Source organism: Schistocerca nitens, chromosome 8 (assembly GCF_023898315.1).
Source record: "Schistocerca nitens isolate TAMUIC-IGC-003100 chromosome 8, iqSchNite1.1, whole genome shotgun sequence".
NCBI classification, from domain to species: Eukaryota; Metazoa; Arthropoda; class Insecta; order Orthoptera; family Acrididae; genus Schistocerca; species Schistocerca nitens.
The window spans coordinates 74463935-74752292 of NC_064621.1; the positions used below are offsets into that span (position 1 = coordinate 74463935).

The following is a 288358-nucleotide window of genomic DNA, read 5'->3' on the forward strand; positions in this document are numbered from 1 at the left end:
GAATCCAAATTGATCTTCCCCAAGGTCGGCTTCTACTAGTTTTTCCATTTGTCTGTAAAGAATTCGCGTTAGTATTTTGCAGCCGTGACTTATTAAACTGATAGTTCGGTAATTTTCACATCTGTCAACAGCTGCTTTCTTTGGGATTGGAATTATTATATTCTTCTTGAAGTCTGAGGGTATTTCGCCTGTCTCATACATCTTGCTTACCAGATGGTAGAGTTTTGTCAGGACTGGCTCTCCCAAGGCCATCAGTAGTTGTAATGGAATGTTGTCTACTCCCGGGGCCTTGTTTCGACTCAGGTCTTTCAGTGCTCTGTCAAACTCTTCACGCAGTATCATATCTCCCATTTCATCTTCATCTACATCCTCTTCCATTTCCATAATATTGTCCACAAGTACATCGCCCTTGTAGAGACCCTCTATATACTCCTTCCACCTTTCTGCTTTCCCTTCTTTGCTTAGAACTGGGTTTCCATCTGAGCTCTTGATATTCATACAATCTTCTCTTCTGCTTTACTCACAACAAATAGCATACTGAAAGTTATTGCTGTACACTGGTCAACTCTACAAAAGAAATGTATAGAATTTTTATAGTACTAGTATCATTTGGAAGCACTTACCTGTATTTTGGACATCTTTCCTTGGACTGAAATTTGTGGAGGACTTCAAGCAGCATCCTTTATCAGTAGACAGTAGTAATCACCTAGGAGTGATACTCTGTGTGTTTTGTATGCCCTTTCAAACATACAAAAACTAAGTGATGGTAATGAACATCAAGTACGACTAGAGTCATCTTCAAATCAATGTCAGATTTGTAGGGCTTTGATGCAGATTAGTTACAGTGCAGAATTCAAATTCCCACATGTTTGCCAATTAAACATATCAAATTCATTAACTTCAACATATTTGCCACATTATGATGTGCATTTTCATGAGTAGTGAAAAGGCTACAATACTAAGTGGCAAAATAATGTGTATTGGCAACAATATAGATTGAAGATTTAATTCTGAGGAATCTTAAAATTGCCTCCCTTCGTCTATATTTGATTCTACATTTAAAGGTCTCACAGGATTTTTTACAATACAAAAGAATTGAAAGTGTGTGTTTTGGTATTAAAAAAAGTTGGTAAAGCATTTGACATTCTTTCAGATAGACATCCTATAATTCTTAGCAAGTGTTTTCGACAGTTGATGTCAAGATGTTAGCAAGATCTGGTTTAGAGTTTTCTCTTCCAGCTCATTTTGCTTATTATGCATGATGCATTTGGTGGTAAAGACATGCAACCAGGGCTACTCATAGCAGTTGTCAATGATTTGAAAGTATCTCCAGCAGAAACACCTGTAGTCTCTGCAGTGGGATGGGGAAAAAGAATTAAATGCTCATCAAGCCAGAAATATGACGGTCAGGTCTTGTAATGGCTCTCTTATTTCTCAACATAAAAATGATGATCTGTCTGTTTTACTTGTGTTAGCTTTCTCTTGTAAGAAGCCAATGTCACTTCTCTTCAGACAAACAAATAAAAACTCCATTATTCATACATCTATGCAGCATATTAATTGCTATAACTATATGTATATATAATACCAAAAATACTTCAGACAACAGATAAAACAAGATATGAACTACTATTAACAAAAGAAATTTTTGCATTGAACCACAGGACAGAAACAGGCAGCCTCTAAAAAGAGAGAACTAAATACCAAGTGCCACAAATCTCCACTTACTACTCCTGCGAGGTACTTGAATAATTAAAATTGAAATCAAGCACTGTATTGTAATTCAGACATCATTTATTCAATTCAGACATCGTTTATTCAAAATACGCTACCAGTTTCAACAACAAAAAGTGTCATCTTCAGGCCTGAAGCATAAACTGCCATGAACATATGAATCAGATCAACAGTCTTCAAATGGAATCATGAGAACTTATTAAGCATGTTATGCAAGCATGTGCAACACACAAAGTTGAGTGTGGCGGGGCCAAAATTAACTGGATTCCATAACTTACAGTAACAAGACCTCCAATTGTCAGATGACAATGGTTGAAACTGGCAACATGTTTTGAATAAATGACACCTGAATTCCAATACAGCTGTTGATCTCAATTTTCATTATTCAAGTTCTTCACATCCGGCTGTTACCTCACTATCCTTGATGGATTACCAGACACTCCTGTGAGAGGTCAGGAATATTGAATTCATTTACACTGTATAAAATATCCAAAAAGGTCAATTTTTGTCCTCAAAATTGATTTCAGTCACATTCTGCTGTAGTTTTCAATACTAAACCAAGCCACTGAAGTGCCTCATCCTCAATTTTTGCTATTTTTATATCATTCACATAAATAAATACGATGCTCTCTCAAGCCAATGCCCGAAAAACTATGTTTATAATCTGATGGAAACTGCTGGTGAATTTGTTAATTCAAATGGAACTGCCTTGGGCATGTCATAAAGAAAGTATACTTCCAGCTCACGTCTTAACCATCAACATGAAAGCACCGATTCTTGAGATCTAAGAGTTTAAAACATACAAGCGGCTTACAATTTATCTAGATAATCCATGGGGCAGTGGGTAACTACCTTTCACTGTAATTTTACTTAATTTTCTCTAACCTACACTGATGTTGCACTCCCCATTTTTCTTTTTACAACTACAGCACGGTTAGCATATTTGGATTAATGTGGTTCAATAAAACACACCTGGGCTTGGTTACCAACAATCTCTTTCTCTCCCAGTGACAATTTCTGGGTCTATTATTAGTTGGTTGTGTTTATCTTTTTTGGGATGTAATTATTCACTAATATTTCAGTACATTCCTCTATTTCATCCCTAACAGTGCTTTTAATACAAAAATCTGGTTTGCCTGCTACACACACCACATGAGATGAGCTTCCACTTATGGCTTCCTAACCGTATCTCCAGCCTTGTTTAGTTAAACCTCAGCTTGGTCAAAAATATAATTTCCAGCTGCCATGTCTAAATTTGTAATACTTCCAGAAACAACAAACATCTTCAATTAGGATAGAAGCTGAAGTACTGAACTAAAATTTGTGCCAAGGTGCACAGGCTGTGAAGCAGTCACTGAAGTGAAGGATATCATGTTTGGCAGCGTGTTCAGTGACAGGATGGTCCACTCATTTCTTGGACACAGTTTGTCCATGGCCATTCATGCACACAGACAGCTTGTTAGTTGTCATACCCACATAGAATGCAGAACAGTGGTTGCAGCTTAGCTTGTAGACCGCATGATTGGTTTCACAGGTAGCCCTGCCTTTGATGGGATAGGTGATGTTAGTGACCGGACTGGATTAGGTGGCAGTGGGAGGATGTATGGGACAGGTCTTGCATCTAGGTCTATTACAGACATATGAGCCATGAGGTAAGGGATTGCGAGCAGGGGTTGTGTAAGGATGGACGAGTATATTGTGTAGGTTCTGTGGACAGCAGAACACCACAGTGGCAGGCGTGGGAAGGATAGTGGGCAGGAAATTTATCATTTCAGGGCACGCCGAGAGGTTATCGAAACCCTGGCGGAGAATGCATGTCAGTTGCTCCAGTCCTGGGTGGCACTGAGTTACGAGGGGAATGCTCCTCTGTGGCCGGACGGTGGGACTTTGGGAGGTGGTGGGAGACTGGAAAGATAAGGTACGGGAGATTTGTTTTTGTACAAGGTTGGGAGGATAGTTACGGTCAGTGAAGGCTTCAGTGAGACACTCAGTGTATTTCGAGAGGAACTGCTCGTCACAGCAGATGCGACGACCATGGATGGCTAGGCTGTACGGAAAGGACTTCTTGGTATAGAATGGCCTGAAGGCCTTAATGACTGAAAGCTTTAATTGTGAAAGTCTTTTTGTTTGTGCCTATCTGCGACTCAGCATCTCTGCTATATGCCAAAACTACACAGAAGATTTACATTGACTATGTGGTCAACATGAGAATTGTGCCTAAATTTTTTCCTCTTTTCCTCCAGTAAAGACAATATTTTTCTCTACTATATTGGAATGTTGCTTTTTCTTCTTCATTATCTTCATCTTAAAATTCTACATTAATTTTCAATACAAACTTTTCTGTACTGGATGAACATAACAAATTTCAGCAGTCATTTCATTCTTTTAGTCCCTTTCTACAACAACATACTGCAGAGTGAAAAATTCATTCTGTAAACCATCCCCCAAACTGTGGATAAGCCATGTCTCTGAAACAGTCCTTCTTCCAGAAGTGCTAGTCCTGAAAGACATGCAGGAGAACTTCTTTGTAGTCTGGAAGGTACGAAATATGGTACTGAAGGAAGTAAAGCTGTGAGGGCAGGTCATGAGTAGCTCCGGTCTCTGGAAGGATTACACAATACCCACATTTGGTACAAGTACAGATTCAGAAAGTTTTCTGTTTATGGAAATTTATGTGGAAACTGCAGTGTTTCCTGTTTTTTCTTTGCATAAAAAATCTGGAATTATGACCACTTTATAAAATGAATGGAAATGTTTTTGTTCAACATTATCATCTAGAAAACCACATTTCACAATAAAAAAATATTCTTATTGAGCTGATACACATTTACAGGAATTGACAAACTCTTAAATCATTGTGACATGGTCATTATCCAATAACATACAAATATTTACAGTCAGTGATCAAAAGCAGCATATAATATTTCATCTCTTGATTATAAACTGAAACAATACTTCGAAGCAATAGCTTACTCATGCATTATGCTTTAGATAAAAAGAAATCAACAGACTGCAACAAGAAAGTAACATTACTGTCATTAAACATCCAACATAAACACCAAATAACTTTTACACGATGTGTTCTTATTGCATTGGACCATAACAGCAATAAACGACAGGGTATTGAGACAGTAGGAACATTCAGCATAAAATAACTAAGTTGAGTGATATCTAAGTTATGTACTCACATATGGTCAGATGATAAGACCCATGAAAACTGTACACTGCAGCTACTACAACAGAAATACTAAACTGTGGGTACTACTTTAAATGTAAATGAGGTCAGAGAGATAAAGAGATATATGGAGGTGAGGAAGTGTAGTAGTAGAAGAATGAGAAAAAGGAGCAGTAAATGATAATATTAAACAGCTAGTTGTGTTCCACTGCTCTACTAACACACTGTAGTTATTCAATAAGCATCATTCGGTGAACATTATAGTGACAAAGTCAACTTTTGGTACATACAACTTCCTTTTATTTGTTAATTTCTAATTTGGACTTTTGCCACAGCTACTATCCACAGCCACTGACATTCTGTACCACGGCCACTGACATTCTGTATTTCAGTATTTCAATTCCCTGAGATTTTGAATGAAAGGGGGCAGAAAGGAAGGGGGGGGGATAGGTAGGTAGGTAGGTAGGTATGTACGTTCGTATGTACGCAGTGTGTGTGTGTGTGTGTGTGTGTGTGTGTGTGTGTGTGTGTGTGAGAGAGAGAGAGAGAGAGAGAGAGAGAGAGAGAGAGAGAGAGAGAGAGAGAGAGAGGGGGGGGGGGGGGGGGGGGAGAGAGAGAATGCATGTGCACAGATGCAAGCATGACACACACAGGTGTGACACTGTGTAAGACAAAGGCACATTATATATTATGACCAAAGCACCAAGCTTTAGCAAAGTTATTCATACATTGATAACATTTCACATGAACACTGGACAACAAACAAGAATGCAACACAAAACAGTTCTCACAATCACAGCTTCTATAACAATTAGCCTATTCCACAGCAGTCACCATCACTATTGCCCTTCTACTTTTCAAAACAGTATTACAGTTACACAATTTCAAGAGACAATCACAGCAAGCAACCAGTTATATTAATCTTGTTATTTATATGCACACACAAATAACTTTCAACAGTCTTTTTATCAAAATATAACCCATACCATTTATTCAACAGTTACAATTAAATAAGGAGTTAAAAACAAGGGTATTATAGAAAAATTTTCTCTTGGGAGATTCATAATCAGTATTATATACCACTATTATTAAAAAATAACTTATCATTACTGCACACTGTCACATATTTACAGATTTAAATTATACGATTTGATACAAATCATAGTTTAAGGTAAATATATTTACAAAGAGGAACACTTTGGATTTGGTAAGAAAGATGGCCTTTTAGATGGTGGCAATTTTTTCCCAGGAATTGCCATTAGACCCAGCCCACTGTTAGAACGACCACCTCTTGAGCTCTTCTTGGGGCTATATTTTTTGCGTGGTGATGCTGAACCTCTACCTCTCCTGTTTTGAGAAACATAAGAGCAATACATGAAATACTATACATTAGTCACCAACATGAGACTAACAACTAATTAACATTCCATTAAATATGTTCTCCATCTCAAAAATGGAATTCCGTACATTATGTGACTGTATTTATGAACAATTTAAGAGGTATAGTTACCAACTCACTGTATAGTTGAGACATTGAATGGTTGATAGGCACATATACAACACTACAATGTTGCTAAGTTTTCACACACACACACACACACACACACACACACACACTCACTTCTGCACAGGTACATTCTTTCAACTGGCTACATTGTATCAGCACTGCATCTTCAACTAGGGGTGAGGGGTTGTAATGGGTGAAGTAAGAGAGGGAAAAGAGGGAGTGGGGAGATAGAGGGACAGTGGCCAATGGCTGGGAGGGAAGAGGCCACAAGTGCACAAGATAGGAATGAGGAACTGGTGTAGGCAAGAGAAGTGCATGTGGCAGAAAATGGTGAGGAGTGAACAGGGAGGGAGCAATTGAACAGAAAAGGAAGAAGAGGTAGACTGCAACGAGGAGGGTATAAGCATAAAATGAATGAAGTGAGGGGGCATGCAGAAAAGGGTGGGTGTGGGGAGGAGGGAGATAGGGGGGGATCAAGATTGTGAAATTTAAGGATGTGTCATAGGACAACTTACATCTCATAGTTATGAGGTGTTATTGGGGAGGGGTGCTGGTGGGAAAGATGGAGGGGAAAGGGGCAGGAGGTAGGATTCAGCTGACACAGGTTGTGAAGCAGCCAGTGAAGTCTAGCTTCTGCCACTGTTGGGAAACTCTGCTCTCAGCCAAAACTAGGCAATGGATAGCTGATTGGCAGTCACCCACATGTAAAAGGCAGTGTAAAAGCTACAGCAGAACTTTTATGTAGTATGACTGCTCTCACAGGTGACCCTACTTCTCACAGTATAGGACACGCCTGTGGCAGGCTGGAGAAGGATGTGCTGGGTGGGTGCCTAGGATAGGAACTGGACTGACTTCATAAGAAAGGTGAAAAGACGGACTTAAACAATTAACGTCCAATTCCTTTACTGGCATCTTTTTCCAAAATATTCAAAAAAAGTAATGTATTTAAGTGCAGTTGCACACTTAAAAGTGGAAACACTTACTCAGCATATCACAATTTGGATTCCAGATACACTCACTCATCAAATAGTTTAAAGCCTTAAACAATATCACTGGTTGGTCTTTTTTGTGATCTTTCCAAGGAATTTGATTAAGTAGATCACGTTACTCTCTCAGAAAAACTCAGGTTTTATGGAATTGATGGCTTAACACACAGTGATTGGGGAAAACTCACAAAAGGAGTCCCACTGGGTTTAATTTTGGGTCCACTCCTATTCTTTATAAACGTGAATGACTTTCTACATAACATTCAACAAGTAAATTGGTATTTTTTGCAGATGATACTAATGTTATAATAAATCCTAGTAGTGAGAAAGCAACAGAAGAATTGATAAATGATATTTTCCAAAGAATTATTAAGTGGTTCTCTGAAAATGGACTCTTCCTAAATTTTGAAAGAGAGAGAGAGAGAGAGAGAGAGAGAGAGAGAGAGAGAGAAACCACTACATTCAGGTCTGTACAACAAATAGGGTCATACCAACAACTGATGTAGCACATGAGCAGAGGTCAATAAATAGGGTAGGATGCTCCAAATTTTTGGGTATAGATATTGATGAAAATGTGACCTGGAAGAAGCACATTACTGAGATTCTCAAACAATTGAGTTCAGTTCTTTGTATAATTGCTAATCTAGGAAACTAACATATTTTGCATATTTCCATTCAATAATGTCAAATGAACAGTAATAATAATTTGTGGTGTTCACCTGTGGGCATCATGTAAGTACGTCCTCCAGGAGTTAAGACATTTTATTTGTCACAACACATATATATTCGCTGATGAAATTCATCATAAATAATCCATCACAATTTGAGAAGACCAGTGATGTCCATACTTACAACACTACAGGGAAAAATAACCTTTATTACCCACTGCTAAAGCTGTCAGTTGGAAAGGAGATCAATATGCAAGGAACAAAAATTTTGGATCATTTGGCCAATAACATAAAATGTCTGACAGGTAGTGAAGCAAGTTTTAAATCTAATTTAAAATCATTTCTCCTGGGCAACTCCTTCTATTCCATTGATAAATTTCTACTTAAAAATTGGTAACCAGCAAAAAAAGTGTAGCTGCATGGACAGGACTAAGAATAATAATGTGTTCATTAATGTTAACACTAATCCTGTGCACATACCCTGGAACCTGAATTGTTCCACATCATTTCAATAAAAAAAAAATCATTCAAATGGTACAGGAAACATCTAACTAACTAACTTGAATCTTCAGCAGGGGTATGATGCACATGGCAAGGAGTTGGGAGTACGTGTGGGATGAAGATCAACCAGGATATTTCATATATTGAGTGAGTGGTAGAATACCACTCTGAGAGGTTTGACAAGACCTGTGGGTAGGATTTGAAGCATGTTGGCTCTGCTTCACAACCTGTACCACCAGAATTCTCCTGTAAAATGTCAGTTTCACTGAACTACATAGATGAGATTTGCTATTACAATGCATATTTTGCCTCAATCTAACCCACCCCCCCTTTCTCATTGGCCTCAATAATCTCCCATTAGCTCTGCCACACACACACCTCCACCCCTGTCCCAATGGCCACAAATTTTATCCGTTCTACATTTACACTCACCTCTCCATAGCCTCCATCTTCTGCAGTTCTATCTCCACCTCTCAGTCCAATTTTCCTTGAAATGGTGAGCCAATCTAAACTTACCTCAGCCTGGACAAGAGGGAGTTTACTGTTGGCGCACTCCTATTTGTGGACTCGCTGCCTCCCTCAATTAGCTGTTGTCACCCTTGCTCGCAACCATCCATTCCCATCCCTATCCCCCACCCCCACCCCACCCACTCCACCCAATCAACTCTTCATCCTCACCCTAGTTAAGTTACACTGGTGGTACAATTTAGAAGTGCAGGTGTACATACATTCTGCACTAATGAGCTCTGGAAAAGGGCACAGCTTGAAAGCTTAGCAACATTTTCAGTCTTGTGAATGAAATTTTCACTCCGCAGCAGAGTTTACGCTGTTATGAAACTTCCTAGCAGATTAAAACTGTGTGCCAGACCGAGACTCGAACTCGGGACCTTTGCCTTTCGTGGGCAAGTGCTCTACCGACTGAGCTGCCCATGCACGATTCACGCCCTGTCCTCACAGCTTTAATTCCACCAGTACCTCGTCTCCTAACTTCCAAACTTCCCAGAAGCTCTCCTGCGAAACTTGAAGAACTAGCACTCCTGGAAAAAGGATACTGCAGAGACATGGCTCTGCCACAGCCTGGTGGATGTTTCCAGAATGAAATTTTCACTCTGCACTTAATCTGCCAGGAAGTTTCATAGCAGCATACACTCCACTGTTGAGTGAAAATTTCATTCTGGAATCTCTCAGGCTGTGGCAAAGCCATGTCTCCACAATATCCTTTCTTCCAGGAGTGCTAGTTCTGCAAAATTTGCAGGAGAGCTTCTGTCAATTTTGGAAGTTAGAGGAGGAGGTACTGGCGGAATTAAAGCTGTGAGGATGAGTCGTGAGTTTTGCTTGGGTAGCTGAGTCAGGAGAGCACTTTCCAGTGAAAGACAAAGGTCTTGAGTTTGAGTCTCGGTCTGGCACACAGTTTTAATCTGCCAGGAAGTCTCATTTTCAGTCTTGCTTATGTGTCTCCTGACCACTCTACACAACCATACAGTGAACTGTTACCTTTGCTTCTTCTATTATTCATAGTCCACCAAAGACTTTCCATTACCATACCATTACATCATCACATGACTATATTTATGGTTATTAATTAATTACTTTACATGGATAAGAACTTGCATTACATAATAAAATTCTGGCATGCCAAATTTCAACAGCAAGACTAGCCATCAACTGTTGTGGTAAATGTTACTTCAAATTACATTAAGTAATTTGTTATAGAAAAATTTAAGTGTCAAGGTACTGTTTTCCAACACCTGCATTATAAAACTACAGTACTGTTCACTATATTTAAGTTTTAGATTTTTTACTATCTGTCCAATAGAGAAACAAATTATCAGTCAAGTGATTTAACATAACTGCCTCACAACTACAATCTAACATAAGTTACATTTAACCTAATTGCAATAAATGACTAGCTGTAGTTGTAGAGGAGAAAGAAGTGAAAGCAGATGTTGGTGTAAAAAGTGTGGTGCTGGCATCCAAGTAGAAGACTATTCATAGGTCTGCCATACCCAACAATTGTACTAGCAGATATGTAAGATAATCATATTAGCTGAAACACACTAAGTCTGTTTTCACAACAACTAGTAGGGTATTTAAAACTGATGTCCTGAATTGATTAAACATGAGTAAATAGCTACTGATATGCAACATACCAGTTTATTTTGATATATATATATATAACAAGAGATGAAATCAGAATCCACATATATTCACAGATATCTTCAACATCACATTAAAAGGTCTACCAAGACATTATTAATCATGTATTTCTTATGTTTTGGACATGTCACAGTCTTAAATGGAAGACAAACCTGAAGAAACCTTTGCAGTGCTACTGCTGAATATAAGGGTAGGTGGGAGTAAGGCAGAACCAGGCAAGGACACAGCATATACTTACCCAGATTTTCCTCCCCGACGGTATCTTTTTGTTCTTCTACTAGAACCTCCCCTTGCTTTACGTTTTACACCTCTTCTAGGACTGCTGAAGTACGGTGAATCATGTCCAATGTTATCAGCACACAACCAATCTTCCTCTTGAGAATTCTGAGGTTCTTCTGGTGTTTCTTCTGCAAGCTCAGCAAGAAGTACTGCACAAGGTAACACAATAAAAATAAAATGCTTTATTAAATAATAATTTGTCAATGAAATTTAATTTTGTGAGTGTTAAAAATAAGGAGAATTTTTGTTGTGTACACATTTGTTGAGATAAAGCAGATTTTCTCGAAGTTCCTGTTTTTAAATGGATAAGTCTGAAATGCTAGTTCTAGGAAATCATCTACAGATTGCATAAACATAGCAAGTGATAAATAGTAACATCATCTTTCCCTTACAGCCTGGCCACCGAAGGATGGAATATTTGCAGTGACAAGAACATCCTTGCCCAGTATGCTGAGGGTCTGACCAAGGCCTTCACAAACAGACATTAACCCCCCCACCCTGACCTATTCCACAAACAGATATCCCGTGCCATTTCCCCTCACATCCCAATCCTCTCCAACAAGCAGTCAAAAAGGAGTGCCCTTTTCGTCACTCAGCACCACCCCAGACAGGAATAATGGAACCACATATTTTGCCAGCACTTCAATTACTTATCATCATGCCCTGAAATGAGGGAAATCCTATCAGAGCTCCTTCCCACCCTTCCTAAGGTGGTGTTCCACCATCCACCCAACCTCTCCAACATCCTATTCCATCACTATGCCACTCCCAATCCCAACCCCTTGCCACAAAGATCATATCCCTGTGGAAGACTCAGGTGCAAGATCTGCCCAATCCATCCACCCAGCACTTCCTATTCCAGTCCTGTTACTGGTTTATCCTACACCGTCAGGAACCGCCCCACCTGTGAAAGCTGCAATGTCATATACCAGCTCTGCTGCAATCATTGCACAGATTTTTACATTGGTACGACTACCAACGAGCTGTCCACCACGATGAACGGCCACCACCAAACTGTGTCCATGAGCCTATAGCACAACATGCAGCTGAACATAATATGAATAATTTCAGTAGCTGCTTCACTACCTGAGCCATCTAGATCCTCCCCTCCATCAGCAGCTTTTCTGAACTGCGCAGATGGGTGTTGTCCTTACAACAAATTCTCTGCTCCTGTAATTATTCTGGCCTCAACCTATGGTAACATACTATCCCCACATCCTCCAATCAACAGTTTCCACCCCCTCTTTCTTATCACCACCTCCCCATTCTTGTCTCCCACCCTCTTTGTTTTCTGCCCTGTGCCAATGTACCCGCCCATCTTTCCCCGCTCCTCTCCTTTTTCACTCCATTTTCCCCACCTCCCTATCCCTCAACCTCCTGACGCTGCACCTGCTGGCATCTAGTCCTTGCACATTCTGGCTGACCGTGCTCCTCTATCACATCAGCAATACACTGCTATCCCTTCCCCTTCCCCATCTCCTCCAGATTGCTGCTTCCATTACATATGATACTTGCATTCTGGTCTGAGCTGCTGCAGTTGGCAGTCATATGCGTGTGAGGTGTACTTGCTTGTGTGAATGAATCGTGTGTGTCTCTCTTTGTTTTTCTGACGAAGGCTTTGGATGAAAGTTTGTGTGTGAGAGTCTTTTAATTGCACCTGTCTGCTGCTTAACATGTTATCACTGCAGTAAGTGGCAATCTATCTTTTCCTGCATTGAACCTGAAGTGTCCATTGTTTGATTTCCATAGAAAGAAATATTTATGTAAAAATTAATTTAGATAGATGAATGTTATGTTGATCTTGCCTGATTGATCATTTGTATTCTAGTCCTCCTCCTTACCAAAGTCCAGCCCCTGACTGGGTTTGCTTGGGACATAAGTCATCAATGTACCTTTTTATTCTGACCTTAGATCATTATCTTCATGCCTGCTGAACTCATCAGATATTTTTGTAACAGATTTTAAGTGGTACTGCATTATATTTAGCTACCATGAAAAATAGAAATTAAAAAAGAGCCAAGGCAATACATTTCACATTCTGCTAACAGAAGAGACTTAGTCAAAGTTTCCAAATTTCAACACAAAAAGTAATGCTAGTTGGGCAGTACCCCCTTTGGAGAGTGTCTTCCAGAAATAGCAGAAAGTAATGTGTGTAAAAAATGTTGTTGTTGTGGTCTTCAGTCCTGAGACTGGTTTGATGCAGCTCTCCATGCTACTCTATCCTGTGCAAGCTGCTTCATCTCCCAGTACCTACTGCAACCTACATCCTTCTGAATCTGCTTGGTGTATTCATCTCTTGGTCTCCCTCTACGATTCTTACCCTCCACGCTGCCCTCCAACACTAAATTGGTGATCCCTTGATGCCTCAGAACATGTCCTACCAACCGATCCCTTCTTCTAGTCAAGTTGTGCCACAAACTTCTCTTCTCCCCAATCCTATTCAACACCACCTCATTAGTTACGTGATCTACACATCTAATCTTCAGCATTCTTCTGTAGCACCACATTTCGAAAGCTTCTATTCTCTTCTTGTCTAAACTATTCATCGTCCATGTTTCACTTCCATACATGGCTACATTCCATACAAATACTTTCAGAAAAGACTTCCTGACACTTAAATCTATACTCGATGTTAACAAAATTCTCTTCTTCAGATACGCTTTCCTTCCCATTGCCAGTCTACATTTTATACCCTCTCTACTTCGACCATCATCAGTTATTTTGCTCCCCAAATAGCAAAACTCCTTTACTACTTTAAGTGTCTCATTTCCTAATCTAATACCCTCAACATCATCTGACTTAATTCGACTACATTCCATTATCCTCGTTTTGCTTTTGTTGATGTTCATCTTATATCCTCCCTTCAAGACACTATCCATTCCGTTCAACTGCTCTTCCAATTCCTTTGCTGCCTCTGACAGAATTACAATGTCATCGGCGAACCTCAAAGTTTTTATTTCTTCTCCATGGATTTTAATACCTACTCCAAATTTTTCTTTTGTTTCCTTCACTGCTTGCTCAATATACAGATTGAATAACATCGGGGAGATGCTACAACCTTGTCTCACTCCCTTCCCAACCGCTGCTTCCCTTTCATGTCCCTCAACTCTTTATAACTGCCATCTGGTTTCTGTACAAATTGTAAATAGCCTTTCGCTCCCTGTATTTTACCCCTGCCATCTTCAGAATTTGAAAGAGAGTATTCCAGTCAACATTGTCAAAAGCTTTCTCTAAGTCTACAAATGCTAGAATCGTAGGTTTACCTTTCCTTAATCTAGCTTCTAAGATAAGCTGTAGGGTCAGTATTGCCTCACGTGTTCCAATATTTCTACGGAATCCAAATTGATCTTCCCCAAGGTCGGCTTCTACTAGTTTTTCCATTTGTCTGTAAAGAATTCGCGTTAGTATTTTGCAGCCGTGACTTATTAAACTGATAGTTCGGTAATTTTCACATCTGTCAACAGCTGCTTTCTTTGGGATTGGAATTATTATATTCTTCTTGAAGTCTGAGGGTATTTCGCCTGTCTCATACATCTTGCTTACCAGATGGTAGAGTTTTGTCAGGACTGGCTCTCCCAAGGCCATCAGTAGTTGTAATGGAATGTTGTCTACTCCCGGGGCCTTGTTTCGACTCAGGTCTTTCAGTGCTCTGTCAAACTCTTCACGCAGTATCATATCTCCCATTTCATCTTCATCTACATCCTCTTCCATTTCCATAATATTGTCCACAAGTACATCGCCCTTGTAGAGACCCTCTATATACTCCTTCCACCTTTCTGCTTTCCCTTCTTTGCTTAGAACTGGGTTTCCATCTGAGCTCTTGATATTCATACAAATGATTCTCTTTTCTCCAAAGGTCTCTTTAATTTTCCAGTAGGCAGTATCTATCTTACCCCTAGTGAGATAAGCCTCTACATCCTTATATTTATCCTCTAGCCATCCCTGCTTAGCCATTTTGCACTTCCTGTCGATCTCATTTTTGAGACGTTTGTATTCCTTTTTGCCTGCTTCATTTACTGCATTTTTATATTTTCTCCTTTCATCAATTAAATTCAATATTTCTTCTCTTACCCAAGGATTTCTACTAGTCCTCGCCTTTTTACCTACTTGATCCTCTGCTGCGTTCACTACTTCATCCCTCAAAGCTACCCATTCTTCTTCTACTGTATTTCTTTACCCCATTTCTGCCATTTGTTCCCTTACGCTCTCCCTTAAACTCTGTACAACCTCTGGTTCTTTCAGTTTATCCAGGTGCCATCTCCTTAAATTTCCACCTTTTTGCAGTTTCTTCAGTTTTAATCTACAGTTCATAACCAATAGATTGTGGTCAGAGTCCACATCTGCCCCTGGAAATGTCTTACAATTTAAAACCTGGTTCCTAAATCTCTGTCTTACCATTATATAATCTATCTGATACCTTTTAGTATCTCCAAGCTTCTTCCATGTATACAACCTTCTTTTATGATTCTTGAACCAAGTGTTAGCTATGATTAAGTTGTGCTCTGTGCAAAATTCTACCAGGCGGATTCCTCTTTCATTTCTTACCCCCAATCCATATTCACCTACTACGTTTCCTTATCTCCCTTTTCCTACTACCGAATTCCAGTCACCCATGACTATTAAATTTTCGTCTCCCTTCACTACCTGAATAATTTCTTTTATCTCATCATACATTTCATCAATTTCTTCATCATCTGCAGAGCTAGTTGCCATATAAACTTGTACTACTGTAGTAGGTGTGGGCTTTGTGTCTATCTTGGCCACAATAATGAGTTCACTATGCTGTTTGTAGTAGCTTACCCGCATTCCTATTTTTTTATTCATTATTAAACCTACTCCTGTATTACCCCTATTTGACTTTGTATTTATAACCCTGTATTCGCCTGACCAAAAGTCTTGTTCCTTCTGCCACCGAACTTCACTAATTCCCACTATATCTAACTTTAACCTATCCATTTCCCTTTTTAAATTTCTAATCTACCTGCCCGATTAAGGGATCTGACATTCCACACTCCGATCCGTAGAACGTCAGTTTTCTTTCTCCTGATAACGACAACCTCTTGAGTAGTCCCCGCCCGAAGATCCGAAAGGGGGACTATTTTACCTCTGGAATATTTTACCCAAGAGGACGTCATCATCATTTAACCATACAGTAGAGTTGCATGCCCTCGGGAAAAATTACGGCTGTAGTTTCCCCTTGCTTTCAACTGTTCGCAGTACCAGCACAGCCAGGCCGTTTTGGTTAGTGTTACAAGGCCAGATCAGTCAATCATCCAGACTGTTGCCCCTGCAACTACTGAAAAGGCTGCTGCCCCTCTTCAGGAACCACGCATTTGTCTGGCCTCTCAACAGATATCCCTCCGTTGTGGTTGCACCTACGGTACGGCTATCTGTATCGCTGAGGCACGCAAGCCTCCCCACCAACGGCAAGGTCCATGGTTCATGGGATGGGGGGGTAAAAAAATAGAGTCTTAAATTCCTGATCACTGTAGAAGTAACAAAGCCCAAAGTTCCATCAAGAGAGCAAGTGTCAGCTGCAACAATACAAGGCCCGATATATGTGCAGCCTCAACACCTGTATGTCTAATGCAGTTATATATTTCTACCACCCAAAAGTTAGAATGTTCTGTTAAGTGTGCCAGTCAGTTGTTAATGATGTGAGCCTTTTTGCTGCTCTTCATGATTATCATCCAACAACTTCAATAATTGTAAGATTACTTTGTTCCATTTTGATTAATAAATCATTTGTCATGTTTTTATGATAAATGATTTGCTTATCAGTAATTACAGTTTGTTACTTGAACACAAAAAGATGGAATTACTCAATTTGTTACCATCATATTCATTAGATATTTTTTCCCTTTATTTCCTATACTATAATGGTGGTTACCATATCATATCTACAGGAAACACTGAAATGCTTATGAGGTATCATATCATTAAACTTATCATTCTGTAATTTATTTAAGCCATCAAGACTCAAACGGTCAAGTTAATTTTTCAGGAAACATTTTCTTTTGAGAGGAATCTTTAATTTACCAGGTTACATGCCAAGTGACCATAAAAATATTGAGCATAAATTATTGTTTATATTAAAAAAACACAGTTCATTTCAAAACTCTAATTCCCTCTTTCCAGCAATCAGTTTACTTTCTATGAAAAATCATTAAACAGAGAAATTATCGGTAAGTAAAGTTTTCACTTACCTGAAACTACTTTTGTTATTTGAACTTTTAAGCTTCTTTGTTTCCCAGATTTAACATTATTCTTTTGTTGTGCTAATCTTTTTCTGATATAGATAATACGATTATCTGAATAACATACTAACTAGGAAATTAGGAGATGGGGAAAATTACAAACCTGAGACATTGAGATGAAACTCCGTAACCACTGCATAGACACACATTTTACCAACCAAATAGTACACTCAACTAGTATACTTTTGTAGTTATCTAACCTACTGTTAAACAAGTTATTACCTGATTCAAAGGTACTACATCACTACTGAATTTGGCCCTTGTATCATTACAACATCGGTCTCGTAAACTGGAAGAATGGTGTACCAACCACATGCCCCTTCATATCTGCATCCAGTGATGTCTGTGGACTGAGGTACCAGGAAAAAAAATATGTGTGTTGCATCTTTCATTTAAAAATTTGTTGTACAACCAGGCTGCCGCAAGATGACAGACATTCGACCGCTAGCTACCGATGGCCATCGAAAACTCACATGTAAGGCATGTTCCACAACTCATGTAGAATCAGTAATACTCGAAGTACATACCCAATTTTTCAGCGGCATGTTGCTGAGTAATCTGAAGGAGTGCTTTCCCATACTTCTCAAAGTTAGCTTTTGTTACATGGGATATTTGCAACATTTCTTCTTCTGTTTCAGGCATCAGTTGTGACATTGCTTGAATAGCCTATATGATGACAAACAGAAACCATCAATGTCAAATTTTCAAAAGAAATATAATAAGTTTTTGTAAGATAAAATAAAATAAATCTATTCAGACTGCTAACTCACACCACCACTACGAACGGGAGAGCCAACAAGCACCTTGTACAAAATATTAAATCATTTAATTGCGTCACATAACTGTTAATAAAAGGAATTATCTATTAATGTCTTGTTTCAGAGAGTCCATGACAAAGACGTGTATCTGCATAACAAGTACCATATTTGCGCAAATATAGTACACATGCACATATAGGTCCAACCTATACTTTTGACAAGAGATTATAGTAAAAAGTAAATCTAGAATATAGACTGCACTCCTAAATTTACACGAAAGTTCATTTAGACAGGACTTTGAGCTGCATCTCTCCCCCTGCCCTTTCTCAACTCCCTCATAACTAAGTGTGACTCATCACCAGCAGGAGAGGTTACAGTATGAAGTTCAAGCAGGAAAAAACTATCTTCTTCCACTCCCTTTCTTCAACTATCTCATAACAAAGGATGACTCATCACCAACAGGTTAGTTTTGCATATTAGGTGGTCTGATGACACAGTGGTAAACAAGTTCAAAATGAGGGCAAGAGAAAAGTTTATCATTTAGTTTCTCATTAACAACAGGGAAGGAGCGCACTAGTAACACAGTGAAATTTAAACTTCAAGTTACCAGCTATGCAAAAGAACATGGGAATTGGGAGGAGGAGGACGAGATTAGTGATTAAAATCTTGCTGGCAAGGAAGTCATTAGAAACGGATCATAAGCTCAGATTAGGAAAAGATGGAGAAGAAAAGTGGCTGTGCCGTTTTGAAGGAACCAACCCGGCATTTGCCTTAAGTGATTTAGGGAAATCACAGAAAGCCTAAATCAGGATGGCCGGACATGAGTTTGAACTGTCGTCCTCCCAAATGCGAGTCCAGTGTGCTAACCATGCCACTACCCCCCTCGGTATGGGAAGTGAGAAGTCGGACACAGATTTCATGTTGATGAAAAAAAGCATTACTCTGTGGTGTATAAATGAAGAGAAACTGTTAAAGAGTTCAAAAAGTCAGTGAGTCATTTCGAGGGTAAAAAGTACAAATATCCAGATGTCGAAAGAGATTTGCTTGATTTTGTAGTTTAAAACAGGAAATGTCGATACGTCATTACAATTTGAATAAATCAAATCGAAGACTGCAAAACAGCACATAAAAGAAAAATTTTGGCAATGGAGTTTAATGTTTCATATGGGTGGGTTCAGTGATGAATGTAACGAAATAATCTATCTGTTCGTCGCAGAACTACAACTACGCAAAAACTGCCTAAAGCTTAGGAAAACAGTTTGACGTCTTTTCAGTGTTATGCGATCCAATTTCATCAAATCATCTTCCATTAGAAAAGTGGAATGTGTTACGCAACTGTGATGTGTTCTAGCTTTATTAAAGCAGATCCTGATTTTGGCTAGTAATTAGCCATCATCAATGCAGTATTTCAGAGTTGTTATACATGTCCTAGTATGTCTACACCTGTTGTTCAGGCTTCTGTTACAGTTCATTAAAGACTACTCAGTCTGTTTTAATGAAGCTAGAACAAAAATGACAACTGATTGCTGCTCTCTACCAATTTAGAAATGATCCAACATCGACACAACATATTTATTTACATTCTAAAATACAGAATGTAGACAAATGTCAGTCTATTCCGATATGCTGAACAGCACTATAATAAATAATGTAGGGTAATATAATGTGCAAATACATACATGTGTGCTGAAAAGCAGTGGTGCATAGTGATGTTGAGCATTATGGCTGATGTATGAAAACTGCCACTGTATGGTTTTTAATTAGAGAACCCTCTCCAAGGGAGAAAGCTTTTCAGCTTGTATTATTGTAAGAGCTCGTGACAGTGGGTGGATGACAGAGGAACTTGCCCTACACTGGATGTCTGCAGCATGCAATAAATGGCCAGGAGCTCTTCATCACTAAAAATAAGTGCTTCGGTTGGATAGTTTTTAAGGCACATTGATGATCGAGTGAAACAAAAACTGAAAGATGGAAACTGTGATCTAGCAATTATTCCTTGTGGCATGACACATACGCTGCAGCCCATGGAGGTGTGTATCAATCGTCCATTCAAAGCAAGTGTGAGACAAGTCTATAGAAAACATTATGAAGAAAGCAACTTCGATACCAGGAGGCCATTTGCAAATGTGTGTCTGTGCCAGAAGTGTGTCATTGGATTTTGGCTGCTTGGTGGTCAACATGGGAAGAACATGTCATTGAAAGTTTCAAAAAACAGGAATTTCCAGTAATCTTAGCGGAGCTGAAGATGACCTTTGTGACAGTAACTCTGGACAGCATTCTCTATCATACAGTGAAGATGAAGAATCAGATGCTGGTAATGCTAAGATGGTAAAAAGCTATAGTGCTCAGTTTGGGTAAGTACAAACAAGCTGACACAGTTTACTGAAACAAACGCAATTTTCTTTTTCTCAAGAATAGCTACTGTATTTGCAAACAAGGTATAAGTTTTTCTGCTACTTTGCATCTTTGATGGATTACAAAAGTAGCTGCAGTAACTTGGAATGGTATTAATTTCAACCCAAAATATATGTGTACATGTCACTCTGAGATTGACTATTTATAATCTGACACGAAAAATCTCAATTATAGGCCACATCATGATTTTTCAAGACAAAATTTAGGAGATGAAGTGCAGCTTGTATTTGCACAAATACTGTAATAGAAATATCTTGTGGTCAGTTAAGGAAACTAACTATTTTCTTACCTGTACATTCATAATAGATGCACTGCTAACACCCAGAGAGTCAGCAATTGCATTACACATATCCATAAGATCGCTGTAACATCTCTCTTCCAACAGCTTAAGTTCTTTAGCAGCTGGAGAATCAGTAACTGCAGTAGAGGCAGTTGTATCTTTGGCTGCACTTGATCCTTTCATAGCCATTGTCAACTGAAAAAGTAATGTATTATTCAAAGTATGTCAGTTTACTTTTACACAAGCCAGGATTACTGTCATAAGTATACCATGTGAGCCAAAGCAAGTATGTTTAATGGCTCTGAGCACTATATGACTTAACTTCTGAGGTCATCAGTCACCTAGAACTTAGAACTAATTAAACCTAACTAACCTAAGGACATCACACACATCCATGCCCGAGGCAGGATTCGAACCTTCGACCGTAGCGGTCGCTCAGTTCCAGACTGTAGCGCCTAGAACCGCACGGCCACTCCGGCCGGCATGTTTAATGAAGAGCATTCTAGCTAAGAATATAACAAATTAATAAACTTCTGAAACTGAAAAGGAAAACCAGAGGAAAGGAAAGCCACAAAAAAGCTGGTAGCATTTACACCACTAGTCAAGTGATTAATGCAACAACAGAACAGAAAAAAAAATGAAAGTCCCACAGTAACAGCAGGCACCTACTCAATTATAAACTTCATGAGGGTGAGTGGAATGTTGTGGTGAAAATGAAGGGCTGCTTCTTATCAAACACACTGACAACTGGGTCACAGCATGTTAGCTGACAGAATGACAAAGTTGTGCAAGAATAATGCACCTCCAGTGATGAATGTTTATGTACTGAACACTCTAAGTATCAGTTAGGTGCTGGTTGTTGTTGTTGTTCCCCCCCCCCCCCCCCCCCATTGCAGGTAATAAATGTGACACAATGGTAACTATCACGTGCGTGGAACCCATATCAGATAGGACTAATAGGGGATATTGGATGTACACAGGGAAGGGCAGCACAAATGCTGATAGGCTTGTTCAACCCACGGGAGAATGTTGCAGAGATACTGAACAAACTGAACTGGCTGACTCTTGAAGACAGAATAAACTATTCTGAGAAAGTCTATTAACAAAGTTTCAAGAACCGACTTTAAATGACTACTCTAGGGATATACTACAACTCCCTATGTATTGCTCACATAGGGATCATGAGAATAAGATTGGAATAATTACTGCACGCACAGATGCATCCATTCAAGCAATCGTTCTTCCCATGCTCCATATGTGAATGAACAAGAAGAAACCCTAATAACTGGTACAAAGGGACGTGTCCTCTGCCAGGCACTTCATGGCGGTTTGCAGAGTGTAGGTGTAGAGGTAGGTGTTGCACACCAATAATGAAGGTGGCAAAAGATGGACAGCGATCGATAGAGAACATTATTTAACAGTATTTTTAAATTCATAAATCAATTTTGAGAGATTATTTCAAAAAGGTAAACAGGATGATATGCAGGAAACCACAAATATTTAATCTTGCCCTGTTGTGAATGTTAACAACTGCGAATGCAGCCACCCAGTTCCTAATCTGGCAGGGGCAGGTATCAGATGGTGCACAAACCTTGTTCGTCAACTGACTTAAAAATATACACATTGACACCACGGCCTTTGCTGTACTGTTGATTGTGGAAGTGCAGCAGAAAAGTTTTCTGTAAAGTACTACAATCGCTTTTATTGATGTGAATAATTTGTAATAAATTGCAGCAATTGTGCCCTTTATTCCTCTGGAATAAGGCAAATGATGGTGGATTTGACAATAAGAAGAATAACTGCACGAGTCTAGTTCAAAACGAACACTTATATACACCATTATTGACACGCTTTTCACCTCCGTACAGTGCCACACTCATCAAGAGATGATAGGTTCCTGTCACCACTCACTAGGTTTGTCCAGTGCCACACTAATTTTGAATGTTAGGTGCAAGCTTCTGTAGCATAAGAGGGGAGGGGGGGATGCGGGGGGGGGGGGGGGATGGATGGATTTGTGTGTGTGTGTGTGTGTGTGTGTGTGTGTGTGTTAACTAGACTCATGCAGTCATGCTTGTTATTGTCAAATCCACCACCATCTGCAAACAATGGAAAATCCAGGCTGGAAATATAACAGTATTATGAAAAGGAAAGTTGCCTCTCACCATATAGCGGAGATGGTGAGTCACACTTAGGCACAACGATAAGACAGTCACAAATAAGCTTTCAGCCAGTAAAGCCTTCATCAAAAGTGGCTTCAGATGCCAGAGACTGCAGTCATGTGTGAGTGAGTTGCATTTCCATGTGTATGTGTGTGGGGGGGGCACAAGCTTGTTGTCTATTTTTGACAAAAGCCTTACTGGCCGAAAGTTTATTTGTGAGTGTCTTTTTGTTGTGCCTATATGCAGTTCAGCATCTCTGCTATATGGTGAGTGGCAACTTTCCTTTTAATAATATTTCACCATCATTTTCCTTATTCCAGTTGAATAAAGAGCAACATTGCTGCAGTATATTACAAATTTTTCTCATCAATAAACGTGATTGTAGCACTTTACAGAAAACTTTTCTGCTGTAATCCCACGATCCACAGTACAGCAAAGGCCATGACATCAATGTGTATATTCAGATTCGGAACTAGGTGGCTGCATCTGCAATTGTTCAGATGTTACAAAGATAGTTTTGTTGCATGGTGTTGTATATTAGTTCAAATTTTTCTTCCTTGTATTATTGCTTTTTATATGTGATGGTTCTCCTCTATTGTGAGTTTTTGATAGAGACTTTTATTTTCTCTGAGAACTTTAATATTGGTCTCAATACTATTTAAATTGTTGTTTTACTCTATGAGATGATTTGCATAAATGGAATGTGTATTATCACTTTTTAAGGCTCAGAGACATTTTTTTTGCTCTATGAAAAAAGATGGGCATGAACTGCACGTTAACTGATACATGCCACTTTTCTTAAATTTGTCAGTGGAGGTGTTGTTAGCCTTGAGATGTTTCTGTACTTTGTTGTTTGTGCAGTACATAAAATAATGGTAACTCGAAAATTACCTTAAAATAAATTGATTCACATAAATTTAATGCTGTTTTCACGAGGTACTGAATTACTCTATGATAATGAGTGTCTTACTACATTGTGTAGGATATAAATAAATTATGTTTCTCAGGTCTACTATCTTTTGCTCCTGGATGTTATAGTTTCATTTATCATGGAAATAGCCATTACGTTTTTCATATTCTCTAGACGTGTTAACTATTTCAATCCAAGAACATTGTGCAACATGTGACTGAAGTGTTTTACCTGCACATTTTGAGTGACGCTTTGTAACCTTAACAGCCCGCATCTCGTGGTCGTGCGGTAGCGTTCTCGCTTCCCACGCCCGGGTTCCCGGGTTCGATTCCCGGCGGGGTCAGGGATTTTCTCTGCCTCGTGATGGCTGGGTGTTGTGTGCTGTCCTTAGGTTAGTTAGGTTTAAGTAGTTCTAAGTTCTAGGGGACTTATGACCACAGCAGTTGAGTCCCATAGTGCTCAGAGCCATTTGAACCATTTTTGTAACCTTAACAACAAGAGTGTTCCTCAAAGTGGTTGTTTAGCACAACTGGTAAGATTCTTACTTCATATGCTCAAGGTTGTGAGTCTGAATCCTATCAATTTCTTGAAATTCTATTTTTAAATTTTGTCAAAATAAGCTTTTGTACTAATTTATGTCACTGATATTTTATTGCTTTTGTATATTATTTATTTGATCAATAATGAGAAACTAATGTAGTTGTATAGTGCTTAGTAAAGAATTCCAGGAATAATAAGAGTAAATTCAGTCTTTAGAGTTCTGGCAGTTGAGAACAACAGGATTTAATTTAGAAATTAAGGAATTGAAGACCAAAAATGAATTTTCTTTAAAAGAACTTAATGCACAGAAAGAAGCAGCACTAAACATGTGATGTAGCCTTAGTAAAACAAATGCTCTTTCTGTGTTCTTTCATTAAAAGGGGACAAAAATGTCATCTGACATGAAAGAAAAAATAAATTACACAAAAGTGTAAGCAATGTGTTGTCAAAGTGTTTTCCACTAGGGCAGATATGGTACCTGTTGAAAGAAAACAAAAGGGAAAAATGGAATTCAAAGGACATTGCCCATTCATTGACTTTAAGAGCTCTATTGCCAAAAGCATATGCTTATTTGCAAAAGTGAAAAGTGCCTTTGCCTTGCACGGTAACACTTCAGAAACGGATGAAGGAATTTAAATGTAGACCAGATATTCTCGAAGATATCCTACGTATTGAAGACTAAGTGAAACACTTTCACTACCCAAGAGAGATTATCAGTTTTGACATTCGATGAAATGAATGTTGGTGGCTGCATATGTTACACTTCATCAGAGGATATACGAGGTGGTCCACATTGAAATATTCAAATATGCAAGATTCATGGGTTGTGTGGACAGTGGTAGCAACCAGTTTATTATGATTTCATCACAGTTATGATTAGCAGTTTGCTTCAGAGCCCCATCAAGGCAGTTTAGGAAATGGGAATATATGCTGTAGCTATGATATAGGTGGTAAAAATATAAACGTTTGGAAGAAATTGTGTTTCAATACAGATAAATCAAGCAGACAAAACCAGGAATGTATGGGTTTTCTCCTTGAGGAACCATTTCATTGATAGAGGAAGTAAGCTACCTAATAGGTACAAGATAACTAACACAATTATATGGGAACTTTTTAAACATAAAAAAAGTGACCTAACAGTAACATACCACATTACTGAAGCACACTTAAATGTGACTGGATGAGCAAAGCAGAATGTAATGATAGCAGAATGCTTAAATGGATGGCTCAGGTTTTTAAGTATGTTCTTCACAAAGACACTGAAAGAAATTTTTATTGAACTTATTAATGACATCTCTGATGTCCAAGATGAATGCTCACCTCTGCGTAGTGGTCATGGAATGAATCTCTTAATTCAGGAGAAGACTCTAAAGAGATTCTTAAACATTTGTTCAGGAATGCAAGTTGGTGACACATTCTTGCCTTTCCATAAAGGTTTCATTGCGTCAATAAAATCTCTCTTTGCTCTTTTAGAAAGTGTGAATGTCAGCTACATATAAACTTCCAGATTAAATCAAGATTGCTTGGGAATTTATTTATTTATCTTTTTTTGTGAGGGTACAAGGATTAGATATATTTGACAACAACCTTACATCATTTGAAGTAAGGAACAGAGTGCATCTCCTTATATTGACAGATAGTGCAAGTGATATTTCTTTCTCTGGGAAAAGACCAGTTACTGAAGACTTAAATGCAGAGTCTTCTCAGTGTGACATCCACTCAGATTCTGCATTCTTAAGTTTAATTACCAGTGAGCTCTGTGTAACTGTTGCAGATGAATTGCCAGTATGATACAACCCCAAAGCTGTGAACTTCAAAGAAAATGTATTAACAGATGTGGTATCAGTGTGCGATGACTCTGTAGTCTCGAATGTTCTTCTGGATGTGGTGGAGACCATCTCGGGCTAAACTGCATTTAAGTGCCAAAACATTGATGAATCATTAAGTTTTCCAGAAGGAAAAAGTGATGTAAGACAGCCTAATGCAGACTGGATATCAATTATATCTTGTGTGGTCTCTACTCTCCAATGCCACGTTGGACAAATGAAGTTTTGACATTTGAAGAAGAATTTGTTGCTTTTCATGGAAATAGAGTGTACAAACAAAAATACACTGTAAAGTCTCTGTGCTCTACTCTGAAACAAAAGTTTCTTGAGGTTCATGAGACAGGTATTGCTCTCTATGTAAGAACAAGAACATTTATATGGATTAGGTATCTGAACCAAGAAGCACCACTGGAAGCCATGAAGAAATGTGCCACAAGGAGGAAGCAGCTATGGCTTTCATCTTCATATAAATCAGGAACAGGCTCATGGGCCTCCAACCAATAGCAAGTGCTTTTGCCGGAATGGTCTCCCTGGACTGGACTGCACACAGCAGCAGCATCTGATGGGAGAAGCAGCCTGTGGGTAGTGGGGGAAGGTGTAGCGTTGCTTGTGGGTGCATGCAGTGACATGGTGGGAACAGGGTAAGGATGCTAGGTGCATGGAGGGGGCAGGGGGGGGGGGGGTGGGCAGAAAAGTAAGAGGGGGGAAAGTACTAGTGGATGTATCGGTGGAGTAGGAGACTGTGTAGTGCTGAAGTAGGTGTAGGGAAGGGGCTAGGTGGATGAAGGACAGGGACTAGCGAAGATTGAGGCCAGACCAGGTTACAGGAATTTAGGATATACTGCACGGAGCATTCCCACCTGCGCAATTCAGAAAAACTAATGTTGGCAGGAAGGATCTAGTTGGTGTAGGCTGTAAAGCAGTCACTGAAATGAAGCATGTTGTCGCGGGCAGTATGTTTGGCTACAGAGGTGGAGTAGGTACGGACAAGGGCCTGCATAGGTTCAGTGGGCAGTGTAACGCCACTGCAAAAGGGGTGATATTCCACAACCTACTGAACCTACTCCACCCATTCCCAACCCCTTGCCCCATGGCTTATAGCCCTGTAATACACCTAGATCCAAGACCTGTCCCATATATCCTCCCACAACCAACTACTCCAGTTTGGCCACAGGCATCAACTATTCCATCAAAGGCAGGGCTACTTTTGAAAGCAGTAATGTGATCTCAAACTAAGCTGCAACCACTGTGCTGCTTTCTATGTGGGCACGACAGCCAACAAGTTGTCTGTCCCCACGAATGATCGCTGAAACTATTGCCAAGAGACAGCTGGGCCACCCAGCTGCTGAACACACTGCCCACAACAACATTTCAATGGCTGCTTTCAAAGCCTATGCCATCTGAATCCTTCCTACAAACACTAGCTTCTCTGAATTGCACAGGTGGGAACTCTCCCTACAATATATACTAAACAAAACTCCATCTGAACAGGCCTCTGAAGGCTCAATGGTACAGACGGCCGCCGTGTCATCCTCAGCCGATAGGCATCGTTGGATACTGATATGGAGGGGCTTTGGTCAGCACACTGCACTCCCAGCCCCTATCAGTTTTTGTGACCACAGCCACTACTTTTCAATCAAGTAGCTACTCAACTGTCCTCAAAAGGGCTGAGTGCACCCCACTTGCCAACAAGGTTCAACAGACTCTGACGATGACCCATCCAAGTACTAGCCAAGCCTACATCCTGTAACCAACACTGGCCTCACGTTTCGCTAGTCCATGTCCTTCCTTCACCTACCCCCTTCCCTAGTCCCACTCCAGTGCTACAGAGCATTCTATTCCACCAATACCCCCACAAGTCTTTCCCTCCTCCTCCTCCTCTCCCCTTCCCCTCCCATTCCCTCAAACCTCCCCACCTCCCTCAAACCTCCTGACTACACCTTGCAGCCCTACCCTGCCCCCACCACGTCCCTATACCTTCCCACAAGCAGCACTACAAAACACTTGTTTGGCCATTTCTGGAGTATTTTTCATCAACTGGGGAGAGTGTATATTTTACAGTGTCTGTATAGTTTGATGTATGCATGCATGCCCAAAGGAACATTGCACAGAACTATACAGACACTATATAATATAGACACTGCCCTACTGTATTTCATGCCAAAGCATGACAATCTGACAAGCAAAACAATGTCACTCCCTGTGCAGGAATCATACAATTTGTATGCGAGCACTAATGTATACAGATACTAAGACATATGGAAGTTTGAGTTGTTCCTGGAGGCATGCTTGGGTGGCCAAGGCAGTTAAGGTGAGCACTCCCATGAAGCTAGAAATCCAGGTTCGAGTCCAAGTCCGGCACAAATTCTGATATGTTACTAGTAAATCATATAGTCGCTGTACAATCATATTTGCAATTTGTGAATACATCACATAATATACTTTTCATCAGTCTGGGACTCTTACCATGTAGGATTGACAGATAAGATAAAGGAGATCCAACAAGAAGTGACATTTCATCAATGGATCATTTAGTGTGTTACAGAGATGCTCTCTACATGAGAGCCATTGTGTATCAAGGAGAAGGTTACTGTTGAGATTCTGAGGGCATACCTTTAGAAGAAGAGTCGGGCAACGTGTTACTTCCGCCCACATAAATCTCACTAAGTGGCCAAAATGAAAAAATCTGAGCAATTACAGCTCATACAGAAGTTTACTGACAGTCATTCTTTCCATGCACCATTTCTCAATGCAGCAGAGAAAACGGAAATTATAACATTACCATAGGTACCCTCTACCACACACACCATAATGGGGCTTGTTGAGTATAAATATCACTGTACAAATGAGATTAGCAATAAACTTTTGAAAATTGGGACTCATGTTGTAAATGCAGAGAAGAAAAACTAATGCATTTCTGATGAAATGAGGAGTATATTAATAAGCAGGAGATTACAGACAAAGAGGGCATTCCTTGGAAAAAGAAGTCTAACAGTATTAAAAATAGGTCTAAGATGAAGAAGAAATTTTTTGAGAACGTATGCACAACAGTATATGGAAGTGAATTATGGATTGAGAGTAAACCGGAAAAGAAGAAAATCAAAGGTTTTGAGATTTGGTGTTATAGAAGGATGCAGAATCAAGTGGACTGGAAAGATAAGAAATGAGGTGGTTCTCCAGAGAATAAGGGAGAAAAGGAGCACACGAAAAACACTGAACAGAAGAAGGGATAGGATCATTGGAGATATGTTAAGACACCAGGAAATAACTTCCATGATTACAGCAGAAGCTGCAGACTGCAAAAACTGTATGGGACGGCAAACGTTGGCATATATCCAACAAATTAACACTACTGAGTGGAAGTGATACTCAAATGAAAAGATTGAAACAGGAGAGGAAGTTGAGGCAGCTGCACCAAATCCATCAAAGAGATGATGACAAAAAAAACAGTAAGTTTAAAATGCATTACTTTCACACACAAGCACAGGAGTCTTCCTACTCCAGAAATTTCAAGTCCTCCACTTGTGGACTGACCCCAGTAATATTTCACTGTAACATGGGGGGCCTTTCCAGCAGTGAAATTTGTCTCTGCCTAACCCCTTATCCTTCTGTCAAGTTGGGGAACTTGAAATGGATCGTGTCCTGGATGAGCTTCATAGTTCACAGTGTCTGTAGATCCAAGAGATAAGGCTGGAGTTGAGTGGTATGACAACTTTGACCTCTTATGGTCCACTTCCCAATACTAGCGTCCAGCTGCTCCAACATGCTAACTCTTTGTGCTACCTTTTTCACTGTGGTTGCAAACAGCAGGGTGAAAACAGCAAGATTAATGTACTCTTTCCCACATTAACAAAAAATGCTCATTTTATGATAGAAAGTAAGCAATCAGCCAGTGATCACTGCTCACTCAACTGTAAAAATTTCACCAAGAACAATTTTGTTGTTGCCGTTGTGGTCTTCAGTCCTGAGACTGGTTTGATGCAGCTCTCCATGCTACTCTATCCTGTGCAAGCTTCTTTATCTCCCAGTACCTACTCCAACTTACATCCTTCTGAATCTGTTTCGCGTATTCATCTCTTGGTCTCCCTCTATGATTTTTACCCTCCACGCTGCCCTCCCAATACTAAATTGGTGATCCCTTGATGTCTCAGAATATGCCCTACCAACTGATCCCTTCTTCTAGTCAAGTTGTGCCACAAACTTCTTTTCCCCTCAATCCTATTCAATACCTCCTCATTAGTTATGTGATCTACCCATCTAATCTTCAGCATTCTTCTGTAGCACCACATTTCAAAAGCTTCTATTCTCTTCTTGTCCAAACTATTTATCGTCCATGTTTCACTTCCATACAAGCTACACTCCATACAAATACTTTCAGAAACGACTTCCTGACACTTAAATCTTCACTCGATGTTAACTAATTTCTCTTCTTCAGATACGCTTTCCTTGCCATTGCCAGTCTACATTTTATATCCTCTCTACTTCGACCATCATCAGTTATTTTGCTCCCCAAATAGCAAAACTCCTTTACTACTTTAAGTGTCTCATTTCCTAATTTAATTCCTTCAGCATCACCCGACTTAATTTGACTACATTCCATTATCCTCATTTTGGTTTTGTTGATGTTCATCTTACATCTTCCTTTCAAGACATTATCCATTCCGTTCAATTGCTCCTACAAGTCCTTTGCTGCCTCTGACAGAATTACAATGTCATCGGCAAATCTCAAAGTTTTTATTTCTTCTCCATGGATTTTAATTCCCACTACAAATTTTTCTTTTGTTTCCTTCACTGCTTGCTCAATATATAGATTGAATAACATCGGGGATAGGCTACAACCCTGTCTTACTCCCTTCCCAACCACTGCTTCCCTTTCATGCCCCTCGACTCTTATAACTGCCATCTGGTTTCTGTACAAATTGTAAATAGCCTTTCGCTCCCTGTATTTTACCCCTGCTTCCTTTAGAATTTGAAAGAGAGTATTCCAGTAAACATTGTCAAAAGCTTTCTCTAAGTCTACAAAAGCTAGAAATGTAGGTTTGCCTTTCCTTAATCATTCTTCTAAGATAAGTCGTAAGGTTAGTATTGCCTCATGTGTTCCAACATTTCTACGGAATCCAAACTGATCTTCCCCGAGGTCGGCTTCTAGCAGTTTTTCCATTCGTCTGTAAAGAATTCGCATTAGTATTTTGCAGCTGTGACTTATTAAACTGATAGTTCGGTAATTTTCACATCTGTCAATACCTGCTTTCTTTGGGATTGGAATTATTATATTCTTCTTGAAGTCTGAGGGTATTTCACCTGTCTCATACATCTTGCTCACCAGATGGTAGAGTTTTGTCAGGAACCAAGAACAAAAGGATTCAAATATTCACTCTAAGAAACTCAATAGCACCCTTCATATCTCAATCTGGAACATATGCTATATAGATGCTCTCCCTTAAGAGTTTAAAGGTACAAAGCTATTACAGATACATTATCTTGTTTCATGCTCCCATTATTTCAACAGGTTTAAATTCCACGTGTAACCGTAAGTCACATAAAGCATTGAAGAAAAAATTACCTTATCCAAGGCAGCAATAGCAAATTGACCTAATTTTAAAATTGGTCAGAGGGTCAATGCAAGGTTTCTTGCAGTGTTTTCTGGCACTCATATACCTAATATCAGAACTACTGAGAAAATTACTAAAATAAAGCTGTGTAACAAACAAATAAAAAATAATTTTTTTAAGAACTCATCAGATTACTCAAGCTTGGCAAGCAGCTTCTGGCACATACCTGAGTCAACTAAAGCGATAATTTTTTCTTTACTTACTGAATTTTTCACAACAAATGTACAATTACCAATGACAGAAATTTAATTACCTTCACTTCTCCTGTCATTAAGTCATTAGCTTTTCTGCCCAGTTTCACATAGGCAACTGCTATATCATCACGAGTTACAATCATATCCTCCCTTAGGAATTCTTCCAGAATAAGCTTGCGGAACAGTCTTTCAATGTCACCTCGAGCCCAGTTCTTACCTTTTCCATAGAGTGGCAAGTTGTTGTGGCCTGAAAAACACCATATATTGGCTGAAATACATTCTGGGAAATTATTAACTGTGTTTCTAAACCTAAACAATGAAAAAACAGAAAAAATTCAAATAATCATCAGAGTGCAGAAACACTACACTCATGGAAAATGTACTATTGAGCTGCTATAAGATTCAGCAAATGGGGAAAAAACCAACAACCAGTCATTTAAAATAAAATTTACCTATGCAACTGTCATATTAACAAAATCACCATCATAATTTAACACCTTGTTTTTGTCTTCTGAGGTTACAAGCTGCACAGTTTTTTGTTGTCATCATTTAATCTGCAAGGGTAACAGTGTGCTATAATGTTTCCGTTTATTTAGGAAGATTAAAAAGTTTGGGGTTCAGTGTTCTGTTGATCATGGGGTCATTAGAGACGGAGTACAAGTTTGAACGTGGGGAGGAAACTGGCTGTGCCCTTTCAGTGGAACCATTCAGACATTCATTCATTTTAAGTGATTTAAGTAAATCATGAGAAATCTGGATGGTCAGATATGCACTTTTTAAGTTACAGAAGACATCCACAGGCCATAGCTATATTTATCGGCCTGCACAATGTTGTCCAAGAATGAATATATTGCCTGGTAAAGAGAAGATATATTCCTAAAACCAAGCTGTAAAAATGTCAGTAACATCAACAACTTTAATGCAAATGTCTTTTTTGAAAACTACTAAAAAACAGATAACAATATTATTAGCCTCTACTTAGCATAATCGCCTCTTTCTACTTCCTGGTGTAGATACCCCACCACTGAATATTTAACAAAGTCTCTGAAAAGATGTGTCTGGAAATAAATATTCTACAAAACTAACTTGGTCTCTGGTCATAAACCTATTACTCCTTACAAATCAGAGACTTAATTATTGTCTCAACTTTCTTTTTATTACTCTTTAGTAGCACAATACCCTAAAGTTTCTTTGAAAAAGCATTCATAATAAAGATAACTAGCTGATTATTGTCGTCAACTTGGTCCCACTGCTGCATAATAGCCAACTCCATACTTGTCCATGAATTACAGTCTTCAGTTATATACATACATGTTCCTGCTGTGTCATCTACATCAACCACCCACCTACCATTATGTTGCTGCACAGTCAGATTTCTTGGAATCTGACAATATACTTCACTGGTTTATAGACTATTCATTCATATGGCAATTTCAATTTCAGGCAGTCACAATGATGGATTACACTCCAGCACATTCCCTGAACCATTTAATTTTCTCTTGTCTCTCTTGGTAATTCACATCACACATCTCTTCACTGCTCACTCAGCAACCCTCCTTTTGTGAATGGTTTTTGCATTGAAAACCCAAGTCTCATTTTTGTGACTCAGAAATGTTACTACATACTGACTGTAAATTTCTCATTTCAGGCACATAGGAAGCTTAGTTTTCAAAACTTTGATGATTGGGCATTTTGTGTAGATAAGCCAGTACTAACCTAAGTATGCCATGATCATGCACCATGTAAAATATTCTCAAATACAATTTACCTGAAGACTATTCTATCAGCTGTTAAAGAAAGAATAGAGTAGATGTGGTATGAAACGGGTCTTGATCTGTGTAATTTATATTATCACTATCTTTATATGGATCTCTCTCACTTGTTGTTGGCAATGAATTGATATGGCAGCCCACCAAAGACCTAATCTCAGAAATACAACAGCAAACCAAACAAGTATATTAGAGTGTTTCATACGGGTGTAAATTGTGACACTACTTAGCAAGGAATGACACACTGCCATCAACTTGTTAAATAAGGCCATTGATCGAGAAATCATTTCAGCACTGAGTAAATGTTTGAGGTTTACTCCAATGTCTCATATACCAGATGTTGTAGATATCATCAGTGAATTGAAATAGACAATGCAGTGCATCTTACAGTGCATCTCATAGGAAGTTATTGGTGAGGTATTTTCATGGAATAAGTTGCATATTAACAAGAGCCAAGCAGTAGCACAGCAGAGATTCTGTGTCGCAATGTGGTTTACATGTAATTGTGCAACCAGTTGACACTGAAATGCCATGACTGTCACTGAAGCCACAGAGTATCACAGCAAAGTGCCATTGGTATTTCACATACAAAAATGCATGTGCGATACATTCAGAAAGTACATTACATTTGTAATTCTTTCCATGGCAGAGCTACAACTGCAGTTCAGTGTATGGATGGTAGTGGCTTTGAGTCAAGGGAATGGATTGACACCATCTTCAGTTCTTTGTCTGTTGTTTATGCTGTACAGTATTCGTTTAGAATGGTGAAGTTGGTTGATAATCGTGCCATTTTTGAGATTAGATCTGTAATTCATTTTCTGAATGTGAAAACCACCAAACCAGTTGACATTCACTGACAGATTTAGGGGTTATGAAGAATGCAGCAACCAGTCACTGAAATATAATTTATTTATCTTGTTGCAAATCGATTTCGACTGATACCAGTCATCATCGGTGCATTTTTCTAACCGATACATGCCATAAGTAGAAGTACTGTCCTTGGCAGTTTTCTATCATGATAGAAACTACCAAGGACAGTACTTCTACTTATGGTATTATCAGTTAGAAAAATGCACTGGTGATGACTGACATTTTTTTTTTTTTTGAGGGACTCCCCAACAGACAAGATGGAGTGTCTCGAGCAAATTCTTCAGTTTAGACTTGAAGATGTGAGGATTACTGGTAAGATTTTTTAAAAATTCTTGTGGTAGGCTATTGAAAATGGATACAGCAGAATACTGCACACCTTTCTTGCATAAGAGTCTAGGAGGTCTGATCCAAATGCAGATAGGACTTCTGCCTGGTATTAACTAAGTGAAAGCTGCCATTTCTGACAGTTCAATGAAGGATGTGATCAAGTGCACAAAAACTAATGAAATGTAAATTTGGTACTTTGTATAATGCAAGCCTGACTCAATTCTCAGTGCTCATAGATTTCATAATTTGGCCCACAAGACAGCAGCTTTAAACATGAAGATACACTGAGTTACAATCATTTCCACCAAGGACCATCTGGAGTTAGGTATTAAGTATGCGAAGAGACACTGCATTACCACTCTCTAAGAAATGAAAACACAAATATGTTCAACAATTATAGGATTATCAGCTCACAGAGTTCATTCTTTTCTGTGGGGTGGGATTATGTAAAATAACTAGGACACTGGCTTACAAAACATTTAAGATATTTTTTATTCACTTAAGATGGTTGGTTTGTGGGATTAAAGGGACCAGACTGCAACGGTCATCGGTCCCTTGTTCCAAAACTTAAAAACTACCACACAGAGTAAAAAATGGATAATAGAGACAACAGACAACACAGGACAAGAAAAACTCAGACAAAGAACAGACATAACAAATTAAAAGCACGCGGAGTGTGGCGGAGGTTGGCCGACCATAGAAAAAAAAAAGGAAAAGCCAACCACCGAGAACACATTAAAAACTCAGTTTAAAACCGTAGTCCAAAGGCCAGAATCAACACAAAACAATAAAATAAAACATAAACACTCATATTAAATGATAAAAACCCCCTGCCCGAATAAAACGTAAAACTAAGCCAGCCATAGCAGGGTCATCAGTTAAAAGGGCAGGGAGCATATCAGGCAGCGCAAATGTCTGCCTGACCATAGCTAAAAGGGGGCAGGCCAACAAAATGTGGGCCACTGTCAAAGCCACCCCGCAGCGACACAGAGGAGGGTCCTCCCGACGCAGTAAGTAACTGTGTGTCAGCCAAGAGTGGCCAATGCTGAGCCGACAAAGGACGACTGAGTCCCTGCGGTTGGCTCGCATGGATGACCGCCACGCAGTCGTTGTCTCCTTAATGGCACGGAGTTTATTGGGCGTGATCTGATCGCGCCATTCAGCGTCCCAAAGGGCAAAAACTTTTCGGCGGAGGACTGCTCGCAAATCAGTCTCTGAGAGGCCAATGTCCATAGATGGTTTACTGATGGCCTCTTTCGCCAGGCGGTCAACATATTCATTGCCCGGGATACCGACATGACCGGGGGTCCACACAAAGACCACAGAGCGGCCGCAACGGGCAAGAGTATGCAGGGACTCCTGGATAGCCATCACCAGACGAGAACGAGGGAAACACGGGTCGAGAGCTCGTAAACTGCTCAGGGAATCGCTACAGATCACGAAGGACTCACCTGAGCAGGAGCGGATATACTCTAGGGCACGAAAGATGGCAACCAGCTCAGCAGTGTAAACGCTGCAGCCAGCCGGCAATGAACGTTGTTCGGAATGGTCCCCTAGAGTAAGCGCATAACCGGCACGACCAGCAACCATCGAGCCGTCAGTGTACGCAATGACAGAGCCCTGATACATTGCAAGGAGGGAAAGAAAGCGGTGGCGGAAGGCCTCCGGAGAGACTGAGTCCTTCGGGCCCTGTGCCAATTCCAGCTGAAGGCGAGGGCGAGGCACACACCATGGGGGTGTACGCAGAGGTGCTCTGAAAGGAGGCGGAAGAAGTAAGGCCCCAAGTCCGGAGAGAAGCTCTCGGACACGGACCGCGATCGTACTGCCAGCCCAGGGTCGACGTTCTGGAAGATGGACGTGCGACTCTGGGAATAGTAGCTGATAGTTAGGATGCCCGGGCAAGCTGAAAACATGGGCAGCATAAGCGGCCAGCAAACGTTGGCGCCGTAACCGCAGTGGAGGGACACCTGCCTCCACTAGTATGCTGTCCACAGGGCTGGTACGGAAAGCACCAGTGGCAAGGCGTATCCCGCTGTGGAGGATTGGGTCCAGCACCTGCAACACAGATGGGGATGCTGAGCCATAAGCCAGGCTCCCATAATCCAGACGGGACTGGATTAACGCCTGGTAGAGCCGTAACAGGGTAGATCGGTCGGCGCCCCAGCGGGTGTGGCTCAAGCATCTCAGAGCATTTAGATGCCACCAACACGCCTGTTTAAGCTGCCGAATATGAGGCAGCCAAGTCAGCCGGGCATCAAAAACTACACCCATAAACCTGTGGGTCTCCACCACAGCAAGGAGTTCGTCGGCAAGATAAAGCCGCGGCTCAGGATGGACCGTTCGGCGCCGGCAGAAATGCATAACGCAGGTCTTGGCAGCTGAAAACTGAAAACCATGCGCTACAGCCCAAGACTGCGCCTTGCGGATAGCGCCCTGACGTTCAACAGCTGCAATGCCAGTAGAGCTGTAGTAAAGGCAGAAGTCGTCAGCATACAGGGAAGCAGAGACAGAATTTCCCACCACTGCAGCGAGCCTGTTTATTGCGATTAAAAACAGGCAGACACTGAGGACAGATCCCTGTGGTACCCCGTTCTCCTGGACTCGGGAGGAACTATGAGAGGCCGCGACTTGCACGCGGAAGGTACGATACGACAGAAAATTTCGGATAAAGAGCGGCAGAGGGCCCCGAAGACCCCATCCATGAAGCGTAGAAAGTATGTGATGACGCCATGTCGTATCGTACGCCTTCCGCGTGTCGAAAAAGACAGCGACCAGGTGCTGACGGTGGGCAAAGGCAGTACGGATGGCCGACTCCAGACTCACCAGATTGTCGGTGGCGGAGCAGCCTTTACGGAATCCACCCTGAGACGGAGCCAGAAGGCCCCGAGACTCCAGTACCCAATGCAAGCGCCGGTTCACCATCTGTTCGAGAAGCTTGGAAAGAACGTTGGTGAGGCTAATGGGGCGGTAGCTGTCCACCTCCAAAGGGCTCTTGCCCGGTTTCAAAACGGGGATGACAATGCTTTCCCGCCATTGCGACGGAAACTCACCCTCGACCCAGAGACGGTTGTAAAGGTCGAGGAGGCGTCGCTTGCGGTCCACTGAAAGGTGTTTCAGCATCTGACAGTGAATGCGAGCTGGCCCAGGAGCGGTATCATTGCAAGCGGCAAGGGCGCTGTGAAATTCCCACTCACTGAATGGAGCATTGTAGGATTCAGAATGGTGGGTGCGAAAAGAAAGGCTCCGACGTTCCATCCACTCTTTAATGGAGCGGAAGGCCAGTGGGTGATTGGAAGAAGCGGAACTAAAGGCAAAATGCTCTGCCAAGCTGTTGGCAATTTCATCGGAGTCTGTACGAACTGCTCCATTCAGTGAGAGCGCAGGGACGCTGACAGGGGTCCGATAGCCATAGAGGCATCGGATCTTGGCCCAGACCTGCGATGGAGAGACATGGAGGCCAATGGTGGACACATACCGCTCCCAGCACTCCTGCTTGCTTTGCCGGATAAGGCGGCGGGCCTGCGCACGCAACCGTTTGAAGGTGATGAGGTGTTCAATGCAGGGATGTCACTTGTGATGCTGTAGCGCCCGTCGCCGATCTTTAATCGCCTCAGCGATCTCAGGCGACCACCAAGGCACAGTCCGCCGCCGAGGGGACCCAGAGGAACTGGGAATGGCAGATTCTGCGGCAGTAACGATGCTGGTGGTGACTGAGTGAACCACTGCATCAATGTCGTCACTAGAGAGAGGCTCAATAGCGGCAATGGAGGAGAACAAGTCCCAGTCAGCCCATCTGCTGGGGCGCCCAGAAGAGTGACGCCGTGGCAGTGACAGAAAGATTGGAAAATGGTCACTACCACACAGGTCGTCATGCACACTCCAATGGACACACGGTAAGAGGCTAGGGCTACAGATCGATAGGTCAATGGCGGAGTATGTGCCATGCGCCACACTGAAGTGTGTGGAGGCACCATCATTTAAAATCGAGGGATCGAGTTGCGCCAATAAATGCTCAATGGTGGCGCCTCGATCTGTTGCCACTGACCCACCCCACAGAGGGTTATGGGCCTTAAAGTCGCCCAGTAACAAGAAAGGTGACGGCAATTGGGCTATCAGCGCAGCCAGGACATGCTGCGCGACATCACCATCCAGTGGCAGGTAAAGACTGCAGACGGTAACAGCCTGTGGCGTCCACACCCAAACAGCGACAGCCTCTAAAGCTGTATGTAGAGGGACAGACTCGCTGTGAAGAGAGTTAAGGACATATATGCAGATGCCACCAGACACCCTTTCATAAGCTGCCCGGTTCTTATAATAACCCCGATAGCCACGGAGGGCGGGGGTTCGCATTGCTGGAAACCAAGTTTCCTGAAGTGCAATGCAGAAGAAAGGGTGAAGGCTGATAAGTTGGCGGAGCTCAGCTAGATGGTGGAAGAAACCGCTGCAGTTCCACTGGAGGATGGTATTGTCCAAGTATGAGAAAGGCGTGACGTGACTGGGAAGGCAGATTACACTGCTGGGTCACCTGCTGCCTCGGAATGAGCACCTGTGCTAGTGCTTTCCATGGCGTCTGAGGGACCGGCGAGATCGAGGTCCTCAGCGGACGCCAGAATCTCCACCTCGTCCTCAGATACAGTGCTTGTAGGAAGCAGTGGGATGGGTGTCACCGCAATTTCGTTAGCCATGGTGACTTTCTTCTTCTTCTGTTTCTCTCGCTGTGCCTTCGGTGGTTCAGGCTTGGAGGGCTTCACTGGGTCAGTCTCAGGGACGGACGACGACTGTGAGGCCCTACGACCAGGGACTGGTGGTTGTTTCAGCCACTTGCGGGTGTCCGCTTTTCCACTGGTCAGAACTTGCGAAGAACTGGCGAGAGTAGCCGAAGAAGTCTTACTCTTCTCTGGCTGGGAAGGGGGAACTGATGTCCCCGATGGTTGGGGGGGTGTTGCTCCTGAAGAAGATGGAGCAGGAGCAACAGGGAGCGAAGTGCCCCCCACAACCAAGGGGGCTGGTGGATTCTGACAGATCTTAGAGCCAATGATAAGTGACGATGGGAGAACCGTTGTTGCAGCAGTGGCATAGGTCGACATCATTGCCACAGGATGGAGCCGCTCATACTTCCGTTTACCCTCGGTGTAGGCCAGGCGGTCCAGGGTCTTATATTCCATTATCTTTCGTTCCTTCTGGAATATCCTACAGTCCGGCGAGCAGGGGTAATGGTGTTCTCCGCAGTTAACACAGAAGGGAGGCGGAGCACATGGAGTATTGGGATGCGAAGGACGTCCACAATCTCGACATGTGATGCCGGAAGTACAGCGAGATGACATGTGCCCGAACTTCCAGCATTTAAAACACCGCATTGGAGGAGGGATATATGGCTTCACATCACAGCGGTAAACCATCACCTTGACCTTTTCAGGTAAAACATCACCTTCGAAGGCCAAGATGAAGGCACCGGTGGCTACCTGATTATCCCTCGTACTCGGACCCCGATGGACGCGCCGGACGAAGTGAACAACTCGTCGTTCTAGATTGGCGCGTAGTTCATCGTCGGACTGCAGAAGAAGATCCCTGTGGAATATAATACCCTGGACCATGTTTAAACTCTTATGGGGAGTGATGGTGACGGAAACATCCCCCAACCTGTCGCAAGTGAGCAACCTCCGTGACTGGGCAGAGGATACTGTTTTGATGAGAACTGACCCTTGGACAAGCCCTCCACCTCCCCGAACCTGTCCTCTAAATGGTCCACAAAAACTGGGGCTTGGTCGACATAAATGATTCCCCATCTACTCGCGTACACACGAGGTACCGGGGTGAATAATCTCCACTGCCTTCTTTGGACAAACGTTCCTCCCATGGAGTGGCCAGGGAGGGAAATAATCTCTGATCAAATTTCTTTCCATTGAGGTTAGACCTCGATCACTTAGAGACTGCTGGTGGAGGCCCACCAGCGAGAGATGATGTACCACGCTTCATTGCGGGTCATCCGCCCTGATGCCACCCACTCTGACCAGGGGCTCTCCCCACGGGCGCCACCCAGCCGCAGCAAAGACCACCTGGCAGGATGGCCTTTGCCAGGAGTCCCGATGACCCAAAGGGATAGGCATCTACTCCTCGGCATACGTGGGGAGGTAGCAGCTCAGGCATCAGCAGTGCGATCCCTGTGTAGTCAGGGGGCTACCACCAAGAGGGTACATGACGACCCCACCACAACGGACTGGCTACCGTGCTGGATGTCGGGTGTCGAAATATCCATGTACATCACGAGGGCAAAGATGGAAGTGCACAATGGAGGGAAGGGATGCTATCCAGAACACACTGCAGCGGACGTGGCCGGAAGCTCGATGTAAGTCCAAGTCCATGAAAATATCAGGTGTGCCAGATCTTAGGGCAAGATGGATTTAAGATGCACCACGTAAGGTGTCCTTCCCCAAATGGTACGCACTAACGGAAAAATTTGGAAATAGAGTGGTCAAACCCCTCAGGGGACCATCACATTAAAGGCCGAAACAGTTGAGACTCCTCTTAGTCGCCTCTTACGACAGGCAGGAATACTGCAGGCCTATTCTTACCCCCGAACCCGCAGGGGGGTATTCACTTAAGAAGGTAAGAGAGATACTACACGAGGTATAAGACAATCTTGGTGTCAGAGTTCCATGAATTTATGACAGCCTTTTAAATTGTGGCAGTTACTATATTGATAAGCATGTATGTGCAGCATTAGAAGAATTACACATTAAATATTGGCATTTGGACTAACCTAGGTTGCAGAGGACAGCTTCACAGACCTCATAGAAAAGTACAGAATTGTGTTAGATGAGACACATATGTTGCCCCATGTACTGAGAATTGGGAACTGACTGCAATCAGTACACAACTTCCAAAGGAATAGCAACTGTAGCTCTTATAGTGAACAGAAGAGCACACACAGTGCTGCAAGGATACAGAGAAATACAGTAAGTTGGTTTCTTTCCACTGGGACTGGTGACACTACAAGCATATTCCGCCCTGCCCCCCCCCCCCCCCCCACACACACACGCACACGCACACACACACACACACACACACACACACACACACCACACACACACACACACACAGAAAGAAGACATACTGACGTGGTCTCTGGTAACATACACAAACTTAATGACTTTTGTGTGTATCACATGACATACTTCATGCAACTATTGGGCACTGGATGGGAGGGAAAGGTGGGGGAGGGGGAACAAAACATCACCAGTGATGATTACAACTGTCAGCTGCTGATGCCTGATTCTCACCCAATTCCAACCCGGTAAAAAAACTGAGAAAATTTTATTTGAGAAAGCCATTAGGAAAAACTGTGCTTCTGGAAAAGATAGGATTGTTGAGAAGGGTGGGGGCACAAGGTGGGGTTCAAAATGCACGGATTGCAATGCAGACTTTGAAGTCTGCTGTATTATGCTCAGTAGCTACATTTGACACTGGATGGTCTCTTCGTACTTGCCACAGTTCAGCAGTGACCATTCACAGAGGTGGATATATACAGTTGATGGTCACATTCCGATAAAAGGTGTGTGTGTGTGTGTGTCAGAACCTCACATCCAAAAACTATTCCACCTACTGTCTTCCTACTCCTAACTGTGAATATCACTACATAATTATCAAGACCACTTCCACATTCCTACATCCATACTGTGCAAGACACCTTACACTGAGTCACACAGGTTACTTCTGGTACCAGTATCATTTCTGCCCAATCCTGTTCCATTTGCAAATGGTACATGGAAAGAACAGTTGTCGGTACACTTCTGTACGAGCTCTAATTTTTCATGTTCTTTTCGTCGTGGTCTCTTCCCACACTGATAAGCAATACTTAAGAATTGATCAAACAAGTGTTTTATAAGAGAATTCTTTCGAGGATGAAATGCAGTTCATTAAGATTCTTCCAATGAATCTCACCTTGGCATCTGTTTTTTCTACAATTAGTTTTATGTGGTATTTCCACTTTAGGTAACTTCAAACAGTAACTCCCAGGAATTTTAAGACCTTTATTGCTTCCAGTGGTTTACTGTTGATAGCATAATGAAACCATACTGGATCTCTTCACCAATTTATGCAAAATATATTACATTTATCTAAGTTTAGGATCAACTGCCAATCCCTGCATGAACTACTGATTCTCTGCTGGTTTTCCTGAATTTTCCTGACATTGAAATATTCATGTAGATAACAACATTGTAAGCAAACAAGCTCATGGAGTTTCTGATATCATCAACTAGATCATTTATATATGTTGTAAAGATTAATAACCCTATAACACTCCCCCAGCATACTCCTGAAATTACCTTTATAACTATTGATTTTGTTCCATTAAGAACAACATGCTGAGATCTGCAATCAAACTGTGTACATGTCTGTACTGTGTACAATCTAGGCCACACAAGAAATAATGAAAACACATTTCAATTCAAGTTTAACAATAACCCCGACACCTAAAATGACAAGTAAAGCCAATGAGACACAATGATAGGTACAGCTGTTATACAGCTATAATGAAGCACTATGGCTTTATGGATAAAGTCTTTAATAACAACACCTATTGCCGTACCCACAAAAGACATTGGTGGCAACAACAACAACAACAAAATTTGCCAGATCACATCATCAGTGATGCTCTGTCCCACAGGCCTACACTGAGAGGGCACTCTAGGAATTGGACATTAAGTTGCACTTCAGGTGGAGAACTATTTCATGGTGCACTATACACAACTCAGCTGTGTGATTTTTTAAAAATGTATATGACTTTTGAATAGCTTTAATATCTGAAGCAGTGTATGCGTGAAAGACACAAATGTACTGAAAAAATATTCTAGCCATATGGAAATTGCAGTTCACATAAATGGTAACAAACGGATTAAATGAGTTCAGACAATTACAAAACTTTCAGAAAATATTTTTATGGTTCGTTACGGATGGAAAAAATGGACCAGTTAAAACCAACACCAGTATTTTAGTTTTGAATAATTGGTACTTTGTTGTATTTGTTACGTCTTGATAATAACAGGTGTTTTTATCTTTTACTAATAGCTGAGTATTAAAAAAAGCATTTTTACAATTTTTCCTTTTTGAGTAAACCTTTCATAAAAATGGAGTAATTTTTAATTGTATACTTTTATTGGTTTGAAATATGAAAATGGGAGTAGCAATCATCCATATTTTAATAACATTGCTATCAGAAATGAGCAACAGACACATGGGATAAGAACTGGTACAGCACTGCTGATACAATAGCGTGACTGTCATCGCTGGATGTCCATTGTATTGCAGAATGACACCAAACACAGTCTGGAAATGTTTTTATGAAGTGACACAGCAATGAAGTACAGTGCTTAATTTTCTTTAAAAGGCTTATGATTTGTCTGCCATTTCTATTAAATAATAAAAAGAGGAAGGCAACCAAAATAAATGAAAAACTTAGCAACACTCCATTCATGGTATACAACAGAAATAGGAAGTAACTGATCTGCTGCCTGTGTCTACATAATATGCCTTTATCTGCTGGTAGCCCTTGAAAACGGAAATCAACAGGAGAAACAGAAGTCTACAACCTCAGTGTCCATCCTTTTGCACTGGCTATTGGTAATGTGCAAATAGCGGTATGACCCCCCAATCACAACATGATTATTGAGCAGTTTCATAAAATCAGAACCAACAGGAGAATACGGGTCTTTTTTTTATAGCATCCAAATCACTTTTTGAGAAAAGTCACAAATGGTGAATTTATTACAGGAAATAATAGGAATAAAAACTGAAAATCAGTTATTTCTCAAACTGCTCATTTTGAGTGGTTTTAATACTCAGTTTACACAGGTGTGTGTGTGTGAGGGGGGGGGCACCGAAAACCATTTACTTAAGCAATAACCACCACCCCTATGCCTAGAACAATTCAGAAGAAATAGTAGGTAATGAGATTTTTGAAATATGAACTGATCAAAACTCACCATTATCCTTTATCTTTTTCACATCTGCTCCTTTGAAAATATCAACAAAATGGAGCAGTGTGAAGTTGCCTTTCCATGTCATGGTACTGTTTTGGCTCAGCTTTTGGACACATTTTATAATTTCCTTTGAATCCTCTGTTACATCTACTGCTGTGTATTGATTCTATAGGACAGAGAAGCAAAATGAATGTATTATATATTCTTGAACTTGAGAAATAAGTTATATGTAGTAAGGAAAGTTCTGGCAGAATGTAGGCAATTTAGAAGTAAACTAGAACACTCACCAAATAGCAGAAGCATTGCATTGTTGACAGGTACACACTAAAGAGAAAGAAAACCTGCTAGCTTTCAGAATAAATCATTTGACGAGCTACAGCAAGCATGCAAGTGCTCTCTCTCTCTCTCTCTCTCTCTCTCTCTCACACACACACACACACAGACACAGCAGTGGCCCCTACATTATGCTGGCTGGACACACAATGTCAGGATCGCATTTCGCTGTGTGGACTAAGATGGGATGGGGGTTGAACGGAGGCATTTAGGTGGGGTGGGCAGAGGGCAAAAGAGGCAAGAGGCAGAAAGAGGGGATTTGGGGATGGTCAGCTAGTGGCTCAGAGGGAAGCATTTGGTTGGCTGGTAAGGAATATTGAAGGCAGGGATGACAGGTACATGCTATCATGATGACAAATAATCAAAGTCCTGACAAAGGATATTGTTCAGTTGCACCACTACCCACCAAAATATACCCTACCCACAGTGAAACTCCTCAACAATACCTCATGGCACACAAACACTGCCTAGATGACCTTTTCAATTTGCCATATCCTTCAAAACTCTCTCCCAAAATTCCACATAATCCAGAACCCAAACAAATTCAAATCATTGTTCTTAACCTTTCTACCAAAAACCAAAATCCTACCTAAGTTTCAGTCCTACAGAAAGGCCTTACCTTTAGACCTACATCCAAGTTTAATCAAGTTGCACTAGTCATAGACCTTGCGGTGGAAACACTTGTTTGTTACTGGTCCATTCAACTAAAACCTACTTAAGCCCAAAATTGAACCTTGCCTCTCTCAGTTAATACCACCATCTAATCATTACCCTCTTTGTAATCTCCCACCTAATCACCACCTGGCATCATCTTTACCAAGATGTGTTCCTAAGAACACTAATCTCCCAACTGAAGAAAGGACAGCCATTCACAATATCAAAACAGATTCTGACCTAATCATTCTCCCAGCAGATGAAGCTTCACCACTTCTATGATGAATCTTAGTGACTACCTGACAGAAGGCTGATGCCAACTACCTAACTCCTCCGTCAGCTATGATCTATTCCAGAACTCCAAGTTAACATTCAGTCCCTAATGAAATCATTAGGAACAACCCAGAACGTCTCCTCTGAGTCCATCTCCCTCTCACCCCAATGACACCCCACATGCCCCCTTTCTACAAGCTCCACAAAATACACAAACCCAACAATATTGGATACCCCTTGTTGCTGGTTATTTTGCTCCTGACAGACTTTTCAAACTTGTTGACCAATACCTCCAAGCAATTGCCTGAAGCGTCGCCTCTCGTATCACTACCTTCACTAAATCTCCACAATCCCCATCCCTTCACCAACTGGATCCCTACTCATCACTGTTGATGCCGCCTCCCTATACACCAACATCCCTCACGCCCAAGGCCTTGTTGCTATCAAAAGCCACAACTCCCAGTGTCCTTCAGACTCCATATCCACTACCTCATTCCTCATATGCCTTAAAAACTATATCCTCACACACTGCTACTTCTCCTTTGAGGGGAACATATATGAAAACATTCGTGAACACATTCATGGCACCCTCATTGTACACTCATATATCAAACTTTTTATGGAGCATCTAGCCACCCCAAAACCCCAAATCCCTTGTCTGGTATAGGTTCACTGATGACATCTCCATGATTTGAACTCAGGGCCATGAAATCTCATCCTAATTCCTCCACAACCTCAACGCCTTCTCTCCCACCCATTCACCTGGTTCTTCTCATCTCAATCCAACGTGCAAACCTTCCTGGACATTGACCTCCTCCTCTCTGGCAGCTCCACCACCCGTTCTGTATATACTGTATTAAAGCCACCAACAACTATCAGTACCTGCATTTTGACAGCTGTCACCCTCTCCAACACCAAAAAATCGCTCCAATACATCCTGGCCATCTGTGAACATCATATCTGTAGTGATGAGACTTCCTTTGGCAACTATGCTACGGGCCCACAAATGCCTTCACAGACAGCCCCCCCCCCCCCCCCTGCACCCCACCCCCTCCCCCACTGCTACCAAATCAAACAGATTTCCCTTGCTGTATCTTCACAAACCCCTGATCCTCTTCCCACCCTCCTCTAGAATCAGCTACAAAGGAGTGGCCCACTCCTCACACAATATCACCCTGGACTCGGGCATCTGTACCACATCCTTCACCAGGGCTTTTATTATCCATCATAATGGCTGAAAACAAGGGAAATCCTACTCAATATCCTTCCAACCCCTCCAAAAGTTGTATATTGTCATCCATCACACCTATACATCCTGGTTCATCCTGTGCCACTCTTACTCCGAACCCTTGTCACCGACGTCACATCACTGTGGAAGACACAGAAGCAAGACTTGCTCAATCCACCCACCAGCATTTCTTACTCTACATCTATCATAGCCTTATCCTTCCCTATCAGACACTGGGAAATCTGTGAAAGCAGCCTTATCACATACCAAATCTGCTGCAATCACTACACAGCTTTTCATGTCAGTATGACTTCAACCAGCTGTCCACCAGAATGAATGGCCACTGCCAAACTGTGGCCAGGAACAAAGTTAACCATTCAATGGTGCAGCATGATGGCTTCATTGGCTGCTTCACAGCCCATGCCATCTGGATCTTTCCTAGAAGCACCAGCTTTTCCAAGTATGCAGATGGAAATTACACTTGCAAAACGTCCTCCACTCCTGTAACCCTCCTGTCCTCAATTTCTGTTAATCTACTGTCTTCCCACCATCTATCCAACAGTTTTCGCTACCTCTCTTCTGTCACCCCTCCATTGGTCTTGCCACAGTGGCAATACCCGTTCCCACCAGATCACAGAAGTTAAGCACTGTCAGGTTTGGCTAGCACTTGGATGGGTGACCGTCCATGTCTGCTGACAACTGCTGGCAGTTGGGGTGCAGTCACCCTTTGTAAAGCCAGATGAGGAGTTATTTATCTGCAACCAGTGATGCCCATGGGCTGAGAATGATACGGTGGCCTGCTGCTGGTTCCATAAGACCTTCAAGACCTGTTTGGATAAAGTTTATTTGTTCTGTCACCCTCTGCCAATCCACACCTGCATGTCATCTTCATGGTGCAACCTAGCTCACTGGCTCTGGTACCCAAGTATCACATGCCTACCTCATGCACCTACCAGCCCTGGCCAGCAAACTCCTCCCTCCTAGCCACTAACTGTCCATACCTCAACCTCCTCTTCTCACATGAGTTCCCTAAATCACTCCAGGCAAATGCCGGGATGGTTCCTCTGAAAGGGCACGGCCGACTTCCTTCCCCATCCTTCCCTAATCCGCTGAGACCGATGACCACGCTGTCTGGTCTCCTTACCCAAACCAACCAACCAACCTCCTCTTCTCACTTCCTGCCTCTCCCCCCTTCTATCCACCCAACAAATACACCCCCCCCCCCCCCCCAAAACTCTCTTCCACCTGCTGAAATGCAATCCTGACATTGTGTTTACGGCTGGCACAATGCAGGGAGTGCAGAGGTGTGTGTGTGTGTGTGTGTGTGTGTGTGTGTGTGTGTGTGTGTGTGTGTGTGTGTGTGTGTGTCTTGTACCTTAGCTCATCAAAGGATAATTCCAAAAGCCAGCAAGTTTTATTTCTCTTGTGTGTGCCTGTCAATAACTCAATGCTTCGGCCATTCGGTGAGAAATAAGTAAGCTTATCATAAATGCATATTTATGTGAATCTCAAGAAATATCCATGGGCAACAATAAATTAAGTAAATCATATAGAAACTGGCATTTAGTTTCATTAGACATATTTTAAGTTTACGGTGAAAAACAGGTGCGAAGTGCAGTTAGCCTGAGACTCCTCCTCTCTCTCTCTCTCTCTCTTAATGAAAAAGTTCTGTTGGATCACTACTGCAAGTGGTCTTCAGTACAAGAGCATTGTTGAAGTCTTGTTCCACCTTAAAGTCTCACTACAATCTTTTCTCATTCTTAATTAGAGCTCGCTTGTACCAGTATATAACATGTATCTGATGATGCAGACCAAATAGTTTTCTCAGATGAACTTTCCTTTTGATACAAGGAAGTAGCTTAGCAAGACTCGGCACAGAACACTAACATATTTAAAGCAGCATGACCTTGTCTAATAAGGAAATATTAATTTTCATTAGTTCTCACTACTGACACAATTGAAAGAACATTTCTTAATTTTAAATCTTTCTTTTCTTAAATGTAAGGAATGCATTTTATAATTTTGATATTCTGAACTATTTCCCTTCACATAAAACTGGGCAATCCTGAATCCATAGTGTGTAATCGGCAGTGTAATTAATATAGTTGGGAATGAGTACTAATTCCCAATAATTTAGCTGGCTAGCTTATACTGCCTCACACTCGGATCTGAGGATGTCGTGACTAAATTACTGATAGTCTTAGTACAACATGAATACATCACAATGAAAATAACATTTCTTAATTTTAAATCTTTCTCTGCTAGAAAATATATGCATATTACAGAAGGTCATCTACTTCAGCAACAGTTCCAAAATCCAGATACAAAAATTGTATATTTAATATGTACACAGAAAAACCAACAGAAAAAGTTCAAATTTAGCTTAGCCCATTTTGTATTCTGACTATAAATTACTTTGGCGAGGCACAAGGGACATATGGGACAGGAAAGGAACAACATTTTATGAAACACAGATTTATCAAGATAAGTTACCTGCTGCAAACAGTTATCACAAGCTGTATCACGACTTATTAGGCATTGCTGTCGATCAAAAATTTCACCAAAGTAGTTAAGCTGCAATGCTCGGCGGCAATCTGTTCTGTTTTCACAGTACGCCACCATCCTGTACAAATTGTCATAATGTGTCTGTCTAGCCGCATAGTTTTCCCGATCCACTGAAACACCAGACAGTGGTATGCTTAGCTTTTTTCTTTGTTCACAATCTAGTTAATACTGCCTGCAGGAATCAAATTTATAGTTGGGACATTTGGTGAAAATTCAACATTAAAAAATACACACTTCCTTTATTGGTAAAAGGTTACTTTGCAAATTTATCCTTGCTTATAAAATTAAACATTCATGAACAAATGCAAGGACACACAATTGCTGCCCGAGTTAAATGTTATAAAATTTGTATATGAATTTTATTACATTATATTTCCAAATATCAGCATTTTAGCTACTGATGCAAATGTTCTCATGGAGGAATGCTATTAGTTATGAGCTATGGATTTTATGCTTTTATTTATATGCCTGATAATCATACAGACTACTGTGTTATTAAAAATATGATTGTCAACACTTATATACATTACGGAAAATTATTCCTGACATTGGTTCCCTTTGATACAATTGGTTTCCTCTATTTCTGTGGCTCCAATTCATGATGAGGGAACACACATTCACTACACAGACAAAATTCATATTTTAGTACTCTGTGTCTTCTTTCATGCTCCATCTCCTATTTTCATTAAGTCCTCCCTCTTTCCTTTAATGTCCCCTCATCACTTTTCACCCCTTTCCAAGTTCTCACAGATCTTAAAAATTTATTGTGCCACCTAATACCAGTAAAATCTTTTCATAATGTCACCTATCAACTTCTTGCTCAATACACGCTTCCTCACATTCCATGTGATTCATATAACACTTTTGGGACAAACGAGGTAGCCCCTTGGACAGCTGGTTTCCTCATCCATATTTGTGAAAGCAGCTTCTCTATCTCTCCATCAGTACTCGGCAAGCCACTGTATATTGTTTTGGAAGGTACATATTACACCAGTATCATTATCCCTTTCCCTCGTATTTTACACATTTGTTAAAAGAACTATACCCCTTGACTCTTCTCAGAATAATAATCATTACTTGAATTTTAAGAGGAAGTTTAGTTTCATTGTGACACACAATATCTTTTTACAGTCACTATTACAAAATGTGCCAATGTGTCAGGTATCCCCCCCCCCCCTCTCTCTCTCTCTCTGGAGAAGAAAATGTGAGACAAAATTGAACTGGTCAGTTTCTCTCTGACTCTCTCTCTCTCTCTGGAGAAGAAAACGTGTGACAAAATTGAACTGGTCAGTTTCTCTCTGAGAGTTATTTTCTAGTTTTTGTTAAATCTATTTGATAAAGATTCCAGACATAGGACTCATATTTAAAAACAAGTTGGAGAGGAATTTTGTGAGCAGTCTTCTTTGTAGTTAAGTTTCTCTTATCATGGCCAAGAAATTAATTTCATCACTATGAGATTTGTGTGAGAATTTGATTTCAAATTGCTGCAGGCACTAATGCCTAAACATCTCACTGTTATATTAAAAATACCAGGAAAAGGATAGATTACTACTCAGTGTAAAGGTGACAGATTGAGTTGCAGACAAGCACAACGAAAAGACTGTTACATATTTAGAATTCGGCCGTGGCCTCCTTCTGACGAGGAAAAAACACACACATTCACAAAAGTGAGCACACCTCATGCATACATGACTTCCATCACCAGCAGCTCAGACCAGAATGCAACCATCACATTGAGCAGTAACATAGACTGAAGCAGGGAAAGGGGAAGGATAGCAGGGTACGAGTATGGAAGGGGGGGCGAGCATGCTGTATTTGGCGGAGCATGCTGGGACTCGACAGAGCATGATAGGACACCCTGGTGCAGTGTTGGTAGGCCATGGGGAAAGATGGTGGGGAGGGCAGAGAGTAACAGGGAGTGGGAAAGAAGAGGAGAAGGGAAGGGGAGGGGAACGATGGGCATGTGCTTTGGCAGAGGGTGGTACACAATGAGTATGAGTCTGAGGCGATGTGAATAGGGAGGAGGTGAGAGGACAGAGGTTGTGGAAACTGTTGGATGTGTGGTGTAGGGACAGTAGGCTACTGTAGGTTTAGGCTGGGATAATTTTGAGAATGGTGAATTTGTTGTAAGAGTAACTTTCATCTGCGCAGTTCAGAAAAGCTGGTGATGGAGGGGAGAATACAGATGGCCCTGGTTGTAAAGCAGCCATTGGAATCAAGTATGTTATGTTCAGCTGCAATATCTGTCACAGGGCAGTGGCAATTCATTCTGATGGACACCTGGTTGTAGCCACACCAATATAAAAAGCTGTGCAACAACTGCAGCAGAGCTGGTACATGACACGGCTGCTTTCAACAGTAGCCTGACCCGTGATTGAGCAGGAAACGCCTCTGATAGGAATGGAACAGGAAGTGCAGTATGAATTGGTTGGGCAGGTCTTGCACCTCAGTCTTCCGTAGGGATATGATCCCTGTGGCAAGGGGCTGGGATTGGGTGTCGCATAGGAATCGACTAGAATGATCTGGAAGTTGGGTGGGCTATAGAACACCACTTTAGGGGGAACGGAAAGGATGTCCCTCATTTGATGAATGATGATAAGTGATCAAAGCCCTGGCAAAAGATTCGGTCAGTTGTTCCAGTCCAGGGTGGTAGTGGTAACAAGGGGGCACTCCTTTGTAGTTAGCTCTTGGGGGTCGTGGGATGACTGGGGGTATGTGGGGAAACAGCACAGGAGATTTGTCTGCAGAATAGTTCTGGGAAGATCGTGTCTGTCTGTGGGCAAGGCAGTTCTTGTCACTGCATATATGCTATCTCCAGGTTGCCAGGCTGCATGGGAGGGATTTTTTGGTGTAGAATGGATGGCAGCTGTTGAAAAGCAGGAACTGTTGGTGATTGGTGGGTTTAATGTAGACAGAGGTGTGGATGGAGACACAAGAGAGTAAGTAGTCAACGTACTGGAAGGTGGCAACCTTGGTTGAGGAGGTTTAGGTGAAGCAGATGGCAGAGAAGGTTTTGAGGTTGTGAAGGAATGTGGACAGGGTGTACTGGCCCTGAGTCTAGATCATGAAGATATCCTCAATGAACCTGAACCATAGCAGGGGTTTTAGATTTTGGGAGGCTAGGAAGGTTTCCTCTAGATGACCCAGAAACAGCTTGGCATAGGAGGGTGTGATGGAGATGCCCTTCGCTGTGCCGTGGGTTTGTTTGTACACCTTCCCTTCACAGGAGTAGAAGCTGCATGTTAGAATAAAGTTAGTACGGTGTATGACAAATGAAGTACTGGATCTGGAGTATGCAGGACATTCATTTCTGCCAGATACTCTCTGCAGTTCATGACACATGACAGTGGGGGAACTTTGTCTTGCAGGTAGGATGATTAGATCAGGATTTGTTTTGATTTTGTGAATGACTATCCTTTCTTCTGCTGAAAGGTTGTAGTTCTCAGGCAGGGACCTGGGGGAAGATGATGAGGCAAGGTTTGAAGTAAGGAATTTCTGATAGGTGAGCAGGGAGTTGTTAGATCAGAGAGGGGGAGGATCACAGTTAGATGGTGGTATGAACTGGGAGAAGTAAAATAGCAAAACAGTGTTTCCACTGCACGGATTGGGAGAAGGAGAGTATGTAACTGCAAAGTCCATCATGATTAAATTTGGGTGTATTGCTAACGGCAAGACGTTTGGATAGGATGGAAACTTCTGTAGGATTGTGTTTTCTGGGGGAAAGGTTAACTACAGTGTTTTGGATTTGTTTGGGTTCTGGATTTTGTATAGTTTTGAGTGAGAGTTCTGGAGGATGTAGCAGGTTGAAAAAGTCAGCTGTGGAGATTCTGGATGCTATGAGGTATTGACAAGGAGGAACACTGTGAAACTTCCTGGCAGATTAAAACTGTGTGCCGGGCCGAAAATCGAACTCGGGACCTTTGCCTTTCGCGGGCAAGTGCTCTACAAACTGAGCTACCCAAGCACGACACACGACCCGTCCTCACAGCTTCAATTCTGCCAGGGTGCACAACCTACCCAATCTAGTAACCCAGCACTTCCTATTCCAGTCTCACAGGCCTATCTTACCCCCTCAGAAGTTGGGCCACCTGTGAAAGCAGCCATGTCATATAACAGCTCTGCTGCAATGATTGCACAGCTTTTATATTGGTAAGATTACCAAACACTGTCCATCAGGATGAATGGCCACTGCCAAACTGTGGCCAACAGCGAAGTAGACCACCCTGTGGCACAGCTTGCAGCTGAACATAACACACTTGATTTCAAAGGCTGCTTCACTATCCAAGCCATCTGGATTCTTCCCTCCACCACCAGATTTTCTGTACTGTGCAAATGGGAGTTATCCTTACAACAAATTCTCTGCTCCCGAGATCATGCCGACCGCAAGCTAAGTAACCTACTGTAACCTACTGCCTCCACACCCTCCACCCAACTATTTCCATACCCTCTGTCCTATCAACTCCTCTCTATTCATGTCTCCTCACCCTCTTTGTGTGCTGCCCTCTGCCAACACATCCATATGTCTTTCTGCTTCCCTGATCCTTTTCTTTACAGCATCCCCTCCTCCCCTGAACTCCCTGTTGCACAGCCTCCTGACACTGCACCTGGCAGTCTTATCACATCTTCTTCTAATCCCTGCATGTTCCACCAGACAGTGCTATTCTTTCCCACCAACCTGTACTCTGCCATTCCTCCCCCTTCCCTGACCCACTGTAGACTGCTGCTCAATGTTACAATCAATTGCATTCTGGTCAAGTGTGCGTGAGGTGTGCTCACTTTTGCAAGCGTGTTTTTTTTTTTGTGTGTGTGAATAAGGCTTTGGCCAAAAGCTAAACATGTAACAGTCTGTTCATTGTGACTGTCTGTAACTCAATGTGTCATCTTTATGGTGAGTAGCAATATATACCTTTTTTGTAATATTTTTGATATTACAACCAGGAGATTCCATTTGATTTCGCCAAACGACTTTTCTTCCATCCCACAACCCTACGATGTCTTCCTCTGTTACAATTCTCTAAATCATTACTCTTGTCAGAGTATTCTTTTCTTCTTTACAATGTTTTTTCAACATCTTCCAAACTGCTAGCACTCTAGTCTTCTGACCACACTGTGTCAATGATCTTGTCTGTGCACAACACACAGCTATGTGACCACAAGAACTGTTGGTGCAGCATCTCAAGCTGCAAATTCTTCCCACCAATAATTACCTCCCTCATCCTCGCATATTTTATTTTGTTTTCCACACAAACTTGTGAACCTCGACCTAACCAATGCCCCCCCTCCCCTCCCTTTTCCCTTATCCCAATGTGCGAACACTCACATACCTCATCAATTACTTTTATCCCACATTTTTGTACATTTCTTAAAGTATGTGTGAGTGATTCTGTGTAATTTTACATACTCTATGCATTTTTGCATATTTTTACTTGATCATGCAAACTTTTATGTATTTGTATGTATTTTCATATATATGTGCATGTTGTGATGTGCCTGTAAGTATTTTACATGTCCTTTTGTTATCCAGCTTGCCTAATAACCATCTAACTACTTCATTTGCCCAGTTCTGCTTCATTCGCATTTTTCCAATGCTGTCACTGCCACAATAGATCACTGCTACACCTTTTGTACATGTTCAAAAAATATCCCATTCCCTGGCCAAAACTAGTCCCACATACTGCCCCTTAAATGCTGTCTATACCAAGCAATCCCCCAAATGACCTAAGGATCCCACCCCTCCTTTCACAATGACTGTCATGTTTTTTCAAATTCCATCAATCTGTGGGCCTCACAAACCTGGTATCACAAAACCACATCTTAATGGCATAGTCATCACACAACCACCTCTCATACCTCTGAAAGAACCTGCTGACACCCTACTGCCACCCTGGGGCACCACTATCCAACCTCTATCCCACCCACACTGTTCCTCCTCAAAGCACCCAGACCTTGCCTAGCTGACCTTTTCAACCTGCCACATACCCCAAAACTCCTTACCAACACTCCACCAAATCCAGAGCCGAAAATTCCTGGAACACTGTTGTTAATCTTTCTACCAAAATTCTCAGCTCAGTAGAACTTTCAGCCCTACCTTCAGCCCCACACCCAAATTTAATCATGATGGAATTAACATAGCCTCCCACATCAAATATACCGACCACTTCCTTCATCGACTTTCCACCATCCTATACTAGCTCCCCACTCATCCTTGTTGATGCCACTTCTTTAAACACAAACATCTCTCATGCCAACAGCCTTGTCACTATTGAACACTATGGGAAACATAGTCCTTCAGACTCCAACCCACTACATCATTTGTTATACACCTTACTAACTTTATCCAAACACACAGCTACTTCCGTTTTTAAATGAAGGTATAGAAAAAGCACTATGGCACAGCAAAGTGCACGCCATGTCACCCTCCTACTCAAACCTGTTACTGGGCTATCTACAGGAAACCTTCCTAGCCTCCCAAAACTCCTGGTGTGGTTCAGGTTCATTGTTGATATCTCCATGACCAGGATGCAGGAGCAAGACACCCTATCCTCATTCCTTCACAAACTTAACACCTTCTTTCTCATCCACTTCATTTGGAACTCCTCAACCCAATGTGCCACCTTCCTGGATTTTGGCTTCCTCCACTGTGGTGGCTCCATCCACACCCCTGCCCACATTAATCTCACCAGTCACCAACTGTGCCTGCATTTCGACAGCTGGACTTCCCTTCCACGCCAAAAAGTGCCTTCCATACAGCCTGGCCACCCAATGACAGCAGTGACAAGAACTCACTTGCCCAATTTGTCACCACGGCCTCCAAAGAAAGGCACTATCTCCCACATCTAATTCACAAACAGATCCCCTGTGCAATTTCCCCACAGATCCCCAAGAACCAGAGCTGCAAAGGAGTGCTCCCTTTCTCACGCAATACAATCTTGGACTGGAACAACTGAACCACATCATTCGTCAGGGCTCCGATTACCTAACATCATGTCTTAAATGAGGGACATCCTACCCATGAACCTTCACACCTCTCCTAAAGTGTTATTCCATTGCCCACCCAACCTGTACAACATCTGAATCCAATCCTACACCACTGCCTATCCCAACTCCGTTGACACAGGGATCATATCCCTTTGAAAAACCCAGATGCAAGACCCGCCTAACCCAGCCACGCAGCACTTCCTATTCCAGTCCTGTTACAGGTCTATCTTACACCATCAGAGGTTGGGTCACCTGTAAAAGCATCCTTGTTATATACCAGGTCTATTGCACTCATTAGACAGCACTTTATATTGGTATGAGTACCAATCAGCTGTTCACCAGGATGAATGGCCACTGCCAAACTGTGGTCAAAAGCATGGTACAAAACCCTGTGGCACAACATGCAACTAAACATAACATACCTGATTTCAATGGCTTCACTGCCCGAGCCATCTGGGTCCTCCCCTCCATCACCAGCTCTTCTGAACTGGGCACATGGGAGTTATCCAAACAATACATTCTCTGCTCCTGAAATTGTCATGCCCTCAACCAGCTGTCCCCACACTCTCCACACAACAGTTTTCGCCTCCACTATCCTTTCAATTCCTCTCTATTCATGTCCCCTCATCCTCACTGAGTACTGCTCTCTCCCATCACATCCAGCTGTCTTTCTCCTTCCCTGCTCTTCTTCTACGTAATTGTCCCTGCCCCCTCCTCATCTCCAATCTACCTGCCCCACAGCCTTCCGAGGCTGCGACTGGCAGTCTTGTCATGCATACATCTAGTCCCTGCACACTCTGTCAGACAGCACTCTTCTTCCCCCTGACCTGTACCCTGATACCCCCCCCCCCCCCCGTGTGCGCCACCCACCCACCCACCCACCCACCCACCCACACACACACACACACACACACACACACACACACACACACACAACCACCATTTCCTGTCCCATTCCAGACTGCCTCTCAAAATAACCGCTGAGTAGCAGTCTGATGATGATGAAGTCCCATACTTCTTTACAGAGCGTAGGGGAACGATGCGGGAGACCTGCGCCGCCTTACTAGGTAAGGTCCTAGTGGAGGTGGTTTGCCATTGCCTTCCTCCGACCGTAATGGGGATGAATGATGATGATGAAGACGACACAACAACACCCAGTCATCTTGAGGCAGGAAAAATCCCTGACCTCGCCGGGAATCGAACCCGGGACCCTGTGCTCGGGAAGCGAGAACGCTACCGCGAGACCACGAGTGGCAGACGAGTAGCAATCTACCCTTTCCTAAAAATGCTGTTAATGTTTCAGCCTGGAGTTTCCATTATTTTACTATTTTGATCAACTGTGCAGACTATCATATAAGGTGTAGTCATACAATACAAAATCTTTGCACCTGTTCACGCTTATTAAATTATGCTGCTGTTTAAACCTTATTGAAAAGACAGTTAAAGCAACATAACATATTAATAACTTGGTGGTGATGAATGAATGTGTGGGAGCATCTGTCAGAGCTCTCCGAGTCGGGCACAGAAAACTCGAGGTCACATTGTGCGAGGTCAGCATCACTGTAGTGCCAAATGAGACAGACCCCGCACCACGAAACAGTTAAAGCAATGGGAAAAGACAATGTACCGGGTGATCAAAAAGTCAGTATACATTTGAAAACTTAATAAACCACGGAATAATGTAGATAGAGAGGTAAAAATTGACACACATGCTTGGAATGAAATGGGGTTTTATTAGAACAAAAAAACCACCCCATATTGATAGATGTAGAAAGATCTCTTGCGCGCGTCATTTGGTGATGATCGTGTGCTCAGCCGCCACTATCGTCATGCTTGGCCTCCCAGGTCCCCAGACGTCAGTCCGTGCGATTATTGGCTTTGGGGTTACTTGACGTTGCAAGTGTATCATGATCAAACAACACCTCTAGGGATGCTGAAAGACAACATCCGATGCCAATACCTCACCGTAACTCCGGACATGCTTTACAGTGCTGTTCACAACATTATTCCTTGACTACAGCTATTGTTGAGGAATGATGGTGGACATATTGAGCATTTCCTGTAAAGAACATCATCTTTGCTTTGTCTTACTTTGTTATGCTAGTTATTGCTAGTCTGATCAGATGAAGCGCCATCTGTCGGACATTTTTTAAACTTTTTTTTTTGTTCTAATAAAACGTCATGTCATTCCGAGCACGTGTGTCAATTTGTACCTCTCTATCTACATTATTCCGTGATTTATTCAGTTTTCAAATTTATACTGACTTTTTGATCATTCGGTACATCAATCAGTGAGCAGATACAGTGCACTTCATTACAACATGGCTCAGATATGACAACTGGATGACTTCACATGTGGGAAGAATCATTGAGAAACTGGAGGAAAGACAATGTGATGCGTGTAGCTCACACCATTGTTCCAAGTGCAGGGGGAGCATTCCAAACCACAGGCAATGGTGCCTAAAGGAGAGGAGTTGGTCAACCACATTCAACTACAGGAGAAGATTCCCGTTACAATGTACTACAGGCAAGAAGAGACCAACATCAAACAACAGATGCAATTGCAATTACATTTAATAGGACTGCAAGGCACGCAGTCTGATGCTCTACAGCAGCACGGCGACTGCATAGGGGTCATCTCTTTGCCCTGACCAGTATGTGTTCTGTTGACATCTAGACATCTGTGACACCATTTTGAATGTTGCCAACAGCATAGACCCTACACAAACGAGGTACGGCGTCGTACGCTCTTCTCAGATGACAGCAGATTCAGTCTAAGTAGTGATTCTGGACATATCCTCATGCAGCGAGGTGGAGTTTTGTGAGTTGACCAAAGAAGGGTGGTGAGTATAAAAGGCAGGTTACTGCAAATAACTACTGGAAAATCCCTGAAAGGGTTCTATTCTTCGAGTCAGTCATGGGCACATGCCCAATGAAAAGGTGTTACTTTCCAGTAATTAAATATTACTTGCAAATATTACAGAGAAAAATACTAAAACTGAATGCAATGGATCTAGAAAATAAATGAGGATATCAAATTGTGCATCCCAACATCACGAGTTCGATGCAGCATTGTATGATGCTGTGCAACCTCTAGTTTTTAATTATTGAGATTTAGCATTATAAGCAATGCTACTGGTAAATTAAAACTGCTATAATCATAAACAATATGTCATACTATAGCAGAACTGTACAGTGAACAAATAATGACACAGGCTGGCTGCAACTTTAATGGATCCAAAGAAACACTTTAGTTAAAACTGCTCAATAAAGTTAACTCCAATAATTACACGAATCATGACATCAGCACGTCACCCTGTAACCTTACTCTTTTCATAAATGTATTTCTGTTTAGGTATATAAGCTATTTCTGCATCAAATTAAGCATTATGTAATCTGAGACATGCCTCCCAATAAATCAGTCATAATTCAAATTTGGTGAGTGCTACATAAAAATCAAGAGCATCATGTAAATGAGCAGTAAGTTATGCTCTGATTTGACATACCATATTAGTGTATATAAAAACGTATTAGTTCAACAGTTGTGCACAATGGCACAACATCACGTTTTTATTAATATTTAGCATCATATGCATGTGAGAATGTTTTATAAGTTTGGAAAATGACCAGCATGGGGAGGTGCTCCTTTCAATATATTTACTATTACCAAAAACAATGCAATTTAAATTATGACCATTTCAGCATAATACTGCGAGAAAATGTGAACATAAATAGCAAGGGTGCCCATATGGTAGTCTGTAGGTGGGGTGTGGGTGGGGGTGGGGGGTGGGGGATGGGTGGGGGATGGGTAGACCTGATGGTTTGGGATATTTTTAATATTTTGAAAGAAGAACGGTGACTTGTAAGTGGCCATAAATAAAGCTACAGTTCCAACCCTGTTAAAAACTTGTACAATACCAAGATTTAAATCATTTCCTTGAAAGAAAAACACCTGAGTTGACTATATTTTTTCCTTTCCCTGAGAGCTGCGGGGTGTGCTCCCCCCCCCCCCCCCGCCAACTCCCCCTTGCCCCAAGTATGGGTGCCCTTTATGAATAGTGTGATATGGATTCCTAAGGTTTGAAACAGAAGCTGTGCCTCCTGGCCTTTTCATGTGGTCTTGTCTCATAGGCTGGTCTGGCATGGTGAGTCTGTTTAGCTTTTGGCAGGAGTGGAACTTACATTTTCCAGTTCCAACACTTAAAAGTTTTATAAGTCGTAGAATCTGAGCAACTGATTGGGATTTAATACTTTCAAGTGTTGTAAGTTTTCACAACTGGAACACTAACTTTGCAGGAGTCATAGTTATATTTTGTAATGTACTTTTGCAGAGAGTGAAGCAGTATCACTGATGAACTTGAGCATTAATGCATAGTCAGGACTTGGATTTTGGTTCTGCTTTCATGATAGCTTATTTACTTGGGGAATCAGCCAAGGATTATTCACTATTCATGCAACCTCAATTGCATTTAGTTACAATTTCAGTTCTTGAACTTTTAATGTGGATACCCATATTCGTTTAATTGCTGGATGTAAGGACATTATATTTTTTGTGTTTTGACCAAACGATATACAGTACTCAAACTTAACTATATGACTGTATTGACTAAATTTGTGTTTGTTTCTATCAAGTTACCATTATTTTATTTAGCATAGTTACTTGTTTATTCACTCATTCTTTTCTTTGTAATAAATGTCAAAATTCATGCATGTAGTTGTTGCTTGCCTGACCCTATCTACTGTAAACAGCTGGAGCTTCTTTAAGCATTTATCCGAAGACAAGAGCATTGATGGTTCAGATGTAGAATATTCTCTCAATAAGAGGGTCAGCCTGTAATTTCTTCCAACAATTGGAACGACTTGGGTTCTTGCTCTGGTAAACAACTGTCAGAAGAAGGGGCAGTTCCATTTCATAACTGATACCGAATGCCCCAACAAATTTAGTGGCTATCGACTGGCTTTGATTGTTAACTATCCATTCAGTTATTTGTCATGTTGTCACTCGTATGATGATATTACATGATCTAATTTCAGGAAACAGATTTAGAATCCGTGCCTTATTTTGTCACCCTGCAATTCAATACATGTATGGTCACTCTATGACATCACCGAAGATTTTGAACAGTTATGTTAACTGATAGCCATAACTCCCTACGTCTTACGGCTAATTACTTAGACAAACTTGGTTTCAAACTTACAGAACACATCTTTCACAAGTCTTTTTTTTTTCTTTTTAAACCCAATTTGGGTGTTTTGAGATTTTTTTTGTTACCTGCGAAGCAGACCCACTTTCTATTACTGTTATTAAACCATACTGGAGTCTTTTTATCCTTGGCTATTTATATGTAAGCTACTTATGTGTCATGTATCCTACAATATGTTTCAATTTCAACTACAGGTTCTCCACATTTAATTCCTATTGGGTAAATGATGACTGATGTCCTTCACTAGTAGTAGGCACAATGTTAACTTTCCTTACATCTACATTTTTTTTCTTTCTTATCTGCGATACTATTCTGCACAGGATCAAACAACAAATATTATTAGACACTAGAGAGCCAGCAATTAAAAGTAAGTTGTGCAGAAATTAATTTTGATTTGAACACAACAGTCTTCCCATTTTTCTTGATTTCTTCCCAATTCTTTTCTTGTTCTAGAAGAAATTTCTAGTGTTATAAAAGCAGAAGCCATGATTGGTGTGTGTAAATGTTTGTGCTGATTTCATGACAATTTCCATCTAACTGTAGTGCACAGAAATTTTGTTTCTTATTATTTATATCACTCATATCTGTAAAGTCTGCTTTTTTATTTATATTTGTTTTACTGAAAATTATTAAAAATAAAAAGATACTACAACTGAGAAAAACATAACAACAACAGAAGTTAATAATATGAGAGTGGCAGTTTCATCCAAAACTTTACTTACAGTCTATCATTTTGGCTATTCTATTTTTGTCTGCAAAGGAATAGAATAGTATACATTCTGAGAGCTCGCCATCACGACCCGCTCTTCCCGACTCCTGGTAGTAGCCCTCTATAGATTTAGGCAATGAGTAATGGACAACAAATCTCACGTCAGGTTTATCAATGCCCATTCCAAAAGCAATAGTGGCACATATGACCTGGAAAGTGTACCATAAGCACATTCAATACACAATTTTTAGTAAAATTTGATTTCTTCACAATATACACGAACAGTTCCTAGATATTAGTAAGCAAACCATGCATGTTGTGTGACATGTTCAGCACTTCAAAAAGCACTAATTGTGTGTGTGTGTGTGTGTGTGTGTGTGTGTGTGTGTGTGTGGGTGGGTGTGTGTTTTACAAACATTCTCAAGAGATAATTTTTTGTCAACTGTCGGTACTAATAACTATTGCACATGTTGTCCCTACATATATGGTATTCCACATTATGGCAGAATGTACATCTACATCTACATCTGCATACATACAGTAAAAGGTACATGGCAGAGGGAACTTTGAACCACTACTAGTCATTTCCTTTCTGTTCCTACACAAAGACAAGAGAAAAACGATTGTCCATATGGCTGAGTACCAGCTCTACTTTCTACTATCTTATCTTCACGGTCCGTAGACCAAATGCACATGGGGGCAGTAAGGATCATTCAACTGTCCACTTCAAATGCCGGTTCTCTAAATTTTCTCAATAGTGTTTCACGATAACAGAGTAATCTTCCCTCCAAGAAGTCACATTTGAGTTCACAAAGCATCTCAATAATAAAACTATCAGTAACAAATCTTGCAGTATGCCTCTGAACTGCCTCAATGATTTCCTTTAATTTGACCTGGTGGGATTCCAAACACACAAGCAGTACTTAAAATGGGCTGCCCTAGCATTCTGTACATGGTCTCCTTTATAGATGAGCCATGTTCGCCTAAAGTTCTCTCAAAAAGCTGAAGCTGACCATTTTCCATCTCTACAACCGTCCTTTAGTGCTCCTTCCATTTAATATTGATTTGCAATGTTACATCTAGATATTAACTCGACCTAACTGTGTTAAGCTGCACACTATTAATGCTGTATTTGACCATTACAGGATTTTTTTCTTACTCATCTGCATTAACTTGTATTTTCTCACATTTTTAACAAGTACCCATTCATCACACCAACTAGAAATCCTATCTAAGTCATCTTTCATCTCCCTACAGTCACAAAATAATGACACCTTCCCATACACCACAGCATCATCACCAAAAAGCCACAGACTGCTGCTTACCCTGTCAGTCAGATCCTTTTCCAACAGCCTTACTTTTAGTTAATGAATCAATAACACTCTGCCAACTATCAAGTGATGTTCAAGTTTTTTCTGTGTCCAGTATTTGCTTTCAACTGCAACTCAAGCCACAACCCACAATGTAATCATATGGCACAGCCACCTTCACACAACCAAACATCATAATTTGTACTTGTCAACTTTTATTTTTTGTGTGTTCTGACAACAATTTATTTTATAAATGCAAACTGACACATTGTCCAAGCATAAAAAAGAAAGGAAGATAACAATTTGAAACAAGGTGATTAGACATGGAGAACAAGGGCAGGAAGGGCAAGGATGGGGGCAGGAAATATACCATGAATCATCCCAGCGTTCACAGTAACTGATTTTGTGAAGCTATGGAAAATGTAAGGCTGTATGCCTGGATGGGGACTTCAATGATACTCCTGCCAAACAGTGGATAAACCCTGTACCACATTACTCAGCTTCTATGTGCTAACACTTGAAATATCACTCAAGTGTCAGTGGACCTAACTGATCTGAATATATTTTAAACAGAACTGCAGAGGCAATAGTACAACTACCTTATGTCTGTGAGTGCATACAAGAGACTTACACCAAATTTGACCTACTATGTTTATGGGAGTGAATATGTTGGGGGACTGATGACCACAGATGTTAAGTCCCATAGTGCTCAGAACCATTTGAGAGAATATATTCTTAGTGATCACTAAAATCATCCAAGTTGAGAATTACTTTTGAAGAGAGAAAACTTCATTTAAGCCAAGACACATTTCAGGCATCCACCCATCTTCATCTGGCATAATACATCATTTTTATCTCCTAAATTTGGAATGCAGTAGCTGTCTGTGGTTCTCTAACTTGTGACACATTTCTCTGCTTTGATACGTTTTGCATCTGAACAGGTATGACAATAATGCCAAACTGTCCTGACAGCACAAATGTAACTACTCAAGCTGGTGGTGGTTCTACTATGGAAACTGGTGAGTGGGACCCTGGAAGAGGAAAACAAACTCAAAGCACAAGTTAATCTAAAGGGAAGCAGAGTGTCCAAACACTGCATAGAGACACAGACAGAGAAAAGTACAACATGTGGGCCAACATAATGTAAAGGCCAAGCCTGAGTTGGTCAATGTCACGGTAAGAACTGACAGGTCCAGCCTATCACCACCAGCAAGTAAACACCTTGGTCAGCAGTTCTCTCCATACAACGCTTCATGCATACCATCGTGACAACTTCCTGCCCTACTGTGCTGCAAAACCTAAGGCAGATCATCAACGTCCATATCGACACCTGTAGATGGGAAAACTAAAATAAGCCTAACACAAACACTTTTAAGTTTGCTGATGCGCTGAATGCAGCACAACATTCACTATGTTGGTCACATGGTTAATATTGTATTGTATTCAGTACATCAGTGAATCTAACAGAGTTTGTGCTATGCCTCCAAAGGCAGGAAAAGGTGTCACAAATTACAGAACAAGAGGCAGCTGCAGCATTCCAAATTCAAAAGATAGGAAAGATACACTCACAAAATATAAAAGTGTTAGGCCAATTGAAGATGAGCTGAAGCTCAAAATAAACAAAACTACACAAAAACGGGGTGGTTGCTGTATTTCTTCAAGCAATTCATTCCATTGCTACAGAGTTCTACCACCATTAACAAGTTGAGAATCTGTCAATTACAGCTCCCTCGTTTACCAGGGGTGTTGGTGCATAAATAGGAATCCAACACATTTTCCACACTCTTCACACAGAGGCTAAGTTTCCCTTTAGAATGGCACCATGTCCAGTAAAACGAGTCATGTTGTTCAGACATATGAGATGTGTGAGAAAAGTAATGATACTGACTTTTTATCTCCCAAAGTTTTTATTTTTTTCAATCAACAATATTGTCCCCTACAAAATAGTTCCCTTCAGCAGCTATACAGCAGAGTTGTTGTTCCCATAGTAGCACTGAATGGCTTCAGCTGGTATGGCCTTTAACATGTTGGTCACATTCTTTTGAAATTTCTCCAGAGTCCAATAATGACATCCTTTTAAGACTTTTTCAATTTTGGGAAAAGGAAGAAAGTTGAAAGGATTCAGGCCAGGTGAATGCGGGTGGGAGGGGGGGGGGGGGGGGGACGTTGTGGAACAACAGGACTGCTTTCCGAGGTCAAAAATTTCGTGATGGGAGTGGCCATACGACATGGGTCATTGCCAGAATGCAGCATCCACTTGTCCGCAATGTCCTGTCTCATTTAATTCACCCTTTTCCTGAGCCTTTCAAGGACTTCTTTGTTAAGCCTTCAGTTGATAGTTCATACTGGAGGCACAAATTCTTTATACATGACACCCCTACTGTCAAAAAAGCAAATCATCATTGTTTTGATCTTTGATTTTCTTGTTTGAGCTTTTTTCAGTCAAGGAGGTGTCTCAATATGCACCTCCTCATTGTACTGCTTCACCTCAGGATCGTACTCAAAAATCCATAATTCATCACCTGTGGTCACACAGCTGAACTATTTGTGGTTATTTGCCATCCTCTCAAGAAGATCAATGCACACTTTTCTTCGACAGCCCTCTGAGCTTTTTTGGCATCATTTTGGCACAATCTTTCCACATGTTCAAAACTTCAGTCGAAATTTGATGAACGGTGAAAGTATTTAACAGGTCACTCATCATCCTTATTGTTAAACATCAGATTGATATCACAAAAGCATGCTCTCATTTGATTTTTTCATTGGTTTTTAAAGTTGAAGGTATCCCTTAGCAAGATTAATCTACAATGTATTCTTGTCATTACCAAAATTATTTGCGCCAGCAAAAAACTTGTTCTCTTAGTAAAGAATGTTCCCAACTTTTTAAATGTCACACTCACAGTTTCCCCAAGTTAACGCAAAACTTGATGGCATAACGTTGCTCTAAATTCTGCTATTCCATTTCCGTAACACAACAAAAACACTTCATCAATGGCACTCTCAAAAATCATGTGATGGCTGTGCAGATCTGAAACTGGGAGTGAGCATCCAGAATGGGTGAACACACCGGTCTACACAAGTAAAACATGATAGTATTGCCAGATTGCTTGCAGTGCTGACAGTCTCATTACTTTGCAAACAAACCTTGTATGTGCTCAACCTGTGCTAGAACATGATTTTAACAGTGTCTGTTTATATTCATTAAACAGACTAATAGAGAGGAAGCAGCTGCTGTAATAACAGCCCCATATGTAAAACAAAATTAGAAGGTAAGAGGATGTGGATATTCGAATGATCCACAATAACAAAGCTTTGTTGAATCACACTGAATTCTATAACAATATGTACCAATTTGACAACCCTTCTCCAAAATATGTAAGTGCTGCACCTTCCATTAGTGAAACAAGTATGCCATCAGGTCCGGACACTTTATATATGTGCAGATTCCCACGTGGAATGTTTCCCTCTATATATATATGGTCTTTAAATATGCCTGCTTGTGTCTGTATATGTGTGGATGGATATGTGTGTGTGTGCGAGTGTATACCCGTCCTTTTTTCCCCCTAAGGTAAGTCTTTCCGCTCCCGGGACTGGAATGACTCCTTACCCTCTCCCTTAAAACCCACATCCTTTCGTCTTTCCCTCTCCTTCTCTCTTTCCTGATGAGGCAACAGTTTGTTGCGAAGCTTGAATTTTGTGTGGGTGTTTGTGTTTGTGTGTCTGTCGACCTGCCGGCGCTTTCGTTTGGTGAGTCGCGTCACCTTTGTTTTTAGATGTATTTTTCCTACATGGAAAATATATATATATATATGTTGTGACTTACCGAACGAAAGCGCTGGCAGGTCGATAGACACACAAACAAACACAAACACACACACAAAATTCAAGCTTTCGCAACAAACTGTTGCCTCATCAGGAGAGAGGGAAAGACGAAAGGATGTGGGTTTTAGGGGAGAGGGTAAGGAGTCATTCCAATCCTGGGAGCGGAAAGACTTACCTTAGGGGGAAAAAAGGACGGGTATACACTCGCACACACACACATATCCATCCACACATATACAGACACAAGCAGACATCTCACAAGCAGACATATTTAAAGACAAAGAGTTTGGGCAGAGATGTCAGTCGAGGCAGAAGTGAAGAGGCAAAGATGATGTTGAATGACAGGTGAGGCATGAGTGGCGGCAACTTGAAATTAGCGGAGATTGAGGCCTGGTGGGTAACGGGAAGAGAGGATATATTGAAGAGCAAGTTCCCATCTCCGGAGTTCGGATAGGTTGGTGGGAAGTATCCAGATAACGCGGACGGTGTAACACTGTGCCAAGATGTGCTGGCCGTGCACCAAGGCATGTTTAGCCACAGGGTGATCCTCATTACCAACAAACACTGTCTGCCTGTGTCCATTAATGCGAATGGACAGTTTGTTGCTGGTCATTCCCACATAGAATGCATCACAGTGTAGGCAGGTCAGTTGGTAAATCACGTGGGTGCTTTCACATGTGGCTCTGCCTTTGATCGTGTACACCTTCCGGGTTACAGGACTGGAGTAGGTGGTGGTGGGAGGGTGCATGGGACAGGTTTTACACTGGGGGCGGTTACAAGGATAGGAGCCAGAGGGTAGGGAAGGTGGTTTGGGGATTTCATAGGGATGAACTAACAGGTTACGAAGGTTAGGTGGACGGCGGAAAGACACTCTTGGTGGAGTGGGGAGGATTTCATGAAGGATGGATCTCATTTCAGGGCAGGATTTGAGGAAGTCGTATCCCTGCTGGAGAGCCACATTCAGAGTCTGGTCCAGTCCCGGAAAGTATCCTGTTTGGTACAGATTTATTGATGACATCTTCATGATCTGGACTCACAGTGAAGAAGAACTCCAGAATTTCCTCTCCAACCTCAACTCCTTTGGTTCCATCAGATTCACCTGGTCCTACTCCAAATCCCATGCCACTTTCCTTGACATTGACCTCCACCTGTCCAATGGCCAGCTTCACACGTCCGTCCACATCAAACCCACCAACAAGCAACAGTACCTCCATTATGACAGCTGCCACCCATTCCACATCAAACGGTCCCTTCCCTACAGCCTAGGTCTTCGTGGCAAACGAATCTGCTCCAGATATATATATATATAAAGATGATGTGACTTACCAAATGAAAGTGCTGGCAGGTCGACAGACACACAAACAAACACAAACATATATTCTGCTGTCGATCATGAACTTATTAGCTGATTTTTTATTTCTTCAGCACAGTAGCACCATTAGATGAAGTCCTCTTCATATCATGAAAGCAATAAGCAAAACTTCCCATAGTTGCAATTCACATTCATTTGAAAATATCTGAGAGAAGGAAGTGAGGAAATTTATGGTTTAATTCTGCATTACCTCTGAGGTTAATAGAGATGAATCTCTGCAATATATTGCTGTCTGTTATAAGTTCAAAGGTTGTGTGTTAAGGGCTACATCTTTAATGATGTCAACCAGCTGAAGGGAGGCAAATGTAGAACAGGGTGTAAACGTGGACAAGGAAAAAAATTCCTGGATTTTTCCCGGATTTCCCGGTTAAAAATACACTTTTTCCGTGTAATAAAGTGACAGTATGTTTCCCCTTGGAACTGTAAAACTTATGAGTCCTTTGAATGGTTATGTTTTTATACACGGACATAGAATTTCCAGGCACTTTAGAAAATGAAACTCAGGGAAGATGACCCCTTTTGCAAAGATTTTTGATGTGCAGCATCATGTACACTGTATATTTTCGTACTACAAAAGCATAAATTTGAATTCCACCAAACACCGCATGTTACTTTCCGAACCATTGTAATCGAGATTGCGATGCGCTTTTGTAAAGCCAGTCATAGCTCATGTCAGGTGATCCTGCCAGCCAATGACAGCGGTTATTCAGATCAGTCAGCTAATAGCAACATCACTGTTAAATAGTGCGGACGCACTAACAGGAAAAGTTAATGTTTTAAAGTAATACACATAGTGTTGCTACAAGAAAAGCAAAGCTTTCACATATAATATTGGTCTCTAAGATTAATAAGCTGCAAGAAAGCTAAGCTTTCACATATAATGTTGATCTTTTTTGCGCCTGTTACACTTTAATATAAATCACACAAATGTGCCAGTAAAATTTTTAGCCGAGTCCAGTGACTTGTCCTCAAAGTTTTCCACAAATAAATTAGCTACCGCAGAGAAGAGAGAGCTTCCCGTAGCACTACATCAATTTGCTCCTAATAACGAGATGTATGTCTGATCTTCTGGGCTCGAAATGGCTCGTCATCAAACGCTCTGTGATTTAAGAATTTCACCGTACATTCTCGCACAAAGTTAAACTTGTGTAAAAGGAAATTTACTTTGAAAGTAATGCTTTTCAAACCACCATTCGCAATATTTTCCCGCGACCCGTTAGAAACAGGTTCATTTCAGTAGTTGTAAGACTGTGTCAGATAACAGGCGCCACCACGCTTTGGCAGCTACTATGACGCAGGAAGCTCATATGTTTGTACGTGTAAAACATTAAAAAATCTTACATTATATCATAAAATAAAAAAGACATAATAGGATACTCCAACAGCATTGGAATTTCGTGAAGCATACTAAAATGGCACTTTTAAAGTGCATACTTAAAGAGCACATTCGTATATCCAGATTCCCAATTATGTAGGCCTCGACCTGATATTAAGCTTTTCAGTGTGGGTTTTGGGATGTAAATTTTCTTGGAGTACTAGTACTGTATTAACTCAATTTTGATTCTTTACTATGGCATAATGCCATACCTGCTAGAAGATGAAAACGTGCACTTGAAATGCAGTGAGCAGTTAAAATTAGCCAATAGTGTGAAACTAAACACTTCGTTTCAAACACACTGACTGCCTCAGCTTAAAAGGTTGATAAAAACCAAATTTCTTTAGCAAAACAACGAAAATATCTTCATTCTTCTACAAGGCAATTAATGCGTGACTGTCAGAAAAGTGGAAATAAAATAAAATCTGAAACTAATAATGTATATTAGTCTTTTGTTATTATGTGACTTTATTTTAATTAACTTGATAGCTCCCAGCCACAGAAATCCATTTTGTTTTGATTTGATGTGAGAGCAGTGAACGAAGAGGAAACAGCAAAATCACTAAATGTAAACACAGGTCACGTGGAGACTACACACTTCCCCACTATAACTCGGACTGCTTTGCGCATCAGACCCAGATCTACAATATTTCCGAACCGGAGCAATACTAACAGTGGCGCTCCCCGCCCCCCTTCCTCGAGGCTTTGAGATACAATGTCAAAAATTTAAAAAATCGCGTTTTTAAAAATATGTTCCTTTTGTAGTGCTCTTCTTTCTGAAGAGTCTGATACATAAAACATATATGTTCGAGGAAATGTAAGACATGTTATTTGGTCTTAAGTGTGCCAGAGTGCAGTGCCACCCCTCTTCACACAGCATTCTTCAATCGCACATCACTGTATTTTGCTCCGTGGAATTGAAACGTGTGTATTTTGTACTGGATGCCATCAAACTATAATCAGGACAGTGGAGATTAAAATGTCCTGTGGTGCCTCTCCTTCTCCCAGTCGCCCGGTTTGACATCCTGCCCCTCTTTTTTTTTTTTAAAAAAAAAAACCTCTCGCATTTGATACTGGATGTGATTATTTGTAATCGGGAGAACAAGAACTCTTCAGAAAATTTGCACTCCTTAGCTCCTAGCATTGTATTCTCTCTATCTTGATACAGCTTTACATGGCGTGCTTTCCTTTCTGGGAACGAATCTATTACCTCATCAAAGTTCGTCAAACGTTTTGCTACATGGAAAATCGAAATATCATTGTCTAATACTGCGTAAACTGCTAAATCAAACAGTACCCAAGACTGGTGTGTTTTCTCAATCTGATTACATCTATTTTGTCACTGTCTGCTAGATAAAACAAAATAGGCCTTTCTAACATTGCAGAAATTGTAACACACACCAAACAAACGACACTGTTTTGGCACAAATGGTCATTTTTATATCACGACAATATAATTCACGAAGAGCGACATAAAATGCCTATTAGGCCTACTAAAAGCAAAAAGCTTTATGTTAGAAAATAGTTTCACATTTCATTCATTCATACACTTCAGTTTCTCGAGCAAGAGATCGAAAGGTAGTAGTACGAAATTTTATACATATATTTGGAATTGTCATATTCTTCTCTAATCTGTGTGACGTCCCTGTTTCTTCTTCCTCGTTCTAACAAACAATCTTGTCATGACTAATTCTGGAACTATTCCTGCCTTTGTCAAAACTTATTCACCGATTAACTTCACTAACCCTGCCAGAGTCACTGGTTTAGTTATCCCGGTTAGGAGTTGTTATGCTCGTACAAACCATTTTCCGCGCTACTTCCAGAATAGAACTAAAGTAGCTGCTAGACGGGGCTGTACAACTGGCCCTTACTAGTGAAGCGATCTGACCAAAAATTTTCTGACAAAATTTCATTTTCTTGGATACACCGAGCAGATAATACGTAATCTTTCTTATCTGTTATTCCTGTTAGTTGTTTATTTCCACTCTCGTAGTCTGACTATCGATTTCCTTAGTAATTATAACAATGCTGATCATTCGCAAACCTAATCAACAACATAATCAGACAGTGATTGGCATTCACTCGTTTGGCTTTACTCCGCTCAGCTTGTATAGCTCGGTCCCCTTTTGCCTGCAGGAAAGTTTATTTCTAGATGCAACGAGGATTCTCCTGACAGACATCATGTACACTATGCATGCATTCAAAAATCAACTTATGATTCATTCAAAAATCAACTTACAGAGTGTGCTCAAAAACCAATATGGATGTGTTTCTAAATCATATGCGTAATCCATTGACCAACGTGCACTGGATGCTAGGCGCTTTGTGAAACAAGGTTTCTTCTCCTCAAGAATATGAATTTGCGCCCCCCCTCCCCCCACCGCCATTGTCGCCTGGGTCAGATACCTTGGTTTGCCCCCCCCCCCCCCCCTCACCTCCCTCATAGAACCGGGCCTGCTGCGCATGCGTAAATCTGGCAGCTTGGGCGCGGCAGTAAAATTTTTCCCATTTGTATGTAGCTGCTTGTTACGACTGCTTACACAGCAAACAGCCACATTTCTGTAGCCAGAAGGGGGAGAAGGTACAACTCATACGTCACTCAACTCCGCATGTGCATGAGCCCGCTCGTAACTGCAAAACAAATCTAATGTAAACAGTCATGACGTCACGGTCATCGGAGGCAATTTGTTGTTATGAAGCATTGTATGGTCTCCTTAAAGCCTTTGACATATTTTGCTGTTCGCAAACGCTTGTATGAGCACTGTGTTTTTTTGTTGTATACGGCACATTTCCTTTGCATTTTATGTTTTATTTTCATATTTTTTTCTCGTTCACGTTTCATTGTTGCAGTATCTTTCTGCAGTAGCGGGACGCAGTAATATCCTTTGTTAGAATATCGATTCTTACCAGTCAAAATTACAAAAATTTAACTGCAAACTAAAACAATGAAAAATTCCCGGAATTCTAAAAAATTCCAGGGTTTTTCTCGGATCTCCTGGGTCGTATATACCCTGTAGAAACATTTGCACTCTCTCTTTCTTCACCATGACTCATTTCTACTGTTTAACTAGCTCTTTCAACTCGCCAGATGAGGTGGCATAGTGGTTGACACTGGACTCCCTCTGATGCCACCAGTTCAAATCTCCTTCCAACCATTCTGATTCAAGTTCTCCAAGCTTCCCTAAAGTGTTTCAAGCAAATGCCACGAAGGTTTATTTGAAAACAATATAGGTAATGTCCTTCTTCAATTCAAGCTTGTGCTCTGTCTCTCACTGCCTGGTGGTTAATGGAATGTTAAAACCTAATCTTCCTTCCTTATATTTTAACTCCAATTAAATAATAATAATATTAACCAAAGAAGAAATAGACGTAAGGAACAATTTCAGAATAAAAGCAGAGAAATGGGTGGTTAAACCAGAGACAAAAGCCCAAAGAACTGGAACAAAATGGAGTGAAGAAAGAAGAGCTAAATTCTTGCAAACAATGAAAAACTGGTGGGAAAATAAAAAGAACAAGAAGAATGGAAAACGAACCATCTTTACTTAGCATCTTCCACTCTGGGAGCTTTGAGACTAATAATAATAATAATAATAAAATGATAATAATAATAAACAAGAAAACCAGCAAAGTAACACAAATGAGTTAATGAATTTAAAGAACATCCCCAAATACCCTCTACACTAACAATAAATCTATAAAACCATCGCACCTGTCTGTTTGCCTTTAAACACACTAATTTCCACAACTAAATTACACAACAAAAACTCCACGTTGGAACACCAAAATATATGGAAAAGAAAGACTGCTACTCATTATAAAGGTGATACAATGAGCTGCACACAGGCACAATATTGTGCCAGTTTGCAACTCAATGTATCATTTTTATGGTGAGTAGCAGTCTATCTTTTCGTTATACTGTTAATTTCCAACAGTAATAGATGAATTTTCAAGAGGTCTTTGCCAGTAACTTGCACATAGTTCAGGACACCTTGTAGGCTTTAATTCATCAAAATTGGATCACAGGAAAAAAGACACACCTACATATTATAAAAATGTATTTGTCTATGTATGTATGTACATGTGTTCCACATCCTCTCCGAAATGACTGGGCCAATTTCAGGTAAACCTAGTACTCATCTCCCTCAGTCTGGAAAGCATCACTGTGAGGGTAAGAACCACCTACCTATCACAGGGGTGGGGAAGGGGTCATTACATGCAAATACCCAGATATTATTCGCCCAGTATTTGAGAACAAGAGCACTAGTGACTTAACAATATGCTTCATACATAATTTACAACCTTTACGAAACTTTTTCTCGCTGACACTCGCCACATAATGATGAAAGGAAAAACGTTTTGCACTTGCTACATTTTCACTGTTCATTTTCAGATCAGGCGTGACATTTTAATTTATTATTTCTTTACTACTGATTGTATTTGCTACATATTTTCCAGAAAGTTTTCATATATACCACTGAATGTACTCACAAAATTATATCTATGTACGACACATAGATCAGGATATTTGACATTATAAATACTGTGATGCATGAAAACTACTGCATCACGCATGACATATAAATTTACTATTCTAACCCATTGAACCGATTTTGATGGAATTGGGAAAAAGAGGTAACTTGAACCCCAAGGAAAAACATAGGCTATTTTGGAAAGTGTGTAGTACAAGATGCTTATTGATTTGAAGAATATTATATGAATTAGGGAAAAATATTTACTCTTTGAAAAAGCTATTTACTCTTTGATTTTTTATCTTCATCATATTTGTGAAAATGCTTTTCTTGGTTGATATGTGCTGTGTGATATGATTCAAAGTAATGAATACAATGCTTATACAGTCTTCAATGTGCTTATTCCGTACTTCCACACTATTTGTTGCATAATGTACTCTGTTAAATAGTACATTCAACAACAGAATCAAACATACACAAAAACAAAGAGAAAACATAAGTCAGTGATTGTGCCAAAGATAATCATTAAAATACTTATCATTTCCGCAGAGCATTACACTGCACTTCACCATTTTCCCATTAGCGTCAACGATATTTTCTGTTGAATCGGATGTGTCATCTGGACTGTGCGACAACAGGTTCTGAACAGGCTGCTGACTGCACATTAGAGGTTGCCTCTGACATCTGTTGTGGCTGATCTGTATCAGGCGACGGAGCAGCTGCAGCGTTTGCCGAGTCCGTGGTGTGTGAAGATGAGTCCATACCAATGTATGGTGTGCAGAAAGCATGTTTGAGCCTGTCGACAGTGCTGATGGTTGGCGTATCCATCACATCAATCTTGAATGTCTTGCCTGTCCTACTGATGACACAGCAAGGTCCATCATATGGTGGCTGCAGTGGCTTGCATACTGCATTATGCCATACGAAGACTTGATGGTACTCTCATAGTTCATCAAAAACAAATGGGCAATGTGTCTGCCGATCCCATGGAGCAACACGGTGTAGTTGCTGAATCTGTATACACATCTTTTGTACAAAATCTGATGGGTCAATGAAGTCATCTGACACATTGGCAAAGAACTCGATAGGCAGTCATGTCGGATGGCCATAACCAAGTTCTGCAGTCATGGCTTTCAGATCTTCTTTGAGCGATGCACAGAGACCCAGGAGGATGATGGGCAACGTCGATGTCCACTGCTGTGACTCATGACATCAAAGTGACACTTTCAGTCGGTGGTGCATGCATTCAATTAAACCATTCGCTGCTGGGTGGTAAGCTGTAGCTCTAATCGACTTCATACCCAGTAGCACAGTGAGTGCTTTGAAAAGATACAACACAAATTGTCTTCCCTGGTCTGTTGTAATTTGTAGAGGCACACTGAAATAGGTGATCCATCCCTGGAAGAATGCAGTCGCGACAGTTTCAGGTAATGTTGGGAACACCTTGGGCTAGGGTGTAAAACGATTGATGGCTGTAAGGCAGTAGGTGTATTATTCTAGTGGTGGGAGAGGTCCTACAAGTTCTAGGTGGACATTTTCAAATCTATGATTCAGAGGAAAGAACGTACCATGAGGTGACCTAATTTGCTGGCTAACTTTATTTCATTGACAGGCCACACATTGTCACACATATTGCGGGTAATCTTTGTCCATGTGTGGCCAGATGGAAGCTTGCTTCACCATGTTGGTAGCTGCTCTTACCCCAGAGTGTGACATTTTATGTACAGAGGTGACTGCCTGTTGACAAAAGCAATATTCACAAATTGTCATGGTTTGTTAGTCACAACATTACAATACACCACCACAGTTGATGGAGGCAGCATAATAAGGAAGAGTTGTAGGCCCGATGGTTGCGCTAACAAATCTCGTAACACACTATCTGATTGGCGTGCTGCCACGAGAGCATCAAAATCAACTGCATCAGTGAATGCTTCAATCGAGAGCGCGCGTCAGCTGGATGTTCAGTTCTCCAGCAACATGAATAATATTGGTAATGAAGTGTCCAACATAGTCATGATGTCACAGCTGATGAGGTGTCGCTTTCTCAGGATGCTGGCAGAAAGCATATATTAGTTGCTTGTGATATGGGATGAGAGGGAACTGCTGTCCATTCAGCATGTGACGAAATTTCTTGATAACAGCATAGGCAGCTTACAATTTGTGATCATAGTTGGGCCAAGTCTGTTGAGATTGTGATAACTTTTTACTGAAAAAGATTAAGGGTTGCCAGTGCTCGTCGATTTGCTGTTGCAGTACAGCACCAATTGTTGACCATCATCAAGACGAGAGGTGCTTGGAGAAGTGGATACACTAACAGTGTAGCTTCTGTGACAGCACTCTTCAGCTTCGTAAATGCCAACTGGGCCTCACTATTCCACTGGAGTTTGTTCTTTGGCTTTGATGAACCATGCAATAATTGATTCAGCAGTGTAACTAGGCAGGGCAAACAAACTGGCAGTAAAAATTGGCTACACAAAAAAATTGCTGTAATTCTTTAACTGTCGTAGGATGTGGGAAACTAAGTATAGCTTCTACTTTCTCTCATGGTGGCTGTATCCCTTGCGCCTTGATAGTATAACCTAGGAACTGTATTTCAGCTGCTCTGAAGATGCACTCTGATGGGTTGATGAGCACACCATGTGCATGTAGATGAGTGAAGATCTGTGTTAAGTGTGCCAGGTGTTCTGCCTCTGAGTTTGACATGACCAGGAGGTCGTCAACATACATATAACAAAAGTTTAAGTCACATGTGACTTAATCAATGAACAGTTGAAATGTTTGGGCAGCATTACAAAGTCCAAAAGGCATTCGGATAGATTCAAATAGTCCGAACGGTGTGAAGATGGCGATCTTAGCAATGTCATCTGGTGCCACAGGTATGTGAGCACGAACTAAGTCCAACATAGAAAAGATGTGCTTACTGTGGACATTGAACGTAAGATCTTTGCTATGCAGTACTGGATATCAATCTGGAATGGTTCTGGCATTGAGCTGTCTATAACTGCCACGTGGATGCCATCTATTATTCTTTTTTGGGACTTTGTGTGGTGGAGATGACCAACTACTGCTCAGTGGGCAGCAGATTCCTTGTGCAAGCACTGACAAGAGTTCTTGCTTAACTATATTCAGTTTCTGAGGTGCCAAGTGGCACAAGCATAAAGTAGTGGTCCATATATGGTCAAAATATAGTGCACCATTGAGCGCTGCACAGATGCCAGTGTGGGAGTCTGGTATGTGATCTCCAGAAACTGCCTAACAAGCTCTATGAATGAGAATCACCAGTAATCATTCGTATTGCTGTGTCTTCCACACAAAGCACTCTATCTTGGCTTGCTAGGTTGGTAGCATTGTCAAGAAAGTGTTGGTGAAGGAGGTCAGACAGGAGCCTATAAAACCCGAGCCCAAGCATGGGGTGGGTCATGTCCGATACAATGATCTGCCATTAAAATTTGCGCTTCAGGCTTCAGTACAGCACTAATGTGACACACCCATACATTGCGATTGTAGAACCATTGGTAGCTAAAAGACAGCAGACATCACAGTTCCGGTGTGGCAGACAGGTAAATGGATAGATTGACATGTCAGCACCTGTGTCTACCAAAAACTGTTAACTTTGTGCCATGGTCTGTTACAAACAGTCAATGGCTGCTGTCCGGAGAGCTGGTGACCATCATCACTGACTTCTTGCCCAGTTTCCCTGTTCGCACGGTAGGCTACACTTCTGTGCCTCGGAACCATATCGTTAATGGTACCAGCAAATTCTTGCTGACAAAGGTGAGTGACTACTTTCCTGGTGAGCGGTGGCAATGAGATCAGCAACTGATAGTCTGGATCTATAATGCAGCAACTTGTGCAGTGAGCTTGGCAACCTGTGCTAGTAGTATGGCGATGGTGTTATCTGCCTGATGCTGTGGGCAAACTGTTGCAATGCATGCGGATGGATACATTTCTGCTATGCAACCCACAGTTTGTGCAAGTGCTTCTACATCACCTGCACTGTCAATATCTTCTGCGCAGGTGTGATAACCAAATATTCTACAGAATGCTGTCACTCACTGTGTTGCTCGCTAATGTACATAGTTGACATAGTAGCTGTGATGGGGTGCAATCGCCTTGCTCTTCAGTGCGGAGTAGCTTCCCCAGTCTCTTCACCTCTGACTGTGAAAGCTGGATAATTAAAGCGTTCTTGATGGTTAAGTAATGATCAGTGCTTGATGGTGGCACCAGAATGTCTTGCATTTGTGTGGCCATATCTTCATTGAGAGCAGCAACTAAGTAACTGTATTTCATCTTGTCTGTAGTTAGATGCTCTAGCACAAACTGATTTCTGAATTGCACAAATCACACCATGGAGTTCTGTTGCCAAAACGGTGGCAGCTTTACTATCACACAATTAATTAATGAACCAGTAGACATGTCTACAGTTGGTGGCAGGTCTGACATTATGTAGCTATGATGAACTGGGATGCAGAAGATGTGTGACGCAATTGGCGCGGATATTCATACTTAGTGCGATGCAACACAATATGAAGCATTAGTGACCATGGAATTTCATGTCAGTGACTGTCAGAGTTCACGGTGGGGTCACCATTTATTGTGGGGCTACATAATCAGCTTTATTGCAACATAAAAACTAAAGCTTAACTCATACAACTCTGTTAAATAGAGCATTCAACAACAGAATAAAATGTATACAAAAACAAAGACAAGACATAAATCATTGATTGCGCCAAAGATAATAATTAAAACAGTTGTCTCTGGGGCTCAAACCTGAGACCTTTACTTTCGTGTGCAATGCTGTTACTGACAGATACTATTACAGACTGAGCTATCTACAGACGAGATTACTGCAGAGCGAAAGCTTCACATTTTGGGAACCTCTTCCTGGTTAAAATGATCATGTACATGGAAATACTACTGACCTTTGTTTTACTACTGATCCAGTCAGTCTGTGATTTTGCTCGTTGCTTGTCTGTTAGGCCTGCGTGGTATGGAGCTGCTTTAATACCTGCGCTCACCAAATCTCGTGAGACTGTATCACATTCATTCCGTGACAGACAATAAATAATTCCTGAGTCCCGAGGATGCTTACTTCTTATAAATGAAACAATATCTTTGGTAATGCCTTTCCCTTTCTTCGGCAAGACACTATACTTCAGGTTTGGCCTGTTAAAGCTTGAAAGAAACCTGCAAGAAAAATATTCCAAATTTTGTCAGTGTGTGATATTTTAAGACATCAATGAGACTATGTATACAGGGTGAACCAGAACTCCAGCGACAAACTTTTACTAGTTTTTCACAGATATCTTCTGAGTATTTTAGTATAAGGGGCCCACAGTCTCCAGTGGCTCTTTACAGAGTAATAATGTAGTTATGATTTATTCAGTTTGTTATCACAATCACCTTTGTTTCTGTGAAAATACCTTCACAACACTGAAGCTTCTGTAACATTCAATAACCAAAACATACTACACACAACACAGAGTAATTCACCAACTCACACACAAAAAAGGTACACTTTTATCAGTCTGTTCTGTCAGTGTACAGTACTGCACATAACAAATGCAAAACCGTTCCCTTATAGGTATTGTTCAACTTAATATCATGATCACAACACAGTGTACAGCAACACACTCCCAAATGTCTTACATGCTCAAGAATTCCATGAGTTTGGCATACTACAGCTGTGGCTGTGGTACTTCTAGCAACCAGGTCTATGTGAATATAGACTAGATTCTTGTAAACTAGGCTCCTCACATGCCCCCAGAAGAAGTCCACTGGGGTCACATATCATCTTCTATTTTTAGTAAAATACAGATACAAAGCTAACTGGGTCAAGAAGCCAAATGAAAGGCTACAGCTCTGTAATGAGGGACCGGAGACTGTGCACCTCTTATTCCAATATACTCAGAAAGTGTCTGTAACAACTATGAAAGTTTGTCAGTGAAGTTCTGCTTACATGTATATTCAAACTTAGGGATGTAATATATAATTGTTTTTTTTTTTTTTCTCTATAATTAGTTGTGGAATTCAGATACATGAGTAACTCTGAAACTTTTAAACTTGGTTACCAACAGATTGTAAAATCCTAATCTATCTTTCTACCTTGAAAACAACTGGATATGGTAATACAAGAAAGATAACAACAACAGCACCCATTTTGTCATTGTTACCGCACAATAGTAATCAGCATGTTTAAATAACTGTTAAGTGTGTTGTGAAGTAACAACTTTAGTTAAAAAGTATAACTAGAAAAGCAGCATTTTTCTGAATTTACTGTGTTTGGTACTAATATCTTCTAACACATTAAGTTATGCAACTAAAAATTTGTCAACACTCCTTGACTCACTGTATCCTTGATGGTCATGTGTTTCTACGGAGACATATTTATTTCCCTTTTGTGTACATTTCAGCTTACTCTACCTTGAATGTCTCACACATGCTGTACTACTACTACTACTACTACTACTACTGCTGCTACTGGTGGTAGTAGTAGTGGTGGTGGTGGTGGTGGTGGTGGCAAGTTACCTCATAAGTGTTCCACTTAGGTTCAGAATATTAAATGATGGCAACTCAGGGCCATACCAGTTAACCCAAGAAACACTGGCAGTCTTGCATCTGGATCTTACCAATGGCACTCAAAAACAGAAGTGATGAGAGCGAAGAAAGTGATTATGTAAATATTGTTCACTTTCTTTATTGCATATATCATCAAAATCATTTCTGAAAACCACAGTAACAAAGACAGCCACATTTAAACAAGGGCCATGAGGAACACCAGTGTTATGTTTAAAATGTGCTTATAGAATCTCATTTAATTGTTCTGTTCTGTTCCAGCAAATTAAGAAAAGCATATCCCTTTGTCGTTCAACTCTTATTTTGCGAAACACAGCACAAATTTTAAGTTCTGGTAACTGGAAACTTTGCACATATGGCAGTAGCTCTGTTTACATGCAGTTGCGACTGGGCCTAATTTTTGTAAACATGTTTTTCTTCTTTTCTTCGGTAATCTATCTTATTGTCACTAAAGTAAGTTTGTTTACATAAGATTGAGACTAGACCTAATTGTTATAACCTTTAATCACAAATAATTTGCGTGGATATGCACAAGTAGAAACACTAGCGGGTTACATCTACTAACTCCGTATCTGTCATTCGACTGCCGTGCCGTGACATGCGGCCGGCGCCGTTCATAGCCAGGTGGCACTCCCGCGCTCGGCCGAGCTGCGGAGCGCCTCTATCGCCGTGTTCGCGTACTGATGTAGCGGCACTGTTAAATGTCGTGGCACTGTCACAACACTTTTCCCCCCCTTGAAAAAAAAACACTCACTTCCTTGGAGACACGGACAGTGCGGAGACATCCATGGCCTCTTGGGAGGCCCCGAGAAGATCCCGCGGAGAAACACGAGAGTATGGTCGAAAATGTCCAGGACGGAAGCTTGCGCGTGGAACGTGCCTCCTGGACGAGATGATGGGTGAAAACTCCGGAGCAGCATCCATAGGTGTCGTGGACCTGGGGGTGTGCTCCAGCGAGATGGGTCCCCGAGAAGGCGGCGTCGCGACTGGGGCCGGTTCCGGCGTACACGGAAGCGGTAGCGACGTCGGCGGCAGCAACACGCCCGGACGATCGGCAGCAGCAATAGGACTGGCTTCTCGGGCTGGTGGAGACGAAAGAAGGGGCGGTGGCACCAGCGTGGCCACCACTCGTGGGCGCATCTGGTCATAATGGCGAACAACACTGCCATCGTCCGTACGTATTTCACAAAGCCGGCGGCCGCGAAGAGCCTGGACCACCCCTGGAATCCATTTAGGGCGAGATCCATACCCCCGTGCCCACACGTCGGCGCCCACCGGGTATTTTCCCGCACTAGGGGACACAGTACAAGGCCTGACAGGGTGAAGCAGGTGCAGTAGAGTGCGCGGTTGGCGGCCATGCAAGAGTTCAGCAGGGCTGCGATCACCCAGAGGCGTGAAGCGATAAGAACTCAGAAATTGCAACAGAGCGTCATCTGTGGAAAAATCACTAAGGAATTTTTTCATTTGGCTTTTGAAAGTGCGAACAAGGCGCTCGACCTCCCCATTCGATTGCGGATGGAAGGGCGGTGCTTTAACATGATGAATCCCTTGTCCAGTACAAAAATCACGGAAGGCCTGCGAAGAGAACTGAGGGCCATTGTCCGTGACAATCGTGGATGGAAGACCTTCTAGCGCAAAGATTTTGGACAAAGCCAGCGTCGTTGCTGCAGTGATGGGCGACGGACATCGAACGACAAACGGAAACTTCAAGAAGGCGTCAATCAACAGTAGCCAATAAGTGCCGAGGAAGGGGCCGGCAAAGTCAGCGTGCACCCGTTCCCACGGCTGCGCCGGATCAGGCCACGGAGAGGGCATAGTATGAGGTGCAGCCAGTTGTTGAACACACTGATCATACGCAGCGACCATGTGGGCAATGTCCGAATCAATACCGGGCCAATAAACGTGCCTGCGGGCCAGGGACTTAGTCCGAGAAATCCCCCAATGGCCTTCTTGCAATAGTTTGAGAACAGCTTTGCGAAGAGAGGCTGGCACCACGACCCGTGGAGATGCGCCATCCGTGGCCAGAAGAACAACACCCTCACGAACAGACAGACGAAGGCGCAAGGCATGGTAGTTGCGAAGGGGATCCGATGCCCGGCCCTCGGTCCTGTCCGGCCAACCCCGTTGAACAAAACCGATCACCTGACGCAGGATCGGGTCCCGCGCAGTAGCCGACGCAACCTGCGAACCTGTAAGTGGAAAACCCTCGACCGCACGACGTTCTTCCTCATCAATGTGGAAACAGAGTAGTTCATCTCGATCGAAAACCGGGTCGGGGCCCCATCGGCAAACGTGACAACGCGTCAGCGTTGGCGTGCTGGGCCGTGGGGCGATAGTGAATCTCATAGTGAAAACGAGACAAGTATAAGGCCCAACGTTGCAGGCGGTGAGCTGCCTTATCCGGAAGCGACGCCGAGGGGCTGAACAGAGAAACCAGCGGCTTTTGGTCGGTGATGAGGTGAAACTTAGAACCATACAAAAAAACGCTGAACTTTTTGAGAGCATAAATGATAGCGAGCGCCTCCTTTTCAATTTGAGAGTAACGCCGTTGGGCATCGTTGAGGGTCTTGGAAGCATAGGCGATGGGTCGTTCCGACCCATCCTCATACCGATGGGCGAGAACAGCCCCTAGGCCATACTGTGACGCATCAGTCGCCAGAACCAAGTGCTGACCCGGACGGAATGTGGCAAGACAAGGCGCCGACTGCAAATGAGCCTTCAGGCGGACAAAAGCCTGCTCACACTTGTCGGACCAACAGAAAGGAACGTTTTTGCGTAACAGCTGATGCAGAGGATGAGCCACTGCCGCCGCGGATGGAATGAATTTGTGATAATAAGCAACCTTGCCGAGAAACGCCTGAAGTTCTTTGACCGTAGACGGCCAGGGTAGAGCGGTAATGGCCGCAACGTGCTGTCGTAGAGGACGTATACCCTCACGGGACAAGTGGAAACCAAGATACACAATGGAGTGTTGGAAAAACTGTGACTTGTCCAGATTGCACTTCAACCCAGCTGAATGCAGGACCCAAAACAGTGAACGCAAATTGCGAAGGTGCTCCTCAGTGGAGGCCCCCGTGACAACAATGTCATCCAGGAAGTTGATGCAGCCGGGAACGGAAGCCGTGAGCTGTTCCAAAAACCGCTGAAAAATGGCCGGCGCGCTAGCGACGCCAAAGGGTAACCGCTGGTACTGATACAAGCCACAAGGAGTGTTGAGGACGAGAAATTCCTTGGAAGACACATCCAATGGCAACTGATGGTACGCCTCTGATAAGTCAAGTTTGGAAAAGAACTGGCCCCCAGCGAGCTTGGTAAATAACTCCTCAGGACGGGGAAGAGGATAAGTGTCAATGAGGCTCTGAGCGTTGACAGTGGCTTTAAAATCACCGCACAATCGCAGACTCCCGTTTGGTTTAGAAACCACCACGATGGGCGATGCCCATTCACTGGAGGTAACAGGAAGGAGAATCCCTGAAGCTGTTAACCTGTCGATCTCAGCCTTGACAGGCGCACGCAACGCCATCGGAATAGGGCGTGCCCGGAAAAACTTAGGGCGAGCTGTAGGTTTAAGAGTAATGTGGGCTTCAAAATCCTTGGCCCGACCCAGACCAGCAGGGAACACGGACGAGAATTCAGAACACAATCCATCCAGTTGTTGATACGGAATATCCTCAGACATGAGGTGCACATCATCATCAATGGAGAACCCGAACAACTGGAAAGCATCATAACCGAACAGGTTTTCCGTTCCCGCATGATCCACCACATAAAACGTGAGGGGCCTAACAACAGACTTGTAGGCAGTGGAAGCATCAAACTGGCCAACGATAGGAATTTTCTGCTTATTATAAGTTCGCAGATTTCGCGTAACGGGAGACAAGGGAGGGGAGCCCAGCTCCAAATACGTGCGAGAATTAATGAGAGTTACTGCAGAGCCCGTGTCCACTTGCATGCGAATGTCTTTATCCAGAACACGAACAGTAACAAACAACTTATTTGTTTGAGAAAGCACACAGTTAACATCCATGTCCGATGCCTCGTCCTCGTCGACAGGAGCTTTAGGGGACTGACACACAGAAGCAATGTGGCCTTTTTTCCTACAGGAATTACACATGGCCCAACATTTTGGACACGCGGCCCTGTCATGCTGTACGAAACAACGTGGACAAGAAGGAAATGCGGAACGAACCTGCTTCTGTGGTTGCTGTTTTCGCTGCGAGCATGGGGGCCCCACGCGACGTTGTTGACGCGAGTGAACCGCCACCACATCGTCGTTCCACTGTGAAACAGGCAAATTGTCCGCGTCGAAAGCGGTCTGTACAGCGACCACATCACACCACGCGTCTATTTGCGCACCAGCAGCATGAGACACTTCAAAAGATTGAGCAATGCTGAGAACTTCCGACAACGACGGGTTTGGCAGTTGTAAGGCACGTTGCCGAACTTCTTTATCAGGAGCAAGCCATAGAATAGCGTCTCGAACTATTGAATCAGCATAAGACTCATGATGAGTGTCCGTGACAAACTGACATTTCCTACTCAGACCGTGTAATTCCGCCGCCCAAGCCCGGTAAGATTGATGGGGCTGTTTACGACACCGGTAGAACGCCACGCGGGCGGCAACGACGTGGGTGTTTTTTCGGTAATAGTTAGACAATAATTCACACATTTCTTGGAAGGACAGAGAGGCAGGTTCCCGCAGAGGGGCTAACTGAGATAGCAGCTGATAGATCTGTGGGGAAATCCAAGATAGAAATAACGACTTACACATAGGAGCGTCGACAACGCCAAAAGCCAAGAAGTGTTGCCGCAAACGTTTCTCATAATCCTCCCAGTCTTCAGCGGCCTCGTCGTAAGGAGGGAACGGAGGCGGAGAAGAGGAAGACAGACGATGAGTAAGCGACGTCGACAACACCTGAATAGCAGCCGTCAGCTGTGTTTGTTGATCAATGAGCGCTTGCATAAGCTGTTCCATGTCTGCCCCGACACGAACACCCAAGTCCACAACGCAGGAAAAAAAATATCCGACCTCGTCGCCAAAATGTTTTAACCTTTAATCACTAATAATTTGTGTGGATATGCACAAGTAGAAACACTAGCGGGTTACATCTACTAACTCCGTATCTGTCATTCGACTGCCATGCCGTGACATGTGGCCGGCGCCATTCATAGCCAGGTGGCGCTCCCGCGCTCGGCCGAGCTGCGGAGCGCCTCTATCGCCGTGTTCGCGTACTGACGTAGCGGCACTGTTAAATGTCATGGCACTGTCACAACACTAATCTTTCGTAAACGTGTTTTCTTGTATTTCAGAAATTTAATTTGACTTATTCTCACTAAAGTAAGATTTTTACCATGAGTGAAAAGAGCCTGACATGCCGTAGAATTGTTAGCTCCGGAGTTTGGTGTGATGGTTGCAGTAGTTTTTTCCATTGAGGTGACTGTAGTGGCATGGGAAATGGGGAAGTGGATCAGACCCATCAGTTGTTCTGTAGGATATGCAGTAGAGACAGGAAAATAGTGGAACAGGAGGGGAAAATTGCTACCCTTCAGGCACAGTTAGGGCAGGCTAGCGAAGATCTGAACAGGTTAAAGAGGGAGAAGGGTAAAGAGAGGTGGGAAGTGGCAACAGGTAACAGGAGGAACAGCCCTAGAACTTTGTCAGACAGCTTTGTGGTGAATGTGAAGAATAAGTTTGACTTGTTGCTTCAGTTAGAAACAGATGAGCCACAGACAGAGGTAGGTGTAGAGAGGGCACAACAAACTTTCAGTAGAAAATTGAATAAGAATGTAGGGAAGTCAGCAAAGAGAAAGAAAGTTTTGTTGTTACGTAGTTCACATGCCAGAGGTGTAGGACAACTTTTGCAGGATCAGTTAGGATCAGAATACCAGGTCACAAATTTTTTTAAACCTAGTGCTGGTCTGGGTCAGGTGACAGAGCATTTAGGTTCACTCTGTAAAGATTTTACCGAGGAAGACACCGTGGTTATCGTGGGTGGGCTGGGGAATAGTATTGACAGAGATCCTGCGAACAATATAGAGCATGACCTGGCAAAGATTGCATCAGCAACGAGACATACCAATGTTGAGTTTGTGTCTGTTCTGGGACGCCATGACCGACCTCTTTTAAACTCTTCTGTCGGGAGAGTTAATTTGGAGTCGGAACGGCTACTTGGGTCGGGTGCGGGGTCACATATTGGTTTGGTTCCTATTGATTCTCTCAGTAGGTGGGATTATACTACACCTCAACAGGAAAGGGAAGGGTAAACTGGCTGAGCTAATAGCAGCAAATGTAAAGGGGGGAGGCACTGCCATGAGTGGTAATATACCAGTGGTCATAGGTGTTGGAGCAGCATCTTTTTTAGGATAGGTAGGACAGAACGAAGTCAAGTGTTGAGAGAAGTAAAGACTGAAACAAACCTTCAGTTTGAGAAAGAAATCGAACAGCATAATCCCGGCACAATGGATCAGCGAACACAGCTGTTGGTTAAAAATTTACAGCAATCCGCAGAAATTTTATTTCCACCCGATTTCATCTCGGTAAATGTGAAATGCCAACTATCTTTAGTGCATCAAAATATTAGAGGGCTTAGAAGTAAAATTAATGAACTACTTATGTGCATTGATGAATTACAGTCATCGAACCCAGTTGATATAATCTGCCTCTCTGAACATCATGTGACCATTGGTATAGATATGTTAAACCTTACAGATTTTAAGTTAGCCTCTTACTTCTGTAGACAAAATATGGAGAAAGGAGGAGTTACCACATTTGTCGAAAACAGCTTTAAATTTAAGAATATTGACATTAACGAATTTTGCTTACAAGGGAACCTCCCCCTCGCACCCCCCTTAGATTTAGTTATAATTTGGCACAGTGGATAGGTCTTGAAAATCTGAACACAGATCAATCAAGAAAACAGGAAGAAGTTGTGTGGAACTATGAAAAAATATGCAAAATATACAAACTGAGTAGTCCATGGGCAACATAGGCAACATCAAGGATGACGTGAGCACAAGAGCGCTGTGGTCCAGTGGTTAGCGTGAGCAGCTGCGGAGCGAGAGGTCCTTGGTTCAAGTCTTCCGTCGAGCAAAAAGTTTAATTTTTTATTTTCAGACAATTATCAGAGTTCAGGCACTCACACATAATCAACTTCACTTTCCAAAATTCCAGGAAATGTTCAGATTTGCTTGGACATATGCAGGATTTGATGGTCTACACACGGAAAAATTTGAAAACGTTAAAAACATATGTTTTGACAGAGCACAGAGAAAACTGTGCGACTGTGAAACTGTTGCATTCATTTGTTGCAGTTTATGTGACACACTCTTATGTTTTCATCACTTTTTTGGGAGTGATTATCACATCCACAAGAAAACCTAAATCGGGCAAGGTAGAAGAATCTTTTTACCAATTCGTCAAGTGTGCAAGTTAGGTGGATCGACAACATATTCCTGTCATGTGACGCACACGGCGTCACCAGTGTCGTATAGAATATATCAGACATGTTTTCCTGTGGAGGAATCGATTGACCTATGACCTTGCGATCAAATGTTTTCGGTTCCCATTGGAGAGGTACGTCCTTTCGTCTACTAATCGCACGGTTTTGCGGTGCGGTCGCAAAACACAGACACTAAACTTATTACAGTGAACAGAGACGTCAATGAACAAATGGACAGATCATAACTTTGCAAAAATAAAGTAAGTAAACTTTTCGCTCGAGGGAAGACTTGAACCAAGGACCTCTCGCTCCGTAGCTGCTCACGCTAACCACAGGACCACGGCGCTCTTGTGCTCACATTATCCTTGATGTTGCCTATGTTGCCCATGGACTACTCAGTTTGTATATTTTGCTTATTTTTTCATAGCTCCACACAACTTCTTCCTGTTTTCTCGATTGATCTGTGTTCAGTTTTTCAAGGCCTATACACTGTGCCAAATTATAACTAAACCTGCGGGGGGTGCGGTGGGGAGGTTCCCTTGTTAGAGCAGCACTTAGAAGCATGTGCAACAGAGACAGAATTTCATAATAGGTCCTTTACAATAGTAGCCATATACAGAGCATCTTCAGGAAATTTCAACCTGTTTATAAATGGTCTTAAAAATTTATTATCTAATCTAAAATGGTGGTTGCTAGAGGTTGCTGGTGATTTTAATATAGATGTCCTGAAAAGCACAGTCAGTGAACAGTTACTGAAATCAGTTACATTGTCATTCAATTTAATTTCTACTGTAAATTTCCCAACTAGGGTATACAAATGTTCTGCCATTGATAATATCTTTATAGACAATTCTAAGCAACTAAGCCACATTACAAAACCAGTAGTAAATGGGTTATCTGACCATGACATGCAACACATAACATTAAATTTTGAAAATTGTCAGTGTAAAACATTTATCAGAACTGAGTACAGAAGGCCAATAAAACAGTGCCAATAAAACAGTCAAAAACTGTGAAATTTAGGAGATTGCTCACAGAAATTAATTGGATGGATGTTTACAGCATCCAAGACACAAATGGAAAATACGAAACATTCATTAATAAAGTTAGCACCTTATTTGAAAATTGTTTTCCCCTGAAGGTAACTCAAATTAAGCAGAAGTCTAATAAGAAACCATGGATCACACAATGGATAAAGATATGTGAGACAAAAAGGAAGCTCTATCTGATATGTAGGGACACCTTTGATACTAGAATTATAGCTCATTACAAATATTACTGCAAAATAGTGAAGAAGGTTATCCAGAAATCTAAACATCTGCATTACGAGAAGAAGATAAATACATCCAGCAATAAAATAAAAACAATATGGGATATAGTTAAGTCAGAGACAGGTAGGACCAGAAATGAGGAGGAACAAATAGCTCTAAAAATAAATGAAACCCTGGTAACAAATGCATGTTGTGTTGCAAAGCATTTAAACAAGTATTTTGTCTCTGTTACTGATAGCATGGGGTTGTCAGGGTCAGTAAATAATGCAATGGAATATCTGAGACCACTGAACACAACCAATCTCAGCAAAATGGAATTGACACTTACTTCACCCAAAGAAATAGAATCCATCATAAAGTCCTTGAAATCAAAGTATTCTAGTGGTTATGATAACATATCAACAAAGTTAATAAAAGAGTGTTCATGTGAGCTTAGTCTTAGTCTTAAGTTATTTGTGTAGTCAATCACTTATCACAGGAACATTCCCGGACTCGCTTAATTATGCTGAAGTTATACCTCCCCACAAGAAAGGGGACAAAGAAATGCCGTCAAATTACCGACCGATCTCACTTTTGCCAGCTTCTTCAAATATCTTTGAAAAGGTTATGTTCAAGCATCTACTTAAGCACCTTAGTGAAAATAACATACTGTCAAAGTCACAGTTTGGGTTTATTAAGGGTTCTGATATTGAGAAGGCTATTTACACTTATACTGAAAATGTCCTTAATTCATTAGACAACAAATTAGAGGCAACTGGCATACTCTGTGACCTGTCAAAGGCTTTAGACTGTGTGAATCACAGCATTCTTTTAAGTAAATTAAAATATTATGGCATCACTGGTAGTGCTGCAAAGTGGTTTCAGTCATATCTTACTAATAGAAAACAAAGGGTGTCATTACGTAACACTTCAGCAGTAGGCAATCAGGCATCATCTGACTGGGAAGAAATTAAATGTGGCGTTCCCCAAAGGTTCCATACTAGGTCCACCACTTTTTCTTGTGTATATTAATGACCTGTCATCTGTTACATTACCAGATGCCAAGTTTGGCCTATTTGCAGATGATACAAACATTGCAATAAATAGTAAACCAAATATAAATTTAGAAAGGGCAGCTAATCAAATTTTTACTGACATTAATAAGTGATTGATAGCCAATTCACTGTCATTAAACTTTGAAAAAACCTATATATGCAGTTCAGAACTTCCAAGAGATTTCCTTCTGGTGTGTGTATAAAATATGATGACATGGTAATAGGAGAAGTTAAGAGTGATAATAAATTCAGTTGGGAGCGACATACTAATGAACTACTAAAGCACCTAAACAAGTCTGTGTTTGCAATGTGAATGATGTCAGACACAGGAGATATAAATATTAAAAAAACTAGCAAATTTTGCTTATTTTCACTCCATTACGTCATATGGTATCATTTTAGAGTACAGAAGTGTATAATAAGAGTAATATGTAGTATAAATCCAAGAACATCATGTCAAAACCTATTAAAAGAATTGGGCATACTAACCACAGCTTCTCACTATATTTATTCCTTAATGAAGTTTGTTGTAAATAATACATCTCTTTTTCCAACTAACTGCTTAGTACACAGTATCAATACTAGGAATAAGAAAAATATACATAAAGATTTAAAATCACTTAATCTTGCCCAGAAAGAAGTCCAGTATTCAGCAACGCATATTTTCAATACCTTACCAGCAACCATTAAGGGTTTAGTTTCAGACAAGGCACAATTTAAACATAATTTAAAAGAATTTTTGGTGGACAACTCCTTCTATTCCATCCATGAATCTCTCCACAAGTGCAGTAGACCATTTTAATGAAAATTTATTATACTTTAATTTTTGACAATACCTGGTTGTAACAGCCAAGTAACTACCTACTGTGTGAATGATGGATTTAATGAAAGCAGATGTAAGTATTAAACCTGTAAATATTAGAAGTTTAATTTTAATTCAAGTACACAACTTTACTGTTTATTGACTGAGGATCATTAAAATTAATGAAATTCAAGTTTTTCTAATTACATTTTTGTAACGTGTTTATCTGACATGTTCCACACCCAGGAGGATCCCCTCTTTCGTGGGTATATGGAATGAATAATTAATCTAATCTAATCTAAACAGGACCACAGAAAACTGATGCAGAGAGAATTCAACAAGTCATTCTGTGACCCTCTGGCAAGTGCTTAATTGTGAACTGCGAGTAGTGATGGATGTGTAGTGGTATTAACAACATATGAAGGGGTAAGCTGTTGCTGAAGGATCAAGCATTTACTTCAGAAAAGGAACTCAAATCAAGTGAAACTTAATCTTACTTTTAGTAATGAGTCATTTTGAAATATCAAGACATGAACTAGCAAAGACTGGCATTTACAAAAATTCATATTTATTTGAGCACATCGAAAATCTTGTGGTTGTGCAAATACAGTTTTTAAGAAATTAAGTGAAGTTCTGAATAAAGTTTCAACTGACAAAAATAAGATCCTGTTCAGTGAAGACAATTACTAACAACAGATGAAATCAGCAGTACCTTCATCAACATCCCACACAAGCTAGCTCACATGGAGGTTGAGAGACAGTCATTCTTCCAGCACACCACTGACAAATGGAATAAGAAAGGTGGTAAATAATAGTGGTACCTGAAATACCCCCACCACATGCCATAAAGTACATCGAATTGTGCAGAACAGATGTAAAGGAAGATATCATAGTTGGTCAACAACACAATCATGTTGCCTAAAATCAAGCATCAGTAACTTTTTGTTGGTTAAAAACATATACAGGAAACAGTGAGATGTGCCTGTAAAAGATCATGCATTCTCTAATCACTTCATCCAAACAAGAAGACTAAAAACTGGTTTGGAAACATTGATATAACAGAACATCTGGAAGAAACCTTTTTTGAACACGATATGCAGACTTTTTCAAAGCTCTTGTTAAACAAATTCTGGGAGAAACTCCACATATAAAACAATATCAACCCAAAGTTCTCTACACTATGCACATCATATCAAATAAAAACAAGCACATAACAACAGGGATCAGAAAGACCTTACAGGGTCTCTCACAAAAAAAGGCACAAAAGGTATTAAATGACAAAGTAACATTTAGTGCTGCAAACAAAACTAAAACACTCATGAAAATTACAAAACAGGAAAAAGAGAAAAATGAACACACACAAAACCTTACAGCTGACATACACACACACAGGTCAATACTTCCAGCACAGGAATTAGCATATTTTGCAAATGAATATTTTTTCAGTGTTGTTATTTTTATAAAAAATTGAGGAGGTATGCAGCAAACATAATAATGACACTACAGGAATTAGCAAAAAGTTAGGAAAAAAACTATATAAAACTTTAAAAGAAAATAATGAGCAGGTCAGAAGTGTCATTTGATTTTAGCTCATATGTGGCAGTGAATGAAATGTAGGTAAGATATCAAAATTTCATTTAAAATTGAGAGCAGAAAGATATCTCATTTCATTCACAAGTTACTGGGTTTTATATCCGATGGACAGTTCCGCACAATGTTCCGAGTTCTGTCCATCAGGAATTGTTGTTTGCTGTGAAATACTTATCATCTGATTTTGAGAAAACTACCAGGTGAAAAATTTGATATCTGTAAATCTTACAGTCTGATAACTTTGCTCAATAAAGGACTCAATTTATTTTCATTAAATGCCATAGTTACTGTGCTGCTTCAAATTAAGTAAAATATTGTGTGAAAGTTTAAAGATACTGTAGAGATAAAAACGCATTGTGTAAACTTTGCATAGAGTTGATTTTAGCTCATACATTGCAGTGAATTAAATGTAGATAAGGTATCAAAATTTTATTTGAAACTGAGAGCAGAATGATATACCATTCTCGACTCACTTTGTTTTTATACCTAAAGGATGGTAGCATGTGACACATCCACTCACACTCTTGCACACTGTGAATTGAGGTCATAACAACTGTCATATCTCATAAATGATTCAAGTGATCGAAAAAAGGTTTCCTGAAAACAATAGCATGCAATGAGGCACATATATTATACGATATATACTGGAAACTTTTTTATTCACTGAGATATGGAAGTAACTTGTCCACAGCAATGAGAGGTCAGTAGCTCAGGACACGTACAAACGTCCATAGCACTGTAGGAAAACCAAAGCAGCAGTCTTATACACATCCACAGCACCTGGGGAAAGGTGTAGCAGGGCATTTACAGACGCCCACAGCAGCAAATGTTAACTTTCTGATTGACATTCAGTGATTCGAGAGGTAGAATTTGTCTACTAGACACTCACAGTTATCTCTGGAGTGCCATATGCTCACTTTGTTCCCGTTCCGTAGCTACATGCAGAGCCTAGTCAGATGTGGCTAGCTGACTGACTAGGATGTTGCACAGGCCACAGCGAGAGCAGCGAGCCTGCTGCGGGGTTGGATCCACCCTCCTTGTGGATGTCACCACCTCCTGCCCGTCCTACAGGGTCCGGCACCCCAACACATGCTGCCGGCTCATCCTACGATCCTTTGCTGCCACCTGTGCTTCTGCTGCAGGCTGGGGTGGTGCTTGTGGTCCATCACCGACACCGTCCCTGGCGCCCTGGCCTGCATGACCAGAGCCATTATTGTTGGTGCTTTTGCACCATGTCAAAGGCCTGGACATCAAGATGCTACTGGCACCCTTATAACTGGTCCTCTTTTATGGCACTTCACAGGGGGGGGGGGGGGGGGGGGGAGCGCTTCACGTGTCTGTGGCCACGCCACTTCCAATGCCATTTGCCAACATTGGCCCTGAGTCTCCTACCGCTACTACTGTCATCACCTGCGGCACCCACAACAGGGGCCATGGATGTGTCATTAGTTGCTCCAACAACTGCGTCAGCAGAGTGCCCCTTCCCCAATGGGGAATATCCGTATACACACCACAGCATCAGGTCACTGGTGAACTGTGCTCAAATTCTCCATCAACAACATCTGCATGGGCCAGCCACCAATGACTTGCTCACAAAGCATGGCACCTGTGCACTATCTACAACAGCTCTCCTCTATATAAGGACAGCATGGCATTCACTCATCCTCAGATTGTGTTCCATTTCTCATTGTATCATTTCAATGTTTCTTGTTTACTTGAATGTGGATAAATAAGTTTCTGTTTTTTGTGGCAGCACTGTTGTTTGTGGATAGCATTTGGACAGTCGGTCCTGAGAGCATTGGGATGAGGATAAGCCAATATTGAGAGAAAAGCTGTAAAGACAAGTAACTGTGCAGAAGAATATGCTTTCTATTTAAATACTTTAGGGAAATTATTTGATAACAAACAGAACCATGTTATGCCACTACCACAAACAAGCACCAAAGGGTATGCCTCTTCATATCTTTAATATATCACAAATATTTTTAATTATATTGCAATTGATATATATGAAACAAAAGCCAGTGTTAACACCAATCCAAAACAAGCCAAATGTATCACAACAGCTTAAAAATAAGCTCTTTTGAAAATTAGCGTGTTTTAAATGCAGTCGGCATTGGTCTTGCAGAAGTAACACTGCAGATCACTTGTGGCAATTCTGTTTTTGGAACAAGCATTTAAATAACGGTGAACCCTTACATCTAATTCTTGCCTCATATTTATCTTAAAAGGAATTGGATTACAAAATAGTATAGTCATGAGGAGGAGATATTGGTACAGTGTTGAAGTTCAAGAGGACAGCGTTGTTGGCTGCTTCCAGTAAATAATAGTTAAATGGAAGCCTCTTTTATAACTGCACCAGAACGATACATCAGTAGCAGCCACCTATGCAGAAATTGTGATTGCTGTCAACGAGTATCTCTCCTGGAAGGCAAAAATATAAAAAAGTGATATGTATGTGTATGTTGCTGCAACCAGACCAATGCTGACTCGCGACTTAGTAAGATTAAGGGTTTTATTCACATAGCAGCTGCCTGATTAATTAAACAGTGGCATCAGTACAGATTGCAGGAAAAGTGGTGGGACTGGTTCTTGACCAAACACAGTGGTAGATAGCAACATCCGAACATGTGTCAATGACTGATACATTTTGGCTCTTGCTATCTCAAATACTACAAAGCTCTCCAGAAATGGTCTGCACTCAAACCCTTGCAGTGTCACTGACCAGCCTCTTGATAAAAGTATTTTTTGTTGTTAGGAGGCGCGTGTGTGTGTGTGTGTGTGTGTGTGTGTGTGTGTGTGTGTGTGTGTGTGTGCGTGCGCCAATCATCAGACCTCTGAATAGTTTGATATGCCCACCATAAATTCTTCTCGCAAGATAATCTCTTCACCTCAGATTATGCCCACCATTAATTCTTTCCGCACGATAATCTCTTCACCTCAGATAAGCACTTGAAGCCAATGTTCACAATTATTTATTAGATATATTTTAATCTCCAGCTTTTCCTAAAGTTTTTACCATCTAGTACCATGGAAGTTGATCCATGATGTCATAACATATGCCCTATCATCCAGTCCCTCCTTCTTATCACTATTTTCAGTGTACTTATTTCAACAGAGACCCTCCTCATTCCTTATCAGTCCAATAATTTTAAACATCTTTCTACAGCACTACAACTCAAACACATTGATTATATTCTTTCCTGGTACCTCCATACTCCATGATTCACTTCTACACAATGCTTTGCTCCATACGTATATTCTCTGAGACTTCTTCCTCAAATTAAGGTCAATGTTTGATACCAGTAACCTTCTTTTGGCCAGGAAAACCCTCTTTGTCAGTCTCTTATCTCTGCCAATTATATATATATATATATATATATATATATATATATATATATATATATATATATATATATACAAACAGCAGAGTGAAGGTCTACATTCCTGTCTTACATCCTTTCTAATCCCACCTCTTCACTTTTGATCTTCCCCTCTTATTTTGTCCTCTTGGTTCTTGTATATATTGTTCATTACACCAAATTTTCCGAGAATTTCAAACATCTTACACAATTTTACATTGTAATATGATTTTCTAGGTGGAGAAACCCTATGTAGGTGTCGTGATTTTTCTTAAGGCTTGGTTCCATTATGAAGTGTGATGTCGGAGTTGTCTCTCTGATGCCTTTTCATTCCCTTCAGCTAAACTGATCGTAACCTAAGATGTCCTTGATTTTCTTTTCCATTCTCCTGTGTATTATTACTGTGTGACTTGGATGCATGAGCTGCTCAGATGATTGTGCAATAATTCTTGCATTTATCTGCCCTTGCCATCTTCAGATTTTAGAAATTCCTAGGGAATGTTACCTATGTCTTCAGTCTTATTTGATCACAAGTCTTCCAAAGCTTTGTCAACCTGTAATACTGGATATCCTGTGTCTTCCAAACTGACTTCCATTTCTTATTCTAACCCATCTGCTAATAGTTCCTCCCCTTGCACAGGCTTTCAAAGCTTTCTTTCAACCTGTCTGCTCTCTCATCTTGAATAATGTAATTCCTCTTGCAATTTTATGTCGACAACTTCGCTTTTAATTTCACCAAAGATTATTTTAACTTTTCTATACAGCACTCAGTCCTTCCTGCAAGCATTTCTTATTCATTTTTTTCCACATTTTTCCTGAGGCCATTTCACCTTAGCTGCCCAGGACTTCCTGTTTATTTCATTCGCAAGTGACTTATATTGCTGTATTCTTGTCTTTTCCTGAGCATATTTCGACTTCCTTCTTCCACTGCTCATTTGAAGTACTCGTTCTATTAGCCAAGATTTCTGTGCTATTACCTTCCTTGTACCTCCGTCTGTCTACTCAACTTCTGTGACTCCCTTTTTAGACTGTTTCTTTGATTTTGGGGAAGCAGACCAAACAGTGAGGTCATCAGTCACACTGAATTATGAAGTTATCAGCAAGGAAGTCTGCCGTGCCCTTTCAAAGGAACCATCCCAACATTTGCCTGAAGCGTTCAGAGAAATCATGGAAAACCTAAATCAGGATGGCTGGGTGCGGGTTTGAACCATCGCTCTCCTGAATGCAAGTCCAGTGTGCTAACCATTGCACCACCTCACTAGGTCCCTTCTCCAGAGATGTCCATTCCTCTTTAATTAAACTACTTACTATGGTAATCATTACCACAGTATCTACAGCTTCAGAGAACTTCACACACAACACCACATAATCATTCCTCAGTACTTTAGTATCCCACTTCTTTCAACATTGAATCTTCTTGATGATTCTCTTAAACTTTAGCCTACTCTTCATAATTCTCAAATTGTGCTCTCAGTTTATATCTGCTCCTGGGTACTGCTTACAATCCAATATCTGATTTTAGAAACTCTATTTCAGGATGATGCACTGGTATTTTCCTGTGTCGCCTGGCCTTTTCCAAGTACATTCTTCCCCCTGTGATTTTTTAACAGTGTATTCGCTATTAGCACCTGAAGTTTACTGTAGAACACGACTAGTCTTTCTCCTCTCTCATTCCTTCCATTGAGCCCATATTCTCCCACAACACAGTCTTCAGTTCTTAAACCTACCACAGTGTTTCAATCCCTGATGAATATTACATTAACATCTCCCTTTACACACTGTGTTAGCCAATCAATGCCCTCAAATGCTCTATCTCTTCATCTTCTGTTTGTGGCATTGACATGTATACCTGAATTATTGTAGTCATTTTGGTTTGCTTTCAATTCTGAGGAGAACAATCCATCACTGAATTGTTCAAAGTAACTCACTCTCTAACTTCATCTTCCAGCTCATAACGAACTCCACTCTCCAATTATACCATTTTTATCCAATCAGAAATCTTTATCTTCTTTCCATTTTAGTTCACTGACCCCAACTATGAAGGCTTGCCACAGATATCTCCCCAATGTAGTGAACCTTAATGGTGGTACAGTCTGCCATCTGTCTCAACTGTATAAAATGCTCAAGTGTGTGACATACTGATGTTCAAAATCCTTTTATCTTCTGAAATAAGCTGATACAAAATTATTCTATCTCTGTGGCACATTTAATTAAGGGTGTCCAAGTACAATGTGTGTAATAACGATTCCTAAAAGGACAAAATTGTGCAGTGAGTTTTTTCACTACATTTGTGCTGAGGTTAGTAAATTGAAGAAATGGGGAAGGTTAGATGATGGAGTTACTGGCTATTTGGGGTGAACCTTGAAATGTAACTGATTCAGCAAGTGACTAGTACGGAAGCCGATACAGTGGTTTAATGAAGTATATCATACCTGATTATTTCTTAATGTGAAGGCTTGACCTATTAAGACTGGTATTTCAGTCTGCCAGGATATGTTTTGCCAGTTACAGGGCTGGTGTAGGTGGTGGTAGGAGGGCGCATAGGGCAAGTCTTGAAGCAGGGACTATCACAGAGGTAGGAGCTATAGGGTATGGAGATTGATGCACAGGGTATGATAAGGCTATTTCGGAGGTTGGGACAGTGATGAAAAGCTATTCTTGGTGTGGTGGGCAAAATCAGAGACAGAATGAATCTCATTTGAGGGCATGATTTTAAGAATTTTTAACACTGAGGAAGTCAAGGTCTTTTTGAAGTTGCTGATTAATACATTCCAGACCAGGATAATACCGAGTGACCAGTGGTGTGCTCCAAAGTTGTTTTTTGGAGGGATCAGCAGTAAAATGATCGTATGTGATGGCCCAGGAAACTAGGCTGATGAAGTACTGTAATTATGTCCAATGAAGGCTGAGGTGAGAATAGGAGCATATTGCTATAAATAGTCTGTATCTGAACAAATACATTTGCCTCGAATACCAAGGCTGTACGGGAAGGAACGTTTCACATGGAAAGGATGACAACTGACAAAATGTAAGTACTGTTATTTGTTAGTAGGTTTAATGTGGACAGAAGTGCGTAGCTGGCCTTTGGTGAGTACGAGATCAACATTACGGAAAGTTGCATGTGATTCAGATAGGACTATGTGAAATTTAATGGGTAAGATATTCAGAGATTCCAGGAATTTTAATAGGTCAGCCTCACCATGAATCCATATGGTAAAGATGTCATCAATGTATCTAAACCAAACCAGGGGCTGAAGACTTATGGATCCTAGAAAAGCCCCTTCCAAGCAAACCACGAAACAGGTTGGCATAGGAACGAGCAGTCCTGGTTCCCATTACCATATCCCTGATCTGTTTGTATGTCTGCCTCTCAAAAGTGAAGAAATTGTTGATAAGCATAAATTTGATTAAGGTAAGTAGGAAAGATGTCATACGTTTGGAATCAGATGGGTGCCAAGTGAGGAAATGTTCAGCAGCAGACAGACCACGTACGTGGGAGATGTTGGTGAAGAGGGAGGTTGCATCAATGGTGACAAGCAAAGTCCGTGGTACGAGTGGGACGACTTAGGAAATGGTTGTATCTTTGATAAAGGAGGGAAGTCTTTGTACTATGGGTTGCAAGTGCTGATAAACTGAAGCAGATATACGTTAGGCGGATGCTTTGAAGCCAGCAACTATAGGACGGCCAGGATGATTGGGTTTGTGGATCTTAGGAAGAAGGTAAAAGATGGGGGTGCGTCATTTGCATGGGATGAGAAGCTCTGTGGATTGATGTTAGTCCTTGTGAGAGGCCAGAGGTTTTAACGAGGGACTGCAGGTCATTCTGAATCACATGGATGGGATCTTGATGGCAGATGCTGTATGTAGAGGCGTCAGACAGCTGGCGTAGACCTTCACTAATATACTCCTTTCAGTCAAGTACCACAGTGGTAGATCTGTTGTTTGTTGGGAGGATAATGACGGGGTCATGAACTTTTAGGGAGCATAGAGCCTGAAGTTCTACAGAGGACAGGCTAGGGTCATGTTGTAGGGACCTTAGGAAGGGTTGTGAAGCAATGCTGGATGTGAGGAATTCTTGGAAGGGATGATTTTGAGATGACAGTGCTGGATCAAGTTGGGATCGTGGTCAGACCTGTTCAACCCAGGGTTCAATGTCAGGTTTGCTGTTGGAAAGGTTTTGGAATAGGGTTGCAAAGTGATATTTCCAGTTGATATTACACGTGAAGGACAGTAGGTCTTTCATCAAATCAGCACGATCACATACAGATTTAGAGTTGAGTGTGAGATCCATGAATAATATAGATAATTCTGGAGGGGAGAGTGCTTTAGACGAGAGCTTGAGGGCACTGTCTGTTGTGACTGGTTCTCATGATTACTATTTTGTACAATATCGTATTTCAAAGAGATAAAAACTTACAAACTTTCCTTCATGAAATAAAATTTGTAACATTAATATTAAGAAGAAACTTAATTGTAATGAAGTTGACACAAAATAAAATTGTGAGTAATTGTTATGTTGTTATATAATATATAGGGGAACGGCAATGGCTGCATAGTGTTCCTTTCCATTGTCTTTATCATTATAGTGTTCACCCGAGTTGAAATGGTCAAAAGCAATAAGTCACACTTATATTTTTAAAAAAGTGCCTGATTTCCAACCCTTGAACCGACAAAGTACTTTCCAAGATAAGTAGAAAATTATTTGTACAATTTATATTACACAGTAAAAATTAGGAATGGGACATATCATGGAAGTGAAATTATGTAAAATATGTCCAAAAATGTATGTCGTGCTAATTTCAGTTTTCAACTGCAGAAAAAAATATATAATTTGCATATATTTATTTCCTTATGATCTTCGGAATGCACAAGTACTCAAAATTCAGTACGTGGATGGTAAATTATGTCAACTTTCACATATTGTGCATAACAACCATCTGATTCACCAAACCAGGATAAGGGGGTCTAACGACATCAGACTTGCTCTCTTACATGACTATCTGCTATACATTGCCAGGGGACAGAGAGAGAGAGAGAGAGAGAGAGAGAGAGAGGTGTTTGCTGCTGTTATTTACACAGTTTTCCTTTTATGCATTGTGGTCAGGGTGTATTCTGCAGTACAATAATTTGCTTCTTTATAATGTCAGCGGGAGAGGTACTAATTTGTACAACAAATTATCCTGAGTGTTGCTCACTGCAGTTTGGAGAAACCTGTAAGTTTATTCAAGGGAACAGTTTTGCAATTTTAAGTGTATGTTTACATGCCTCAGTTACTGTCTTTAACAACTACCCACCAACATTCCTAACAGCAACCTTATATGAGAAGGTAAATGGCATTTGGTGTCCTGATCTAGAAAGAAAGGTTCATATAGTGATGTCTGTCTGCCTCTTGTGTGTTGGTACTGCAAATGTATGCTAACAACTAGTAAACACATGTAGTTTGATGCTGCTGTTTTACAAAGGGTCCTGGTCTCCAAACTTGCCTGATGTGCATGCCCTACATTTGCTCACACTTCTAATAATACCAGAGATGTACGCAGAGGAAGGGGGTGGTCATTATTTGGTGGTGTTATTTAGAGTTATTTTCCTTTTTCTGATTGTGATAATATCCCTTATTCCAACTCCACTTTTTTGTTTTTGTGTGTTTGTGTTTGTGTGTGTGTATGTGTGTGTGTGTGTGTGTGTGGTGTAGGAGCACATACTACTGCACATATTTTATTATGAGGGAGAAAACTACTAAGGTTTTGGAACAAGGCAAGAGATAAACTGCCAGAAAGGTACAACAAATATATTCACAAACTACAAGGTGTACAACTTTGCTTCCGCCTTTTGTCAATAGGTGGTGACAACAGTAAGTAGCGGCCGAAAGAAACAGATCACAGACGTTAGGCAGTTAGCTTGGACCTCAGTCAACATAACCTCATTCAAACATTAGTTGATTTGTGTCTGCATCATAAAGTTCTTGATTGAAAATGTCAGTTTACGAGCCTAATTCTCGTCATTTGCAGGAGGTGTGACTGTTTTGTTTCAATATGAAGGTTGGTTGGTTTGTGGGGTTAAAGGGACCAGACTGCTATGGTCATCGGTCCCTTTTTCCAAAAACTAAAAAACACCCACAGAGAATAAAAAACGAACAACAGAAAAGACGGCAGACGACACAGGACAAGAAAGACTCAGAGAGAGATCAGACAAAACAAATTAAAATCACACAGTGTGTGACTGTGGTTGGCCGACCATAAAGACAAAAAAGGAAAAGCCAACCACCGAGAAATACACTAAAAATGCAGACTAAAATCGGAGGCCATAGGCCAGAATCAACACAGAAAGACAAGCACTTAGATTAGTTGATAAAAGCCCACTGCCTGAATAAAACGCAAAACTAAGCCTGCCATAGCAGGGTCATCAGTTAAAAGGGCAGGGAGCGTGTCAGGCAGTGCAAATGTCTGCCTGAGCACAGCTAAGAGCGGACAGGACAATAAAATGTGCACCACCATCAAAACCGCCCTGCAGCGTCAGAGAGGCAGGTCCCCACAGCTCAGTAAATATCCATGCGTCAGCCGGGTGTGTCCAATGCGGTGCCGACAAAGGACGACTAAGTCCCTGCGAATGGCTCGCATGGATGATCGCCACACAGCTGTCGTCTCCTTGACAGCACGGAGTTTATTATGTGTGGTTAGATCGTGCCATTCAGCATCCCAAAGCGTGAGAACTGCGCGGCATAAGACTGCCCCCAAATCAGTCTCTGGGAGGCCAATGTCCAGAGATGGTTTACTGGTGGCCTCTTTTGCCAGGCGGTCTACATGTTTATTGCCGGGTATCCTAACATGGCCTGGGGTACACACAAATACCACAGATCGTCCGCAAAGGGCAAGAGTATGATGGAGGGACTCCTGGACAGCCATCACGAGACGAGAGCAAGGGAAACACTGGTCGATAGCTCGTAAACTGCTCAGGGAGTCGCTACAGATAACGAAGGACTCACCTGAGCAGGAACGGATATACTCTAGGGCACGAAAGATGGCGACCAGCTCAGCAGTGAAAACACTGCAGCCAGCCGGCAAGGATCGTTGTTCGTAAAGGTCCCCTAGAGGTAGAGCATAACCGACACGACCAGCAACCATCAAACCATCAGTGTAAAAAACGCCAGAGCCCTGATACACGGCTAGGATGGAATAAAAGCGGGGGCGGAAGGCCTCCGGAGGGACAGAGTCCTTCAGGCCCTGTGCCAATTCGAGCTGAAGGCAAGGGCGGGGCACACACCACGGGGGTGTACACAGAGGGGCCCGGAAAGGAGGTGGAAGAGGGAAAACCCCAAGCCCGGAGAGAAGCTCTCGGACACGGACCGCGATCGTACAACCCGACCGAGGCCGACGTTCTGGGAGATGGATGTGCGACTGTGGGAATAGAAGATGATAGTTAGGATGCCCGGGCAAGCTACAAACATGCATAGCATAAGCGGCCAGCAAACGTTGGCACCATGACCGCAGTGGAGGGACACCCGCCTCCACAAGTATGCTGTCCACAGGGCTGGTCTGGAAAACACCAGTGGCAAGGCGTATCTCGCTGTGAAGGATTGGGTCCAGCACCTGCAATGCAGATGGGGATGCTGAACCATAAGCCAGGCTCCCATAATCCAGACGGGACTGGATTAATGTCTGGTAGAGCCGTAAGAGGGTAGATCGGTCGGCGCCCCAGCTGGTGTGGCTCAAGCATCGCAGAGCATTAAGATGCCGCCAACACATCCATTTAAGCTGCCGAATATGAGGGAGCCAAGTCAACTGGGCATCAAAAACCACACGCAAAAACCTATGTGTCTCCACCACGGCAAGAAGCTCGCTGGCAAGATAAAGCCGCGGATCTGAGTGAACAGTGAGTTGCCGGCAGAAATGCATAATGCAGGTCTTGGCAGCCGAAAACTGGAAGCCATGGGCTACAGCCGAAGACTGCGCCTTGTGGATAGCGCCCTGCAGCTGACATTCAGCAGCTGCAATGCCAATAGAGCTACAGTAAAGGCAGAAGTCGTCAGCATACAGGGACACTGAGACAGAATTTCCCACCGCTGCAGCGAGCCCGTTAATTGCTATTAAAAACAGGCAGACACTTAAAACAGATCCCTGTGGCACCCTGTTCTCCTGAACTCGGGAGGAACTATGGGAGGCCGCGACTTGCACGCGGAAGGTACGATGCGACAAAATTTCAGATGAAAATCGGCAGTGGATCCCGAAGACCCCAACCATGAAGTGTAGAGAGGATGTGATGATGCCATGTCATATCGTATACCTTCCGCTGTATCAGGGCAAGCGGCTAAGGCACTGTGAAATTCCCACTCACTGAATGGAACATTGTAGGATTCAGAATGGTGGGTGCGAAATGAAAGGCTCCGACGTTACATCTGCTCTTTAATGGAGCGGAAGGCCAGTGGGTAATTGGAAGAAGCGGAACTCAGAGCAAAATGCTCTGCCAAGCAGTTTTCAATTACGTCGGAGTCAGTATAAACTGCTCCATTCAGTGAGAGCGCTACGACGCTGACAGGGGTCCGATAGCCATAGAGGCGTCTAATCTTGGCCCAGACCTGTGATGGAGAGACATGGAGGCCAACGGTAGAAACATACCATTCCCAGCACTATTTTAAACATAGCTGCACAACAGCAACGGTTCCACGTAATAAAATTATAAACAGCCGACCAGTTGCAATGGATAAAGATTCCCAGCACTCCTACTTGCATTGGTGGATAAGGCGGCGGGCCCGCGCATGCAGCCATTTGAAGGCAATGAGGTGTTCTATGGAGGGTTGTCACTTGTGACGCTGGAGCGCCCGCCAGCGATCTTCAATCGCCTCAGCAATCTCAGGCGACCACCAAGGCACAGTTCGCCACCGAGGGGACCCAAAAGAACGGGGAATGGCAGATTCTGCGGCAGTAACGATGCCAGTGGTGACCGAGAGAACCACCGCATCAATGGCGTCATTAGAAAGAGGCTCAATAGCGGCAATGGAGGAGAACAAGTCCCAGTCAGCCTTATTCATAGCCCATCTGCAAGGGTGCCCAGAAGAGTGACGTTGTGGCAGTGACAGAAATATCGGAAAGTGGTCACTGCCACACTGGTCATCATACACACTCCATTGGACAGACGGTAAGAGGCTAGGGCTGCAGATCGAAAGGTCGATGGCAGAGTACGTGCCATGCGCCGCACTGAAATGTATGAAGGCACCATCGATAAAAGGGAGATGTCGAGCTGTGCCAATACATTCTCAACGGTGGCGCCTCGACCTGTTGCCACTGACCCACCCCACAGAGGGTTATGGGCGTTGAAGTCGCCCAGTAACAAGAAAGGTGACGGCAATTGGGCTATCAGCGCAGCGAGGACATGCTGTGGGACATCACCATCTGGTGGAAGATACAGACTGCAGACAGTAACAGCCTGCGGCGTCCACACCCGAAGAGCGACAGCCTCTAAAGGTGTTTGTAGAGGGACAGACTCGCTGTGAATAGAGTGAAGGACATAGATACAGACGCCCCCAGATTCCCTTTCATAAGCTGCCCGGTTCTTATAATAACCCCGATAGCCACGGAGGGCGGGGGTTCGCATCGCTGGAAACAAAGTTTCCTGAAGAGCAATGCAGAAGAAAGGGTAAAGGCTGATAAGTTGTCGGAGCTCAGCTTCGACGGTAGAAGAAACTGCTGCAGTTCCACTGGAGGATGGTATTGTCCATGGCTGAGAAAGGCATGAAGGGACTGGGGAGGCAGTTTACGCCGCTTGTTCACTCGCTGCCACCGATTCAGTACCCGCGCGAGTGACATCCATGGCATCTGAGGGACCGGTGAGATCAAGGTCCTCAGTGGACACCAGGATCTCGACCTCATCCTCAGATGCAGAGCTCCAAGGGTGCGGTGGGGTCGGTGCCACCGCAATTTCTTTGGCCTTAGAGGCCTTTCTCTTGGACTTCTCTCGCTGAAACTTGGGTTTCACTGGCTGGGAGGGCTTCACCGATTCAGTCTCCGGGACGGAGGAGGATTGCGAAGCCCTACGACCAGCCGCTGGTGGAAACTTATGCCACTGTCTGGCGTCATCCTTCCCACTGATGGAGGTGGAAGCCTGGGAAGGGAGGGACCCAAGAGACCCTTTACGACCTAGAGTAGCCGAAGAAGTTGGATGCTTCTCCGGCTGAGAAGCGGGGACGGACGTCCCCGATGGGTGGGAGGGTGTTGCTCCTGAGGTACGTGGCGCAGGAGCAACTGGGTGGGTAGAGGCCACCACGGGTAAGGGGGCAGGAGGAGTTGTACTGCTCGTCGATCCGGCTGGAATTATCGAAACTGATGGGGTTAACACAGTTGTTATAGCAGCAGCATAGGAAGATGTCATTCTCATAGGGTGCAGTCTATCATATTTCCTTTTGGCCTCAGTATAGGTCACTCGGTCCAGGGTCTTATATTCCATGATTTTGTGCTCTTTCTGGAAGATTCTGCAGTCTGGCGAGCAGGGTGAATGATGCTCTTGGCAGATGACACAAATGGGAGGCGGGGGCACATGGAGTATTGGGATGTGATGGGCGTCTGCAATCTCGACATATGAGGCTGGAAGTGCAGCGGGAAGACATATTGCCAAACTTCCAGCACTTAAAGCACCGCATCGGGGAGGGATATAGGGCTTGACGTCACATCGGTAGACCATCACCTTGACCTTCTCCAGTAATGTATCACCCTCAAAGGGCAAGATGAAGGCACCGGTAGCATCTGATTATCCTTCGGACCCCGATGAACGCGCCGGACGAAATGGACACCTCGGCGCTCTAAATTGGTGCGCAGCTCGTCATCAGACTTCAAAAGAAGGTCCCTATGGTAAATAACTCCCTGGACCATATTTAAACTCTTATGGGGTGTGATCGTAACGGCAATATCCCCCAATTTGTCACAAGCAAGTAACCGTCGTGACTGGGCAGAGGATGACGTTTGTATCAGTACTGACCCAGAGCGCATTTTGGACAAGCCCTCCACCTCCCCAAACTTGTCCTCTAAATGCTCGACGAAGAACTGAGGCTTTGTGGAGAGAAAAGACTCCCCATCAGCTGTCCTACAAACTAAGAATTGGGGCGAATAACTGCTACTGTCATCCTGAGACTTACACTCCTCCCACGGCATGGCCAGGGAGGGGAACGTTTTTGGATCGTACTTCTGAGCATTAAATTGAGCCCGAGAATGCTTAGAGACTGCTGGCAGCTGGCGGCCAGTGAGAGATGATGTACCACGCTTCATTGCGGGTCATCTGCCCTGATGCCACCTACTCTGACCAAGGGCTCTCCCCACGGGTGCCACCCAGCCTCAGCATGAGCTACCTGGCAGGATGGCCATTGCCGGGTGTCCCGATACCCCAGGAGGATAGGCATCTACTCCTTGGCATATGTGGGCAGTTAACAGCGCAGGCATCGGTAGAGCGATCCCTGTGTTGCCAGAGGGCTACAACTAACAGGGTACATGGCAGCCCCACCACAACGGACTGGCTACCGTGCTGGAAGTTAGGTGACATGTGGTCCATGGTCGCCGTCAGTGCAGAAGTGGCACTGCACAGCGCAAGGTGGAAAGTGCACGCAGGAACGTATCCATGCCCAAGAGATGGAAAGCGGACAGGACTGCAATGCAACGACGAATAAACTGGCGAAAGGTCTGATCGCAAGATGGACACAATGCACCTAGTAAGGCGCCCTTCCACAATCAGTTCGCTCTTCGGAAGAATTTTGAGGTATGGAGGTCAAACCCTACAGGGGACCATCACATAAGGCCGAAACTTTGGGGACTCCTTTTAGTCACCTCTTACGACAGGCAGGAATACCGTGGGCCTATTCTTACCCCCGGACCCGCAGGGGACTTCAATATGAAGAAAACAGTGGCTGAGTCTCATTGAATGCTCTCAAGTACATATGGTAAGGACGCTATTAGTGAAAGAACATGTCTTGAGTGGTTTCAAGCTTCAGGAATGGTGATTTTAATGTCGTAGACTGGCATAGTGATGGAAGAGAGAACGTTTTCGAAGATGCAGAATTGGAGACATTTCTGAGTGAAGACTCGCGTCAAACTCAAGAAGAATTGGCACGATTAGTGGGAATGACACCCAAGCCATTTCAAAACATCTCAAAGCTATGGGCATGATTCAGATAGAAGGAACTTGGGTCCTGTGTGAGCTGAAGCAAAGAGACATTTAACGGTGTTTTTGTGTTTGTGAACAGTTGCTTCAGAGGCAAAAACAGAAGGGATTTCTGCATTGCATTGTGACCAGGGACAAAAAATGGGTTAATTATGATAACCCTAAATACAAAATATCATGGGGATATCCCAGCCATGCTTCCACATCGACAGCCAAACCGAATATTCACGGCTCCAAGATCATGCTCTGCATTTGGTGGGACCAGCTCACCGTTGTGTACTATGAGGTGTTAAAACCAAGTGAAACAATCACAGGTGCTCATTACCGAATGCAATTAATGCGTTTGAGCAGAGCATTAAAAGAAAAACGGCCACAATACAGCGAGAGGCACGATAAAGTGATTTTGCAGTATGACAATGCTCGATTCCACATTGCAAAAGAGGTAAAAACATACTTGAAAACGTTAAAATGGTAAGTCCTACCCCACCCGTCGTATTCTCCAGACATTGCTACCTCTATCACCTGTTTAGATCAATGGCGCATGGCCTACCTGACCAACATTTCCGATCTCATGAAGAAATCACAAATTGGATCAATTCATGGATCACTTCAAAAGATAAACAATTTTTTTTTTTTTTTTTTTTTTTTTTTTTTTTTTTTTTTTACGCGGGATTCGTACATTGCCCGAAAGTTGGGTGAAAGTATTGGCCAGCGATGGAAAATACTTTGAATGATACATGTGTAACCAATTTGTTTCATTAAAACCTCAAATGTTGGGGAAAAAATGGTGGAAGCAAAGTTGTACAGCTTGTATATTAACAACTAATAGAAAATTCAGAATGGAATAACAATGATTTATGAAAATGACAGTTTGCCACTGACCATACAGAGGAGAAGTTGAGTAGCAGACAGCGATAACAAAAAGACTACAAGTTTTTGGCCAGAAGGTCTTCTTCTAAAGTAGAAAACACACGCTTTCACAAAAGCACAACTCACACACACACGACCACTGTCTCTGTTCACTCAGCCCGTGCTCAGTGGCGAGAGACAGTAGTCATATCTCTTTCTCTCTCTCTCTCTCTCTGTGTGTGTGTGTGTGTGTGTGTGTTGTTTCTCCCCCCCCCCCCTCCCCCCTCCATTCGTTTTGGTCAAAAGCTCAAATGCGTAGAAGACTTTTTGTTATGCCTGTCTGCAACTCAATGCCTCCTTTACATGGTGAGTAGTAACCTATCCTTTCACAATATTTACATTATACTAAAAACTAATTACCATTAACAGTAGGTGATTTATTTTACATATTGGTTTCACAGGACATACTTTCCTTATAAATATAAGGATTTCAAACTGGCACCTTACATAATTAGTAGATTTACCAGTACTATAAATAAGCAGTTTTTCTTTGACTTTATACTGTGTGACAGCTTTTAATCTACATTGAGAATTATTTATAATGAAACTTGTTTCCCCACAGCCTTATCACACCTTTTCACACACAAAAATCCAATTACTCATATAAATTAAGGAAGAGCACCTCATATGATATACTTTTAATTTAATTTTGCCTTTCTGAATTTGGTCTCTTTCCTGCTTGTGTCTGTGGATAATTTTGTAAAAATTACACAGAAAAATGAAACACTCTTCACATTAGTAAGAGAAGCATTCTTCACAATTTTTCTGGTCCCATAATCAGTAACAGCACAATTATTATCTAAATGAGATAATGACCTAAACTGTCACCTGCACTTCCCAACTACAATTAAGGTAAGGGGCTGTCTTATCCAAAATTATTTTGCTAAGGAACCTAAATCACAAATGTTGTCCATAATCTGAGTACTAGTACAAGTAATTCAATGTTCATTGTCCAAGGATTTCTTTGGCAAGCTCCTACCTTGATTAAAGTCTGCTGGAAATAGTTGCTTGGTCTTTATAAACTTCTCATTGCTAACTCTGACTTTAATTTTTCACGTATACTACCAACTGTCTGTCATCTTAAAGGGTTGACTGCAAATTGTTGTCAACAGAAGCAGTGCAGCTGTATTGACTGAAGCTTGCAGGTTTGCAGCTTTTCTTTTGCTAAATTTGATTGTACTACTCACTTGAGACTTATTCCTAACAACTCTGACGCAATATGCAATAGTTGGAAATTCGTGGAAAGTTCTTACGGGACCAAACTGCTGAGGTCATCGGTCCCTAAGCCTACACACTACGTAATCTAACTTAAACTAACTTACGCTAAGGACAACACACACACACCCATGCCCGAGGGAGGACTCGAACCTTCGACGGGGGTAGCCAATGGAATAGTTCTGTGTCTTTCCATCCATTATTAATAGCTATAGCTGTAATGTCATAATAACTTATTCAATTTACCAATTAAGAATATGATTTATAGTTAGTGTACTAGTGATATATTTAGCTGTACCATTTTGGTGTCTTCATTCCCAGCTGATGGAGAATATCTATACGAACGCGAGGTGTAGCAGTAGCAGTCAGTGCCAAAGTTGGAACACCAGGAAACTTCGCACGAAGAACACAAAGTTTCTTGTAATCAGGTCTGCAAAAAAAATCACATAATAGAAAAGTTATAAAATACTGGTGCTTTTAATAAATGGAATTCTCAATCCAAACTCAAAACAGTCTTGTCTGACCTTTAATCGCAGTAATAGTGTCATTCAGTGAGAAGACATACTGCAACAACCATAGTTCATGTTAACACAAGCACAGATAGACAGAGAGAGAGAGAGAGAGAGAGAAGCACAAAACAACATAAAATGAAAAGCACACACTAGGGAGGCTAGCGGCACTGATAGTAGAGGCAGTAGTGTTCACTTTCTTTTCCATTCTGTCTTCGCCAATTTTTTGGGGGTTTCAGCAATGTACCTGTGCATCTTTACTAAAGACATGCTGCGTATTTTTCTTAACTACTTATATTTCATGTATTATTTAATATCATGCTTCTGCTGTCTGTTTGCTACTCTCTCTCTCTCTCTCTCTCTCTCTCTCTCTGTGTGTGTGTGTGTGTGTGTGTGTGTGTGTGTGTGTACAGCTTATTATTTGGCTTCCCACATTCACTTGTCCCAATCCTTACTATAAATCACTGGTGCCCAAGGAATTTTTCAACCTCAACTCTGATAATCTGTCTCTTCTACACTTCTTGGAAAGGACTACACCTTCCTGAATAAAAACACTTCGTGTTATAGACCTCTCAATTGTGCAACCCCATTCTTTGCTCTCATTATTCTCACTTTTTTCAGCCTTAAAACTATGATGTCAGCAAGTCATTGTTGCGTAGGTGAAATTCGCACAAGTAAAATGCAGGATGCGACAAAAAAGAAACAAATCCTCTACTCTCCAGGCAAGAATTTATGTGCAGTAAGAGAATGAGAAAAGTGCCATGCCAACAGTTCCATTAAATTTTGATTTACAATATTGTACCTCTATACAGTACTTAACATCCAATTTGTTTTCACAAGCACCACTTGTTAGGTATACCACTGTCTTCCTCAATTTAATTATTGTCATTCATGTGGTTTACTACTGCCTCTCTTATAACAGAACCACATTTGGTCAGGTTGTCTAATTTTCAAACAGACCTTGTGCCCAATCTCAGTGACGGCAGACTGATCTTTGTTTCACACCGTTTATAGCCAATTCCCCTAAACACTATTCTAGTTAACTTAGAAAGCAGATCTTAAGTAGTCCTGGCAAAATTTATCTGTGTGTCAGGACTGCTCCATTTTGGACAGGACAACAGAAACTACCGGCATTACTCAGGTCTGTGTAAATTGGTATAACTAAATATGGCATTACACAGGTATGTGAAAGTTGAATATCTATTGGTGGAACTAAATCATCTTACAACTGTGTTCAGAAAAAAATGCCACAGATAAGGTGAAAATAAGTGAACTCCCCTTTTCCTTGTAGTTCAGATACTATATCAAAGAATGTACACTCCCACAAAATTTCCAATCATAAAGTAGCTTTCTACTAGCTGATCGATTCCATCTCACAAATTTTCTGGGTTGCAATTATTATTTTCTAATTGAACAGCCTACAGATTTACAAAGTTGATATTAACTCCTAATCTATTGTCTCTTCTCCAATTATGATTAGCCGCATTTATTGTTTCCACGCACATCTTATCTCATTCGTGCTCTGTAGATCTTATTTAGCAATACTGTGCAGAATCACTCAGCTACTACTGTAACAATCTTCTCCTCCCAAAAGTGAAGCTTACCTAGGCTTTCTTGTTTAGCTTACGTAAAGTCATGCTCTCTTATTTATAAGTACTAGTTTTATGGTCTTGCACTAAGTCATAAAAATAACTGTTCCTAATTGCATGTAAGAGACAGTAAAATGAAAACAAGACAGATGGAAAGAAAGTACGTAAACTGTTTATTATTTCAAAAGTAATCACCATAATGCTTTCACAGAAAAGTGTCTGCAGTTGTCTACAGAACCATGGATGTACCCAGGCATGCACCTCTTCGTCCAAAGCAAATCAATAGCCACGGATGTCTTTCTTCAGTGCTCCAAAAATATGGAAACCATATGGGGAGAAATTGGGACTATATCACGAATGTGTAAGGGCTCCCCAGTGAAAAGTTCTGTGGTGTAGTCGAAACAGCCTTGTCAACATGTGGACAGGCATTATTCTGCAGCAGGATGGCGCCATCTGTCAGCATTCCTGGTGACTTGGACTTGATGGCATGCTTCAATTTTTGTAATGTGTCCATGTATCACAGTGTATGAATTGTGGCACCAAGTTCCAGAAAGCCAATGCAAGTGAGCCCTTGCAGTCAAAGAAGAAAGTCACCATGGCTTTCCCAGAGCTGAAGGGCACAGCTTTGTTCTTTTTGAGTGGGAGTGCACCCATGTGCTTCTATTGTTGGCTCTGACACTTGCTCTCTGGATCAAAATGATAGCACCACGTTTCGTCATCTGTGACAATATGAAACAGAAAACGGTATACACCATCATGATACTGTTCTAGGTGCTGCAGTGGTATCAACATTCTGTTCAACTTCTGCTAGTCCAGCAGGCTGTGCACAGATTTTTCAGAGCTTCAAATGCTCTGTCATGACAACGTGAGCAGTACCATGACTGATGCTCAACATGATTCGAATGTCTTCTACCATCCACTGTTGATCATTTATGATGGCAGCATCCACTGCAACAATGATAGAAGGGGTAATGATAAAATGAGCTCGTCCTAGCTGACTGCTGTCTTTCAGTGGTAGCCAATCTTCTCAAAATCGTTTATTTCACACAAATACTCACATGTGTGACGTACTGTGTTTGACATACACAACAGACAGTGAGACATGAATTTTATTTTCCTGTCACTCCTTACACAATCAATAACTGAACAATGCCTGGCTGTTTCTCATTCCTGGTGTCCATAATGAAGTTAGGTGGACACAGAGCTCACTAACCTCATGTCAAGCGTTACTAATGGACAAATGGCACAGCAGTGAACTTTTGCACTGTTCCTTCCTGATTCCCAACAGAGGGCAGTTCTATACACACACCTACCACCATTACCAATGTCTGCACCATGCTCGGTATATAGTCTGTATTGTTTTCATTTAACTGCCACTTATACAATACAGCTCCCCATCTTACTTACAACCATCATTTGAAACTATAATTAATAAAAACAAAAAAACAAATCAATACAGTTAAGTTTACGCTATAGGTACACAGATAGCAAAACACTATTTCTGCTGTGGTCAGCTCTGAAACAACACTTAAGTCATGTGACTGGTGGAATAAGTTTAGTCACTACACAGTCATGTCACACAATGTGAAGCAGAGCTGACAATCATAGTATTTATTATTTATAGCCCAAACGAAGTGCGGGTTTTACAGCTGAGCAACCTACTGTATCAATATTACATGATAGTGATCTGCTGTGCCTTCACATGGGTAGCACTAAGTATCTACAGCCAGATGACTTGTGTGGCATAGTGGTAGTTTCATTTATGAACCACTAAGTAGGGTTAAAATTAAAATTCGTACAACAATGGCTGAAAGCAATGGGAAACTACAGCCATAATTTTTCCTGAGGGCATGCAGCTTTACTGTATGATTAAATGATGATGGCGTCCTCTTGGGTAAAATATTCCGGATCTCTGCGTGGGGACTACTCAAGAGGACATTGTTATCAGTCATGGGTGACTGGAATTCGACAGTAGGAAAAGGAAGAGAAGGAAACGTAGTAGGTGAATATGGATTGGGGCTAAGAAATGAAAGAGGAAGCTGACTGGTAGAATTTTGCACAGAGCATAACTTAATCATAGCTAACACTTGGTTCAAGAATCATAAAAGAAGGTTGTATACATGGAAGAACCCTGGAGATGCTAGAAGGTTTCAAATAGATTATATAATGGTAAGACAGAGATTTAGGAACCAGATTTTAAATCGTAAGACATTTCCAGGGGCAGATGTGGACTCTGACCACAATCTATTGGTTATGAACTTCTAGATTAAAACTGAAGAAACTGAAAAAAAGATGGGAATTTAAGGAGATGGGACCTGGATAAACTGAAAGAACCAGAGGTTGTACAGAGTTTCAGGGAGAGCATAAGGGAACAATTGACAGGAATGGAGGAAAGAAATACAGTAAAAGAAGAATGGGTAGCTTTGAGGAATGAAATAGTGAAGGCAGGACAGGATCAAGTAGGTAAAAAGACGAGGGCTGGTAGAAATCTTTGGGTAACAGAAGAAATATTGAATTCAATTGATGAAAGGAGAAAATACAAAAATGCAGTAATTGAAGCAGGCAAAAAGGAATACAAACGTCTCAAAAATGATATCGACAGGAAGTGCAAAATGGCTAAGCAGGGATGGCTCGAGGACAAATGTAAGGATGTAGAGGCTTATCTCACGATGGGGTAAGATAGATACTGCCTACAGGAAAATTAAACAGACCTTTGGAGAAAAGAGAAGCACTTTCATGAATATCAAGAGCTCAGATGGAAACCCAGTTCTAAGCAAAGAAGGGAAAGCAGAAAGGTGGAAGGAGTATATAGTGGGTCTATACAGGGGTGATGTACTTGAGGACAATATTATGGAAATGGAAGAGGAGGTAGATGAAGATGAAATGGGAGATATGATACAGCGTGAAGAGTTTGACAGAGCACTGAAAGACCTCAGTCGAAACAAGGCCCCGGGACTAGACAACATTCCATTAGAACTACTGGCAGCCTTGGGAGAGCCAGTCCTGACAAAACTCTACCATCTGGTGAGCAAGATGTATGAGACAGGCGAAATTCCGTCAGACTTCAAGAAGAATATAATAATTCCAATCCCAAAGAAAGCAGGCGCTGCCAGATGTGAAAATTACTGAAATATCAGTTTAATAAGTCACTGCTGCAAAATACTAATGCAAATTCTTTACAGACAAATGGAAAAACTGATAGAAGCCGACCTCGGGGTAGATCAGTTTGGATTCCGTAGAAATGTTGGAACACGTGAGGTAATACTGACCCTACGACTTATCTTAGAAGAAAGATTAAGTAAAGGAAACCTACGTTTCTAGCATTTGTAGACTTAGAGAAAGCTTTTGACAATGTTGACTGGAATACTCTCTTTCAAATTCTAAAGGTGGCAGGGGTAAAATACAGGGAGCGAAACGCTATTTACAATCTGTACAGAAAGCAGATAGCAGTTATAAGAGTAGAGGGGCACAAAAGGGAAACAGTGGTTGGGAAGGGAGTGAGACAGGGTTGTAGCCTCTCCCCGATGTTATTCAATCTGTATATTGAGCAAGCAGTAAAGGAAACGAAAGAAAAGTTCGGAGTAGGTATTAAAATCCATGGAGAAGAAATAAAAACTTTGAGGTTCACCGATGACACTGTAATTCTGTCAGAGACAGCAAAGGACCTGGAAGAGCAGTTGAACGGAATGGACAATGTCTTGAAAGGAGGGTATAAGATGAACATTAACAAAAGCAAAACGAGGATAATGGAATGTAGTAGAATTAAGTCGGGTGATGATGAGGGAATTAGATTAGGAAATGAGACGCTTAAAGGGGTTTTGCTATTTGGGGAGAAAAATAACTGATGATGGTCGAAGTAGAGAGGATATAAAATGTAGAGTGGCAATGGCAAGGAAAGCGTTTCTGAAGAAGAGAAATTTGTTAACGTAGAGTATTGATTTAAGTGTCAGGAAGTCGTTTCTGAAAGTATTTGTATGGAGTGTAGCCATATATGGAAGTGAAACATGGACGATAAATAGTTTAGACAAGAAGAGAATAGAAGCTTTCGAAATGTGGTGCTACAGAAGAATGCTGTAGATTAGATGGGTAGATCATATAACTAATGAGGAGGTATTGAGTAGAATTGGGGAGAAGAGGAGCTTGTGGCACAACTTGACTAGAAGAAGGGATCGGTTGGTGGGACATGTTCTGAGGCATCAAGGGATCACCAATTTAGTACTGGAGGGCAGTGTGGAGAGTAAAAATCGTAGAGGGGGACCAAGAGATGAATACACTAAGCAGATTCAGAAGGATTTAGACTGCAGTAGGTACTGGGAGATGAAGAGCTTGCACAGGATAGAGTAGCATGGAGAGCTGCATCAAACCAGTCTCAGGACTGAAGACCACAACAACAACAACAACAATGGTAGGTAACTGAATATCATCTCTTTCATATAACTTAAAACAATTCAAGCATCACATTTCAGGAAAGTTCTCATGAGGCACAAATATTATCTGTTTCATATTTAATTGGCCTTTGGAGGGACATCTCATGGGAATGATGGGAGCTGGGAGACACCATGGCACCTGGTCTGCCCGACTGTAGCACCAGCTCTATACCAAACACTCTTTTCTTATCAGCTTAATATCTGATGTATCTTGCATCATAGGTTGTTCAGGAAGTTAGTGGTAGCTCATTTCAGCCTCCGATTAGTGGCAGTCTGCACCGGCCTGGTAATGCAGATGCAATTCTGAGGAGTTCTGACATTCAGTGCTAGATGACAATGGCATCACTTTCACAATGGTGCACAACTTTTAATTTATCAAAGTTCAGCCAATTTACACACAATATTTATAAATTATGTACATAAACCTTCCTCATGAGTCAGTCTAACTATCACCAAAAACCACATCAAAATCTCTACAGTAGTTACTTAAATTAGCCTGACATACAGACAGAAATTGCGGTAGGGGACTATAATGTATATAAGTATATAATAGAAGAAGATGTAACACTGTAGGTAACATTATTTCCGTAAAATTTTTAGTATTATTTAGGTAGTTAGTACTTTAACATTTGAGTGTGTAAAAGTGCACCATACAAAGTATGAAACATTGTATTAAAATGTTCTTTCCACATACTTTTTACAAGTGCTACAATTATCTTTTCTTCTATAAATTCTCCTTTTTGCAGCACACACAACGGCATTTAAACAATCATTGTTCCCGCTCATGTGAATGGAATAGGAAGAAACACTAATAACCGGTACAATGATACATACCATCTGCCGTGCACTTCTCAGTGGTTTTCAGAATATAGATGTAGATGTTTTTGCCACACTGTGCCTAATCTGATTCATCATTCACACAAGACTGGAAGAAGACGTATCAGTTGTGTAGGAAACATTTTGTTTCAGATGAATTCTCAAAAATACATGTAAAACACATTACTATGCTGTTATCATAAGTGATTGGCACTTATACACAATATAGAAATTTTTGTTTTATGACTTTACTAAATCAAGTACAGATACTGAAACATTAAAACAAGTAGCAGAATTTACCTGATAATATTTGAAGGCAGTGTTACTACTCTTGTGGGTGGTGTGTGGGTATTAATGGCCCAACATGGAAGAATAATCTACACCTAGCTATATTACTGATGAATCCATAGTATCTGGGACTGCTGGGCCAGATGTTGACACACCTAATGCCATATAACCTCTAGGGGTGGGTTGGCAGTAGGAAGTAGTGGCACGTAAGGCATAACTTTGGCACGTGGAGAGAATACTTAAAGATAAAAAAACTGTGTGATCAGGACATCTATAGCACTCTAATGGAGAAAGTCCAGGGAGGATAAATATTGTCCATGCATATCAATAACACAAAACACTTATGTGGTATTAGTTGATTGCAGAAGCATCCATGGTTAGGTCCCAGAATTAGCCTCAACAATTAAATAGAATGAAGCCTACAAAGCACACCGCTGATCATCAGTATTGAAGGCAGCATGCAAACAAATACTGAGTTGGCATGGGGTTAACTACATGTTTTGATATGCAAATCATTAGCATTTCAGCATATTTCTAAAAAATAGCCAGGCATAATGATATGTACATCTATACTACTATATAGAGACAAGATGGTGTTTCACATTGTTACCAAAATCTTGACAAGTTCTTGATTGATTTCCTTCAAAATTTTACATGCTACTCTAATAAACATTTGGACATAAATAGCCAACATATTTGGAATATATATATGGCATATAGATATGTAGATATAGGGTACATATAATATGTACAGGGGGAACACTGTTAATAAAAATCTCGGAAAGTTCTTGATCAATTTACTTCAACATATTACACAATACTATAATAAAAACTTAGATGGTTATGGACTATATATTTTTAAATAAAAATATACAGGTTTTCTGTTAATACTGACTGTGAGAAACAAGACACAATGCTGAGCTGTGAAAATGTGCAATTTCGTTTTCTTCCTTGCAGTAAGTTAAAACCATAATAGCTGGGCATTTAATCCATTAGATAAGTTGTTTCTCCCTTATATATTCTTTCTATTTACATACAATTTTAAACAAAAACTGTGTACCAACACTGTGCTTCTTTCTCTTTCTTGCAGTCAATTTTAACAGAAAACAGGGAAGTTTACGGTAGCATTCTAATCGTAAGCTGATAGGTCATAAATACTATGGAATCTGAATGGTTTGAAACTCTGTAATCTGATTCATTCACAGATTAAAATTCAAAATACTGTTACTGAAGCTACTACCCTCTCAGATCCAGATTCACCTATTTAGGGGAGTGGAAGGAAAGGGGGGGGGGGGAGGGGGATGGACACAAGTGGAGGAGGAGATGGACAGACCGAGGAGGAGCAGGAGATGCTTATGGAGGGGTGGGAGGATGAGATGGGCAGGGAGAGGGTGGAGGTGGAGGAGGAGGAGGAGGAGGAGGAGGAGGACAGAGAGAGGAGGAGTAGGAAATTTGGAGGTACATCCTATTCCCACACACATTAAATAATGGCGAAGCATTGCCAGTTCGCTTGACCTGTATAAAAGAAAAATTATGCAGCCAGTTTTTCATTCAAAAATTGCATTTGAATTTTACTTATTTGTGAGAAGATAGTGTCATGCCTAATGTAAGAAGGAGAAACATTCAACAGCTGCAGAATTGAGGCCTACTGAGGCTATTGTTTATCATTCCACAATATTGCTGCTCATGTGGATTAGGTACATGACACTGATTGTCACACAAATATGGAATCAATAGTTTCAAGACCACATTCAATGCCACACGGGTTATCAGTGGACCCATGTGACTTGTGCCTGAGATGAAAGAACACTGTTCACTTGGCTGTGCTGTATCACACAGCCAGGTCACATAATGTGAGCACAACAAAGCAAATACCCACATCTACATCTGGATCACATTAGACTCCCAGGACGGTAGCTGTTGTGACAGCTTCACTTGTCACAGAATCATTCAGAGAGGCACACAGACAGTGGTGTGCACATGGTCAACAATGGATACAGGAATGCCACTGTGATCACGTCAGGTTCGCATAGTCAGTAATTCAGACAGCAGCTGTTACATTTATGATGTGATAAGACTGGTGGCTGGGTGCTATACTGGTGTTCTCGGTTCTGAGGCATCAGGGGATCACAAATGCAGTAGCCACCAGAAAGATCGCGACAGGCGCACATCAGCACAGCGCGTCACGGACAGTAGTTGCCGCAAGTAGAGTCCCGTCCACCAGAGAGTATGCGAGAATTCGGCCGTGACCTCTGCTGGCGGAACAACAACAACAACTAAGGCAGCACGGGCCGTGCCCAGTCAGTTCACATCGGGCATGTCTAGCAGACAGTACCCGGTCTACACTATGTGAAGTGCTACGGAAAACGTGAACCGTGTTACTACACTACTGGCGACGAGTAGGGTCGTTCTTTCGCGTGTTGCGTCGTCTTTCCGGTTTCGCAGCTTATCCACGGCATGGAGGATTTAGTGCGGGTTTTGGTCGAGCAGCAGACAGAGCTCATGGCAACCATGAAACAAGTGCTTCCGGCCTTGCTCACCACACAGTCTGCTCCAGCGCCGTTCCCTCCTCCATTTCCCCCATATGACGAGACGGCGGAGGATTGGGACGCATATGAACGTCGCCTTCGGCAGCATTTCCAGGCGTTTCATGTTGCCGATGTGGAGGTTTGTCGTGTTCTTTCCTTGCCTTGGATATCTCCCTCGCTGTATCACGTTTTGCAGCAGCTAGTGCCGTTGCAGGAACCCTCGTCCTTGTCTTTCGACGCATTGTGTTCATTGCTGTCATATTATCGCTGCCGCACATATGTTGTGGCGGCTAGGGTCGAGTTCTATCAATGCAAGAAACAGCCCCATCAGTCTTACTGGGCGTGGGCCGCTACCCTGCACGGTCTTAGTCGCAAGTGTCATTTTGTCACGGAGCAGTCGCGAGAGTCGTATGCCCACATTATGGTGCGCGACGTCATTGTTCGTTTGGCCCCTGATAGGGAGGTCCGGCAAAAGGCCCTGCAGTTGGAAGACCCTTCCCTTGAGGAAGTCCTATCCATTGCTCAATCGTATGAAGTCTCTCACGCCGTAGGCCAACAGTTGGAAGCGTGGTACGACGTCGTGGCCGTTCAGGGCGGAGCGGCCGTGTCCACTGCGTCCGGGGTGGACAATGTGCGAGCGGTACAATCCGGCCATTACGCCGCCGCCGCACGGCGCGTAAACAGAGTTCCGGCCACCGGCCCCTGTTACCGTCCTGTGCGTCGTGCTACTATATACATCATGATCGGCCAGAGTGCCCCCAGCATTCGGCCATTTGTCGCAGATGTAATAAAAAAGGACACATTGCTAAAGTTTGCCGCTCAGCCTCAAAAGAATTGAAGGAAGCAGGTACGGATGACATGGACGTTGACATTCAGGAAGTTTCATCGGGCCAGGCTCCCGACACATCGGCACATAAACTCTTTATTGAGGTGTCGGTTCGGTCGTGCCGATTACAACTGCAAGTAGATACGGGTGCGGCAGTTTCCTTGTTGAATGCACAAACTTACTCCGACCTAGGGTCGCCCCCGTTGGCCCCAGTTTACCGGCGTCTACGCGTTTATGGTAAACAGTTCATTCCCCTACTGGGTCAATTCACTACCGACGTTACTTACAAATCAGTCACTCGGCCTCTTACTTTTATTGTTGCCAGTGATGCGAGCTCCACTAACCTTTTTGGCTTGGATGTATTTCAAGCTTTCGGTTTTTCTATCGCGGACACCATACAGTTGGTCTCCGAAGATGATCCCTATCAATCATTGGAATCTTTGATCTCTGACTTTCAGGATATCTTTGAGGAGGGCCTGGGGCATGTTTCAGACTTTGAAGCCCACTTAATGTTGAAGACGTCGGCTCACCTGCGTTTTCTACGCGCGAGGCAGATCCCCTTGGCTCTCCGCCCTCAGGTAAAAGAAGAACTAGACCGGCTGACAGCCCTCGGGGTCGTTCTTCCCGTTTCTTCTAGTGAGTGGGCATCGCCCCTCATTATTGTCAGGAAACCCTCGGGAAACTTACGTCTTTGTGGCCACGATTAATTCCCAATTGGTGGTGGACACCTATCCTTTGCCTCGTTCTGATGAATTGTTCTCCGCCGTGGCAGGAGGCCAATATTTATCGAAAATCGATCTTTCGGAGGCTTATCATCAGATACCACTTGATGAGGACTCCAAACGGCTGGCAGTCATCAACACCCCATTTGGCCTTTACCAATACCAGCGGTTGGCCTTCGGAATATCCAGTGCCCCGGCGATATTTCCAGCGTTATCTTGAGCACATCACGTCGACAACCCCTCATTGAATTAATTACCTGGACGACATAATTGTCACTGGCCGCAGCATGCAGGAACACTTGCACAACCTTTGCACCCTCGTTCTCAAATTCAGGTCTGTGGGCTTGCGTTGCAACCTACGTACGCCGAACTTCTTCCAACTGTCCATTGAGTATGTGGGCTACACCATCTCTCGGCACGACGTCCAGCCGCTGGGAAGCTTGGTGCAAGGTATCGTCGAACTTCCACGGCCCGCTTCGCTGAAGGAGTTACAAGCTTTTTTAGGCAAGATTGCCTATTACCACCGGTTCATTCCCAGGGCTTCCACCATAGCCCACCCCCTGTACTGCCTTCCGTGCAAGGGTGTTCCTTTTGATTGGTCACCTGCATGCGAGCGAGCGTTCACCTTGTCGAAGGGCCTCCTCACGACCACACCTTGTTTGGCTACTTTTGACTCCAATAAGCCGTTGGTCCTGGCTACAGACGTTTCGCAGTATGGGGTGGGGGCGGTCCTGGCCCATCGCAACGCGGATAGCTCCGAGCAGCCACTGGCGTTTGCGTCTAAAACTCTTAGTCCCGCGCAGGCCCATTACTACCAGGTGTCTACGCTGTTACCAAGTTTCACCCTTTCTTGTATGGCACGAAGTTTCAGTTAATCACTGACCATAAGCCATTAATATCGTTATTTGACCCCGAACCTCAGATTCCGGATAGGGTGGCCCACATACTACAGCACTGGGCCTTGTTCCTCTCTAAGTACCATTATGACATTCATTTTCACCCTACCGGACAGCATGCCAACACCGACGCTCTTTCCCGTCTTCCTGTGAGCCCGGATCCTAAGTTCGATCGGGAGGAGATTATGTGTTTTCATTTGGATGTGGCGTCCCACCAAGCGGTTGATGGCTTCCCAATCACTAGTTCTAGAGTCGCCAGGGAAACGGCAGCTGACCCGGTTCTCCGGCAAGTAGTTCGCCTCGTTCAGCAGAGGTGGTCATCCTGACCTCCAGGCCGGACCTCGGACTCTCTTCGTAATTATTTTGTTCTACGAGACCGCCTCTCCGTCTTGGAAGGAGTTCTCCTTCTGGCCACCGATGATGCAGCTCCTCGCTTGGTTGTTCCTGCAAGTTTGCGAAGAGAAGTCCTCACATTATTACATGAGGGACACTGGGGTGTTTCCCGTACTAAAACCTTGGCTCGCAGACATGTGTACTGGCCCAGTATTGACAGAGAAATTGAGCACTTCGTGGCCGCCTGTTCCCAGTGTGTGAGACAACATTCATCTCCCAGGTCAGCGTTCTCTTCATGGCCGCCTGCAACCCAGGCATGGGAACATGTTCACATCGATTTTGCGGGCCCGTTTCTCAATGGCTTTTGGCTCATTGTCATTGATGCTTATTCCCGATTCCCATATGTGGTTCGCTGCTCCTCAACCACTTCGGAAGTTGCAATTCAGGCACTCGCAAAAATCTTTTCTGTGGAAGTTCTGCCAGTCGCCCTGGTCTCGGACAAGGGACCTCAGCTTATTTCGCAGGCCTTCCAGGATTTTTGTAGGCACTTCGGTATTCGGCACGTTCGATCTCCCCCCTTTCATCCACAATCAAATGGGGAAGCTGAGCACATGGCGCGCACATTTAAGACACAGATGAAAAAGTATGTGCACGAATTTCTGGCGGAGGAGGCGTTGACGTTTTTCCTGACGGCGTACCGGACCACACCGATGGGAGAACGGAGCCCCGCAGAGCTCCTCCACGGGCGCCAACCTAGGACTCTGCTGCAACCTCCTCCGGCCTGTTCCTCACCAGTCTTCGCACAACGGAGTACCCGGTTTTTCTCCGGGTATGTCGGTCTGGGCACGTGGGTTTGGTCGCAATCCACGTTGGATACCGGCGGTGGTCCTGTGCCGAAATGGACCCCGGCTCTATACCTTGCAGGCGGGGGACTGGGAGGTACGTCGTCACCAAAATCAGCTACGTCCACGTTTGGGCACCCACCCTCCGACCCCTCGGGCACCGGCTTCACCATTGCCGGAACCCGTGTTGTTTTCTCAGGGGATGCTACCGCTCCTCCCCCTTGTGACTCAGCCACACTGCAATGGTTCTCAGCCTTGGCGGCCTCCTGTAGCTCCAGCACCGGCATCCCCATCGTTAGAGATGCCCCGGCGAGAGCCGGCCCCCCTCGCAGGCCTGGTTTCTCAGGAGGCTAGTTCACCTGTGGTCGTCCCTTCCCCATTGTCCCTGCCACTGGGTCTTGCCCCTCCCGAAGCGGACCAGGATCCTGAGTTCAACGGCTTGTCTCCCGTTCTGTCTCGGGCTCCGGTGGTGGGACGACGGGGGCCTCTTCATGTGGGTCACTTCCAGCTGTATTCGAAGGTTCCGGCTCGAGGGTTGGCAGATCCCCCCCGACTCCAGCCTTCCGATGGACGTGGAGGTCATCACTCCTGCACGACGTTCCACCTTCCGATGCAGCGGATCACAGTGGCTTTACCCCCCCCCCCCCCCCCCCTGAAGGACGAGGAGTGCATTAGCCACCAGAAAGATCGCCGGAGGCGCATATCGGCATGGTGCGTAACAGACAGTAGTTGCCGCAAGTAGAGTCCCGTCCACCAGAGGGCATGCGAGAATTCGGCCTTGACCTCTGCCGGCGGAACAACAACAACAACAACAACAACAACAACTAAGGCAGCACAGGCCGTGCCCAGTCAGTTCACATCGGGCATGTCTAGCAGACAGTACCCGGTCTACTCTATGTGAAGTGCGACGGAAAACGTGAACAGTGTTACTACAACAAATTTAGCATTGGAGGGCAGCGTGGAGGTAAAAATCGTAGAGAGAGACCAAGAGATGAATACACTAATGAAGAAGCTTGCACAGGATAGAGTAGCATGGAGAGCTGCATCAAACCAGTCTCAGGACTGAAGACCACAACAACAACAACAAGATAATGCAGGACCTACTGCAAAACAGAGGGTGTTCGACAGCTGTCCTGGCCAGTATGTTCTGCGAACTCTGGTGTAGTGTTGAAGCAACATGGAATAACGTACCAGTATCCATCATCCGAGCTCACATTGACTCAAAGCAAAGTCAGGTTACAGTCATTCTTACTGCCACATATGACAGCTCTGCATACTAAATCTCACATTGTTTGTACTCCCAAATCACCTACAAATTAAATCCTGTATTCTTCCCTTGACACTGTGTTGCTATTGTTGTTCTGGTCTTCATTCTAAAGACTGGTTTGATGCAGCTCTCCACACTACTCTATCCTGTGCAAACCTCTTCATCTATGCATAAATACAGCAAGCTACATCATTTGAACTTGTTTACTGGTTTTCAAGCCTCAGTATCTCTTTAAAAGTTTTATCCCTCACACTTCCTTTCATTACCATACTGACAACTCACTGATGCCCCGGGATGTTTCCGAACAACCAATGCCTTCTTTTATTCATTGTGCCACAAAGTTCTTTACTCGCCATTGCTATTCCATATGTCGTTATTAATTATTCATGTATCTATCTGACCTTCGTAATTCTTCTATAACACCACACTTCAAGAGAGTCTGTTCTCTTCTTGCCAGACCTGCTTATTGTCCATGTTTCAGTTCTGTACAAGACTATTCCCCAGATAGACATCTCCACAAAAGACTTCCTAACATTTAAACTCAATTAGATGTTAACAAGTACATCTTTTCCATAAATGCTTTTCTTACTACTACCAATAGCTTCTCTTCCTTCTAGTACTGAATTCCAGTCGCCCCGGGATGTTTCCGAACAACTAATGCCTTCTTTTATTCATTGTGCCACAAAGTTCTTTACTCCCCATTGCTATTCCATATGTCGTTATTAATTATTCATGTATCTATCTGACCTTCATAATTCTTCTATAACACCACATTTCAAGAGAGTCTGTTCTCTTCTTGCCAGACCTGCTTATTGTCCATGTTTCAGTTCTGTACAAGACTATTCCCCAGATAGACATCTCCACAAAAGACTTCCTAACACTTAAACTCAATTAGATGTTAACAAGTTCACCTTTTCCATAAATGCTTTTCTTACTACTACCAATAGCTTCTCTTCCTTCTAGTAGTGAATTCCAGTCGCCCATTAGAATTAAATTTTTGTCTCCCTTAACTATATGAATAATTTACTTTATCTCACCACATATTCTTACAATCTCTTCATTATCTGCTAAGCTATTTGGCATATAAACTTGTACTATCATGGGTGGTGTTGGCAATGTGTAAATCTCGGCTGCGATAATGTGTTCACTGTGCTGTTCACAGTACATTACACACATTCATATTTTTCATATACATTATTAGACCTATTCCTGGATTACCCTATTTGATTTTGTGTTTCTTTTTTAAATTCTCTAACCTACCTCCCCTGGTATGCGATCTAATATTCCACAATCCGACCTGTAGAACACTAGTTTTATTTTTCCTGATGATGAGATCCTGCTGAGTAGTACATGCCTGGAGATCTGAACTGGGAACTATTTTACCTCTGAAACATTTTACTCAAGATGAAGCCATAATCATTAGGCCTCTTGTGTACTTAGTTCCACGTAGTCAGCGCGTACACAACTTTCCCACTAGAGCACGCCCCACTAAGCACAACAGCGCAGGCGGAGCGCTCGTCCATCTCCGCTCTACGAGATAGCGCTGCCATAAAGACGGACCAAATTCTGCTTCCGCCGATCCGCGTATTAATATGTAATGCAGCCAATGAAATTGCTGCTAACGTAGAACCTTTTCTCCGCGCAGATCACACTCGTGCAGTGATACCTGAACGCTCAAGGTATTATAACGAGTGTACAGACCTCCAATTAGTCAGTCTGCATTAGTCTGTACCAGTCTATAGTCAAGTTTCAGTCTGCGCCTAATAAGATTATCATATTCTTGTACATAGCCATGAAGATAAATGACTAGACACTTTGTCAAGTATCAGAGATATGTGAGAATAAGATTAACGTACCAAGACCAAAGGAACTTCAGATTGTCAATTGTAAACAGCATCCAGAACCAAGTTACGTAATGTCTATGATTTTTATTATTTTAATAAATGTGTGTGAAAATTAATCAAGTTCTGTTTAAAGTTGGTCACCATCAATCTGCTACTCTAAGCGTGCAAGTGGCATTTCTATCGTCTGACCTAACCGCAGAAGATAAACACGCCACGATAAGACCACGTGACATATTGCTGACACTCGCCTACTTCGTTAGAGCGACAAGTCGAATAATCTGATGGTGTGTGTACCGAAGGTCTTACAGTACGCACACCACAAGGCCATAGAGAGGAGCCAAATTCCTAGGGAAAAAAGTGTTGTTTCCCCTTGCTTTCAGCCATTCGCAGTACTAGGCCATGTTGGCTAATATTACACAGCCAGATCAGTCTATCATCCAGAGTGCTGCCCATTTAACAATGGAAAAGGCTGTCGCCCTCTTCAGGAACGACATGTTAGTCTGGCTCACCAATCCCTCCACTGTGGTTGCACCAATGATACAGCAATATGTATATTTGAGGAATACAAGCCACCCCATCTTGGCAAGATCCATGGTACATGGATTAGATAAAATATGTACAATATTGATAGTTGCTAACCATCCTGGTGTTTTACTTTCAACAGCCAGCAATGTATTAGAAACAGAAAGCTTAATGATACTGGAAGTGAATAGCAGCAAAACCGTAAATACAGACTGAAATATGTACTAACAATGGTGATGGTATACTTATTGCCATAAAGTATTCTAATACACCTGTACCATGAGCTGTTATAGAAGCTTTTAAAGCTTTTAAGCACATCAGCCAGCACTTACGCTAAAGCCTGAACTGCCAACATTCGCCCACTTACCACCCTAACACTGACTCGGCTGTTGTTCACTGCACAGGCTTCACTATATGTGTTGTGCATGCACACACGGCACTTTCCTCTTACTGTACCCCTTGCCCCTCTTGACAGTGGACATCTCATGGCACAATCACAGTGTAGTATCTTGGGAGGTTATTACAGATTCCAAATGTGGCCACCTGTCTCACGAGCCATAGTGGCAGAGTGCTTGAGAGAGTACTTGCAGAATATTAGAAGCAAGCTTCCTGGTCATGCAACTGTAATAGAATGGAACTTCAATTTGCTAGCTACAGAATGGGAGAACTATGTAATTAAAACTGGTGCCAAGAGACAGGAATTCATGTTAGATTGTTTCGAGAATCCTGTCTGAAAATAACGTCAAGCAGTTTGTTAGAAAACCACAGCAGTCGTAAACCTCACAGTAGTTAAGGGATCCAAAATTTTCCAGTCAGTTGTTCAACGAGGGCACCAGTGATTTTTTTAAAATGAATTCTGTTTTCTGAAATTGTTTCACTGTGTAAGACTCAAATACAGTTCCACATTATACTCATGGTACAAATGCCGAAATTATAGACACAGAAAAGTGGTCCGAGAAAGGAAAATCAGTGAGAACTGCTGAACAGTGGAAAGTCATCTGGATTGCACGAGATATCTTTGAGGTTCTGTAGAGTTTATGCAAAAGAACGTGCTCCCCTTCTAACAGTTGCTTGTTGTATGTTGCTAAAGCAACAAAGGGTAACAGCAATTGTGAAAAAGTGTAACAAATTAAAGGCCTTTACGGCTGATGTTAATCTGTTGCAGACTTATGGAACATGTATGTTCACGGAATGGATTTTCACTCTGCAGCAGAGTGTGCATGGATTTGAGACTTCCTAGCACATTAAAACCATGTGTCAGAGCAGGACTCAAAGCTGTAACTTTTGCCTTTCGCAGGTAAGTGCTGTACAGACTGAGCTATCCAAGCACGACTCACAACCGGCCCTCACAGAAGATGAGGTATGGGAGTAAAGTAATGAGGGCAGGTAGTGAGTCATGCAAGGGTATCTAAGGTGGTAGAGCATTTGCCCACAAAAGGCGAAGGTCCCAGTTTCGAGTACCGGTCCAAAAAACAGTTTTAATCTGAAAGGAAGTTTCAAGTATGTTCACACATTGTGATGTTTTTGGAGAACAAAAGTCTCTTCTACAAAAACACACCCCTTACATACAGGCCATAATTAAATGACTTAAAACAAATGCTGCACAAGACTTCAACATTATAATAAAAAATCTTAACTGAAAACACTAAAATAAAGAAGAAATAGCACTTCCCATAAACTGCTTGTGTGAGTTATCCACCTATCACCTGATTATGATGTTGATTTCAACATAATGACATTGTACGCTTCTCTATTTCATTTATGGTGTAAGACATATCCACTGGCAGTACATGGTTGTCAGCTGCACAGACCAGTAGTCTGTATAACTGCTTTGCACCCCTGCTTGGTTCTCAGGCCAATAGATCATTCCTTACATGAAGAGTTCACTAATGTAAAACTTATTGATTTTGTTCGTCAAAAGATTGATCTTTTTATGAGGAACAAATTTTAATACAGTATATCGGTATCTGCACCTTCCAAAATAAGTAATGGAGCAAAGAAATTATTTCCTTAGAACATTAACCAAGATCTGCACATAATTTAAGAGCCATAGTGACATGCATAAATATGTTATGATATTCACAAAACAAAAAAGTAAGATGCAAAAAAGCTATTTAGTTAAAAAGAAATGATGAATAAAGAAGAAAAAATATCTAACCTGAAGTCATGACCCCACTGTGACACACAATGAGCTTCATCAATAACAAATCTAGCCAATTTATTCCGCTTATAGAGATTGTCTAAAGTGTCTTGAAGTTTCCCACTGGCGCTCAATTTTTCAGGAGTGACATATAACATTTTCAATCCTGCAAAAAAATTAACAGTCTACAACTACTAAGAAAAATACTTCTCCAATATGACTGGTAGGATCAAATTGACAACAGCAGCTATCATTCACAGCAATAACTGAAACAAGCAATTATTGATAAAATTAGTTAATTGGATAGATCAAAAATCTACTCACCAAGTGGTGGCAGAACACACACATAAAAAGAGTGTTGTGATTGGCAAGCTTTCAGAGCCAGTGGCTCCTTCAGGCAGAAGGATTGAAGGGGAAGGAAGAAAGGTCAATGAAAAGGACTGGAGAGGTCTAAGAAAGGTGGTAGATTTTGGGAAAGGCACCCAGAACTGCGGGTCAGGGGAGACTTACCCTATGGGATGAGAAGGAAGAACTGGTGGTGGTGGTGGTGGTTAGTGTTTAACGTCCCGTCAACAACGAGGTCATTAGAGACGGAGCGCAAGCTCGGGTTAGGGAAGGATTGGAAAGGAAATCTGCCATGCCATTTCAAAGGAACCATCCCGGCATTTGCCTGAAACGATTTAGGGAAATCACGGAAAACCTAAATCAGGATGGCCGGAGACGGGATTGAACTGTCGTCCTCCCGAATGCGAGTCCATTGTGAAGGAAGAAGTCTTTCCTTCTCATCCTGTATGGTAAGTCCCCCCAACTTTGTGACTTTCCCAAGATCTACCCCTTTTCCAAGACCTCTCCAGTACTTTTCCTTCAACCCTTCTGCCTGAAGGAGGAACCACTGGCTCCGAAAGCCTACCAATCACAACAGTCTTTTACGAGTGTGTTCTGTCACCGCTTGGTGCATAGATTATTTTTATCTATAAAATTAAATAACAGCATTAACTGAGCTATTTAATATTAATTAATTTATTTATTTGTTCCACTGTAATACAAGGTGTGGTCAAAAAGTAATGAGAATTTTTCTTTTTCTTGAACAATATTTATTTATTCACCAACCTCATCCTTGTCCCTTCAGACATAATACACTTGTCCCAGCACTTTTTCCTATCTTGAAAGCACTTCTGGAACTCACTTTTCATTACAGGGTTCAGTTCCTTCAGCGATTCTGTTTTATCTCATCCATGGTGCAAAACAACGTCCTTTCATGGTTTTCTTCAACCTCAGAAATAAAAAGAAGTCGCAGGGAACCACGTCTGGTGAATGCGGTAGCTGAGACAACTTAATCGTTGTGTTTTTTGCCAAAAAATCATGAACAAGCATTAAGGAGTAAGCAGAAGCATTATAATGATGATGTGGCTCTGCCAAACTTTTGGTTGTTTTCTTCAGATTGCTTTACGCAAAAGGCACAAGTTCCAGGTAGCATTCCTTATTGATTGTATGACCATAAGACAGTAACTCATGATATGCTACCCCACTGTAATTGAAGAAAACAATCAGAAGAATCTTCACATGTGATCAAACTTGTGGAATTCTTTTTGGTCCTGCTCTTCATGCAGTATCCATTAGGACGATTGGGCCTTGGTTTCGACGTCATAATCATATACTGATGTGTCGTCACCTGTTACAACCTTCTTTAGAAGTTCTGGATCGTTGTTGATTTCATTCAGTGATTCCTGAGCGATGTCTACGCTGCATCATTTTTGGTCGACATTCAACAATTTTGAATAAACTTTGCTGCTAAATGCTTCATGCCAAAAACAACTGAAAAAATTGCTTGGCATGAGCCAAAGGATATGCTGACATCATCAGAAATGTCTCTGATGGTGATTCAACAATTTTACAGAACAATTTTCTCTAGTTCACACATACTGTCATCAGTATTTAGTAATTGATGTGCTACGGTGTCCAAGGCGGTCATCATCTTCAACATCTTCTCGACCCTCTTTGAAATGTTTATACCACTCAGAAACTCTTGTCTTACTCACAGCAGATTTGCCAAAAGCCAAAGGCGACATTTCAAATACAGCGCTGCATTTTATTCCCATTTTTCAAGCAAAATTAATGCAAATTCTTTGATCCATCTTTCTCAAACGTAAGAGCAAGCACTCAAAAGTACATGTAACTTTTTCGACTGTCAACAATACACTAAATATTCAAAACAGCTAAAAATGCAAACATACATAATGAACGTGTGTACCAACAAGACTTTACAAAATTTGGAAATTGGATGAATTTAGCCTGCAAAATTAAAAAATTCCTGTTAACTTTTGATCACATATTGTATACGGGTACTTAATGATGAAACATACATTTTCCAGGAAAAAAGAAAAAAATAATATCTTTAATGCCATTAAGAGAGAACTGAACAATATTATGAAAAGCTTAGTTGCTACTTGCAATATAGTGGAGATGCTGAGTTGCAGATAGGCACAACAGAAAGACTGTCAGAAAATGAGCTTTGTCAGAAATAGGACACACACACACACACACACACACACACACACACACACACAAATGCAACTACAACACACACACACACACACACACACACACAAATGCAACTACAACACACACACACACACACACACACACACACACACACACACAACCATCAGAGTCTCTGGTTGCTGATGCCACACTGCGAGCAGCAGCACATGATGGGAGGTGCAACCAGGTTGTGGCGGTAAGGAATAGGCTGGTGCAGGGAGGGGGAGGGATAGCAGGGGAGGGGGTGATGGATGGTAAAGTGCTGCTTGTGGGAGCATAAAGGGATGAGGTGGAAAGAGGGCAGGGCAGCTAGATGCAGTGAGGAGGTCAGACGGAGTGTGGGGGAGGGTTATCAGAAAAGGAGAAGGATATAAAGACTGTGGGTGGGTTGGTGAAACAGAGGGCTGTGTAGTGCTGGAATGGGAACAGGGAAGGGGCTAGAGGGTAAGGACAAAGACTAACAAAGGTTGAGGCCAGGAGGTTTACGGGAACACAGGATATATTTCAGGGAGAGTTCTCATCTGCACAGTTCTGGTGTCGGTGGGATGGATTCAGATGGCACAGGCTACAAAGCAATCATTGGAATGAAGATCGTCGTGTTGGGTGGTGTGCTCAGCAATGCGAAGGTCCAGCTGTTTCTTGGCCATAGTTTGCAGTGGCCATTCATGTGTACAGACAGCTTGTTGGTTGTCTTGCTCACGTAGAACGCAGGGCAGTGGTTGCAGCTGACCTCTTGATCTCAACCTTCGTTACTCTTTGTCCTTACCCTCTAGCCCATTCCCTGTTCTCATTCTAGCACTACATAGTCCTCTATGCCACCAATGCAGCCACAGTCTTTTTACCTCTCTCCTTTTCTGCTAACCCTCCCCCACACTCTGTCTAACCTCCTCACTGCACCCAGATGCCCTATGCTCTATGCACCTCATCCCTGCATACTCCCACAAACAGCACTTTACTGTCCCCCATTCCCTACCCTGTTATCCCTCCCCCTCACCGCCCCAGCCTCCTACTTGCTGCCATTACCCGGTTGCATATCCCATCATATGCTGCTGCTCACAGTGTGGCCTCAGCAGCCAGAGACTGTGTTGGTCGTGTGTGTGTGTGTGTGTGTGTGTGTGTGTTAGTTGCATTTGCATGAATGTACATGTGTGTGTTCTCTCTCTGACAAAGCACTTGTTGTCCTAAAGTTCACTTTCTGACAGTCTCTTTGTTGTGCCTATCTGTGACTCAGCATCTCCACTATATGGTGGGTAGTAAGTATCCTTTTCATAATATTGTGACAATCGATCTGGATTTTCAATTGTTGAATTTTAAGATAAAACTGGGCTAGTTTAAACATTAAGTAGTATATATAAAAAAACACAACACAACCAGTCAATAAAATTAGCTTAGGTACACTGCTTGTGGGAAATATTTTGGAACTGATATGGCATACCTACAGTACAATGCATCTTGATTGTGTATTTTCCTCAAGATCATTGCATTTAAACTTAACACATCACTGTTCACAAACTTTACCAGAGATTTTATAAGTATTTAGTATCTCCTGGCGTGTGGGTATATAAGTGAAACCCTGCTTTTACACTTTTCAACGGACTTCAAAAAAATGGTGTAAAATGTGGGAAAATGTAAAATTTGGGAAATAATGTTTTATGCTGCAAAAGTTATGTACAGGCTACCCCCTTGCACATTATGTATGATATGTGTACATAACAGACATCAAAGGACTTGTCAGGGACTTGTTTATTATCTAATGAGGGTTTATTATCCACTAAAAACTGCTAATGTAATTGGAACTGATAACAGTCTGGGAAGTAGGAACATTTGATTCAATTTCATATGTCATAAACGATGTTTTTGAAAGCTAGCAACTGTTATTCATTGTTTAAATGATGATATACTGCACTAGTTACATATTTTTTCATGCTTACCATGATGTGTTCCGAGAAATTTTTCTCGTTGTCAAGTGCAAATACGTATATAAGTATTTTGTGCGGCGTATGAATGTATATTATTCTGTATCTCTTGCACTTTAGTCATCTTTTTGAGGTTACCAGGTGCTGTGCCTCATCAGAAAACCACACACACACACACACACACACACACACACACACACAGCCACGTGGGATTAGCCGAGCGGTCTAAGGCGCTGCAGTCATGGACTGTGTGGCTGGTCCCGGCGGAGGTTCGAGTCCTCCCTTGGGCATGGGTGTGTGTGTTTGTCCTTAGGATAATTTAGATTAAGTAGTGTGTAAGCTTAGGGACTGAAGATCTTAGCAGTTAAGTCCCTTAAGATTTCACACACACACACACACACACACACACACACACACACAAACTATCACTCACAGCGTTTGTTTGTGAAGCATTACAAAAAAGACATACATAGATACTGCACTTGACAACAAGAACAAATTCTCGAAACATGTTTTGCTCAGCATGAATAAAATACGTAACCTGCGCAGTGTTTAAACTAACAACATTTGAGCATCGCAAAGTGAAGACGGTGTCAACTAGTGCTCCAAGTGTCCATACACCAAAACACGCTAAATATGGTTCGATAAAGGTGTCACGACTGTCACAACAATCACAAAACTGCATTTGCACAGCAGGGACAGTTTGGAAATGAATGTTATTGGTCATGATATCTTCACTTGAACAAACCTAATTACTCTCATCAGCGACCACGCCAAGTACAGCTTGGCAGTGGCAGGAGATACGGCATGAATTGTTCCAGCTTTTACATGTTCACTGGTTCAAATCTGGTGAGAAAAGTGCCTTGGTATCAAGAAACTTAACCACGTAATATTTGTAAAAGCTACTGGACACCCAACATCACGCCAACATCATTTTTTCTCCACAAACATTTTTCCATAATGCGTAAATCGTGGTAAAATGGTAAATATGTTGACGCAAAATCAGGTGCAAATTAACATAGTGAGCATAGCAAATTTGATAGGACAGATAAAAAATGTCGTAAACGGCGGGAAAATGTTAATTCCAGGAACGTAAAAGCGGGGTCATATTGTATGTGTTTCTCTGTCTTATGATGTCAAAAGATTATAAATTTACTCATTAGTAGATATTGTTTCTTAGATTTTTCTATATAATTTCTACATATTTTTACACAAATAAGGAATGTGCTTAGCCTCCTACGACACGGTGGGTCTTTATACACATATACCTCTGAAATCCACACTACAGATAATGAAAGATAAAGATGTCAATCAAGGTTAAAGAGTTTATAGATTGCTTGGAACTCCATAAAAATATTTACTATGAACATGATGATTTAGGCATGAGGAACTGCCTGTCAGGATTTTTTGCCGAGACTTTTATAATGCATTTTGAAGACCTTTTATATTCTCTATAGAACCCACTGATTCATAAGATAATTTGTTATTGTAGATACATGGATACAACAATCATAATGTTTTGTGGCAATATTTAAAAACTTAATTAGCTCTACAGTTTGTTTGACACAATGCGTAGCAGGATACAGTTAACAATAGATGACAAAAACAAAGAAGAAAAAAATAGTTCAGGATCTGTCTAAAATATAAAAAATGGCAAGCCTAACTTTAACATATTCTGCAAACCAATACCAACAGAAATAATAATTCACAATTGTTCATGTCATCCCACATTACAAAAATTGGCAGCTTGTAGGAGTACATTCAACAGAGCAGTAACACTGCCTCTGTTCAAAAATGCACTTTCACATGAAATCCGTATCATAAAGAAGCTATAAAAAATTTTAAAAATTAAAAAAATAAGAAGAAGAAGAGAGAGAGAGTACAAAATTGAAACTACCAGCAGAATAATAAAAGAAAAGCAGTCAGTCAGACAATTAAAGGAGAAACTACCAAGTACAAACTAAAAAACAAAGTAGAGACATATGGGACCACATCAGCAAATTATATTATTATGAAATATTCCTCGTTATGTGGTTCAGCAACCATTACAAGCAGAAATACAAACAAGAAGAGCACATGTAAGACGCAAAGTAAAACTGTGCACTGTACAAACAGGTTTGTACAAGACATAGTAAAAAAATGAATATACGCTACAACAAAGAATTAAAAAAATATAGATACATGATACCTCACTGAAGGTACCACACAGTATATAGATAAGTAACATACTGAATATTCAAGTACCTAACAGAGATAGCAACAGGTTGCTACCAAGCATTATAGTCAAATTATAGATTAACAAACCAGTTGAGCACTAAACAAATGAGCTTAATAACAAAACAAGATGAAACAAGGAGATTTTAAAGAAAAAAATTAGCTCTCCATGAAAAAGAATGCAGATACCCGAATGTAATTACACAAGCTGAGACAGCTAAAAGATCATAAAAAAATTGACAATTTTAGACTGGCCAGTATAGTGATGGAAGGGGGACAGCATGTAAGTTGCTCGCTATGGGACCGTCAGCCATTTCAGTGGCCTTGAAACATTGGACAATTGAGCATAATAGAGCTTTTCCTTAAAAATAAACACACTACAGTTCATTTGAATATTTACCATTTTCTGCATGTTATCTTGTATGAGTAAATATATCACAGGGTGAAGTTCACTAAATCCAAGCACACAATGTTGTGAATTTTCTGAGGTGCACATCACAAATTATTTCAGATGCCTACAGCAGCCAAATTATAATATAAGCCTCTTTTTTTGCCTTGGGAAGATCCTTAATGACATAACATGTATGGAACTTGGAATGAGGGTAAGCTGGTCCTACAAGAAAGACTGGAGAGATTATAACCTACATTTATAGTACTTGTAGATTTAGAAAAATGCTTTTCACAGTGTCAACTGGAATACATTCTTCAAAATTCTAAAGGTGCCAGGGATAAAATATAGGGAGCAAAAGGTTATTTACAACTTGTACAGAAACTAGACTGCAGTTATAAAAAACAATGGACATCAGAGGGAAGCACGGAATGAGGGATGAAAGGAATGAGACAGGGTTGTAGGCTCTGACCAATGTTGTATCACTGTGTATTCAAGTTGAGTGAGAAGAAATAGACACTTAGGTTTGCTAATGACTTCATAATTTTGTCCGAGTCTTCAAAGGATGTCCGAGACTGCGAAGGATTAACAAGAGCAGTTGAACAGAATGGATAGTATCTTTAAAAGAGGTTATAAGATGAAAATCAACAAAAGCAACACAATAAGAACAGAATGTAGTTGAATTAAATCATGTGGTGCTGAGGGAATTAAAATTAGGAAATCTGACATTAAAAGTAGAAGACGAGTTTTGCTATTTGTGTAGAAAAATAACTGAAATAACTGACGATGGCTGAAGAAGTGAAGATGCAAAATGCAGACTAGCAACAGCAAGAAATTTGTTAACAATGACTATTAATTTAAATACAATAATGAAAGAAGCTCAAGAAATGAATTAAAATTTGTGCCACAGCCTGTACTTTAACCCGGATCCCTTGCTTACTTGACAGGTGTGCTAGCCATTACATCACTGTAGCAGTATAGGTAAGACAGCTGCAAGGACTTCTCTAGCTCAATGCTGCCCCCCCAACACAAATTTCAGTTCACAGTTTTCTGGAACTTCCTGGCAGATTAAAACTGTGCACTGGACAGAGATTTGAGCCCGGAACCTTTGCCTTTCACGGGAAAGGCTCTACCAACTGAGCTACCCAAGCACGACTCACACCCCGTCCTCACAGCTTTAATTCCACCAGTACCTCGTCTCCTACCTTCCAAACTTCACAGAAGCTCTCCTGTGAACCTTGCAGAACTAGCACTCCTGGAAGAAAGGATACTGCGGAGACATGGCTAGCCAGAGGCTGGGGGATGTTTCTAGAATGAAATTTTTACTCTACAGCGGAGTGTGCACTGATATGAAACTTCCTGGCAGATCAAAACTGTGTGCCGGACCGAGACTCGAACTCGGGACCTTTGCCTTTTGCGGGCAAGTGCTCTACCAACTGAGCTACCCAAGCACGACACACGCCCCGTCCTCACAGCTTTAATTCCGCCAGTACCTCATCTCCTACCTTCCAAACTTCACAGAAGCTCTCCTGCGAACCTTGCAGAACTAGCACTCCTAGAAGAAGTTTCATATCAGTGCACACTCAGATGTAGAGTGTAAATTTCATTCTAGAAACATCCCCGAGGCTGTGGCTAAGCCATGTCTCCGCAATATCCTTTCTTCCAGGAGTGCTAGTTATGCAAGGTTCACAGGAGAGCTTCTGTGAAGTTTGGAAAGTAGGAGATGAGGTACTGGCGGAATTAAAGCTGTGAGGACGCGGCGTGAGTCGTGCTTGAGTAGCTTCTTTGGTAGAGCACTTGCCCGTGAAAGGCAAAGGTCCCAAGTTCGAGTCTCTGTCCAGCACACAATTTTAATCTGCCAGGAAGTTTCATATCAGCGCACACTCCGCTGTAGAGTGAAAATTTCATTCTAGTCACAGTTTTCTGCCACAGTGGTGTAATGGCTAGCACACCTACCTAGTAAGCAAGGAGACCCGGGTTCAAGTCCTGGCCACGGCACAAATTTTAATTCATTTCTTTACCTTCTATCATTGTCTTAGGTAAGGTTAAGACTCTAGTGCCTAAATTTAATTATATCAGATATATAAATGTAAATGTTAGAGTCTTTTCTGCAGCCATTTGTCTGGAGTGTAGCCTTATACACTAGTGAAATATGGACGGTAAACAGTTCAGACAAGAAGAGAATACAAGCTTTTGAAATGTGACACCACAGAAGGATGCTGAAGATTAGATAGGTAGAGTAAATAACTAGCAATGTGGTACAGAACTAAATTGGCAAAAACAGAAATTTGTGGCACAATGTGACTATGAGAAGTGATTGGTTGATATGATACTCCTAAGGCATAGAAGAATCATCAGTTTACTGATGGAGGGAAGTATGGAGGGGTTAAAAATTGTGGACAAGGTCTCGAATACAGTGAGAAAGTTCAAATACTCAGATGTAGATTGAAGTAGTTATGCAGAAATGATGAGACTTGCACTAGTATGGAGCACTGCATTAAAGCAGAAGACGATGACAATGATAACAGCAGCAACAACAACAACTGACAGTAAATACATTGAAAATAAATAAATAGTACAAATTAACAGTGAACCAGAGAGACGATGTATCAAGAAGCTCAGCACAGCATATTTTGCTCTTAAAAGTATCTCTTATAGTGTTGGTCTCAATACAAGGGAGCTGACTTATTTGACATATCTTCACTCTCTGTTATCTTGTACAATTACCTTATGAGGCAATGCATCTACTGCAAGTAAAGTACTTGTATTCAGGTGAAGAGAGCAGTCAGGAGGGAGGATATTGAGTGAAGTAGATAACTGCACAATTTGCAGATGTCTCTCTAAAGGTTTTAGACTTATTATGGTCACCCCAATACATTTATTCCTTTATCTTTATTATTATTATTATTATTATTATTATTATTATTGCAGCTGACAATATAAATCAGGATTAACTCATAATTTTTAAGAAGAGCTTGCCTCCTTGTCCAGAATTCACAGTGGAGTTATCTACTCAGATGCAAAGATATTCAACAAGCTCCCACGTAATATAAAGCAGAGACTGAAACTTCCTGTCACTTAAAAAGAAAATTTAAAATAACTCATGAGATAGCTGTTCTGCGAATTATGTAATTTTTTTTTTATTCAAGGATTGGAAACTTCTCTTAGCTGCATTCCAGGTAGTATTGTTCATTGGAAAGTTGCATGACACATAGCAGTGTACTGTAAACAGACCTCTGTTCGCATAGCTGTAGTATTTTTCAAGAAAAATACCAATGTAATCAAGTAAATAAGTTATACATGATAAACAGGAGCTATTTAATATAACTGTGGTAGCACCAGTCGTTTTGCAATAATTGTTTTATTTCTAATTTATTGGTTACATTCAGCACATTTACGCATAATTATTTCCAGAATGAATATTTCACTCTGCAGCAGACTGTGCACTTAAATGTAAATTCCTGGCAGATCACATCTGTGTGCCACCTGGGACTTGAACCCTGGACATTTAAGTTTCACAAGCAGCTACCCAAGCACCACTCAAGAGCCCATCCTCACAGCTTTACTTCCACCAGTACCTCATCTCCTACTTTCCAAATGTCACAAAAGAGATGAGGTGCTGGAGGAAGAAAAGCTGTGAGGATGTATCGTGAGTCATGCTTGGGTAGCTCAGTTGGTAGAGCACTTTCCTGAGAAATGCAAAGGTCCTTAGTTCGAATCACTTTCTGGGACACAGTTTTAATCTGCCAGGAAGTTTCATGTCAACATACACACCATCACAGAGTGAAATTCCATTCTGGAAACAGTTCCCCAGGCTGCAGCTGAACCATGTCTTTGCATTACCCTTTCTTCCAGCAGTGCTAGTCCCACAACTTTTGCAGGAGAACTTCTGTGAAGTTTGGAAGGTAGTTGAGGTACAGGCAGAAGTAAAGCTGTGGGTATGATTGTGAATCATGCCAGGGTAGCTCAGCTGCTAGAGCACTTGCCTGCAAAAGTCCTGGGTTTGAGTCCTAGTCCGGCACACAGTTTTCATCTGTCAGGAAGTTTCATATCAGTGCATGCTCCACTGCAAAGTGCAAGATTCAATCGGAAACTGTCCCTCAGGCTGTGGCTAAGCCATGTCTCTACACTCTCTTTTATAGTAGAAGTGCTTGTCCTGCAAGTTACATGGGAGATGCTAAGCGAAGTTTGGTAAATAGAGTCACCAAAACTAAGTTCCCAATGTATCATATATGGACTGCTTACTGTCAGTGTATATTACTGATTTCGACTTACTAAAATGATACATGACCTTTTAATGTGGAAACTATTCAAAACTGAGGGTTAGTCAGAAAGCACAAGAGAGATGTAGGTTGGGAACAAACAAGAAAACAAACTGGAGAGTAAGATATAGCTGTGATTGTAAGGACAAAGAAATAATGGTTGGCAAGACATATTGCTATGTGAACTGATGGTAGTATTTTGCTGGATTCTGAAAAATAAGATAAGACAGAGATAGTGACGTAATGGGAGGTGAGCAGATAAGATTAGAAACATGCAGAAGCAGCATGGACACATATCACAGAACACACTGATGCATAGCAAAACAATCTAGGCAGGTATTTCTCCAGCTGTTGTTATCAAATGGCTGACAATGATGATATGATTACAATGAAGATGATTGTTAAAATTAACAATAATGCACTATCTTTTGTAACTGAAATGACTGCAATAGCATTCATACATACACAGCATAAAATTAAATTATAGTCAAAGAAGGCTAGGAAAAAATTATACTTCTACACAATAGCAACAGGAAGCACTAACAAAAATTAAAATGATGATGCTGATGTTTGATTTGTGGGGCGCTCAACTGCGCGGTTATCAGCTCCTATACAAATTCCAAACCTTTGCTCAGCCCAATCTCGTCGATTTCATGAATGATGATAAAATGATGTGGACAACACAAACACCCAGTCATTTCGAGGCAGGTGAACCTCCCTGATCCCGCCGGGAATCGAACCTGAGATCCCGTGCTCGGGAAGCAAGAACGCAACCGCGAGCTGCGGACATAAAAATTAATATCAATACTAACTTTCACTACTAGAGGTCACTTTCATCAGTGGAAGTGAGGAAAGATCTGGAGGAATATTATTCAGTGTTAGTGCAATAATAGACAGTTCTCAGTGAGAGACAGTTGGGTCACAAGTGATGATGCACTGTGTGTGTGTGTGGGGGGGGGGTTGAACAATTTGGTGACTAATTATCTTTATCCATTTTCTTTTTCAATATTTTTTCACATACCTGGTTCCCTCTTTAATAACTCCAAATATATAGAGTTCATTTCATTTGGATTAATATCTCCAGAGAGATGCCCGGCTGGAATCTGTGGGAAAAGAAACAGTGAGAAAAAGTATACAGCTTAATACTGTTTGCATGCATATTTTGGATAAATAATACTACAGTATTACAATGAAAGTATGTTTTCTCTTAAGTTTTATATCAAGATTTTCAATCAACTTACATCAAGAGAGTTAAGTTTCTGCACTTGATCAATAATAAGTGATCTAAGAGGTGATATAATTATTGTGACTCCTGGATCAATAAGTGCTGGTAACTGATAGCAGAGAGACTTCCCTCCACCAGTTGGCATCAGGACAAAACAGTCATGACCCAACAGAGATGCATTAATTGCTTGCAGCTGGTTTGGACGAAATTTGTGCAGACCGAATGTCTGACGGAAAACCTGTGAAAGATGAATACAAGTGATATAATTTCTGTAGATTGTTTTCATCATGGATGGCGACATTAACTAATCCACAAACGACAAGGAAAGCTTGTCATGATTCAAGGTCAAAAAATAAAAATTTTGCTGTACAACAGCATTCACAGTGTAATGAAACTTAATAAAATATTTAAACTGTTTGGTGGTTTAAAAACAAATCCAAACCTCTGCCTTTTGACAGCAATGATCAGATCATCCAAGTCTCCTAAGCAAGGTCAAATTCAAAATTTTAAGGTACTAGAGACATACTGGAAGATGGAAGCTCTGATAGCATAACTCAAAAAGAACAAAGGTCCACATCCAAGAACTAACATGGCACATAGCAGGTAGTTTTAACCTACAAAAATATTTTAAGTTTAATATTAATTTTTGTCTACATGCACAACATAAAACTCTACAATTTATAGTCATTGGAAAAAACTTTAATTTAGGATGAAACATAAGTTTTGGGAGATATTGAAAAGTATCATAATTGGAGGAAAACAAACTCTACACAGCCACACTATTACAAATGACAGAAATAACATAATTTTTAAATTTTTCAAATCCAATCCAATTGCCAGATCTTCACCCTTGAAAGAAGTTGTAAACTTTTTCTCGACATAAAAGATCAATTACAATGTATTTACAGTTATATTCACATCAATACTCAGGAATCACAATATGGAGGTGTTTCTTCAACTAATTATTTTCAACTAGACGATATCTAATAAAACAATTGAAAATCCAGGATGGAATAATGGCAATATTATAAAAAGAGTAGATTGCTACCAAGCATATAGCCGAGATGGTGAGTCGCAGACAGCACAACAAAATGACTGGATAACAAGTAAGCTTTCAACCAAATTGGCCTTTCTACGAATTAGACGAAAACACACACACACACACACACACACAAATGTTTCTCCACACCCATGACGACTCAAGACGGTTAGTTTGGAAACTTTTGCATAACACTGTCTAGACAGAAAAAAGAAATGCAGTCAGTAAACTTCTGATGGGAACAAAATAACCATGTCATACAAAAAGTGTGAAAACAAATACATACTTTTAACATTTCATTTGAGTGTGGGAAGCCAACCCCATCAAATTCTCCAGTAATGCCATCATTCTTCAAATTACTGTGAAACTGTCCTGTGCTTTGTTTGTTTGAAGTAACTGTCTTCTTTGGAGTGAATTTATTTGGTTGTGTGTTGTGGTACAAGGCTGAATTATAATTGATATTTCCACTGGAATCAGCATTTTTTGTGGCATGATTTGATTTAGGCACTGTAAAAAAAAAATAAAATAAAATAAAATAAAAACACACACCACAGTTAAAAGAAGTATTCTCAATGTCAAATATTTCAAAATTTGTTTAGCACATGCAAATTGCGGATGTTGTCCTATTTATTTTCCACATTTTTCAAGTACTTTTTAACCTGCTTTGCCTCAGTAAACCGAGCAACTAAGATCTCTAGTAAATCTGAATACATATGGGACACTTTATCTGCACAAAAGATTACCTATGTTTTTCAGTTTGGTCAAAAAAATTACATTCCACTCCAGCACTTCAGCAATTAAGCAGCAATTTGGAAATGCTATGACAGTTCTTCATCAAAATTACATTGTTTCCTTTCCTGTAATTGTCTAATTAGGCTGCTGCCCCGTAATATACAACATAAATATTAGCTAGAGTTCTAAAGACAAGGTAGACATTAACTAAACAAAGAAAAAAATGATCACATTGCATTACAACATCCATGTCACACAATACAATATTTTTTTGACAGCTTATTTCCCTCATCTTCCATTCATTTCACTTCTCAAAGATATCAAATTACAATAGCACAAGATCACTTGACATTTGTCATTAGATTCACTAACTTCTAATAGAGCATGTGTAGGAGATATGAAAATTGTTAATAATTAACTGAATTTTCCATTAAAACTTGACAGAACATGACAATATTCAAAAGGAAACAATTTTCAGATGTTCTGAAAAATATTATTTATTTACTCACAAATAGGCTTTTGGCATCTAACACCAAATACTGATGAAGCCCTAAGGTGTCAGAAGCTGGTTTGTGGATAAATAAATAATATTTTGCAGAACATCTGAAAATTATTTCCTTTTTAATATTATAATTAATCATTTCACACATCACATCAATTAAATTTTGAATATTTTTATTTAAAGTTAGTCATTAACTATAACCCTCATCTACCTCACAGGTCACTTTTACTGCTATTTAGAATGACCTAACTATTTTTTCTGCCACTCAATTTCTTACTCTCCTCCCCACCTGAGGAAGAAAGATGTGGTTCTGAAAGTTTGACTTTACATAATTGATATTTTGAGTATTTATGTCAGCTGTACTAGATTTTGCAGCCCGCCAGTTAGATCTCAGCCAATTCCATTTATCTTAACATAAATTCTACAACTCTGTATTTGTTTTTCTCTGCTTCCTAGAACCAATTACACTGTATGAGTGTCATAGGTTGCTAACGCAATTGTCTCTCTTTTAAACAACGTTACTGTAATTATCATTAAAAATGGTTTTAGATATGAAACATTTAAATACATTATTTGCCATAAATAAAGGATCAATGTAACAAAAAGAGTTTGGATGTTTATTAATTACATAAGAAGTGGTGACACCAGTTAAGAGTATCATGAAACAGTCAAAACAGCAGTTACAACAGCAACGAGCAGAAATGGAACAATTGTAGCAAAAATTACAGCACCTGCAACAACCGATACAACAGCAGCAGCATCAGTTACTGTGCTATCAGCAGTGGAAGCACATGGAGGATATGGCCACACTGCAATAGTGACACAAGGAGCAGCTTCGAACATGGCCCGAAGCAGAGGGATCACCTATGGCATCGCTAAAAGAGTCACCGCAGCCGCGCGGCCAGGAAACTGCGTGTTTAGATACCATGGCAGTCCATGCCAGGCCCCTACCAGCAGCCAACACCAGTACTGTCTGTGCCCCTAGTGCAGCCCAGCCTGTACCTACCTGCAGCCATCAGGTCAATGAGTCCGATTAGACTGCAGCTAGCTCATGAGAATTGTCCTGGCACTGCAAGTGAACTGTGTGGCACTGAAAACACCAGCCCTCTGGATGGATTATCCTTCACTTTGGTTCACACCCATCGAAAGCTATTTTGTCCCTGCTGGAACAACACAAGACTCGACCAAAGACACGTGTGGTGACACTATTGACAGCTGCTCCAGCGTTGTAATCACACACCTGCCTGCCTACAGAAAATATGAGTTACTAAAAGGCAAACTCGTTTCTCTCTCTGACAGGCAACACTTAAGACAACTGTTGTACAGGGAGGGAACTGGTGATAGGTACTCACCATAATTACTGCAACACCTCTGCATCTTGCCTGACCAGACATTCCGAACCCACTTTTACAATCTCGCTTACTAGAGATCCATCACAATCCTCTACCCTTCAACTAGTACCAAAGAAACCAGATGGCTGCAGCCCCTGTGGCAACTGTACAACACTCAATGCGTGGACAATTGTTGAAAGGTACTCTGTGCGCCACCTCGGAGATTTTGCTTGCAACTGGCAGGGCACACCGTTTTTTCAATGTTGGATCTAATGAAAGCCTACGACCGACAACCGCAGCAAAAGAGAATATCCATAAAGCTGCAGTAACTATGCCCTTTTGACTGTTTGAATCATCAAACATGTCGTATAGCTTGCAGAATGCAAAACAAACTTTCTAGGACTTTACTGACGAAGATTTCCAGGGACTGGGCTTCTGCTTTGCATACAATAATGATGTGTTGGTGGCATCATCATCATCAGAACAACATGAAAGACATACCCACACTCAGTTTTCCTAAGGTTTGCTGACTACAGAATCCTCACAAATCCAGCTAAAGGTGGTGGTGGTGGTGGTTAGTGTTTAACGTCCCGTCGACAACGAGGTCATTAGAGACGGAGCGCAAGCTCGGGTTAGGGAAGGATTGGGAAGGAAATCGGCCGTGCCCTTTCAAAGGAACCATCCCGGCATTTGCCTGAAACGATTTAGGGAAATCACGGAAAACCTAAATCAGGATGGCTGGAGATGGGATTGAACCGTCGTCCTCCCGAATGCGAGTCCAGTGTGCTAACCACTGCGCCACCTCGCTCGGTCAGCTAAAGGTGTCAACAGTGCTAATGGAGGGATGTTTCTTAAATTTCAGGCCTCTGCTATTGGTATGTACCTGCCTGCTGAGCAAATCCCCACACTTACAACTTACCTGGCCCTGAAGACAAAGAGCCTAGTGTGTGTCTACCTGTGGATGATTAATTTTTACCATTATTTTTTACTCCCAGCTGCAGAAGCCCAGGCGCCTTTCCATACCATTGTCACAAGCCCCGAAGTGCACGGTTCCACACCTGTCACTTGAACTGATGAACTGCAGGCAGCATTTGAAGCTGCCAAATGAACCTCAAGCAAGGTAACCACCTTGCACATCTGATCCCTGGCACTCTACTAGAAATTATCTCAGACATCTCTTCCTGCACTGTCAGTGCTGTGCTACAGCAGGACATAAAAGGACACTAGCAACTTTCGGGTTTCTTCTCCAAGAAGATCACAGAGAAGCATCATTCCTGGCTACTATTTTACAAAGAACTGTTAGCAGCCTATGAAGCAGTTAGATACTTCAGATAAAAGGTGGAAAGGCATGCCTTCACGAGCTCCACCCACAAATTTTTACATCCCAGACACACACTTCTCACACGTCCACCTGGACTTTGTAAGACCATTTCCAGCTGCACATAACTGTCAGTACCGTCTCACGGTGATCGGAAGGTACACTAGGCAGCCTGAGGTAACTGGAAACACAAACTGCTGAAAATGTCATGTGCAGATGTCTTTTGTGCAATGCCCCAATTGTGTGGGATACATCTGACAAGGGTTTCACCATATCACAGAGTGACACCCTTCCAGTAGTGCTGTCAGACTGCATAGTGCATTAAAAGATGACTTGAAGACCTCCCTAGTGAAGCTGGTGCATGGCAAACTCCTGTGTCATGAGACTGACTGGAACAACACATCACCGGAAATAAGCTACCTTCATTTTCAAAGACCTGGCAAAACGGAGCACGTTTTCGTCTGAGGTGGTGCACTGGTGCAGAACACTGGAACTGCCCTACCAAGGCCCATACGCACTTACAGAACAAAATGATCGGACACTCATGCTTCGCATTAAAGGGGTAGACACAGTAGCGTCCATCGACTGGTGTAAGCCAGCCAAACTAAGTAGAGAAGACACTGCCGAAATGCAGGCCACCATCAGACACAGAACATTCACCACACTGCAGTCATCAGCACAGCAACATCATCCAGACAGCCACCATCCTCTCAGACGCAGCGGTAACCTCAACATCTGCCAATCCGCTATTGTCCAGCCACATCAGAAACACGTAATGGAAGGAAAGTGTGGTTCCATTTTGATTCAGTGCCCTTTCATATTTCAAGTCAATAAAAACATATTGTTTTTTTCTTTTCCTTATGAAGCTGTAGCTGTGGTGTAGTGACCTCAGATTGCAGGTCACTCCACACTTATCCACTGACAACGTTGTGAATGACCAACACTTTGGAGACCACCCTCTCCAGCAGTCAGTACACCTCTACCTGCCACGGAGCAAGCATCTGTGTGTGTGTGTGTACTGGCCACAGGTTACATAGCAATAACAAGCAAGACTATAATAGTACATGTGTCATTTATGTATCTTGTTGTTGTGCTGACTAATAAAAAGTCATTATCTTAAAGTGAAGAGTGCTGTTTATTGCATACCTAGAAGTTGAATGTTTGTATTTATCACATCATGAGCATGCAATGTAGAACACAAACATACTAAACCAAGAACAAAAGGAAACTTAATACAACATATGGTTAAATAAGTTCATAAAAATAATTTGGCAAACGTGAGCAATGATGATAGTGTTTGCCAAGTCATGCATGGTACACAAGGTTGGATATATCTGATATTGTAAGAAACACAGACACCATAGTGAAGCTTCATCTCTGAAGATTGTTTTCCTCCTCATCAAGTTAGATTTGAGTCAGCTGCGTACTGTATGTTTAGCGTATCCTTTTGTAAGCACAAAAGAATGTCTTCCAAAAGGGATCACCTTTTCCAGAGATTTGATAGGATTGGAAAATAACAGCCAACCAGTTTCAGAATTAAATGTTTATTTATTAACCATTTACTATGGTTTCAACAAATATAAATTTGTCTTCTTCAAAAGGAAAATGGGCCTATTGAACAAATTATTGCAAAACGGTTGCAAATGTCAACCAGAGAAGTTACCAAATTTGATAAAAATAGTTAAAATAAAATTTTTAGAAGAGCATACTCACTTATAATATCACATAGGCATAAATGGATGTAGAAGCCATAAGGCTCTTGTCTAGTACAATGTGCACGTCACCCTCAAATATCAATTGTTAACAAGCATAATTGAAGGCAGTAGCCCAATACTGCAGGGTTTTTGTCATAAAACTTCAAAATAAAACACACATGACATTGACTCCAGCTAACATTTAGAATGGCACATACAAGGTTAGTGATGTGAGCCAACTGACTGCGATGTGCACACACTGGTGATAGGTAAACTATGATAGGTGGTGCTTACTGTCTGATTCAGCAGATAAAACGGTTAATAGCTAAAATTAAAACAGAATAAAACTAATTAAAATAGAAAAAGAGAGGGGGGGGGGGAGGTGAGGGAGCCATTAAAGTCATATGGTATGTAAAGAGCAAGTAGGCTCCGGTAAAGGGAGTTAATTCCTTGCAAATGCGGGCATAAAGCAGCATGAGGAGAGCTTGTAAATAAATACATGAACATCCAAGTAACAGTATATGAAGCTATACATTTTATAAACAGGACATAACTAACATGAAAGAAAAGATACTTAAAGGGTAGACTGTAGATTAAAATCCAAGTAAAAAGGTGGGGCAAGGGGTGGGGGCATAATTACACCGAGGTGACAAAAGACATGGGATAGCAATACGCACAAATGCAGATGGTGGTAGTATCATGTACACATGGTATTAAAGGACAACGCATTGGCAGAGCTGCCGTTTGTACTCAGGTGATTCATATGAAAAGGTTTCCAACAAGATTATGGCTGCTTTACAATAAATAACAGATTTGGGATGTGGAATGATAGTTGGAGCTAGATGCATGGGGCATTCCACTTCAGAGATCATTAGGGAATTTAATATTCCCAGAGCCACAGTATCAAGAATGTGTCAAGAATACAAAATTGCAGGCATTACCGCTCACCACGAACAATGCAGTGGCCAAAGGCCTTCACTCAACGACAAAGTGCAGTGACGTTTGCATAGAGTTGTCAGTTCTGACAGACGAAAGTGAAATAACTGCTGAAAGCAATGTGGGACATACTGAATATATAACTGTTAGGACAGTGCAGTGAAATTTAGTATTAATGGGCTATGGAAGCAGACGACCGACACAAGTGCCTCTGATAACTGCACAACATTGCATGCAGTTTCCCTCCTGGACTTGTGACCATTTTGGTTAGACCTTAGATGACTGGGAAACCGTGGGCTGGTCAGATGAGTCCTGATTTCAACAAGTAAAATCTGATAGTAGGGTTCGAGTGTGGTGCAGACCCAAGTTGTCAACAGGGCAATGTGCAAGCTGCTCATGGCTGCATGATGCTATGAGCTGTGTTTACATGGAATGAACTGGGTCCTCTGGTCCAGCTGAACTGATCATTGATTGAAAATAGTTATGTTAGGCAACTTGGAGACCATTTGCAGCCATTCATGGACTTCATGTTCCCAAACATCGAAGGAATTTTTATGGATGACAATGCACCATGTCACCATGCCACAATTGTTTTTGACTAGTCTGAGGAAGATTCTGGACAATTCGAGGGAATAATCTGACCCGCCCAGATCACCCAACATGAATAACATCAAACATTTACGGCACATAATTGAGATGTCAGTTCATGTACAAAATCCTGCACCAGCAACACTTTTGCAACTATAGAGGCAACATGGCTTAATATTTCTGCAGGGGGCTTCCAAAAAGTTACTGATTCCACACCATGTCAAGTTGCTGCACTACACTAGCCAAAATGGGGTCCTATACGGTATTAGAAGGTATCCCACGACTTTTGTCATCTCAATGACAATGAAGTAACAGCTAGGGAAACTAGCCATGAATGGTTAACAGTTTAAAAACTGTTGGAAGTAACATGGAAAGCAAAGAAACACATCATAAACTGTCAGACAGTGGATAAAAACAAAAATGTGTGAAACTGAACTGAGCAGTACATACATAACATGAAACACAAAGAAAGATACAAGCAGATTAAAATAAGCTTAAAAATGGGGCGAAAGGAACCATGGGGTACATTTTAAGTATGAAATATTAAAAGAGAGAAAGTAACTATGCATTACGAAATTACAAAATTGAAGGTAGACTTCATAAATGGAAATAGAATTCTGAGGGAAGTTAACATTGCACAGAGACCAACAGTGACTGGTAAACATGGCCCGAGGTAGCAGCTCAAAAGCCTTCAAGGAAATGTCTAGTTGCAAACTGGAGCTAATTGTTCAAAATATTGCCATCTTTGTACACTAAGAATTTGAAAATTTCAAGTTTTTCACATAATTCTAATCTCTGCCCTTTTACCTCTTTGTGCAGAATTACAGTATCCTCTGATTTTCTCAGAGAATGATCAGCATGTTCTGTGAAGAAGGAATGTGTACATTATCACCTTTCCTTCCCAACAGATGTTCTTTGCATCTCTGTTGGAAAATAAGGGTGGTAATGTACACAATTCCACCTTCACAGAACATTTAATTATTGCTGAAAATCCAAGGCATTTAAAGGATACTGTAATCCAGTACAAAGAGGTAAACAGGCAGAGATTAGATGAATGGACAGAACTTGAAATTTTCAAACACTCAGTGAACAAAGGCGGCAATATTTCGAACAGCAGCTCCACCTTGCAAGCAGACATTTTCTTGATCACTTTTGAGCCACTTCTGGATGCATAGTCAGTTTACCACTCACTGTTGGCCTCCGTGTGATTTTTGTTTTCCACAGAATTCTATTTCCCTTTATGAAGCCTACTTTCAGTTTCATAATATCATTTTTCAATATTTCATATTTAATGTATCCCTTGGTTCCCCTCCCCACATTTTTTGTCATATTTCAATTTACTTTTTTTAAGTATCTTGTTCTTTCAAGTTATGTATGTACTGCTCAATGCTGTTTTACACATGTTTGTTTTTATCCACTACTCTAACAGTTTACAATGTATTTCTTTGCTTCCATCTGAGTAATGTTTCCATCTGATTTCACTTTATTTAGCAAACACAATATACTTTATCACTCACAGCTACGTTCCCTAGTTGTTACTTCATATGTTATAATTACCCCCATCTCCCTTCTACAGCCTTTTTGCTCAAATTTTAATCTGTTACACTCCTTATAAGTAACTACATCTAAATCTACATGGATACTCTGCAAATCACATTTAAGAGCCTGGCAGAGGGCTCATCAAATCAGCTTCAAAATAATTCTCTATTATTCCAATCTCAAATAGTGCATGGAAAAAACGAACACCTATATCTTTCAGTGCAAGCTGTGATTTCCATTGTTTTATTACGATGATCATTTCTCCCCATGTAGATCGGCATCTTTCCAATTTAAGTTGTTTGTAATTGCAGTTCCTAGTTATTTAGTTGAATATATTGCCTTTAGATTTTACTGATTTATCATGTAACCAAAATTTAACACATTCCTTTTAGCACTCATGCAGATGACCTCACACTTTTCATTATTTAGAGTTAATTGTCAATTTTTGCACCATACAGACATCTTTGCTAAATCGTTTTGCAAATTGTTTTAATCTTCTGATGACTTTTTTACTGGATAAATGACAGCATCACCTGCAAACAACCTAAGATGGCTGCTCAGATTGCCTCCTAAATGGATAAGGAACAGCAAAGGGCCTGCAACATTACCTTGGGGAGCACCAGAAATCACTTACTCAATTACTTTCCATCAGTTACTATGAACTGTGACTTCTCTGACAGGAAATCACGAATCCAGTAACCTAACTGAGATGATATTCCATTAGCACACAATTTCAATACAAGCCGCTTGTGTGGTGCAGTGCCAAAAGCCTTCTGGAAATCCAGAAACACAGAATCAATTTCAAATCCCTTGTCAATGGCACTCAGCTCTTTGTGTATGTAAAGAGCTAGCTGTGTTTGACAAGAATGATGTTTTGTAAATCTGTGTTAACTGTGTGTCAACAGACTGTACTCTTCAAAGTAATTCATAATGTTCGAACACAATATATGTTACAAAATTCTGCTGCATATCGATGTTAATGATATGGGCCTGTAATTTAGTGGATTACTCCTACTACCTTTCTTGAATATTGGTGTGACCTGTGCAACTTTCCAGTCTTTGGGTACGGATCTTCTGTCGAGTGGACAATTGTATATAATAGTTAAGTATGGAGCTACTGTATCAGCATACTCTGAAAGGAACCTAACTGGTATCTTTTCATTCATGTTGGTTATGTGCTGATTAATATGGCTCAATGTATTTACGGCTTTTTTACACTATGTTAGCATGTTTTACAACGTGTATTGGCTTCATATCCTGTTACTTGGTACAATCTTATATTTATTACAAGTTCTTACAGTGCTGATTTATGCATGCATATGCAAATAATAATTAACACTGTGCTCTTTACATGCCACACAACTTTAAAGACTCCCTTCCCCCTCCCCCTTTCCTTATTTTCATTAGTTTTACTCTGTTAATTTTAGCTTTTAACCATTTTATTTGCTGAATCAGGCAATGGGTGCTCAGTGCAGCTATGCAAACACTCATTAGCACAGTATGAGTGCCACCTACCACAGTTTACTTATTGCCAGTGCCTGCACATCTTGTCAGTTGACTCAAGTTAGTAACCTTGCATGTGACATACTTAATGACTGCTGGAGTGAATGTCATATGTGTTTTACTCTGTATGTGACAAAACCCTACAGTATTGTATAGGGTTTTTAGTACACTACCTTCGATTACAGATTTGATATTTGTGGGGTGACATGAACATTGTACTACAAGAGCCACATGGCTTCAACATCCATTTATGTCAATATGTGATTTTATGAGTGAGTATGCTCTTCTAAAAAATGTATTTGTAATCATTGTTTATCAAATTTGGTTCCTCCTCTGGTAACAATTGGTGACTACTTTGTAACAATTTTTTCAAAAGGTCCATTTTTCTTCTGAAGAAGAAAATTTATATTTGTCAAAACATGGTAAACAGTTAACAAACCTTTAATTCAGCAACTGGTAGGCTGTTATTTTCCAATTGTATCAAGTTTCTACATGCGCCACTGCTGAAGTGCAGTTATGTTTTAAATTCTTTGCTGAAGATACTAGTTTCTAGCATCTAACTTTTGTAGTTTGGTTTGCTGTGGTGGTGGTGGTGGTGGTGGTGGTGGTGGTGGTGGTGGTGCTACAAGCATCTCAGTTATTTTAAGAAAACACTGTATTCATTAATTACATAAGTATATTTCTATATAATAGAGGGAAACATTCCACGTGGGAAAAATATATCTAAAAACAAAGATGATGAGACTTACCAAACAAAAGCGCTGGCAGGTCGATAGACACACAAACAAACACAAACATACACACAAAATTCAAGCTTTCGCAACAAACGGTTGCTTCATCAGGAAAGAGGGAAGGAGAGGGAAAGACAAAAGGATGTGGGTTTTAAGGGAGAGGGTAAGGAGTCATTCCAATCCCGGGAGTGGAAAGACTTTTACCTTAGGGGGAAAAAAGGACAGGTATACACTCGCACGCACACACATATCCATCCACACATACACAGACACAAGCAGACATTTGTAAAGGCAAAGAGTTTGGACAGAGATGTCAGTCGAGGCAGAAGTAAAGAGGCAAAGATGTTGTTGAAAGACAGGTGAGGTATGAGTGGCGGCAACTTGAAATTAGCGGAGGTTGAGGACTGGCAGATAACGAGAAGAGAGGATATACTGAAGGGCAAGTTCCCATCTTCGGAGTTCTGACAGGTTGGTGTTAGTGGGAAGTATCCAGATAACCCGGACGGTGTAACACTGTGCCAAGATGTGCTGGCCGTGCACCAAGGCATGTTTAGCCACAGGGTGATCCTCATTACCAACAAACACTGTCTGCGAATGGACAGTTTGTTGCTGGTCATTCCCACATAGAAAGCTTCACAGTGTAGGCAGGTCAGTTGGTAAATCACGTGGGTGCTTTCACACGTGGCTCTGCCTTTGATCGTGTACACCTTCCGGGTTACAGGACTGGAGTAGGTGGTGGTGGGAGGGTGCATGGAACAGGTTTTACACCGGGGGCGGTTACAAGGGTAGGAGCCAGAGGTTAGGGAAGGTGGTTTGGGGATTTCATAGGGATGAAGTAAGAGGTTACGAAGGTTAGGTGGACGGCAGAAAGACACTCTTTGTGGAGTGGGGAGGATTTCATGAAGGATGGATCTCATTTCAGGGCAGGATTTGAGGAAGTCATATCCCTGCTGGAGAGCCACATTCAGAGTCTGATCCAGTCCCGGAAAGTATCCTGTCACAAGTGGGGCACTTTTGTGGTTCTTCTGTGGGAGGTTCTGGGTTTGAAGGGATGAGGAAGTGGCTCTGGTTATTTGCTTCTGTACCAGGTTGGGAGGGTAGTTGCGGGATGTGAAAGCTGTTTTCAGGTTGTTGCAGTAATGGTTCAGGGATTCCGGACTGGAGCAGTTTCGTTTGCCACGAAGACCTAGGCTGTAGGGAAGGGACCGTTTGATGTGGAATGGGTGGCAGCTGTCATAATGGAGGTACTGTTGCTTGTTGGTGGGTTTGATGTGGACAGACGTGTGAAGCTGTCCATTGGAAAGATGGAGGTCAACGTCAAGGAAAGTGGCATGGGATTTAGAGTAGGACCAGGTGTGAAAGCACCCACATGATTTACCAACTGACCTGCCTACACTGTGAAGCTTTCTATGTGGGAATGACCAGCAACAAACTGTCCATTCGCATGAATGGACACAGGCAGACAGTGTTTGTTGGTAATGAGGATCACCCTGTGGCTAAACATGCCTTGGTGCACGGCCAGCACATCTTGGCACAGTGTTACACCGTCCGGGTTATCTGGATACTTCCCACTAACACCAACCTGTCAGAACTCCGAAGATGGGAACTTGCCCTTCAGTATATCCTCTCTTCTCGTTATCTGCCAGGCCTCAACCTCCGCTAATTTCAAGTTGCCGCCACTCATACCTCACCTGTCTTTCAACAACATCTTTGCCTCTTTACTTCCGCTTCGACTGACATCTCTGTCCAAACTCTTTGCCTTTACAAATGTCTGCTTGTGTCTGTGTATGTGCGGATGGATATGTGTGTGTGTGCGAGTGTATACCTGTCCTTTTTTCCCCCTAAGGTAAGTCTTTCCGCTCCCAGGATTGGAATGACTCCTTACCCTCTCCCTTAAAACCCACATCCTTTTGTCTTTCCCTCTCCTTCCCTCTTTCCTGATGAAGCAACCGTTTGTTGCGAAAGCTTGAATTTTGTGTGTATGTTTGTGTGTCTATCGACCTGCCAGCACTTTTGTTTGGTAAGTCTCATCATCTTTGTTTTTAGATATAAGTATATTTCTAGTATACAAACAGATGTTAGTACTATGGTCTCAGTTTATCTGGCTGCTACTTGTCATGGAATATCAGAAGGAGAAATTCTGGCAAATAATACTACCTTAGAGAGAAAGACTACAAACAGTCTGTGATGGAGAAGGAAGTTTCTCTGGAAATTATATCCACTGCTGAGAACAAGCGGTAAAATGTATCACGGCCATGCTGGTTTTGCATATGATAATTCCAGAGCTGCTGTATTACTGCTCTAGTTAAAAAGAAACCTTAACTTCATGTCAGTTCTTTTGGTTTCTGTGTTTTTTGGAAATGTTGCTGATTTTTGTGATGTCTGCCTATTTTCAAGAAACTATTGAACTTAAATCAAATGTACATCACTGATCTAGTTGCATAATACAACTTCTTGGAAACTTGTAGTGGTAATAAGATACACAAGTTTTTACTAGAAACTGTAGCACCCAGTCCTTTGCTTCCATTCTAAATCAAAATCTCACTGTTTCTAAAAATTGAAATTAGACTACTTTTACAAGAAACTAATGATACACAGGAAAGCAATTCTGGTGTGGTAACCTGCGAGTATTATAAACATGGAAAATCGGGGTACCCTACAAGTGTCAGCACATCCTGTTTCTGTGATCAGGAATTTCTATAGCCTGAAAAGTTGATAGTAAAAAATAATGATATAATCAGGAAAGACTGAGTAAATACCTTTTTGCAGAGGGTCTTGAGCCTTTATGCTATGGAATTGTGTATCAAAATTGTCAATATTTTGATTTTCAGAATTTTCCTCTTGGGTATCATCATCTATTAATTGTGTTTCATTCACAACCTTCGTTTTTTGTGGAGAGTTCTTCTTAGCTCCCGCCACTGTAAATAAATTATTATTTGCATTGATATTACACCAACTACATATTCTACATTAAAATGTTACTGAGTGATGATAGACAAGCTAATTAACATTATAAACAATTGTAAGTGAAATTAAAAAAAACTACAAGCTGCAAACTATAACAACTTCAGGCTGAATTACATTATAGTGTTGAGAATAAAAGTGATTTAGCTTACCGTTACCTGGAGCTGATCCCAATGCGTAGGTGAAGCTGGTATTCCAAGCACTGCTGTTTGCCTGCGGCTTCTGGAATGTTTCATTTCTTGAACTGGACGGCACAGAGGTAAAACCATTTGGTTCACTACTGTTATCATGACTAGGTCCAGAAAAATTTATGCTTCTAGCATTCTCTTTCACCTGAATTTTGCAATTAGTTGGTGTTCCACCGTTAGTGCCTGAGGCCACTGCTGTACTGAATGTTTGTGGGGTTCTTGAACTACCACTAACTACTATGGGGCTTTTTGAGTCTGAATTCCTGTTAGCTGTTCCAAAAATAGGTTTTTTAAACTTAAAGGCTGTAGAACCAGAAGATAATTTCCTAGCAGATTCAGAGTGACCTAGTGATACATCATGGACGGCAACTGGTGTTGAGTTTTGAAGACCTTTCCCCATGCTCAGTTTTAATCCAGAGGAATTACACGTAGAGTGTGCTGAATCTTTTACTGTTGCTGAAGAAGGTTTTGGTGTGAGCAACAAAGAAGACTGTCTCTTACTATTGGTTTCATGATTCAGTGAACCCACCGCATCACACTTGCTAGAAGTAGAAAGCTTCCTTTCTTTAGAATCGTAGCTGCTGCCAGCCTGATAACTTGAAGCAACATCGGAATCTGAAATTTTCTCTGCAGAAACCTTGAAATTCTTACTATTCACTGATAATTGTTTCTTCGCTTCACTAAGTAATGAAACACGGTGAGTAACAGACTGTTTCTCAACACTAACAAAACTGTCTTCAAAGTCGGGCATTACTGTATTTTTACCATAAAAATGTTCTTTAAACTCTTCTTTTTGTAAACTTTCTTCTTTTGATGACCTAGAAAACAACTTTCTTTTCTCACTAACAGCAATGCGAGATACATCATCTCTCCTTTCTGATTCATTTGTCTGATCACCAGCTGATTTCCTCAATGGTTTTTTAGTTTCTCCACTGTGTTTTAGACAATCACTACTACTTGATCTACCTACATATCTATCAGATGGTGAGGCCGAAGATCTCTTTACAACTGTTTGGCTCCTGTCTAATTTTGGACTAATCTTTGTTGGAATATTCTCTTTACGCTTGTCTTTCAATTTTAGAGGTGAAACAGATGATTGCTTTTCTCTCTTGATCGTTCTTTCACCGGTACTTACTCGTTTGTCAGGAGACTCATCACTGGCACTGACACTTGCTCTTTCACGGATCAAAGCAGCTTTTCTCTTTACCAGGACATCAGCCAACTTCAACTTTGCTTTAACCCTCTGACGTAAGCTCTTTAGCTTCAGAAAAACTGACTGATTAAATCCAGGTAGTTTATCCAGTATCACTAAGGGAATGGCATCAAATGTTGAAAACACCCTCTCCAGTATTTTGAGTTGAATATTCAGCAATGACGCTTTTACTTCCTTCAATGTTGTATATGGTGTCTGCAACACAAAAGGTACATTACTTTTGAAAATGTAATGTCACTACAGCCAAGTATTTTGCAAACATAAAAAAACAGATCTAAAAATATGTTTTATGGCTGAGTTCTGCCTTACTTCCATAGATACAGGTTTCAGAGACTGGTGTGTTTCAGTCTCTCTCAACCATTTCAGAACATCTTCATTCATTCCAAGATCAATCTGCATTCCCTCTAGCAGACCTGAAAATAAAAACAGAACATAACATTTCATTTCAGTTTTTAAGGTTAACTGTTTTGTGGAGTCAGCAAGGGATAAGTGTTAGTTAACAAAGCAGCTGTTAAGTTATTGATATTTCTTGAAACTAAAACAAAAATTTCCTTTTGGGATTCAATTTTAATGGTTCTGAAGTGTTGCCTGGAGATATTGAATTTAACTGATGAAAGGAGAAAATGTAAAATTGCAGTAAATGAAGCAGGCGAAAAGGAATGCAAACATCTCAAAAATGAGATGGACAGGAAGTGCAAAATGGCTAAGCAGGAATGGCTAGAGGATAAAGTTAAGGATGTAGAAGCATATACCAATAGCGGTAAGATAGATCTGCCTACAGAAAATTAAAGAGACCTTTCGAGAAAAGAACCACTTGTATGCATACCAAAACCTCAGATGGAAAACCAGTCCTAAGCAAAGACGGGAAAGCAGAAAGGTGGAAGTAGTATATAGAGGGTCTATACAAGGCCTATGTACTTGAAGGCAATAATATGGAAATGGAAGAGGACTTAGATGAAGATGAGGTGGGAGATATCATACTGCATGAAGAATTTGACAGAGCACTGAAAGATCTAATCTGAAACAAGGCCCCAGAAGTAAACTACATTCAGTTAGAACTACTGATAGCCTTGACAAAACTCTTCTGTCTGATGAGCAAGATACATGAGACACGTGAAATACACTCAGACTTCAAGAAGAATATAATGATTCTAATTACAAAGAAAGCAGGTGCTGACAAGTGTGAAAACTGCCAAACTATCAGTTTAATAAGTCACGGATGCAAAATACTAACACGGAATCCTTATAAGCGAATGGAAAAACTGGTAGAAGCTGACCTTGGGAAAGATCAATTTGGATTCCATAGAAGCATAGGAAAATGCGAGACAATACTGACACTACGACTTATCTTAGAAGACAGGTTAAGGAAAGCCAAACCTACGTTTATAGCATTTTTAGACTTAAAGTAGGCTTTTGGCAATGTTGAATGGAAAACTCTCTTTCAAATTCTGCAGGTGGCAGGGGTAAAATACAGGGAGCGATAGGCTATTTACAATTTGTACAGAAACCAGATGGCTGTTATAAGAGTCAAGGGGTATGAAAGGGAAGTAGTGGTTGAGAAGGGAGTGAGACAGAGTTGTAGCCTATCCCCGATGTTGTTCAATCTGTATATTGATGAAGCAGTAGAGGAAACAAAAGACAAATTTGCAGTAGGAATTAAAATCCATGGAGAAGAAATAAAAACCTTGAGGTTTGCCAATGACATTGCAATTCTGTCAGTTACAGGACTTGGAAGAGCGCCTGAACGAAATTGACAGCGTCTTGAAAGAAGAATATAAGATGAACATCAACAAAAGCAAAACAAGGATAATGGAATGTAATAGAATTAAATCAGGCGATGCTGACGGAATTAGATTAGGAAATGAGACACTTAAAGTAGTAGATGAGTTTCGCTATTTGGGCAGCAAAATAACTGATAATGGTTGAAGTAGAGAGGATATAAAATGTAGACTGGCAATGGCAAGGAAAGCATTTCTCAACAAGAGAAATTTGTTAACATCGAGTATAGATTTGTGTGTCAAGGAAGTGTTTTCTGAAAGCATTTGTATGGAGTGTAGCTATGTATAGAAGTGAAACATGGATGATAAACACGAAGAGAATAGAAGCTTTTGAAATGTGGTGCTACACAATAATGCTGAAGATTAGATGGGTAGATGACATAACTAATGAGGTGGTGCTGAGCAGTTCCCAGAATGAGATTTTCACTCTGTAGTGGAGTGTGCACTGCTGTGAAACTTCCTAGCAGATTAAAACTTTGTGCCAGACTGAGACTTGAGTCTCAGTCCGTGTACACAGTAGTTTTAATCTGCCAGGAAGTTTCAGGTACTGTATAGAATTGGGGAGAAGAGAAATCTGTGGTACAACAAGGGATCGGTTGGTAGGACACATTCCGAGGCATCAAAGAATCACCAATCACTGGAGGGAAGTATGAGAGGTAAAAATCATAGAGGGAGACCAAGAGATAGCTGCACTAAGCACATTCAGAAGAATGTAGGTTGCAGTAGTTACTCGAAGATCAAGAGGCTTATACACGGTAGAGTAGCATGAAGAGCTGCATAAAATCAATCTTTGGTCTGAAGATCACAACAAAAACAAAGTGTTGTAATTGTATGTGTTTGATACATTATATTTTAATGTTCAAACTAAATTGGTTGAACATAAGCTCAATGTTTTTTGCTCCAATCAACTGGCAACATCAAGTAAAATGTCCAGTAGCACCATGGGATATAACACTGTTTGGCTGTTTAAGATATGGCCATTTACACAGTCCATTGACGGATGTGTTTCAGTCTCTCTCTGAATTAGTTCAGAACATCATGGTAATGAATGGAAGTGTTAGAGGTAAAAACTGTAGAGGGAGATCAAGTAAGAACATGGTAAGGAAGTTAAAGCGGATGTAGATTACAATGGCTGTGCAGAGATGAAGAGACTTTCATGCGATGGACTAGTGTCTAACCTGCCTTTGCATTGAAGATAACAACAACAATGATTAGAACAACAGCAACACAAAGTTCGCCATTATAAAAGTTATCTATAACTATACTGCTATGTAAAAACAGGTTGCTGTGTAATTTTGTTAATGAAAAACTGGAAAAACTGGGCAGACATAGGCTACATATTTTTAAATACATAAAGGGAAATGCTGTTACCAAAAACCTCAAGAAGTTCTTGACCAACTTGCTTCAAATTACTATAAGATACTCTGATCTTCAGAAGTGATGGTCAATAATTCACATATGAAAAGTGCCATGGCGCACACAGCCACACAAACACAACGGTTGGCTACTGCGGCAGAGTTAATCGGCACCTGCAACTTAGTGCCGGCGTGTTCCGCCAGCCAGCGCTAGAGGCATTCCCGCCAAACATTCAATTAGCCATGAACTATGCACGCGCACGAGCCTTTTTCCAGCACGGATGGTCACACTATGATATCACCAACCACCAGTCAGGGATCACCAACGGCCGCCAATCATCACTCCGGAATCAGCGGAGAGAGACTGGAGCTGCCAAGTTAAATAGCCAGAAGAAGCAGAAACAGGCGTCTTTTGACCCGCTGCGGACTGCCGCCTGGAAGATACTTCGACGCAGCTGGAACGTCCAGGCGCCATCTTCGCTACGCTGGCCATCGACGCTGGACTCTGCGCCCGTCTACTTCCTTGGCATCCGCCAGAAAGTGTCGAGAGAAAACCCAACAAAGGAACATAAATTCAGTTCAGTTGCTAATATTTCAATTCAATAAGGTGGAATATTCTTTGGCTTGTTATAAAATTTTGGTAGGAGAAGAAGCCTTTTGTTTTTGAGGAAAGTTTATCTTTTTGTAAAATTAAGCAGTAGCCTTGCTCCACCTAATAAAAATTTTTGTACACACATGGGTGGTAATCTGTGGATATAACAAAAAGTACAGGTCAAAGCTAGCTAAAAAGCTCCAACACACATGGGTCCAAAAATCAACCGTTGTTGAGATGCAACACATTTTCCGTTGCGGTTCATCAGTGTCTAGGAACATATGGCGTCTCTAAACGTAGGGTGTTCGAAATGTTGTCCATGTGTCCGCCTGAATACAACACTGAACTTGTCTCTGAAATGCATTGCAAATCCTCTCAGGTAGTCCTGGGGAATTCTGTAAACACTGTAGGGTTCAATCCACAAGATTTCTATATTAATTTATTATGTTGACCTGAGCAGTAGTATGAGGCAGGTCCGGAAAGTAAGTACATTTTGGAAAAAAACCTCATAAAACATTGTTTTCAAAGTAAAATTTATTTTTACACAAAAGAGCATATCTTGAACTATTTTTCCACATGTTGTTGTTGTTGTTGTTGTTGTTGTTACGGTCTTCAGACTGGTTTAATGCAGCTCTCCAGTATTGTTCATTTATCATAGTGGGAAACCAACTTTTCTATGCCCAATTCATAGAAAGATGCCAACAGTGAAGACAGCCACTGCTCAACACTGTTTTTTGCACGTCATTACTATCAAAGCACCTTCCTCCAAAATTGTGCTTCAAGTTTAATAACAAGTGGCAGTCAGGAGGTGCAAGATCAGAGCCGCACAGCAAGTGATCAAATTGTTCCCAACAGAATTGCTGAATAAGGTTTTGAGTGACACCAGCAGAATTGTGACGTGTGTTGCCATGAAGCAACATAACTCTTTAATTGAGCACTCCACACTGTACAGCCTCAAACTCACACCTTCTAACTATCACTTGTTCTTGAATGTGTAGCATGATTTTGGAGGAAGGCACTTTGACAGTGATGATGACACAAAGAACAGTGTTCAGCAGTGCCTGTCTTCATGGGGAAAAACCTCATCTTATAATCATATATCTCAAAACAAAGATGATGAGACTTTTTACACCGGGGGCAGTTACAAGGGTAGGAGCCAGAGGGTAGGGAAGGTGGTTTGGGGATTTCATAGGGGTGAAGTAAGAGGTTACAAAGGTTAGGTGGATGGCGGAAAGACACTCTTGGTGGAGTGGGGAGGATTTCATGAAGGATGGATCTCATTTCAGGGCAGGATTTGAGGAAGTCGTATCCCTGCTGGAGAGCCACATTCAGAGTCTGATCCAATCCCGGAAAGTATCCTGTCACAAGTGGCGCACTTTTGGGGTTCTTCTGTGGGAGGTTCTGGGTTTGAAGGGATGAGGAAGTGGCTCTGGTTATTTGCTTCTGTACCAGGTCGGGAGGGTAGTTGCAGGATGCGAAAGCTGTTTTCAGGTTGTTGGTGTAATGGTTCAGGGATACCGGACTGGAGCAGTTTCGTTTGCCACGAAGACCTAGGCTGTAGGGAAGGGACCGTTTGATGTGGAATGGGTGGCAGCTGTCATAATGGAGGTACTGTTGCTTGTTGGTGGGTTTGATGTGGACAGACGTGTGAAGCTGTCCATTGGACAGATGGAGGTCAACGTCAAGGAAAGTGGCATGGGATTTAGAGTAGGACCAGGTGTGAAAGCACCCACGTGATTTACCAACTGACCTGCCTACACTGTGAAGCTTTCTATGTGGGAATGACCAGCAACAAACGGTCCATTCGCATGAATGGACACAGGCAGACAGTGTTTGTTGGTAATGAGGATCACCCTGTGGCTAAACATGCCTTGGTGCACGGCCAGCACATCTTGGCACAGTGTTACACCGTCCGGGTTATCTGGATACTTCCCACTACCACCAACCTGTCAGAACTCCGGAGATGGGAACTTGCCCTTCATTCTCGTTATCCGCCAGTCCTCAACCTCCGCTAATTTCAAGTTGCCGCCACTCATACCTCACGTGTCTTTCAACAACATCTTTGCCGCTTTACTTCCGCCTCGACTGACATCTCTGCCCAAACTCTTTGCCTTTACAAATGTCTGCTTGTGTCTGTGTATGTGCAGATGGATATGTGTGTGTGTGCACGAGTGTATACCTGTCCTTTTTTCCCCCTAAGGTAAGCCTTTCCGCTCCCAGGACTGGAATGACTCCTTACCCTCTCCCTTAAAACCCACATCCTTTCGTCTTTCCCTCTTTCCTGATGAAGCAACCGTTTGTTGCGAAAGCTTGAATTTTGTGTGTATGTTTGTGTGTCTATCGACCTGCCAGCGCTTTTGTTTGGTAAGTCTCATCATCTTTGCTTTTAGATATATTTTTCCCACGTGGAATGTTTCCCTCTATTATATTCATATCATTAATTTGAACCCAACAATTACGTTTGTTATTGTCACTGTTGCATTTCGAAATCTTTTCTGCTGTCTTATTTTCTCTTTCTGTTTTTGCCAGTAGTTTCATTTTGTATTCACCTTCTCCCTTTTACCGTAATCTATTATACAATTTTATCCCGCCGATATATACTCAATAATACGTAATAATATGTAACCCACTTCCAAACCATAACCAAAAAAATTTTTTTTCCGCTTTCAACACTACCGCTGCTATAAAATCCACCGTTTCTAGTTCACAAACAGTTCCTTTCACCTATAAACAACCATTTCGGCTAGTTCTAATAACTTTTGCTTTATTTCCATTTCCGTTTTTCTCACATCACTGATCATTTTTAGCCATTTCCCACAGGTTTTAACGTCATTATTTCTTCGTCAGACAATTGTTAGCCTCATTTTCATAATCTGCCACCACAAAACCACTCCTTTTAATACATTTACACGTAGTTTTTTCGAAATTTTCCCGAATTTCTCCACCCTTTAACGTGTTTTGGCGGCAACACAACCACCTAACCTTTATGCACATCGTTGTCTACCTATACAAGTTCACCACAGGATCAAGAAGCCCAGCTCTAACCAACACTTTTTCGCCTTTTTTCACACCAGATCTCCAGTTGCTTTCTAGTTCACCTTTATCTCTCCCCATATATTTTTATTTTTATTTTCATTTTCATTTCAGCCTCATGTTACACTTTCCACCTTCCAATACCATGTCACCCTCACAACACCCACACAATGACCCCATTAAGTTTTATTTACATTCCCTCCGCAAACATGCCTTCGCCCTAGCCAGATTACACTCCCATATTTTATTTTCTCAGGCTTGTCTGACATTTGGCATTACCCCCAAAGGCCTCACACTTAAAGTTCCCATCTCTGGCTGCAACCCTTCTTTCCATCAGTCCCTATACCAGTTCCAAACTGAACAATCCATTGCCCTCACCCACCTAATCCTTCACCTACACATCAACTCAGCCAATGAACACACCCATCAACTACTATCCTTAATAAAAGTCCTCAATCTTTCCTCTCCCACATCCACACCGGCTGTTCAGAGCATCCTCCTACAGGCCAACCGCAAATTAGAACAGCACGCCACCCTCCACCTTAAAAAACTATCCAATCTCCTGGTTTCCCACCTCCGGAAAGGCAATTCACTCACCCTTCACAACCTTTCCAGCAAACCTCAACCTCCTCTCATTGCACACAAATCCAATCTCTCCCATCTACTCAATCTCCCACTTCCAGCTCCACTCCCTCCAAAACCTCAGAATTCCAATCAACACAATCTGGAACCACAACACCCTAATTCAGTAGTTAACCTTTCCTCCAAACCTCTCTCCCAATCCGAAACCTCTGTCCTATCCAAAGGCCTCAACCTTCAGCCCCACTCCAGATTTAACCAAACAGCCCTCGTCAAAGATTTACTGTCCTACACTCGTACTCTCTGCTGGAAATATCACTTTGCCACGAAGAAAAATGATCCTAATCCTACTCCTAATGATCCAACTCCCCAAGACACTATCCAAATTGAACCCTGCCTGGAACAGTTCCGTCCTCTGTCACAGCGGGACCCACCTCCTCTTCCTCAAAATCACCCCCTCCAAACCTTCCAGGAATTTCTGACTTCCAGCCTTGCCTCTCAATCCTTCATAAAAAACCTTAATCCTACTCCCAACATCACCACTGCTGAAGCCCAAGCTATCAGTGATCTGAAGGCTGACCGTTCCATCGTCATTCTTCCGGCGGACAAGGGTTCCATGACAGTGGTACTTGATCGTCGGGAGTATGTGGCTGAGGGACTGCGTCAGCTTTCAGACAATACCACATACAAAGTTTGCCAAGGTAATCCCATTCCTGAAGTCCAGGCGGAGCTTCAAGGAATCCTCAGAATCTTAGGCCCCCTACAAAACCTTTCACCTGACTCCATCAACCTCCTGACCCCACCGACACCCCGCACCCCTACCTTCTACCTTCTTCCTAAAATTCACAAACCCAATCATCCCGGCCGCCCCATTGTAGCTGGTTACTAAGCCCCCACACAACATATCTCTGCCTACGTAGATCAACACCTTCAACCCATTACATGCAGTCTCCCATCCTTCATCAAAGACACCAACCACTTTCTCGAATGCCTGGAATCCTTACCCAGTCTGTTACCCTCGGAAACCATCCTTGTAACCATTTATGCCACTTCCTTATACACAAATATTCCGCACGTCCAGGGCTTCGCTGCGATGGAGCACTAACTTTCATGCCGATCACCTGATCACCTGATGGATATGTGTGTGTGTGTGCGAGTGTATACCTGTCCTTTTTTCCCCCTTAGGTAAGTCTTTCCGCTCCCGGGATTGGAATGACTCCTTACCCTCTCCCTTAAAACCCACATCCTTTCGTCTTTCCCTCTCCTTCCCTCTTTCCTGATGAAGCAACCGTTTGTTGCGAAAGCTTGAATTTTGTGTGTATGTTTGTGTGTCTATCGACCTGCCAGCGCTTTTGTTTGGTAAGCCTCATGATCTTTGTTTTTAGATATATTTTTCCCACGTGGAATGTTTCCCTCTATTATATTCACCTTATAATCAGTTTTTTTACTAACACCAGCAAGTTATTTAATGCTTTCATTTTGTCTCTTCTGCTTTGGGACACATACTCGAACCCTGTTCCATTTGGCATTGTGAACTGCCTTCTACAATCTACACACCATTGACTTACTTATCTTTTGTTAGTAAGATCCTTCTCATCATCCACAAAATTAAAAATGTTAACAGTAAGTCATCACACCTGCACGCAACTACGTTTTCTGCAATCATTTTTCGTGCTAATATTATGATGTAACAGTGCATCTTACTTTGTATCTGCACCTGGTTATGTGACTTAGTTAATTCCCTCTACAATCAAGTAATAGTCAACATTCCCACTGTCTGTGACACACTATGTTCTGATGACATACCACAATGTGATCACTGAACCATGTACAGAGCTGATGGTTACATAGTACTGGCAACACTCAACAGTCCCCATCTTGACACATCTGGGTTTGCAAAACCCATGCACAGCCTAGACTAGCCCCCCCCCCAAAGAGTTCACCCTCTGAGATGATCTAGAGGACAAGTGTGGCTTACAGAATGCAATGCATGCAGTATGCATTAAATATTGCCGCCATGCTCAGAAGAACCTGCCTAATAGGTGAACCTGTGCAGTGTATTCTGTTTATCAATTGTAGCTCTGTATGCAAGTAAATTACAAGACACTCCTCATGACTGTGTTCAATTGTATTTACCCACCACAATCATGGAAATATAAAAGTGAGGTAACTAGGTAACATTTTATTATTATTAGTATTGTTGTTATTAATCTTACCGCACATAACATTGGACTTTGCTGAAATTGTGTCGTCTGTGGTTCCTCTTGCTACTTTTTCATTGACTGCACTCACTAACTTGCTGTCACCATCTTTTTTTGAATTGGTGACAGAACTATCATTGACAGAGCTCAATGCGGAACCCACTGGCTTATTCGACTGAAACTGCAAGCTACTGCTAAGCACGGGGGACGTTCCACGAGATCCTTCTTCTTCCTTAACCTTCAGAAATTTGTCAAAGAGCAAATCTATTAGTAATATAAATGAATTATGATGTAATTTCAGATTATTACAAAACTAATATTTTGATATCAACATTGAAAAATTGAACACACCTTATCACAATCTGCAAACAAATCCTCTGAATCAGTAATAATCTCTGATATGTGAGACTCCATGCTAGAATTAAAGGCATCACCTAGGGCAACAAAAATAAATATGTTAATGAATCCTAGTTTTCATATCAAATATGGACATAGGAAACACTCAATTGAAATAAAAATGGTTAATAAGTAAGATTTTAAGTTATACTCTAAAAAAATAACTCACCATTAAGAATGTTAAATTCAAAGTTTTTTTCTTCACTTCCACTGCTTACTGTTACTAAGTCATTAACATATGCACAGCTTGGAGAAGGGGTTAGCTGTATGCATGATGCTTCTATCTTTCCAACTGGCTGCTCAACATCTCCAATCTTTTCCAAGTCTTAAAAAAAAGTGCAATATTTTATAGTTAGGAACTTGTGCAATTGTCAACATGTACACATTTTGATAACATACTATTAATGAAACTATCACAATTCATTTTTGTTAGTTTTAAATAAATTATGCTTTATGGCTTAGAATAACAACAACAAGATGAAGAGTGTTTGTTTATCGTTTTCTGTGTAGCAGAGTTTTAAAAAGCTGTAAAATGAGGACAGTAATAAAAAAAGATATTGAGATAGAACAAAAATGATGACATGTTGCTCACAACTTCATTAAAATTACTTATTATTACAGCTCAATTTTTAAAGTGCTAATTTACATTTACTGCTCAATTCTCCAAATTGATGGTGAAATGACCAGCTCAAAGACATTACTAAAAGAGGCTGAGGAAACAGTTACAATGCTTTTAGCTTTCTTTTTTTCTTTTCTCTCTTTTTGCTCATTCAAGTGAACAAATTTTGGGTTACTCTATTATTTCTACCTCATACAGACAGGCACGAAATAACACAACACATATATATACAAACACACCGGTATCGACAGTATCTATGTTGACTACTCACAACATGCTGTCCACATCTCAGCAGAAGATGCAACTCATAGAAGGGACACAAGCTGCTGACACCATGAGTCACACTAGCTGCAGGGTTTACCTTATTACAAAGCATGGGGCTACGAATATCATGAAGACGTCATCGCCAAGTTCCGACCTCAAATCACTGAAGACTCGGCATGAGATAACAACTAACATTGCACAGTGCTACTAATCTTCAGACTCTGACTTTTAAGAGTTATGTATATTTAATATCTGCACATATTGGAAATGAAAGTGATGATGTTTGATTCATGTACTGCATATTTGGTGTATTCACAGTTAGCCTGGCCACCCTGTACTAAGAACACAACAGGTTTTATCCATAATATCATCATAAGGTACACATTGGCACACTAAAACGTAATAATTAAACCTCATAAAAAATAGTAAGATAAGAACCCCACACATAAAAAAAACTTTGATTACTCTGAAGACACTCCAGCTACAGGATAAATATACCAAGAATTTACAGCTCCGTAGTCATGATGTTTATAGCATTGTGCTGCAGAGTACTTTTATCCACTGTTTCAACTCACATTTTGTCGTCACTGGAAAAATATTATGGACAGTTACATTGGAAATAATACTTTACACAGAGGAGAGATGTAGAATGGGACAGATGAACTACACAGTGAAAACAGTGTGGATGAAGATTCATCCATCTGTAAATAGAACTAAATTGATGTGTTACAGCTTATGGTTATGATCTTTTTAAAGAATTTTAACTTTTCACAACTAGTGATTAATCAGGCACAATTCAAGAATCTTAAATTTTAAATATTGTCAATGTACATTATCTGCTCATTCAAGTAAAATTTTAAGAATTTTTGAAGTTCAAATTGTTCCCACATATGTTACCTACAGAAATAGTGGTTTATTAATTTAAAAATATTATGAAAAGGAAAGTCGCTACCCACCATATATCAGAGATGCTGAGTCGCAGATAGGCACAACAAAAAGACTGACACAAATAATGCTTTCTGCCATTAAGGCCTTCGTCAACAATAGATGACACACACACATGGCAAACACAACTCTTACACACGACTGCGGTTCAGGCAACTGAAACCACACTGTGAGCAGCAGCACCAGTGTATGATGGGAGTGGCAACTGGGTGTGGGTAAGGACGATGCTGGGATGGGGAGGGGGTGGGATAGTATGGTGGGGGTGGCGGACAGTGAAGTGCTGCAGGTTAGACAGAGGGCAGAGGAGACTTGAGGAGGGAGAAGGGGACCGGGAGGGGGGGGGGGGGAGGAAATAGCGGAAAAAGAAAGAAGTAAAAAGAGTGGGTATAATGGTGGAACGAGGGCTGTGTAGAGCTGAAATGGGAACAGGGAAGGGGCTGGATGGGTGACGACAGTGACTAATGAAGGTTGAAGCCATGAGGGTTACAGGAACGTGGGATGTATTGCAGGGAAAGTTTCCACCTACGACATTCAGAAAAGCTGCTGTTGGTGGAAAGGATCCATATGGTAGAGGCTGTGAAGAAATCATTGAAATGAAGGATGTCATGTTTGGCAGAGTGTTCAACAACAGGGTGGTCCACTTGTTTTTTGGCCACAGTTTGTCGGTGGCCATTCATGCGGACAGACAGTTTTTTGGTTGTCATGCCCACATAGAATGCAGCACAGTGGTTGCAGCTCAGCTTGTAGATCACATGACTGGTTTCACAGGTAGCCCTGCCTTTGATGGGACAGGTGATGTTGGTGACCGGACTGGAATAGGTGGTGGTAGGAGGATGTATGGGACAGGCCTTGGATCTAGGTCTATTACAGGGGTAAGAGCCATGAGGTAAGGGATTGGAAGCAAGGGTTGTGTAAGGATGGACGAGTATATTGTGTAGGTTTGGTGGACGGCAGAATACCACTGTGAAAGGGGTAGGAAGGATAGTGGGCATGACATATCTCATTACAGGGCATGACGTGAGGTAGTTGAAACCATGGTGGGGAATGTAATTCAGTTGCTCCAGTCCTGGGTGGTACTGAGTTAGGAAGGGAATACTCCTCTGTGGCCAGACAGTGGGACATAGGGAGGTGCTGGAAGACTGGAAACATATGGTACTTCCTGGGCAGAGTAGGACCACATGAAGCAATTCTTCCATTTGCTTGCTTCACCTGGTCCTACTCAACCCAACAAGCCACCTTCTTAGATGTTGACCTCCACCTCAAAGATGGCTACATCAGTACATCCATCCACATCAAACCTACTAACTAGCAGCAATACCTCCACTTTGCTGCCACTCATTCCATACCAAGAAGTCCCTTCCATACAGCTTAGCCACCTGTGGTCATCACATTTGCAGTGACAAGTGGTCCCTCTCAAAACATACTGTGGGTCTCGCTGAAACCTTCACAGACCATAATTATCCTCCCAATGTGGTACAAAAACAAATCTCCCGTGCCACATCTTTCCAGTCTCCCACCACCTCCCAATGTCCCACTGTCTGGCCACGGACGAGCATTCCCCTCGTAACTCAGTACCACCCAGGACTGGAGCAACTGAATTACATTCTCTGCCAGGGTTTCGACTACCTCACGTCATGCCCTGAAATGAGAAATGTCCTGCACACTATCCTTCCTGCCCCTCCCACATTGGTATTCCCCCACCCACTGAACCTACACAATATACTCAACCATCCCTACACAGCCACTGCTCCCAAACCCTTACCTCATGGCTCATACTTCTGTAATAGAATTAGATGCAAGACCTGTCCCATATATCCTCCCACCATCACCTATTCCAGTCCAGTCACCAGCATCACCTATCCCATCAAAGGCAGGGCTACCTGTGAAACCAGTCATGTGATCTACAAGCTGAGCTGCAACCACTGTGCTGCATTCTATGTGGGCATGACAACCAAAAAGCTGTCTGTCCGCATGAATGTCCACCGACAAACTGTGGCCAAGAAACAAGTGGACCACCCTGTAGCTAAACACACTGCCAAACATGACATCCATCATTTCAATGACTGCTTCACAGCCTTTACCATATGGATCCTTCCCACCAACACCAGCTTTTCTGAATTGCGCAGGTGGGAACTTCCCTGCAATACATCCTATGTTCCTGTAATCCTCCTGGCCTCAACCTTTGTTAGTCACTGTCCTCATCCATCCAGCCCCTTCGCTGTTCCCATTCCAGTACTACGCAGCCCTCATTCCACCATCACACCTAGTTTTTTTACTTCTCTCCTTTTCTGCATCTCCCCACCCCCCTTTCCTCCCCATGTCTCCCCTGCCCTCCATCTATCCTGCAGCACTTCACTGTCCGCCACCTCCACATTATCTCACTATCTCCCCATCCCAGCCTCGTCCTTACCCCCACCCAGTCGCCACTCCCATCCATCACTGGTGCTGCTCCTCACAGTGTGGTTTCAGTTTCCTGAGACTAAAGTCATGTGTGTGTGTGTGTGGGGGGGGGGGGGGGGGGCAGGTGGGTGGGTGTGTCGTCTATTGTTGACGAAGGTCTTAATGGCCAAAAGCATTATTTGTGTCAGTCTTTTTGTTGTACCTATCTGCGACTCAGCATCTGCACTATAAGGTGAGCAGCAACTTTCTTTTTCGTAATACTGTCACATTCCATCCTGGATTTTCCATTGTTTGTTTATTAATGTTTTGTTTCATTTTATTTTTAGATCTAAAAATGATCATTAAATGTGATCAAAACTAGTTATCAAGTGTGGTTATTTGCAACTGAGAGTGTTACAATAAATATTTTAAAAATTTGAACAGCTGCACAATCTCTCATGATAATATGTCATCCATTATGAAAATCTAAGTGTATATTGAAAGGACAGACTAATGGTAAATGGAGATGAGTACTTGTTGAAACAGACAAGGAACTCAAATCCTCCAAGGCAAGATTGTATTGGTAGCACTCCGTATTAGGGGCAGGCATAAATTAGTAACTCGATCTTCGTATCAGCCTCCAGACTGAACTCAAGATGTCACTCAAAACTTTAGAGAAAACCTCTATTTATTAGCACGAAAGTTTCCAAACATTCAGTCATCATTGGAGAAGACTTTAATAATACAACAACCAACTGGAGAAACTTGTGTACATGGTGGTGTGACGAAACATCTTGTAAGACATTACTAAATGCATTCTCCTATAGTTGACTCATGTGTGGCACACAGAAAAGATGACTGATGTCTTGCACACAAAAACCCACGACAGAAAACAGTATTTAAAAATGGCTCTCAAGCTCTTTCTCTTTCTGTAGGAGGACGACATACACACACACACACACACACACACACACACACACACAGAGCTGAGGACTGACTGTTTATTACCAATAGCTATTGCCTAGGCAGAGGCAGACGGAGATCAGGAGGAGTTAAGGAAGGACACACAAGGTAAGGAGTGGGTAGAGGGATAGTGTGAGGCAGGTCTTTCAGCAGATGACTCAGTGGGTACACAACAAGACAAAAAGAGATCATAGGGTAGAGCACATAGGTAGGCTGAGAGAGGGCGTGGGGGAGGATGGGAGGGAAGGAGAGGATGGTGGAGATGAGGGAGACAGGAAGGGAAAATAGAAAGGAAAAGTGGTGGAGAAGAGGTGAGGGTAACGAGAGGGAGAGGAGAATTGGCAAAGGGGGAGGGGGAGGTGGAGGAGGAGTAGGAGGAGGAGGAGGAGGACGGACACAGGGAGCAGGGAGGGAGACAGAGAGAGGGGGAGGGGGAGGGGGAGGGGAGGGGTAAGTGCTAAGTAAACTCTGCCACGCACTCACAGTGGTTTGTATAGTATGTATGAAGACGTATAACATAAGTAACTGATTAAGTACACATGTGATCAATCTAACTAGAAGAGTAGTGACTGAACTAACTAATTTTTAGAGTTTTAATGCTTTCCCACCATTATTTTATGTTATACAGTATATCTGACAAAAGACAACAATATCTCTGCTGGTTACATCAAATAAATCAAAGTAAAAGATTTCTGTAGTCTCCTAGAGAGTTTTAAGAAAAGAAGGACTATTAACTTTTCATGTCCTTGTAGACACAACTAGATGTTAGTCACCCAAACAACTATAATTGTTTCCAGAATGAAATTTTCACTCTGCAGTGGAGTGTGTGCTGGCATGAAACTTCCTGGCAGATTAAAACTGTGTGTTGGATCGAGACTCGAATGCAGGACTTTTTCCTTTCATGGACTAGTGCTCTACCATCTGAGCTACCCAAGCATGACTCATGCCCCATCCTCACAGCTTTACTTCTGTCAGTACCTCGTCTCCTACCTTCCAAATTTCACAGAAGCTCTCCTTCAAACCTTTCAGAATTAGCACTCCTGGAAGAAAGGATATTGTGGAGACATGGTTTAGCCACAGCCTGGGGGATATTCCCAGAATTAAATTTTCACTCTGCAGCGGAGTGTGCACTGATGTGAAACTTTCTGGTAGATTAAAATTATGTGCCGGATTGAGACTTGGGACCTCTGCCTTTTGCAGGCAATTGGTCTACTATCTGAGCTTTCCAAGCTACTATAATTGTGTGTTCGAGATACTCAGATAATTGTACAGAATGTGAACTCCAGAGTTCTAGGAACAAGTAACATTTATTCACCAATAAACACAGAAGAAGGTATATGATAATACTTAAGACTAATTAGCATTAGAATAGAGTTTGGCAAGAACTGTCTACAATTACCAAGAAATCGTTGTCCAAGCAACATTCATGGAACATCACACTGTACACAAAGAACAAACCAAAAGCCAGTGCCTTTGGCAGGTTGAGTGTGAATTCTTTGACAGCTAACATAAACACAGAAGTCAAGGGTAACTGACAATCTTGGTCGCTATGTGCTATTAATAGTGAGATTGTTAGAGAGTGGAGTGAAGAGGTCAGACACCAAGAAACCACCTACATTGTTTTTGAAGATGTCATCCCCACATTTACCTTACGGAACTTAGGGAAACCAAGGAAAAAATCAAACTGGATGGCTGGTCAAGGATTTTAACCACAGTCCTCTTGAATTCAAGCCCCATGTCTTAACCTCATTTGGCCCAATTTCCTGTTATGGTAAATACTCCGTGACACATGTTATTTAGTAATCTGCAGCACTAAAACCTGTACAAAAACATCAATTGTATTTCAAAGTTGATATGCTACAAGAAGATATGTGATTTAATACTGGACCCCAGCAAAGCTGAGATGTATGCATTAAGCATCACTGTATGGAATTACAACCACTGAGTCTTCCACAGTCCTTATAGTCATATAAACAGTGTTTGCATTTAGTGGGTTTGTTCAAATATCAAATCAGTGATATACTGGCTGTACAATTAAGTACATGCTGTTTCTAATTTCTAAAGACAAAAGATTCAGAAAAGAAAGAAAATGAAGAGAAAATAAATAAGCCAGAAGTGGAAGTGCGAATAAAAACGACGTTGGAAACAAAAGACGATGTTTTCCATGTAGATTTAACAATAGAAACAATTCAATGAAATATATGTATAGTAAGCAAAAAATAGTTCTCTTGATAGATACATAGTGTGACCTAAAGGTTACAGTTCTTCTTATAAGAAAATATGACATTGCCCCTTACCACAAACATCATCATCATCACTAGCAATTATATGTCTCGGTTTTTTCCATCCTCTAGTTATAATTTCATCATCTTGGTACATCAGTGCTGTAGAACCTTTCAGCCCATATTCTTTGTTTGCCTGCTCCTCTTTAATCTCAACACATCCAGTATTCTGAGTCACAGTTACTGAAAACAACACAATGCCCAAAAAGAATGATAAACATACTTTGTTCTAGACAGAAGCAACAACAGTAAACTCCAGAAATCACATCTGAATGACACTCTAGCATTCACTTCACTTTCATTTCTTATTTATTACATTGTTACTAATTGGAAATTAGTAGTGGTAAACGATGTCATAAAACATGCAGAATTTATTGAAAGAAACAAATACAGGACAATTAAAAAATGGAACTATGAAGTTTCAGACAAACAATAACACAGAAAATAATAATAATAACAATAATAATGATTTAGTGTTATTTTTTAGTCAAACTATAAATATGATTAGTTTCCACGTAAGTTTGTTAAAATAAGAGGCCTATTGTAATTTTCAATTGATGTCCTCATGAAGAGAACGACTTTAGTGGGCAAAGTGGAGACTTTTGGAAATTTATAGTTGACCATGCAGTGGATAGATACGAACTAGTCGAAAGGTTTACAATACGAGGGAGCTTCCATGGTATAGAGACACTATAAAAAACAGTGAGTATCTGAACTGCATAACAGGTGTAAAACAAAGGTTTGGGCTATGGAGAGAAATGCTGAGTGAAATGGGTTTGGCTATCAAGAGAGCAATGCATGAAGCCTTGTGTGACTATTGCAGCTGAATATTATAAAAAGATCTTGCCCAAAATCCAAATAAACTTATGAGTAACAACGGAAATGAAAGCTCTCTTCCCATGGGTTTCCATGTTTTTGGAACCCTGAAGAAAGACATTCATGGATGTCGATTTGTTTTGGACAAAGAGTTGCATTCCAAGGCACAGTCATGGTTCCATAGGCACCTGCAAACATTATTCCATGAAGACACCAACCATTTGTCTCACAGTGGGATACAGGGACAGAGAAGGAGGGAGAGGGGGGAGAGAGGGAGAGGGAGGGGGTTGAGCGAGTAGGTGGTGGGGGCTAGTGGGGATAGGCGTGTTTCAGAGCCTAAATGTGGACATTTTCAGTAGCCATGGAGCAGTGGTTGGCTGAGCATCGCATGATCGTTGTCGAGGAGTTTTTGAAAAGTAGTGATTCCTGTGTTGCTGTGCAGCTGCAGTTCTGTAGGCACTTTAATTTAGGTCCACAAGGAAATGTTCCGACACGCAACACAATTATACTGTGGGTGAATAACTTCAGAGCTACCAGTTCAGCACTGAAATGGAAGTCGGCAGGCCATCCAAGATCAGCCCGGACACCAGAGAATATCAATAGAGTACGAGAAACTGTGGAAGCCAGTCCTTGGGGCCGATCCATAAACAAGCTGCTGATTTTCATATGTCTGACCACACAGTAAGATGAATTTTGCAGTTCGATCAGCATTTCCATCCATACAAAATGGCTATTTTTCAGCAGTTAAAGCCCAATGACCACGCAAAACAAAAAGCATTTCCAGAGCAAATGACTGATTTGATGACATATGAAAAAAAATTCATGATAAGTGATGAGGAACATTTTCATTGGGACGGTTATGTAAACAAACAGAACTTTCGTTATTGGTCAGCTACAAATCCTGAAGAACTGCATCAATGTCCTCTGCATGCCCTAAGGTCATAGTGTGTTGTGGTGTAACAAAAACTTGTGTCACTGGGCCATACTTCCTGATCCCTGAACTTCGGAGAAAACACTTAGTGCACAGTAGAATGTGGTTCCAGCAGGATGGGGCGATTGCCCATACAGCCAATGAGGTGATGGACTTTTTGAGAAGTAAGTTTCGAGTAATCTTGCATTTTGGGAATATTCCATGGCCAGCATGCTCCCTCATCTAAGTGTTTGTGATTTTTTCTTGTGGGGTTTCTCGAGATCAAGAGTCTACACAAGCAAGCCCCATATATTGGTCGAAATTAGGTGGCCATAATTCAAGAAATCACCAACCTGTCTCCTGATATCTTCAAATCTTAAACTGATGAAATTGGTTGTTCCAATGTTATTTTCTTTAATTTCCATTAATACCATCCTGTAATAACCAATAAAATATTTTTTATCTCTCTTAACATTTGTGTTATTTACACTTTAGAATCATCAGACCTTTTTGCTGCTCCCTGTATTATGTCAGGGCTAAGACTTTGACTAAGAAAGGATAAAGCTATGGAAATAATTAAAATAGCATAGCAGATAGCTGCAGCTGGATTAATGGAATAAAAAGGATGAGTCAGCCAGTCTACAACACACTAAAATCTCCAGCCTAAAAGCTTAGGCTTAAGCCCATTCATTTCAAAAGACTTTAAAACCTTCGCCACACCTGTCACACACCATCAGCTAAAATAGAGAATCTCTGAATATATTCTGAGCTCAAACATAGTGAGGTATCTCAAATGGAATGACTTCCTCCACAGCAACCAGCATGGTTCCCATAAACACCAATAATGTGACATCAAACTAGTACTTTTCTCACATGACATCCTGAAAGCCATGTTGGAGGCATTTAGGGGGATGCAGTATTTCATAACTTTCAATAAGCATCTGAGATGGTATCACACCAACGATTATTAACAAAAATGTGATTATATAATCAATCAAAATTTATTAATGGATTGAGGATTTCTTGATAGGGAGAACAAAACATGTAATCTTGGGTAGAGAGTTGTAGAAGTAACATCGGGCATGCACCAGGGAATTGTGTTGGGATCCTTCTGTTTATGTTGCATATTAATGAATCTGGAAACAGTATTAATATTAACCTCAGATTTCTCTCAGATGATACAGTTATCTACAATGAAGTGCTAACTGGAACCAGCTGAACTAATATTCAGTTAAATTTTAATAGGATGCTAAAGTGGTGCTAAGAACAGCAACTTGCTTCAAATATTCAAAAAGATAGCCTTCTAATGCTTATACAGGCACTTTGTATCAGCTTAGTTCATAAGATAAAAGGATCTTGAACATGAAGTATGTCACACATTTCAGCATTCTATATAGCTGAGACACTAGCAACCAGACTTTAATCTCCCACATTCTTGTTGACACTACTTAAAGAGCAAAGTTTTGTAAAGGTTTGAAACAGTGTGTAAAGTTTATTGCAAGTGTTCTCACTCTCAAATACTGGATGAATAAAATATAGGTATTTGCTTGTCATGGTCTACACTTCTTTTTCAACCTCATCCACTTTGACAGTTTGAGGGTTCTCACTCACATAGCTATTCTTTACAGACAGAAAGTGATATGTGTACCAAGTTTCATTAAAATCAGTCGTGTGGGTTTGGAGGAGATGTGGAACAAACATCTTTATAATATGTATGGACATATATTTTTCCATGATCCAATTTTGATGAAGTAAAGCCTGTATGGTACCCCAACTTTTGCCACATTACATGCGAAAACCCCATGAAAATTTTTCAAGTAGTTTTGGAGAAGTGTATTCAAACTGACAGACATGACAGTTTCATTATTGGTGTTATTGGTATACTCATACCTTCCTTGCTCTTGTTATATATTATCCCAAATATTTAAATTTGTCCATCCTTGCGTACTGCTGCATAGTCCACTGTTCTACGGGACCCTTCCAAGTGCCTGTCTGTCAACAGTCATGCCTTTGTGAAGTCCACAAAAGTCGCTACAACCTACTTCTTACCTAAGACCCTATGTCTTATTAGATGTTCCAGGATAAACATGTGTTCTATGCATCCTCTTCACTTCCTAAATCCCACTCAATATTATCCAAGTATAGTTTCTACCTGTCCTTTTCTACTCTCTTCAGAAGGATTTTTGACAGCACCTTGTTGCTGTCCGCTAGTAGTCTTGTATCCCAGCCTGGCACATTTGAAATTCTGCCGGACAGTATGGACATTGATGACGGCCACTGGGTGGCACTGCTGCACCTGCAGGTGCTGTGGTCACTGAGTGCTGCCATAAGCCATGCCTGTCCGGCCAGCCTATGAGAGGTCACGGCTGCGCATGGCCACTCTGACTCTTCATTGTGATTTGTCTGCATTATCATACAGATCTCGCTACACATCATTGTCTCATTGTCTTGGTTCAGAATTCAAAACGTCTTAGTACGCAATCTTGGTTTGCCTTTTGGACTGTTTTTCTGTCATGCAACTTCCATAGTCTGTCATTCTCTTGTGTTATTCAGCTGTTTTTCTCTGGCAAACTGCTGTCAATGCTCTCACCAGTCAGCCAGTCATGGCTGGTTCTGAACTCGTTCCCAGACTTGTCTGATTCTGGTCACTATAACTGGTGACGAGGTAAAAAGTTAGCAGCATTCCATTAATGCCAGGCTCATGCAGTTTGTGGAATAGCAACAGCAACAGATGCTCCAGCAGCATTAGTTCTTACAGTAGCTCCAACAGCAGCAACAGCATCTCCAAGAACAATTTCAACTTCTGTTGGATCACTCACGAGTTCAGAGTTTCCAACCCACTCAGGCTGTGGCCAATTCATAGGTGGAGTGCCGCACACCCACATTTTCGCCATTTAATGATGCAAAAGAGGATTTGGACATTTATTTGCAGCATCCGAAGCAGCACGTCATCACTTTTTTTGGATCACATTCTTCAATGATCACTTTTCCTTTCTGGGGCTTCCCTGGAGACATTTTTCTTGCTAAAGAAGTTGGCTCCACTCTCAAATCTGGTTGCACTCATGTCCAAGGAGATGAGTTCGTTACTGTCCAATTATTATTCAAATAATTCGATGTGGTCACAATGTGCCTCAAGTTGCATCAATATTACAAGCAACCTGGTCAGTCATACCACTCATGACTGATGGATTTACAAGGGTTGAATCAAAATTGCAATTTCACTTGCACAAACATGGCTTTCAAAGCTTCATATGCAAATTCACTAATCCAAAATGATATGGTTAAATTGGCTTCTGATTCGGAAGTTCGTATTGCAGTCCTCAAACTGGGCAACCCAACCTTTAGATGGTATTTTGAAAATCACACACTCTTTTGAGATCACACATGCTACAAATGAACACATAATGGCGCAGCCTTAGGTAGCACCGATCTAGCCGCCACCTCAGGGGCAGAATTCTCGTAAGTCTTTTTCCAGATGTTGGCATTGTGATTCATCAATATCAGACACCTCCACGGCCTCTGAACAGCCTGTCACACTCTGCTGATGTAATCAGCAGGATCTGCCACCATGTCCTGACTGCTTCATAGTGCACCTACATGCAGACTGTCCAGATCCCTGGTTTGGGGAAAATGGGTATCTCCACACTGTTTGTTGTCAACCATCGACACAGTCATCCCCCACATGCCTCACAGGACAGTGCATGAACTTAAGGCAGTTGCTTCTCAGAGTGATCCTTCCACCTCCAAGTTGTTTATCACCCTCAAAATTGTAACAAAGGACATCTGCTTCCAGGTAGACAAAGGAGCTACTGTTTCTTTGATCAACCTCCACATGTATGCTTAGTTCCCCTGACTTGCCCCCAGCCTCCTGCCTATGGTGCCAGTTCAATTCTCTCCAAGATCAGTTTCATGATTAACACTACATACAAACAGGTCATCCACCTGACAACTGTTTGTTGCTGATGGTTACTCAGCTGGCAACATTTTTGATCTCATTGCCTTCTCACTGCTAGGTTTCTCCATCACTGCTGAGTTTCGAGCTGTCTCCTACTGGTTCCCTTCCAGGAACTAGACAACCTCTTTGCTGCCTTCGTGCTTCTGTTTGAAACCGACCCTGGGTGCACAACGGATTTGCCGGCTCGTATCTCCTTACGTCTGAATGCTGCACCTCATCTTCCAGTCTCTTTAGGGGTGGCTGTTAAGCAAAAACTCAATAGCCTACGTGCAGCTGGAGTAATTGAAACCATCAAAACTAGTGCTTGGGCCACACACCTTGTGGTGGTCAAGAAATCCAGTGGCTCTTCCAGCCGGATGGAAATCGACGATTAATGCTCAGGCACAAGTGTAAACTTACCCCAGCCCGCATCCAGAGGTGAACATTTCTCTAAGCTAGACCTTGCTGACACATATTTGCAGATCACCCTGGATGAGGAATTGCAATGCTTTATGGCTTATACAAATAAAGACGCTTGCCCTTTGGGATTTCTTCCACTCCAGCGATTTTCCAGAGATATCTGGAACTTTTAATTGTGTCCTTTCCTGCTTGTACTATCAAGACGAACTAATTGTCACAGGCACTATACATCAGAACCACTTGCGCAATCTTCACTATGTTGAGTTATGCAGGGCTCAAGTGCCACTTACACAAATGTCAGTTTTTTCAGAAGCAAGTGGAATACCTGGGCCACTTGCTCAACAAAGACAGGGTTCACCCCACTAACTGCAACATTTCTGCTGTTGACACTCTACCCCGCCCCAAATCCAGCAGGAGCTGCAGGCTTTTTCTGGGAAAGGTAAATTATCATTCTAAGTTCCTTCCACAGTTAACCCCCATTATCTATCCGCTCAGCCAGTTCTGGAAGAAGGGTGTTTAGTGCAGGTCGATAATTGCCTGTGAGCATATTTTCACGCAGCTCAGTGATCTGACTTACACAGGAATAGAAAAGCAACTGGAATCACTCAACAGAGGAAAGTCCACTGGACCTGACGGGATACCAATTCGATTCTACACAGAGTACGCGAAAGAACTTGCCCCCCTTCTAACAGCCGTGTACCGCAAGTCTCTAGAGGAACGGAGGGTTCCAAATGATTGGAAAAGAGCACAGGTAGTCCCAGTCTTCAAGAAGGGTCGTCGAGCAGATGCGCGAAACTATAGACCTATATCTCTGACGTCGATCTGTTGTAGAATTTTAGAACATGTTTTTTGCTCGAGTATCATGTCGTTTTTGGAAACCCAGAATCTACTATGTAGGAATCAACATGGATTCCGGAAACAGCGATCGTGTGGGACCCAACTCGCGTTATTTGTTCATGAGACCCAGAAAATATTAGATACAGGCTCCCAGGTAGATGCTATTTTTCTTGACTTCCGGAAGGCGTTCGATACAGTTCCGCACTGTCGCCTGATAAACAAAGTAAGAGCCTACGGAATATCAGACCAGCTGTGTGGCTGGATTGAAGAGTTTTTAGCAAACAGAACACAGCATGTTGTTATCAATGGAGAGATGTCTACAGACGTTAAGGTAACCTCTGGCGTGCCACAGGGGAGTGTTATGGGACCATTGCTTTTCACAATATATATAAATGACCTAGTAGATAGTGTCGGAAGTTCCATGCGGCTTTTCGCGGATGATTCTGTAGTATACAGAGAAGTTGCAGCATTAGAAAACTGTAGCGAAATGCAGGAAGATCTGCAGCGGATAGGCACTTGGTGCAGGGAGTGGCAACTGTCCTTTAACATAGACAAATGTAATGTATTGCGAATACATAGAAAGAAGGATCCTTTATTGTATGATTATATGATAGCGGAACAAACACTAGTAGCAGTTACTTCTGTAAAATATCTGGGAGTATGCGTGCGGAACGATTTGAAGTGGAATGATCATATAAAATTAATTGTTGGTAAGGCGGGTACCAGGTTGAGATTCATTGGGAGAGTGCTTAGAAAATGTAGTCCATCAACAAAGGAGGTGGCTTACAAAACACTCGTTCGACCTATACTTGAGTATTGCTCATCAGTGTGGGATCCGTACCAGATCGGGTTGACGGAGGAGATAGAGAAGATCCAAAGAAGAGCGGCGCGTTTCGTCACAGGGTTATTTGGTAACCGTGATAGCGTTACGGAGATGTTTAATAAACTCAAGTGGCAGACTCTGCAAGAGAGGCGCTCTGCATCGCGGTGTAGCTTGCTCGCCAGGTTTCGAGAGGGTGCGTTTCTGGATGAGGTATCGAGTATATTGCTTCCCCCTACTTATACCTCCCGAGGAGATCACGAATGTAAAATTAGAGAGATTAGAGCGCGCACGGAGGCTTTCAGACAGTCGTTCTTCCCGCGAACCGTACGCGACTGGAACAGGAAAGGGAGGTAATGACAGTGGCACGTAAAGTGCCCTCCGCCACACACCGTTGGGTGGCTTGCGGAGTATGAATGTAGATGTAGATGTAGATGTAGACTCCATCTCGTCCACTGGTTTTGGCCATGGATGCTTCTCCGTACAGCACTGGCATAGTACTGGCCCACAGGAATGACGACAGTAGAGAACAGCCTATTGCCTTTGCATCGAAAACAGTGACACCCACTCAAAAGAGCTATTTTCAGATCTAGGAAAAGACTTTGGCAATCATCTTAGCCATTAAGGAGTTCCACATTTACCTTTTCAGGACCAAGTTCACTCTCATTACAGACCATAAGCTACTACTGGCTCTCTTTGGGCCCTACTCTCGGCTTCCAGAGTGGACTACACAAAACCTCCAGTATTGGCCGCTCTTCCTAAGCTCCTATGTTTATACTATCAAATACAAGCCCGCAGCACAACAAAAAATGTGGATGACCTTTCTTGTCTGTCCTTAGACCCTGACCCAGCATTTGACCAACAGGTGATCTCCTGTTTTCACATCTATAAGAAACGATGGCATGCTATGGATGGGTTTCCCATTACAGCTACTCACATTGCTGCAGACATGTGCCATGATCCAGTCTTGTGGTGTGTCACAAACTATGTGCTTCATGGGTGGCTCACTTCTTTCTCAGAATCTGCCAACCCTGAGCTCCCACCATTTGCCCCTTGTCTCCGATGTTCTACTCGACACAGAAGAAGGTACTCACTATCTTATCATCTTACCTACTTGTGCCCCCATGTTTTGCACCTGCTCCATTGGGTTATGCTGTAGATGAAGGCCCTTGCAAGGTGCCAAGCATACTGGCCATGACTGAATAAAGATGTGCAGGCCAAAGTGCACAACTGCTCTGCTTGAGCTCGGCACCAGGTACCTGCACCCCAGTCATTCGTCCCCTGGAATTGGATCCATCTGGACTTTGCTGGCTCCTTTTTTAGATCTATGTAGCTCATTGTCATGGATTCTCACTTTAAATACTTATAAGTCATCAGCATGGCGTCCAATATCAACAACACCACTCTCAATGCTCTCATCCAGATACACTATGTGATCAAAAGTATCCAGACACCTGGCTTAAAATGACTTACAAGTTTGTGGTGCCCTCCATTGGTAATGCTGGAATTCAATATGGTGTTGGAGTCTCCCAGGCATACATTCAATAAGGTGCTGGAATATTTCTTGGGGAATGGCAGCCCATTCTTCACAGAGTGCTGCACTGAGGAGGGGTATCGATGTCGGTTGGTGAGGCCTGGCATGAAGTCGGCGTTCCAAAACATCTCAAAGGTTTTCAATAGGATTCAGGTCAGGACCCTGAGCAGGCCAGTACACTACAGGGATGTTATTGTCATGTAACCACTCTGCCACAGCCCAGGCATTACGAACAGGTGCTCAATCGTGTTGAAAGACGCAATTGCCATCCCCAAATTGCTCTTCAACATTGGGAAGTAAGAAGGCTCTTAAAACATCAATGTAGGCCTGTGCTGTAATAGTGCCACACATAACAACAAGGGGTGCAAGCCTGCTCCATGGAAAACACTACCACACCATAACGCCACCACCTCCCTATTTTACTGTTAGTACTACACACACCATGGCAGATGACATTCACCGGGCATTCGTCATACCTACACCCTGCCTTGGATCGCCACATTGTGTACCATGATTTGTCACTCCACACAATGCTTTTCCACTGTTCAGTCGTCTAATGCCTACGCCCCTTACACCAAGTGAGGCATTCTTTGGCATTTACCGGTGTGGCGTGTGGCTTATGAGCAGCAGCTCTACCATGAAATCCAAGTTTTCTTATCTCCCGCCATACTGTCATAGTACTTGCAGTGGATCCTGATGCAGTTTGTAATCCCTGTCTGGATAAATGTCTTCCTATTACACATTACAATCCTCTTCAACTTTTGGCGGTCTCTGTCAGTCAACAAACGAGGTCAGCCTGTACGCTTTTGTGCTATATGTGTCCCTTCAACACATCGGAAGCAATGGACGTAGGGTTTTTAGGAGTGTGGAAATCTTGCGTACAGATGTATGACACAAATGACACCCAATCACCTGACCATGTTCGAAGTCCATGAGTTCAGCGGAGCGCCCCATTCTGCTCTCTCATGATGCGTAATGACTACTGAGGTCGCTGATATGGAGTACCTGGCAGTAGGTGGCAGCACAATGCAGCTAATATGAAAACCGTATGTTTTTGGCGGTGTCTGGATACTTTTGATCACATAGTGTACTTGCCACTGAATGGCTTCCCTCCACCGTCATGTTGGATAATGGGCCCCAACACATGGCGGAGACTTTCAAACAGTTCTGCACCTCGAATACCATCAAGCACCTGTTTAGTCTGCTGTTTCACTCCTCCTCCAATGGTGAAGTGGGGCATATGGTGCATACATTTAAATAACAAATGTTGAAAGTGGTGAGTACTCCCACCACTACGGCTGCCCTCACTCTGTTTCTCAGCACTTACTGGTCAACCCCTGTCCATGAATGTAGCCCAGCAGAGCTCCTCCATGGGCTGCAGCCACATACTCTCATCTCACGACCCCACAGCCGACAACACTGGACCAGACCTGCCAGCCGCTTGCTGCTGGGCACAGTTGTGTGAGCATGCTTGTTTGGAATAAAACCATTGTGGGTGCCAGTCACAGTACTTGCCATCCATGGGCGAAGGTATCTTATAACAGCGAACACTCCGGGGGATTTGGAGCACTGGTACACCAATCAGCTCTGTCCACACCTACCAACTGTCCCAGCATTGCCATCTCAATCAGTCTCGGGATGCCCACTCTTGCTGTTCCCACGCCTGCTCTCGGACCCCAGCAGTGGTTTCCGAGGAAGCAGTCAATGTGGACGTCTCTGAGTGAACTCTGCCCTCTTAGCCATTGTCGCCCACAACACCAGGTTCCCCAGATTTGTCTACTGCCTTGTCCTCATCCCATTTTATCATCTCGGCTACTATCCCATAACTTCCAGTTGCTTTATTATTATTTAAATAACTTATGGCTTGTGCGATCTCATCCCTGGTTGGAAGTTATGACACTCTCCCTCCTACATTTGGCAGCAATTCTGGCTTGTCTTCAGGTGGTTTGCAGTTCAGCGAGTCATGAAAGTACTCTGCAAGTATCCTATAGTTTCCATTCATACGAATTGCCTTTTTATCCCTTATAAACAGTTCACTACCCTGTATTCAGAGTCTTTTCAAGTTTACCAAGAAAAAGTCTATTCTTGATTTCCCTAAAGTTGTTCTCAATCTCGTCCACTTTGTATTTAAGCCTCTGTCCTCTGGTCAGCCTTATTGTCCTTAAGCCTATGAAAATCTCCAGTTTTTCTGGTTGGGTCATTCTTGCTGCTCAATGCTTTCCTGTGGTTCTCTACTGCATTTGCACAGTCCTTGTCTGCCCCTACTAGTGCTCCTGTTCCTTTTCCTCCTTTCCTCATAATTCAGCCTGATTCACAACGTTCTTCCCATTCATTTATGTCAAAATTCCTTCTGCACATTTGGCTCAATTATGTTTTGCAATCCAGTTAAAATAACTTTGTCGCCGACTGACTGCAGTTGCAGGATTCATTGTTGTCAGCGTGTAGTCAGCCACACTTAACAATACCTACGCAATAAGCAACACAACGAGCATGTGGCACTCGAGAAAGAACTATGATGGCCCTATCACTCGATCTGCTAAAACGACAATCATAAAATTATTTTAATCAAGAGTATAATTTGTCTTTTTCTATCCTGAAGTTTCTGGTTGTTCTTTTAGTCTGTGCCATCTGCCTCTGGAATCAAAAATAACTTGTAATCTGATTCTGTTCTTGTGTTCTCCCTGACCTGGTGTTCATGATCTCTCTAGTGTTTGTCGAATTGGGTGCATGGGCTTGTCCATATCAGTTACTTACTCGATATGGCCCTGAAGTGCATTGTGATGTGTTTGATTTTGTGTCTGTAACACAGTTAAATTAACCTCTGTTTCTCCTCTGTTGTGTTGGGTACTGCATCACTGTTCCTTTATGTTGGTTCTCCCTTCAAATCTGTGCATTGTAATTGCCCACAAGTACCTTCATTTGTCAGTGTATCATGAAGCTCCTCCCACATAGTGGTTCTACCTGTTACTGTCCATTTACTATTGTATACTTTTTGCTCCCTATTTAGATCAACAGCATTGATATCCTTTCAGGTTTTCCTATCAGCTCTATGAAGCTTTCCTACTATTGTATCTTTGTTACTGTATCTAGTTTCTTGCGTGGTTAGTAGTATACCGATATTTCTCTCTTTCATCTCTCTTACCAGTGTTGGTCATTGTCTGTACATTCATGGTTCCTATTTCAAAAATTCTTTTAACTTTAATCTTTTTTAAGATTCTTAGGAGCTCTGACTCTTCACTTAGCACTTTCTGGCAGGTCTCTCAATCTTCAAGTTTCCTTCCTTTATATAGTCCCTGTGTATGTTTCTTCCACCTTTCGCCCATCTCTTCTTTTTATAGTACTGGCTTTCCATCTGTACAATTCATTTTAATGACACAAATAGTAATATTCTCATTTATGAGACATTCTTCAGGTTTAAACCAAGTGTCCATTTGTACAATGAGTATTTTGTATAATTTATATAATTTACAGTACGAAAATTATTTGCTTATGTTTAGAGAGTGATATGTTGTATGCTGGTGTGTTTTAATGTGTCATTGTGATTTTATATTTATATCAAATATGCTTGAAAACATTTTTGACAGTGTAATTCTGCTCTCTTTTACTTATTTTTGTGTTTGTGCCACTGCTGTCAATTATTTTCAACCATGTTGAGGACCATTCTGATAATGAGATGAGTTCCCAAAATCTGTTATGGAGTGAAATCAATATCTCTTTTGTGGATGAGGAAATTTAATGAAACAGTCACCTCCTTATACTTAACACACAGAGCCTTGAGATTTAACTCATTGCAATCTGCTTTCACACTGAGACTTAAATGAAAACATTGTCTATTGGTGTGGTGCTGCTTCCCTGAACTCTTGTAGGGAAAATTACAGTTGAATATAAATTAAATGAAGGAAGGAGATATTCTGCTTATTTCTTCTCTGTAGAAATGGCTTATAATCCAATACTAGGATACACTTACACAGGATGTCAAGTGAAGAAGTCCCTAGTTTACAAATTTAGTATCTCGAAAACTAAAATCGACAAGATGGGTACAACAAAAAGCATGTTTATTGTGGAAGCTGTGAGAATTTTATAAATAGATTATACAAAAAGTTATGAAATAGCGTAATTCGAAAAGATGATAACAGGTCATGCTAAACACTGTGCATTTCATACAGTATCAGTGTGCACAATTAAACTTGTCCTTTGCAAGCAGTCTTTGCAATCACAATTACACTGTAATCTGTAGTACTATTTGACGTATGCCAATATATTTTAGTATATTGATAACTCCCAAGGATCATGTGTCTTTTAATTCTTTGTTTCTCTGGTGGATTTTGACAATGGTAGGTTTCTTCTCTTTTATACTCTACTGATACCATAAGCAGTGTTTTAATTTACATTACATTCATTCAGCAATGTTTTGTGCTTATAGGCTTTATCCTATAATACATGGATTGTCACATACTGTCCAGGCTTCTCATTTGACTGTGTCTTGGATATGTATTACTCGTTACGCAGGATTCAGACTGGATGCCCATCTGCTGTTTCACCCAAGGTTTTACCAAGGAGTGACATGTTTTTATGCACACTTGTAGCTAGGAATTTGTGGCACATGAAGTATTAGTTTTGTGAGTACATCACTTTATTGTCTACTTTGTTCTGTAGATTATGTTGACTACTAGTGGTTTTACTTATGTAATTTTATTCTATACACAGATATGACTTGAAGATATACCTCCAGGGTATGAAACTGGTTGTCATACAGTGAAAACATAATAAACAGTTTTTGCAGATTTGGACTTCCACTCAGTTTTAATGTCAACTATTTTACCATCTCTGATTTTAAATTGTTTGAACGTTCTTCACAGTATGTACACTTTTTTACTCCCCCCCCCCCCCCCCCCCCCGCCCTGCAACTGCCCGATCTATGAGGTTATTTGTAGTCTTTTCAAAATGTCCACCACTTGCAGTACAAAGATGGCACAATCAAACAATGAAATTTGCCATCACATCTTGTAGTGTCTCAAAGGAATTGGATTCCAGTGCCACACAGATTGCCAATTCAAGCTCGTCCAACATGGTGGGATGGTTCGAGTAGACAGTGTCTTTCAACAGGGCCCACAAAAAGTAGGCATGAGGAGCCAGATAGGGTAAATATGGAGCCCAATCCATCCTGGCACCAGTAAATTTGCAATAACCAATGTGATGACTCTATTCCTGAAGTATTCATCAAGAAAGTGAAACACCTGTTTGGTGTGTGTGGTCTGACCTCATCTTGCATGACCTACTCAGTGCCTGGTCAATCCTATAAAGCTAGCTTTTGTTGTGACAAACTGTTTGAAAATTGCAACATAACATTCACCAGTGACCATTTCTCGCATGAAATTAAGGACCAACAATCCCTCAGCTGCATACCAAAGCCCAAAAAATAACTTTGGGAAAATAATGTGGTTTCAGTTCACACAAACAGGGATTATCAAATACCAAAATAGCCTGTTTTCTTTACTCACCACTCCATTCAAGTGGAAGTGCACTTCATCTGTGAACCAGATACAACCACCATCAAATCCTTCATTATCAATCATTGTGAGAATGTGGTTTACAAAGTCAGCACTCTGTCGCACAGTTCATAAAGGTATGACCTTGTGGCTTTGGATTTTGAATGGAAACACGTGCACATCTATCTCGGTATTTTATGTATGGTGGAACGCTTCAAACCAGTTTCTGCTGCAACTCTTCAGATGGATTTCTTTGGATTTTGCTGAATACCTACAGAAACTGTGGCCACATGAAATTAACTACAGTCTGCCTGGGGCTGACTTCCCCCCGCTAGATTATCAGGCACGCTACCTGTTCATTGGAATTTTGTGAAGCGCTTGCAAATAGTTTTCACATTACATTGTTTTGGAACATTAAATTGGGTTTGACAACATGATACGCAATGGAAAACATGATTTCAACCCCTTCCTTTGGTACACTAACCTACTTTCAGGTGTCAACAGAGGAACTGATCACTCTGAGCTACAGCGCACTATTTATAAGCACTACGTATTGCGAATACAGCGCCATCTGTAAGCAGCTTTTCAAATTAAGGCATTTTCAAATTTCTGTAAAAGATTCTTACAGCTTTCATGGTAAACGTACCATTTGCTGCATTCATCTATCAGTCTCAGTTTTCAAGATATTTAATTTTGAAACAGGGACTCCTTCACTTAACACCCTGTAACATGATGCTGGCACTTTCCCAGCAAACAGAAATTCAAGTAGTTTTAGTTTCATCAGAAAAGCCCTGAAGTCTTTCAAGTGGAGGTAAATTTATAGCACACACATTGCTTGGGAGCAAGAACAGCAAGTAAATGTTCTACATTACAAGCTAAGAGTGCTATCTTGAGTGCCAGTTAAATTTTTTAGTTATAAACACTGCAATTTTTGATATTTTAAAGGCAGTCATTTCATTTTCACTATTATGATTACTTATTGGGAACTGAACTTAACCAACAACCAGTTCACAAACTTAATTAATTCATGCTCACAATTATACTCTTCCTAGTCTGTTTCATTATTTTCTGGAATTCTGTAACAGTACTTGATGTCTATAAATCTTCCCTTCCCACTCATCTATTAGCCTATCCCTGCTACAAACTCAGTGAGAAAAAGGGAGTGTCATCGAGATCTCTGAGAACTTATCCACTACCAACTCCCTCCCCTGCACCCTAATTAAACTACTTGCTGCATCCACTACATAGCAGTCAATTGCTGACAGGCCTAGAGCAGTGAAACAAAATAAATATGAGTAGACTGTAACTATTTCACTTTACAAAACAAACACTGGAGAATCCATGATGGAATGTAACAATATCATGAAAAGGAAAGTTGCTACCCACCATATTGCGGAGATGCTGATTGACAGATACGCACAACAAAAAGACTGTCACAAACTAGGTTTTGACCAGTATGGCCTTCGTCAAATATAGACAAAACACACGCACGCATGCGCGCACACGCACACACACACACACACACACACACACACACACACACTCAACTGCAGTCTCTGGCAAGTGTGGCTTCAGTTACCAAAGATTGCAGTCGTGTGTGTGTGTGTGTGTGTGTGTGTGTGTGTGTGTGTGTGTAAAGCTAATTTGTGACATTCTTTTTGTTGTGCCTATCTACAACTCAGCATCTTCGTTATATGGTGAGTAGCAACTTTACTTTTCATAATATTGTCACCTTAAAAAACTTCGTACAATGAATTCGTAATTCCTACACAGCACATGCAACACAAAAATTAAAATTTTACTGTTTCAAAGAATAGATGCTCTTGCACTGGAAGTCAAAAAATAGTTATTAAGATTAAACTTCTAGTGCATGGAATAATTAACTACTACAGCAAGTTTCTCCTTTTGATAAATAGGTACAGCTTTTACCTTGAGAAAGTGGTGATGGAAGAACAATGCAGACTTAGAGAAATTATAAAAAACTTAACTTTCAAATTAACAATTCTTTGTGAAAATTTAAAAGACTAAAATAACATACATTAACATTTTACTCCACCACTGATTGGAAGGGTGAGGGGATGGGAAGGAGGGGCTACGGAATCAATGTGAATAACTGAAGCAATCATCCCACTTTGAGATGTAATATTTTAGGGACATCCTTGCTTGATCTCAGCTTTTTTGTGCCATTTGTAGAGTGTTCACCATCCCCCTCCCCCCACCATGTATACATGTTATGTTTCTGTTAATTATGCAGTAATTTTACAAAGAATACCTATTTCCCTCAAGGTTTTAATATTCTGTCAACACATATCTCTTGCAGATCACTTTATATGATTATCTATTACACAAGATTCTTGTAGAAGTCAATTGTCAGAGCCCTACAAGCTCAACTGGAATGTAAATGTGTAAGATTTGCTTGTAATGATTCAAGTGATTAGGTGAAGTAGAATTCTTTAACCTCTGCATATTTTCTACAAACAGTTTAGACAACTGACTCATGCTACATGGCAACTCATTACATTTGAAGCACATCATCAAAATCTGCACGCACGGTAATACTGAACAACTTATTACACTTTTTAATGTACCAGTCACATAAAAGGCAAGAACCAATTTGTTTCTGATTCCCTGTTATTCAGCTACACTAAATGCAAAATTTTCCAGACTTACAGATTGGTGATCATGAGTGACCAAGTTTCTGCATAGAGGATGATAAGGAACAATTAACTTTTTGAGAATGATAGAAGTCAGTTCAGTGCTGAAAATAAGTAATTACAAGGAACCATTACTGAGACATTTAAGTGGATAGTACAGCTAAAATAATGCCTCTTTACCTTTACCATCATCTTCTTCATCACTCTGAATTATATTCCTTTGCCTTATACTTCCTTTTGTTATTACTTCATCACTATCTGCGGGAGATGATGTGACACATTCTTTTTCCGATACTGTCACCTTTCCTGAATTCTCATTATCTTTTTCACTACCTGAAGAAATGTAATGATAAACACAATTTTTAATCAGAAACTTAAATAAAGCTATATATAATAAGAAAGAAAACATTATCCAAACAGGCTGTAATACATTTCTTGTCTGTGCTACTAGCTATTTTCAACTGTTAGTCATTTTCAAGCACTTATCATAGTCCAGACAGGCTGTAATATACACACATCAAAAAAAGTTTTGTATCACCCCAGTTCCCAGAACTCCTGAAGATAGATGTTGACTGTGGACATTGTATCACAGACACAGTCCCTTTGATTGTTCCAGTCCCTTTGACTGTTTAGAGATGTCACTAAACCCATCCAAAGATGTAAACAACCACACATGAGCAGTGTCTATTAGATGGAGGGGGTCCCACAGCCAATCAGTTCCAGTCATTCCAACATGAAGGAGGTACACAGCTAGTGTTGTCTGTAGTTCAAACCATGCCTAGGTGGTCAATACTGTGGTTCAATCGTGTCCACATTGTTACTTTCTGCCGGGAAGAGCTCTCAACAAGGGCAGTGTGTAGGCGTCTCGGAGTGAACCAAAGCGGTGTTGTTCAGACATGGAGTAGATACAGAGAGGAACTGTTGATGACATGCCTCGCTCCAGCCACCCAAGGGCTACTACTGCAGTGGATGACCGCTACCTATGGATTATGGATCGTAGGAACCCTGACAGCAATGCCACAATGTTGAATAATGCTTTTCATGCAGCCACAGGATGTCATGTTACAACTCAAACTGCATGCAATAAGCTGCATGAAGCGCAACTTCACTCCCGATGTCCATGGTGAGGTCCATCTAGGCAACCACGACACCATGCAGTGCAGTACAGATGGGCTCAATAGCATGCCGAATGGACCACTCAAAATAGGCCTCTGTTCTCTCCACTGATGAGTGTCACATATGCCTTCAACCAGACAATTGTCAGAGACATGTTTGGAGGCAACCCGCTCAGGCTGAAAGCCTTAGTCACACTGTCCAGCGATTGCATCAAGGTGGAGGCCAGATCTGGCAGGATACCTTTGGTTCAGAATACAACCTGCAAGCAAGGCATTATGTGCTGGACACCCATCGTGTTGATACCACATAAGCATTCTGGTTCTTAGCGGCACTTCATTCATAAGAGGACAAAGAATTCGTCTGAGGAAGTTGGCATACGCTGCGCCATTTAGACTACCATTGATGAAATAAGGGCCGATAATTGCAGTACCAAGCATTCCACACCAGATGTTAACTCTCCATTGACGCTGATGGTCTTCCTGTCTAAGCCATGGTGGGTTGTTGCTGGACCAATAATGCATGTTCCTTGTATTTAACTGTCCTTTGTTTGAGAAGGAGCATTCATTGGTAAATAGCACATTGGAGAAAAAGTTCGGGTTGGCGAGGATTTGCTGCTGTGCCCACTGACAAAACTGTACACCATTCTGGAAATCATTCACATGCAATTCTTGATGTAGGTGTACATGGTAAGGATGGAACTGGTGCCATGTAAGAATATGATGTACGCTGGTTTTAGAAATGCCAATCTCGTGTTAAAGCTGTCGTGTGCTAATATGTGGATTCATAGCAACAGAAGTGACAACAGTAACTTAGGCAGCTTCGTCTGTGCGAGTGCTACGAGGATTACGTTGTCGTGGGTTGAAACTTTCCGTTTCCTGAAGCATCACAACAAGACAAGAAAAATCTGTTGGGAAGGTGGGTTCTTGTCAGGATATCGCTCTCTGTATAGTTCCACTACATGCGTAGCATTTCGCCTACCTTCATCAACAACAATAAAAGAAATGTTATGTCAATGCAGTTTGTAGGAAGGACAGCCTTTACTGCATGCGTACTCTACATAACAGTATTGAAAAGGACTAAACTACTGTACTAAATGTACCCCTACATAAGAAAACAGTATTGCAATTACTGTTCTGCTAACTTACATTCCCCATAGATGAGTAACATTTCTACCATCTTTTTGTTGGTGTACATTCTACTCACACAACTCTTCAACTCATGATGGTTGACGGAATGACGGGTGTGCATTCTACTTATGTTTACATTTGTCCTCTGTCAACGTCTGCACGCGGATGTGTTCCATTATCCTGAGTACCTGCACTAAGCACTGGGAGCGTCAACATCAATGTTGTGTTATGTAATTAATAAAGTTGTGTTTCAGTGAATGGTACACTGTGATACATTTTTGAATAGGTCTTTAGGAGAGGAAATGAATTACCAAATAAAAAATACAGGGTGCATTTTAAAAAAGTCATACCGCTGTTCATATCTTTGTAAAAAACAAAGCTACAATGAAGGCAATAATGCTGATTGATGTCCCCCTGACAGTTAAAGAACATCTGCTCGAAACATTTTGTAATTTGCATCTGGACAAATAGTTATTTAGGGTGGTCAAGATAAATGGGACACCATGTATATGACATTTATAAGAAGGCTATATTCCAGTGCTCCCTGCCGCCGTTGGATAAGCAGCTGCAGCAGCAAGTCGTATACTCCTAGCTCACTCATTTGTTACATAGTTTAATTCTTAATTTCTTTGCGTGTTTTTGGTACTTGCATTGTTTGATACATAAATTTCGGGCGTATTATAGTATTTGAGAGTTGCAGCATCACGTTTTAGTACCTGAATAGTGTAAATTCGCGTAGTCGTTTGTCTTTTGTTTTTGTTTTGAACGGCCAGTGTCGGTTGGTCACAGTCAGTGTGCTCCCTGCCGCCGTTGGATAACCAGCTGCAGCAGCAAGTCGTATACTCCTAGCTCACTCATTTGTTACATAGTTTAATTCTTAATTTCTTTGCGTGTTTTTGGTACTTGCATTGTTTGATACATAAATTTCGGGCGTATTATAGTATTTGAGAGTTGTAGCATCGCGTTTTAGTACCTGAATAGTGTAAAATCGCGTAGTCTCCTTCCGCCGACGAGCAGTGTGTCAGCAGTGCGCAAGTAGCAACATTACTGCATTTACTAGGCAATCTTGTATTTTAATAACCGTTTAAATTTTGTCGATTTGTTTGCGCTCTCTGTAGATTAGTTCAGACGTTCTTTGCAAAACAGTTTTTAGCATGGATAGGGACTGCAACTGCTGTGTTCGGATGCAGGCTGAGTTGGCATCCCTTCGCTCCCAGCTTCAGGCAGTGTTGGCTACGGTCACACAGCTTGAGGCTGTTGCCAATGGGCATCACTGTGGGGGCCCGGATGGGGGTTTGTCGGGGACGGCCAGCTCGTCCCACGCATCCCCCGATCGGACTAGGACTGTGGTTGCCCGGGATACTGCCCACATTGAGGCTGATCCCTCACCTGTGGTAGAGTGGGAGGTCGACTCGAGGTGTGGCAGGGGGCGAAAGACATTCCGGAGGGCTGAACGGAAGGCCTCTCCAGTTTGTCTGACGAACCGGTTTCAGGTTCTGTCTCAGGCTGATACTGATCTTCGGCCTGACATGGCTGCTTGTCCTGTTCCAGAGGTTGCCCCTCAGCCTGCAAGATCCGGGCGGTCGCAGAGGGTGGGCTTACTGGTAGTTGGGAGCTCCAACGTCAGGCGCGTAATGGGGCCCCTTAGGGAAATGGCAGCAAGAGAGGGGAAGAAAACCAATGTGCACTCCGTGTGCATACAGGGGGGAGTCATTCCAGCTGTGGAAAGGGTCCTTCCGGATGCCATGAAGGGTACAGGGTGCACCCATCTGCAGGTGGTCGCTCATGTCGGCACCAATGATGTGTGTCGCTATGGATCGGAGGAAATCCTCTCTGGCTTCCGGCGGCTATCTGATTTGGCGAAGACTGCCAGTCTCGCTAGTGGGATGAAAGCAGAGCTCACCATCTGCAGCATCGTCGACAGGACTGACTGCGGACCTTTGGTACAGAGCCGAGTGGAGGGTCTGAATCAGAGGCTGAGATGGTTCTGCGACCGTGTGGGCTGCAGATTCCTCGACTTGCGCCATAGGGTGGTGGGGTTTCGGGTTCCGCTGGATAGGTCAGGAGTCCACTACACGCAGCAAGCGGCTACACGGGTAGCAGGGGTTGTGTGGCGTGGACTGGGCGGTTTTGTAGGTTAGATGGCCTCGGGCAAGGACAGAAAGGGCAACAGCCTCAAAGGGTGCGGAGCAAAGTCAGGACATGCGGGGACCAAGCAGCAATCGGTATTGTAATTGTAAACTGTCGAAGCTGCGTTGGTAAAGTACCGGAACTTCAAGCGCTGATAGAAAGCACCAAAGCTGAAATCGTTATAGGTACAGAGAGCTGGCTTAAGCCAGAGATAAATTCTGCCGAAATTTTTACAAAGGTACAGACGGTGTTTAGGAAGGATAGATTGCAGGCAACCGGTGGTGGAGTGTTCGTCGCTGTTAGTAGTAGTTTATCCTGTAGTGAAGTAGAAGTGGATAGTTCCTGTGAATTATTATGGGTGGAGGTTACACTCAACAACCAAGCTGGGTTAATAATTGGCTCCTTTTACCGACCTCCCGACTCAGCAGCGTTAGTGGCAGAACAACTGAGAGAAAATTTGGAATACATTTCACATAAATTTCCTCAGCATGTTATAGTCTTAGGTGGAGATTTCAATTTACCAGATATAGACTGGGACACTCAGATGTTTAGGACGGGTGGTAGGGACAGAGCATCGAGTGACATTATACTGAGTGCACTATCCGAAAATTACCTCGAGCAATTAAACAGAGAACCGACTCGTGGAGATAACATCTTGGACCTACTGATAACAAACAGACCCGAACTTTTCGACTCTGTAAGTGCAGAACAGGGAATCAGTGATCATAAGGCCGTTGTAGCATCCCTGAATATGGAAGTTAATAGGAATATAAAAAAAGGGAGGAAGGTTTATCTGTTTAGCAAGAGTAATAGAAGGCAGATTTCAGACTACCTAACAGATCAAAACGAAAATTTCTGTTCCGACACTGACAATGTTGAGAGTTTATGGAAAAAGTTCAAGGCAATCGTAAAATGCGTTTTAGACAGGTACGTGCCGAGTAAAACTGTGAGGGACGGGAAAAACCCACCGTGGTACAACAACAAAGTTAGGAAACTACTGCGAAAGCAAAGAGAGCTTCACTCCAAGTTTAAACGCAGCCAAAACCTCTCAGACAAACAGAAGCTAAGCGATGTCAAAGTTAGCGTAAGGAGGGCTATGCGAGAAGCGTTCAGTGAATTCGAAAGTAAAATTCTATGTACAGACTTGACAGAAAATCCTAGGAAGTTCTGGTCTTACGTTAAATCAGTAAGTGGCTCGAAACAGCATATCCAGACACTCCGGGATGATGATGGCATTGAAACAGAGGATGACACGCGTAAAGCTGAAATACTAAACACCTTTTTCCAAAGCTGTTTCACAGAGGAAGACCGCACTGCAGTTCCTTCTCTAAATCCTCGCACAAACGAAAAAATGGCTGACATCGAAATAAGTGTCCAAGGAATAGAAAAGCAACTGGAAACACTCAACAGAGGAAAGTCCACTGGACCTGACGGGATACCAATTCGATTCTACACAGAGTACGCGAAAGAACTTGCCCCCCTTCTAACAGCCGTGTACCGCAAGTCTCTAGAGGAACGGAGGGTTCCAAATGATTGGAAAAGAGCACAGGTAGTCCCAGTCTTCAAGAAGGGTCGTCGAGCAGATGCGCAAAACTATAGACCTATATCTCTGACGTCGATCTGTTGTAGAATTTTAGAACATGTTTTTTGCTCGAGTATCATGTCGTTTTTGGAAACCCAGAATCTACTATGTAGGAATCAACATGGATTCCGGAAACAGCGATCGTGTGAGACCCAACTCGCGTTATTTGTTCATGAGGCCCAGAAAATATTAGATAAAGGCTCCCAGGTAGATGCTATTTTTCTTGACTTCCGGAAGGCGTTCGACACAGTTCCACACTGTCGCCTGATAAACAAAGTAAGAGCCTACGGAATATCAGACCAGCTGTGTGGCTGGATTGAAGAGTTTTTAGCAAACAGAACACAGCATGTTGTTATCAATGGAGAGACGTCTACAGACGTTAAGGTAACCTCTGGCGTGCCACAGGGGAGTGTTATGGGACCATTGCTTTTCACAATATGTATAAATGACCTAGTAGATAGTGTCGGAAGTTCCATGCGGCTTTTCGCGGATGATGCTGTAGTATACAGAGAAGTTGCAGCATTAGAAAATTGTAGCGAAATGCAGGAAGATCTGCAGCGGATAGGCACTTGGTGCAGGGAGTGGCAACTGTCCCTTAACATAGACAAATGTAATGCATTGCGAATACATAGAAAGAAGGATCCTTTATTGTATGATTATATGATAGCGGAACAAACACTGGTAGCAGTTACTTCTGTAAAATATCTGGGAGTATGCGTGCGGAACGATTTGAAGTGGAATGATCATATAAAATTAATTGTTGGTAAGGCGGGTACCAGGTTGAGATTCATTGGGAGAGTGCTTAGAAAATGTAGTCCATCAACAAAGGAGGTGGCTTACAAAACACTCGTTCGACCTATACTTGAGTATTGCTCATCAGTGTGGGATCCGTACCAGATCGGGTTGACGGAGGAGATAGAGAAGATCCAAAGAAGAGCGGCGCGTTTCGTCACAGGGTTATTTGGTAACCGTGATAGCGTTACGGAGATGTTTAATAAACTCAAGTGGCAGACTCTGCAAGAGAGGCGCTCTGCATCGCGGTGTAGCTTGCTCGCCAGGTTTCGAGAGGGTGCGTTTCTGGATGAGGTATCGAGTATATTGCTTCCCCCTACTTATACCTCCCGAGGAGATCACGAATGTAAAATTAGAGAGATTAGAGCGCGCACGGAGGCTTTCAGACAGTCGTTCTTCCCGCGAACCATACGCGACTGGAACAGGAAAGGGAGGTAATGACAGTGGCACGTAAGGTGCCCTCCGCTACACACCGTTGGGTGGCTTGCGGAGTATGAATGTAGATGTAGATGTAGATGTAGATAAAGATGGTTCGGAAGGTAAGTGACACACTTATCTCTAAACAACCAATATTGTTCAGGAATTTAAAGACAGAAAAGAAGAAGAAAGTTGATAAAAGAAAAGTAAATGCAAATCAGAGAAATGAACAGTGAGAGCCATGTAATATGAAAACTGTTGCATTATGCTGACTTCGCATTTCTCTTTCTATTTTGTAGGTAACTGGTGCTCTTATGATAAAAATTGTGACTTACTGTCTCTTTTTGGCTCTTTTGATGGTGTTATACTGAATCCCCATTTCAAGAACTTGGAGTTTTCTGAACTGTCTTGTTTCCAGCGTATTTGACAAGTACGAAGAAGAAAAAAAAGGGGGGTGGGGGTGGGGGGCAGACACATGAACAATCTGTAGACTGAATTTTCACTTTGCAGTGGCATGTAAAAACGTTGTGTAAGACCAGGACTTGAACCTGGAAAGTTTGTCACCCTGCCCACGTCTCCCTATTACCAAATTAATTTTCATGAGGTCCCATGCTGTATCCTATGAGCCTGTGGCTTCTTTTAAACACATTGTCTAATTAAGTTCTCTTCTCCCCAATTTGATTCACTAACTATTCATTAGTTATTCCTGGTTTAAATGTCATGTGTGTATATATCTCAGGTTTGAGACAACAAACTGACTCCTCCCCCCTATCTCTCTCTCAGACGTTAACATGATTTTCTGTCACTGGATTTCTTCTAATGACTGACTAAGTGTTCGTGATTAAGTGTATGTCTGTCTGTTTCACAAATAGCTGCCAGCTTGAAGAGTAAAATTATTCCTTCTTATCCCATGAGTAACCACCAGTGCACTTATTCAGAGCACTGCTTGTTTAAGATCAGAAGATAACATCAAGATGCTATCTAGGTTTCCCACAGTATCTGAAATGAGCTACATCACACGCCGAATTAAACTGTACAAAGTAACATGTTTTTGTATTCACGTATGCACTCTCCACACTAGTAGGAAATTTGTATCCATTGTTTATTAAATTTTGATACCATTCTTTGTTTCTCTCATTTGTATTTACCATGTATACTATTTTCTCCTTCTACTCAATAGATGACTTTTTAGATATAAAGTAGTAACTAAAAAAAATTAATTATTTTGTGTAAAGAAAACTTATGTTAAAGTGACATGTTCCACATCATTAGGATGTCTCATTTATTACTTGCAACAATATCATGCTAACTGTACACCAAACCTTGTATAAAAATGTGAAGTTTTAATACTACAGAAAATTCTAAAAATTACAATACAGGGTGTCCCACTCAAACCTCCCTGATTTCAAGGACCCAGGAGAGAAAAACCACAGTAGATACAACAATGAAAAATGCACCACATCGTAGAGCATCTAAAGAATTTATATTCCCACATCAGAAGTGCCAACTATCGTCACCACAGTGCAGCATGGTCGCATGAAGTGAAAATGGCACTCCACAGCAGCGCATGCAAGCAGTAGTGTGACTTGCAGAAACAAAATCGCCGATTACTGTGTAAAGAAATTCTCGGCGTGTGTATGAATGTAATCCACCTGATGTGAAAACATTTAAGTAATGGTATAAGAAGTTTCTGGCAACAGGAAGTGTTCTGAAACATTCTGGTGGTGCACGTTATGAAGTTTCAGAAGAGGCAGTGGAGGACATCAGACAAACATTTCTTAGAAGCCCACAAAAGTCAATTCATCAAGCATCTAGGCAGCTTGAAGTACCTTGATCAACATTACATCGTGTAGTTCACCAGCATCTTCGTATGTGTGCTCACAAAGTGCAAATTGTGCAACATCTGACGCTGAACAACAAACCACGCCGACGACAATTTGCTGCAGCATATTGATATGGATGCCAGCTTCCTGGAAAATGGTTATTCTCAGATGAGGCAACTTTTCATCTATCAGGAAGGGTTAATAGGTTTAATTTTCGGATTTGGGGTTTGCAAAATCCGCATGTTGTCATTGAACATGTTCGCGATAGCCCTGAACTACACGTCTGGTGCAGGTTAATGCAGGACAGGATTGTTGGACTGTTCTTCTTTGCAGAACAAACAGTGAATGGGTCAGTGCATCTGGACATGTTGGAGCAGTTTGCGTACCCACAGATACAAGACTTGCAACCCAACATCATTTTTCAAGAAGATGGAGCTCCACCGCATTGGTCAACGGCTGTTTGCAAGTTCCTGGGTAGGAAATTTCCCAATCGTTGGATTGGACGCGGAGGAACCATTGCCAGGCCACCACGTTCACCCGACATTATGCCACTTGATTTCCTCATGTGGAGATTTGTGAAGGACTGCGTATATACGACCAACGTGAACGATATTCCTACATTGCGACATTGTGTCACTAATGCGATTGTAACAATAACAGAGGAAATATTACAAAGAACTTGGCAAGAAATTGAATATAGACTCGATATTCTTCGTGCTACAAATGGTTCACATGTAGAGGTGTATTGACGATAAATAAATAAATTCTCTGAGATGCTCTACAATGTGGTGCATTTTTCATTGTCGTATCTACTGTGGACTTTTTTCCTGGGTCTTTGAAATCAGGGAGGTTTTAGTGTAACACCCTGTACAGTTGAAGACATGCTTTTCACTTACCATTGAAAAACAGGAAATCAGTGATTGAGAACAGAGGAAAACTGTGTAACTTAACAAAAACAAAACAAAAGTCTCTGAATTTAACAGAACAGTACACATATCACCAGTAACAAAGAGTACAGAACTGTATCTGTGGACATCAAAATTATGCTCCACTAAGACTAACCACTCTATGTATTACAGCCTCGAACAAAGTGCTACAGACATCACAAAGATGTAATAGTGGGGGGGGGGGACTCAAACCTCTAATTTGAGAGTTTGGGGTTTTTAGCAGCAAATGTTATAAAGAACTGTAAGTAGATTACATAGGATGGGCATACAAACAGAAACATAACCAAAACATAATAAAAATGTATAATCATGATCATCGACACTGTCAATGCTGGAGAAAAGTATCTCTCATAATTTTTATGTGTATTAAGGATTAAAATCTGGACTTTGAGGATTTTAGTTCTTAACATATTCAAAAAATGTATAAAATTAATGGGAAAGGAGGTATTTAACAGTAAAATGATCAGAGTAGTGAGAGGATAGCTTCAGATATTCTGGAAAGAACTTTGCACCTTGGAAAGCTTTGAGAATAACATGCTCAGCATTAGAATGACAGAGAGAGAGAGAGAGAGAGAGAGAGAGAGAGAGAGAGAGAGAGAGAGAGATTTCATTACTTATGTATTGAAGTCTTAGGAATTGTCAGTATATTACATAGGGGAGTAGCAAAAGTGGCATGTGGAGGACCAAGTATAGAGGGTATCTGTCCACCTTTTCTGTATGCTTCCTCCAACAAGTGGATTTTTGCTCTTTCCTTCAGCTGACAGAAACTGCAAGGGGACTTCAGAAAGTAAGTTACATATTATTATGACAGTCCAACTAACTTTTACTGACTGCTGCACTATGTTTCAAAGTGACACAGATGCACAACATTATTTTTTGACACAGTCACCAAATCTCTATAAACAGTGGTTGGAAAGTTCTACCAATTGTTCAATTCCTAAAAGATGGAAATCTGCTCCTTCATTCCTTGGTCATGGAGACATTCAAGAACTATTGTGTGTACATCCTTATCAGCAGGAAATCTGCAATTGCTGCAAATCAGTTCCTTGGTTGCCTGGACATTGTTGTCTGTGGTCCTTCACGATAGTCATTCTGGTCTGTGCGGCCTTGGTCAAACTGCTGGTATTATAACACTATGGCTGGACAGGGCATTGCATTTGGTCCATATACCACTCTAATTTCATGGTGAATCTGTGTTTGGTTTACGGGTTTTGCTCACAAGAATTGTATCGTCCCAAGTACTTCACTGTCCCACATATTTGAGCATTGGAGAAAGTTTCCAGATGCCACACTCTGTTATCCGTACCACAGCAGAACCATGTCCATAGGAAACCAAGAACATATACTCTTGTCTGGCAATGCAGTACTTTTGTTCTGACTGTGGATCCAATCTGGCCCAGGAGCTGTGTCGGGGGCAATGTGCAAGGGCACTGAGCAGCTCCCATTCTATAAATGGGGAATTATAGGGTTCACTGTGGCGTGCAGTTAACAAGAGGACTTTCCCTTCCATCCGCTGTTTGAGAGTGCGAAAGGCTGGGGGGGGGGGGGGGGGGGGGGGGAAATCTCCGATGCAGAGGCTTGAGCATAGTGCTCAGCAAAGTGCTCGGCAATCATGTTTGCATCGGTAGATAACATGCCAGTGATGGTAACGCAAGGGACACCTGTTGGGGTCTGGTGCCCAAGTACACGTCTGACCTTCATCTAGACAGGCCATAGATGGACTCCTGGATGGTTGCTACCAAAGGATTGTGAGGGTAGCACTGGTCAACAGCTTTTAGGCTGCTCAAGGAGTCAGTACACAGGAGAAATGACTAGCCTGGGCATGAGCGGATGTCCTCAAGAGCACGAGATATGGCCACCAGCTCTGCAGTGAACACACTGCAGCCATCTGGCAATGAGTACTGTTCTATATGTCCTCCATGAACATAGGCAAAGCCAATAAGACTATCAGCCATTGGTGTAAACCACATCATGCTCCGGTACATATCGAGAGGAAGTGACAGTGGAGAGTTGCACGGTTAACTGAGTTCTTAGCGAGATGTGAAAGGTTGATGGGAAGCAGCGGCCTACGTGTACACCATGCAGGTGTTCATGGATGAACCTCAAATTTATGTGGTCAAGACAAGGACTTCCGTTTGGAGAGAAGGGATCGCACACGATCAGTAATTGTAAGCCCTGACATGGGCCGCCGATGCAGGAGATGAACCGCGTGGACGGGAAAAGGAGACGGTAGCTTGGATGCACAGGAGAACTTTGAACATGTGCAACATAACTGGAGAGCAACTGCACACGCTTAACCTGCAATGGAGGGATTCTGGCCTCCACCAGGAAGCTGATCACCGGAATCGTCCTAAAAGCTCCTGTCGCTAGGCGAATGCCACAGTGGTGCACTGGGTCGAGTAAATGCAACGCTGAGGGTGCCGCCGAAGCATAAACCAGACTCCCGTAGTCAAGGTGGGACCGAACAATGGCTCTGTAGAGCTGCAGTAGCGTAGAACAATCTGCGCCCCAGCTGGTGTTGCTCAGGCAGCAGAGGGCATTGAGGTGCAGACAGCACTTCTGCTTAAGCTGACGAAGGTGAGGTAGCCAAGTCAATCTGCCGTTGAAAACCAGTCCCAAGAATCAATATGTCTCCACTACAGTGAGTGGATCATCATTAAGGTAAAGTTCTGGTTTCAATTGAACGGTACAACGCTGACAGAAATGCATAACACATGACTTTGCAACCGAAAACTGGAAACCATGGCCTAGAGCCTATGACTGTCCCTTGTGGATGGTTCCCCCATGACTTTGCCTTGTAGATGGCTCTCTGTAGGTGCCACTCAATAACGCTAATACTGGTCAAGCAGTATGAAATGCAGAAGTTGTCTGCATACAGAGACGGTGAGACGGACGGCCCCACAACTGCTGCTAGACCATTAATGGTCACTAAAAATAGAGATACACTCAATACGGAGCCCTGCGGTACCCCATTCTTCTGGATATGGGGCGAACTAAGGGAGGCACCAACTTGGACATGGAAAGTAAGAAGTGACAGGAAATATTGGATAAAAATTGGGATTGGGCCTCTGAGACCCCACTCGTGTAATGTGGCAAGGATATCATATCACCAGGTTGTGTCATACGCTTTTCGTAAATCAAAAAAGACGGCAACCAGGTGTTGGCATCCGGAAAAGGCTGTTTGGATGACAGATTCGAGGGGCACACAATTAGTAGTGGTAGAGCGACCATGGAGGAAGCCGCCCTGAGATGGAGCCAGTAGGCCACATGACTCCAGAACCCAACCCAACTGCTGACACACCATACGTTCCAGCAGCTTACAAAGAATGTTGGTGAGGCTGATGGGCCGATGGCTATCCATATCAAGCGGGTTTTTACCAGGTTTAAGCACCGGAATGATGGTGCTCTCCCACCATTGCAATGGAAAGATCCCATTGCACCAGATCCGGTTGAAGATGACAAGGAGATGTCTCTTGCAGTCAGATGAGAGATGTTTCATCATCTGACCGTTGATCCGATCTTGGCCCGGGAGCTGTGTCGGGGTATTATGCAAGGGCACTGAGGAGCTCCCACTCTGTAAATGGGGCATTATAGGGTTCACAGTGGCATATAGCAAATGAGAGGACTTTCCCTTCCATCTGCCACTTGAGTGTGCAATGGGCTGGGGGAGGGGGGGGGGGTAGTTCTCCGACACAGAGGATTGAGCATAGTGCTCAGCAATTGCATTTTCATCAGTAGACAACACGACACTGATGTTAATTCCAGGGATACCTGTTGGGTCTGGTACCCATGAACATGTCTGACCTTCATCCAGACTTGGGAAGGTGACGTTTGTCACCCAATGCTTGAGCAATACCTCTCGTAACACTCCTGTTTCCGCCTTTTGATAAGCTGGCGAATGTGGGCATGGAGCTGTTTAAAGGCTGTTTGGTGCTCTAGGGAAGGGTGCCACTAATGTTGCTGTAGAGCTTGCCAATGCTCCTTAATTGCCTCATCAACTTCTGGCTACCACCAAGGTACCAACTTTCGCCAGGGGCACCCCAAAGAATGAGGGATCACATTTTCCACTGCAGAAATGTTCAATGCAGTTACGTGCTCAACCACAACATCGATGGCACCAGGTGTGGGAGAGTCAACAGTGACCACAGAGAAGAAAGTTTCCCAGTCTGTCTTGTTTAAAGCCCGTCTGTGCAGGCGTCCGTGGGCCTGACGCCAAGGTAGTGACAGAAAGATGGAGAAGTGGTCACTACCACACAGGTCATTGTCATGCTATCCAGTGGATAGATGGGAGAAGTCCTGGGCTGCAAATTGATAAATCAGTGGCTGAGTAACTACCATGAGCCACACTGAAATGTGTGGCAGCCCCAGTATTTAAGAGGCAGAGATCGAACCGAGACAGTAAAGCTTCAACATCTCTGCCTTGACCAGTAAGCATGGTGTCACCCAACAAGGGGTTATGGGCGTTAAAATCTCCCAAAAGTAGGAAAGGTTTAGGGAGTTAATCAATCAGTGCAGCTAACATATTCAGTGGTACTGCACCATCTAGTGGAAGATATACACTGCAGACAGTTATTTCCTGCATCATCCTTATTCTGACAGCCACAGCTTCAAGAGGGGTTTGAAGGGGCACAGTTGCACTAAAGACTGAGTTTAGGACATAAACGCAAATTCCACCTGACACTCGATTATAGTCAATACGGTTCCTGTAATATCCCCTATAGCCGCAGAGGGCAGGGGCCCGCATTGCCGGGAACCAGGTTTCCTGGAGGGCAATGCAGAAAGCAGGTGTAAAGCCTAACAGTAGCTCAGCCAGGTGATGGAACGCCACAACTCCACTGGAGGATGACAATGTGAGTCTGGGAAGGCATGGAACATTCAATGAGGCAGTTTACGCCTCAGGGTCACCTGCTGCCGTCGACTTATTGCCTGAGCAGTCTATATCCATTGTGTCTGAGGGTCTGGCGAGATCTAGGTCCTCAGTGAACGGCAGAATCTCCATCCCATCCTCAGGTGCAGAAGTGATAGGTCGCAGTGGTGTGGGTGCCACCACAATTCCCTTGGTCTTGGGGGTCTTCTTTTTGGGTTCCTCTCGCTGCCCCTTGGGTTTCTCTGGCTAGGAGGGCTTCATTGATCCAGTCTCAGTGACTGAGGATGATCGTGAAGTCCTACGACCAGCTGCTTTTCGGCACTTCAGCCACTGGCAGGTGTCATCTTTCCCACCACCAGAAACCTGGGAAGGGAGTGACCCAAGAGAACCCTTCCTAGCGAGAGGAGCCAAAGAAAACTTACGCTTCTCCAGCTGAGAAGAGGGGACTGGTGTCCTGATGGTTGGGGAGGGGGGTGGGGCAGTGCTCCCGAGGTAGGTGGTATGGGAGCAACAAGGAGGGAAGTGCGCCCCACCATCAAGGGGACAGGTGTAGTCTTCTGGCTCTGACAGCCGACTGGAACTTGTGGAATTGATGGGACTACAAATGTTCTCATAGCAGCGGCATAAGAGGAGGTCATAGCCACAGGATGGAGGTGCTCCAATTTCCTCTTAGCCTCAGTATAGGTCAGTCGGTCCAGGGTCTTATATTCCAATGTTTTCTTTCTTTCTGTAAAATCCTGCAGTCTGGCAAGCAAGGGGAATGATGCTCTCCACAATTGACACAGACGGAATGCAGGGCCCATGCAGTATTGGGATCCGAAGGACGTCCACAATCTCGACATGTAATGCTGGAAGTACAGCGGGAAGATGTATGGCCAAACTTCCAGCACTTAAAGCACTGCATCGGGGGAGGGATATACGGCTTGACATCACAGCAGTAGACCATCACCTTGACCTTCTCCGGCAATGTGTCACCCTTGAAGGCCAAGATGAAGGCACCAGTGGAAAACTGATTATGCCTTGGACCCTTATGGATGTGCCGGACAAAATGAACACCTCGGCGCTCTAAGTTGGCATGCAGCTCGTCGTCGGACTGCAAAAGAAGGTCTCTGTGGAATATAATACCCTGGGCTGTATTTAAGCTCTTATGCAGCATGATGGTAAATGAAACATCCCCCAGGGTGTCACAAGCAAGTAATGCCCGTGACTGGGCAGAGGATGCCGTTTTTATCAAGACTAACCCTGATCGCATTTTGGACAAACCATCCACCAAACTTGTGCTCTAAATGCTCAACAAAAAACTGAGACTTCATTGAAACAAAGGAGTCCCTATCATCTCTCGTACATATGAGGTATCAGGGCAAATAAGGTTTGCTACCATCCTTAGTGTGGCGCTCCTCCCATGGTGTGGCCCCTGGGGGAGGGGGGGGGGGGGGCACGCTTACAGACTGCTGTTGTGTGATCCACAGGAAGTGATGCTGTGGTATGCTTCATCACGCATCATCTGTCCTGATGCCACCCACTCCGACCAGGGGCCCTCCTCACGGGTGCTACCCAGCCACAGCAGAGGCCAACTAGCAGGATGGCCATTGCCGGGAGTCCCGATGCCCCAGGGTGACGGGCATCTTCTCCTTAGCATATGTGTGGAATTAACGGCGCAGGCATCAGCAAAGCAATCCCTGTGTGGTCAGGGGACTACAGCCAACAGGGTACATTGTGACCCCACCACAACGGACTGGCTACTGTGATGGATATCAGGTGCAACCAAGCAAACAGGTCCATTATCTTCGTCAGCGCAGAAAACAATACTGCACAGGGAGGAAAATGCACCCGGGAGGGTGACCTTGCCCAGCAGCTGGAGAATAAGCAGAAGTGCAGATCCACATTAACGAAGGATGCGAGAGGTCTCAGCCCATGATGGACACAATGCATCATGCAAGGTGAAACTCCCCAATTGGCTCACTCTTCGGGAAAAAGCCCTACCTTATAATGATGAATAGAAACCACCATCATAGGCAAAACATAACAACAGCAAGATCAGCCACTTTAGCATCGACTGCCAGCATTAGAGGGAGCAAGTCACAAAGATTAAGATGGCGCCTAAAAGCAGCCAAATTAGTGCTGTCTGTGAGTAAATGGGCCACCATCAGGCGGGCTCCACATCGGCAGCGAGGGGGATCCCCATGTCGAAGAATGCGGCCATGGGGTCAGCCAAGTGCGGGCAATGCAGAGCCAATAAGACTGCCACGCAGCCATGGTCTCCTTAATTATCATCAGTTTGTTTGGGGAGATCAGGGCAGAGAATTCTGAATTCCAAACTTCCAGCAATCTATGGCATGTAAATGACCAAATGTCCAGTTTTAGATTCCCCATTTCTGGAATCGGCATCTTGGTGGCCAGCTTGGCCAACCAATCACCTCGTTCATTTCCCGAAATCCCAATGTGACCGAATGTCCAAATGAAAACGACCGGCTGTCCAGCTCGATGGAGGTCACAGACCAGGTCCTGGACAGCCAAAACCAGTGGGTGAGGAGAGCAGCACTCATCTATAGCCTGAGGGCTGTTGAGGGAGTCATTACCAATTAGGATACTCTTGCCAGTACAAGAATGAACACGGCTAAGGGCTAGTTTAATGGCCATCAATTCAGCAGTGAAGACACTGCAGCCGTTTGGCAGAGAGTGAAGTTCACTGCATTTTGCATGTATGTATGCAAAGCCTGTTTGTCCATCAACTGTTGAACCATCGGTGAACACCACTTCCGAACTCAGATACACCTCAAGGACAGCCAAGAAAGGGCGGTGAAAAATCATGAGGTCAATGGAATCTTTTAAACCAAAGGAGATTTTGAGACAGATTCAAGGACTGGGTACAAGCCATGGGGTGTGATGTCTCCCTGAGCAGAGGTGACAGTGGAGGAAGTTGCAGTTCTGAAAAGAGACAGCAAATGTAAACTAAGTTCTGGGTCACTGTTTTGGGAGGTGGAGCTCCTTTCCAGGGAAAAGAACACAGTAGTTGGGATGTTCAAGGAAGCTACGAATGTGTGTGGCATAATTCAGAAGCTGTTGTCAGTGCCTGATAGGTAATGGAGGGACTACAGCCTCGACTGTTCACAGGGCTAGTTCAGAAGGATCCTGTCACAAGTTGGACCCCACAATGATGAATGGAGTGCAGTATCAGCAATGCTGCGGGTGATGCTGAACCATATGAAAGAGTCCCAATAATCAAGATGGGACAGAATCAGGGCTTTGTAAGGCTGCAAAAGGGTAGCATAATCTGCACCCCAGTTAGTGTTACTGAGGCAGCGAAGTGTAATGAGGGGTTGCCAGCAATTTCACTTAAGCTGGCACAGGTGGGGAAGTCATGTCAGCTGGGAATTGAAGACTAGTCCCAAAAAGTAGTGTATCTCAACTACAAGAAGTACTTGATCGACTAGGTAAAGTATGATGGTGACAGAAGTGCATAACACAAGTCTTAGTAGTTGCAAACCGGAAGCCACATCTGGCCTCTTGATATGTGAGCTTGTGCAGGGTCTTATACTCCTGGATTTTCTTTTCACACTTAAAAACAGAGCCATGACTGTGCCTTTCATATGGCACCCTGTAGGTGACAGCTCAGCAACACCCATACTAGAGGAGCAATAATAAAAGCAAAAATATAAGGAGGGTGATACCAAAGACCGCCATGTCATGTCATAAGCCTTCTATGGGTAGAAAAAGACAGTGATGAGGTGCTGCCAATGTGCAAAGGCCATCCGGATGGTGGACTCCAGGTGACCCCTATTATCAGCACTGGAGCAGCCTTTGCAAAAGCCACCCTTAGATGCATCCAAAAGGTCTGAGACCCAAGGAGCCAACAAAGCTGGTTGCACATCATGCATTTGAGCACCTTACGGAGAATGTCGATAAGGCTGATTGGTTGACAACTGTCCATCTCTAGTGGGTTCTTACCCGGTTTCAGTGCTTGAGCCATCGCGCTTTCTCAACAGTGAAATGGGAACCCACCCTCATTCCAGATTCAATTAAAGAGGGCAAGGATGTGATGCTGACAATCCACTGAGAGATGCTTCAGCATTTGGTTGTGGGTGCGTCTGGCCCTGGGGCTGTGTTAGGGCAATGGGCTATGTATGGCTCTGGGGTTCCCATTCACTGAATGGAGCATTATATGGCTCCAGATGGCAGGTGGTAAAAGATAAGAGCTGGTAGTTCTCAGATGAAGATGCGCGAGCATCATGCTCAGTGATAGTGTCTGGATCAGTGTAAATGGCATCTCTTACCCATTAGAACACGCATAACAGAGGAAGGCACTGTCGATAATGATGGCAACGACACTGCAGCTGTAGCATTAAGACTGTCATTTGTATGGGATTAAGATGCTCATACTTTTTCTGGCCTCTTGATATGTGACCTTGTGCAGGATCTTATACTCCTGGATTTTCTTCTCACACTTAAAAAACGAAGCAATCTGGTGAGCAGGGAGAGTGGAGCTCGCTGCAGTTTACACAGATGGAAGGAGGGGCACAAGCAATATTGCATGCAACAGACAGCCACAATCCCTGCAGACAGAGGTAGTGATGCAATGGGAAGACATGTCTGGACTACTTACACCTGAAGCATTTCATAGGAGGAGGAACATAGGGTTTCATGACACACTGGTAGACCGTCACCTTGACCTTCTCAGACAATATATCACCCTCGAAAGGCAAGATGAAGGCCACAATAGCAACTCTGTTTTCCCTTGGTCCCCTATGGACACAACAGACGAAATGCACAACCTGTCACTCTAAGTTGGTCCGCAGTTCATCATTAGAGGGCAAAAGAAGATTGTGGTGAAAGATGATGCCCTTGACCGTATTGAAACTCTTGTGGGGAGTGACAGTCACAGGCATGTCATCCAACTTTTCAAAAGAGAGCAGCACCTGTGACTGGACTGGAGATGACATTTTGATCAGAAAAGAACTTCCCCATACTTGTCTTCAATGTTTTCCACAAAAAATAAGGGCTTTGTGTTATGGTCAAAAAGGTGCCCCCATTGCTCCTAATACAGGCCAGGTGTTGGGGAAAGGATTTTGCCCCTTGTTGTTTAGCCCTACATTCCTCCCATGGCAGGGCCAGGATACAGAACACGTTGGTATCGTACTTAGTTACATTATACAAGGCTATTCCATTTGAAGAGAGTGCTGGGGCTGTGTGATCACTCGACCTCAGGCTTTTATGTTCTAAAAATCTTAAATTAGGCACCTAAAATAGGTTCTATCACTTACAAAAATAGGTTATAAAAATCAGCAGATAGGTGACCAAAATCTGACATTTTATTGTCTAGAAAGATAAACAGATTGACAAAAATCGACATTATACAATTGTCCATGTCCATAATTACAGTCACAGTAAATAACTAACACTTTCTCTAGATTTTCTGTTGGGAAACTGCATCTCTTGTCTGTTAATACCATCTTATATGCTGAGAATGAGCATTCCACATCCCTGGGACCAAGTTGATTTTTTTCTGTCACCTCTCCTATCAACTGCAGTCGATGATAGGGACCAAAAATGTGTAATGAGATTTTATGTATGGAATGTCATTTGAAATTGTTGGATCCTTTAGAAGATGCATTTCTGAAGTAATGCTCACTGCCTCCTCCCACAATTTAAGAGCAACATTCTTAATGTCTTCCAAATGCTCACCGTAATATTCCAAGGCCTCTAGCCACATTCCCCAGCGTGCAAGTATGGGTTCTGGTGGGAGTGGTATTTGGGAAGTTCCTCTCGAAATAACTGGATTCTTGAGAGTGCTTTAATAAAAACCTTTTTGATGGTTGAAACTAGCTTATTTACAAGTGGAAATTCGAGACTTATCATCTCAGCTACACGATTCATGGCATGGGCAAAACATGTGACATGGAGCAAGGCTGGGTAAAATACTTTCAACAATTTAACAGTAGCAGTTACGTCTGCGGCTGCATCAGTGTAGAGTAAAAGTACTTTATTTTCATATCTAGACTATTGGGGAAAAGTAATTTGAGGGCTTTAATAGCAAAGTGAGCAATTGTTTCCTGGTTAGTCTTTTTAGTTCCTTGCTGTAGATCAGATGACGTACAGAGCGATGCACCATAAGCAAAGAAACCATTGCGAGTGAGTTGGCTCTTTAATATCAAAAAGCCGAAAGACGCAAAATAAAAAATTTTAAAGTTTGTTTGGTAGTTAAAGGCTGCTCTCAGACAACATACATAGACAAAAAACGTTCTCACTGTAGTGAAATAGCTTCTTTAAGATATCCTCTGGCCCTTGCTGTAAAAGAAAATTTATTAACCCACCACATGCATCTGAAGTCCACATAGCTCAAAGGAGGACTGGAGGAAGAAACTTTGTGGTTCCGCCAGAGAAAGTCAACACGACTCCCCAAGAAAAGGATAAAATTTGGCATGAAAAGGCATGTGTATGGTCTTAAACACAGCAGATACTGTTGGAAATCAGCACTTACATACAGCATTAACAAAGATGGACATTGGGTTGCAGTGAAAAGAATATTTAGATATTTAAAAGAAACTGTTGATTACAAATTAAAATACTGTAAAACAGGATGGCTCTAAGCACTATGGGACTTAACATCTGAGGTCATCAGTCCCCTAGACTTAGAACTACTTAAACCTAACTAACATAAGGACGTCACACACATCCATGTCCAAGCCAAGATTCGAACCTGCAACCGTAGCAGCACCGCGGTTCTGGACTGAAGTGCCTAGAACCCCTCAGCCACAGCGGCCGGCTGTAAGACAGGAATCTAGAACGTTATAGTGGTAGCTGTTTCAAGTTGATGGGAGGATTAATACCTTTATCTTTCAAGAAACAGAGAATAGTGGCTTTGAGTATTGTTGAAGGTGAGTATATGGCATTGTCTTTCACCATACAAGAAGTGTCATGGTTAAGGACTCCAATGGATGAAATTGAGCCACATACAATTATTGGATATAGAGGATGCTCAATACAAATCGTCAGCATTGACCAATGACACAGGAAACATGCGGCAAATGCCATAACCATCTTGTTCAAAGACTTAATGCTGACATTTTTATTATTCGAATATTATCTGAAGTAATTTGTTGTTCGACACGAAAGTTAGTCTACTTTGGTTATTTTCATTCGCTTATGTCATATGGTATTATATTTCGGGGTAATTCTTCCACTCTTAAAGGGTATTTTTGGCTCAGAAACGGGCGGTTTGGGCAATAAGTGGTGTAAGTTCACAAGCCTCTTGTCGACCCCTGTTATATATATATATATATATATATATATATATATATATATATATATATATATATATATATATATATATATATATATTGGTCCCCCCCCCCCCATGAACCATGGACCTTGCCGTTGGTGGGGAGGCTTGCGTGCCTCAGCGATACAGATGGTCGTACCGTAGGTGCAACCACAACGGAGGGGTATCTGTTGAGAGGCCAGACAAACATGTGGTTCCTGAAGAGGGGCAGCAGCCTTTTCAGTAGTTGCAGAGGCAACAGTCTGGATGATTGACTGATCTGGCCTTGTAACATTAACCAAAACGGCCTTGCTGTGCTGGTACTGCGAACGGCTGAAAGCAAGGGGAAACTACAGCCGTAATTTTTCCCGAGGACATGCAGCTCTACTGTATGATTAAATGATGATGGCGTCCTCTTGGGTAAAATATTCCGGAGGTAAAATAGTCCCCCATTCGGATCTCCGGGCGGGGACTACTCAAGAGGACGTCGTTATCAGGAGAAAGAAAACTGGCGTTCTACGGATCGGAGCGTGGAATGTCAGATCACTTAATCGGGCAGGTAGGTTAGAAAATTTGAAAAGGGAAATGGATAGGTTAAAGTTAGATATAGTGGGAATTAGTGAAGTTCGGTGGCAGGAGGAACAAGACTTTTGGTCAGGTGATTACAGGGTTATAAATACAAAATCAAATAGGGGTAGTGCAGGAGTAGGTTTAATAATGAATAAAAAAATAGGAGTGCGGGTTAGCTACTACAAACAGCATAGTGAACGCATTATTGTGGCCAAGATAGACACAAAGCCCATGCCTACTACAGTAGTACAAGTTTATATGCCAACTAGCTCTGCAGATGATGAAGAAATAGATGAAATGTATGACGAGATAAAAGAAATTATTCAGGTAGTGAAGGGAGACGAAAATTTAATAGTCATGGGTGACTGGAATTCATCAGTAGGAAAAGGGAGAGAAGGAAACATAGTAGGTGAATATGGATTGGGGGGAAGGAATGAAAGAGGAAGCCGCCTTGTAGAATTTTGCACAGAGCATAGCTTAATCATAGCTAACACTTGGTTCAAGAATCATGAAAGGAGGCTGTATACATGGAAGAAGCCTGGAGATACTGACAGGTTTCAGATAGATTATATAATGGTAAGACAGAGATTTAGGAACCAGGTTTTAAATTGTAAGACATTTCCTGGGGCAGATGTGGATTCTGACCACAATCTATTGGTTATGAACTGCAGATTGAAACTGAAGAAACTGCAAAAAGGTGGGAATTTAAGGAGATGGGACCTGGATGAACTGAAAGAACCGGAGGTTGTAGAGAGTTTCAGGGAGAGCATAAGGGAACAATTTACAGGAATGGGGGAAAGAAATACAGTAGAACAAGAATGGGTAGCTCTGAGGGATGAAGTGGTGAAGGCAGCAGACGATCAAGTAGGTAAAAAGACGAGGGCTAATAGAAATCCTTGGGTAACAGGAGAAATATTGAATTTAATTGATGAAAGGAGAAAATATAAAAATGCAGTAAATGAAGCAGGCAAAAAGGAATACAAACGTCTCAAAAATGAAATCGACAGGAAGTGCAAAATGGCTAAGCAGGGATGGCTAGAGGACAAATGTAAGGATGTAGAGGCTTATCTCACTAGGGGTAAGATAGATACTGCCTACAGGAAAATTAAAGAGACCTTTGGAGAGAAGAGAACCACTTGTATGAATATCAAGAGCTCAGATGGCAACCCAGTTCTAAGCAAAGAAGGGAAGGCAGAAAGGTGGAAGGAGTATATAGAGGGTTTATACAAGGGCGATGTACTTGAGGACAATATTATGGAAATGGAAGAGGATGTAGATGAAGACGAAATGGGAGATAAGATACTGCGTGAAGAGTTTGACAGAGCACTGAAAGACCTGAGTCGAAACAAGGCCCCGGGAGTAGACAACATTCCATTAGAACTACTGATAGCCTCGGGAGAGCCAGTCATGACAAAACTCTACCATCTGGTGAGCACGATGTATGAGACAGGCGAAATACCCTCAGACTTCAAGAAGAATATAATAATTCCAATCCCAAAGAAAGCAGGTGTTGACAGATGTGAAAATTACCGAACTATCAGTTTAATAAGTCACAGCTGCAAAATACTAACGCGAATTCTTTACAGACGAATGGAAAAACTGGTAGAAGCGGACCTCGGGGAAGATCAGTTTGGATTCCGTAGAAATGTTGGAACACGTGAGGCAATACTGACCTTACGACTTATCTTGGAAGAAAGATTAAGAAAAGGCAAACCTACGTTTCTAGCATTTGTAGACTTAGAGAAAGCTTTTGACAATGTTGACTGGAACACTCTCTTTCAAATTCTGAAGGTGGCAGGGGTAAAATACAGGGAGCGAAAGGCTATTTACAATTTGTACAGAAACCAGATAGCAGTTATAAGAGTCGAGGGGCATGAAAGGGAAGCAGTGGTTGGGAAAGGAGTGAGACAGGGTTGTAGCCTCTCCCCGATGTTATTCAATCTGTATATTGAGCAAGCAGTAAAGGAAACAAAAGAAAAATTCGGAGTAGGTATTAAAATTCATGGAGAAGAAGTAAAAACTTTGAGGTTCGCCGATGACATTGTAATTCTGTCAGAGACAGCAAAGGACTTGGAAGAGCAGTTGAACGGAATGGACAGTGTCTTGAAAGCAGGATATAAGATGAACATCAACAAAAGCAAAACAAGGATAATGGAATGTGGTCGAATTAAGTCGGGTGATGCTGAGGGAATTAGATTAGGAAATGAGACACTTAAAGTAGTAAAGGAGTTTTGCTATTTAGGGAGTAAAATAACCGATGATGGTCGAAGTAGAGAGGATATAAAATGTAGACTGGCAATGGCAAGGAAAGCGTTTCTCAAGAAGAGAAATTTATTAACATCGAGTATAGATTTAGGTGTCAGGAAGTCGTTTCTGAAAGTGTTTGTATGGAGTGTAGCCATGTATGGAAGTGAGACATGGACGATAACTAGTTTGGACAAGAAGAGAATAGAAGCTTTCGAAATGTGGTGCTACAGAAGAATGCTGAAGGTAAGGTGGGTAGATCACGTAACTAATGAGGAGGTATTGAATAGGATTGGGGAGAAGAGAAGTTTGTGGCACAACTTGACTAGAAGAAGGGATCGGTTGGTAGGACATGTTTTGAGGCATCAAGGGATCACAAATTTAGCATTGGAGGGCAGCGTGGAGGGTAAAAATCGTAGAGGGAGACCAAGAGATGAATACACTAAGCAGATTCAGAAGGATGTAGGTTGCAGTAGGTACTGGGAGATGAAGAAGCTTGCACAGGATAGAGTAGCATGGAGAGCTGCATCAAACCAGTCTCAGGACTGAAGACCACAACAACAACATATATTGGTCTTTAAATATGTCTGCTTGTGTCTGTATATGTGTGGATGGATATGTGTGTGTGTGCACGAGTGTATACCCGACCTTTTTTCCCCCTAAGGTAAGTCTTTCCACTCCCGGGATTGGAATGACTCCTTACCCTCTCCCTTAAAACCCATATCCTTTCGTCTTTCCCTCTCCTTCCCTCTTTCCTGATGAGGCAACAGTTTGTTGCGAAAGCTCGAATTTTGTGTGTATGTCTGTGTGTCTGTCGACCTGCCAGCACTTTCATTTGGTAAGTCACATCATCTTTGTATATATTAACAATATCAGCTTATTCCCAAGAAGAAGCAGATTTCACTCAGTTAATACTCCGCAGAAATCCAACCTGCATTCGGATCAGACTTCTGTAACTCTTTTGCAGAAAGATGTGCAGTACACTGTTGCATCCATTTTCAATAAGCTACCACAAGTATTCGAAAATCTTAGCAGTAATCCACGAGCTTTCAAATCAAAACTGAAGAGTTTTCTCGTGGGTCACTCCTCCTATTCTGTTGAGGAGTTCCTTGAAAAATTAAGCTGAGTCTTATGTTATATTGTTGATTGTGTTTACTTAAATTTATGGCTTGACTTTTTTTGGGTTCATGAACATTTTATTTTTATCTGTTATTACTTTTATGTTGTAATTTCATGTACTGACACGTTCCATGACATTGGAGATTTGGTCCTCAATTTGGTCCTACGGAACTTGACGTGCAAATAAATAAAGAAAAAATTTAAAACTACATGATGTTATTGGCATTTTTTCCCCCAAATTGGCTAAGGTTCGGATCAGTCTGTCATCCGAATCAGGTTTTTTTATCATCACATTCCTGGGCTTCAACTAAAATTCAAAATGTCACCTTCCACCTAACCTAGACTTCAGCAAAGCTATAGATCAGTCTCTCACCACAAACAGTTTTTTTACCTGTCACACTCACTGGCTTTGCCAACTAACAAACAGACTGGATATATGCACCAATAGGTGATGTAACAGCAGCCACTGACATTACATCACTGGCCAAAGTTGACAACTCTTATCAAACATTCCTCTCAACCCCGATTATTGAGCCGATCAACATGTTTTTGTGACAATGCGGGAGCAACCAAGCTAGCTCACAACCAAATAAAAAGTGTAAAATCCAAGCACATTGATATGGTGCACCATTTAATTAGGTATCATCTAAAACAGAAGGATATTACTATAAACTATTTTTGTACAGAGGAAATGCTTTCCAATTTATTGACCAAGCCACTCAGTAAAGACAAATTTCAGAAACTCGTAAAACCGTATCGTTTAACAACATAACATTCCATGTACTGTGCTCTGAGATGGTGCAGAGTTCAAAGATTATTGTGAGCACATGAAAATTTTGTTCAAAGGGAAGTCTTAGGATACTGTCTATAAAATATTTGTCATGTTGGGAGTGAGTTTATATGTACAGATCTCTCTGTTTGTTATATGCATTCCCAGGCATCTATGCTAGATGTTCTGTGTTTGTACGCCTTTGTATAGTGCCAGAAACACATTAAATATAGTAACACATACATAATCAATCATAATGTTTCTCTGTCAACATTATTTTATTGTGCAAATAAGTAATCCAAGATATATTCTACCTCTTTATGCATCACCTGCAAAGCTAACAAGCATTTAAACCAGTACCAATACACTGGGTGCCAGCTTTGTATCTATCTTGGCTACAATACTGTGTTTACCATGCTGTTCACATGTGCATACCTACATTCCTATTTTCTTATTCATTACTATAACTACTCCTGCATTATCCCAATTTCATAATCCTGTACTGACCAGCCCAGAAAACCCATTTGTCTTGCCACTGTCCTTCACTAATTTCTACCAAGTCTACCTCTCTTATTACATTCTCTAACCTATGTACTCGGTTAAAGGATCTAATATTCCACACTCCAATCCACACCAGTTTAGTTCTTCCTGCTGACTACACCCTCCTGGTTTGAACAATGTAACAGAATGAAAAGACTCAAATTTAAGCTGATTAATAAATGATAGGTTCCACTGTCAGCAAAAGATACATAACAAAGATACGGGCAATGCTGCAAAACTATTAATCACAATTTTTTCTTTAAGTTTCGTAAGAAGGCAGGAACATACCGCCTTCTTCAACATGAATACCACATTGGGATATCAAAACTGGGATTACACTGGTGTGCACTAGCTGTCATAGTTCCCCAATACAGTGTTTAAAGGGATACAAAGTGTTGCCAGCCACTATAGGCTAATTCAGCATATATTTTCAACACAGAGACCCAAACTCACCTCTTGAAGTATTGTGCTTCTTCGGTGGAAGTTCAAACTCATCCTGTGATTCCCAGTCATCTGATGATTGTTCATTGTTCGTGGTATGTGAAGAATCTTTGTTGGTCGTCACAACGTTGTTGCTAATATTTGAAACGTAAATTAATGTAATTACTACAAAAGTCTGACAGCTGTTGTTATCTTACAACCATAATACCGAAACTAAACTAACCTATTTGCGCAAGTCAGTAATTCGTTGTCATCCTTCTTATGAGCTGGCAATTCATCACAGGAATCTGTTGATATCTTTTTAGAAAAATATGTGCCTAGTGTCGTCTGCGCTCTTTTCTGCTGCTCTGAAGTTACAGAACTCTTCTTTTTGAAAACAAACTTGCTACTCATTGCACAGTATTGATCGGAACATTTGAACTAGTGATGTCCAGAATGTAAACCACAACAAAACAGTGCATGTGATGTATATACATCAACAGAAATTGGCTTTAAAAGACACAAGTAGACGTACAAGCACGGACAACTATCATACACTATTACACGCTGACAACAGTTTTTCTGTTGTGGAACCATACATGTAATCATAAACATCGTTGACTTTGAGCGCCGAAAACGAGAGCGCCTTTACTTGCACTTCTTTGGTCAGAGCGATAGTTTGTGGTGGTCTGTTTATATTCTTCATAGTTCATTTGTTTACTTTGAATTTTTTGTATCAAAACATTGTCTGTATTCGCAGTTAAGATTATATTAAACCCCCTTTACACCGAAGCGGACACAAGAGAAGGCGCATTCGCAAATAACGCGCAGGGAATTCACTAGTATGCACCGCCATTGACTTGTACCAGCGAATAAACATTTATAAATGAGCTGACGGGAGAGAACTCACATCGTAGTATGAGCTGTGAATGGCTTACAGCGCGTTAGTCGCGATTGACAGCACAAACTTATAACGTGACGTATGAATGAAAGAATTTAGATATCTCAAGATCTGTATGTATATGTGAAATGCGTGGAGCTAGTCCACTTAACACTGTATTTGCGCTCCCAGCTTTCCTTGGCATTAGCCCAAAACCTTGCAAATATATCGGACGCTTTACCCTGGGTTCTTGTTATAACTGAGGAGCACACTTAAAAGCAGAATACTAATTATAAATGGCCAACATAACCTGAAGAAAGGCTATAATATAAATCCTGATAATTAACAACCGGAGACATTTACGTTAGTGACTGTTTTGCATTTCAAAAAATGGTTCAAATGGCTCTGAGCACTATGGGACTTAACTGCTGTGGTCATCAGTCCCCTAGAACTTAGACCTACTAAAACCTAACTAACCCAAGGACATCACACACATCCATGCCCGAGGCAGGATTCGAACCTGCGACCGTAGCGGTCGCGCGGTTCCAGACTGTAGCGCCTAGAACCGCTCGGCCACTCCGGCCGGCTTTCGCATTTCAACAGCTTCTTTATGTGACATAGTGTCTGATCTGTTGTACACTCCACCGTTTGACGTTGATGTCGCCTAAGTTCCGTTCCGTTCAGTTGACATGTGAATCGGATTTTACCGATTGTCCGCTAGGCGGGGAAACAACTTAGCAGTCGCATAGTAAGGCTATGCCAGAATCTTCATGAAAGACAATCTTCGTAGACTGCTTTGAATAAAATTCGAAATGCGCGCTTCCGACAATCAAGACATTTCTACCTCACTCCTCGCGTAAGTGATGTAGAAGTTAGCTTTGCTTGTCCATTGTCATCTCGACACTGCAGACGACGCCAACGTTCCCCGCGAACGTCAAAAACTTCCGAGAATCCTCCTAGACAACATTTGCGTTGTATTCCTTCCTCGTCTCTACGGCTTTCAATCAAAAGGTGTGTTTGAGCAGTTGCCAGAAAGCAGTTTTCCAGCGCGAGAAATAAGGCGCTACTGCGCATGCGCGGCTACGATGACGTAGAACTTCCGCGCTTGCTACTTGCGCTGCTCGTACACTTTCTGGCGGCCCATTTCTGGTTGGACTCACGTGGGACGTAGCTCGTAGCTGAATTCAGTTGTTACCGTCGACCATGTGCAGCAGCAACAGCAATGTTTTGTCTGGGGACGAGGTGATGCAAAGTAAGATTATTTGTTAATTAGTTGTAAAAAGTGTATGTTAATTATGGGTGAGAATATAGAAACTCTATTATATATTTGTTATTTTCAGACTATGATGTGATGGACGAGTTCTTGGTTTTCCATCCACCCCGTACCCAAGAACAATTTCCTTCATGTCCCACACCGGAACCGTTGTGGGACAAGGAATCTACATTGAAATTAATTGAATTCTATAGAATTCATCATGAACGGCTCGGTAAGAGTCGTGATCTGAAGAGGAAACATCAGTTATGGAACGCGATGTCCACGTATCTCGCAAAAGCGCTGGGGAAGACGTTCTCGCCAGCGCAATGCGAAAACAAATGGCGATGTTTGCTACGTTCTTATAAGGGCGTAGTAGACAATAACAATAAGTCGGGGAGAGGTCGGAAAGATTTCGTTTATATGAAGGAAATGGACGAAATCTTCCATAACAAGACCAACATTTACCCGGAGATTTTGCTTGATGGTGCAAGTAAGTTACATTCGATACTTCGTACAGTCATCACGTGAATTTCTTCAAGAGACTTGGTTTATAACGATTTTTGATGTACATTAACGCAGTGCTTTATTTTCTTTAGACGTTGTGGCGGAGGCAGCGACCGACCAACCAAGCGACCAGGCTGTTCCAGGTCCAGTGTTTCGAAACAAAGATAATAGTCATTGCTGACAAAAGAAAATCGCCAGAGTCTGCAGTCACTTGTGGTCAGTGATCCGTAGAAGTAGAAGGGATGGTTAACTTCACGTCGAAAAATGTCTGTTGTAAAGTGTTTTATTAGAGTGTTTCCGTTCAGTCGGAAGATACGTCATTTAGTATCATATAATGCAAATGAACTGCGTCCAGATAATTCGAGTAACTGGAAAGTATCGCCATCATCGAACTTACAACAAGACAGAGAGAGAAAAAACACCGTTCATAGTAGGAAGGGCCTGGTCTTGACAGCATGCGTTGGCATTGGACTGGGTTATGTATTTCGAACAAGTCGTCAGGATGTGGGAATTTTACCTTTTCCCTCAGTGTGTGCTGCAACTATAGATGAGAGTGGCAGAGGAAAGGGAAAAATGACTCCACGATTTATGCATAATTTCATTGCTGATATTGTTGACCAGGTGGCTCCATCGGTTGTCTACATTGAAGTGAAAGATAGTAGAAGGTACGTTTGTCTCGAAAATTTTAGTAGAAGGAGACATAAAATATATTGATAAGTCTGTCAAGGTAAGAAAAGTATTTAAATTCGATAGTATCGAGCATATCAATTGGTATAACACAATTGTTGGCTGTGTTTGTGTATTGCTGGAATCATGTTTATGTGACTTAAGAATGAAAGCACCACCTGTTTATCACTTAGGGAAATACAAATACCTCAGTGTACTTGTAGTAGCTTTCTTTACGATCCGTCTGCTACGCATTCGTTGAGGAATTCTAAATGTTATACTTTTTGAAATGTGAATACGTTACTGAAATATCATCAAAAATTAACAAGGCTTACGTAAAATGAAATAATATACACATCTGCTTAATTTCTCTGCAGTCGACTGCGATGTCGTGAGACATTATTTGTACCGTACGTCGTAAGATTATTTGTACCATACTTCTCTAAGTTCCTTTCATGTTCGATGTTACTGCTCCGTTACAAATTTACACTTGCCATATATAATCCAGAAATAGGTCCCATAATTATCAATATGAGTATATCAGTAGTAGTTAGTAATTGTTGGTACAAAATTAGCCAACGGCAACATCGTCTGCCCTTAATACACGGCGCCGTTAAGTGAAATTGTTACCGCTGTGGTCATGAGTGTTAGATCCCCACCGTCTCCTGCGGTGAATTTTTTATATTAAAAGCCCCCATAGAAAGTTGTTGTAACCGTAACCACACATTTTTTGCACACTAACTTAAGTTGCCTGCCAAAGAAATTTTTGCCTTTATTGAGCAACAAAAACAATATCCAATGCAAAAACTCACATCTCTGCTGTGAAAGCTTCAAGCACTGTGAGACATCGTGAGTAGTTTTCCATTGCATTACACGTTACACCCCTCCCCATGGGAAGTAGAAAGCCATCCGAAAAATGTTGCTTAAAAAAGTGGTTATGCAGACCTGATTATCCCTGTCAATCAGAGGTGGTTTCAGAAACAGAAGCCAGTAATGTCTGCTCAGGTAGCAGGCAGAGGCACAAGGTTAGGCATTTGTAGAAATGGTTATGCTGATTTAAGTCTGTTTAGAGACACTGCTGCAGTCTTGTCATTTAATAACAAAGAGAGTATTCTGCCCTCTCTTCTCACCTGGTGTGGATCGGTGTATGGTGCCTGAAGTACCAGTTGGACGACATGTGCTCATAACAGCACACGCATACAGCTTTGCAAGTTCTGATGCATATGTGAAACAAAGTATGGGGATGGTTTGCAGGTGAATGAACAATGAAGTCACACAAATTTACAACAAAATGTGGTAGATTAACATCTGATGGATGTGTGGTAATCAGGTCGGCAAGTTCACGTGGTATATGCAGTGATTCACCATAAACCATTTCAGCTGACAATACTTAGAGATCGCCCGCATCTCGTGGTCGTGCGGTAGCGTTCTCGCTTCCCACGCCCGGGTTCCCGGGTTCGATTCCCGGCGGGGTCAGGGATTTACTCTGCCTCGTGATGGCTGGGTGTTGTGTGCTGTCCTTAGGTTAGTTAGGTTTAAGTAGTTCTAAGTTCTAGGGGACTTATGACCACAGCAGTTGAGTCCCATAGTGCTCAGAGCCATTTGAACCATTTTTAATACTTAGAGATCAATCTTATATCTATGTCTACCCCCATGAGCCTCCTTATGGAGGCTGCTCCTGGTATCACTCTCTTATCTGCTCTGTTTTGTTCCATCACAAATGGTTTGTGGGAAGAACATGCTTCATGTAATCTGTAATTTCACAGAGCTTTTGTTGTGATCATTTTATGGGATGTGTGTTGTGTGACTCTTCTGGGTTTGTGCACTCCAAATTGTAACAGTAAAACTTTGTGACACACAACCCCTCAAGAAAGGAAACAGAAAAAAACTGAAACAGAGAGAGAGAGAGAGCATCCATTAAGAGAATATTCTCCAACTAAAGGCTTGTTTGGTCATAATTATGAAATTATTTAGCAGAGAAAAGACCTAAATTCTACTTTAAAGTCATTACAGTTCTGGGGTCGACAGAAGCGTCCAATCCCACGCGTCGGCTTTGACCCGTGACGTAAGGGTGTTGTGTGTGACGTCATGACGGCGCGGAGTTTGGTTTGAGTGTGGCTGTCTCCAGTTCTGTTTTATCTTATTTTATTTACTTTTCTGATCTGTTCGTTCTATCTCGTGAGATTTTTTTTTTAAATTTAAAAACACTTATTACTTATTTTAATTATCTGTTTCCTCCAATTTCCGTTTTAGTTTATTATATTTATCTTTCTGATCTGTTCGTTCTATCCCGTGAGATTTTTTTTTTAAAAAAAAGAAAAAAAACACTAATCAGCTACTGAAGCATCTTTATCTTCTATGTGTTGCAGGGGTTACGACCCGTGGGGAGGTGGGTGGGTATTCATGCATGGCTGTCTTCACTTACACGTTGTAGCTACGCAAGATGTCTAAATTTGTTTATATTTAGTTTGCCCCCCACCCAAAACACCCCATTTCCAGCGCTTGTCCCGTTAGTGTCATTAGGCTTCTTGTGGAAAGTGTTTGTCTGTTTTTGTTTCCGCCATATTTGTGATGTCATGGGTCAAAGCAGACGGGCGGGATCGGACGTTTCCGTATTTCCTAGTTCTGTATACAGACAAGTTGTTTATTTGAAATGTAAATGTTATTTAACTGTGTTTCTTATATTGCAAGAAGGGTTAAAACACAGTATTAATCAAATAAATTCTTGTGGCAGTAAATAATGCCATCACTAAATATAATGGCTCTTTTTATTTTCTGTGAGGCTAACTATGTAACATTTCATATGTTAATTATATATAGTTCTGTTTTATTGGGCTTTGTGGCTGTTTTGCAATGGGCTTTCCAAAAAAGTGCATGATCTACGTTGGGTCTGGTTAAATTACAACCACCCTGGTTGAGAGTGTACGTAAACAATCCTGTGATGAAATGCACTGCTGCGCAGTGGATCTTCTGTGTCTCTTCCACTAAACCTGACCAGACTGATGAACAATACTCAAGACACAGTTGAACAAGTGTTTTGTAAGCCATTTCTTTTCTTGATAAATTGCATTTCTTTAATATACTACTAACGAAACTATGTCTGAAATCTGCTTTTACTGCTATTTGTTTAATGTGGTCATTCTGCTTTAGGTCACTCTGGATGGTTATTCCTAGGTATTTTGCAGTTGTTACTCTTTCCAGTGGTATGTCACCATAGTGGAAAGAAACAGCATGCATTTATGTGCAATATGCATTAGGGAAGCATCCAGTTCAACCTGTCTAGTTTGACCCATAATGTCATCAGTATGGCAGGAACATGTGCTTCCAGCATATACATAATGGCAACCATTTTGTCACTATGTACTCATACCAACAAATGCGAACAAAAATAGAGAGACACAAAAATGTCTGACTCCAACAATAAAATGAAACTAACAGGACAAACGTAGGTTTAGTGCAGGGCCGAGCTAAATATATAGCAATACAAAACACTGCTCCACCCAAAACAGATATTACAAATTTTAAAAAACGTCTGACCATGTGATATAATGCTGTAACAATAAAACCAGCAGGAATGATACGCTCAGCTAGTCATATATAGCTTAAATGAAGCCCTCAATACCACAAAACCAACACAAGCAACTCCAAAAAGTGTCATCAGACATTTCCATTTAAGTATATAGCTCAAATGCATCTCTCAGTATCTCTTGGCAAACCATTAATAGGAAAAACCAGAAACTCCACATAACTCATAAAACACAACCGAATCCAAAAACCCCAACAGCTCGAAAACCCAGAAATCCCCATATTCTCTAGATTATTTAAAACAACTGAAATACCACACATATAAAAAACACTCACACAGACACAAACAAAACAATGAACACTAAAGTAATCAGGCCTAACAAAAATATCAGACACACAAATAAAAGAAAAAGACCTTAATAACTCACTGAATACAAAGCAAACACTTCCAAATCCACGTTAAAGCACTGACTACCCAGACTCGAGTAAGCCCCCGTCACCACAGTGATAACCAAGAGCCAAGTGGCACGCAATACCACACGTTAAACTCAACACATCTACATAACCACCAGAGGATGCTATCAAATACGACAATGTGACATCTACAAACATGGACCAACTCAAAAACACCACACCATAGTGATGTCACACAACATCACCATTATGTCCCAGCTCAAAGCAGACAGCTGGTATCGGATGCTTCCACTTATGTATGTTCATAGTCAACTGCCAATCCCTCCACCAGTAGTCACTCCTCTCCAGGACTTCTTGCATTTCACTACAATCTTCTGACACTGAAATAGCTTTCTAGATATCATCATCATCTGCAAATAGCCTTATGGTGCTTTTAGCATTGTCCACTGAATCATTATTATAAATTATAATAATGGTCCTACAACTCTCCCTTGCAGTGTGCATGAAATTACAGTTATAGTTGTCAATTTTGCTATTTTGTTCACTAAAAGACAGTTTAGACTATATCAAATGCCTTCCAGAAGGTAAGGAACACAGTATCAACTTGGGTACCTCCGTCTGTGGCACTCTGGATTTCGTGTACTAACAGAGTGAGCTGAGTTTCATATCTTTCGGTTTGCAGAATCCATATAGATTTTTGGAAGTGTAATATTCATCCTCCAAAACCATCATAAAGTGTATTGTGAACATGCTCCACCATTCTGCAACAGATTGATGTCAGTGGTGTAGGCCTATAATCATGATGTTTACCAGGAGACCCTTCTTGGAAATGGAAATGGCATGCTTTTTTCAAATTCATTGGGTACCTTTTTTTGCTTTACTTCAATAAAATATAGCCTAAATTAAAACCATTATCTCTGTGTCACTCATTTACTTTCTCACACAATGAATTTCAGGAGTCTAAAACATTATATTCAGGTCTATCAGTGGTTTACATCACAATTTTGTTTGTTGGATATAGCCACTTATCCATTTTGAACTTCATTTCACTATAAAGAATGTATAATTAGGAATTATTAATTAAAATAAAAAAATAAAACTAATTAGGCTACTAGATGTTCCGCAGGAACAACCCTAAGTGTAATTACAAATACACCTTTTTAACATTAAATTGCCAAACAAGCAAGAACCAAGGACACAGACAGTCCAGAGATTGTAGTACAAATGTAGAAATATTGTCTCAGAAGTCGAGCATTATCAACTTGCACTGCAAATCAGTGATACAGAAAACATGTATATAAATTTTTAAATTTTTACGACCTGTTGCAGGAAAAGAGCTTACAAGCATATATTTGAGTTTATTTGTTACTGTATTGGTTTCATGATTTGAGGTTGTCCTCCGATTTAGGTCACTAAAGACTAGATATATAGCAAAAGATACTGTGTACTTTCTGATATGCCCTAGAAGCTTGGCTTAAAAAGTTCATGGCCACTGTCTCGTCTTTATCTTGAGTACATTTTCCTATGTTTTCTGTTGGGCACAAAAATCACAAGTTCTTCTTAGATGTTCAATTTGTGACCTATATTTATTTTATAAGCATTATTTATCATTATCTGTGTTGTCAAAAGCATGTCCTTTGTCATTAATATCAGTAGCTATGGCAGATTCAATGGGATTGGTGTACCAAAACGCATTTTTGTGTTCAGAAGCTTCACCCGGTCTGACCTTCCTAGTGTACTAGGCAGTCATTGCACTTTATCTTGTTGATGCCAGAGTTGAAAAATTTGTTTGTAATAGTTGTGTGGCAGTTATCACATATTTTATTGCCAGTGGGTAAAAGCTACTCTTACATTGTATGACCTCAATCCAGTAGCAATTTTCTCTGAAATGGCAACAGAGTAGGGAATGCACACTGTTCTGGTGTGGGTATGGTTGTTGTTTTTGTTTGTCTGTTCCTTCCCTTGTGTCTTTGACATCTTGTCATATGAGAGTGGGTTGAAAACTATTTGCAGCAGCTTTTATCTCACTGTTCTAATTTCAGTTTGAAGCATTTATTCCTCAGTGGCACTTTTTGCTCTGTATAATAGGGCATGAATCTTTCACTGATTTGGAATTGCAGTAGGCTCTTGACTCATCACACAACACATCCCAAGTGCCAGATTCAGTTCATAATCAGATGTTGTTACTCAAAGGCAGCTTATATTCGAAGTCCTTGGCTGTTTTTGGATAGGATGTGTTTTTCCTTTGTAATGGCGAGATAGTATTTCTCGCAACCTAAAATCAGGCAAAATCTCATATTCATCAGCAACTACTAACTGATTAGCCTCACTGACATGCTTTGCAAACAGCTAGGGAAGGTGGTAGCCTGCCAATTATGCTGGGTTGTCAAATCACAAAGCCTTTTGGCCCCCATTCACCATAGTTTCTGTGGGGAATGATCCACAATCTACCGTAGAATTGGTGCACCACTGAACTCTATGGTTCCAAGAGAGGAGAGTTCCATGCCAAGTGTTATGCTCTTAGTCACCACCATCAATGGACTAGTGCCCTCTGCTGCACCATTGATTACCTCCACACTGTTATGTCGATGAACCTTACTTTTGGTGTGACTCTAAATTATACCCTTGGCTGAATACCAGCTCCAAGTCATCATCCAAAGTGCCTGAGCTTGGATCTTTTCCCATGGCTTCCATTTATCTCCTGAAAAAATGCGAGGCACGCATTTCTGTCATAGTACCACAGTCCATCGTGACCCAGAACTCTTACTTGGGTACCCAACATTTCAACGTTGTTCGCACAATCCTACTTTTTTTGGGACTCCTTTATGATAAAAGGCTGACATTGCTGCCGATAGTCATCAGCTAGAAGCTAGCTGCACAGAAAACCTTAACAGTTTGTGCTTCCCACACCTCTGATTGGTGCAATTACTCTATTCTATTCCATATTTACTGGGTCTTGGTTTTGTCCCAGTTGAACTATGGTTGCCATGTTTATTGTTCAGTGACAGCTTAGATTCTGAAATTATTGGACCCAGTCAATCTTTGTGGAGTAGGACTGGCCACTGGTGCCTACTGGTCTAGGCCAATAGACAGTCGCCTTACCAAAGTGGGGATCTTAACTCTTTAGTTCCAATGGTACCACCACTTACTCACTTAGGTAGTCACAATCTGACAATTTCCTAATCATCCAACTTATCAAATTCTTCTTGTGTACTAGGGGCACTGATCACCTGAATTATGCACTTGGGTCAGTTTATCGTTGTAATATGCCTCGAGGCCGTCTGCTGGAACCTCCATCTAACTCCCTTAAATTGCGATGTTTGTTTGTTTTCTCACACCACACCCCTCACCCCCTGACAATGCCCCCCCCCCCCACACACACACACACACACACACACACACACACACACACACACACACACCGTGGTTAGTACCCTTAGTACCCAAACCACAGATTAGGACCAATCTAAGGCCTAAAGTTTTAGTGTTCCCTTGCTGCACCTCTCTTTCCATTAGCGAGTAACGCTCTGATGATAAGTGGGTGTTGTTCCCATGTTTAGCACTTTGACTATAACAGATCAGGGGTGGGACAACTGTAGGAAGGACTGCTCCTGTCACATGCAGAGGCCCAGAGGATTCTCGCCTGGCCCCACTACCTACTGGGCTGATTATTTCTTTCACTTTATTTTATTATTGTTGCTCCAACTGGTGTCCGTTATGTTTTTAGCCTTCTCACTTTTACTATTACGGTACTCCCTCCTAGATGCCATTTTTTACTCTGTAATTGTCTTCACCCTTAATTAGGTTGATGTGTGGTCTGATGCAAGTGATGTTCACTCACCACAGATTAGATGTCAGGGAACTCTCGTCTGTTCTCTGACCTACGTACAAGCTCTGATGATTAGGGGTGCTGTTCCCATCTTTAACACTTGGACTATAATGGACTAACACCTCTGCTTCTCTTTAAATTATTTCACAGATCTGTCATCGATATTACTTTCAGTACCTTAGTTTTACCACACCTACATACTTTCATAATTCAGTCAATTTTCTTGCAAATATCACTAACTACAGTTAAACTATCTCATGAACGAGGAACTGATGTCCTCTCTGTTTGGTCCCTTGACCCCAGCCAGCCATCTAACCAACCTATGTATTGATTCATTGCATACAGATGTGTTCAAAAATGAGATGATGAGTGGTATTACCTTTTTAAAAAATCAGAATGTATGTGTTCTTACAAAGCCATTGTGTTAATCATTTATTCTTTAAAAGTATGGTAATTGCTTGCATTTGAACCATATCTTCATTTTTAAGGAAATGAAACAGTGGTAGTATCTTACAGATCTTGTATTGTTCTTACACAGAGCTTTCTTCCTCAAAGGACTGACTTCTTCAGTGCCCCTGCAGCATCAAATGGGTCGGGTTTCATTGTTAAAGAAGATGGCCTAATCCTCACAAATGCACATGTTGTTATTAATAAACCAAACAGTACTGTGCAGGTAAGTGCTGTACAACTATAATGTGTTGTAGGTTTTGAAAGTTTGTTCATTACTTTGTTTGATTTTCAGTTAATTGTGATGTGTTACAGGTCAGACTTAAAGATGGAAAGACTTACAGAGGAGTTGTGGAAGATATTGACATAAAATCTGATCTGGCCACTGTTCGCATACCTTGTGTAAGTGAATCATAATTTTTGTGAAACTATGGGACATTAATTTCATCCACTTACACACAAATGTAATGTGTCTCAACATAATGCTTCAACAACACATTAAAAATGAAACTACAGACTGCAGTAGAGAGGTAAAATAATTACTTAATTGCTTGAAACTTTTAAACTATAGAATTCAGAGTCAAAATTTCTGGCCAATACGTATCTTCTGGAGGTGAAATATCAGGGCTGCTAACAGGCCCATATAAAAATACATGACATTTATTTTAATAAAAAGCAGTCCAGATTGGCATAAACATTTTACACTATTGCCCCTCTTTTACACTTTTCAGGGGATCAGAGGATTGTTGGTGTAAAAGGGGAGAAATCACTTTCAGAGATAGAAATCTACGTCTGTACTCTGCAAACCACCACGAGTTGCATGGCAGAGGATACGTCCCATTGTACCACTTATTAGGGTTTCTTCCTGTTCCATTCACGTATAGAGCGCAGGAATGATTGTTTGAATGCCTCTGTGCATGCAGTAATTGTTCTAATCTTACCCTCATGATCCCTATGTGAGCGATACATAGGGGGTTGTAGTATATCCCTAGAGAAGTCATTTAAAGCTGGTTCTTGAAACTGTATTAATAGAGTTTCTCGGGATAGTTTATGTCTGTCTTCAAGAGTCTGCCAGTTCAGTTCCTCCAGTATCTCTGTCAGACTCTCCCACAGATTAAGCAAACCTGTGACCATTCGTGCTGCCCTTCTCTATACACTTTCAATATCCCCTGTTAGTCCTGTCTGCTAAGGGTTCAAACATTTGAGCAATATTGTAGAACTAGTCGTATGAACAATAGGTAAGCAATCTCTTTTGTGTACTGATTGCACTAACCCAGTATTTGACCAATAAACCGAACTGTACCACCTGCTTTACCCACTACTGAACCTATGTGATCATTCCATTTCATATCCCTACAAAGCGGTACACGCTGTTTTCCTATGTTACTATTTTCTAATGCATTACTTTACTCAGGTGTTACACCCAGGTATTTTGTACAAGTTGGATGGTTCCAACAGTGACTCATTGATATTATAGTCATAGGATACTATGTTTTTTTCCTTTTATGAAGCGCAAAATTTTACATTTCTGAACATTTAGAGCAAGTAGCCAATTTCTGCACCATGTTGAAATCTTATCAAGATCTGACTGAATATTTATGCAGCTTCTCTCAGATAGTACTTCATTATAGATAACTGCATCATATGCAAAAAGGCTGATTGTACCATTAATATTGTCTGCAAGGTCATAATTATACAACATGAACAGCAAGGATCCCAGCACACTTTCCTGGAGCACACCCTTAGTAACTTCTACATCTGATGTTGACTCTCCATCCAAGACAACATGCTGTGTCCTCCCTGCCAAAAAGTTCTCAGTTCAGTCACAAATATCACTTGATATCCCATATGGTCGTACTTTTGACAATAAATGTAGGTGCAGTACTGAGTCAAATCCTTTTCAGAAATCAAGAAACAATGCATCTACCTGGTTGGCTTGATCTAAAGCTTTCAGTATATGTCATGTGAGAGAAGTGCTTATTGGGTTTCACGTGATCGATGTTTTCGAAATCCATGTTGCTTTGCATTAAGGAGGTTATTCTGTTAAAGATACCGCATTATGTTTGAGCTCAGAATATGTTCTAAGGTTGTACAACAAATCGATGTCAAGGGTATTGGGCAGTAGTTTTGTGGATCACTTCTGCTATCCATTTTTTGTAGACAAATGTGACCTGCGCCTTTTTCCAAGAACTGGGCACATTTTTTTTTAGAGATTTACGATAGAGTATAGTTAGAAGAGGGGTTACCTCAGCTGCAAATTCAGTATGGAATCTGACAGGGATTCCATAAGGGCAGGAGCTTTGTCAGTTTTAATGATGTCAGTTCTTTCTTAACACCACTGACATTAATACTTATTTCATTTATCTTTTCAGTGATACGAAGATTAAATTGTGGCAATTTTCCTGGGTTTTCCTTTGTAAAGGAACATTTAGAATGCTCTGGAAAAGCCAGGCAAAGGCTTCCCAATGCATATTGATATATAATAGTGTGCATAGGTCTTATTTCTAGTAATTTCCTCAAATATCCGGTGAAAAGTAACTGCCGATATTGCTTTGCTTATCCGCTGGCAGGTGGAATGGTACTAGTTAGTAGATGAGCCTTCCTGTGGGCTGCACCTTGTTTTTTGCTGATATTTTATAATATGGAAAACAGAGCTATGCATAATAGAAATGTTATGTCTTTTTAATAAAACATTCAAATTTTAATAATAACTCAATATTTAAAATTAAAATATCACAGTTGTAACACTTATTGTTTTCTACAAAAGAAATAATTTTTGTGTAACTGTTTTGTTTGATATGCCCTCTGTAGAGTCTAGTACTGTAGGGAGCAACGGAGAGGATGTTGTTACGAGTGGCTGATATCCTCTTTCTACAACACAAATGCACACGTGGATTAATACAGTTCTTCATTTACATGAAATGGATATTTAACTTGAATAGAGTCCATGTGTTGTGGCACAAGCTCATCAGTAATAGTCCTCTTGCAGATAGTATCGGTAATCCTGCTATTACAAACTTAAGTCTCATTGCTAGACCCGCTGTAGGCACTAATATGGTCCCTATGTACTGTCGTAACCTGCAATGAACTATACCCACTCCGCAATTGAACGGACAGACGCCAGGCTCAATGGGTAAGAGAGTGAGACCTCTTGGTCAGCGGCAGTGGCCTAAATACATGCCGTTGACCTCGTGTTGCTTGTTGATGTGTCTTTGGCCCCTCTTGTGATAGGCGCTCTTGATCCAGCACTACGTCTTTGCCAACCGGTGTGCTAGCGGCAGTTTACGCCAGCACACCCTCAATCTGTTTCTCCAATTTGTAGAGAGTCTCGAGAGTATTTTCACAACCTCCTTTATATTGCCTCACCGAGCGAGGTGGCGCAGTGGTTAGCACACTGGACTCGCATTCGGGAGGACGACGGTTCAATCCCGTCTCCAGCCATCCTGATTTAGGTTTTCCGTGATTTCCCTAAATCGTTTCAGGAAAATGCCGGGATGGTTCCTTTGAAAGGGCACAGCCGATTTCCTTCCCCATCCTTCCCTAACCCGAGCTTGTGCTCCGTCTCTAATGACCTCGTTGTCGACGGGACGTTAAAAAACACTAACCTAACCTAACCTAACCTTATATTGTCTCCTCCTTCACAGCGTTCCACAACTTAACCCTTCCAATACCGAGAAATTTTTGTTACACTGAGTACCATTGGGGTCTTTTAGTAACCCCAACGGAATTTATTTTTTCTTAAGGATAGTTTTAATAATGGTAGAATAAAATCACATTCCTTCTTGTTTCTGCAATCTAAATAATGATGTCAGTGACATTACATTAAATTAAAATGCCTAATTTTTTTTTTAATTATTAATTTCTGTATAATTTACAAATGGTTCTCGTGAAACTATAGACATTTTTGATTAAATTCCGAATTGACATTTATGACGCATTACACTTGCAGCAATAAATTGCAGAGTGGTTTTTACACACAGAACGTCCACATTTTGAACATTTATCGCTGAATTTTCTACCCTCAGACTTTTACAAAACGGACACCTTCCTCTTTTTTTGTCTGTACGTTGATGGCAGTTCTGGGGAAATAATTTTGTCTGGCTTTCTTCCGACGAGCTGCTTTCCTAATTCTATGAGAAATTCCCGCCTCTTTTAGTTGGTCCTTTCTGCCCAGTCTGGTGTAAGATGTAGCCAATGATAAATGCATTCAGTGCACTGATATAAATCATGTTGTAAAATAATACCATTGGCCACCTTCTGCTCATCCTCTTTGTAGTGTACGTTCTAACCAGCTTGTCCATAGTATCTACTCCTGATTTTGTTTTATTATAATCCAGAATCATTACTGGCTTGCATTCTTCACGATCTTCCACTTCCTTCCTTGAGTAAAGTTACAACTTTTCCCTTTTTCGGACAATATGAAACAATTGAAGCATGCTCTTGGAATTCAAAAATAGATGATTATTTGACTCGACCTTTGGTCTGAGTGAAACCTTGTGGTAGTTCTCCTTTATTTTTTCTAATTGTTGCTAAGAGTGTGAGATTGATTTTCAGTTCTCTCGCCAAACTAAGGTTAGTGAAAAAATTGTCAGTTTTTACATTTCTGCCACTGTTTTCTAAGCGTTTCACCATATCTAAAGTAACTCTCTTGCCTTGACCAACTTCATGAGATTCATTTTCTTGTCGACCAGTGTAAACTTGGAGATTGAGAATGTAAGACGCACTATCACACGCAGCCCATAATTTCACCCCAAATTTTCCTGGTTTTGAAGAAATATATAGCCGAAATGGACATCTACCATGAAATGCCACAAGTTGTTCATAAATTGTTACGTTGCTGTGAGGAACATATGCTTCTTGAAATGTGTCTACCCACATTTCAAATATTTCTCTAATGGGAGCCAGCTTGTCAGGAGCACTGTTGTGACGTCTCACATCTGCATCATCAAATTGGATGAACCTTGAAATTTGCGTAAAGCGATTTCCAGCAATTGCTTCACTAAAAATGGGTCTACCATCCTCTTTGTTCCACAGATGTGTAACTGCTTCATTATGGGCCTTGTAAGCACCAACTAGGATCAAGACACCGATAAAGCACTTGAGTTCAATGGCATCTACTGGTTTCCATTTACTACCATAAACAAGACTACCCTCTTTGTTAGTCCACTTTAGAAATACATCAACAATGTTTCTCCTAAGAAACAACTGAAAAGCTGATTCTATGGAGTCTACATTTTTCACTCCGAATTTTGTTGGACCTGGCTTTACTCGCATTACGTTCCATCTCTCTTCTCTTCCACAAGCTCTTCTCAACTCAAGTTTGTACCACAATTCTTCTTTTTTTTTTTTTTTTTTAGACCTACACAAAATAAAAAAAAAAATAATACACAGGGTATATCTTGGCGCTAGACCCTGACGCACATTTACAAAAATACGATGTGTATTTACATATAATAGTCAGAAATATGTGTTACTTCCTGTTCAGGCTGGACATCTGCGCTGTCCAAATCTTCTTCTGAACTTCTGTCTGATTGAGGAATAATCTATTCTAAGACGTCAGTTTCTCCATTGCTGCATGAGACATCAGAAACTATATCGCTGATATCACTATTTGATTCTCCAGATAGAGGATTATCCTGCAGTAATATTTCAAGCACTTCATTTTCGGAAAGGTGACGAGACATTTTCCACTCAATGCAACACATACAATAGTAGTATCCTCTGGTATGGAACAAATAACTGTCGGCTTATAAAGTATTGGCAACAATCACACATTACAGCAGTATTTACAAGGATAAAACAAAAGGAAATACAGCAACAGTTATGGATTCAAGGCAGCATTATTGGGTAATAATACTGCATGAGAGAAATGGGGTTGCATTTAACCCCAATGGTATTCAGTGGTTCTCTCTTGATTTTCGGCAAAACTAAAAATTTTCAAAAAGTTATATTAATATATTACGAACCCATTACTTAATTCAGGAAAAGTCCGAATATTTCATAATTTTTAGGAATAGGAAATAAGGTATGTTTTACATAAATATACGGCCTGGGTTCATTATAGACCCCACGGTATTAGGAGGGTTAAGGGATGAATTGCAGAGCTCTCAGTACTGAAATCCTGCTAGATGGGAGATACCTCCCAGAGTCCGTTTTGTACAAAAGTCTTTGAACAAGGTTCTTCTATAAAATGACTTGAAGGAGTGTATAATTCTCAAATTCATGAGCTGGAGTTTGCTTGTGCTGTTGGCCAGGAAAAATTATAACTGCATTTTGTAAGATCATATCAGTAGGATGTGCAAGACAGTGATCAACAAAAAGAAGTATTTTGAGGTCATCCAAGCTTTTTGATTGGTGTCATACGAAGTTGGAAGTGAACATGTATTTATAAAACAATGAGATTTTTTTTATTTCCCCTTGTATAAAGGGCTGGATCTACTCACAGCCCACAGCCATCAGCATTAGCTCCCATCATCACTGCTAATTTACTTTGTTTGCCAACATGGCATTTACTACCTTTGACTGTTTAGTTTTGCAACACATTTAAGTAAGTGCAGTTTCTTCAGGTTAAATAAGTTTTTGGATTCATATTTTGCAGTTACAGTCTGTAATTTTCGATTTATCCACTACTGCACAGTCTCACTGTGTATAATCTCAGACAGTTCTATCAGAGATTTTATATCTTGTTCTAAACCTGTCAGTCCAGCCATTGGAGACACTGATATTCTCCGTCTCAAGAATGTTGGCCACTTCAGGTGCTTTCTCCCTTTAAAGCACACCCTCAACAGGAATACCTGCTGTCCTTGGCATCTCAGTGCTTGGCTCACTTTCTGTAGCACTAGATACTACTTTCTTTCTTTTTTAAAAAAAAAAAACTGAAATCAGCTTTTATACTGAAAGTTGCAATTCATATGCAAGTTTTATTCGTGTTCCATGGAAGGAATCCATTTTCTCAAAAATCTGGACCTTCTCTTCCATATTAAAAGATTTTCTTTTTTTTTTCCCTCTCCATTAGTCAGAAAGTACTGATAACAAAACAGTAAAAATACTGTAGCACATGAAGATTAATAAGAAAACAGTCCAAGAAACAAAGGAGATCAGGGCAAATTACTTGGCCTCTCAACTCAGGCACAGAAAGCCTAGCAAAAAAGAAAACAAAAACTTTACAGATAAACTAATAAATTACCAGTAAAAACGTTTAACACTTCAAAAGCAAATACGATGGAACAAGAAACTTCACTGGCAAAAATGCTGCAGGTTTGCATGGTTATTAGCTCATGCTATGACTTTACCTGAGAACAGTGCACGGGGCATGGCATATTTATGATACCACCAAACCATAAACTGAGCTTCAGTTAAAATACATGGCACCTGAGCTTTGTCTTTAATATGAATACAAAGTTTATACACTAAGAGAAAAGTTATGTTTCGGTAAAATAGGTCTAAAAATGAATTTTGTTATCTAACAATGATGTACAATACCAGTAGTATTGTTTGATGTATGTTCAAGTTGATACCATTATACAAAAATAACATTTGATTAAATTAACTTGTCAAGTATTCATTCGATATTTCAGCTCAAAGGCTATGCCTTTCCCAGTCTTAGAGAGTTATACGTAGTTCAAACTACACGTTATAAATAGAGTACCGTTACAGAGCCTGCATGAAAATCAAAAGATTGATTTTATTTGGTATTTTCAAGTCGAGCTGCTAGGTGTGGTGTAAACAGCAGGAAATACAATATTTCAGAAACATAAAATTGAGATTTTCAATACATTGCGAACATCTGAAATTTGACGTGTTCGGAAAAAAATGCGTAAATGACAGCAAAATGTAAAATGCAGGAACATCAAAGTGGGATAATACTTTTTTTTTTTTTTTTTTTTTTTTTACAGGTCTCAATGTATAAGACTTATCTTCAGACTAGAACTCACTGATACCTGTCACAGACTGGACCTATCACAAACTTGACTTCTTTGTGTGAAATGTTTGTACAAATTATAGTGCAGGACTTCACTATCATGTTGTTAATGAACTTAGAAGTTTTTTTAACTAGCTTAATTATTCATTGGCACTTAACAAAGCATTGTTATTTTCCAGAAAAATTTACCAGTGATGCGACTTGGGTCTTCTCGAGAACTGAGACCAGGTGAATGGGTAGTGGCAATTGGTAGCCCTTTGTCTCTTTCCAACACTATCACTGCAGGTGTGATTTCATCAGTGAACAGGCCTTCAGAGGAACTGGGTCTCAGAGGTCGTGACATGGAATACATACAAACAGATGCTGCAATAACAGTAAGCTATTTTACAATTACCAATTTGCCTTTTTTAAGAAGGAGAAGGAATTATGTAACTGTGACCACTGTTGTCAACCATTTTTGTTACTAATGCTGTTTTCACGGGGGCCCTGAATTCAAACAACAGTGTGCACGTTTCGGATGGAAGAATGCATGAAACACGTGTAGCTTTTATTTTCCCAAAATTGCAGAGCAGTATCAAGCCTATAAAATATTGTCAATTCACATTAGAACACAGATCTGCAAAATGGAAGACTGCCACCTTTGTTGGATGCATTTTGCTTAGTGGAAATGAGGCATCATGGCACCTTGCATAGCAGCAGTGGTATGGTGCATGTGCAGGTCACAGTAATGGACATCACTATACAGTTTATTGACCTGCTAAAGTGGCCCAGTATGCTGCTGTTTGTGCCATTGTGGAACCTCGTGGAGTCGTCGTCTTCATCGTGGTGGCATTGCCTGTAGAGCTGGTGATTGCCTGTAGAGCTGGTGATGCTTCACACTCTTGCCCAGCTAAAACCTGCACTGGAGGCTGCATTGTGTTGCCACTGCCACTGTGTGAGCCAACAGAGGTAGTGTGTCTGGGCATAGGGTGAACTGAGCTTTAAAATCTGAGATGCATACACCATGTCTGCTGGAAATCTTGGCATTAACTGCAATGTATGCGGTTTGGTACAGTGGTTAATGTAGCTATCTGGAATGCTGCTGCTTGCCAGTTCAAACCCGGCCACAGGCAGTTACTCGTTATTTCTTATTTATCATTTCTGGAAAGTTCTCAAAATTTCTTATGTTTGTAGTGTTTGTTTATTGTAGAACATTCGATGTTTATATGAATAGTACCACCCTCCATCCAGGAGTTCAGTCCAGTTCTGGCTGTACATTGATGTTTTTAATAAACATGCTTTCAGTGCTCAGTGTTGTACTCCATTGACGATTCTATTTCTGTTCTTGGACTTGAGAGTGGTTACAACATGACATTTTTTGGTAGAGACACCAGGTAGTATGAGCACATTCAGAGATAACTTCTCACACCACAAATGTGACAAGGAGTCAAAAAATAAAATCTGTGACTGCTCATATGTTTCCTGGTCAGTACACATTCCATTGTCATTCAGTAGGTGGCCTAAAAATTATTTCTTGGGCACAAAGAGAGACTTAATCAATTTCAGGTGCAGACATGTAGTCAGAACACACTTCAACAAGGTTGTCAGCTTGCTTAGATATTCTTCAAATGTCTTCAAAAAATGACGTCATCAAAATAGCCAAGGCCATTTATGGTACTGAAGCAGGTTGTCCACCATACATTTGAAGATGGCTGGAGTGCTACACAGACCAAACGGCATAACTTCAGATTCATAGAGGCCTTCAGTAGTTACGAAGGAAGTCTCTTACCCAGCAGCCTCATCAACCTCACTTTCCCAGTAGCCTGTCTATATGTCCATAATTACGAAATACTTTGTTTCTTTCAAACAGTCTGTAAGGTGTCACCAATGTGTGGCAATGGGTAGACATCTTTTTTGTGATTTTTATTCAGTTGTCAGTAGTTTACACAAAAAAGTCATGTGACATCTTTCTTAAAAATCTTCTACACTTCCTCCTGAATTATGTCATTCAGCTGGCAACACCCTATACAAGTCCTATTGAATTGTTGGATGAGTCCATTGTTGATATGTTTTACCATCGGCTGCGTGGGCAGTATTTTCTCCACCCTGGATTTGAAAGCATCAAATGTTGGTGCAGTACAGCTAACACACTAATGTTGTTCCTCAGTCAGGCGTCATCATTTAGCATTTCGATAGTTTCCTCCCCTGCAATGTCGGTAATGATAGTGTGCATGATTCATCAACAACATCGCATAGTGCCCTGTACGGGACTGGTTCAGCTAGTCGTATGCACATACTTAGGGATGAGTTGTAGCTGCTCATGACAATAAGTAATCCAGAGCCCCCCCTTGATCACCCACAAAATATGATTGTTGTTGGCTTGTGGATTTATTTTGTGCTCCTGAGTGACATTTTGCAATTGACAAAAGCTTCACGGTTTACCTTAGTGTATCAGTTGGCAATTGGAACTTGTCTCATTGATTATAGCCAGCTAACAACAGTCCAGAGTGGTCTTTTTTATGGGTGCTTGTCATAACAGCTTCGTCAGTTGGAGCTCTGGTCTCCCAAGGCCTGCAAGGAGACCCATCTGTGAATAACATCATGACAACAGTCTGCCAAAACTACAAATTTGAAGGGCTGCATTCTGTCATCGATAATTATTCTTACAATACATGTTCGTATCTGCTGGACGTGTTTGCCATTTACGGCTTTCAGCACAAGTGCTTTTGTGTAACGCAGTAGTCTTCTTTATTGATGACGATAAGCATTTGGCATCACAAAAAAGGAAGCTCATGAGTTGATTAGTGCCTGGACGGGTTGGCCATTGATGACAATGTCAGTGAAATTTCCCGTCAGCATGGTGAGTGTCGTCCATGTCATCCGCAGCTGTTTGCCTAGCTCGATTTTCATGAATTCAGTGGCTAAGCAAGTGTCTTGTAACTCTGCATGGCGGCAGGGAATGGCTATGTCTTGTTGAAATGCGACCTCATTTGGGTAAGGTGATGGGCTTCATCCTGCAGGTTGTACTGCCTTCAGTTCGTAAAGGATTTTTGAACTGAAGCACGTCTGATGCAAGAACTACTGTGAGCCAACACCAAAGTTTTCAGGAATAGATTGCAAGAAAGATCTTTCCTTATCTTAAATTTGGCCAACTAGCTTGAACAATCCTTCAGTTTGACTGGCGAGATGGGGACTGAGGCTTCAGGAGAATGTCGTCACAGAGGTATACAAAAGCGGATGCAGACACAAGAACACTTGAATGCCTGTCAAGGAATCCTTTATCAGATCCCAGCGGCATGGATGAAATCTCAGTCATCAGTGCACTAAATCACACAACTGCTGAACACAGGGAAGATGGAGCACCATTAAAAACCATAGCAGCCTCTGAAGGAGTAGGAGCTGCTGCAAGGAGAATTCCAGTTAATCAATGAACTTTGTATAAGAGCACCTATGAACCAGTAAGATGCAAATAGTTGCTCAGCATCCAAGCTCAGCTACAGCATTAACATCGTTTTTCCTGCTCTATGGTCGTCAGACCAAAACGACGGTGGATACACTGTTCCTGTTTCAACTACATGATATTCATGATAGCTGAGTGAAACATCTTATCCCCGGGACCGAAGAAGCAATGCAGCTGGTTCACATTCAGACCCTGGTCCCCCCAGGAGAAAGGCGGAGCACTATAACTCCATGCACCGGCCATTGAGATATTGCCCTGCGGATGTGGTCTGGATTTTCACGCTTGTGCGGAAAGTGGGGTTATTGGAAAAGTTATTAAAATGGCACTTTGTCGGATCGTACCCTTTGTTGCTTTTCGGGCGTAACATACAAAGTTGAGTATTGTGATCCTTCATCAAGGAGACCAAAGAACAGGGACAATGTCCATGTTTTCCATATGAAACCCTACAACACTGAAGCACGGATTGATGATTGGCACCTCTCATTCAAGGAAGCTGAAGAGCAGCTCGACAGTTGTGAAGGTTTGATAGAAGGGTCTATCTGTGGTGCTCATTATAGTGGAGAGGTTGTGACAACATGACCAGAATGTGAGGATTTCTTAGTGCTGCCATACAGAGGACATTCATGATGACAACACAAGATGGACAAGTGAACAACAAACAAACAGGTTCCAAAAAGTGACCGAGTGAGAAACCAAGGTGATGTGACAACGTAATAGAGACAATCGAGAGTGAGGTTTGCCACCAGTGATACACAACAGCAGAAAATAAGAGACTGAAGGATCACTTGCCGTCTGGCCCTGTTTATCTCAGCTTTTCAGCTGTATTTATGTTGGCAATGACTAGAGCTATTGGCAGGGGCATTTCACACAAGAAACAGTGGGTGGCCTATCTTGGTGACTGAGGCCCTTCACTGGTACTGCTGCCGCCTTTGGACTGTCTTCAGCAAATTTCTTTTAGGATGATTTAAAATTTTTGGGCTGGGTAACGACAATTTTATCCAAATAAAAATTAGTGGAAGTGGCTAGATTTCTTAGGTTAGTTTATTTAACCAACCTTTGTTTTGCAAAGAATAGGCACAGAAGTAGCTGTGTGACGTAAAGCCATTTCCTGAGTTCCCTGAACCCAGTGCTCCAAATGTTCTTTCACTAGGCCAGAATTATAAATGTAACATATTGTGCATATGTTGGGAAAAACACACTTCTGTACTACTACGGTATTGATGACAAATGGCTGGAAACAGTGTCTACAGTAAAATATGAAGTAAGTACACCAAGCGACCTTATGTGGAATGACCACATGAAACAAATGGTAGTAAAAGCAGATGTCAAACAGATTCATAGGAAGAATCTTGGGGAAATGTAACTCATCCACAAAAGAAGTGGCTTACAAGGCACCTGTTTGACTAATTCTTGAGTATTGTACTCTTACCATGTAGGACTGATAGAAGAGAGAATGGTAGAGAATCTAATGTAGACTGGCATGTTTTGTCACAGAATTGTTTAGTTGGTGTAAGGGCATTATGAAGATACTCAACAAACTCTAGTGGAAGATGTTACAAGAGAGACATTGTGCATCATGGAGAGGTTTACTTATGAAGGAAGGTTCAAGAGAGTGGTTTCTGGGAAGTCAGACAACATATTACTTCCTCCCACTCACATCTTGCGAAATCACTATAAAGATCAAATTTGAGAAATTAAAACTACCGCAGAGACAGTCATTGTTCCCACGTACCATTTGCAAGTGGAACACTAAAGGGGGATCAGTTAGTGATACCAGTATCCTCCACTTCACACCATCTGGTGGCTTCTGGAGTTCTGATGTAAATGTAGAAGATTTATTTATTACTTATTTGGTTTAGTTGATATCCACCTATTAAGCAGATACTCTGTTTATACAAACAGGGTACATATTCTGATATAATCATCCATAACAAAATTGAAATTAAATGTTAATGTGATAGATCCAGGACTTCCCATTGTTTGATATTAATGTGATAGACGTATTTACATGTATAACAATTCAAAACAAATGTTACTAAATACTTATGTGCCTGTGTCTTGCAGATATGTTCCTATAATGTGATAAATCCACATACCATTTGTATTTAATAGAACAGTGATATATGTCAGCAGTGGAATCTTCAGCTGATTCAGCTTGTGATATAGTTTCGTTTGCTGTATCTGATGCTTGGTGCATGCTAGTATTACCATGATTTAAGCCAGCTTCCCCTTCATTTTCATGACTAGACATTGGTGAATCAATAAATTTTATGAAGATGACTGGGGTAACATCCATATCCTGACCACATTCTTATTATGGAGCTCTAGTGCTGTTTACTCATTCAGACTCCAGTAAGCCACAGTTTCGTTAGCAGTTTCAGTTGAATATGACCATAAAATCTTCCTTTGTTTCTTGGGGTAACTGTCCACTCCTTATTCCATTCTTCCTGTGCTTGGTGGCGTGATTTTACAAACAACATTCATTGAGATATGCCTCGGGTTCTTTAACATACCGGACGACAATTTCGTTTCCAGTTATGCCTTTATGTCCTTTGGGTCTCAAGAAGTTTACATCAGTATCAACTTTTATTGCAACATGAATCAGACTCACAATATTCTGTATGTAATCAGTTATGGTTACATTCCAATATAAAGTTTCCTTCTTATGGAGACTACCTTAAGAGTCTGTTAAGATTAAAACTTTGTCAGATTCATGTCTTTTTCTGTACGTAGTCATGTCATAAATTGCTAATATTTCGACAGTATAAATGGACAGTTCAGTAAATACAGCATACCTCCTCGTAGTATTTGTTAATGGGCAATAGAGCATGTACCGTTTCTTCTAACAACTTGTAGCCATCTGTGTAAATTTAGATGTAATTTCATCACCTGTTTTCTGTGACAAAATTGTCTGTCTGTTCTTGGTATTGCTTTTCAAGGTTGGCAGGTAAAATATCTTGTTGCCCAAGGAAGCTGACCTGTATGGACAGATGCATTCCTGAATCGCGCGGTCTTGAAATAGTGATGTAACTGGGGTCCATTTGTCATTTTACAATTTGTAGTCAAATGTAAACGAGATACATGGAATGAAAGTAAGCAAACTTTTCGTTGTTTCAAAATTAATTGCCACAGCTGTTAATATATTTATCCCACTGTGATACAAGACAGTCAGTGCCTTCATGGAAAAGTGTTTGTGGTTGCCTACCAAACCATGATTGTACACAGGAGTGTACCTTTTCAGCCGAAGCAAATTGATGGCTGTGAATTTCTTTCTTCAGCACTCCAAAAATATGGAAATTGTATGAGTAGAGACCAGGACAGCATAGTTCCAACAATCTTGACAATGTGTAGACCCTTCTGGGCATGATCATGTTTTCATGGACAATCACAAACATTTTTCCATGAAGGAATTGACTGTCTTGTCACACATGGGATAAATGTATTGACAGTTATGGCAATTACTTTTGAAATAATAAACAGTTTACTTAATTTTTTTCAATCTCTCTCATTTTCATTTGACTGCCCCTTATGCTAAGTATTTTTATGCTAAACACTGTTGTTGAATGTAGAGTGGCATGTCTTTTCTTTCTGCAAGGGGTGTGTTGGTCAGTGATGTCGACATAGTATCCAAGCACATTCTCATCACTCTGTATTGTAGTTATGTCATCAGATTTCTTTAATACATATTTTGTCACATACCCATAGGATGACATCCATGGCCAAGCAACTTGAGTCTAACAGTGAATCCTCCAACAGCCCTGACTATGATATGATAGGCTTCTAGCGACTGAAGAGTTGGGAGGACACAAGTTGTAGAATGGTGATGGTCTACCACTGTGATGTAAAGCCCTATATCTCTCCCCTAATCCGGTGCTTTAAATGCTGGAAGTTCAGACATATGTCTTTCCGCTGTACTTCCAACGTCACATCTTGAGATTGCGGATGCCCATCACATCCCAATACTCCATGTGTCCTGCCTCCCATCTGGACCGACTGACCTACACTGAGGCTAAAAGAAAATTTGAATGCTTACATCCTGTATGTACAACTTCGTCTTACAACGCCACTGCAACAATTCTAGCCCCATCAGCTCCACCAACCCCAGTCACCTCTCAAGAGTCAGAAGACTGCACCTGCCCCCTTGACCCCCTTGATGGTGGGTGGCACTTCCCTCCCTGTTGCTGCTGCACCACCTACTTCGGGAGGAACCCCCCCCCCCCCCTCTCCTCCCCGACCATCAGGGATATCAGTCCCCACTTTTACACTGGAGAAGCATAAGTCTTGGTTGGCTCCTCTCGATACGAAGGGGTCCCTTGGGTCACTCCCTTACCAGGTTTCTGCTAGTGGAAAAGATGACACCCACCAGTGGCTGAAGAGCCCAAAGGCAGCTGGTCGTAGGACTTCATGCTCATTCTCAGTCCTGGAGACTGAATCTGTGCAGTCCTCCCAGCCAGGGAAACCCAAGGAGCAGCGAGAGAAATCCAAAAGGAAGATCCTCAATACCAAGGGAACTGCGGTGGCACCCACACCACCGCTACCTACAAGCTCTGCGACTGCGGATGAAGTGGAGATTTTGGTGTCTGCTGAGGACCTAGATCTCCCCAGACATTCAGGCACTATGGATATAGACTGCTCAGGCAACAAGTCAGTGACAGCAGGTGACCCTGAGGCATAAACTGCCTCATTGAATGTTCCATGCCTTCCCAGTCTCATGATGATGTCATCCTTCAGTGGAATTCCGACAGTTTTTTCCACCACCTGGCTGAGCTACGGCAACTGTTAAGCTTTACACCTGCTTTCTGCATTGCCCTCCAGGAAACCTTGTTCCCAACAATGCGGACCCCTGCCCTCCATGGCTATAAGGTATATTACAGGAATCGTAGTGACTATAATCGAGTGTCAGGTGGAGTTGGCGTTTATATCCTAAACTCAGTCTGTAGTGAAACTGTGCTCCTTCAAACTCCTCTTGAAGCTGTGGCTGTCAGAATAAGGATGACACAGGAAATAACTGTCTGCAATGTAGATCTTCCTCCAGATGGTGCAGTACCCCTGAATGTATTAGGTGCACTCCCTAAAATACTTTTGGGAGATTTTAATCATGCTTACTGGCTGAGGCAGAGATGTCGAAACTTTACTGTCTTAGTTCGACCTCTACCTCTTAAATACTGGGGCTTCCACACATTTCAGTGTGTCTCACGGTAGTTACTCGGCCATTGAGTTATCACTTTGCAGCCCAGGACTTCTCCCATCTATCCGCTGGAGAGCACATGACGGCGTGTGGTAGTGGCCACTTCCCCATCTTCCTGTCACTGCCCCTGCGTCAGGCCCACAGACGCCTGCCCAGATGGGTTTTAAACAAAGCGGACTGGGAAACTTTCTCCTCTGCTGTCACCGTTGAATCTCCTCCACATGGGAACATCGTTGTGATGGTTGAGCAGGTGTCTACCACAATCCTTTCTGCGGTAGAAAATGCGATCCCTCACTCTTCAGGGTGCCCCCGGCGAAAGGCGGTCCCTTAGTGGTCGCCAGAAGTCGTTGAAGCAATTAAGGAGCGCCGGCGAGCTTTACAGCGGCACCCTTCCCTTGAGCCTTTAAACGGCCTCGTGCTCGCGTTCCCCAACTTATCAAACAACGGAAGCAAGAGTGTTGGGAGAGATACGTCTCGACCATTGGGTGCCATATGTCACCTTCCCAAGTCTGGGCAAAGATCAAACATGTTTTCGGGTACCAGACCCCAACAGGTGTCCCTGGCATTAACATAAATGGCATGTTATCTACTGACGCAAATGCGATTGCCGAGCACTTTGCTGAGCCCTGTGCTCGAGCCTCTGTATCACAGAATAACCTCCTAGCCTTTCGCACTCTCAAACGACAGCTGGAAGGGAAAGGTCTCTCATTCACTACACACCACAGTGAATCCTATAACGCCCCATATACAGAGTGGGAGCTCCTCGGTACCCTTGCACATTGCCCTGACACTGCTCCTGCACCAGATCGGATCCACAGTCAGGTGATTAAACATCTCTCATCTGATTACAAGCAACATCTCCTCAACATCTTCAACCGGATCTGGTGCGATGGCATCTTGCCATCACAGTCGCGGGAGAGCACCATCATTTCAGTGCTCAAACCCGGTAAAAACCCGCTTGATGTGGACAGCTATCAACCCATCAGCCTCACCAACATTCTTTGTAAGCTGCTGGAATGTATGGTGTGTCGGCGGTTGGGTTGGGTCCTGGACCAGGTGGTCTACTGGCTCCGTGTCAGGGCGGCTTCCTCCAGAGTCGCTCTATCACTGATAATCTTGTGTCCCTCGAGTCTACCATCGGAACAGCCTTTTCCAGACACCAAATCCTGGTTGCCACCTTCTTTGATTTACGTAAAGTGTATGACATGACCTGGCGACATCATATCCTAGTCACATTATATGAGTGGGGTACCCGAGGCCCACTCTCGATTTTTATCCAAAATTTGCTGTTACATGAACTTTCCGTGTCCAAGTAGGTACCTCCCATATTTCCCCCCATATCCAGGAGAATGGAGTCCCGCACGGCTCTGTATTGAGTGTATCTCTATTTTTAGTGACCCTTAATGGTCTAGCAGCAGCTGTAGGGCCGTCCGTCTCACCTTCTGTGTATGCAGACGACTTCTGCATTTCGTACTTCTCCACCAGTACTGGTGTTGCTGAGCGGCACCTACAGGGAGGCATCCACAATGCGCAGTCATGGGCTCTAGCCGACAGCTTCCAGTTTTCGGCCGCAAAGTCATTTGTTATGCACTTCTGTCAGCATCGTACCGTTCATCTGGAACCAGAACTTTAGCTTACTGATGATCCAGTCACTGTAGTGGAGACATATCGATTCTGAGGACTTGTTTTCAACACCCGATTGACTTGGCTTGCTCACCTTATCAGTTTAAGTGGAAGTGCTGGCAGCAGCTCAATGCCCTCTGCTGCCTGAGCAACACCAACTGGGGTGCAGATCGCTCTATGCTGCTGCGGCTCTACAGAGCCCTTTTTCAGTCCCGCCTTGACTATGGAAATCTGGTTTATGGTTCGGCGGCACCCTCAGCGTTGCGTTTACTCAACCCTGTGCACCACTGTGGCAGTCTCTTAGCGACAGGAGCTTTTAGGACGAGTCCGGTGATAGGCGTGCACAAGTGTTGGCCAGTTACGTAGCACACGTTCATAGTTCTCTTGTGCATCCGAATTACTGTCTCCTTTTCCCACCCACGGTGGTTCATCTTCCGCATCTGCGGTCCAGGTCATGGCTTCCAATTGCAGTTCGTGTCCAGTCCCTCCTTTCCGAACTGGAGTCCTTGCCTTTACCACCTATACTTGAGGTCAATTCACGTACACATAGGCGACGGCTTCGCCTGGATCTCTCACATGGCCCTAAGGACTCAGTTAACCCCGCAGCTCTCCGCTTGTCATGTACTGAGGCCATGAAGTGGTTTACACGGACGCCTCAATGGCTGATGATCACGTTGGCTTTGCGTGTGTCCATGGAGAACATATTGAATGGCACACCTTGCCTTATGGCTGCAGTGTGTTCACTGCCAAGCTGGTGGCTATATCTCATGCTCTTGAGCACATCTGTTCATGGCCTGGGAAGTCGTTTCTTCTGTGTACTGACTCCTTGAGCAGCCTACAAGCTATCGACCAGTGCTACTCATCCTTTGGTATCGACCATCCAGGAGTCTGTCTGTGCCCTGGAATGGTCCAGTTGTTCAGTGGTGTTTTGTGTTGACCCCAGGTCACGTTGGAATCCCAGGCTACGAACTTGCTGACAGGCTGGCCAAACAGGCTATGCGGTAGCTGCTTATGGAGATCAGTTCTCTGCAACTGACCAGTGTTCAGTACTAGGCTGCAAGGTTTTGCAGCTTTGGGAGACAGAATGGCATAGCCTTTGTACGCGCAACAAACTGCGTGCCATTAAGGAGACTGCAAATGTGTGGAAGACCTCCACGTGGGACTCTCGCAGGGACTCTGTGGTTCTCTGTTGGCTTGGCATTGGCCACACTTGGGTGACACATGGTTACCTCGTGCGCCGTGCTGACCCACCTTCGTGTTGGTGCGGCACCCGGCTGACAGTGTCCCATATCTTGGTGAGCTGTCTTTCTTTGGCTGCCCTGCGACGGAGTCTTCAGTTACTGGACTCGTTACCACTTAGTTTTAGCTGACAACACCTCATCGGCTAACTTAGTTTTACATTTTATAGGTGTTGGTGGATTATCATTCTATATAAGTTTTAGCGCATCTCCTTTGTCCCTTTGTGTTCCCCACTGAAATATGCTCACTATTTTTATATACTTGAATTTAGCATATTTCGTGACAGTACTCACTTTTCCGTGAAATGTTTATAAGATGATATTTGACTTTTCTGTGTTGGCTTCAGTCGTCTAGTGAAAGTATGATTCCACAATGCTGTTTCATCGGCTGCAGAAATGACCTGGTTCAATGCATTTGCCTCATTTTTGGTGTTTCAAATACCATTTCTTTGAATGTGGTCCCTTCTTGATGTTTATGTAAAAAAGTAGTAACATAATTCATTTTTCCTGTTCACTTGCAAACTATTATAACGGCAACCTGCACATTGTTCCACCATCACACACACACACACACACACACACCGAGAGTTCACTGCCGACTGACTACGGTCAAAGACGACTCCAGTGTCAAAGACATTTCACACAACACACAAGCTTCCACTTGTAACCAGTCTCTTCGATATTCTTTGTCACATCTACTAATATTAATCAATATGCTGTCACTCAAACATATAAGCAAATTGGCATAAAATAAGGCAAATTACAATTCCCAAAAATATATTCAGACTAAAATATAAGAAAAAATTTACAACCTCCCTCATTAGATTTGGTATTGACAAATTCAGTAGAAAATAACACATCTCCCAGATCCATTACACCACTCCAATGCTTTTAGGCTGGATGTTTTAATGTGTCACAGAGTGGGTGGCTTTTCCTTTTTATTGTCATGGTCAGCCAGCCACAGTCATCTGCTCTCTTGTTTTTATCCCTTCTACCTGTTTCTTGCTTCTCTCTGTAGTTTTCTTTTCCTGTTCTGTCGATAGTAGTGTTGGTTGTCCTCCTGTCGTTATTCTCTTTCTTCTGGTTCTTCCATTCTCCTATTATTGTGCTGTATGTCTCCTTTCTTTTCTTCTTTCCCTTGTGTAATTATTTTACCGGGAACAAGGGACCAATGACCTCACAGTTTGGTCCCTCCCCCTCTTTAAACCAACTAACAAACCAATCTCCCCTGCCCTCCACTAACCTGCAGCAGTTCACTGTCCCCCACCCCTACCACACTGTCGCTCCCCTTCCCCACCCCAGCCTCCTCCTTACCCCCACCCAGTGGCCACTCCCATCTTGAACTGGTGCTGCTGTTCGCAGTGTGATTTCAGTTGCTCGAGACTGCAGGTGTGTGTGTGTGTGTGTGTGTGTGTGTGTGTGTGTGTGTGTGTGTGTGTGTGTGTTTTGTCTGTTGTTGACAAAGACGTTACTGGCCGAAAAGCTTTATTTGTGACAGTCTTTTTGTTGTGCCTATCTGCGACTCAGCATCTCTGCTGTAGGTGAGTAGCTACTTTTCTTTTCATAATATTGCTTCGTTGTAATTTTACACTAAAAAGAGCAACTGATAAACTGCTTATCTTCAATGTATCTTATTCTAGCTTGATTAGAAGCAATAGTACTTCCCTTGCTTTGACACTGAACCAGTTTATAAAGATAGCACCTACTTTCACCAGCCACCTAGTTTCAGGGTACACTAACGTCAACAGCCACCATGATATGAGGCCCCACCTAATAGTACTTGTTGCAGGTGATCGTGCACACCATGGGACATAACAGTGGCAACACTATCACTAATTATAGGCCATAGTTGCATTGCTGAACATTTGCATCAGATTGGTGTGTATCCATTGCTCAAATGTGTAGTTTGTAATGAAGAAGGTACATTACGAACTGGCATGATTTACTAACATGTGAAAAATTACAACAGTATGTATGATCAACTGGATAGTTACATTGGGATGCATGAAAACAAAGACCCACGTAACAACAAAGCAAAAATTAAAAAAGATGTGCATACTAGTCCTAAGAAATTCTCTGAAGTGTAAGGTGTTCTTAGAGTTCACTATTGTCGTTATTGTAATATATTACTACAAACATGACTGATGACCATAGATGTTAAGTCCCATAGTGCTCAGAGCCATTTACTACAAACATGTTACATAAATTTTGAAGCATTTTAATTTTCTTTAGTGTTCTTTTCGTAGTGAATAATTTGATGATACCTAGCTTGATATATGCTTGTTTTTCGTTGATTTTCTTATAATTATTGCAAGTGTAATGATTTGAAAAATATGTTTTAGTTTGGGAATTCTGGAGGCCCACTGGTTAACTTGGATGGAGAAGTTATCGGCATTAATTCCATGAAAGTCACAGCTGGTATTTCATTTGCTATACCTATTGATTATGCCAAGGAGTTTTTGAAGAAAAGCGAGGAAAGAAAGAAAGCAGGTTTGTTATTTCTGTAATTGAGTTCTTTTTCCTATTTTTCACAGTAGAATATCAACAAGAATTTGGCAAATCATTTAAAAACCTGTAATATTTATAAATCCATGAAAAACTAGGGTACTCTGGCTGAGACAGTATGAAATCCCAAGTAGGAAAGCTTTTAAGTAAAATCAGTTGAGGTATATTTTTTTAAGTATTGTGCAATACACAGCATTAAATTATAGAAAAGTAGGATCTAATGTGCTTAGACACCCAAGAGGTGCACAAGAATAGGAAAGTGAAGTGTGGCAGATGCATTTCATCTGACTGTGAAGTAAACTTCGATTTTTCTGCTAGCCTATGTGTTTGTAGCTCACAAAACAGGCCATTTGCAGGAGATATCTGATCTTTGGTAAGGAGAAAAATATCCTATAAGGCAAGGTTACTGAGCTTCTCTTACACCGAGATGAAGAGGGCACTTAAAACATATGTCCGTAAGCCATGTGGCTCAGCAATGAACCATCACATTCAGGATACACTTCCAACTATGAAAAACACAAAAACTAACCAACTACACTGATGAGCCAAAACAATATGACCACTGCACACTGCGAGGTTGAATGTCTCCTGGTGGTGTTGGGAGCATGTCGCAATATGGAAAGAATGAAAGCAGAAAAGATATGAATGAGCAGTCATTATAGTGAAGATATAGGCGGCCCAGATGCAGAAATCCACCGATATAGGCAGTTTTGACAAAGGGCACATTGTTGTGGCACTGCGGCTGGAAACGAGAATCTCTGAAACAGCGAAGCTGATCACCTGCTGACATACTATCTGTTGTGAGCACCTATGGAACGTGGTTGAAGAATGGTGAAATAGTGAGTAGGCCTTATGGTGCTGGACGATCACGTCTCATCACAAAACATAGAGGTAGGATTATCCCCCATTGTGTAATCCAACATGGACAGTACTCTGTGGCAGATCCGGTGACAGAGTACAATGCTGGTGCTGGCACAAGTGTTCCGAAGCACACTTTTCACAGGCCATTGTTGAACATGGAGCTCCACATCACAGGACCCATACATGTTCCTGTGTTGACTCAACGACATCTGCAATTGTGATTGCAGTGGGCACAGCATTTCTGAGTTTTCACCGTGGATCAATAGAAACGTGTCGAATGGACCGCATTTCGTGTCACACCAGATTGATGGTTGGATGCTTACACGCAGACATACAGGTGAATGACTGCATGGAACATGCACCGCATCACAAATGTAAACCGGTGAGGGCAGAATTGTGCTGTGGGGTACACTGAGTTGGTCTCCTATGGGATCTGTTGTTGTAATCAAAGGCATCATGACAGCAGTGAGCTATGTGAACATAATTATTGCAGACCACCTGCATTGCTTCATGCTTGAAGTCTCCCCCTACGGTGATGACATCTTTCAGCAGGGTAACTGTCTGTGTTGCAAGGTCAGAATCATGCTACAGTGGTTTGAAGGGCATTATAGTGAACTCACATTGATGTCTTGGCCAGCAAATGTACCTAATCTGTACCCATTGGAACACTTGTTGGGGTGCCACCTGTGTGCCCGTAAATCACCATCCCGTGATTTGCAGGAATTGCTTGACCTGTGCATATACATGTGGTACTATGTACTTCCGGACTCGTATCAAGGACTTGTAGAACCCGTGCCAAGCAGAATCTATGTGTGCTGTGTTTGAAAAGTGGAACAACATGCTATTATAATGTTTTGGCTCATCGATGTACGTGCACAATTGTACCAATGGGCATATGATAAGAAATACATATATTATTACTGTTAATGCAGTATCAGTAATATCGCCGTAGAAAAGTAGAACATGGCATCAGTAACATTAACAATCAAGAAAATTTTCTCGAAGCCATCAGATTGTGCATTCTGGGCCTTGTCTTCATGTATCAGATGAAAACGTTCTACTCGAGATTCATGCTGTAGAGGAAGATGACTGATTTCAGGTTGCATGTGTACCTCCTGAAACTAATAAACAGGGAAGACCCTGATATACAGTTCTTCAGGAGAGACATTTATAGTTTTTGATGCCCCTTTGCTAATGGATAACATCCTCCACAGAAAGGACAAACTAGGGAAGACCAAGTGAGATTTTTATTTTATTTATTTATTTAATATATATTTTTTTACACATCAGGTTCCATAGGACCAAATTGAAGAGCAAATATCCAAGGTCATGGAATGTGTCAGTATATGAAATTACAACATAAAAGTAATAACAGATAAAATAAAATGTTTATGAACCCAAAAAAAGGCAAGTCATAAGTTTATGTAAACACAATCAACAATACCACACAAGAATCAGCATAATTTTTCAAGAAAATCCTCGACAGAACGGAAGGAGTGACTCATGAGGAAACTCTTCAGTTTCGATTTGAAACCGTGTGGATTACTGCTAAGATTTTTTAATTCTTGTGGTAGCTTATTGAAAATGGATGCAGCAGTATACTGCACATCTTTCTGTGCAAGAGTCAGGGAAGTGCGATCCAAATGTAGATTGGATTTCTGCTTGGTATTAATTGAGTGAAAGTTGTTAATTCTTGGGAATAAGCTGATATTGTTAACAAGAAACGAGTATAGAATATATACATAGAGAGACCAATGACAGAATACCCAGACTAATGAATAGGGGTCGACAAGAGGTTCACGAAGTTGCACCACTTATTTCCCGAACCTCCTATTTCTGAGCCAAAAATATCCTTTGAGAATGTTAAGAGTTACCCCAAATTTTAATACCATACATCATGTTGTTGTTGTTTGTTGTTGTTGTTGTCGTCGTCGCCGTCTTCAGTCCAGAGGCTAGTTTGATGCAGCTGTCCATGTTACTCTTATTCTGTGCATGCCTCTTCATCTTTGAATAACTGCTACAACTTATATCCTTCTGAATCTGTTTAGTGTATTTATTTCTTGGTCTCCCTCTACACTTACGTCCAATACTAAATTGGTGATCCGTTGATGCCTCAGAACATGTCTTCTAGTCAAGTTGTGCCACAAATTCCTCTTCTCCCCAGTTGTATTCAATACCTCCTCATTAGTTATGCGGTCTATCCATCTAATCTTCAGCATACTCCTGTAGCCCCACGTTTCGAAAGCTTCTATTCTCTTCTTGTCTACACTGTTTATCATCTGTGTTTCACTTCCATATATGGCTACACTCCATACAAATACTTTCAGAAAAGACTTCCGAACACTTAAATCTGTACTTGATGCTAACAAATTTCTCTTCTTTAGAAACGCTTTCCTTACCATAGCCGGTCTACATTTTATATCCTCTCTACTTCGGACAGTTATTTTGTTCCCTAAATAGCAAAACTCATCTACTATTTTAAGTGTCACATTTCCTAATGTAATTCCCTCAGAATCACCTGATTTAATTTGACTACATTCCATTATCGTCATTTTGCTTTTGTTGTTGTCCATATTATATCCTCCTATCACAGCAAAGCTTTTTTTTCCTTCTTCTTCTTCTTCTTCTCCATGGATTTTAATTCCTACTTCAAATATTTCCTTTACTGCTTGCTTAATATACAGATTGAATAACATCGGGGATAGGCTAAAACCCTGTCTCACTCCCTTCTCAACCTCTGCTTCCCTTTCATGCCCCTCGACTCCTATAACTGCCATCTGGTTTCTGTACAAATTGTAAATAGCCCTTCGTTCCCTGTGTTTTACACCTGCCACCTTTAGAGTTTGAAAGAGACTACTCCAGTTAACATTGCCAAAAGCTTTCTCTAAGTCTACAAATGCTATAAATGTAGGCTTGCTTTCCTTAACCTATCTTCTAAGATAAGTCGTAGGGTCAGTATTGTCTCGTGTGTTCCAACATTTCTCTGGAATCCAAGCTGATCTTCCCTGACGTTAGCTCCTACCAGTTTTTCCATTCGTTTGTAGAGAATTTGTGTTACCATACGTCATAAGTGAATGAAAATAAGCAAAGTAGACTGATTTTTGTATTGAACTATCACTTACTTCAGATTCCATTCAAATAGTAAAAATGGCAGCATTTAAGTCTTTGAACAAGATCCTGAACGTGGGCTTTCCACAACAGTTTACTATCTATCTGAACACCCAGAAATTTGAACTGTTCTATTCCACTAATCATATGCCTATTCTGTGAAATTAAAATGTTGGGTTTTGTTGAATTATATGTTAGGAACTGTAAAAACTAAGTCTTACTGCGATTTAGCATTAGTTTATTTTCTACAAGCCATGAACTTGTCTTGAACTGCACTATTTGAAACAGTGCCAATGTTGCACAGAAGATTACTACCGAGCAAGTGTCATCAGCAAACAGAACTATTTTAGAATCACCTGTAATGGTAGAGGGCTTGTAAGGAACAGGACTGGCCCCAGCACTGATCCCTGGGGCACCTCCCATTTAACCGTGCCCCACTCAGACCCCACATCACAACCGTTTTTAACACTGCACAGAATGACCTTTGCTGTATGTTATGAACCAGTTGGGAGCTACTCCCCATATTCCATAATGGTCCAACTTTTGGAGCAATATTTTGTGATCAACACAATCAAATGCCTTAGTTAAATCAAAAAACATGGCTAGTGTTCGAAACCTTTTGTTTAGTCCATCCAGTACCTCACAGAGAAAAGAGAATATAGCATTTCATTTGTTAAACCACTTCTAAAACAGAACTGTATATTTGATAGCAAATTATATGAAATAAAATGATCACTTATCCTTACATACACAGCCTTTTCAATAAGTTTAGCAAACACTGATGGCATAGTAATAGGTTTAGAATTGTCTACATTATCCCTTTCTTCCCGTTTTATAAAGCGACTTTACTACTGAGTACTTTAATCGTTCAGGAAACCGACCATTTTTAAAGGGAAAATTACAAATATGTCTAAGTACAGGGCTAACATGTGCAGCACAGTACTTAAATATTCTGCTAGGTACTCCATCATATCCTTGAGATTCCTTAGTTTTCAGTGATTTAATTATTGACTCACTCTCCCCCTTGTCAGTATCACAGAGGAGTATTTCAGACATCAGTCTCTGAAAGGGATTTTCCAAGAGTGTTACATGATTTCCTGTAGAAACTAAGTTTTTATTTAAACACCAGCTATGTTCAGCTCTATTGTGACTACTTGTAACATTTTGATGTAATTCCCACTTTGTTCTACATGATATCCTTATCCCACTAGCCAGCCATCCAGGGTGTCGTTGACTGCAAGTGCCCTGTGTAGAACATTCTAATGGAAAGCAACTTTCAGAGAGCATGAGAAATCTGTTAAGGAAAGCCTTACGTTTGTCATCTATGTTATCGGCAGTAAAAACATCCTGCCATTTTTATTCCTTAACGAGGTTCAAAAAACTCTCAATTGCCATTGGATTAGCTTTTCTACACAGCTTGTAATTAAATATAAATTTTGTTTGCGTACAAAAATCTTTTAGCGTTAAAATTTGTGCATCATGGTCTGAAAGGCCATTCATCCTTTTACTAACAGAATACCCATCTGGTGATGAAGAATGAATAAAAATATTGTCTGTGGTTGTGCTACTGTTCCTCTGCACCCTGGTAGGAAAACACACACACACACACACACACACACACACACACACACACACACACAATCTGCATCAGTCCATATGAATTTAGGTGTTCTTACAACAACCTTTTTCTTGCACAATCACATACAATATTAATATTGAAGTCACCACATGTAACTAATTTTTGGTACTTCCTATAAAATGAACCAAGAACCCACTCTAGCTTGAACGGAAATGCTGTGAAGTCACAGTTGGGGGACCTATAAATAACAATGATTAGAAGTTTAGTTTCACTAAATGAAACTGCCCTTGCACAATATTGAAATACCTGTTCAGTGCAGTGTTGTGATACATCTACGGACTCAAATGGAATACTGTTTATACTCTGCAAAGAACTCCTTGAAAAACAGCCAGCTAATCTGTATCCTGGTAAAGGAAGCCTCTGAATTTTTAAATTATTTGTGTTCCAATGTACTAATAATGTCACAATGAACATCTATAAACAGTTCACTAACTTTATCTCTAATACCTCTTATATTTTGGTGAAATATGCTAATTCTTTCACTACTTGGATACCTAATCTCCTTTGAAGATGGTCCCTTTGTTAAAGGGACTTCCTTTAAGCAGGGATACCTATCAGCTGACTTCAGTCTGAAAAAGGTGCAGCTCTTAACACAAACAACTACAGGAATTTTTCGATGAGTAATCCCACAACCACCCACTACACTGCCGGCCTCCCCTTCCCATACCTATTGAGGTGCAGGCCGTGCCTAGTGAACTCGATCTTTTGATAGACTCAGCTGGCACCACTGCAATGTGAACCATGCCCTCCGCCATCAGTGCCTTCTTCAGCCCCATGTTAATGGCATAACATCTGCATTAAGATGAGGCCAATCACAACGCTGAAACAGTTGCATGAAGTGCACATTAGTGCCACCAGTTTGAGTAGCTATCTTTTCCAGGTCACCACCTTCATCATACTCCCGGTCCCTATAAAGACTATTCCCAGCTCTAACCGCAATCACCATCTGATCCTCTTTCATAAAATTCCCACATAGCTCCCTTATGTTAACCATGCACTAGGCTTCATAATGCTGGTGACTTTTACTCACTCCCCAAAACTGACTGCAACTGGTAGGCTACACCTCTTCTTTGTGAACTACCTTCTGTTAGAATTTGCAACTGACTTAGGCTCCCTAACTACTGAGGCTGCTGCATGTTTCCTATACCTACAGCTGCAAGAGATGATGGAGTGGTTAAGGCACCAGACTCATAAATAGGAGGAATGTGGTTCAATTCATTAACTGTCCATCCAGGTTGACGATTTCTCCAGTAATGAAGTATCCAGTCCACAGTCGTAAGGTCAACTATGAAGACATAGTGCCACTGGTAAAATGGCTACAGAAAACTGTGCAGTTTCTTTGGCAGTTGGGCCATAATGTTGTCGATTCATGAGAGCAAGACCAAGTTCCCATCTTCATGAATGATATGAATTATGACACTAAGATATCAGACATAATTCTTCATTAGGTTTAGAAAAACAGGCAAGTACAACTTGCACAGCATGGCTGCTGTCTTCTCCAGGCACTAAGGTCTGACTCGGGCCTCAGTCTTCTCTGCTGGTGAGTATCAGTCTATCCTAATACATATTGTTATTACTCCTTCCTTCCTGGATTTTCTGTTGTTCAGGGTTTTGAATGGTTTCTTTAATAGCACAACTGTATGGAGCACTGTTTGAAGGGTTGTAGGGAGAGAGAGAGAGGTGCACAGTTACTGCTGTAAAGTAAAATAGAAATCTATAGAGCAGCACAAATGACACAACACAGACATTCGTGAGGTATTTTGCCATAGTTACATGCCACTGACTTGAATCGAAATATGTGCTTCAGTTTGAGGAACAATGAAGCATACAACAGCTGCTACTTCATGTGGTAGATGAAATTTAGTTGAGGTGTTCACACACACCATCTGCTCTCAATTAAACCATTGCAGAATTTTGGGAAAAAGAAGTGCACAAATTTTCCATGCCCATTTTCATTTTGATTAACTTCTCGTGATGTGGTTCAGGGTTATGTAGAAGTTTCTAGAAGAAATCATATTCACCATTGACTTTAGACAGCATTTATTTTCACAGTTGCAGTATACAACTTGATACCGGCGTTAAGGCCAAAACTGCATTTGTGAAAATAAACGCTTTCAACAGTCACTGGTGAATGACATACAGTACTTTAAAAAATATTTTAACTTTATTTGGCTTACAGAAACATTCCATGAAAGGTTACTGTTTTTATTTTCCTCCTTAATTCTGGGAAGAACATTATCGTACTATTATCTTCACCAGCTGCATATGAAGGACATTGGAGCATATTGTCAACTGCCTTCTTTTTTAGATCTGAGAATTCAGTCATTTCCTGAGTGGTTTTCATTGGGAATTCAGGAGATCCTGCTTCACCACACATAATTTGATCCTGTTGCCAGCAGCTACACAACAACCTAACAGGCTCCGTGTTTGAGCCAAGGGAATGATCTGCTCGCGGAATGCATAAATATGTTGAAACAAGCTAAGTATAGAGCTCCAGTTCTTGCAGTGCATGGAGCAAAGTGGACTGGGAAATAGAAATTCACAGGTAACTGGGAGCAGACTGTATTGCCGACACTTGTGAGTTACTGTCAGCAAAACAGATGCAGAATTCACTGCAGTATAGAAATGTGACATAACTTTGTGACATGTCGATAGCACCTGATGGCAATTATCTTTGTCTAAACTCTGTTGTGCTTTAGTTTTGTAATTTTATAACCCCCTCCCTCCCCAGAGAGATAAGGGAGGTAGAGATAGGCAAAGACAGGGTAGAGGAGGAGATGGACTGAGAAAGGGGCTGGAGAAGGAGATGGACAGAAAAAATGGGCTGACAGACAGAGCCAGAAGGGGGGGGGGGGGACAGAGAGAGGGGAGAAGAGTAGATGTATGCAATACATGTGCAAAATACTTAATTTTGTACTTTTTCTTCTTTGTTTTTGTTTCTGTCTATTTTGGGGCATTTTTAAACCTAGAGAAATTGTACGACCAGCTCTAATCATTATTCTCTGTGTAACCGTAATTTCTGTAATTGCATTTTCAAAAGATGGACAGCGTACATTTGTATCCATTTTTGTTTCTTTTTGCATCTCAGTGTTGTTACATAATTTGTGTCACCACATTAAATGCCATTTCTCTTTATTTGTTACATCAGTTAGTCTTTATTTTAATTGGACACATGCATTTCATAATGAGACTTTAACGTTCCAGGGGCACCTACAGGGCTATCAACAAAGCGACGTTATATGGGCATAACAATGCTCACACTAACTCCAGATATTATATATGAACTTCAAAGCCGAAATCGTCCAATTCCACCTGATGTGACACATGGTGTACTTGTATGGAAGGTGGTGGTTGGATCACCTGCTTACAGGTTGGCAATTAAATTCATAACTATTATTATTGTTTTTAATGAGTCATGGGAAGATCATATGGCATAAAAAGTGATCCACATACATAGTCAGTAGCTTGCAGGAGTTGCTACTAATACATTCTCAATGATAAAATTTGTTTATAACTGGCTTCTGCCCTCTGTCTGTCACCTTATCTTATTTAATTATTTATTTCTGAAGTGATTGCAATTTTAAATCACCGAAGTTGTAAATTGTGAGACTCGGCTGTTATTTATGTCTTCCCAATTTTTAACTTCTCTCTTACATTATCCTCATGAGTCTGAGTAAATGGATAAATGGTAAATGCGAAACCAGAATTTTAATTTAGATTTCAAAACAAATGAAAATTGTGGTTATCTATTATTCTGTTAATAGCTATTCCTGCTCACTTCAATGAGTCACATCTGTACTGTTTTCTTATGTCATACTAATATATACCACAAATTTAGACTGCTTGTGCACTAAGTAGGTCAACTCATTGTGAGCTATACAATAGCCATAATGAGTAAAATCTCTAAAATGTAACTACCATCAAATGAAGTGGAAATGCCGAGTCACTGATGGGCCCAACAGAAAGACTGTCAAAGATTTTGGCCAAACAGGCTTTCATCCACACGCACGCGCGCGCAGCCTTGGATGCCACAAACTGTGATCATGTGTGTGCGAGTTGCGTTTGCATGAATGTGTGTGCCTGTATTGTCTAATTCTGATGAAGGTCTGTTTGGCCAAAAGCTTTGACAGTCCTTTTCTTGGGTTTATCTGCTAAATGATGAGTAGCTACTAACCTTTTCACAATTTTGTCATTATTCAATCCTAGATTTTCCATTGTTTGATTTTACCATCAATGCTTTCTCACTCAGATTTGGTTGGAGGAGGAAGACTGCAGGCAATATGGTGAAACTGTGTGATAGGTTGTTGTACGTTAGCACAGTGCTTAGTACTTTTTGTGTTAAATCATGAAACATTTGATCAGTGGCAATGTCTCTTTTCATCGTCGAGGCATTCTTGCATTTAATTTTGGCTACATGAATATAAAATTCTAGCTTAGAAATAATTTCACTGACCCAGCATATGGCTCAACAAGGGAGTTTAAGTTTTAAGAAATGTCCTATTAAGTTTTCATCCTTTGAATGTTTCCAACAAGACAATAAATGATTTCTGGAAGACCAAATAATGTCCTGAGATGACTGAAGAACTGTCCCAGCCACTGACAAATCGGAATTAGCTACATCCAGAGTTTGCTCTTAAATCGAAATTGACTAAGCCCCCACCCCCATCTCCTCAAAGTGATTATTTTGGTGTTGAAAAGTCTCAGAATATTATGTGCTGTTAAGTGACACTGAGGCCCGATTGGTGTGAGTAGCAGTCATGGCTGGGGATACAGAAGAGATGTAGGGTGGGGATTGGGGGGGGGGGGAGACAGCTGGTAAGTGTTAGTGAAGATGTTATTGTGCGGCTTGTGGAAGTGTGCAGGGATGTGGCAGAGACAGGGTGGTGAGCTGCTAGGCGCAGTGTCAGGAGCCTATGCGTTTAGGGAGGGGGGGGGGGAATAAAACAGGAAATGGAAAAGGACTGCCACATGTGCACTGGGTGGACAAGAGGCATGTGTGAGGAAACAGTGGGAGCAAGGAAGGGCGAAGAGGCAATACTGAGGCCATGGGGGGGGGGGGGGGGGGGAGGGTGTTCGGGAATGAAGTACTTGTTGCAGAGAGAGTTTCTAAATACACAGTTAAAAAAAGAGTTATTTTGGTGGGAAGAACCCAGATGAAATGGACAGTAAAGGAGTCATTCAAGTTAAGCACATTATGTTACAGGGCTTGCTTGGCAACTGGGTGGTCCTGTTGTCAAGCCCAGAATTTGGTGCTAACCATTCATGTGAACAGACCGTTTGTTATTGGTTATGCCCATGTAAAATGCTGCACTTCCAGACTGTAGCACCTAGAACTGCTTGGCCACCCCGGCCGGCTGAGTGATAACTAAGGTTTTGTCTTTGTCCAGTGACGATATTCTAAATTTGGAATACTAATTTAACATAAGTAAATTATGAGTTGGTTGATAAATCTGTTATAAAATTAGCAGATTTTGATTATTAAATCTCACTGGATAAATTTTCACTGTTGTGGATGTTAATGAAAATCAATAGTTTGACACTCCATAAGTTTTTTTGTACTTTCATTGTACTATCTCAGTCTTCTTTTATGTTGACAGTGGTGGTCTGATGCCTGGCGATATAGTAACATACATCAACGACGTTCCTGTTTCTTCGGCAACAAATATTTACCAAGCACTGGAAACTTGTACTCGATTGGAAATGATTGTTGTGCGTGGATTTCAGAAATTTAAGGTCACAGTTATACCTGAAGGTCCCTGATACAGAGGAATAAGGTATTCTAAGCCATGTGTGATATGTATTTGATGCCAGTTGAAAAGTGAAATGAAAACTTCAGATAAAGTAATTTATTGTTTGTACACAATACACATGCATATATTTTACAAGAATAAAAGATATTTGTTGGTATGTAAGAATGCTTCTTTGTCCTATTTATTTTAGCTAGTAATATACCCCATATGCCATAATCATGATAAAGGTTATTATGTATACCTTGCCAGCTGACCAAAACACATACTCCTCACTCAAACAACAGGAAATCCAAGATGGAATGAAAGGGAAGTTGCCACTCACCATACAGCAGAGATGCTGTCGCATATAGGCGTGACAAAAAGACTGTCACAAATAAATCTTTCAGCCAGTAAGGCCTTCGTCAAAAATAGACGACGGACACACCCACTCCTACAAACGCAACTCACACACACGATTGCAGTCTCGGGCAACTGAAGCCACCAGTTGCCTGAGAATGCAGGCGTGTGTGTGTGTGTGTGTGTGTGTGTGTGTGTGTGTGTGTGTGTGTGTGTGTGTCATGTCCGTTGTCTATTTTTTGATGAGGGCCTTACTGGCCGAAAGCTTTATTTGTGACAGTCTTTTTGTTGTGCCTAACTGCGACTCAGCATCTCCCCTATATGGTGAGTGGCAACTTTCCTTTTCATAATATTGTCATACTCCTCACTCACTTCTTTAAAGAAATATTTTCTTTAATATGATAGGGTAGCCAGAGTCTGTTTCAGCAAAATCCTCCTGGTTTTTGGCTGATATTGCAAGCATTCATCAGTGTGATTACTTGTGGCTTATGGTTGTTGCTTTATATTTATATTTGAAAATGGGTGGGGTTTTGGCACATCTCTCTCCACCCCTCTCTCCCCGCCCTCCCTCTCTCCCCGCCCTCCCTCTCTCCCCGCCCTCCCTCTCTCCCCGCCCTCCCTCTCTCCCCGCCCTCCCTCTCTCCCCGCCCTCCCTCTCTCCCCGCCCTCCCTCTCTCCCCGCCCTCCCTCTCTCCCCGCCCTCCCTCTCTCCCCGCCCTCCCTCTCTCCCCGCCCTCCCTCTCTCCCCGCCCTCCCTCTCTCCCCGCCCTCCCTCTCTCCCCGCCCTCCCCTCTCTCCCCGCCCTCCCTCTCTCCCCGCCCTCCCTCTCTCCCCGCCCTCCCTCTCTCCCCGCCCTCCTCTCTCCCCGCCCTCCCTCTCTCCCCGCCCTCCCTCTCTCCCCGCCCTCCCTCTCTCCCCGCCCTCCCTCTCTCCCCGCCCTCCCTCTCTCCCCGCCCTCCCTCTCTCCCCGCCCTCCCTCTCTCCCCGCCCTCCCTCTCTCCCCGCCCTCCCTCTCTCCCCGCCCTCCCTCTCTCCCCGCCCTCCCTCTCTCCCCGCCCTCCCTCTCTCCCCGCCCTCCCTCTCTCCCCGCCCTCCCTCTCTCCCCGCCCTCCCTCTCTCCCCGCCCTCCCTCTCTCCCCGCCCTCCCCCTCTCCCCGCCCTCCCCCTCTCCCCGCCCTCCCCCTCTCCCCGCCCTCCCCCTCTCCCCGCCCTCCCCCTCTCCCCGCCCTCCCCCTCTCCCCGCCCTCCCCCTCTCCCCGCCCTCCCCCTCTCCCCGCCCTCCCCCTCTCCCCGCCCTCCCCTCTCCCCGCCCTCCCCCTCTCCCCGCCCTCCCCCTCTCCCCGCCCTCCCCCTCTCCCCGCCCTCCCCCTCTCCCCGCCCTCCCCCTCTCCCCGCCCTCCCCCTCTCCCCGCCCTCCCCTCTCTCCCCGCCCTCCCTCTCTCCCCGCCCTCCCTCTCTCCCCGCCCTCCCTCTCTCCCCGCCCTCCCTCTCTCCCCGCCCTCCCTCTCTCCCCGCCCTCCCTCTCTCCCGCCCTCCCTCTCTCCCCGCCCTCCCTCTCTCCCCGCCCTCCCTCTCTCCCCGCCCTCCCTCTCTCCCCGCCCTCCCTCTCTCCCCGCCCTCCCTCTCTCCCCGCCCTCCCTCTCTCCCCGCCCTCCCTCTCTCCCCGCCCTCCCTCTCTCCCCGCCCTCCCTCTCTCCCCGCCCTCCCTCTCTCCCCGCCCTCCCTCTCTCCCCGCCCTCCCTCTCTCCCCGCCCTCCCTCTCTCCCCGCCCTCCCTCTCTCCCCGCCCTCCCTCTCTCCCCGCCCTCCCTCTCTCCCCGCCCTCCCTCTCTCCCCGCCCTCCCTCTCTCCCCGCCCTCCCTCTCTCCCCGCCCTCCCTCTCTCCCCGCCCTCCCTCTCTCCCCGCCCTCCCTCTCTCCCCGCCCTCCCTCTCTCCCCGCCCTCCCTCTCTCCCCGCCCTCCCTCTCTCCCCGCCCTCCCTCTCTCCCCGCCCTCCCTCTCTCCCCGCCCTCCCTCTCTCCCCGCCCTCCCTCTCTCCCCGCCCTCCCTCTCTCCCCGCCCTCCCTCTCTCCCCGCCCTCCCTCTCTCCCCGCCCTCCCTCTCTCCCCGCCCTCCCTCTCTCCCCGCCCTCCCTCTCGCCCCGCCCTCCCTCTCTCCCCGCCCTCCCTCTCGCCCCGCCCTCCCTCTCCCCCTCCCTCTCGCCGCCCTCCCTCCCTCCCTCTCGCCCCGCCCTCCCTCCCTCCCTCTCGCCCCGCCCTCCCTCCCTCCCTCTCGCCCCGCCCTCCCTCCCGCCCCGCCCTCCCTCCCTCCCTCCCTCTCCCTCCCTCCCTCCCTCTCGCCCCGCCCTCCCTCTCGCCCCGCCCTCCCTCCCTCTCGCCCCGCCCTCCCTCCCTCTCGCCCCGCCCTCCCTCCCTCTCGCCCCGCCCTCCCTCCCTCTCGCCCCGCCCTCCCTCCCTCTCGCCCCGCCCTCCCTCCCTCTCGCCCCGCCCTCCCTCCCTCTCGCCCCGCCCTCCCTCCCTCCCTCCCTCTCGCCCCGCCCTCTCTCCCTCCCCCTCTCTCCCTCCCCCTCTCTCCCTCCCCCTCTCTCCCTCCCCCTCTCTCCCTCCCCCTCTCTCCCTCCCCCTCTCTCCCTCCCCCTCTCTCTCTCCCCCCTCTCTCCCCCCCTCTCTCCCCCATCTCTCCCCGCTCCCTCCCCCATCTCTCCCCGCTCCCTCCCCCTCTCTCCCTCCCCCTCTCTCCCCTCCTCTCTCCCCCCCCCCTCTCTCCCCCCCATCTCTCCCCGCTCCCTCCCCCTCTCTCCCTCCCCCTCTCTGTCCCCCCTCTCCCCCCTCTCTCTCCCCCCTCTCACCCCCTCTCTCTCCCCCCCTGTCTCTCGCTCCCCCCTCCCACCCGACTCTCTTCTCCCACCCCACCCCCACACATACACATTTCTTTATGGTGATTTGTTTCAGACAATCACATCCATTTTCAAACTATGGCCTACCAATGATTTTTTGGTGTTAACAAATGCGAAATTACATCCTGTTTCCATGATTGTACATACAAGGTGAATGTTACATAAAGCATTACAAATATTTTTCATCTGTGCAATGATTTTTTTTTACGTCCTTTAAAAACATAACTGTAATCATACAGTTCCAATCAGTGGACATGTGAGTAACCACCTTAGTAACCAGATATTCATTATTCCTCACCAGCAATCATTATATAGAAACAAAACGATAAACGTCACATGAACACACAATGTGTGTTGTGTTGTTCTCGCCAATGGATGCAGCCAGAGCTGGTGCACTGAGACAGTTTCTGACTGGCACCAAAGGTGGTGTTTTGAAGCTTGCTACAAGCGTAGCCCAATCAACAATCTCCGCACTACCACCACCAATGAGATGTACTTTTGCATCATGATAACTGGTGGCCACAGGCAGCAACAGGGCTCGTGTCCAGCATTGGCACACAACAATTCTAGTACGGAGTTCCAGAATTGCTGTTCCCGGGAGACTTAGTCTACATGTGGAGTCTCCTTTAGCTTTCGTGTAGGGACAAGTGTTTACTACAGTGTTTAACAGTGTGGTGCCCATGACAGACATAGCCTTGTTGACATTATATTCAGTAACATATGCCTTGACAAGCCACTGTTTAGTTGTGCCTGTCTGCAAGCATATCCAGTGAGTTGCTGTACAACTTTAGTTGAGTACCACGGTGCAATAAAGTGTATATTTGTGTGTCACAAATTTGTTTGCAGCATCACTGTTCCTCTGAGTACCTCCAGGCACCTAAACCTAAACATGTACAAGCTGCTCTACCTAGATGACCCATACCTATCAATGTGTATTCTTTCCAATTGAATGCAGCGAACTGAAATGCTGTGCTGCCCTAGTCGCCCCATAACCTTGGTAGAGATCACTAACAATTATATGTAACAATTTCATATGACTGAAACGTCACACGTGACTTTTAGTCAATAGTAACAAACCCCTCTTAACACAACAAACCTTCATTACAATTTTTGTATTTAATTACAGTCATTCAGATTTCTTTTATGTTCACAATTGTGATATATGTCTTGCGTTATAACTTTTAAACAATACTGTGTGCTGTATTCAGCTAACATCGTGAAATATTAAAACTTTTAAAATCCATTTATTGCTGAAACAGATATATTCCTCAATTATACCATGTGATTAGTCTCATCACTTATATAGAAATGTCCTGCCTACAGCACATTTCATATGTGCACTGGCCTGATACATGACAAATGGTCTATACCTTGTTACACAGTCATTAAGTTACAACATTATATTGATCATATGCTATCGTCTCACATCATAAAATCCAACTTTTCTTCATAAAAAAAATGAACGCTCATACCAGTGGTTATCAGATGTCTATCAATGTGTCTCTCATCCAGCATCTGTGAAATTCATGAAATACATCCACTGTATAAGGGAATCACAACAGTGAAAATTCATGCCAGATCCGGACTTCCTGTACAAAGGAGGACATTTTAATTGAAAGTCGCTGCCGGGTGTCGGCTGTTAAAAACACAGGCACTGCAATATTGTATTTAAGAAGAATTATGCAAGAACAACATTGCATCATTCTTCTGAACAACACAGACAGAGGAATGATGCAATGTTCTTGCATAAAAACCAGGTTCAGGTTCCGGTCTGGCACTAATTTTCATTTTCGTCTTTCCGCTATACAGCTGGTGATTGCACTGGCCACTGTGAATACATTTCATGTATTTCATAATGGCTGTAGTTGCTCCAGTGCCTGTTTGGACATGCATACATGACCAAAGGAACATTGCATCATTCTTTTTAACAACACAGGCACGGCAATATTGTAATTACAAAATTGTTCCACACAATGAAGGAACATCACATTGTTCTTAACAACACAGGCATGACAATATCGTAATGTTGCACTTACTCTCGTGCACAATATAGTTGGGTGGCTGGAGTGATAGCCACATTGTGAGTCCAAACATCATTACATTACTTACAAGCTGTAACCAGTATATATAGTATAATATTAAAACAATACTGAGGATTATAGAAATATATAATTAGTGTCTTGTCTAAGAATACCCTGTGCATTATTAAATATGTTTTGTTGAACACAACACACCAGTCTGTAGTGCTGAAGGAGCTCTAATACAACTGTAACATTTCATGTTGCCCTTCCCTTTTATATTGTTGAGACTCAGTATGTTATTACATTGGTGATTATCAGTTATAACTGATCCCTGAACAGGACAAAATAGCTGTTAAATCTTAATTCTGACTGTTCATTCATTAGTTTTTCAGGCTCTTTATTACTATATACAAGCGTAGTTTGATAAGTTTGGTAAATTTCCTTGAACAAATGGAACATTCATTGTTGATAAGCTCGAGTATTCCAAGGATTGTATAAAGAACTTCAGCAATATACAGTGTATGGTTCATTGTTGACAGCCGTCTGAATTGGTCAATGTGTCAACTGCGATCAATAATGGAAGGAAAAGGAAAAAAAAAAGTACAGTTTTTTGTACTGTTATTAAACATTTTCATTTGGAGGGTTGATTGCTTCAAAAATCAAAATATAATTGGATGAAGTTCACGCGGACTTTGCACCATCATTGAAGACCATTTACCTTTTGGTTAAAGAATTTAAATGTGGTTGGACAAGCCCCAAAGATGAAGCATGCTCGGCTGTCCAACTGAGAAACCATTGACAAAATGGTAATGCAAGACCACTGAACAAACATTCATACGATTGCTGAGACTGTAAGCATCTCAGCTGAGCAAGAGCGTAGTTCCCTGCACAGAGAATTGGCGCCCCCAGGGGGGCTTACTGCTCTTTGGCACGTTCATGCTTGGCTACCATGGGGCCGCAGCCTTTGCAGCATCTTTTCCCTTCCATGCTGTATGTCTATTCTCTTGCTGTTCTTTTCCTCCTCCTTTGGGGAATGTGTCTCGGCTGTTTTTGGAAACGTATTGTGCATTTTCAGTAGTCAGTATCAGAATACTCTTCACTGTTTTTCGTTCCTTTTTTCTTTCTTTGTTCACCTTCTCCTATCGTTCATCTGATTAGGCATTTGAGGCTCCTCTGAGATGTCTGATGCATAACAGGTGCATAATTCCCAAACCCATGTTGTCAGGTAGGGTTCATATGTGCCCGCTGGTACAGGCCAGGCCCAGGGAGGGGTGATTGCCTCAGCTGCTGCCTTCCTAAATTGCCGATTGGTCCCTCTGTCAGGTGTTTGGTAGGTGCAACCTGGGGTGTGAACAATCACCTAAGGCGGGTGCTTCCCCTTGTGAAGGGGCCCCCAGCCAGAAGGAGTGCACCATTATTGGAGATATTGGCAATCATGGAGGATTTTCTTGCAATGAGCCAATCATCTTCACAGTCAATGGCTACAAAACAATAAACAGAATGAGGGTAATGATCCAATTACTCTTTCAGCTCCACCACGGTATCTAGTGGTTTCATGTACTGAAGATGGTCAGTCCTTCACTATGGTAAATCCATTTGTTATTCAGAAAGGTGTTGATGCAATTTCAGGCCCTGTGTGCTTTTGGAGACTAGTTAAGATTCTCAAGCACAAAAGCTGCTTGCAGCTTCGCTCCACCATGGCTATCATGTTCATGCTGAGGCCAGTCGAATGCTGAAATCTGCCCATGGTGTTATTTGCACTAGCTGCTTGATGGTCTGAGTGAGGCAGAAATCCAAATGTACCTCTATGATCAGAGTGTCATAGCAGTCCATCGGGTGATGAAAAAAGTAGATGCCTCTTTAGTGCCCGCACACACACTCTTTCTCACAGAGTGGTTCTTTTTTCAAAGATCAAAGCAGGTTATGAAGTTATCACACTCGGACCATGTATTTCGAACCCAATGCGCTGATAGCAGTGTCATCATTACAACCACACTCGGAGAGTCCTGTCGACACCCAGCCAAGTGTGTAACCTGTGGTAGGGATGCTCACAATGGCGATTGTCCGCCGCCTCCTCCCCGCTGCATCAACTGCAATGGTGACCTTGCCGTCTCCTCCCACAATTGTCCCGTGTATCTCAATGAGCAGGCTATCCAGGATATCAGGGTGAAGGAAAAAGTACCTTCCCCGTTTGCTCGCAAGTTGTTTAAAACTCTGCATTTTACCATCTGGCACCTACAGTACTGTTTTTGCTACATCTCGCTCCACAAAGGACATGGCCATGCATACATGCTGCCTCAAATTTAGCACCGCAGTTGTGAAATCGCCCAACCTCACGGAAGCATCCCTGTCTCCTCCTCAGCTGTGCAACATGCCACCAAACTTTTGCCTCACGGGGTGAAGTCATCAGCTACACAACCTACAGGCTGGAAAGGACAGAAGGAATTGTCCCGTGAAAACTTCCTATGTCCCTCCTCCATCATCTGAGTCTTCCTCTGCCAACCAGGAAAGCTCCAAGAAGTCTAAGGCCAACAGTCTTCTCCTTCGCCTACTCAGAGAGCCTTTTCGACGGTGTTGCCACTTGATACCCTCGCCCAGCCAACCTCAGGTTGCCGGTGCGCACCACCAACGGTTTTTCTGCCCTGGACTCCGCAGGCTGACGAAGAATGCTGATGGTCCTGTAGGCCTCACAGAGTGGGATCTTCCCGCCTCTGTGTCCTGTAGCAGTGAGTCTGTGAAGGCTAGCACTTGGCATCTTTTCCTCGCCATGACTCTCCTCCAATGGAACATATGCGATCTTCGATCCAACAAAGAGGATTTACGTCTGCTCTTAGACCCAAAGTGTCCAGTTGTTCTCTTCCTTCAGGAAATAAAATTGCTTCATCACGCATTTCTCCCCAGTCCGTTTTGACCTTCCCCCTGCAGGAAGGTATTCCATCTCCTGGGGGAGTCATGCTGTTCAAATGGGATGAAGTTCATAGTCAACCCATCTGCCTGACTACATGCCTGCAAGCTGTTGTAGTTCGCCTTATCCTTACTCACTTGACCTTTTTCCTTTATACCCTTTACATCCCTCCGTCATACAATGTCCCCGGTGCAGACTTCCTTCAGCTTATTGGGCAACAACCTCACCCCTTTCTGCTGCTCTGTGACTTTAATGTGCACCGTCCCCTTTGGGGTTCTCCCAGAACCTTTTCAATCAACTTTACCTCTTCTGCCTTAGCACAGGAGCATGCACGTTCCTTTCAGACTCCACACACACCTATTCTCATTTCATGGCCCAGCTTGCCCATTGTCTCGAGTGGTCCGTTGTCTCGGACACATACTTTAGCAATCATTTCCCATGTGCTACCTGTTTGCTCACTCTAACACCACATACGTGCACACCCAAATCACAGCTTACTAAGGCCAACTGGTGGCTTTACTCCTACCTGGCAACTTTCGGCGAACAACATTTCCCCAGTTGTGATGACCAAGTAGAATATCTTGCAAACGTTATCCTTACTGACGCAGACCATTCCGTTCCTTGCACTTCCTCTTTACCACGCAGTGTCCAGTTCCTTGGCAGATGGCTCTGAGCACTATGGGACTTAACTTCAGAGGTCATCAGTCCCCTAGAACTTAGAACTACATAAACCTAACTAACCTAAGGACATCATACAAACATCCATGCCCGAGGCAGGATTCGAACCTGCGACCGTAGCGGTCGCGCGGTTCCAGACTGTAGCGCCTAGAACTGCTCGGCCACTTCGGCCAGCTCCTTGGCAGACTGAGGCTTGCTGTGATGCAATTTGCACACAGATACATGCTCTCTGCATTTTTAACTCTCATCCTATGATGGCAATCTGCATCATTATAAAAAACTGCATGCACAGTGTCAACGCATACTTCGGGATAACAGAAAAGCTGGCTGCACGCATTCACTAGTTCTTTTAACAGTTCCACTCCTTCTTCCATCATGTGAGCCAACCTCCAATGGCTGCCTGGGACCAAGATCCATTCCCCAATATCCAGCCTCACAACAGCAGACGATGTCATCATTGACCCAATTGCTATCTCCAACACCATGAGCCACCATTTTTCGGAGATTTCAAGCTCCTCCCACTATCATGCTGCCTTTCTCCATTGGAAACAAGTGGAGGAGCCTCGGGTGATACACATCTCTTCTCCGAATCGTGAGTGCTACAATGCCGCATTTGCTATGAGGGAGCTAGATCATGCTCTCACTTCGTCCCGATCCTGCACCCCAGAACCAGACGATGTTCACATTCAGATGTTGCAGCTCTTTTGTCTTGCGGGCAAGCACTATCTGCTTAATACATACAACCACATCTAGGCAGAGGGCATGTATCCCAGATGCTGGCGTGAAGCCACTGTCTTACCCATACCTAAGCCCAGTAAGGACAAACACCTTCCTTCTAGCTACCACACCTTGTCTGTTGCAAGCTGTGGTGGCAAGATGATGGAATGTATCATTCATGCCCAGCTGGTATGGTAACTTGAGTCTCGCAATTTACTAACCACTGCTTAGTGTGGATTTCAAGTGTACTATTCTGCACTTGACCATCTCACCACTTCGACCACCCATGTCATGATTTTCTGCAGAAATCCCAGACTGTGGACGTGTTTTTCGATTTGGGGAAAGCCTAAGACACCTGCTGGAGGACTGATATCGTCCGTACTCTCTACATGTGGGGGTTCCATTGCCACCCGCTCCGTTTCCTTCAGGAATTTTTAAAAGACTGAGTTTTCAAGGTAAGTGTGGGTTCTGCCTTGTCAGACACCTTTATCGAGGAAAACGGTGTGCTTCGGGGCTCCATCCTGAGCATTGACATGTTTGCTATCACCATTAACCCTATAATGGCGTGTCTCCCAACGGGCATCTCTGTCTCCCTTTTTAGTGACAATTTTGCCATCTATAGCAGTTCACCATAGACCTGTCTCATTGAGTGGCATCTTCAGCAATGTCTTGATTGTCTTTACTCATGGAGCGTCGACAGTGGCTTTCATTTTTGCATTGACAAAACTGTTTGTATGAATTTTTGGAGCACAACTGGTTTGTTTCCACTGCCTTTACAGCTTGGGCCTGTTGCTCTGTTTGTGGAAACTATTGAATTCCTGTGGCTCATGCTCAATAGAAAACTTTCTTTGTCCTTCCATGTGTCTTACCTGGCAGCCCGCCGTGTGCAGTCCCTCAATGTCCCACGTGTCCTCAGTGGTACTAACTGAGGAACAGATCAAATGACCCTCCTCCATTTGTACCGGTCCCTAGTCCATTTGAAACTAGACTATGGCTGTTTCGTTTATGCGTCTGCATGTCCGTACCTCTTGTGCCGTCTCAATACTATCCATTGTCATTGCATCTGTTTGGCCTGTGGCACCTTTTGCGTAACCCCATTGAGAGTCTGTATGCAGAAGCTGCTGAACTACTGCTGTCCTACCACTGTGACTCTCCTCAGCAGATATGCACGCCGTTTATCTGTCATGTGCGGCCACCCATCCTATGCCTCCTTTTTCGATAACTCCTTTGATTGTCAGTATGGGGCATGTTGCTCTTCTCTGTTACCTCCTGGATTTCGCTTTCGGCTCTTGCTCTGGCAGCTTAACTTCACGCTCACATATCTGAGAACCTATTTCATACGATGCACATACCTTCATTAACTGTCTGCAGTGGGGCACAATATCAAATGCTTTCTAAAATCTAAAAAAATGGAATATGCCAGTTGCCCTTCATTCATAGTTCGCAGTATATCACGTGAGAAAAGGACAAGCTGGGTTTCGCATGAGCGATGCTTTCTAAAACCATGTTGATTCGCGGAAAGAAGTTTGTCGGTCTCAAGAAAATTTATTACATTTGAATTGAGAATACGTCTAGGGTTCTGCAGCAAACCGATGATAGGCATATTGATTTGTCGTTTTGCAGGTTCGTTCTTTCTCCCTTATATGTACTGGTGTTTATAGACACCGAATTACGTCATGGACTTTGTTTTTTTCTTATGGAACTATATACTTTTTTGCTTGGCATCTTAAAGGAAAACTTCAACGACATAGCATGTATGGGACTTTATCAAATAACGTCAAGATAATAGCACCGCAAACCGCTGTGCCGCTGTCAAGAGCAGAGGTTCCACAAATGTCTACACTATTATACCAAATGTAAGTAAGTACGTAACTCAGGTAGGGTTTGTGTGTATTATCATGGCTGTCATACTAAGTGCTCAAAATGTTGACCTTAAGTATTGCTACATGCTGTAAAGTGATACTAGAGAAACGGTAATGCATGTTGAATTTCATCTAAAGTTAACGGCAGCTCAAAAAAATTGTTCAAATGGTTCTGACCACTATGGGACTTAACATCTGAGGACATCAGTCCCCTAGAACTTAGAACTACTTAAACCTAACTAACCTAAGGACATCACACACATCCATGCCCGAGGCAGGATTCGAACCTGTGACCGTAGCAGTCGCACAGTTCCGGACTGAAGCGCCTAAAACTGCTCGGCCACCGCGGCCGGCTAACGGCAGCTCAGGCAGGTGTTATAAGGCATTTCATGCCTTCGGTAGTTATCGGTGTTTCCTAATAGACCTCTTGTTTCATTTTAGCCAGAGATAAAAATATAGAACTGTTAAATTTGATGAGTATGCAGACCATGTTTACGAAGTATCTACATCAAGTTCACGGCACCTACGAAGAGAATGGCCGTTCCAATGCTCTCCAAAAGTTTTCTTAAGAGGGTTTGTCATTAACGTGCACTGCAGAAGGGACATCCATCATGTTGGTACCATACTGACCGCCTTATGTCCAGTGGGGTGTCTTCCAATCATAGAGTAGAAGTCTCTCTGGAGTGAGCGTTCGGCTGCGCAGAACAGATTTTGTGTTGTCAACAAATGTAGCCACACTGGTCACATAATCACGGGACACCGTAGGTTTGTCCGTAAAGCGCCTTGCATGTTTAGAAAGTCAATACGTTCTTAGTACAAACAAATTCTCTTCATAGGTGCCGTGAATTTGAAATAGATAAAATTTCCATTTGACACCTTGAATAATCTGGGCTCTATTTATGAAGAGAAAAAAAAAGCAAGAGATGTTTTTGCCTCTTTGCGACAAGTGTCACAATCTACATGCACTCATTTTTTGATATCTGGGGCAGCCACCACTATTTTTGCATTTTATTCGGATCTTTATCGTATTGCCGAGTCTTTTGTGGTAACTTTTTGCTACCATAAGTGTAGAAAAACGGCTTAATAGCAAGCCAGTGCCTTTGAAAGTGTCCCAAAAAATACTAAATTTGCCGCACATTAGCGATTATACCACCTGTTTCTTCGTCTCTCTTTTTTTGGGCTACGGCACAATTTTGCTTAATGGCAACACCCTGACGTATTTATTTAGCACATTTAATGTACGTACTCCCACTACATTACACACTAAGTAGTACTGAAAACTCCGATCGCTTGTAAGATCTACTACAAAGCCAAAAGTATCTCAAATATTAAAAATATATACTACACATTTCATTCTCTCGACTCGCCCCCCGCTACCCCCCCCCCCCCTCCTCTCAACACACTGAAGATTGCATGAGCCTATAATACAGTTGCCCCTATGTCATTTATTTTTCAATGAAGAGCCAAAGAAACTGGTACACCTGCCTAATATCGTGTAGCGCCCCCGCGAGCACGCAGAAGTGCCGCAACACGGTGTGGCATGGACTCGAATGATGTCTGAAGTAGTGCTGAAGGGAATTAACGCCATGAATCCTGCAGGGTTCTCCATAAGAGTATGGGGGCGTGGAGATCTCTTCTGAACAGCACTTTGAAAGGCATTCCAGATATGGTGGCCAGTGGACGTGTTTAAACTCAGAAGAGTGTTCCTGGAGCCACTCTGTAGCAATTCTGGATTTGTGGGGTGTCGCATTGTCCCGCTGGTAATGCCGAAGGCCATCGGAATGTACAATGGACATGAATGAATACAAGTAATCAGAGAGGATGCATATGGATGTGTCACCTGTCAGAGTTGTATCTACATGCATCGGTCCCTTATCACTCCAACTGCACACGCCCCACACCATTACAGAGCCTCCAATAGCTTGAACAGTCCCCTGCTGACATCCAGGGTCCATTGATTCATGAGGTTGTCTCCATATCAGTACACGTCCATTCGCTCGATAGAATCTGAAACGAGACTCGTCCGACCAGGCAACAAGTTTACAGTCATCGACAGTCCAACGTCAGTGTTGACGGGCCCAGGTGAGTCATAAAGCTTGGTGTCGTGCCATCATAAAGTGTGGGCTCCGAAAGCCCATATCGATGATGTTTCATTGAATGGTTAGCAAGCTGACACTTGTTGATGGCTCAGCATTGAGATCTGCAGCAGTTTGCGGAAATGGTTTCATTTCTGTCATGTTGAATGATTCTCTTCAGTCGTCATTGGTCTCGTTCTTGCAGGATCTTTTACCGCCCACCTTGATGTCTGAGATTTGATGTTTTACCGGATTCCTGGTATTCACGGTACACTCATGAAATGCTCGTACAGGAAAATCCCCACTTCATCGCTACCTCAGAGATGCTGTCTTCCATCGCTCGTGTGTCGATTATAACACCACTTTCAAACTCACTTAAATCTTGATAACCTGGCAGTGTAGCAGCAGTAACCGACCTAATGACTGCGCTAGACACTTGTCATATAGTCGTTGCCGACCACACCGTCACATTCTGCCTGTTTACATATTTCTGTGTTTGAATGCGCATGCCTATACCAGTTTCTCTGGTGCTTCAGTGTAGCTCCTCATTGTCCTCAGTCGAAGGTAGACGATGTAACAGCATGAAGGGCAGTGAACAATGACACATATGAAGGAGTTTGATGGTACCTTATGTACTAATATTTTATGCCTGTTAATCAAATGGTAAAGACAATAAATTGAAGGTAATACCAAGAAGGAGGCTGAATTCCAACTTTGATTACTGTTTGTGTGTGTCTGATTTTTGTTTCCCAGTATTATGGTTCATGTTTAGCCTTTTGTTTGCTTATTGACATACTTGCAAAGCTGACTATACAGCCAAACTGTGAGGATGCCAATGCTGTGATAAAAATAAATAAAGGAAGTGTTCTGTACGAGACTTGTGAGAAACATGTGTTTAGATAAATGCCGAAACTTCACTCAGTTGCGCGTGTCGTATTTTCCAACTTTCATATGCTTCACATATCTTCATTTCACTTTGCTATTAGTATATATTGAACTTCCTTTTTAGTTTCAAGTCTCTCTCTCTCACACACACACACACACACACACACACACACACACACACACACACACACTTTCTATTCTGCGAAACATCCTATCCAACCAGGAGCGGAATATTTCACGAACATTTTGATTCTGAGTAAAACACGAAACTGTTTTTTCATGTTACATAGTACCACATAGAAAGTATATTTCAGTTTAAAATAAACAAATTGACCATAAATTACGCAGGTGTGCGCTATCAGAAAAGTAGAAACGTAAGGAAGCTTTTCTACCAGTCTTTTCTGAGATTCACCACTGTCAAAAGAAAAGGTTGTTTCTTGAGCTGTTGGGTTTCTTGCCTTATACGTGAACGAATACCAAGAAATGACTGCTGCAGATGACCTAAGACTTCACTCGATATCCTACGCATTTTGTACACATAATAATAGATCTAAAACATTCATTCAAAATTCAACCAAAACAGCACCATTCGTATCAGCACATCAGAGTATTCATACAACACCTACTTGTTCTCCTTTCGTGTATTTCTCTTTGGCCCTCTAGCAACTACAGTAATTCTCCATTGCTATTACGAGTAAACAAACGTTGAAAACGCGAACAATATGTGTAATATTAGATGCTTCGCACTCTGTCGCAAACAGGAACAAACAACTTCGTCCCAACATCACGTGCAAGTGGCAGTTTAATGTTGATAACAGGTGCAGAACGCACTGCTCAGCAGAGATATTTCTACTCCATGCTTCCAATAACAGCGGCAGTAGCATATCATAGGAACTAGAGATACTTGAGTGTAGCCGGCCGCGGTGGTCTCGCGGTTCTAGGCGCGCAGTCCGGAACCGTGCGACTGCTACGGTCGCAGGTTCGAATCCTGCCTCGGACATGGATGTGTGTGATGTCCTTAGGTTAGTTAGGTTTAAGTAGTTCTAGGTTCTAGGGGACTAATGACCACAGCAGTTGAGTCCCATAGTGCTCAGAGCCAGAGCCACTTGAGTGTATTTCTGTTCCCATAACTAAAACGTGGACCAAAGATGCGGGTCTTGAGAAACACGCAGCAAATGTTGACAGACCAAGAGCGTTGTTCTTATCCACATCTTTGAGTTTGCGTCCATTTTCAAGTGACGTTTAGTGCGTTTTGCGAAGACTGATTTGCCCATGGCTTGTAAACGACCCATCTTCCTTTAACAATATTTTGCAGAGATATGTCACATCAGTTTGCTCTCTTCGTAGATAACATTTGGAGAACTGCAACCAATTCTGGAAGACGTTGCCGTCAAGCTGTAGATGCAACAAATGTGAAGAGGATGAAATACGATGGAATATAGTGTTCGCAGAACGCTCGTTTCGTTGATCCCTCTCGTACTTCCGAGATGCCTCTTTGTGATATTTGCATTGCGCGTTTGCGCTGATAAGATATTACCCATGCTGACTTCATTTATTTCATCAGTTGCTCTCCTTTTCCTTTGACGTACATTATTCTCCATACTCCCAGTTTCTAGAACATTTTTTTTAAATAATTCTTGCAAAGACACAAATACAAATCGTGATTGCTCGTGACGATCAAGATTCTCTTCAGCATACAGTCGCGCTGCTGCTCTAATAGTTTGGCGACATTCGCCATAAACTATATGCACTTTTTCGACTGTCGTATACATTGCGAATGTCTCAATAACGTTATAAATAAGTTAGCTGAGTGCTACAACAGCAGAACACAGGTTGATGGGCTTCAAGCGCACAGGTAAAGACATGAGCCGTACCTGAATTACGCGTTCGGTTACACTTGGTGTAATAAGGCAGACGTTTGTGGAACCGCTTTTCCTGACGGCGAAACGTTGGTGTGCGGCGCTGTTACCCCATACTATTTGATCAAGTTCTGTACACGTTATGTCGTAGAAGCTCTCTTAGAAGATTCTTTCAAATACCAAAGAAAAAAAGTTGCATTAGAAAAAACAAAACCATTGTCATAATTCGGCGACTGTAAACGATAAAAATTACTTGCGAGCATCAGGAAATTCGCCATATTGTCCGCTATAACTTGGCGAAAGTTGCTCTTCGATATATGTATTCATTCTGGATATGTTTCGGGTTTCGGGTGGCCTGTCTTAAGGTTTCTCGTCCTGTATAGTGCTGTAACTCCAGTTTGACGTTTCTTACGCCATCTCTATGATGTTGCAATTTTTATGGCCAGAAGTGTATATGGGCTCCTGGCTGTTACCTATTGGTCGGAATCTCATGAAAACTACAATGAGAGGAGGAACACATATTCTCAAGATCTTTAAACGATCCATATCGTCCCCGGAGTAAAACTCAGTTTGTCGTTAGACGAATGTGTGGAATTTCCTGATAGGCGAATTCCGTATGCAACCGTAAAACTTTTAGCACCGCTTTAAGAGCAAAGTCGCCGGCTCTTTTTATAGCCGCCAAGAGCAGCGGAAGCGTCTCATTTCGCAGCAGGGGAGGCCGCCCGCAGCGCCAGTTTTTTACGCGGGCTCCGGGCCGAGGAAGCGAACGAACCCTCCGGGACATGCATCGCGTTACGAGGAGCCCATGCTTCAGACTGAGACACCAACATTAAAAAGAATAACCTCGTTTAAAAATGTCTTGGGAACACGGTTGAAGCAGCGGGAGTTAACGTCCCATATGTCATTCAGGATATAAGTTTTTCAAACAATGAATTACAAAAAGTAGGAAGTATCAAGTTTTTGGGGCTACAGAGAGATCACAACGTCAATTGGAAAACGCATTGCCTAGAATAAACGAAGCGCCTTAGTTCAGTTACGCTTGCAGTACACACAATTACTGCTACAGGCAGTTTGAAAACGAAGTAACTAGCTTATTCTGCATATTTCCATTCACTAGTAAGTTATGGAATCAATTTCTGGGAAATTCGAGAGATAAGGATAGTATCGTCAGAATACAGAAGCGTGTTATAGGAACTACAATTTTTCTGGTGTTAATTCCAAACATCCTGCTGAGACCTCTTCGGAGAACTGGGTCTTTTGACACTACTTCGCTAGTTTGGAGCCGAATTGCAGGCTTAAACCAGAGGCTCAGTCGATTCTCTGACGATCTTGGACACAGATTTCTCGGTCTCCGATGTCGGGTGGAGACTTGTGGGGTCCCCTTCCCCTGCCCATCAATAGATGTGCACTACACGCAGGAAGCGGCTGCAAGGATGACTTTAGGATAGAAAATTCCCTCCACAGGCCTGATAACTCCACCCATCAACTTAAAATCTATCATTATTTGTTCACGTGTCTGTCACACTTGAGTACACTTTCTTGGTGGTTATTAGTTTCGAACGTTAACGTTCATTCTCAAACCATTGCCTGCGTTTCAAGTGCTTGTTAGAGCATGATTTCGATATACTTGCATCTACGCAGCACAGACGCATGTAACAAATGTCGTATGGCCATTATATAGAAGTGGTACGTTTTACAGACTAGTTTACGCCTTCTGATTTTAGACAGGGAAGAATATTATCCCCGTTAAATAAAGAGAGTGACATTTGTAATGGTACACTGGAGAAAGGAAATATTAGTATAGTAAGTACTAATTAACTGCAGAACCATCCATAGAAATACCCCAGAACTAATCTCCCTTAGAAACAGTAACAATGCACATACTAGCTGTCTGAAATTAGATGTTAATAGCAATGAAATTCTGAATTCCGGTTGGAAAGATATCGCAAAGAAAGGTTGAACTTCGGGTAGTGAAGACATGTTTATAACTGTAAAATACACGATAATATCTAGTGAGATCAGAAGAGAGACAAGGAAAAAAAAACAATAATCAGGGAAAATTTTCTGAGTGAAATGGAGGTTGATATATCTGGCAACAAACGAAAGCTTATGAGATACTGAAACAACTAACCATGGTATAAAGATGAAATAGATGTGATTAAAATTAACTGCATTTCAGAAAATGTGTCGCTAAATTATTTCCAAAGTTTATGGGCAACGGGGAAAATATGAAAACTGCACTTAGTGACGACCATGTTGATCTTCTATCAATGTTAATAACTTGTTAATCATGTTAACAACACGTAAAAACAGAAAACCCCCAGAGGCAGACAATCTCATACTTTCGAAAAGCAATCATATGCTTTAGAAAAAAATGATATACCTTAGCACGTAATAAGAGTAAATTCAAAGTATGTACATAAACAGCCAAATCAAAGAACAAAAAGTTAGTCAGTTTGCAAGTGCTATTTCTCTAGGAGTCAGACCAGGATGTCCTTTATCACCTTCGTTATTTAATGTATACATAGACGACATCGTAAAAAGTGGCAGAATACAGTAGAACACAATTATAAGCTTAATAACAATGTTATAAATACACTTCTGTTTGCAGATGATCAGATAATCATAGCTCATTCAGAATCTAAATTAGGCAGTTCTCAAATTTGATAGTTGATGGCTATGCTGTGCTAACCGCCAGTCAAGCAGCAGATAAGAGGCTCTTAAGCTGGCTACAAACTCGTAGACTGGATAAAGAATAGTGAAATTAGAAATGAAATAGGTGTCAAAAGCATATTTCAAAAAATAGAAGCCTACAGAAATAAATAGCATTGATACATTCAAAGGATGTCAGACAAACGAATACCTTAATTAATGTGCAGACATACACTTCAAGGGAAAATAAATGTAGTGTGGCCTAAGAAGAGATGGAAAGATGAACAACATGAACAGCAGCCTACTTGTAATTGGAACAGGCAGCAATGAGGAAACCAAAACTGGATGTGATTATGATCTAATGAGGGTTATTCGTAGCCTGCATTGTTGCCCCATCTCACTAAGGCATCCTGCTCTGTTGACAGGTTTCTCCTTCTCCTCCCCTGCACCCCTCTGATATAGACCAATTTTCCTATGTACAAAATGGTAAGAAATAAAACACAAAACAGCGAGAAATTCCATATTAACCAAATTTATCTATGTCTAAAATAATGCAGTCCAAATGTGCGGACCTAGCTCAGTTGCCATTACGTGTAAAGTGGTGGGAAACCCAAGATAGGGAATTATCTTACTGGTTGAAAATCAAGCTAATAGACTTGATGAATACTGGCACAGCCTGTGTGGTTGTCAGATCACTTGTGCTAAGTATAGAATTGCAGATGATGGGCCTGGTGCCAAGTCACATATACCAAGAATAGAATCCAATTTTAAGTTTAGAATTGTGGGAAATTTTTAAAAAATCGATTATTTTCTCCACTCCTATAGCCTGCCTTAAGTCTAAAATATTGCTATCCCAGCTATCCTACCAAGCAGGGCAGTGAATTGATTAGTACACTGGACTAGCTTTCGGGAAGATGATGGTTCAAACCCGCGTCCAGCCATTCTGATTTAGATTTTGCGTGATTTCCCTAAATCACTTAAGGCAAAAGACAGGATGGTTCCTTCGAAAGCCCACGGCCACTTTCCTTCTCCATCCTTTCCTAATCCGAGCTTGTGCTCCGTCTCTAATGACCTTGCTGCCAACAGGATGTTAAACACTAATCTCTTCCTCCTCCTCCAGCTATCCTAAGTTTAAACAAGTCAGCCCTTCCCCCTGATATCACAGTTTAAACAATTTAACCCACCACAATTACCTGAAGTTCGAACTATAAGAGCTCATTTCTCATAAGTGTAAAGTGATGTGAAACGTAAAAGAAAAATAGAAATTTAAGCTCGCTAGTTGTCAGAACTAGGGAAAAGAGAGGCCGACTCAGCACTGTACAACATAGTGCTCTGGGTCCTACTGACAACTCAGTGCTTCCCACTATCATTCTGGTAGTGCACCCCCTCTCCCTTTGCCAGCTACATGATTGATTTCATACTTTAGAAACGTATGGTCACATATTGTGCTTCATGCTGGAACTCCTCAGTGACTGCTTATGATTCCAAGCCCGCATTGCCTCCTTATTCTCCCAGCACAATAATGCCACTATGTCTATCTTGAGTGTGTTGGGGCATGTAGTACAGTCCATCATGACACCTCACTTAACAGGCACTTACACAGGTGCATTCTTAAGACCTTAGCCGTGCATTGGTTTTAGAACTGAAAGGCACGCAATTATGCTGCATGAAATGTCACATACATTACAACTACATTCTGACAGGTAACCCGCCACTACACCTCTGGGTATGTGAACGTTCTTTTTATGAAACGTTAATCCGGAAGTTTACAGAACATCCAATTACGAGAAACAGCGGAATGATTCACATCTCATACAAAATACTCGAAAGACATGAGCAAGCTAGATTGATATGGAAGAATACACTTGTTGCCTCCACAATAATTATCGTTCCATGATGTGTAAAACCATTGTTCAAAGTCCTTTATCGTTTTTACTGAAATCTGAAACCATGATATCTACTGTGAGACCTTGAAAAAGGGAATGACTGCTTAGTAGCACATCAGAATATAGTACAGTGTGCCGCATGGGATTACCCCAGCGGTCTGAGGCAATGCAGTCATGGACTGTGCGGCTGGTCCCGGTGGAGGTTCGAGTCCTCCCTCTGGCATGGGTGTGTATGTTTGTCCTTAGGATAATTTAGATTAAGTAGTGTGTAAGCTTAGGGACTGATGACCTTGGCAGTTAAGTCCCATAAGATTTCACACACTTTTTTTTTATAGTACAGTGCTGATTCTGTTTTACACAAGACGAAAT

The 288358-nt window shown here is 42.0% G+C and overlaps 2 protein-coding genes and 1 non-coding gene across 3 annotated transcripts; 1 reads left to right on the forward strand and 2 right to left on the reverse strand.

Annotated features, from left to right (window-relative positions):
• Positions 1 to 5507: 5507 nt before the first annotated feature.
• On the reverse strand, positions 5508 to 223002 carry LOC126198947 (Bloom syndrome protein homolog). The gene is made up of 24 exons (XM_049935592.1): positions 222671 to 223002; positions 222460 to 222581; positions 194886 to 195038; positions 177307 to 177474; positions 170009 to 170164; positions 169795 to 169877; positions 169459 to 169681; positions 160215 to 160318; positions 158657 to 160100; positions 158300 to 158458; positions 144953 to 145173; positions 143644 to 143865; positions 143424 to 143505; positions 131100 to 131247; positions 111831 to 111962; positions 80119 to 80383; positions 62862 to 63057; positions 49886 to 50067; positions 44908 to 45070; positions 32018 to 32205; positions 20727 to 20912; positions 17792 to 17930; positions 10967 to 11156; positions 5508 to 6256 (listed from the first exon to the last, which is right to left on the reverse strand). The coding sequence occupies exons 1-24, from the start codon at positions 222838 to 222840 to the stop codon at positions 6091 to 6093; spliced, it is 5262 nt and encodes a 1753-aa protein (XP_049791549.1). The 5' UTR covers positions 222841 to 223002; the 3' UTR covers positions 5508 to 6090.
• Trnal-caa (transfer RNA leucine (anticodon CAA)) lies at positions 139518 to 139592 on the reverse strand. The gene has a single exon. It is a non-coding gene; the product is annotated as a tRNA-Leu (tRNA).
• Positions 223003 to 224890: 1888 nt separating the features above from the next.
• On the forward strand, positions 224891 to 267370 carry LOC126199037 (serine protease HTRA2, mitochondrial). Its single transcript, XM_049935737.1, has 8 exons — positions 224891 to 225051; positions 225158 to 225730; positions 234055 to 234172; positions 234262 to 234348; positions 242047 to 242241; positions 255698 to 255845; positions 264673 to 264838; positions 267066 to 267370. Exons 2-8 carry the CDS (start codon positions 225330 to 225332, stop codon positions 267226 to 267228), a joined length of 1278 nt encoding a protein of 425 aa, XP_049791694.1. The 5' UTR covers positions 224891 to 225051; positions 225158 to 225329; the 3' UTR covers positions 267229 to 267370.
• Positions 267371 to 288358: the final 20988 nt, after the last annotated feature.

Excerpts from the sequence above, each read along its gene's own strand:
- LOC126199037 (XM_049935737.1), top strand. The coding sequence starts at position 225,330 with ATGTCTGTTGTAAAGTGTTTTATTAGAGTGTTTCCGTTCAGTCGGAAG. Across the intron at positions 234,349-242,046 it reads CCACTGTTCGCATACCTTGT|AAAAATTTACCAGTGATGCG; the intron begins GTAAGTGAATCA and ends GTTATTTTCCAG. Across the intron at positions 255,846-264,672 it reads CGAGGAAAGAAAGAAAGCAG|GGGCACCTACAGGGCTATCA; the intron begins GTTTGTTATTTC and ends TTAACGTTCCAG.
- LOC126198947 (XM_049935592.1), bottom strand. The coding sequence starts at position 222,840 with ATGAGTAGCAAGTTTGTTTTCAAAAAGAAGAGTTCTGTAACTTCAGAG. Across the intron at positions 195,039-222,459 it reads GAAGCACAATACTTCAAGAG|GTAGTGAAAAAGATAATGAG; the intron begins GTGAGTTTGGGT and ends ACATTTCTTCAG. Across the intron at positions 50,068-62,861 it reads AATAGCCAAAATGATAGACT|TGGATCGGGAAAACTATGCG; the intron begins GTAAGTAAAGTT and ends CTGGTGTTTCAG.